General features: G+C 40.2%; 1 protein-coding gene across 1 annotated transcript; it reads right to left on the bottom strand.

Moving 5' to 3' along the window:
- Nucleotides 1-73,899: 73,899 nt before the first annotated feature.
- cbln4 (cerebellin 4 precursor) lies at nucleotides 73,900-266,586 on the bottom strand. The gene is made up of 3 exons (XM_073059972.1): nucleotides 265,732-266,586; nucleotides 264,262-264,378; nucleotides 73,900-75,131 (listed from the first exon to the last, which is right to left on the bottom strand). Exons 1-3 carry the CDS (start codon nucleotides 266,002-266,004, stop codon nucleotides 74,934-74,936), a joined length of 588 nt encoding a protein of 195 aa, XP_072916073.1. The 5' UTR covers nucleotides 266,005-266,586; the 3' UTR covers nucleotides 73,900-74,933.
- Between the last annotated feature and the right edge of the window lie 21,772 nt (nucleotides 266,587-288,358).

Below are 288,358 nucleotides of genomic sequence, written 5' to 3'. Positions count from 1 at the left end.
TTCTACTTCAATTGACTTTTTAAAAGATTAACATAATTTTTGAACAGGTATTCTAAGATGCTTAATTTACTTCAATTCATCTCTGTTAAACTCCTATTAATACTAAAACAATGAATACACATAAATAAACAATAGAACATCCCTTTTCCTTAAAGGAGTCAATAATTATTTACTAATTTATTAATTAATGATCATCTCTGCTCAAAGTTACCATGGCATGCAAGAGAATTTATTTTTTTTGCAAGATTATTCTAATTTGGGCACACAATCTCAAGATGGTTTGCCATCCTGCCTCAGGAGGGAGTGACCATGAGGAGAAATAATTCTGTATACAGATTGGGGTTGAACAGCACAGGGACAAAGCCATTGACTTCAATTTCAGTAAGGTCAATTCTAATAAGTTAACTGAAGGTGGAGATGTCTAAGGTAGAATGGGAAGGTAAGCTGAGAGACCGGCCAATAGATGAATAATGACAGATATTCCAACCCAAGTCAAAGTAAATTTATTATCAAAGTACATATACAGTATGTCACCACATGCAGTACTATCTTGAGCTTCTATCACAAGGGGACATGGAGACTGGACCCAAATGCAGGACGCAGGCACTGAAGTACTAGGGGCAGGACAGGAACAACTAAAGGATAGAACAAGATGGGGAGACCATGGCATGCAAAGGTAATCCTGGGGTTCAGAGTCCATGGCAAAGGCAGGACCCTGGCTAGGCTAAAGGATGGGTCAATGGGACCCAGAATGCTGGGACGATAGCCCCCTGGGCAGGCCACATTACTTCTAGGCAGGGCCCAGCCTCCCAGGCAGGAGCACAGGGGCCTGGGCAAGACACAAAGCACCCAGGCAGGTTGTAGGGCACAACTGATCAGAAGAGAGGGGTAGGAAAATGTCAGAGACCCCCCACCAGGCAATAGCAGTCCAGCCTGCTTACCCAACAGAGGCAAGGGATCAGAAGGGAGCTCAGTCCAGGGTGAATACAAGAGCAGACTTACAGAACTAGATAATTAACAGTGGGTACTCCGAGCCAGGGTCAAAACTTAGATGGCCAGGCAAACAGCACAAACAAGGCAAACCAGACAGTACAAGTCGTCGTCAACAACAACACCACCACCACTCTGTCCCAGAGCCCCTTATATACAACTGCCAGCCAATCAGTCTCAGGTGCACCTCCTTAAGCCAAGATGATCCTATTTGGGCTTAAGGGTGAAAGGAGAGACAGCTACAAGACCCTGAGTCTGGAGTCTGCGGACCGGATCAAGACCCGGAATGCGGGCTCCAGACCGGACCATAACAGCTTCATCTTACACAAATTTACAGGAAAATGAAGGTATACAAAAGAATTTATTTTAAAAAGTGTACAGAAGTGTAGACTGACAAACACCCTATCTGCGAATGAAGACAAGGTGAATGACATTATCCATGCTGGCTCAAGACCCTGATGGTTGTAGGGTAATAACTGTTCCTGAACCTGGTGGTGTGGGGCCTAAGGCTCCAGTAGCACCTGCCTGATGGTAATAATGAGAAGAGAGCATGGCCTGATTGATGGGGATCTTTGATGATGGATGCTGATTTCTTGTGCCAGCACTCCTTGTAAATGTGCTCAGTAGTGGGGAGGGCTTTGCCTTGATGGACTGGGCTGTATCCATCACTTTCTGTTTCTTGGCACTGGTGCTTCGATACCAGGTTGGAATATAACCAGTTAGGATACACTCGGCTGTGCATCTATAGAAATTTGTCAAAGTTTTAGATGATATACCAAATCTACGCAAACTTCTAAGAAAGTAGAGGTGATGTTTGCTCTCTTGTGATGTGCTGGTCCCAGGATAAATTCTCTGATATGATAATACCAAAGAATATAAATTTACTGACTCACTCTCTCCACATCCAGTCCCCAAATGAGGACTGACTCATGGCCCTCCAGCTTCTTCCTCCTGTAGTCAATAATCAGCTCTTTGGTTTGGCTGATGTTGAGTGAAAGGTTGTTGTTGTGACACATTTCAACCAGATTTTCAATCTCCCTTCTATACGCTGAGTTGTCACCAGACCAGCGTGTCATCTAGTTCACGGTATTCAGTAGAGATTGGGAAGATGGTGCTGGGGGATTCGAGAGAAAAAAGAGCAGAGGTCAAAGAGAAATAGGAAACTGAAAGGGTACAAATCTTAATTAGAAAGGTTTTTAGAAAGGGCAATGAGTCAGCACATAGAGATTGGGTAAGTGTGGTGAACTAGATATACCTGTCTGACTGCTCCTGTGGCTCCTCCCACAGACCCTGCTGACTCCTCCCACAGACCCCTGCTGACTGCTCCTGTGGCTCCTCCCACAGACCCCTGCTGACTCCTCCCACAGACCCCTGCTGACTGCTCCTGTGGCCCCTCCCACAGACCCCCTGCTGACTGCTCCTGTGGCTCCTCCCACAGACCCCTGCTGACTGCTCCTGTGGCTCCTCCCACAGACCCCTGCTGACTCCTCCCACAGACCCCTGCTGACTGCTCCTGTGGCTCCTCCCACAGACCCTGCTGACTGCTCCTGTGGCTCCTCCCACAGACCCCTGTATAAAGGCGACTGTGGTCTGCTGCTCTCCCTCATTTTCCCAGGATGTAGTGTTGTTTGTTCTTCCAGTCAATAAAAGCCGATATCTCACTTCCTCAATAAGTCTCAGCGTGAGTTATTGATGGTGCATCAGTAAGGGAAGAAAGATGAGAGTGAGAGATGTGATGGATGACGAGGTTGAGATGGGGAAAGATGAATGAAAAGCTAAGGAGTTGAGATGGTGTGAGAGATGGATTGGAGAAAATGGGATAGGGGTACTGAGGCAGGGAAATGGTGGCTGAGGAAGGGGAGAATATTGCAGAGAGAGGATTAGGGTAGCAGTTAGAGAGTGAATCAAGGAAAAGATTGGAGGTTCAAGAGGTGATAACTGGTGTTCAATAGCTACTTCCTATCAAAACAATTCACACATGGTTATTTTTCACTCATCACAATTTTAGTGAAGGAATGTCATCCTCTGTCCCAAGAGACTGCCGAAGAACTATTATGCATATCATGTGTAGATAAGTTCTTGAAATGTAACCACATTCACACGTTAAGCTTTTGAAATTTGCAAGTTTATACTTAATCTGTTTTGACTTTTCAGTGTACATCAGCCTCCAGCATATTATATTTTTTATCCCTTTTAAAGGGGAAGTAATACTTTTGTCCCTTTTAAAGGGGAAGTAATAAGGTGTCTGTCAGTTAGTGCCTGGTTTGTGGGTTATTACCATCCAATGAGAATCGCTTTTTAAAACTTGTCACATTGGAGCATGACTACACTTCAGTTGAAGACTGACTGCCATGAATATCCGTGTTTACTTGGTTGTTCTGGTCATAATGAGTTCATGTAAACTCCAGCTAAATACAGCAAAATTCCACAACACACGACACACATGGACAGGAGGCATCAATTAAGCATAACCTTTGTGCCAGCTGATCTTCCTGTTATGCAAGGTAAAAGCACTCACAAGACATTTCTTAAGGTAGCAGCAAGTCATTAGCTTTCAGCTAGATCTTCCCTTATTTAACACACATGCACACTGTTCAGCAACAACTCAAAATCGTTCTGTGCAACAGAAATTAACAAAACATCCCAAATTAACAACAGAAAAGCAACATTGCAAGAACTTCCCATCATATTAGGTTATTAATATTTTGTGTTGGAGTGGATCATAAGTAGAAAGAGGATGGCAGGTGAGGAGGGGTACAACGAGACAAGTGTAGGACAATTTTGAACATGAGAATTAAAACCGATGTAAGTGGTTAGAAAGGTACTACTAAAGGTTGGAGTTATTAGCAGTGAAAACAGAAGGAAACATGCATTTGGTCACAGTTGAAAAAGTGAGGATGTTAAACTTGATACTTGGAATAACAACAAAAAACTTATTAAATAGCTGTCAATCAAAAATGACTGCAGATGCTGGAAATCTAAAAGAAAACAGAAAAATGCTAAATATACTCTCAACAAGTTAGATGACTTCTTTATAAGAGTTAATGTTTAGGTTGAAGAAGCTTCACAAGAATTGAGAAGGAAACAGTTGAGCTTGTTAAGTTGTAGGGAGGGTGGAGAACGGAGGATGTCTTTGATAGTGTCTTAGCCACATTATCAACTTCTGTGGCAACTTTCAGGGGTCTATGGATGTGGATGCCAAAATATCTCTATTCTTCCACATTGCTAAGAATTTTAGAAGGTAACTAATTCCTCCTCCTTCCTCAAATGATCACTGATTTGCACTGAACCTCATGAACATCAGATATTCTTGTAAATGAGGTTCAATTAAACAAAGTGAATTTTATAATGTTTTCCATAATAATAAGAGTAAACAGATGCTAACTAGCCAGTAAACAGCAAATGACTAGTGTGTTGTATTAAATGTTGTAATATATTGGATGAATGTCTGAACAGTTTAAAATGACGGTTTAACATTGTGAGCTTGCAGCATACAGTGTGTCTGTACAAGTTAAACTCTGTAGGGTTGTGAATGTTTAATGTTTGCTGATAGCAGCTGGATTCTTTCTTTCTCTCAAGCACCAGTAACATGCAGACGTCTGTTAATGACTGATTGTCTGCTGGTCACTTTGAGGGCTAGATTGATGTATTATTTCTTAGTGTCTGTCAGATTAGCTTGATGAATTCTCCTTTGGACTCAGGCATATCACTTAAATGTAATATTAATGTTCTTTTGTAACTAAAGTCCAAAACATTGGTGATCTGATGGAACCATTAAAGTGTCTAATTGATTTATGAGGCTAAACTGAATGCTTTGTTAATGGACATATGAGTTGTTTGAATGAAAGAAACCAACCTGAGTTAATAGCATGAGAACAAAAGATCAAAGAGTTTGTCTGTCACTGTGTGTCTCTCTACGGTTGTGGAACTCATATTTATTGGGGTACCTTTATCTTAATTCTTTGAACTTCGCCTAGACCAGGAGTTCCCAACCTTTTTTTATGCTATGGACACCTACATTAGCCAAGGGGTCCATGGACCCCAAGTTGGTAAACCCTGGCCTAGACCAAAGAATCGCTATTGGTGCCTAGGACTGATTGTGATTTCACAAGTGAGTTGGAATTCAGAGTTCCCCCAACAACTGCAGCAATCAAGTGGTGACTGAGAATCGTAAAACTGAAATTTTTGTGGAAATCTTTGTGAATTACAACATAGTATTGTGTGAGGTTTAATTGTGATAATAAATTAGGCTTATGTTACCATATCTTCTGGACCTTCAGATAGTTTGGGTCTGATCAACCCAGCTCATTACAACTCAACCAACAAATTCATTCTGAGTGATACACTCTACTATATTCCAATTGAAGTCAATAAAAAATTCCATGAAACAATGTGTATAAAAACAATCAAAATATACCTAACAGTTTACTCTTTGTGGATTTAAATTGGAGGAGTTGTTATTTTGGTGTCAGAAATCTGTTATGTACATAAAGGTATTTCTAACATTAAAATAGCCAAATACAACTGTGCCTTACTTATTGGGCTGAGACCAATATGGCAGGAGGATGATTGATACATACAGAAATCAAGTTACCTGTAGTTGTAGAATTCAATATCAAGTCCAGAAACCTGTAAGATTCAAGAAGGATAATGAGGTACTGTTCCTCAACCGTGTATTAGACCTCTTTGTAATGGTGCAGAAAATAGATGAGTTCTAGTTGGGATTGGGAGTTGAAGGGTGCTGGGCAATTAGAAACTTCACAAGCAGATGCAAAATCAGGTTCTCTTGCAGTTTGGTTTAGGGAGGCAGAAACAGAATACTTCATGGCTCACTATAAGTTCAAAAGCTGAGAAGTTATGGGAAAGCCAGCATTCTGCATTACCTAAACTAAGTTTAAAAAGTCCAATAATAGTTCATTTGGATTTATAGACCAAATAACATTGTAACATTGGTCCTACTGCCAGCCGTGTGAAATTATAAGAACAAAGATCTGATTTATAAAGAGTCCTAATTAAAAGGGAGAAGAAAAAGAATTCTAAGCAGTTCATTTCAATTTATTATCACCAAGGACACATTTAGTTATCTACATCAACAGTTAAATAACTGTTGATGTAAATGCTGTGTACAGCCTTGGGTTATCTTTTTAAATTAAATTGCTATTTTAATAAGTGTCTTTTAACAAGTTAGTGTTACACTATAAATGTTAGTCTTGTCATCAGAGCAGAAGTCATTGGAATCATAAGCTGACAAATAAATTCCATGTTTTGCAACTCAGCTAGCATTCTCTCAATAATGAAGTAAGGTAATTAACTGGTGAAAGTAGCAGCCCTATCATAGTGGTCTGATGTCTTTGTCTTTCCCATTGTAGTCACCCTTTAGTGTGGTGCTTCTGAAGGTGCCTTGATATTGTTATTCCCCTCTTCCCCACTTATACCCTTTTTAAACTTGCTTCTGAAAAACTTAATGCATATCTACAAGTCCAACTACAGCATAACCTTCTGATCCTGAAAAATTTGTTTACAGCTTCAGCACCTGGTTAAACTTAACTTACTTTCACAATCCAGAATTTTTATTGCTCAGTGCAGCTTTTAAAAGACACTCATCAAACACAACTGAGATTTTGGTTCCCTGCTTTCAAATTTTAATTCAAGCTTGCTTTTAGTGAAAGAAATTCAAGAGTTACTGGATCTGTTGACAGCGAGTTGATATGGCTTCCAGTGGGTTCACACAACAGGGCCTTTTAAATAACCATAGTACTGGAGCAAATACAAAACTTTTCCATTTCATTGTTAATGTTCGGAGGCACTTCCTTCTACTTATCAAATGACATCACCCTGCTCCTTTCCTTGACCTACTCAGGATGGTTTGCCAACTGGTCTTCCACACTAGTCATCCCCATGAACATGCTAACTATATTCCTCCATATTCCCCTCATCTTCTCCCAAAATGAACTCCAATCTCTAATTGTCCATTTCCTCACTGAAGCTTCTCTTCCTTGATCAGACTAACACATTCCCCAGACCTTGTGTACATTCCCCACCCCAGTCTCCATTTCCCTCCATTCTGATGTTCAACAAACTTCTTCCATCCTCTTCAATGGCACAGGCTCACAGCAATGTGCCTTCATGAGAAGTTAGGCATGAACTTTTTGTTTTACTACATACCATACCTTTGGCCTCATATGAGATGGAACTTTGTCGCTGAGGGCTTCTGTAGGGTCTGAAAGGAGCCCTGGAGCTGGATATATAGATTTGCACCAAGTTTTGTAAAGTGAAGTTGAAAAAGATTTTAGGTGGGGAAGAAAAACCACATGATGAAGGCACACAAACAATTGGCCATTGGCCTCTGCTCTGCAACAATTTTCTTGCATTGTTTCAGACTTCCTGCAATTTCTGAAGGTTCAAAAGCTTCAAAGGATCATTTATTATCAAAGCATTTATCCATATACAACTCTGAAATCTGTCTTCTCCTGATAGGCACAAAACAAAAAAAAAGAACATAAACGCCATTCAGAGAGAAACATCAAATCCAATCCCCCCCCCCCCCTGCATAAATAAGAATGGCATCCTGGACATCAACCCTCAAAACCTCCCTTACCCCACACAAAAATGAAGCAGTAACAGCGACCCCCAAAAACCAACCCCACCCCACACAAAAAAACAAACAGAATGCAACCAAACATCAACTCCCAAAGCTCTCCCTCTGGAACAACAGAATGGAAGTGAAATGAGTGATAAAAATCACAGAATATTAAAACCATGTTTGAACATGTCTGCAGTCGATAATTGCAATTATCCAATACATAAGCGCAGAACCACGATACCATGCTACGATATCAGTGACATTCATCGAAAGAGAGGGGCAACACGTGGCAGAGAGGTTTTCCCCCTGCAACAGTGAGCCACACAGTGACAGACCACCCCCAGATTCCTTTTCCACAGGGGAGGCAATCAGTGCTGGGCTCTCACTCACCTTCTGGATTTGCATCAACGTCTCAATCTTCCTCAATGCTTCAATTGGCAATTAATGGACACTTTAACTGGTGAAATAGATTCTGTACCCCAATTCAAAGTTTCCTTGCATTGAGGCCATCTGAGTATTCTTTTGCTTTCCGGAATCTTCTCGGAGACAGCAATTGCAGTCTCGAGCAGTCCCAGAAACACACTTAAGGTGTAAAACATCCATTAAAGAAGTAAGAAAGACATTTTCATGAGCAATGTGGAAGATGTTGATAGAGGGAGCATTGTACGCTGGCACCATCTTGACCGGAAGATCTTTAAATTATCTTCAGAGATCTTCTAGCCCCTATCGTTCAACCATGATTTTCTACTGTGGAAAAAATATTGCTTGGACATCAGTAGAAAGGAAAAACTGTTATTTCCAAGAGTATTTTTGTTTCTTATCCTTGATACAATATCAACTTGTATTTCTATGTAGATTTTGGTAATGCTGAGAAAGGAGAAAGTAAATAAAATCAAAAAGAGTGCAACAACTATTTAACGCAGCAGGGGATTTCAGTTCAGATAATAAAATGCCTGTAATACACTGTAGACACAGATTTTCTTACAAGTATCAATTCTCAAAGGAGTAGTATCCTTAGCTGACAGAGACCTACCTAGTGCCTTCAAGACAAAACACACAATATATTACTGAGACCACCTAGTGTTAATCAGGCAGTCAAAAATACTCTGGAACAACAGACAACTTTTGAAGTCTTATTTTAGTAGTTTCCTGTGAGCATTCACACATGAGATATTCTGGGGTTATCTGGTTGAGATTCATTCATGAAAAGCTGTGAGCTGGTTTAGTTGGCAGCTTTCCCAACTATTGTGCTGAACAGGGCAAGAATCATAAATCAAATTGATGAATATCTTAGGCTGGTGTCAGAACAAATAATTTAGACCTTAGCATCAGCGGGGAAAATGAACACAACTGTGTTCTTTTCCATGGAACTGCTGGTTGACAGCTTCAAGATCCTTGGTATTAATATCAACAACAACTCAATTGGTCCCTCCAGGCTGATGCAAAACACATCAGCATATGTACTTTCTGATGTATCTGAGAAGATAAGAACATTAGGTGATAAGATATAGGAGCAGAATTAGGCCATTTGACACATCAAGTCTGCTCTGCCATTTCAACATGGCTGATCCATTCCCCCCCCCCCCCCCCAGCCCCAATCTCCTCCCTCCCTTCTCCTTGATTCCCTTCATGCCCTAACTGATCAGGAATATATCAACATCTGTGTTAAATATATCCAAAGAATTGGTCTCCTCAGCCACCTGTGACAACAAATTCCATAGATATACCACATCCTGGCTAAAGAAATTCCTTCTCACCTCTGTTCTAAATGGACATCCCTGTATTCTGAGGTTGTGTCTTCTGGTCTTAGACTCCCCGACCATAGGAAACATACTCTCCACATCCACTCTATATCCACTCTATCGAGGCCTTTCAATATTCAATAGGTTTCAATGAGATCCCCCTCATTCCTCTGAATTCCAGTGAGTACAGGTCCAGAGCTATCAAATGCTCTTCATGTGACAAGCCATTCAATCCTGGAATCATTTTTGTCTATATTACTTGAAAGATGTTAATACATCCTTTCTTAGATGTGGGGACCAAAACTGCTCACAATACTCCAAGTGAAACCTCACCAATGCCTTATAATGCCTCATAATTGTATCCTTGCTTTTACAGAGAAGACCTGGCTTGTCCACAATGATTCTCTAAGTTATTCTACCCTAGTTATTACAGATATGCTATGGGAAGTGTCCTGAAAGGTTGGATTTCTGCTTGGTATGGTAGCCACTCTGTTCTGGACTGACAGAACTTGCAGAAGTGTGGTAAACACTGCTTAATCCATCACAGATTTGTCACTTTCTTCCATCCCATCCATCCTCAAGGTGTGTTGCTTCAGAAAGAAAAGCAGTATTGTTAAGCATGCCTGGTACTCTGGCGACTGTCTTTTCTCTTTTCTACCTTCTGGGAGAAGATACAGGATCTGAAATTCTAGATGAATTGTCATGAGAACAGCTTCTTCCCTCACTTCTTTTAGACTTCTGAACCAATCATCTTTTTCAAAACCCTATCTCAGTGGTACTGCAACATTTCCAGATACTTAATTCCGTTATTTTCACTTGAGCATTTGTTTCTCTATTTCTTCTGGTTTCATCATAGTCTTTGCACAGTTCTGTAGTTTTGTGTTTGTTGCTGTATTGATTATCTGGCACAATGGTCTGCCGATGGCCCTATCATGCCTTTCTGAGGAATCCTTTTTTTTAATCTTACAGAGACTGCACTGTACTGAATGGGGACTAGATTATAATGAAAAAAGAAAAAAAAAGTAATTTTATCTTTAAATGATTTACTCCAGATGAATGCTTTTATTTATTTATGTTTTAATGTGCTTTCAGTATTTGCTTTCATTTGAAAGAATGTTTTACTTTTTTAATTTAATTGTTGGCTGCAATTTTAACAGCTTTTATGTGTCTGTGAATGAAAAAGACATTTAAAAATCATTAAAGTCCTTGAAAGCAATGAAAGAATACAAGCTCTGTCTCCAACTTTTCCTTGAGTGAAAGCCTGTCAGGTACCTATTAGCGGTGGGCACATGTGGTACATCATGTGACTCCTACTCACCATGGAAACCCAGGATGTGAAGGGGCAGTCACACCAGCCCTCTGTATCCAGACAGGTGAGTGTGAACTAGCATGGTCTATGGGCTGAACTTTCAATCAACAGTTCAAGTCTGAGAAAATCCAGACCAACAATTAATTTGAGAATCTTTTGGGGGAAAAAGTGACATGGAAACAAAGCATGGAAAACAAAGGAATATTTTATTTTATTCATTTTCTCACAGAGACAGTGCTTAAGGGAAAAGGGCTCACAACTTTTGAAAAACAATATAGAACAAAGATAATTCGAGATTTATGAAAACTTTCCACCTTTCATTTGGAATCAAAGAGAAATCAATGGCACAAACACATAATAATGCCAATCAGTCAACAAAATTTGTATAACAAAGCTGCGATGATACAGAAAAAATTCTTCTGTGAAATTTGAAATTAATACAATGACATAAATCCACAGCAGACTCAGGAGTTAATGGGAATTCCAGAATTTGCACTGAACATAATGTTGTATTGAACTATGAATAACTCTTTCCATTGGAAACATTAGTAATTCTCTAAAGCCTTCTTTTAGACAAAAGTGCTCCAGATTCAAAGAAGCTCTGTCTCAATAAAGACGCATCACCTGCTAATTCCTCAAATAGATATTTATTATTGAATGCGTGTGTCTGGGACTTGTTGCTTGCAGCCAACCTGTGCAAGAAAACAACAAAGAATCATTATAACAAAATTAATGCATTTTAATTAGAAGCACTCTAACTATCTTTTCATTTAACCATTCATCAGGATTCACAACAAAGCCAGCAATTATTGCCTGCCCCTTATTGTCCTTTGGAAGATGGTGTCCTGCTTTCTGCAGCAATGGGCTAAAGGTATTATGATATACACCCAATTGCACCAGCTTCCAGGGTTTAGATACTCCAACTTTCTGAAATATGGATAGCTGGCATGGCTCCTTTAAAGACTCAAGCCTGACCCATTGATTTGAGGCCATGTTTTGGTGCCAGGATTTTAATATTTAGAGAGCACCTGAACTGAGGTCCAGTGCTCAATCGTCAGCTCAACTTCGGATTCTCCACTAGCGACTAGTTCAGAACCCTGTCCTCATTTCAGTCTTGTATTGTGTCTTGATTCTAGTCTTGGATATGTCAGTATTTGGGCCCTAACCATCCTTGCCTAGTTGTCTTGTCACAGTATGACCAAGCTTAACATGGACCTGCAGTGTATCGGAGCCTCTCATCAGCTATGGGCGTCCACTGTGAGAAAATTTCAAGACAGAGCCAAGAGATACATGACCTCCAGGTTGCTATACACCAACTGTCATTAGGAGGAAACCAGAAATGCTTGGGCAAGGCTGTCGGTCACTCTGCGGAGTCAGTCCATCTTCTGAATCTGGAAAGATTCAGCAATTGTTGGGTTCTTGCTGTGGCTTCCTCACTTAGTACTTGCTCGTGTTTGAATTTCCAACTGTCCCAGGCCCCTACAGAGGGCGGAAAGGTGGCCTTCATGATCTCTTTCCTGAATAGGACACTTTGATGTGGGCCACCGCACATTGAGAACGGCAGTCGGATGTCTACTCTGATTCAGAAGAATTCAAGGACACCGTGAAGAAGGTGTACCATCATCTCGCCGGAGCTAGCAGAGTCTCAGACCACCAGATGAGAATGTGTCAGGGTAATTGGTCAGCAGCCGACTCTGCTATTGAGTTTCGGACTTCAGTCGAGGAGTGGGGCTGCAGCGAGGAGACCTTGACCACTCTGTGCCACCAATGACTCCAAGGAAAATTAAAGGATGCCCTTGCCTTGGGAGAGCTGGTAGAGGACCTAGAGGCGGATCAGTCTATCCGCCTTGATAATTGCCTGGTAGAGGAAAAGTGTGAGTATCTCAGGAGGTTGGAGAGGGCTAGCACAAGCCCGGCCTCAACTCATCGCAGTTCCACTTCCTGACCTTGGATACTGTCCTGCACAAGATCCTGTCAAGTCAATGCAGATCGGCCACACAAGATCTTCCGTCGGTGAGATATCCCAACGTCAGTATCGAGGTCGCTGCTTTGACTGCAGTAAAACAGGCCACCTATGGGTCAAATATCTGAAGCTGTAGCCACTGCGAGAACTGTAAAGACCATCCAGTGTTGGGAGGACTATGACGGTAGCAGCCAGCCCTACTGCCAACCCTACTGTTCCTTGTGTCAATCTGAAGGTGGAGATCTCCCGGGGAAAGGGCTGGTGAACGGGAATGCCTTTGTGGACTGTGGGATCGCTGGTAGTTTCCAGGACTAGGGACTGCCTGTAGGCTGAACATACCCCTGCAGTAATTGAGTAAGCCCATGCCCACTACTGCCCTGGACAGTTGTCCCTTTGGATCTTGACAGATCATGCAGCAGGCATTGATTTTGAGAATAAGGATAGAGAAACATGCGGAAGACATTTGTTTCCATATCTATGATACTCCTCGCATACCCCTAATCCTCAGGCGCCCTTGGCTGTCCCAGCATAACCCTTCTGTGATCTGGAAGGAAGGGAGAATCACTGTATGGTCAAGTCATTGCAAGAGGGAATGTATTCTGTTTGGTGTTCTGACCCCCAGATTCTCCCGGGACCAGCAGCCAATGAGGTGGTAGACTTTTGCTTGAGGTATCCTGAAGCTTATGGGATATCCATTCCTGTCTCTAAGGGCAGATGAGTCCCGACTCTGTACTGGAACTGGAGAGAGAGGGACTCAAGAAGTTGTCCAAGAATTCTGGAGCCCTAGCAGGTAAGCCTAAGGGAGCTAGTCGTCAGGCACCATCTAAAGAAAAGGCTCCAAATCACAAATCCTCAGAACCTAGTCCCAGGAGGACAAAAACTATTTGTAGCACCTCATTGCTGTTGTCTGAGGATACAGATGAGGATTTGGACTCTATTTCAACAGAAGATCCTAGTGAACCTACGGAAGATACTACAGAAATCTGCTGAAGCACCCTTGTTACCTAAGGAGCTTCAGGAGTCATCCTTGGAGGGAAGTTCAAGATCAGTTGAAACACCCAAGCCCTTCAAAATATCTTCCATCTTCAGCAAGGGAAAGGCCTCAACTCTTCCACTGCATCTATCTGTTGACTACAACAGATGTGCTGCCTCGTACGGTTCCTCCACTGGATCAATTCTACGTGCTCTCAAGCCCAGAGAGTGCTATGGAGGAGTACATAAAGGAGGCTCTTGCCATGGAATTCATTCAGCCTTGCACTTCGACAGCTGGTGCATGCTTCTTCTTCATACAGGAAATGGACTGGAGCCTGCAACAATACATTGATTATAGAGGGCTGAATTGCATGACAGCCAAGAATTGTTGCCCCTTTCTACTCATGAACACTACCTTCGAGATACGCATGGGTCACAGGTATTCTCAAAGCTAAACTTGTGGAGTGCATACAGTCTGGTCCACTTAGAGGAGGGTGATGAGTGGAAGATGGGATTCAAAACACCAACAGGGCACTATGAGTACCTGGGCATGCCTGACAGCCTTGTTAACATGCCAGCAGTTTTCTTGGTTTTTATAAGCAACATACTCCCGGATGCTCTCCATTAGTACACCTTCACCTACTTGGATGACATCCTATTTTTCTCGAAGTCCATGGAGGAGCACATTGCTCACATCAAAGATAGCTTGAAGAGGCTTCTAGATCATGTCAACTGGAGAAATCTGAATTTCATGTAACCACTGTTTCATTTCTGAGTTTCATCATCTCTCATGGCAGTCTCAAAATGGACCCTATTAAGACATAACCTGTCAGAGACATCCAATTTGAAGCAAGTCGAATGATTCCTGGGATTTGACAACTTTTACAGAAATTTGATTAGGAACCTCAGTTCAGTGGCGGCCCTGCTGACAGCACTAACGATGAGATTCACAGGCCCTTTTGTCTGGACTTCCGAAGTGGAGCCACTTTTGCAGAACTCGGACAGCAGTTCACAACAGCTCCCATTTTGATTTCACTTAACCCAGATCTTCCCTTCATTGTGGAAGTGGATACCTCAAATTTCAGAGTGGGTGTAATGTTGTCTCATTGGACAACTTTGGATGATAAGCTGCACCCATGTGCGTATTTATCCAGGTGGCTATCACTGGCAGAGGTGAACTATGACATCAGAAATAGAGAGCTCTTGTGGTGAAGTTAGCATTGGAGAAATGGCTTCACTGGTTTGAGGAGGCCAAACACTTTATGATTGCGTGGATAGATCACAAAAACCTGGCTTATATTCAGGATGCCAAAGGATTAAATTCCAGGCAGGCCAAGTTGTCTCTTTTCTTTTACCAGTTCACCTTTATTCTGACCTATCAACCAGGATCAAAGAAAGAATCGAAAGCAGATGTTTTGTCTCCTCAGTTTGATGAACCCAAATGAGAAGAGCAGCCTACCACCATTTTGCTGCAAGCTACAATGCCCACACATTGGGAAATCAATGCACTTGTGCACAAGTGGATATTCCTAAGTATGGTCCTCCGAGTCATCTGTTCGTCCCAGGTTCTGACAGGTATAAGGTACTTCAATGAGGACACACACCTAGAATGACTACTCACCCTGGGGTTGTCAGCACCATCAAGTTCATTAAAAAAAGATAATGGAATAGCTAAGGAGGTCTGACAATACATGCAGGCATGTGAGGTGTGCACCCAGAGAAAGGAGTCCCGCACCCAACCTCAAGGGCTCCTCCACCTATTCTGGGAAGACCATGGGTGCACATCTCCATTGACTTTGTCACTGGTCTTCTGCATTCCAAGGGGAAGACCATCATCATGGTCATTGCAGATTGTTTTTTTGAAAGCCTGCAAATTCATTACATCGGACAAACTGCTGTCAGTAGCAGAGGCAGTTGAGATTGTCCCACATACAGTTTTCAGAATCCAGTAATTTCCTGTGGACTTTGTGTCAGATAGGTGTCCACAATGTGCATCAAGTTTCTGGAGGGCATTCTGAATGCTGATTGAGGATACAGTGAGTTGTTTCTCAGGGTTTCATCCACAGTCCATGGCCAGACAGACTGGGTGAACCAGGATACGGAATGAACCCTGAAATGTCGGGTCTCGGAAAAACCAGACGAGTGGTATGACCATTTAATATGTTTTCCAGCAGTTTGATATCCTTTCTCGTCTTCCTTTTATACTTTATGTATCTGAGGAAACTTTTGGTATTCTCCTTAATATTACTGGCTAGCTTCCTTTCATATTCCATCTTTACCTCTTAATGACTTTTATAGTTGTCTTCTCTTGGCTTTTAAAAGTTTCCAATTCCTCTAACTTCCACTAATTTTTGCTCTATTATATGCCTCTCTTTGGCTTTTACATTGGCTTTGATTTATTTTGTTAGCCACAGTTGTGCCATCTTTCCTTTAGAATACTTCTTCCTCTTTGAGATGTACATATCCTATGCCTTGTAAATTGCTTCCAGAAATTCCAACCATTGCTGGTCTGCCTTCATCCCTGCCAGTGTTCTTTTCCAATCAATTCTGGACAACTCCTCTCTCATGCCTCTGTAATTTCAATTACTCCACTGTTATACTGATACATCTGTCTTTAGCCTCTCCTTCTCTAAGTTCAGGGTGAATTTGATCATATTATTATCACTTTCCCCTCTTTTACCTTTTAAGGGTTCTTTTTTACCTTATGCTCTCTAATCAATTCTGGTTCATTGCACAACATCCAATCCAGAATAGCTGATCCTCTGGTGGGCTCAACCATGAGCTGCTCTAAAAAGCCATCTCATAGTCAGTCTAGAAGTTCCACCTCCAGGAATCCAGCACCTACCTGATTTTCCCAACTACCTGCATATTGAAGTCTACTGGCTATTGTAACATTGCACTTTTGACCTGCCTTTTCTATCTCCCTTTGTAATTTTTAGGCCACCTCCTTACTACTGTTTGCGTGTCTGTATCCAACTCTCATCAGGGTTCTTTTTTACCCTTGCAGTTCCTTAGCTCTATTCACAATGATTCAACATTTTCCAACCCCATGTCACCTCTTTCTAATGATTTGATTTCAGGTTTTTACCAACAAAGCAAAGCCACCCCCTCTGCCTTCCTGCCTGTCCCTTTGGTACAATGTGTATCCTTGGACATTAAGCTCCCAGCTATAAGTTTCTTTCAGCCATGATTCGGTGATGCCTACAACATCATAGCTGCCGATCTGCAAATGTGCTGGAAGTTCATCCACTTTATTCTGGATACTGAGCGCTTTCAAATACAACGCCTCCATTCCTGTATTTACTCTTTTTGATTTTGTCCACTTTTAACATTGCAACTCATCCAGTCGACTGCAATTTTGCCCTAACAACAGCCTATCCTCACTTGCCTCTGTTTGCTTTTGTGATAGTAGATTTTTCAGTAATTCTGGTAAAACACAATTGCAAGTGTTTTCTATTCACATGTTAGTCCACTATCACAAAAAGTGTCATTGGATTCTCACACACCCTTTAACTTCACCTATCCAACACCGTTAAGGAATTACTAAAGATGGTGCTACTGAACATGCGCAACAGCTTCTGGTAGCCATAAAGCTAAGAAATCTGACAAAAACATCACTAAAAATACCTTTTCTAAGGAAATGGTTTAAATTATGGACACAAACAGTGAAGGGACAAACAATGGCAAGGTGAGTTCAAGGGATGATCTGAGATGCTGTGTTGCAGAATTCCAGCAGAGGTTGTTCCCATTCTTGTTCAACTGGCTTGTGTGTGGGGCTGTTAATCTCTGGACACTGAAAGGAGAAGTCAGGGCAGAAGAGATTCGGTGCCCGTACAGCCGGCTCAGGTGCGAGGTTGGATCGGTCTGGTTGCCAATGTGATTTGAAGAGCTTGTGAGTGGCTTTGGTCTGGGCAGCGAAATCTGGGCCCAGAGCTTTTTACAACAGTGCAGCCTGGGTCCTAGTGAGGTAAAAGCGCTGTTTAGATCATTTAAACACCAGCCCAAATCGGAGCTGAGAGCAAATTTCACTCACTCTTTGAAATGGTTACTCCGCTCTCCAGGACGCAGAGCCTTTCGCTATTCTGTTGTTTGGTTAATTTAAACGCTGGTCCAGAAAGACCGAAAAGACAGGGAGTCAGTCAGGATGACAGCCGATTTCGCTCGTTCACTGCGATGCCCACCTTCATGTTGCTGAGGCTATGAAGACTATCCCAGCTGCTGTGCTCCTTGCTGACTAATACAATGAACTGAGAAGCGAGGCTTTGAACCTACTCCAGGCTGCTCCAGGGTCAGATTTGAGGACTCCATTTCGGTTTGGAATGCTGTAGTTCGCTTCAATCGTCTGCATGATTTTTTTTCCTCTTGTGCATCAATTGTTGGTCTTTTATTTTTCCAGAACATTTAGTATGAAAGGACTTGATGCAAGTTGTCCTAAAGCATTATTTATCAGTAATTTTTTAGATAATAGCTATAATCTCCTCTACTCACCACTCACATTTACTCCTGTGTTTCAGTTTTATAAAGAGAGAAGATAACATGACACGGGAATGAAGTGAATCCTAGATAAATCCGCATGGGTATATGTTAATAGCTGTGAACAAGCACTTAACAAGTAAAAGTTAAGACCGAGATGTGTATTAATATCCATTAGAAATAATTTGAGCTGAAAAATCAATTTTAGGCACATTTATAGCAACTAATGCTCCTTTTATGTTAATGCAAAGAGCTATTACTCATTAACATAGCAATAACAGAGGTCATTTTAATTTGGAGTACATGGATTTAGATGCAAATAGGTTGTTAAAAACAGTGAAGGTCAGGTCTGCAATTGTTTCAAGCAGCCATTTGAACCAAGGGTTTGTTAGCTGCCTGTGCATTATCTCTTTGGAGCAATGATTTGGTTATTAGGATATGGATTAGGATTTTCTTTAGATTGGTAGGGAAATGACTTTCACTGTTGATTATACAGTTGTCCAGAGATTCTTTTTTGCAGGCTGTTCAGTGAAAGCTTCTACCAAATCTAATCGAATGCAAGACCCTCTACAAGTTGTCTTTGAATTTATTAAAGTCAATAGAGCCTTAGTTGTTGGGTATGTGTCACATCATTCTGTTCTCTCATCTATCCCCAGCATTCCCTATTGAGTTAAGAGACGCTATGCTTTACAAAGACCTTTCTGGAAAACACTCACTACGAAGCCCTCACACATTTCACTTGAGTACACACTATCTCATCTGTAGTAAGCAGAGATATCTCTAATGGTCTCACTTCAAAGACCTTGCTTCACTACAACAGCCTTAGGCATTCTTTGCCTTACTATGACTTCCACAAAATGCACGGTTGGTGATAGTAGGTAATTTTAACTTTCCACATATTGATTGGGACTCCCATACTGTAAATGGACTGGATAGGATAGTTTGTCAAATGTGTTCAGGAAAGTTTCTGTAATCAATACATAGAGAGAGTGCAATACTAGATCTCTTATTAGGGAATGAGATAGGGCAGGTGACAGAAGTTTGCGAAGGTGACCACTTTGCATCTAGTGCTCAAAATGCCATTAGTTTCAAGATAGTAATGAAAAAGGATAGGCCTGGCCCTCAGGTTAAGATTCTAAATAGGAGAAGATAGATAGATATTTTATTGATCCCAAAGGAAATTACAGTGTCACAATAGCATTAAAATTGCACAGATATACAAATATTAGAAAAGAAATAAGAAAGAATAAAAATAAGTTATCTTAAAAATAAGATGTACATGATTTACAAGTCAAAGAATTTTGATGATATCAGAAAGAATCTGGCAAGTGTGGATTATGGCAAGTTGTTTTCTGACAAAGGTATATCTCCAAAAGTGAAATTTTGAGAGTAAGGAGTTTATATGTTCTTGTCAGAATAAATGAAAAGGATAACAAATTCATGGAACTTTGGTTTTCAAGAAATATTGAGGCCTGGTTAAGAAGAAGTAGGTGCCTAGCATTTATATGCAGTAAAGAAAAATGTTAGAGATCACTTAAGAAGGAAACCAGAAGGGATAAAGGAAGGCATGAGGTCGCTCGAGCAGACAAGGTCAATCATCATTAGGGATGTGAGAAGTACCAGAGAATTGGAGGGTTGCAAATGTTGTTCCCTTGTTCAAGAAAGGGAGTAGAGATAACCCAAGAAATTATAGACCAGTTAGTCTGACTTCAGTGGTGGGCAAGTTGTTGGAGAAGATCCTGAGAGTCAGGATTTATGAGCAATTGGAGAGACATAATCTGATTAGGGATAGTCAGCATGACTTTGTCAAGGGCAGGTAGTTCCTTATGAGCCTGATAGAATTCTTTGAGGATGTAACAAAAAACATTGATGAAGGTAGAACAGTGGATGTAGTGTATTTGGATTTCAGTAAGGCATTTGATAAGGTTCCCCATACAAGGCTCCTTCAGAAAGAAGATCTTGCTTTGAAGATCCAGAAATGGTTTGCCCACAGAAGGCAGAAGGTGGTTGCATATGGTTTGTATTCTGTAGTAGATGGGTGGGTTAGTAAGTCTGCTGATGACAAAAAGGTTGGGGGGTGTTGTGGATAGTCTGGAGGGTTCTCAGAGATTACAGCGGGACATCGATAGGATGCAGAACCAGGCTGAGAAGTGGCAGATGGATTTCAACCCAGGTAAGTGTGAAGTGGTTCATTTTGGTAGGTCCAATTTGAAGACAGAATATAATATAAATGGTAAGACTTTTGGTAGAGTGGAGGATGTGAGAGATCTTGGGGTCTATGTCGATAGGACATTCAAAGCTGCTGTGCAGGTTGACAGTGTTGTTAAGAAGGCGTATGGTGTGTTGGAATTCATCAACCATGGGACTGAGTTCAAGATCTGTGAGATAATGTTATGGCTATATAAGACCTTGGTCAGACCCCACTTGGACTACTGTGTTCAGTTTTGGTCACCTCACTACAGGAAGGATGTGGATACTGTAGAGAAAGTGCAGAGGAGATTTACAAGGATGTTACCTGGATTGGAGTGTGTACCCTATGAGAATAGGTTGAGTGTACTTGGCCTTTTCTCCTTGGAGCGACAGAGGATGAGAGATGACCTGATGGAGGTGCATAAGTTGATGAGGGTCATTGATCCTGTGGATGGCTAGAGGCTTTCTCCCAGGATGGAAATGGCTAACACAAGGGGCCATAGTTTTAAGGTGCTTGGAAATAGGTACTGAGGGAGTGTCAGAAGTAAGTCTTTCACAGAGAGAGTGGTGGATGCGTGGAACGCACTGCCGGTGGCAGTGGTGTAAGTGGATACAATAGGGTCTTTTAAGAGCCTCTTAGATAGGTATATGGTGCTTAGGAAAATAGAGGGCTCTGCAGTAGGATAATTCTAGGTAGTCTCCAGAGTAGATTACATGGTCAGCACAACATTATAGGCTGAAGGGCCTGTAATGTGCTGTAAATTTCTATGTTCTATGTAAAACTAAAAATCATTCATAATAATTATAGTAGTATATTTTTGCCATTTAAGAAAAATGAAGTAGTTAGGGCAGTACTGGGTGCTTGATGATTGGAATGGACACAATAGGCTGAAGGGCCTTTCCCCATCCTGTATCTCTATGATTCTGATTCTTTGACTAATAATGCTTCTAATAACTCATCTACTTCTGAATATAGTTGGTTTAAATTTTCAGCTGGTTGGGTAGTGAGCTAGCCACTCTAATGAGTTGATTTGAATGCAATTCATAATCAATTGACAACTATTATTACAGCAAATATAGAACCAAATCCCATTCTAAAAACCTTAGATTTCTATTTTTAGCTGTGTGTTGATGTCATGTTTTACATTGATCTCACTTCACTGTTTACAGTTACAGTTAATCCAAACAATGTTAATCACTTATTTGGAGGAAAATGTATGATTAACTTTCACAACAAGAGCTGGAGATGCCCTCTGTTTGCTCCACCAGAATGGTAATGACTCACTCTTCTCTGTACAATAGCCAAGACTGAACCTGCAGGTAAAACAGGGCATGGAGTGATCAGGGAGACAAAGAAAATAAGGAAAGGAATGTGACAGGCATAATCCAGTGCTAGCTGTTTACATTATTGTTTCAATTTCAGAGTACTTTGACATTCCTTCATCATTCCTCTTCAATTTATGCATCAAATACAAGGCAACTTGTGATCTAGATTTGCCATGAAAGTATTCCCAAATTATAAAAAAATTATGATCTGAGATTTAAAGCTTGGAAATTTAACATAATTTTCCAACACATTCAAGGTAATTTCATTTGTTTCACCCACTGTTTACTTCCCCCTAAACTCACAGTTTCAGCAGAGTTAAAAGTAGGGAACTGAGTTACGTCTAGTTAGGGCTCTCGATTAAGCTGTTCAGCCCTTCAATGAGATTATAGTTGAATTGCAACCTAAACGCATATATTTTCCTTTGCCCTATTCCTTTGATTTAAAGCAATTATTCATCTCAGATTTAAAATTAATAATCTGTTCCCATTTGCAGATGAGTTCCAAATTTCTAGCTAAAAGGCAATGCTCAAACTTTTAAATTGTCTCATTATAACTTGTTTCTCGCCTTCTTCCTGTAAAAATTTAAAAATTATTCAAATCAATCATTTGAATTTCTAATATATATAACACTGGATTTGGTAATGTCTCACCAAAGCTCCAGTTGGCATTATAGTAAAATTATATGATGTCCTCTCAAAGGTCATTATCTATCTTAAAATGCGGTAACAAAAAATGTTCACAGTATTCCTGGTGTGGGTTAATTTGAACTTGTGTAGGTGGTGTGTGGTTTGATCATTGATGGTGTTATCAGAGGTTCAGGCATCAAGAGTATAGGTGTGGTGAACTACATATACCTGTCTGGACACGCCCCCTGCTGACTGCTCCTGTGGCTCCTCCCACAGACCCCTGTATAAAGGCGATTGAGGCCTGAGCCCGGCCTTCAGTCTCCAGGATGTAGTATGGTGGTCAACTACTGCTTGTTCTTTCTTCCAGTCAATAAAAGCCGATATCTCGACTTCATGTCTCAGAGAGAGTTATTGATGGTGCATCAATAGGATCAGTGATGACCAGGGAATCAGGTGTTTTAAATACTGGGGTTCACGGATGACAGAGGAAGCTTAGGGTGGAAGCAGTAGATTTGTAATATTTGAGTGGGAGGGAATTCCCAAAAGTAAGTTAATTTGGTGCACTGCTAGTAAAAGATAGTTGTTCCAGCATGATTAATTGCTCCAGCAATAATCCAAGGATAGCTTTTGGGAATAATATCACCTGATTCAGATATGTCGCAGGTTTTTCACTCAAGGTGGGAAGCACACAATTGGACTGCAGTAACACAGAAGAGAACTCAAAAATGGTTACCACAGAAGTTTCACCACCGGAATATGTATTTTAAATTACATATCTATTACATTTTAGACCCTTTTTTAAAGTACAGAGAATCTCAGCCACAGTCTAAGCCTCTGCATATTTCTTGAAGTGTCTTCTTTGTTCACAGTGTGCTTTTGTGGTCCGGATAGCACTTAGGAACAAGGAACATTAACAACATGAAACAACAGTTACCAAGGTAAAAATCACCCCAGATTTCTCATATGACATTTATGCTAGGCCAGTTACAAACATCTCAGGCTTCAATCTTAACAGGGCTGTTATGAACTATAATCCTATGCTTTTGCATTCTTTGGGATAACAATATGGTTTATTGCTTTTCACTTTGGTATAACTTGTACTTTGTGTACAAGGAGGGTATACTATCTAGTATGAAGACAGCAACGTAGATCTCCTTTCATTGTTAAATTCAATTTAAAATAGATGTGCGCTTTTCCATTTCTTCTTTCTTCTCCATTTGGCAACAGACTAGCAAGTCAAAAACACTGCTTGCAGAGTAGTTTTAATACAGGATTCCAATCTGATAAAGCTTCTTGCCACAGAAGCAGCTAACAGTCTGCTTCTCAGCTGTCCTGGCTTCCCGTTTTTCAGGCATATGATCAAGAAGTTTAATCCTGTTCAGTTTATTCACCCAGAATGCTTCATGGCAATTATGCAGGTATTCACATTCCGTCACTCGCCCCCACACCTTACTGTCTTTATGATTCTCTTCCCTCTCAAGTGGGTAATCCTTTTTCATTCTTTTACTTCATCAACATCTCTGCGATATTGCACAATGCAGGATAACCACCGCCCATCACTGAAGATTTTTTTGAATGAACACATACCTCTCACATATGTTGCCTTTGCTTCCGGCTCCTGTCAAACATCCTGTCGTTTATTTTTTATCCTCCCTTGTCTATTTATTGTTTTTACCAACAGCTTAAGGACTGCTGTAGCTTTTCAGTTTCCTCAGCAAGACCAGTGTCTGGCTAATCATGTGACTCTTTTGCTCAAGTATCTCCCCTTCTGAATAAGTCTCAGGATGCAGTTACAATGACTCAAACCTTGGGAATTCTTGCAACCATCTTTAGGTACTTCAGTTAGCATTAGCTAACACTTCTGGCATAATCTATTGAAGCAAGTTTATGAATAGAATACATGAGAAACTGCACTGAAGATGATGTTAGATTCAAGATTGTTTAATGCCATTTCCAGAACACAGGTGTAAAGGAGAATGAAATAATAGTTGCTTCGGATCGAATGCAGTACAAAGAAGAACAAAGTTACAAAGATAGCAAATCCATATACAGGATCACATTCTGTGAATGATGTGCTCTTTAAATAATATCATCAGTGATGAAGGTGAAGTGTGATGCTGATGGTGTTGGCAGTGCACTGAAACATATTGCCGAATAGGTCAGGAAAATTACAGGAAGAAATTTTACAGGCTTGTTTTTGGACCAGGGAGGAGTACTTCAAGATTCAAGATTCAAGATTCATTTATTGTCAAAGAACATACAAATAATATCACATCCACTCTTACCATTAGTACATTCCTGATCAATCACTCATTCCATAAGTATCTTTCTCCTTGCGTCACCTTCGGTTCTTTTCCCATCCTCTGGTTCTTCAGTCAGTGGAAAGTTTCTGTCTTGATGTTTATTTTGAGGTTTCAATATGTTGAATACTCAATATTTCAAATCTACCATATCCCTTCTCAGTTTTCTCTGTTCGAATAAAATCAACCCCATCTTCATCAATCTGACCACATAGCTAAATGTGTAGATCATTTCTGAATATTTTTACACCGCATGAGTCACCATCACACATCTGATGTGATTTCCTAGTCAATCTGATTTTTCCCCTTAAAATATGTTCCCCCAATGTCCCTCCTGACCCTTAGATCCCAAGATGGACCTAAGTCTTTGAGGCCCATTCTATTGCCCTGAATTTATTAGCGGCCTCTGAAGACCAAACAAGGCTCCAAACCAAATCCAGCCTTCTCAGAAGGCCCCTAATGGAGACAGTTCAAAGTTCAAAGTAAATTTATTATCAAACTACATATATTACCATTTTTTTTTGTGTGCATTCACAGTAAATACAAAAACTCAATGAAACACCACACATGACAAGGCAGAACAGCCAATGTGCAAAGGACAATGAACTGTGCAAATACAAAAATAAATAAAACAAACAGAATAATAATAAATAAATAAGAAATAAATATTGAGAACATGAAATGAAGAGACTTTGAAAGTGAGTCCATAGGTTGTGGAAACAGTTCAATCTTGGGTTTGTTGTATATTTAATATTTCAGTTATATTTGAGTAATATTCTAAATACATTGTTTGATTAAGTATTCTTTATTGTTTACATAATGCATTGCATGTTATCTGTAAAAGTACATGTAACCCTCTCAACGTTGCTCGTATACAAAATTGGCTTGTTAGATAACTGCTAACAGTCACATGACTCAGTGGTGAGAAGGCCACCTTTCATAAACCAAATGCTTCTTCAGAAACATAAAGTGTAAAATAAAGACAACTGTCGATATCGGACTGCTGGAAAACAATATTGGAGAGGTAGTAATGGGGGACAACAAAATGGCAGTTGAACTGAATAAGTATTTAGCATCAGTCTTCACTGTGAAAGACACTTGCAATATGGTGGAAGTTTCAGGTGTCAGGGGGCATGAAGTGTGTGAAGTTACCACATCTAGAGAGAAGGTTCTTGGGAAACATGAAGATCTGAAAGTAGAGAAATCACCTGGACCAGGTGGTGTACACCCTAGAGTTCTGAAAGTGGTGGCTGAAGAGATCATGGAGACATTGGTAATGATTTTTCAAGAATCACTAGATCCTGGATTGGTTCTAGAAGACTGGAAAATTGCATCTGTCGTTCGACGCTTCAAGAAGGGAGAGAGGCAAAAGAAAGGAAACTATAGGCCAGTTAGCCTGACCTCAGTGGTAGGGAAGATGCTGGAGTTGAATATTAAGGATGAGGTCTCAGGGTACTTGGAGGCACATGATAAAATAGGCATAGTCAGCATGGTTTCCTCAAGGGAAAATCTCATCTGAGAAATCTGTCAAAATACTTTGAAGAAATAACAAGCATGATAAACAAACAAGAATCAGTTGATGTTGTGTACTTGGACTTTCAGAAGGCCTTTGACAAGGTGCCACACATGAGGTTGCTTAACAAGCTACAAGCCTGAGGTATTACAGGAAAGATTCTTGCATGGATGAAGCAGTGGCTGATTGGCAGAAGATAAAGAATGGGAATAAAGGGAGCTTATTCTGGCTGGCTGCCAGTGACTAGTGGTGTTCCACAGGACTATGTGTTGGGACCAATTTTTTAATGATATTTTTCAGTGATGAAATTGATAGCTTTGTTGAAAGGTTTGCAGACGATATGAAGATAGATGGAGGGGCAGGTGGCTTTTGAGGAAGTAGAGAGGTAACAGAAAGGCTAAGTCAGAATAGGAGACTGGCCAAAGAAATGTATGGTCATGCACTTTGGTAGAAGAAGTGAAATGGTTGACTATTTTCTAAATAGAGAGGAAGTACAAAAAAAAACTGAGACATAAAGAGACTTGGGATTCCTTGTGCAGGATTCCCCAAAGGTTAATATGAAAGTTGGGTCTGTGGTGAGGAAGGCAAATGCAATGTTAGCATTATTTTCAAGGGAACCAAATTATAAAGGCAAGGATGTAATGTTGAAACTTAATAAGTATGAGGCCTCGTATGAAGTATTGTGAGCTGTTTTGAGCGCATTATCTTAGGATGTGCTGAAACTGGAGAGAGTTCAAAGGAGGTTCACAAAAATGATTCCAGAATTGAAGGGCGTGTCATATGAAGAGTGTTTGATGGCTCTGGGGCTGTATTCACTAGAATTCAGAAGAATGAGGGGTGACCTTATTGAAATCTATCAAATGGTGAAAAGCCTTGATACACTGGATGTGGAGAGAATCTTTCCTGTTGTGAGAGAATCTTAGACAAGAAGACAGAGGCTCAGAATAGAGGGTGTCTATTTAGAATGGAGATGGGGAGGAATTTCTTTCCCAGAGAGTGGTGAATCTGTGGAATTCTTTGCCACAGGCAGTTGTGGAGGCCATCTTTATGTATATTTAAGGCAGAGGTTAGTAGATTCTTGATTGGTCAGGGCATGAAGGGATACGGAAAGAAGGCAGGAGACTGGAGCTGAGAGGAAAATTGGATCAGCCATGATGAAATGGTGGAGCAGACTCAATGGGCCAAATGGCCTAAGTCTGTTACTATACCTAATGGGCTTATGGTCTAAAAATGATATGGCTTTCAACCAAACAAAAAAATTGAGATGTTCCAATTAAGGAACAGTGATTGTAGTGAATGCTGTAAATACTGTCCCATACACAATTAATGGTTGTTAAGAAATGACAAATTGTACACCAACATAAAATTATCAAACAGTTAACAGGAAAAGAAAAATATGCATATACATATAAGGGCCCATTATGTTAAACCAGTACAAATGTGCACATAAATGTTGCAGTTCATATCAGAACTAGTTGAGATGCTTCGCTTTGATTACTCATGTGCTGAACCCACATTCAGCATGAAGGACATCAGCCACAGTTCAAACTTTTCTTGAAGACCATTTTGAACAAACTGGCAAACTCAGAGGTATTGTCACTTCCTCCTTTAAACCATTGGCTTACTCAAAGCACTTCATACAACAGGGTCTCACCTTCAGGCAACATTCTGCGGGCATCTTCCCTTGACCCCTGCTCCTGACAAAAACAAAATACCAAACCAGACTCCTGACCTTCAGAAATCAGATCCAGCCCAGATCTTTTGAATCTTCCATTGCATCCCACTGTGCAGAAAGTTACAACATGTACCAAGACAATCCTGACTGGCTGACACAATATTCCTATATTGAACAACATGGTTCCTTATTTTTAGCCAAAGCCAAAACACTCTTACTAACAGGACACACTGCTTTTACAGAAAATTGTTATAGTAAAAATACCTCACAGCATAGCAGTAGAAATCTTAAACAGGGCATTACATTCTTCCCCCACCAAAAATAGTCATGTCCTCATGACTTTGGAACTTAATACACCACCATTAATAACTCAGTATTCAAATGAATTTCATGATATCAGGATGCCCAATCCATTTGTAAATTGAATTACATATCTTACTATTGGGATGGACGTGACATTTTGTTTCCCCAGTGCATCACATGCCAGCCTATCTGGGGGTTTCCTGAATCTCTGTGACCCCTTTATCTCATCTTCAGCTGCTTCATCTTCAACCACTCCTTGTCTACCTAGGGATGCCTCCCCCAGGGATCACTCGTGCCTTATGGTGGCTCAGTTCCCCCTGCCCCCTAACTGAATTTAGCTTCCTTCAGTTTAAGCAGGTGCTCCTGAACACTTTCAAACTCTGCCGGTGCTAACTGTCAAGACCTCTTCTGCAAAGGGTGTCCTCTGTCACTCTAGCTCCTTCTGCAGGATGTAAGATGACAGGTTTACACTGGGTGTACCACACAGCTCCTCGTTTTTTGCTCATCATTCTGCTTAGGAAGAACTTGCACATTCTCAAAAGCAGCTCTGAACACTGGGTGAATGGACAAGATTTTCTAAACGTTCTCTCCATTCCTCTCTTTGCATGCTCCCATGAGCCTTCTCTAATAAAAGACCCTCTGCAGCAGCACTCTTCTACATAGAAAGTCCTACAGGTGGGTTGGGTTTCCCAACAGACCTGTCAAGTTCAGCTGAAACATTAGCAGACATCCATTGAGTCAGTTCAGCTTGAATGGTTTTCACATCATTCCTCCAAAGCTCTATCTCTGTGGCATCAGGGGTCACTTTAGATGCAGAAGCTACCACTTTTGGAAATTTCTCGACTTTTGGAAATGTTTCACTTCTCAGTCAAGTTTTTCTCTTCTCTAACTTCTCTGAGTAACTCGGTAAAAGATGGAGGAGCGTGCGTCTTGTGGGTCATTCAAATACATCGCGCAATCATGTCATGTGACACACCCAGCACACCCTTCACAAATTGCACCACCCTCAAGCAATTTCTCTCAAACAGTTGAATGCCCACTTTGTGGCACAAACAATGCAGCAGTTCCTCCAACCTGAATGGGTAGACAGACGACTTCTTTACCTAATCTTTATCATAAAATTGGCTGAACTTTTAGTCATGGCAAAATCACCTTCCAGAGCTTGTATGCAATTAGCTGAAATAGCTAATGAGTTTGCTGACATTAGGAATGTCACTGTATCAGCCACTGGACCCTTTAAACTCTCTACCAGTCTCTGTTTTTTCATATTATCTGAGCACTGCCATTCATCCAGTAACTGAGATGTCTGCTCTGCCTAAGACTCATATTCTTCTTCCCCATCGAGTGTGGGCTTGACTCCAAAGAACATTCTTGGCCTACAATAACTTTGGCTCTCCAAGGGTACACTTTGATATTTTGATATTTATTAACCAGTGTTGCGATAGCTGAAATCAGCTCAGAATTTAAATCAACAGATGAAGGACTTATTAGGCATTTCACATCAGACAACTCCTTTCCCTCACTTGGCAGAAATGAGAACAACTTGTCTTTAATGTCCTCACCCTGAGCTACATTCCCTACTTCTCTAAAGATATGAACTGACCAGAGCCCCGCCTCTCCAGGTGCCTCTAACCTATTGGGAAGCACAAATTCAGTCATGTCACTGGTAGTCTGGACTAACACAAGATCAATACCAACAGATTGATCAAAACGTCGTTCAATCAGTGTAACTTTCTCAAAAACATTTACAGTACTCAGCACTCTAAGTAGCAGTTCATCGGGAATTCAGATATACACCCCATTCAGAACACAAGCATTACGTGTGGATACCCTCTTCGAATTGCACCAGACCTTATTCCCCGCAGTATCCATAATAATGTGCCTTAATTACAATGCATCTTACTTTCCACAAACACTAGTTTAAAACGCAAATACACCGTTTACTCAATTCTTATTCAGCATTCATGCAGCATCTAAACCCTGGACAAGCTCCCACAAATGTAACTCTCTCACCAGGTTTCATATACAAACTTACCTTTCATAAACAATACAGGTGCCCCCCATTTTTTGAACATTCGCTTTATGACACCTCGCTGTTACTAAAGACCTACATTAGTTACCTGTTTTCACTAACAGAAAGTGTGTTCACTGTTGCTACAAAAGGCAACGTGCGCCCTGAGCATCCAAGCTCCTCCCCCGGAACTGCATTCTAGTCGTCTTTGCTTAAACACGTGCCTGTGAGCATCTGTGCTTTATGTCGATTTATTTTGTGACATTCATTAGCAAGATGAGTTCTAAGGTATTGGAAAAGCCTAAAAGAGCTCATAAGGGTGTTACACTTGGCGTAAAACTAGATATAATTAAGCGTTTCAATCGTGGTGAACGAAGTAAGGACATTGTCCAAGCGTTGAACTTGCCTGCGTTCACCATTTGCACTATTTATACGCAGAGAGAAAGAATCTTGAAAGCTTCCAATGTTACTGTTGGTTCTGCTTGAGGTAAAGTGGTCTCTCTTAGTTGGCATCCAATAATGGACAATAATGGATAAAATGGAAAGTCTATTGCTTGAGTGACTTGATGGGTGTACAAAGCGTGGTGTACCGTTAAGTTTTCTTATACTTAAGGAGAAATTAGTCAGTCTTTTTAATAAGTTGAAACGGAAAGCACTGGACGATGGTGATGGAAGTGGTGGGAAAGTGGAATCTAAAGGTAGTAATGGGTGGTTTGATCGGTTTCTGAGGCGAGGGCAGCTTCATAGCTTAAAGTTTACTGGAGAGAGTGCTTCGGCTGATACTGAAGCTGCCGAAAAGTTCCCAGCAGAACTGAAGAAAGTAATTACAGAAGATGGTTATTCATATAAGCAAGTGTTTAACTGTGATGCAACTGCAATTCATTGGAAAAAATTGCCGAGCACCCCAACCTCCGACGACTCAGCTTAACACACCATCATCAGTGTGCTCACTGTCTTCCCGATTCCGGTAAGTGAAACTACACTGTACATACATTATTTATACTTTATAGAGGCTGTGTATTTTTATGCATTATTTGCTATGATTTGGCAGCTTCATAGCTTAAAGGTTACTAGAGAGAGTGCTTCTGCTGAGACTGCATCCAGTGAGACTGCTTCTGCCACGTAGTGAGATTATATGGTATGTAGTGAGATTTTTGCTATGCTAGACAGTGCTGCAATGATTACAGAGAAGTATTCTACTTTATATAGGTAGTGTATTTATTATATCATTCCTGCTTTTACTATATGTTACTGTTATTTTAGGTTTCATGTGTTATTTGGCATGATTTTGAAGGTTTTTTTGGGGGTCTGGGAACGCTCACAAATTTTTCCCTTATTAATAAATGGTAATTGCTTATTCACCTTACAACATTCCAGCTTACGAACCATTTCATAGGAACACTCTACCTTCGGCTAGCGGGGGAAACCTATATACGACTATAGTCGCTATGATTTAAGGTTCACCAAACAGGAAAGCTGGAAAGTTCCAATTAAAGAACATTGATTGCAGTGAATGCTGTGCCCATACACAACTAATGGTCACCAAGAAATGACAGATTGTACAGCAGCATAAAATTATAAAGGAAGTATATTTACCAATTTTCAACTTTATCAAGTACTTAAAAAGAAAAGAAAAATAAATACATAAAAGGGCCCATTACAGTTAAACCAAACCAAATATGCACAGAAATGTTAGAGCTTGTCTCTGAAGTAGTCAGGATACTTTGCTTTGATTACTCACGTGCTGAAACGATGTTCTGTGTGAAGGACACCATTGGCACTTCTTCCTTTAACCATTCACCTGCACAAAGCACTTTCTATAACAGGGTCTATCATTCAGGCAGCATTCTGCAGGTCCCCCACTCCTGCCAACAAGACCCCAAACCAGACTACCAGATTTCAGAAACCTGATCCGGCCCAGCCCTCTTGAATCTTCCATCGCATCCCATTGGGAAGCAAATTACAACATGCACCAAGGCAAATACAACATGACTGGCTGACACAACATTCCTAAGTTGGACAATATGGCTCCCTGTCTTTAGCCAAAGCCAAAACACTCTTTCTAGCAGGTCACACTGTTTTTACAGAAAAATGCTAAAATAAAAAAAAACTTATAACATAGCAGTAGAAATCTTAATCAGGGCATTTCAAACATAAATGGCATGTGTCATCATGCACTTCATAATATGTGCTTGCCTTGCTTAAAGTAAACACAAATTTAGACTCATATTTCAGACCCCTTTGAATTCCTTTCAATAAATTTTAGGTTTTGGTGTTACAAAACATAACAGTGGCAGCAAGGTATTTTTAAAAAGAACCTGAGACAACTGCCTACATGTTGAAGCACAGCAAGATACACAGTGAGAAATGGTTGAGTTAAAAACCACAGCACACCTTTTTTTCTTTGAAGCAGTATGCTTTCTTTGCCAAAGGAAAGACAATCAAGTTTTTAAAGAGGCAAAAAATGGATTTCATAAACAGTGAGTACCAGGTGAAAATAATCACAAAAAAAGCAGAAATAGTTGGCAACTTCAGAAAGAGAAATGCAATCCATCACATAACAATAACTGGATTTTGTATGCTGAACAGATTGAGCAGTATTTTAAAGCAAATGGAATAGCTGATGAGAAGCAAGTGCAATTTTGCTGAGTGATTGGGTTTAAAGGCATGTAGTTTGCTTCAAAGTTTAAGTACTTCAGCCAAATTAGCTGAAATAAGCAGGAACATCTAGAACCAAAACCATTGTTGATTGCAGAATGCTCCAGGTTTCATAAGGAGAATGAAAAGGAAGGGGAGTCCTTTTCAACATGTATAGCTGAATTGAAGTAGTTGTCTGAGCATTGTCAGTTCAGTAATGGGTTTAATGGTGCACTGAGAGACCATTTAGTTTGTGGAATTTTACAAAAAAAGCATTCAAAAGCAGCTCCCAAGTGAAATACAGCTTACAGTTAAAAGAACAGTTGAAACAACTGTATGAGAAGAACAGACAGATAAGCAATTGAGTTACATTCAGGATTGAAAATAAGTGTGAACAAAGTTGCAATGTCTAAACAGAAACCAGACAAATAGAAACCAGACAAGTTGTGTTACTGTTGTGGCAGGAGCTCACATACACAAGACTAATGCAGATTTAAAGGCAAAACAGAAAATGCAACAAATAAGGACACATACAAAGAAAATGACAGGAATACAAAAATAAATGGACAGCACAGAGAAGAGGGAGAAGCTAAAAAGTCAATTTGCATTTTCGAAAAGAGCAGTAATCTGCTTGCTGTTGATGAAAGATCTGATAATAATGAGAGTGGTGCAAGATTGGGTTACCTTGAGAATTACAACACAAAATCTGACATGAGATAAGAAATATGGCTTACACCAGAAGTGAACCGCAAATTAATTAGAATGGAATTGGACACTGGCTCGGCTGTTTCAGTCATTCCACAAAATGATTTTGAATGGCATTTCAAATGTACTAAACTGAAGACTGTACATTTCCAACTAAGAACTTACACTAGAGAAAATATAATTCCTGTGGGAAGGACATTCAAACAGTCAACAATCCACATTGGGCTTGCATTTGGTCAAAACAGGAGGGAGAGTACTGTGAGAGCGCGATTGCCTGAGACAATTACTACGTCATTGGAGATCCATCCACCACTTGCATGCCACATCACCTGTCATACCATCAACTGAAAATGAATTAAGAAAGCTACTGGATAATGCAGAAGTAATGTTCAAGGATGGCATTGGAAAACTCAAGCATATCAAGAGCAAAATAGTGTTAAATGAAAATGCCACACCCAAGTTTTGCAAAAGCCATCCAGTTCCTTATACCACCTGTGATAAACTAGTCAGTGAGCTAGAGTGCATGGTGGCTGTAGGAATTCTTTGCAACATTGAGTGTCACCCATAGCCAAAGCCAGTTGTCCCAGTAGCCAGGAAGAATGGGTCTGTCAGGATCTGTAGTAACTTTATGGTCATTATCAACCCAGTACTGAAAGTAGAGTAATACCCTCTGCCCAGGAAAGAGGATATTTTTCCAAACCTTTCTAGGGAGAAACACTTCAGCAAATTAGACTTACGGTAGCTGAGGCCTACCTACAGTTGGAGATGGAAGAAGTGTCCAAAGTGTTTCTCAAAAGAAATATTCTCAAAAGCCTTTATTACTATAATAGGCTTATTTCTGGATACAATCTGCCCCTGTATTCTGGCAGAAAGTGATGGACTAAGTGGTGCAAGGCTGCCCAGGTACTCACTGTTACCTGGATGACAAGGAACATTTCCAAAATTTTAAGACAGTGTTAAAAAAATTAGAAAATTATAAGCTCAGAGCACACAGCAACAGCATGCATTTTTTGGACCAAGTATCACTTACTGTAGTCATGCAATTGAGATCCAAGGATTACTCCAGTGCTAAGAAAATTAAAGCAGTAGTCGATGCCCCAAAGTCAAAGTGTTTCAATTGTGGTCTGTTGCAGGATTTATCAAATACTATAACTGGTTCCCATCAAACCTGGCCACCGTGCTCCACTGCTTGAACACATTACTGCAGACTGGGAAGAAATAATAATGAACAGAGCAGTGTTAAGAAAATGATGACATCAGCTAACGAGAAAACTGATTATGGACTTCTGGAAAGGTAAGACGAGGGAGCAATACCACATACCAATCATCATAGAGGGATCAGAAGTGGAGAGAGTGAGCAGTTTCAGGTTCCTGGGTGTCAAGATCTCTGAGGATCTAACCTGGTCCCAACATATCGATGCAGTTATAAAGAAGGCAAGATAGCAGCTATACTTCATTAGGAGTTTGAAGAGATTTGGTATGTCAACAAATACACTCAAAAACTTCTATAGCTGTACCATGGAGGGCATTCTGACAGGCTGCATCACTGTCTGGTATGGAGGGACTACTACACAGGACCAAAAGAAGCTGCAGAGAGTTGTAAATTTAGTCAGTTCCATCTTGGGTACTAGTCTACGAAGTACCCAGGACATCTTCAAGGAGCGGTGTCTCAGAAAGGCAGCGTCCATTATTACTGTTGCTTTTTTCTCACTGTTACCATCGGGTAGGAGGTACAGAAGCCTGAAGGCACACAGTCAAGCAATTCAGGAACAGCTTCTTCCCCTCTGCCATCTGATTCCTAAATGGACATTGAACCTTTGGACACTAGATCACTTTTTAATATATAGTATTTCTGTTTTTTATGCAATTTTTAATCTATTCAATATACATATACTATAATTGATTTATTTACTTATTTACTATTATTGTTTTATTATTTTTTTCTCTCTGCTAGATTATGTATTGCATTGAACTGCTGCTGCTAAGTTAACAAATTTCATGCCACATGCCGGTGATAATAAACCTGATTCTGATGATGTCAGACATTGCACTCACACATTATGATCTACATAGTCTAGTGAAACTTGCCTGTGATGCTTCACCTTCTGGTATGGCTGCAGTCATGTCATATGTTATGTGTTATAGAAGTGAACACTTTTACATCATGTTCCCTTGCCGCTGCAGAGAAAAATTATGTGCAAATTGACAGAGAGCCCTAAGTCTGGTTTTGGGTGTAAAACATTTTAACTAGTACTCGTACAGGAGAGAATTTATTATCACTAATCATCACCATTTAGTGTTCATTTTCAATCCACAGAAGGCTGTTCCACTAACAGCAGCACAAATGCAGAGACGTGCTCTGTTTTTTGGAGGACACAATGACAAGGTTGAATTCAAGAGGACAACTAATTATTGAAATGTTGGTGGATTGTCCTGTTTACCCTTGGAAAACGATATACCTGAAAATTATTACAAAAGAGGACTCTCCTCCTTAATGCAAATCGAAAGTCTATTACGGCTGAGATAATCCAAAAGAAAGCTGAAAAGACTCTACACTGTTTCAGGTCTGCTGCCCTACATACTAGAAGTGTAACAGACATTTGATGATAATGATGTCTCAGGTCTACATGGCTACCAAAATGCTGGAAGGAATGTGCAGCAGAAATTGCAGTTCACCTGCTTTTACTAACTCTGGGATGAACTTGCTCTTGACAAAGATTACTTTGTGTGCGGACTGAAAGCTGTTGTATCATCCAAGCTGAGAGCTAAAGTATTGGAGGAGCAACAAGCTGGTCACCTAAGCATGGTCAAAATGAAAATGTTGGCTCAAATTTTTCAATTAGTTTTATGTTTTGGAGTTACAAAACATAACAATGCTCAAAGGTGGGGATGGTTTTATCCCTGAAGGACTGAGCTGTATCCACTGCTTTTTATAGGCTTTTCCTTTCAGGAGCATTGGTGTTTTGAGCATCTTTCCATGCACTGTTTGGGATGCCAACATGTGCAGAAGATGCCAAGAGCAGCAAGTCTTCATCCCTGTGAACGACCTGCATTGCCCTGGCAGAAGATTCATGTCAATTTTGCTAGAACATACATGAACACAAATTTCTTGGTAGTACTGGATGCAGCTTCAAAGAGGCAAGAAAAATTCCCAAAAGCCTTCACTACAACCTTGCACATTGTTGATGTGTTGAGAATCCTCTTGTCAAGGTCTGGTGTTCCAGAACACTTAGTCAGTGACAATGGACCATAATTTGTTGCAGAGCAATTTCAGTCATTCCTGAAAATGAATGGAATAAGCCATTGATAACAGGATTTGATAAGCGATCTTGCAGTAAAGGAGCCATTAGGAGGTAGTGATCATAATATGATAAGTTTTTATCTGCAATTTGAGAAGGATAAGGGCAGCTCGGAGGTGTCAGTGTTGCAGTTGAACAGGGGAAACTATGGAGACATGAGGGAGAAGCTGGCCGAAGTTGACTGGACGGATAGCCTAGCAGAAAAGACAGTGGAACAGCAATGGTAGGTATTCTTGGAAATAATGCACAAGGTGCAAAATCAGTTCATCCCCCAGAGAAGGAAGGATTCAAAGGGGGGAAAGGGGCCACAGTGGTTGACAAAGGAAGTCAGAGATTGCATAGCATTAAAAAAAAGGAAGTATGACAGAGCTAAGGTGAATGGGAGGACAGATGATTGGGAAGTTTTTAAGGAACAACAGAACTTAACTAAAAAGACAATACGGGAAGAAAAAATGAGGTACGAACGCAAGCTAGCCAGGAATATAAAGGAAGATAGCAAAAGCTTTTTTAGGTATGTGAAGAGAAAGAAAATAGTTAAGAACAATGTTGGGCCCTTGAAGAATGAATTGGGTGAAATTGTTATGGGAAACAGAGAAATGGCAGAAGAATTTAATGAGTACTTTAGATCTGTTTTCACTAAGGAAGACACAAGCAATCTCCCAGATGTATGAATGGGCCAAGGACATAGGGTAACAGAGGAAATGAAACAGATTGACATTAGGAAGGAAACGGTGATGAGAAGACTGATGGGACTAAAGGCTGACAAATCCCCAGGTCCAGATGGTCTGCATCCTAGGGTACTAAAGGAGGTGGCCCTGGAAATTACGGATGCATTGGTAATCATTTTCCAATGTTCCTTAGATTCAGGATCAGTTCCTGAGGATTGGAGAATGGCTAATGTCATCCCACCTTTTAAGAAAGGAGGAAGGGAGAAAACAGAGAACTATCGAGCTGTCAGCCTGACATCGGTGGTGGGGAAGATGCTAGAGTCCATTATTAAGGATGAAATAGTGGCATATCTAGATAGCAGTGATATGCTTGGGCCGAGCCAGCATGGATTTACCAAGGGTAAATCATGCTTGACTGATCTATTGGAGTTTTTCAAGGATGTAACCAGGAAGTTAGACAAGGGAGATCCAGTGGATGTAGAGTACCTCGATTTTCAGAAGGCATTTGATAAGGTCCCACATAGGAGATTGGTGGGTAAAATCAAAGCTCATGGCATTGGGGGGAAGACATTGACATGGATAGAAAACTGGTTGGCAGATAGAAAGCAAAGGGTAGCGGTGAATGGGTGTTTCTCGGAATGACAGGTGGTGACTAGTGGGGTGCCACAGGGCTTGGTATTGGGACCACAGCTGTTTACAATTTACATCAACAATTTGGATGAAGGCATTGAAAAAACATCAGCAAATTTGCTGATGATACTAAGCTGGGTGGCAGTGTGACATGTGATGAGGATGTTAGGAGAATTTAGGGTGACTTGGGTAGGCTGGGTGAGTGGGCAGATACTTGGCAGATGACGTTTAATGTGAATAAGTGTGAGGTTATCCACTTTGGGAGTAAGAACAGGAAGGCAGATTATTATCTGAACGGTGTAGAGTTAGGTAAGGGAGAAATACAAAGAGATCTCGGAGTCCTTGTTCATCAGTCACTGAAGGTGAATGAGCAAGTGCAGCAGGCAGTGAAGAAGGCTAATGGAATGTTGGCCTTTATTACAAAGGGAATTGAGTACAAGAGCAAGGAAATCCTCTTGCATTTGTACAGAGCCCTGGTGAGACCACACCTGGAGTATTGTGTACAGTTTTGGTCTCCAGGGTTAAGGAAGGACATCCTGATTGTAGAGGAAGTGCAGCGTAGATTCACGAGGTTAATTCCTGTGATGTCTGGACTGTCTTACGCAGAGAGGTTAGAGAGACTGGGCTTGTACACACTGGAATTAAGGAGATTGAGAGGGGATCTGATTGAAACATATAAGATTATTAAGGGATTGGACAAGATAAAGGCAGGAAATATGTTCCAGATGCTGGGAGAGTCCAGTACCAGAGGACATGGTTTGAGAATAAGGGGTAGGTCATTTAGGACAGAATTAAGGAAAAACTTCTTCTCCCAGAGAGTTGTGGGGGTCTGGAATGCACTGCCTCGGAAGATAGTGGAGGCCAATTCTCTGGATGCTTTCAAGAAGGAGCTAGATAGGTATCTTATGGATAGGGGAATCAAGGGATATGGGGACAAGGCAGGAACCGGGTATTGATAGTAGTTGATCAGCCATGATCTCAAAATGGTGGTGCAGGCTCGAAGGGCCGAATGGTCTACTTCTGCACCTATTGTCTATTGTCTATTGTCTATTTTACATATGCACTGTACCGCCTAGTTACAAATAGCTTAGATGAAAGTTTTGTCCCTAGACCAAAGAAGCCACCATGAGTAATGTCAGCAGAACTCATTATACTAACACTGAAGCAGAACCTCACCAATTTCCTCCTTGCACATCGCTGTGCAGCACACTCCACAAGCAACATCTCACCTAATAAGCTGTTCCTGGACTGTACTTTGGTTCATGCCTGGATCTCCTCAAGCCCAGTCTGCGGAGTATGCAGGACAAACAGCTGAGACAAACTGAAGACTCCTCAAGCAAGGAGGTTTGAAGTTTCACTCCTGAATATGCCTTCTGTTGAGTGTCTACAGAAGTGATCAAAACTGGATACTTAGAACGATTAAGGACAGAACTAGACCACTCTGCTACATAGCAGAAATTGCATCTGATATCATGTGGAGATGACATGTCGATCAATTGAGGAAAGCAGAGCCAGGTGATAGAGAAGAAAGGTGGCTACCACTTCCTACAGTCCCAATGTCAACTCCTGCAACCACCACAAAGGAGGTCCCAAACCTGAGATTGTTTCACAGCCACAAGTCTCACTTGCCAAGCAGAGGGGTCCTTCTTGACAGGAAAGGTTTTGTCCCACAAGACTAAGAAAGAATCTACAGCAATTAAATCTTTAGGCCTGACCAAGACAATTTAAAATTTACCATGCTGTGGGTGTCTGTATAGTTGTGGTATTATATAGTATGCCGAGTATACTGTATAGTTGAGATGCACTCTACTTTGAGTTGGAATTTATCTCTGAGTAGGGAGGAGTGTAATGTATTTAATATTTGAGTAATATTGCAAATATATTGGTTGCTTAAGCATTCTTTCTTGATTAATAGAATTGAATTGACTTTATTACTTACATCCTTCACATACATGAAGAGTAAAAATCTCTGTCTCCATCTAAATGTTCAATGTCAATTTATAGTAACTTCTAATAAATAGTATGTACAACAGGACAGTCAACATAACATAGAAACACAATTGTATCAGTGTGAATTAATCAGTCTGATGGCCTGGTGAAAGAAGCTGTTTCAAAGCCTATTGGTCCTGGCTGTTATGCTGCAGTACTGTTTCCCGGATGGTACATAATGCATTGCTGGTTATCTGAAAAAATACATAAAAGGCATACATCATCATGCAACCACGTGGTTCCTGTGTGTCACACTTATAGTAAATACAAAGTTATATTCTCATTTCAGAATTCTTTGCTTTCTTTGCAGTTAATTTTATGTTTGGGGTTACAGAATGTAACAATGTTCAATGCTGGGGAGGATAATATCCCTGAAGGACTGAGCTGTAACCATTAGTTTTTGTAGGCTTTTCTGTTCAGGGGCATTGTTGTTTACATAATTGATTAGACAATAGACAATAGGTGCATGAGTAGGCCATTCAGCCCTTCGAGCCAGCACTTCCATTCAATGTGATCATGGCTGATCATCCACAATCAGTACCCCGATGCCTTCTCCCCATATCCCTTGACTCCGCTATCTTTATGAGCTCTATCTAACTCTTTCTTGAAAGCATCCAGAGAATTGGCCTCCACTGCCTTCTGAGGCAGAGCATTCCATAGATCCACAACTCTCTGGGTGAAAAAGTTTTTCCTGAGCTCCGTTCTAAATAGCCTACCCCTTATTCTTAAACTGTGGCCTCTGGTTCTGGACTCCCCCAACATCGGGATCATGTTTCCTGCCTCTAGCATGTCCAATCTCTTAATAATCTTATATGTTTCAATCAGATCCGCTCTCATCCTTCTAAATTCCAGTGAATACAAGCCCAGTCACTCCAATCTTTCAATATATGACAGTCCTGCCATCCCAGGAATTAACCTCATGAACCTATGCTGCACTCCCTCAATAGCAAGAATGTCCTTCCTCAAATTTGGAGACCAAAACTGAACACAATACTCTAGGTGTGGTCTCACCAGGGCCCTGTACAACAGCAGAAGGACCTCTTTGCTCCTATACTCAACTCCCCTTGTTATGAAGGCCAACATACCATTAGCTTTCTTCACTGCCTGCTGTGCCTGCATGCTTACTTTCAGTGATTGATGTACAAGAACACCTAGATCTCATTGTACTTCCCCTTTTCCTGACTTGACACCATTCAGATAGTAATCTGCCTTCTTGTTCTTGCCACCAAAGTGGATAACCTAACATTTATCCACATTAAACTGCATCTGCCATACATCTGCCCACTCACCCAACCTGTCCAATTCACCCTACGTTCTCCTAACATCCTCCTCATATTTCACACTGCTACCTAGCTTTGTGTTATCTGCAAATTTGCTAATGTTGCTTTTAATCCCTTCATCTAAGTCATTAATGTATATTGTAAATAGCTGTGATCCCAGCACCAAGCCTTGCAGTACCCCACTAGTCACTGCCTGCCATTCTGAAAAGGACCCGTTAATCCCTACTCTTTGTTTCCTGTCTGCCAACCAATCTTCTATCCATGTTAGTATCCTACCCCCAATACCATGTGCTCTAATTTTGCTCACTAATCTCCTATGTGGGACCTTATCAAAGGCTTTCTGAAAGTCCAGGTACACTACATCCACTGGCTCTCCCTTGTCCATTTTCATAGTTATATCCTCAATAAAATACCAGAAAATTAGTCAAGCATGATTGCCCCTTCGTAAATCCACGCTGACTTGGACCGATCCTGTTACTGCTATCCAAATGTGCCGCTATTTCATCTTTTATAATTGACTCCAGCATCTTCCCCACCACTGTGTCCACTTATCTGCACAACCAAATCCATCCACGTACTTATTTGGTCCCAGTCTTCAGTCTTTAGTCCAGAATCATGAAAATCATTGCCTCCATGTCCACCAGACACTCGTCTTCTTGGGTAATCCTATCCTTGTCTTATGGCTGCCAACCTTGTGCATTCTGCAAACCCTGGACCTAAGCTTTCTTTTGAATTCTTAAAATTAAATCAGAGGCCTTAGAACTCAGATCCTACTGAATTCTGCAGTATGGACTTGTGTCCAAACTGCTCATTAGCACTCAGCTGTTGCACTCATCCAGTACACTCATTCATGATCATTAAAATTTCTAGACCACTAATAGTTAATGGTAACATGGAACTGATAAGATCCGGGCCCTGTTAAATATTTTAAATAAGAAGCTGCTATTGAAGGTACAATATAATTAAAATATTTTCTAGAAATTGGATGTATTGAGATTGTAGACCTTACAGTTAATTTTGTGACCTAGAATTCTGATGTAATTAAGATGAATAAATTCAGCTAAAATATATTTGCATTCAGAATTTAAAATACTTTTTTTCTCCTATTCTAGGCCCTGTGACTGGGAGACAGAATAAAATGAATATAATAATGACATCAAACACATTCATAATATGTTGGAATTATTCTATTTGGACACACGTTCATATGTAATATCCAGCAGTTGACTGTGTTAAAAATGGAAGTCAGGCAGGTTAATAGAAAATTTACATTGATTTTCTATCAAACCCTTACATTGGTAAGAAAGATGAAAAAGCTTACATCTGGGATCCACTCCTATTTCTGTTCAACAATTAAATCAATTCTCCTAATCTACAAATGTCATGGGGTTGAGATTCTCCCTTGATTGTATGCTTTAACTCTAAAAAATGCACGCTGTACTCTGTTTCATTTTTGCTTTAATGGGATTTGGAGGGTGAATTTTCTATCATCATATCAAAAGCTATTTGTCTCAATTATCTCAACAATTGTTCTTCATTTGGCTACTGTGAAGTGAATATTTGGATACGACTGAGGAAAGAAGTTACCTTGCTCACCTACTCCAGGATAAGGTGGAATGGGAGCTTAATTAATCTGGAAGAGTATAGCAAGTGAAAGCGAGAGCTAATGGTAAAAAGCTTTCCACTTTCAATGTTTCTATGCCCATGTTGGTGCACATGACAAAAAGACAGGGAAGCAAGCTGACCAAAGATAACTTGGAAACATAAAAGACTGCAGCTGCTAAAAGTTGGAGCAAAAATCAAACTGCTAACAGAACTCAATGGGTCAAGCAGATTCTGTGGGGTGAAAGGACCTGCCAATGTTTCAGGTCAAGACGCTACATCAGGACTATGTGGAGAAGGAAGGCAGTCAATGTAAAAGAAGAGGGGGAGCATTGGGTCAGAGAAGGTGGAATAAGAAGGGATAAGGATAGATGGCCAGGTGGATCCATAGAGGAGAGGGGGAGGAATGGAGTGGGAGACAAGGCATGTGGCTGATCAGTGGAAACCATCAATAATAAAAAGGGATAGATGTGCAAGATGGCAGGATGGGAGGGTAAAGATGGAGACAGAGGTTGGAGGGCAAGAAGGGGAACAAGTGCTAGAATCAGATAAGAGAGGTGGCAACACAAACTATATAAGGGAGAGGTAAAGGGCAGATGGAACCACTTAATGGAGGGGATACAGTGAGTGAGCAGTGTGTTTAATAAGTGGATGGACCCAGGAGGACAAAAGAGGCCTGGAAAGGAAATATATAATAGTACTGAAGGTGAATCAGATGGAGAGAGAGGAGAAGAAAAGTGGAGAGGGCTACCTGAAAATAGAAAATAGAATGTTCCTACCGTTGGGTTCTAGACCACCCAGGTAGAATGTCATAGTTTGTTCTTCTAGTTTGTATTTGGCTCACCTTGGAGTGAAGAAGGACAAAGAAAAACAGTTTAGTGTGGGAATGGGGAAAGAGTTGAAATGGGCTGCAACCAGGAATTCAGGATCCTCAGTATGTTCTGTACAGCACAGGTGTTCTGCAAACCAATCAATCCATTTGTACTTGGTCTCACCAAGGTAAAGGAGGCCACATTGTGAGTGCCAATTTGGAAAGACAATGCTGGAGGAGATGCATGTAACTATTTGCCTAACTCAAAAATCTCTTCAGGTCTCTGGATGGTGATAAAGAAAAAGATGCAGGAACACATTTTGGAATTTCTAAAATCAAAGCGGCAAGTTCCAGAGTGGGGTGAGGAGCAAAGGTATGAGCAGATCAAGGAGTCAGGGAGAAAGTGATGCCTGAAGGAGATAGAAATGGGTGGGGAACCTTGTCAAAGCTTAATTAACGTCGACAAAGAAATTATCCATTGACCATCCTTCATCTAACCTCTTCATTACCTCTTCAAAACAACTCCAAAAAATTCATCAGATATGACCTCGCACACACAAAGGCACACTGACCATTCCTGATGAGACCTCAACTGTCCAAGTGATGGTAGATCTTATCCCTCAGAATTGCCTCCAGTAATTTCCCTACAAATGAATTCAGGCTCACCAGTTTGTATTTCTCCAGCGAGTCCTTACTTCTAGAACAATGAAACAACATTAGTCATCTGAAACTTCGCCATAGCTAGCGACGAAGCAAATTTCTCTGTAAGGGCTTCCCCAGTTTCTTCTCTAGCCTCCCACATGGTCTGGGGATGAACTTATGTGGGGCTAGAGAAGAAATTGTGGAAACCCTTATAGAGAAAATTGCTTCATCATCTGGTGATGAACTAGGAGACCCCAGGGGTATATTCCAAGATCTCACTACTTGTTATCCTCATTTCTTTGGCATCTATAATATTTTCGATAATAAACACCAAAGAGAATTAGACAGTCAAAAATCTCAGCCCTTTCCTATGGTTCCTTTCAGTCTTCCTGGTCTTTAAGAGGATTTAGTTCTCCCTTGTCACCCTCTTACTGGTAATAAAACTGAAAAATCTCCTGGAATTATCTTTAACTTTGCCTGCCAAATCCATCCCATTCCTTCTATTTCTCCTCCTCGCTTTCTTACGCCCGCTCTTAATTTTTTTATATATTTGTTGAGTGATTCATTTGTACCTAGCAGCCTTAAAATTAAAAAAAATGCAGATGTTGTAAATCTAAAATAAATGAAAGAAAATCTTTAAGCACTGAACAGGTCAAGCCATATGTGGGAGAAGAGAATCAGAGTTAATATTTCATGTCTAAGACTCTTTGTCAGACCTGGGAAGAAGACAAACGAAATGTATTGAGTTCCCAAGAGAATGAGGGAGAGTGATATCTCTGATAGGGTAAAAATGATTTAAGCAAGATCATATGATCAATAAGTGAATGGGAGCAGTTAATCAATAAGAATATAGATGAAATAAATGTAGAAGATGTGAAATAGAGAGCAGCAAGACAAGCCTGGTAAGTCAAACTGGGCTCCACTCCCAGCGAAGAAAAAAGAAAAAAAAGTGGATGTAAAAATCAAACCAATTCAATACCAAAAATGGTCAACTGACACACACAGCAAAATCAAATTAGGTAATGTAGAATTCATTCTTCTTTAATTTCAGAAGGACAACGTTTCATTCACCCAGTAATGTTCACTGACTTAAGCTTATGCCTGACTATGTAACTTTACATCAACTTTAAAATTCTTAGTATAGTTTTTAAATCCTTCTTTGATTTCACTCCTCCATTCTCCCATTCCCTTCAGCCCAAAGCCTTACTGCTATCTGCTCTCCAGGTCTGCCCTCTTAAACTTCTCCAATGCTAATCACATTATCATTGCTGGATGTGAGTTCCACCAGCTACCGTAAGTCCCAGGATCTGAGGCTTCCCCTTTAAGGTTTTTGTACCCACTTATTTCTCTTTCCTTTAAAATGTTTTTGAACTTGTTGTGCACGTTATCTCTGTATGTAGCTCAGTAACAGCAGGCAAGGATATTTCTCCTCTGAAGAAGCCTAGGATATACAGAAAATATATTTTATAATAGAAATTGTTACTGTTAAGCAGTGGAGTTACTGCAAATTGTTTGATTTCTTGGGTTCATATTCAAGCCAGATCATTGGGATATAACACTAGGTACTTGATCTGCCCTCTCTCATGCTTGAGCTATAACAACTCCCGCAGGAAAGTTGATTCTTTTGGACTATTGAATGCTTTCAGTTTCTTTGATATCAAAATATATTTCATATTGTATCCCATGGACTGAAAAATTTTTGTATTTCTTCTGTTTATATTTTTCACTTGTTGGTTCCGCCCCATATCAGCAGAAGATTTTTACAGAAGAAAAGTTAATGTTGGCACTGAGTAAGATTTTATTAAGTTAGTTAAAGTATAGGCTCATCGGGCCAGTGCTTATGCCGGTTTCCGTGGCATGAAGCAACTGAGAGTACGATACGAGACCACCCCCCCACCTCCCCCCCCCCGGCGATGGACAAAAGTCAGGTCAAGTCATTTTTATTGTCATTTCAACTATAACTGCTGGTACAGTGTATAGTAAAAATGAGACAACGTTTTTCAGGACCATGGTGTTACATGACACAGTACAAAAACTAGACTGAACTACATAAAAAAAACAACACGGAGAAAGCTACACTAGACTACAGACCTACACAGGACTGCGTAAAGTGCACAAAAACAGTGCAGGCATTACAATAAATAATAAACAGGACAATAGAGCAAGGTATCAGTCCAGGCTCTGGGTATTGAGGAGGCTGATAGCTTGGGGGAAGAAACTGTTACATAGTCTGGTCGTGAGAGCCCAAATGCTTCGGAGCCTTTTCCCAGACGGCAGGAAGGAGAAGAAATTGTATGAGGGGTGCATGGGGTCCTTCATAATGCTGTTTCCTTTGTGGATGCAGCATGTAGTGTAAATGTCCGTGATGGCGGGAAGAGGGACCCCGATGATCTTCTCAGCTGACCTCACTATCTGCTGCAGGGTCTTGCAATCCCAGATGGCGCAATTTCCGAACCAGGCAGAGATGCAGCTGCTCAAGATGCTCTGAATACAACCCCTGTAGAATGTGATGAGGATGGGGGATGGGAGATGGACTTTCCTCAGCCTTCAAGAAAGTAGAGACGCTGCTGGACTTTCTTTGCTATGGAGCTGGTGTTGAGGGACCAGATGAGATTCTCCACCAGGTGAACTCCAAGAAATTTGGTACTCTTAACGATCTCTACAAAGGAGCCGTCGATGTTCAGCGGTGCCCTCCTGAAGTCAACAACCATCTCTTTTGTTTTGTTCACATTAAGAGACAGGTTGTTGGCTCTGCACCATTCCGTTAGCCGCTGCACCTCCTCTCTGTAAGCTGATGCATCATTCTTGCTGATGAGACACACCATGGTCGTGTCATCGGCAAATTTGATGATGTGGTTTGAGCTGTGTGTTGCAGCACAGTCGTGGGTCAGCAGAGTGAACAGAAGTGGGCTGAGCACACAGCCCTGGGGAGCCCCCGTGCTCAGTGTGATGGTGTTGGAGATGCTGCTCCCGATCCGGACTGACTGAGGTCACCCAGTCAGGAAGTCTAGGATCCAGTTGCACAGGGAGGTGTTCAGGCCCAGTAGGCCTAGCTTTCCAACCAGTTTCTGAGGGATGATTGTGTTGAATGCTGAACTGAAGTCTATGAACAGCATCGGAACGTCTGTGTCTTTTTTTGTCCAGGTGGGTTAGGGCCAAGTGGAGGGTGGTGGCAATGGCGTCATCTGTTGAGCGGTTGGGACGGTACACAAACTGCAGGGGGTCCAGTGAGGGGGGCAGCAGGGTCTTGATATGCCTCATGACGAGCCTCTCGAAACACTTCACGATGACGGATGTAAGTGCAATGGAACGGTAATCATTTAGGCAGGACACTGATGACTTCTTCGGCACCGGCAAGGGGAGTCTATCATGAGGTTAACCCCAGCATTTGCCGGTACCCATTTTCAGCTGGGTAGACTGGAGCAATGTGTGCTTAAGTGCCCTGCTCAAGAACACAACATGCTGCCTCGGCTTGGGCTCGAACTCATGACCTTCAGATCGCTAGTCCAACACCTTAACCACTTGGCCAAGCGCCAAAAGTAAGATTTTGCTCACCATGAAAATTATGTAAATTATGCCAGGGAATGCATTGTATCAGTAGTCTAAGAAGTTTCCTTTTCCCAGTGTTAACTTCCTTCACCCTCAAGAAGAGTAAAATTTAGTATTTAAAGTTAGTAAGTTGATGTGCAACCATGACCAAGATAACATCATATTGGAGCACAAGAGTGGCATGGTAGTATAGTCATTAGCACATCGCTTTACCATACCAGTGACTCCGGGTTCAATTCCGACTGCTGCCTGTAGGAAGTTTGTATGTTCTCCCTGTGACCTCATGGGTTTCCTCCGACAATCCAAAGACCTACCATTTGGTAGATTAATTGGTCACTGTAAATTGTTCTGTGATTAGTTTAGAGCTAAATCGGGGTTTGCTGAGCAGCACAACTTGAATGGCTGGAGGGGTCGATGCTGCACTGTATCTCAATAAATAAATAAATAAAAATTAGCTTTGAAAATGCTGAATACTGATACACACCAAATGTTGGATAATGCCAGAATCAAAGATGCTGCAGTTTATCAAGCCAGGGTTTTGTTTAACTAGAGCCAATTAGGCATTATGGTACTGTTAGCACTTCATTTACATAAGATAGTCCAATTTCCACTATGTTTATTCATATAAATGATAAGAAGGACAGAAAGTAAGAACGAGACAAGACTCTAATCCGATGATTTTCCCCCTAACAAGGGCTAATGTAAAATATATTAATCTTTCTTGTGTCTTTCTTCAAGCATAGGTTCTTTTGTATTCCCAATCAGAATTGTTCTGTCTCCTTTGGAAATGAGTCAAGTATGGAATAGATCATTTCTTTAAGATTTATTTATACATTGAGATACAGTGTTGAATAGGCACTTTCAGCCCTGCAAGCCACATCGCACATTTAACCCTAGCCTCATCACAAGACAATTCCTACCCTCCTATTAACCTACCAACTTGTAGGTCTTTGGACTGTAGGAGGAAACTCATGTGGTGATGGGGAGAATTTGCAACACCTTACAGACAACATCGGGAATTGAGCCTGGGTCGCTGGCATGGTAAAGCGTTGTGCTAACCATTGTGTTACCAGTTAGTTCCAAATATACATGAAGAGTGAGAATAGGACTCCTTGATTTGGCTCATTCTTACCTTTTAAGTTTTCTGACAAGTTTCCTGATCAGCGTTTCACACTATAGACTTAAATGACTGTCTGATAATCCAGAGTAACTTTTATTTCTCTTCAAAGAAGTATTTAACTGTAGTAGTCTTCATATCCACCACATCAATCAAGATTTTAAAGGTAGTGTAGCCTTTAAATTGCTCCATATGAAAACATGCACAGGTTGAAATCTCAGTATTTGTTACTTCTTGGTAGATTGCATTCATTATGCAGAGGGATGTCTGTGTCAGAAAACTGAGTGTTTCTTTTATTATGATCACATGATTTCAACATGAAATGTTTCAAGCCCAGGCAGAACACAGCTAGGTAGCAGTTAACATTGTGTCCTAAATGACTTAATCTCCTAAAGTATGCAGAGGAACAACCTACCTGACTATTGTGACGTTTCCCACATCAGCCTCTTCTTGCAGTGACCAATTCAACCTTAAATTCTGACAGCTTCTGGGTAGTATTATTTTTTCATTTGTAGCCTTGTACTTAATAAGAATTGAGTTGACGGTTTCCTAACCTTATAAACTCTTTTTTCTGTTGGAAGCTATTCACAAGCGGACAGTACAGATCTAGATAGCATTGGAATACTCAACGAGGGATCCTAATCCATAGGGGAAATCCATCCAGAATTAATAATAACATTTATCTGTATATCCTTAAAAGTGAAGAATTCAGTGAAATCCCATGAAGTTAGTAATAAAACTGAAATTCCATCTTTATATTTTTCCAATGTATTCTTTAAAAAGCTCATAGTTTGATTAGAATAACATTATACTCTTACAAAGAGTTCTGAGTTTTTTTCCATAATTTAAGTCACAACATGAACTCTCCAAGTGGCCAGATGGATGATGCAGGTCTCTAATATTTTAGTGATTTACACTATAAAGCCTAACACAAACAACAGACCCCCAATTCCAATTACTATAATTAAAAACAAATGTCATCGCTACTATGCAGTATTCTCCCCAAGGGTTCAGTGTCAATTCATCGGGAAGAATTACATTAGTCTGTCTGCAATAAGCCAAATAATGTTCTGGGTTCAGTGCATGAAGAAAGGAGAGATGAGCAAATTATAATAAAGAAAAGAGAGATATTTGTTGATCAAATATGCATGGTAAAACTGTCATCAGTGAATCAGTATTTGCAAATTGCAACCACAATGTTTTTAATTCTTTTAGATGAATTGCAATTAATTTGAGCCAATTAATTTACCACTCAATAAAGCAAAACATTAATTCTGAAGTTTAGAAAACAAAATAAAACAATGCTGGAAATTTAAGACCTGATGAACAGACATCCATCTGAGCCATTAGCTAAGTTTCTCTTTCTACAGATGCTGCCTAAATTGATGAGTATTTCCGGAAGTTTCTGATTTTATAACACAAGAATTTCTTATCTTAACATTGTTGTTGTTCCTAATTTTGGACCTGTTATAAAAGGAAAAATAAAATTGTATTGTAGAGTAATAGAGCACTACAGCACAGAAGCAGGTCCATCTAGTATGAGCCGAACTATTATTCTGCCTAGTGCCATCAATGTGCATCTGAACTGCACCATATCCTTCCCATCCATGTACCCATCAAAGCTTCTCTTAACTATCAAAATCAACTGTGTTCATCACTTCTGCTGGCAGCTTATACTTCATTCCCACCACTCTGAGTGAGGAAGTATCTCCTCAGATTCTCCTTAAATGTTTCAATATTTAACTAACATGTAGGATATATAAAAATATTTTTGAATGTTTGAAGGTATAGTAAATTTTATTCAGACAGATACAGAAAAATTCCACAGACAACAAATGAATGAAAGGACAGGGACTTTGGTTATATTTGCAAATTTGCAATAGTAAAGCTGAATATTTGAAAAAAAAACCTTTTTTCTTCAACCGGTAGCACATATTCTATATCCATCTGACTAGGAAGATACATCTAAATTTGAAATCTCATTTGAAAGGCAGGACTTCGGAAATCCTCTAGGATATCAATGAATTACGGTGAAGGTTACGGTTATGGTTCCTGCAATGTACCTGTGTCTTAGGGGCGCTGTACAGATCCGCGTTGCACCAGTTGCTTCTATCTCTCACAGTTGTTGGTGAGTGCCTGGGTTGCAACAAAGCTCTCTCCAGTCCACTGTGCAATGATGTCTGCCCCTGCACCATTCCCTGAAGAATGGTTTAGAGAGTCCACTTGATATTGTTATGTGGCCAAACCAACTCAGTTTCCTCTTCTTTACCGAGGACATTAGATCTTCATAGTGTCTCATCTGCAGGGTGATGGTTCTTCGTACATCATCATTTGATGCATGGTCTGTATAGGAGATGCTGAGAAACCTTCTGAAGCATCTCATTTCTACTGCCTGGATCTTCTTTTGCAGTTCTGCTGTCAAAGTCCATGATTTGTATGTATACAAGAAGACTCAGTGAATTAGACAGCTTAAATTATCTGCTCAAATAATCTTGAATTATTTGAATCTTGTATCAATGCTTGATGACATGCAAGCAGGGAAACAACCTAGTCCTGGCTGATTTGCAAGTAAGACATTATGAACCTGACAAATTCATTCTGCTTATCCAACATCTTGAATGAAAGTTTCCATTCTATTTATGGGGGGGACTGCAATATAATATTTAGCAAAGTAATAAATTCAATTTGTTTTTCAAATCAAAGTTCTTATAACAATACATTCAAGTTATTATATCAATATCTTTATCCAATGAGATTCCCAACTCTAAGAAATTAAGAAATCCATCTACATTTAAGTCGTATGGATTTATTTTCATTGTTATGTGAGCTAGAAAACATTTGCATGTACAATGTTAGAAACGTAAGATGCACTGTAATAAAATCAACATTGTAGTTGACACATGTTTTATGGTGGTTAAATGATAATTGCACGCTTTCACTATGATGTTTATTGTGATGTTTTATTGTCATAAGAAATAAACAGAGATACAGAATCTCACCACCAGCATTTGAAGTTCAGTACAGTAATATGGGCAAAACCATCACATTAATATATTAATAATTTGATATCATCTTTGATTGGTTGGTCTCAATCTACCAGACGTGTGTCCTTAACATTAGTTCACCATGTTTATGTTGCAAATATAGTTTTTACTTTTCAAGTTGCAATTGCAGCAAATGATCTATTATTAACACTCATCATGTGACATTGCAAAACATCCTTTAAAGGTATCCTTTAAAGGTATTAAAAGGCATCAAAAGTACCGTGCCAATGATCATACATAACTGCATTCTTCCATACAAAAAATCTGAAACCAGAGATCTGATTGCCAATTATAAATCTTGTATACTTATAGACAAACTTTATAACTTTTATTTATTTCAAAGAAAATGCACCTGACCAAAAGATGCTTTTCCAATTTATAATGTTTCATTTTCATTGAATTTGCACTGCATTTGATTTATGATTATGTGAAAATAATAGTCACAAGGGCAGCCATTAATGGAATTCGTATTTACATAGAAAGATGATCCATTGCTGTTCTGTCTTTCTTGTCTTTCTTAAATTCCTGTAAAGTAAGATCTAAAAGAACTCCAAAGATAAAATTGTTTTATAACTTAAGAACCATCATGACTAGTTTTCTTTTTGAATTTGTGTAGGTAAAATCTGGTAGCGTCATCTGAAAAGAACTATTGCAATCAAATAGCACATAAAATGTCTTTCAGAAATTTTAGTATAAATTACAGCTCCAACATTATTGGTATTTTTTTACATTATTTCAGTCAAATACAATATCACATTCTACTTAGTATTTGGATGCTCCTGAATTTGTATTAAGTATGATCAAATTGCAGAGAAACTGGACAATTGGAGGTATGAAGGGAACTGGTCAAGAGCAAACAAGAACAGAAGCATGCTGCATGTTGAAGCAAGCCAACTATTTCCCTTTTTCTTCCCCTGAATGCATATGTATTACATCAGATATTTTTGTAGGAAACTGTGTTGCATTAATAACAACAGTTCAGGGTTCTGAGGGATTTTTTTTTTAACATTAGGAAGTTAATAAGTCTGTGTGAAAGTTGGCAGTTAATTATACTGGAGATACCTCTAATTCTATGCATTATTACACTTGACTGAAAGCTCAGAACCATTAGATAGTGTTTTAAAAGTCATCCATTAAAAGTAAAATCATTCTAAATACATTAACAAATAGATTAGGGTAATATTTACAAAAATTGACATTGCAAGTCATGCTGAAATAGATCCAGAACAGTCACAGAAACATAACTGCTGCTCATCTCAAATATTGTTCCTATTGACTCATCTGCTGGATGTTTATCCCCTACCCTGGCTAAATGTTCAGTGAAAGATTTTCTTAAATGTACGTCAGAACCAGATGTCAACCTGCTATCATCATTTTTATATGATTTGTGATCCACTGGGGAGAAGATTGACAGATGGTGCAAACAGGTCTATTAGCACTCAGCAGTTTAACAACATGACATTTGGTTAAATATGTTTGTGCCCACAGGTGGCATTTTGTTCAGAAATTGTGTTTAACATACTATTACATTTGGTGGCAAGTTAGGCCAGATATTTTTTTAGGTGAGGACATGAGGGTAAATACAGCTAAGTTCCTATTGATGATGTACAATGTAGGCAGATCACAATGTTAATCAGAATGCAATGCTGATCAGACACCAACAATGCCATTTGAAATTCAATCCTTCAACCGTTAAATAACTATGACTGAATATACACTTAGCAACAAAAAGGCCATGTTCTCTATGCTTTGACGATTCTATTGAACTACATTGGATTTCAGAATGACTTTACAAGATCTTTTTTAACTTTCTGAGTTTAAATTCACGAAGACCTACAGAAAGTGGTGCAACAGATTCTACCTAGTTGTTCTTTTCTGGCTTTCCTAATTGAGATCAAATTATTTTATTATCATATACACCATGGTGCAATAAAATTGCTTACAATTGAGTAAAATGAAGAAAATGAGTGTGATACATTTAGAGAACATAAATCTAACAATAAAAGCTCATAGATATGAAAATAGTAAAAGGTTAGTGAAAATAAATGTATATCCTTATGGTCAGAAACAAATGCGGAAGAAAGAAATGGCACAGTTGTTAAATAAGTATTTTGATTTTGTCTTCATAGTGGAAAATACAAACAGCTTCCTAGGTACATTGGTGAGTATATGATCTAATTATAGGGTGAAATAAAGTTGCATCAATACTGATATGAAAGAAGATCAAAAATCTATTGGTCAATAAATTAATCAGGGGCATTTTTTTCAATTAGGTCTATATTCTCAAGAGTTTATAAGGATATGAATGGATATCATGGGTGCAGAAACTATGTTCCAGAATCAAGTGTACACTGTAAGTATATTAGGTAAGTCATGTACCACTTTGAAAGAGGAGCAGTGTCATGTGTGGCTAAATTTCTCTACACAGTCTTTATTATGGCCAAGTCATTAATTAATATTAAGAAGGAGTTCCATAACAGCTCTTAGCAGCATAGGGTACAGAATTTGGATTATCAGCCTTGATTCCATTGAATAGTGAGGCAGACTTTCAGGGTGAACGACCTACTACTCTTACTTTCAACATATCTATGTGGTCATCAGAACTCTACATAGGAGCTAAGCAGTGTTGTATGTTTTTTTACCATAACCTCCCTGATCTTACATTCACAATCTCAGCTAATGAAAGAAATCACCCCATTTGCTTTTAGAACAATATTATTCAATTAAACAAGACAGCTAAATAAGCTTGTTTAAATAAAAGCCTGTGGAATAATTTAAGAAGCTGTGAGTGCACACTCCCTTTGTTCAGCCATACCGCTAAGCATCTGCCATGTATTATGTTTTCCCTTCTTTATTGCACCTCCCTCAACATTAAGGTTTTGCTGCATATGTGGGTGGTATCTACAGAACAAACGTTATGCCACCACATGGAAAGTGTTGGAGGAGGTAACTCTGTGGTGCAGCAGCACTTTGTGTTCTGAACTACTTGAGCAACACTGCAGAATAGATATCAAGGCTTGGAATGCTGTGCTGAGTGCTTCTCAGCTCTGCTTTAGAAGATCACAGTCACTGCCACCACTATATTGCAAACAAATGTGTATTAGCATGAGGAGGAAGAGGAAGGACAGATCTAATTTACCTTTTTAGGCTCTCTGTGAATAATTCATCCTACTGAGGATGCTAGTAAATGAAACCTTGATTTCCCACTGATCAGTAACAGCACCTCCCCTCCCTAACTGATCTTCACAGTGTTCATGTGTCTGCAATTAAAACTAAAATCCAATACAAAATAATTATTATAATTAAAAACATCCTGTGCCACATAGAACTAATCACTTTCTGACATTCTCTTGAGGCCTCCCTTTTTGTGTAACTGTGATTATTCTTGTGTTTCTCTCCAAAATACCCTGTTATGTTGGAATGATGCTGACTTGCAGTGGACGAGGCTCGGAGGGCAAAACTCGAGATGCTCTGAGCCTAACAAACTTGCATCTGGACCACACCTTCTTATCATGGGCACCAACACAGTGACATAAGAGAGGGGAGAAAAGTCTTTAAACAGAAGGAAACAGCTGAGGATATGAGAAAGAAGTCAGATTGTGGGTGATGAGGAGAATTAAGTTGATGATACCATCATCTTCTGTCTTGTTAGTTTGACTCTTGGCCCGAGCCTAGAGCATGTGATAAGATATACTTGAGTAATTTCATTATTTCGTTTGAATAAGCTGCAGTGATGCACGCCTTGAGATGTGGAAAAACGACTTGCAGAAGTGCTAAATATTTTAGCGCATATTAAGGCACACATATAAGACATGAGCCTTGAATGATATAGATATTATTAGGTGAAATTGGTTATAACTGAAGTTAATGATATGTGGCTTTTGAAGATGCAGTGTCTCATCATAACCTCACCTATCAGGTACTTTAACTTCTTCTGACATGGTATCCATGTCCAATGAGCAATGACTTTCAAAGATTATCCTGTACAGGAGGGGCCTCCTGGGCATTGTCTTGGGCATCTTCTCCTTCATCAAAGTCTCCATTGCAAAGTCAGAAATTATTTGGTGAATTGCTTTCTTCCCCGTGTTGCATCATTCATGCAATTTCTCCACATCAGATTGGGTTTTATCATCGGTCAGACTGAACAGCTTCTCCTAAAACCTTCAAGGTGCAGCCTACTTTTAAGAAATGGCAGACCCACAGGATAGTGGCATCAATAGTGTAGATAATTCTGGCTCCAGGGCACAATCATTAAGTTAGCAAAAAGCAAGAAGATGACATACTGCCTGAAATGTTTTTGCACGCTTGTAATTATGACAGATAAGTAAGATAAAACTATTATTCTCTGAAAGTATAGGTAAAATATTTTCAATACTGGCAAGTTAACTGTCAAGGAACACTTCAAAATTTCAAACTGAATATTAAAGATTGATGATTCACTTTATTTGTCATATGTACATCAAAAAATACAGAGAATTGTATTGTTTGTGTCAAATTAAATCAGCGAGGATTGGGCTGGGCAGCCTCCCAAGTGTCGCTATGCTTCCGGTGTCAAAATAGCATGGCTGCAACTCACTAACCCTTTGTCTTTGTACGTCTTTGTAATGCAGAGGGAAACTCGTGAGATCACTGGGAGAACTTCCAAACTCCTTACAGGCAGTAGCGGGAATTGAATCCCCATCGGTAATCTTTGGCACTGTAGTCGTTTTCCAGGAACAGCTAAACTACCATGCAGCCCAAACTAGCCATGGGGGCGGATAGAAAAGCAGCTTAAAGAAGTAAGTTCTGTTAATACTTCATATTTATTAAAAATGAATTGTAAAACATTTAAAAAATCCTTACTACATTTACACTTAAGTCAGAAATATGGGTGGGCAGGCATTATAACTAAAAGTATGATAAATCAAACTAATACATCAAATTTCAATTTCATAAGAACTCCCACTTTCTGCACCAACATGATATTTCATCACATCTCATTAAGAGACGATCTTTTCTCCCTAAGGTTCTCATTATGTTCTCATAATACTAAGGAATTTTTCTTCAACTTTCATCTAATGGTACAAGCCCATATAAGTATTTTTTTTATGCTGACTTTGAAACTGAGATCCAAATGACAATCCGGAAACAACTTTGACAGGCACCAGAAACTATAGTAGCTCCTTATTGGCTGAGTACAGGGCAGCTGAGATGTTGGTGGTATGCACTTTTCACTTGTCCAGTATCAGAATCAGGATGCCAAAACTTTCCCAGGTCTAAATTTCCAACCTCTTCAAGTAACACATAGGTACAAAATAGGCACCCTACTCTATTTTAAAACCTTTATGAGGATAATATAGAAAAAAACCCAATAAATTTGGAACCTAGAATAAATCACAGTCTCTATCCCTGGTTTACTTTCAAGGTGAAATTGTTAATATTTTTCTTTCTGCCTTCTCTCGTTAAATCTAGCACCATATTTCTTCTCCTCTGAAAAGAAACTGAACTCGACCCCTCTAACCTTATAAATAACTACTCAATCTGTATTTCCTCTCCAAAGTTCTTGAATATAGAGTCATAATATTAGCCGTAGAGCGCTACAAAACAGAAACAGGCCCATCCAGACTGTGCCAAACAATTATGCTGCTTAGTCCCATCAGCCTGCTCCTGGACCATAGCCCTCTATACACCTCCAATCCATGTACTTATGCAAATTTATCTTTAATTATAAAGTCGAACCCAAATACACTATTTCTGCTGGCAGCTCATCAACACTCTCACCACCCTCTGAGTGAAGTTCCCCCTAAATATGTCATGTTTCATCATTAACCCATGACCTCTAGTTCAAATCTCACCCAACCTCAGTGAAAAAGGCCTACTTGTATTTACCCTATTTATACCCCTCATAATTTTGTATACCTCTAACAAATCTCCCCCATCCCCATTATCCTATGCTCAGGGAATAAATTCTCAATCTATTCATACTTCCTCTATTCAACCTTGTAAGCTTTATTTGTACTCTTTCAGTCTTGATATCTTTCCTGTAGCTAGGTGACCAAAACTGCTCACAATACTCCAACTTAGGCCTTATCAACATCTTAAATAATGTCAACGTAATACTCCTGTACTCAACATTATGATTTATGGAGGTCAATGTGTCAAAATTTCTCTTTGTGAGAAATTCTCTTCTCCTCTCTGCTGTGAAACTGCTTTCAAGGAACTATGGATCTGTATTCTCAGATCCCTTTTTCTACTTCACTATTCGGTACCCTACCATTCTCTGTGAAATTTCCACCCTGGTATGTCCTCCCAAAGAGTAACATCTCTTGATGAGTATTTAATACTTCAGTAATATTTGAGTTATATTGTAAATCTATTGTTTCATTAAGCATTCTTGTTTATTTAAATAATGTTTTATGGTATAGTATAAAAGCATTTAATTGGCATATGTCATCAAGCGACCAAATGTTCTGTATGCAATTTGTTTAAAGTAATATTCTTTCTTGCAATTAGATTTATGTTTTGAAGTAACAGTGGTGATGAAATGTTTTTAAAATGAACCTGAGACAACTACTCATTGAAGTGCAGTAAGACATTCAAGTTAAAAGCGAAGTGCAGCAAGAAAAAGTCGAGTTCAAAGAAAGCATAGCTCATTTTTATTCCTCTGAGTAGCAAGTATTCTTTGTAACAGGATAGATGATTGAGAAAGAAAAAAAAATGCAGTAAACAAAAAAATTCACAGGCTCATAAACAGTGAGTACTGGGTGATAATAATTATAAAAAGATCAAAATTGGCATTTCAAAAAGACTGACACATTTGATTACACAATGGATAACTGGCCTGTGTACACTGAGCTAATTAAGCAACGTTTTGAAGCAAATGATATAGCCAATGAGAAGCAAGTACAAATTTTGCTGAATTCATTGAAATTAAAGGCATGCAGTTTTCTTCAAAGCTTAAATGCTCCAACCAAACCAGTTGAAATGAGCTTTGCAGATATGGTGAAAGTAATGCAGGAACCAAAACCATTGTTGCTTGCAGAATGCTTGAAATTTCAGAAGTGGAATAAAAAAGAAAGGGAGTCCATTTGACTGAAATGAAGAGATTGTCTAAGCATTATCAGTTCAATGGTGAACTTAATGACGCACTGAGAAATCATTTAGTTATTGGAATCTTACAAGAAAGCATTCTAAAATGTCTCCTGACTGATGTACAACACATATTTAAAAGTGCAGTTGAAATCCCTGTATCAATAGAAACAGCAGAGAGAGATGCAATTGAGTTACAGTCAGGAATGAAAGTGAGCGTGAACAAAATTGCAGTGTCTAAACAGAAACAAGCATGGTGAACAGACTGTTTTACTGTTGTGCCAGGGGCTCACATTCACCAGATCAATGCAAGTTTAAAGGAAAAATTGCAGAAAATGCAACAAGTTAGGACACTTCCAAAGAGCTGTCGGGCAGACAAAGATAAATGGACTGCACAGGAAAGAGAAGATCAGAAGTCAAATTGCAGTTTCAAAAAGGGCACTAATCTGCACGATGTTGATAAAAATCTGGAAATGATGAGAGTGACACATGACTGGGTAACTTTCAGATTTGCAATGTAAAAAGTAACAATAGGCAAGCAATGTGGCTTACACCAGAAGTAAATGCCAAATTAATTAAAATGGAACTGGACACTGATTTAGCTGTTTCAGCCATCCCACAAAATTGCTTTGAATGGCATTTCAAAGATACTGAACTGAAGCCTGCTGGTATCCATCTACGTAGTTATAGTGAAGAAAACATCATTCCTGGGGGAATGATATTTATAATGGTGAAATACAACAATCAACAAGCCACACGCACAACACGCTGGAGGAACTCAGCAAGTTGGGCAGCATCTGTTGGAATGAGCAGTCAACATTTCGGGCCATGACCCTTTGTCAGGTCTCGGCCCAAAATGTTGACTGTTCATTTCCACGGATGCTGCCCGACCTGCTGAGTTCCTCCAGCTTGTTGTGTGTGTTACTTTGATCCCAGCATCTGCAGAGTATTTTGTGTAATCAACAAGCCACTTTGGGTTGATGTGGTAAAACAGGAGGGCCAACATTGTGAGGTCATGCATAGCTGAGACAACTACAACTTGATTGGAGAACTCTTGCAAGAGAATCAACTGACAGCAAATTAGGAAACGTACTGGATAATGCCACTGCAGTGTTCAAGGTTGGCATTGGAAAAAGCACATCAAGGATAAAATAGTGTTAAATGAAAATAACACATCCAAGTTCTACAAAGCCCGTCTGGTTCCTTATACCATCTGTGATTAGGTAACCAGTGAGCTAGATCACAGGGAGACTAAAGGAATTCTTTACAAGGTTGACTGTGCAATGCCAGTGGTCCCAGTTGCCTAGAAGAATGGGTTTGTCAGGATCTGTGGTGATGTTAATATCAGCATGAACCCAGTACTGAAAGTAGATCAATACCCTCTGCCTAGGATAGAGGATATCTATGCCAAGCTGCTTAGAGCAAAACATTTTAGCAAAGTAGGCTTAGCTGAGCATTATTAGCAGATGGAGATGGAAGAAGAATCAAATGTGTTTCTCACCATAAACATTCACAAAAGGTTTTATCACTATAATAGGCTTATTTGTGGAGTACCATCTGCACCTACACTCTGGAAGAAAGCTATAAGCTAGGTGCTGCAAAGATGTCCAGGCACTCAGTCTTACACAGATGACATTGTTGTTACCAGTGAGGTTGACAAGGAACATCTCCAAAAAGTGCAATGTTATGATAATCATAGGAAATTTCAATATGCAGCTAGATTGGGAAAGAGAGATTCCCAAGAGAGAGAATTTCTAGAATGCATACAAGATGGCTTTTTAGAGCACCTTGTGGTTAAGTCCACTAGGGGATCAGCTATTCTGAATTGTATGTAGTATAATAAAAGGGATTTGATTAGGAAGCTAAACATAAAGGTACTTGGAGAAGCAGTAATCATAATAAGGTAGAATTTACTCAGCAATTTGAGAAGGAGAAACTAAAGGCAAGTGTATCACTATTACAATGGAGTAAAGGGAATTACAGAGGCTTGAGAGAAGAGTTGGGAAAAGTTGATTAGACTAAGAAACTAGCAATGAAGATGGCAGAGCAACAATGGCTGGAGTTTCTGGGAGCCATTTGGAAGGTTCAGGATAGATACATCCCAAAGAAGAAGTATTCTGAAGGCAGGATAACACAACCTTGGCTCACAAGGGAAGTCAAAGCCAACATAAAAGCAGCAGAGGTGGCATATAACAAAGTAAAAAATAGTTGGAAGTTAGAAGATTGAGAAGCATTTAAAAACCAACAGAAGGTAACTAAAAAAGTCATAAGGAGGGAGAAGTTGAAATATGAAGAAAAGATCGCCAATAATATCAAAGAGAATACAAAAAGTTTTTTGAGATATATAGAGAGCAAAAGAGAGGCAGAAGTAGACATCGTGCCACCGAAAAATGTCGCTGGAGAGATAGTAATGGGGAACAAGGAAATGACGGATGAACTGAATAAGAATTTTTCCTCAGTCCTCTCTGTGGAAGACACTAGCAGTATGCTGGAAGTCCGAGAGCATCAAGGGGCAAAATTGAGTGCAGTTGCTATTGTTAGAGAGAAGGTGCTCGGGCAGCTGAAAGGTGTGAATGTAGATAAGTCACCTGGGCTAGATGCATGACACACCAGGTTTCTGAAAGAGATAGCTGAAGAGATTGTGGAGGCATTAGTACTTATCTGCCATGGTTCTAGAGAACTGAAAAATTGCAAGTGTCACTCCATGTTTCAAGCAAAGAGGGAAGCAGAAGCAAGGAAATTATAGGCAGTTACTCTTACCTCAGTGATTGGGAGACTGTTGGACTTGATTCGTAAGGATGAGTTTTTGAGGTACTTATCATGGTAAAATTAGCCAAAGTCAGCAAGGTTTTCTCAAGGGAAAATCTTGCCTGAGAAATCTTTTGGAATTCTTTGAAGTAATAACCAGCAGGATGGACAAAAAAGAATCAGTGAATGTTATTTACTTGGATTTTGATAAGGCTATTGACAAGGTGCCACACATTAGGTTACTTAACAAGATAAGAGCCCAAGATATTACAGGAAAATTAGTAGCATGGATAGAAGGTTGATAAACTGAAAGGAGGCAAAGATTTGGAATAAAGGGTGCCTTTTCTGGTTGTCTGCTGATTGACCAGTGGTGTTCTGAAAGGTTCAGTTTTAGGACTACTTCTTTTCATGTTCTATGTCAGTGATTTGGATGACGGAATTGCTGACCTTGTCACGGAGTTTGCAGTTGATATGAAGATAGGTGGAGGGACAGGCAGTGTTGAAGAAGCAAGAAATCTGTAGAAGGACATAGACAGATTGGGAGAATGGGCAAAAAAGTCGAAGATGGAATATAGTGTAGGGAAGAGATTGGTCATGCATTTTGACAGTTCCAATAAAGGTGTAGGCTATTTTCTAAATGGAGAGAAATTTCAGAAATCAGAGGTGCAAATGCTCAGGATTCCTCATATAAAATTTTCTTAAAGTTAAATTGCATTTGAGTTAGTGGTAAGAAAAACAAATGCATATTTAGCATTCACTTTGAAAAGTCTACAATATAGAAGTAAAGATGTAATGCTGAGGCTTTATAAGGCATTGGTCAGAATGTGCTCGGAGAATTGTGAGCAGTTTTGGAGCCCCTATCTAAGAAATTCTGTGCTGGCATTGGAGAAGATCCAGAGGAGGTTTACAAGAATGATTCTGGGAATGAAAGGGTTAATATATGAACAGTATTTGATGGCTCTGGTCCTGTACTTGCTGCAGTTTAGAAGAATGAGTGGGGATCTCATTGAAATCCATCAAATACAGAAAGGCGTAGATAAGAGCCAATGTGAAGAGGATATTTTCTGTCATGGGTGATTCGAGGACCAGAAGAAGCAGCCTCAAAATAGAGGGGCTTGCGCTTAGAACAGAGTTGAAATGGAATTCCTTTCACCAGAAGGTGATGAATCTGTGGAATTATCTCGATTAGCTGTGAAGGCCATATCATTGAGTATATTTAGAGTAGAGCTTGATAGGTTCTTGATTAGTCAGGACATCAAAGATTATGGAGAGAAGGTAAGAAAATCTTTGTGAAAAGGGAAAATAAGTCAGCCATGATGAAATGGCAGAGTAGATCCAATGGCCCAAATGGCCTAATTCTGTTCTCCCTATGTCTCATAGTCTTAAGGTCTTAGAATACCTTCAAAAATGTACCCACTGCTAGCATCAGGCTGTAAGGCTTATAATTTCCTTACTTATTCTTACAGCCTTTCTTAAATAACAGAGCAACTTTCTCTCTCATCCAACCTTCTGGCAGCTTACCTGTGGCTAAAGATGTTTTAAATATCCCTGCTAGAGCACCTGCAATTTCCACACTCGCCTCCCACTAGTTCAGAGGGGACACCTAGTAAGGCCCTAGGGAATTATCCACTCGAATTTTCCTCAAGGCATCAAGTACCTTCTCCTCTGAAATCTATATACGGTCCATGACCTCCTTGCTGTTTTGCCTTAGCTCTGTATGTTCTGCATCTGTCCCCCAAGTAAATATAAATGCAAGAAACCATTGAATATCCCCAACATTTCTTTAGGTTCCATGCATAGATGACCATGCTGGTCTTCAAGAGGGCCACTTGCAGTCCTTTGGCTCTTAATATTTAAGATGGCATTGTGCTTGGATGTAGTGGTGCCTCCGGGTCCAACTAAAGGTGCCATTTTTCATCCTTTATGACTTGTTATGATTGCAAGATACTGCTGGATATTAAGAACATCAAGTACTGCAGCCTACCCCATCATTGAGCTGCTTGATAGCGGTGAAGCTGGAATTATTGTGTATTATTGTCATATTGTGGCCTGGGCTTGTTGCGCGCAGTTGTTGTGCTGAAGTTGTGCACCGTCCAACAGATGGTATGGGTAATTGCCTTGGATGTTTTTCTTACAATTGTAAGACCCTGTTGGAAATTGGGAATGTAGAATTCTACAAGTCTGGTTCACTGGTTCATTGGAAAGACTGATGGTAGGGGAGTTGCATCGCGTTGGTTGTGTGATGGACTAGGCCCTCACACTGTGTGGATGCTTGCTGCAGCCACCCGGGGAGAAAATACTGGAGTTGGTGTGGGAGAGAGCAGAGACCTCTGTAGGCATGCTGGAATGTGTCCTTGGTTGGGGGCTGCTCTCCAGTGTTCGCTTGGTGGAAGAACAAAATAGACCAGGACAACATCCCATTCACCATCAATCTACAGGCCATGCCACTTAGGGACGTGGGCTATATTATTTTCTTTTGTGATTATGTTTTTCTGCTATCGTAACTATAGGTGCTGTGTGCTGTGAACTGTGGGCTGCTGCTAATTTGTTTTTCACTTCAGTCCCAGAGGAATGCTGTTTCAGTTGCTCATATTCATCTATGGTTGAATGATAATTAAACTTGAACTCAGCCTTATCCTTCACCTTGCCTGATAGAGCAACCTTTTCATCCTCCTAATTTCTCTTTTGTGCTCTCTTGTATTTCTTCTACTCCTCAAGTACCTAATTACTTCCTTGCTGCCTAATCCTACTATGCACCGCCTTCTTCTTCTTCACCAGGGCCTCAATATCTCTTGAAAACCAAGTTAGCCTTGCCTTTTCTTCACAGGAACATCGGAATGAATCATTTGATCTCAACTTTGAGCATCTTTTATTCAAATATTATGCTTGAATTTTGCATTCAGTGTTCTTCCTTTGCAGTTGTGCTGAAATATCACTGAACAAAAGGGAATTTTGACACTTTACCTAAATTTGACTAAAACTTTCAAACGGTCTGCAATATTCTGTTAAAAATGACCATACCATTATTCAAATGGGGCGATGTGTGCCTACTTCCATTTTTATTTTCAGATCACCACTGGTGATGAATTTTCTTCCTCCATCTTTACCTTTGGTACTCCCTCAGAAATCCATGCTTTGTCTTTTCCTATTTTTCAACCACACACTGCCCTTAAAAACAATTATCCAAAAATAGCAAGTTTCCAACAGAACACTGACACCACCTAATTCTATCTCACTAGATACTCTCTCAAGCCCTCACCCTCATTATCCAACATCCAGCACTGGATGCAGAAAAATATCTCTCCGAGAAATATACTGCCCATTATTTTTGGTCCCTTCCTGAGCCACAGCTTCATCTCTCTCCCTACTGCTTTTTGGAAACAGATCCAAAGATGAGCATTGGACTATATAACCTCGCCACAATAAAATCTCCTGTTACCACCTTCATAGCATCTCCCTTCACCCCATTCAGTTTATGCAACTTCTTCTGGAATGTTGAACTGTGACTTTGCTACCTGCATAATTAATAATCCTATACATCTCAAGACAGTGACTCGTTGTTCCACACTTTTGTAAACTTGCATTCCAACTAGTGCCATATAAACTCTTAACCAGCATTGCATACAGTACATTCAACCCCGAACTCACTGCCGTGGTTAAGCAGAATTTCTATTTTAAAATGCTCACACCTATATTCCAATATTCTTAGCTGTGACACTATCCTGTCTTCGATGACAAGCCAAACCTCCTCAAAAATTCATTCAAGTTTGGAAGACATGACTTGCCTCACACAAAGCCATACAGACTACCTTAATCAGGCCAAATCTTTACAAATGTGGTGAAATCCTATCCCTGGGAATCATCTGCAATAGCTTCCCAATCACTAATTGAGGTTTACTGGCCTATAATTTCATGGATTATTATATCTCCCTTAGTGAACAAAGGAACAACATTTACTTCTCTGTGGTATTCTGCATCCTCACCTGCTGTGAGTGAAGTTAGAAAGATCTTTGTCAAGGATTCAGCAATCTCCTCTTTTCTTTCAGTAACTTGGGATATATTTCTTCAGATGATGAGGACATATCCTCTGCAATGCTCTTCAAACTGACCTACCAAATTGGTATGCCCCACAACTTTCACTATCTTCCACATCCTTCTCTTTGGTGAATCCCATCAAAGTAGACATTTTATAAAATGACTTGGGATTTGCTTAAATGCAAGGGAATTTCATTGTCCTTTTGGCCCTTCTAATTCCCTACTTGATTTGTTTCCTGATTTTGCATATCATTAATGGTGCTGTCTGTTTTTCACTTTGTAAACCTTATATATGCTTCCTTGTTTCCCTTTTGACTAAATTCACATCCTCTCTTGCCATCCAAGGTTCCTTTACCTTGTCCTTCCTTCTATTGGCAACATGCTGGCCCTGAAGTCTGATCATCTAGTCTTTAAACAACTCCCACATGTCAGATGGGGACCTGCCTAGTTTATAAAAACTTCCAGAGGCCTATGTCTTTTCTTTGCTGTGTACTCACTGTAAATAGATGTAGGGGATAAGGTACAGGAGTGTTAAGTCACACACCACTAGTTGTTACCCTGTTTCCATTACCTGGAAATTCATTTTCAAGGGCTCTACAACTCATATTATTTACTTATTATTAATAATATTAGTTCTCTACAACTCATATTATTTACTTATTATTAATAATATTAGTTCTGCTATTTGCACAGTTTATCTTTTCTTGCACATTGGATGACAGTCTCTGTGTAGATTTTCATTGATCCTATTGCATTTCTTTGTTCTTGTCTTAAGGGGTGCATTGAGATTGGACCCAAGTGCAGGGCACAGACACTGAAGTACTAGTAACCAGATGGGACAAAACTGAAAGACAGGACAGGTCACAGACAGGGCTGGGGAAGCAGGACCAGGATGAGGGATTGGGAACAAGGAGCCTGGGGTGGACTCCAAGCTCAAGACCAGACACGAACCCAGAGCCTGGGCCTTGACTCAGGCTCAGACCCCCAAACCAGGTGAAGATGTGACAAGGCCTGGGTTCTAGGAGTTGGAGACTTGGGTTCCTGGAGTTCTTGGAGACCTTGGGGCTCTTGGAGTTCTCAGAAGCTAGCCTCCTGGGTGGGACACAGGACTCCTGGGCAGGATGCAGGACACAACCCAACAGAGGCAAGGGACAGAACCAACCACAGGGTAACAGCAATCCAGCCTGGCTTACCTGACAGAGGCAAGGGACAGGAAGGGAGCTCAGTCTGGAGTGGCTCCAAGACTCAAGGCAGCCAGTAACCTCAGCAGGCTATGGAACCACCAAATCCATAACTCACAGAATGAACTAGCCCTCCACCAGTGAGTTACTCCAAACAAGGACTAGCAAAAACCTTAACAAAACAACCCCCCAATTGCACACAATCCCAGAGCCACTTATATTCCTAGCCAACAAGATGAGCATCAGGTGCAAATGCTTGAGTGCAACCAAAAACAAGGGACAGTCGGAAGACCCGGAGTCCAGAGTCCGCGGACCGGAACATGAACCAGAATACGGACTTTGGACCGGACCATGACAGTTCTACTGTGATTGCCTGCAAGAAAATGAATTTCAGGGTATTATATGGTGGCATATATATACTTTGATAATAAATTCCTTTGAAGTTTGAAATAAACAATCAGTAATAGATGTTCTGAAACCTACTCTCTCAACATTGTTGGATTGTACCCAAATCACATGATACAATCCTTAAGGTGATAATCATTAATATTACCAATGATATGCACTGTACATGCTGCATTTTTTGTAATAATGAGAAACAAAATCTATCCTTTGGCAGATAATTATATGAATACAATACAGAATATACTCAGCTATATTGTTCTCGCTTTACAGCTGAATAATGCATCCTCTAGTAGCTCTATATCTGCTTTCATCCACAAAATTTCCCCAGTAGTCTTCCTAAAATGATTCTGCTGATTGAGAATATTCTCCTCCATTCATCCGCCATAGCCTCATATGATCAGGAGTGTGATGTTGGTTGCAACACTAATGTCTGATGCTGGTTTCATTCTCATTATATCTCCATCCCTAAATCATGGCAGACCTTCAGTTCCTCTGAACTGAAAAATGAATGTACCATTTTCAGATGCTTCTAGTATCCTATCATAATATATCTTTATTACTCCCATCTGCTGGACTACATTACTTCCAGATAGGGGTGTGACACCTCTCCAATCTTATGATGAAAATAATCTCATATCTATCATAAAATTTTTGGATTTATACGTTTGGAGAGCATTTCTACAGGTTTCACTATAGTCTTGTCAGTATAGACAACAGGTCTCACTGCTTTTAATCTTGAGGTTGATGGCCAATTTTTTAAGGACATTGTACATTGCTCCTGAGATAGATGAAATATCACAGATTGCTCTTCCATCAAGCACCTTGGTGTAAATGCATCCAGCAGGTCTTCCATCCTGGCATGAGGTCATTGTGTTCAAGTGAAAATCTGAATCTAATTTCCTCACAGCTTATTTCATCCACACCTTGGACATTTGATCATCTCTTCATGGTGCCATATTTATAGAACTGAGTTTCCAATCTACATAATGCACATTTTTCTCTAAACATGGGGCATTTCTTTTACAATTGCTATGTTTTTGTCCATGATACTTATAAGAGCTGTCTGACCTCAGCTGTAATTTTCCCTATTTACCTTTTGTCTTGTACTTTACTACTTCCTCTTCTTTTTTCTGGTCACCCAACAATTCTCCAAGTTTTAAATCATTCCACACGTCTCTATTTTATGTCATCTCTGTCTCACGTAGTCGCAGCTCTCTCAGGCTGGATTTCCAAATTCCAGAAATAATCCAATATCACACGATTGCCCTTCAAATCAGTGATTCCAGAAAAGCCTTGATGCTTCTAATGTAGAGTGCTAATTTGAAACACTAACTCTGTGTCTTTTTTTTCTCTCAGAGCGTGGTGGATGCCTGGATGCCCGCTATAGTGGAAAAGGCAAACATAGTAGAGATTTTTAAGATACATTTAGATAGGCACATGGATGTAAAGAAGATGGAGGCATATGGACATTATTTAGGTAGGAGGGATAAGAGTTTGAGTGTTTTTAAATGCTTTTTAGTTGGATTGGCATAACATTGTGGGCTACATGGCCTGTTCTAGTGCTGTACTATTCTATTTTATATTTTACATTCTTTCTATGTTGTATGACTTATGGACTATCTCCTTCTGATTATATCATCCCTGTTAAGAATGTATAAAAGGATTTCTCCCTGTTTCTCTGTTCCTGATTATGTAGGAAAACAAGTAATGTCAAATGTTCCATTTCTAGTCAGCCTGCAATGTACTTATATTAAATGATGTTCCATAGTTTGACAAGGTACTACCCTCACCTCTTCTAATCTATGAGGTATAATTGTTTTTTTCTGTTTCAATTGTTCTGCTTATCTTTGATGACCAACTTAAGATATATATATATTTATATAAAAATTATATGTTTTACATTTTCCTCGTTCTTTAATTGAAATACTTGCCTGGAAATCCAATGGCTAAGGAACCTTCCTTAATGTGGCATTTCACTTGAATTAGACAGCTTGTACATATATGAGTCACCTTAATGTTCAGGCAGGAAATCTAAACTTCATGGATTCATTATACATTTCTGACACTCTATCACCATCACTTTGTAGGATTTAGGAGGATAAGTTAAACTAACTGACTTACTGCACAGAAGAGGGACAAATATCCTCTTCCGGTTCATGTGTCTGCCTAGCGGAGACAAGTATCAATGTTCTATAGAGAGAGAAATGTTTTGGAAGCTATTTCCTGAATGCTATTATAATATTTATAGTGAGCATCTGCTCACTAGCTACAATCCTTAAATGACTAATTATTCAATATTCCATTCCATAAAATACATTCATGCCATGTGCTTTAATTCTCTTGAGCATTTTTGCTTTACTAATCCCATCTCATAATTTAAAACCAAACTGGTTCTTTTTGTCAACACTCCTGTAAAGCAAACTGGAACATTTTGCTGTGCTAAAATCACTAGAATGTCTTTTCATAATCTACCATTTGGGCCATTTTTCACTTTAAACATTTTATTATCAAACATTAAATTCTTTTTTTTCTGATTTGATGATGTTTTTGTCTATTCTTTTACAATATGAGCCATGTTCATTGAAATATTTATTTGCTTTCCTACCCCATTCTGAAGACTTTCTATAACTGAAGATTTAGGACAGTAAAGGTGAGTCAAATGATCTACTGCTCTCTCACTCCTCTTTTTAAGAAGGGAGGGAGACAAAAGACAAGAAATTATAAACCTAGGTAGCATGACTTCAGCAATCGAGAAGATGTTGGAGACCATTTTTAAGGATGAGCTTTCAGAGTATTTGGAGGCACATGTTAAGGTGGACCAAAGTAATCACAATTTTCTTTTAAGGGGAAATCTTGTCCGACAAATCTGGCAAATACTTAAATAATGGAATTAATGGCTTTGTGGCCAAGTTTGCAGATGATATGAAGATAGGTGGAGGGGCATGTGGTGATGAGGAAGCAGGGAGTCTGCAGAAGGACTTAGACAGATTCAGAGAATGGGCAAAGATGTGGCAGTTGGAATATAATGTAGGGAAGTGTATGATTATGCACTTTGATAGAAGGAATAAAGACATCAACCATTTCCTGAATGGGGAGAAAATACAGAAATCTAGAGATGCAAAGAGAGTTTTTAATTTATTTATTGTATTTATTTAGAGATACAGCACAGAACAGGCCCTTCTGGCCCCATGAGCTGCACCGCCCAGCAATTCAATATTTAACGCTAGCCAAATCACAAAACAATTTACAATGACCAATTAACCTACTAACTGGCTTGACTTTGGACAGTGGGAGGAAACCAGAAAACCCAGAGGAAACCAACATGCACATGGGAAGAACGTACAAACTTTCTTGCAGAGGACAGAAGAATTGAACTCTGAACTCTGACGCACCGAGCTGTAACCGGTGAATTATTGTGGCAGGATCCCCTAAAGTTTAACAGAAGGCCCAGCAGCGGTTGTATTTCCTGCGGCTCTTGAGGAAATACGGTCTGCCTCAGGAATTGCTGCTGCAGTTCTACACTGCAATCATTGAGTCTGTCCTGTGCACCTCCATCATTGTGTGGTTTGGAGCCGCCACCGAGCAGGATAGAACCAGACTACAGCGCACAGTGAGGACTGCCGAGCGCATTATTGGAGCCTCCCTGCCCTCTATTGTGGACCTGTACTCTTCCAGGTTGAAGAAGAGGGCGGGGAACATCATAAAGGACTCCTCCCATCCTGCGCACTGATTGTTTGATCTGCTTCCGTCTGGTAGTCGCTTCAGATCCCTCCAGACTAAGACTAATAGGCACTGGAGAAGTTTTTTCCCTACTGCAGTCACTTTGCTGAACAGTTAACTGCCAGTTAACTGTCGGCTAACTATTACTTGGATTGCACTACCTGTATGTATAATCTATATTTTCATTTATATTTATCATTATTATTGTTATGAGCAGAGAGACAACATCTGCCGGAAGTAAATTCCTTGTATGTGCATAGGTACTTGGCGATTAAAGTCTGATTCTGATTCTGATTCTGATTCTGATGTAGGTGGAGTCGGTGGTAAGGAAGGCAAATGCAATATAGCATCCATTTCAAGAGGACAAGAATATAAAAGCAAAGATGTAATGCTGAGGCTTTATAATGCATTGGCCAGACTACACTTAAAGTGTTGTGAACAGTTTTGGGTCCATCACCTAAGATGTGTTAGCATTAGAGAGGGTCCAGAGGAAGTACACAAGCATGATCCAGAGAATAGAAGGGTAATGTATGAAGAGCCTTTAATGGCTCTGGGCCTGTACTTGCTGGAGTTTGGAAGAATGGCGGGGGTGGGGGTGGAATCTCACTGAAACCTCTGGGATATTAAAAAGCCCAGTTAGAATGGACACGGAGAGTACATTTCCTATAGTAGGTGAGTGTAAGTCCAGAGGACACAGCCTCAGAGTAGAAGGACATCCCTCTGGAACAGAAGTAAGGAAGAATTTCTTTAGCCGGGGGTGGTGAATCTGTGAAATTCATTGTTACAGGTGGCTGTGGAAGCCAAGACACTGGGAGAACTTAAAGTGGAGGTTGATAGGTTCTTAATTAGTAAGGGTGCCAAAGGTTACAGGGAGAAAGCAGGAGAAAGGGATTGAGAGGAATAATATATTAGTCGTGATGAAATGGCAGATCAGACTTAATGGGCCAAATAGCTTAATTCTTCTGCATGCCTTATAGTCTCCTGCTTATGGAAATAGCACTGATTAGAGCCCCCCATTTCCCCTTGAGTCAGGAAGCAACTATTCAACATGTCTAAAAGTGGGAATTCATTATGAACTGTTGCAAACAAAAGTAAATTTCAAACAGTATGATTGAATAATATGATAAGTCTTTGATGCACTTCACAAATTGTACATTCATGTTGAAAGTATCCACAACTGATTAGTTTTAATAAGTGTTCCATAGAACTGACATTGAGCTTAGAAAAACCTTGTTGACAGGTAAATCACCCAACTATCATCCATTCTACTCTAGACATTATCTGTTGGCACAAATGGAATGGGAAACATGTCTGATATTTCTGTGACCTTGTCCAACTAGAGTCAACATATTTATGTTCTTATGGTTAAGGATTAATTTTGACATGTTTTGATTTATTAATATGTGCTCATGCAACTAGAATGAGAAAAAGTTTAACGAGATTGAAATATTCTCTGGAGACTTCATTAGAATTTTTTTTTTGTATTGTTCCTACTTCCATATTGTGCAGAAAGTATTATCCATCTTATCCAAACTCATTATTTAAACTGCAATTGAAACTTCTAGTGGAGTTCAAAAGAGAAAGAGATAATTTATTTTTCAAATTATGAATACCAAACTCAATTAATATTTTAGATCTGCTTTCAAGTATTACCTGCACACTGATACAATTGCATTGTTCATTTGTTTCCTATATAAGTATATGAAAACCAACAGGAAAAGAATGTTCAATAGTTATCCATAAGCTCTTTTTGTACATCTTGCACACCAACGAAACAAAGGTGTGTTATTTTTGGCCTATGCCTCTTTCTTAACAGGTGATTAACAGATTTCTTTCTCCTTCAACCATCTGGAACAATAACATTGAAAAACAAGATTACAAATGCTAAACACTACAGATGCAGGAAATCTGAAAAACACTTTATATGCAATTATAATTTTGTTTTTGCTATTTCCAATTAGGAAAAAAAATGTCTAGTAGGAATGCTATTTCTTGGTGATTGTTGCTAACTGAAAAAGTGTTTGCATTTTGCTACCATTGGTTTATTCCAGATTAACAAATGGATTCTGCCTCTATTCTAGTAAAATCAACATTATACTCAAAAAAGGGAATCTTAGTATAAACATTAAGATGAATAAGCTCTTCTTAGGGTTCCAGCTGGGTATAGGTATTGATTATCCCTGATGAAGGTGGCAGAGTTGGTCATCAAAACATCAGTTAATCGATACCTGTACCCAGATGGAAGCCTGAGAAAAGTTTATTCGTCATCTACGTCGGGAAGGCACTAGATCCTTTTTCAAATATGAAGCTATTGCTACAAAAGGACCAACCACAAATTTAGTATGCCAATACTATGTTTAGAAATAATATATTTATGTTATGGGTATTATTGAATAAATCATTTGTTCAATTATATTTTTCTTGCATCATTGCTATTCTTAGTTCAATCTTTAGGAACGATGACATTATGAAGTTGGACTATTCTTGCTCTGAGTTACTAATGAACTCCTTCCCATTAGTTTTGTCAGGCAAAACTATATAAAATATGTTGAACTCATCTATTTTGTTTCCTGTTCATTCAGTTGGGAAATGAACTAGATTGAAAATTATGCCAGCAAGACACTCCACTAAATTATCTGAATTCAGCTTGGTTTCAGATTTACTAAATCCTTACTATTATAATAATCTGTGTGAAAATTCAAAGCCTATGCTGTGATTCTATGGGTAACAAAATAAGTTTATAACATTTACATAAATTTGATCACAGAAAATAAAATGTTTGAGAATCTAAACATGGAGCAATGTAGCTTTATTAATAAGTGAGTCAAGCCTCTCATTTCTCAACAGCAAGTGAGTCATGAACTGAAAAGAAAGTGCAACAATAAACAGATTTGGGATATTATTGACCTTTTCCCACATGTTAACTCAGTGTATAGTCATTTCAAGCTTACATGCATGTGTCAGAAACAATGCTACCATATGTGGCTATTTTCACCACTCTCAAACTGTATCAGCAGGAAATCCTCTCTGATATTAAATATCTGAAGGCAGCATAACATCTGTACCATCAAGCAAATAATGTTGTTCCACAGTATTCTGCTCATATTCTTGAATGTAATTGATAAAGTTCATTTGGTCTAAAATCATTTAATTTCAAAATAAGAGAATCCTTGGGTAAAGTGCATTGAAAACCTAAAGCAACAATCCAGTTTTCAATATTAAGAATACATTATGCCAAAGTAGAAGTGTACATCTATTTCCATGTATTTTAAGGCAATGTAAGCATACACAGCATGGTAATGAACATATTGCATCCCAAATCCACAATACATTTAAGGTAAATTAGTATATTGTTCTCCTCATTCTGATATATTAAATAACAGAACAGAAATTTAAGCCATTTTAAATGCATTTAACCTTATTAGCAAGGCTGTTAAAGGCAAAATAATATTTGTGAAGGTACACAGACGTATTCAGTCCAGACAATTTGTCACTAATGTTGCAGGCAAACTGTTTCACTTTACATCCACTGCAGCAAGGGTATTTACCATTTGTTTACCCTACTTTAAGTCCTATCCAGTTTGCAGGGAAGAGGTAAGGGGCTGAAAACTTCCCTTTTCTTCCAAAGGTCTTTAAAGCGGTTTGGAAAAGAAAACGGACAATTCAGATCCACCAGACTGTTAGCTTCATATGACCAGGTATAGTCCAGATTAAGACTTGGAACAATGATCCACAATTTTTAAATAATCCTCAAAAACAACATGTAGGACAATCAGTTCATATCAAGAAAATTACGTATGTGGATTCAGGGGTATTCAGTTGGTCTTTACAGAGGGAAAACCAAGAAGCCAGAAAACGTTGAATATTGCCATCCTCCAACCAGGTTACCTTTCTCCAGTTTCAGATATACTTTATCTTCTTTGTCTAAATACAACAGGACTCCATTAGTAGCAGCTTCACGAGTCACATCTTTATCCCCAGCAAAGGCTGAAATTACTGGTTTACCATTTAGCATAAGATTGACCTGTGATTAGAAAGAGAAAAAGAACAGTTGTTTTACTACATACTGATAACCCAGAAATCATTGCAAGCAACAAAATATATACTCAGTCGCCACTTTATTAGGTACACCTGCCAGTTGATGCAAATATCTAATCAGCTAATCATGAGGCAGCAAATCAATGTATAAAAGAATGCAGACATGGTCAAGAGGTTCAGTTGTTGTACAGACCAAATATCAAAATGGGGAAGGAATGTGACCTAAGTGACTTTGACTCTGATTGTTAATGGCAGACAGGGTGGTGTGAGTGTCTCAGAAACTGCTGATCTCCTGGGATTTTCACACACAGCAGCCTCTAAAGTTTACAGTGAAAACAAAAAAAATCCAGTGAGCAGCAATACTGTGGGAGCAAACGCCTTGTCAATTAGAGAAAACAGATGAGAATGTCCAGACAGATTCAAGCTGACAAGAAGGCAGCAGTAAAAAATAAACACAGATTACAACAAGGGTATACAGAAGAGCATCTCTGAATGCACAACCTTGAATGGGATGGGCTACAACAGCAGAAAACCGCAAACATACACTCAGGGGTTTACTTTATTAGGTACAGGAGGTACCTACTGAAGTGGACACAGAACATCGTGGATTATTATGAATCTGCAAACAGTTGAACTTTTTATCAGAGCCAGATCTAAGTGCCGCCCTAAATCCCGAAATATATTTTTCTATTGACATGACCTATTCTAAATATGCTTGATGCTTAAAGTTCCTTAACCAACTAACATTCTAAATATGCTTGAGGGTCAGCTACACAATGGATCCTAGTAACATTGCTGCTCAAGCTGAAACTAGTGACATCATAAAGCTGGTTTGTTGTTAACTGATGTTTTGAAAGATCTTTATGCTTTTGTCTTTTCACTTGCTATGATACTGCTTACAGGATACAAAAGCCTGGGAACACTATCTGCAGGCTCAAAGGCAACTTCAGTCTTGCTATTATAAGTCAATTGAATGGACTTCTTATGCAACAAGGATGAGCTCTTAAACTCTCAATATACCTGGTCATGGCTCTTGCATTTTGTCTGTGCTGCCTTTTCTCTGTAACTGTAACACTATAGTCTGCATTCTTATTTATTTACATAAGTACTGTTTGGATACATTTATGTATGGAATGATCTGTTTGGAGGGCATGCAAACAGAAGTTATTTTGTTGTATCTTGATACACTTGACAATAGTAAATCAATAATCAATTACCAATTATCAGTCCTAAAACGCGAACTCCTTAAAATCGTACATTTCAGTATTGTAGATATCTTTATGGTGCTATATTTTTAAAACATGACAAAATGCTATCATATTTATCATATGGTATCATTTTATCATATGCTATCGTGGAATTGAATTTAGGAGCCGAGAGGTAATGTTGTGGCTACATAGGACCTTGGTCAGACCCCACCTGGAGTACTGTGCTCAGTGCTGGTCGCCTCACTACAAGAAGAATCTGGAAACCATAGAAAGGGTGCAGAGGAGATTTACAAGGATGTTGCCTGGATTGGGGAAGCATGCCTTATGAAAACAGGTTAAGTGAACTCAGCCTTTTCTCCTTGGAGCGACGGAGGTTGAGAGGTGACCTGATAGAAGTGTATAAGACGATGAGAGGCATTGATTGTGTGGATAGTTGGAGGCTTTTTCCCAGGGCTTAAATGGGTGCCACAAGAGAACATAGGTTTCAGGTGCTGGGGAGTAGGTACAGAGGAGATGTCAGGAGTAAGTTTTTTACGCAGAGAGTGGTGAGTGTGTGGAATGGGCTGCCAGCAACCGTGGTGGAGGCGGATACGTAGTGTCTTTTAAGAGACTTTTGGATAGGTACAAGGAGCTTAGAAAAATAGAGGGCTATGGGTAAGCCTAGTAATTTCTAAGTTAGAGACATGTTTGGCACAACTTTGTGGGCCGAAGGACCTGTACTGTGCTGTAGGTTTTCTATGTTTCTATATTCATGGAATTCTTACCTGATTAGACACTCATTACATTATAAACTTTTTCAATTATTTTATGTCTTTCACAGGTTGTGTTGGCTCAGGCAGTAGGATGCCTCAATGAACTGCATTAACAAAATCTATCCTAATGTAAAATCACAAAGGGTGATGAATACAGTACTGAAGGTGTTACATTTAAACTCAAGCAGTGTGTGGAATAAGATAGATAATCCTGTAGTACAGTTATATACTGGTTGGAATGACATTGTGAGTCATAGCTGATGAGATCATACTTGATAACTTAACATCCAAGAATACACATTGTATGGAAAGGACAGGCAGTTAGAGAGAGGATGTGGGGTGGGTCTGTTGGTAACAAAATGAAATCAGATCCTTAGAAAGAAGTGAGATAGGATCAGGAGAAGTAGAATCCTTGTAAGCAGAGTTAAGAAACTGCAAGGATACAAAGACCCTGATGGGAATTATATATACAGGCCTGCGAACACCAACCAGGATACGGGTTACTAATTACAATGGGAGATAGAAAACCCATGTCAAAAGCGCAATGTTACGATAGTCCTGGAGGATTTCAATATGTGGGTAGATTGAGAAAATCAGGCTCATACTGGATCACGAGAGAGAACTTGTAGAATGCCTGCAAACATGAGGAAATTTGCAGATGCTGGAAATTCAAGCAACACACACAAAATGCTGGTGGAACTCAGCAGGCCAGGCAGCATCTATAGGAAGAAGAACTGTCGACATTCCGGGCTGAGACCCTTCGTCAGGACTAACTGAAAGAAAAGATAGTAAGAGATTTGAAAGTAAGGGGGGGGGGGGGAATCCAAAATGATAGGAGAAGACTGGAGGGGGTGGGGTAAAGCTAAGAGCTGGAAAGGTGATTGGCAAAAGGGATACAGAGCTGGAGAAGGGAAAGAATCATGGGACAGGAGGCCTAGGGAGAAAGAAAGGGGGAGGGGAGCACCAGAGGGAGATGGAGAACAGGCAAAGAGTGATGGGCAGAGACAGAGGAAAAAAATAGGGTGGGGGAAATAAATAAATCAGGGATGGGGAAAGAAGGGGAGGAGGGGCATTAACTGAAGTTAGTGAAATCAATGTTCATGCCATCAGGTTGGAGGCTACCCAGACAGAATATAAGGTGTTGTTCCTGCAACCTGAGTGTGGCTTCATCTTGACAGTAGAGGAGGCCATGGATAGACATATCAGAATGCGAATGGGACGTGGAATTAAAATGTGTGGCTACTGGGAGATCTTGCTTTCTCTGGCGGACAGAGCATAAGTGTTCGGCGAAACGGTCTCCCAGTCTGTGTCAGGTCTCACCAATATATAAAAGGTCGCACCGGGAGCACCGGACGCAAGATGGCTTTTTAGAGCAGCTTGTGGTTGAGCCCACTGGGAGGAAGGCTATTCTGGATTGGGTGTTGTGTAATGAATCAGATCTGATTCAGGAGCTTAAGGTAAAGAAATCCTAAGGAAGCAGTGATAATATGGTAGAATTCACCCTGCAATTTGAGAAGGAGAAGCTAAAGTCAGATGTATGAATATTATAGTGGAATAAAAGGAATTATAGAGGCATGAGAAAGGAACTGGACAAAGCTGATTGGAAGGGGACACTAGCAGGGATGGTGGCAGAATTGCAATGGCTGGAGTTTCTGGGAGCAATTCAGAAGGTGCAAGTAAATACATCCCTAAGAAAAAAAAATTCTTAAGGTCGAATGACACAACTATGGCTGACAAGAGAAGTCAAAAACAACAGTAAGGCAAAAAAAAGAGGGCATACAATAGAGAAAAAGTAAGTGGGAAGTTCGAGGACTGGGAGGCTTTTAAAAAGTAAGAGAAGGCAACTAAAAAGCCAGGAGGGAAAAGATGAAATATGAAGGTAAACTAGCCAATAATATCAAACAGAATACCAAAAGTATTTTTTTTTTCAGATAGAGGAAGAGTACAAGAGAAGCGATAATAGATATGGGGCAGCTGGAAACTGACACTAGAAATGTAGTAATGTGGAACAAGGATATGTTAGATAAACTAAATAAGCATTTAGCAGTTGTCTTTATCGTGGAAGATACTAGCTGTGTGCCAGAAGTTTGAGAGATTCAGGGGGCAGAGGTGACTGTAATTTCTATTACTAGAGAGATGGAGCTTGGGAATTTGAAAAGTCTGAAGGTGGATAGGTCACATGGTTCTGAAACAGGTGGCTGGGGAGGTTGTGGAAGTATTGGGAATGCTCTTTCAAGGCTCACTAGATTCTGGCATGGTTCCAGAGAACTGGAAAATTGCAAATGCCTTTCAATTCTTCAAGAAGGGAGGGAGGCAAAAGAAAGAAAATTATAGGTCAGTTAGGCTGACCTCAGTGTTTGGGAAGATGTAGGCATTGATTATTAAGGATGAAGTCTCAGGTTACTTGGAGGGACATGATAAAATAGGTCAAAGTCAGCATGGTTCCCTTAAAGGAAAATCTTGTTTGACAAATCTGTTGGAATTCTTTAAGGACATAATAGACAGAATAGAAAAAGGAAACTCAATGAATGTGGTTGCTTGGATTTTCAGAAGACCTTGGACAATGTTCTGCAGCTGAGGCCACTTAACAAGATAAGAGCCCATGGTATTACAGGAAAGATATTGGCATCAATAGAAGATTGGCTGACTGGCAGGAGGCCAAGAATTGGAATAAAAGGGGGCCTATTTTGATGGTCTGCTGGTAACAAGTCGTTTTCCACAGTGGTCAGAGTTGGGACTGCTTCTTTATACATTAGATGTTAATGAGGTGGATGATGAAACTTATGGCTTTGCTGCAAAGTTTACAGAAGGTACAAAGATAGGTGGAGGGGGAGGTAGTTTTGAGGAAATAGAAAGGCTACAGGAGGTCTCAGATTAGGAGAATGGGAAAAGAAGTGATAGATACTGTGTTAGGAATTGCATGGTCATGCACTTTGGTAGAAAAAAATAAAAAGTGTTGACTATTTTCTAAATGGGGAGAAAATACAAAACTCTGAGGTGCAAAGGTACTTGGGAATCCCTAACGATTATTTTGTAGGTAGAGTCTGTGGTGAGGAAGACAAATGAGATACTAGCATTCATTTCAAGAAGACAAGAATATTAAAGCAAGGATGTAATGTTGAGACTTTATAAAGCACTGGTGAGGCCCCACTTGGAGTGTTCTGAGCAGTTTTGGGTCCCTTATCTAAGAAAGGATGTGCTGAAGCTGGAGTGGGTTCAAGAGAGGTTCACAAATGATTCCAGTACTGAACAACTTGTCATATGGAGAGTGTTTGATGGCTCTGGGCCTGTATTCACTAGAATTCAGAAGACTGAGGGATGACCTAATTGAAACCTATCAAATGGTGAAAAGACAACACACACAAAATGCTGGTAGAACACAGCAGGCTAGGCAGCATCTATAGGGAGAAGCGCTGTTGATGTTTCGGGCTGAGACCCTTCGTGTCCTGACGAAGGGTCTAGGCCTGAAACATCGACAGCGCTTCTCCCTATAGATGCTGCCTAGCCTGCTGTGTTCTACCAGCATTTTGTGTGTGTTGTTTGAATTTCCAGCATCTGCAGATTTCCTCGTGTTTGCTCTTTAAATGATGAAAAGCCTTGTTAGTGTGCATGTGGAAAGGTTGTTTCCTTTGGTGGGAGAGTCTAAGACCAAAAGACACAGCCTCAGAATAGAGGGGTGTCCTTTCAGAATGGAGACAAGGAGAAATGCCTTTAGTCTGAGAGTGGTGAATCTGTGGAATACATTGCACAGGCGGCTGTGAAGGCCAATTTTTGGACATACCTAAGGCTAAGGCTGATAGATTCTTGATTAGTTAGAGCATGAAGGGATACAAAGAGAAAGCAGGAGTTTGGAGCTGAGAGGAAAAATGAATCAGCTGTGATGAAACAGCGGAGCAGACTCACCAGGCCAAATAGCCTAATTCTGCTCCTATATCTTATGGTCTTAGTTAGGGTATAATTGTGAAATGTTTACTTCAATAGCTTACTGCATTTTTGGAAATAATATTAGCTCAAAATTCATCACTGGTCAATAGCTGTAAACAAACTACATGATAGCAACAGCCCATAGTACTCTACCTCAGAAATTCAATCCTCTGAAGTCAATGGAAGGATTTTCAGATGCAGAGTGCCATGCGCTGACACTATTAACTGTGTTAGCAGTGGTGATAAATTTCTTGGTAAAGATAGCCCATAAAACTTGACAAATTATGGTGCAGAGACACACATTCGGCAACTCTATATGCTTTGTTTAGTAGAACTGGTTAATTAAGGGGGGTAATTAAAAGCAACTATCATTACGTTGAATCCGGAACAAGGGTCTTGGCCTGAAACATCAACTGTTTGTTCATTTCTATGGATGCTGCCTGATCAGCTGAGTTCCTCCAGCATTCTGTGTGCATTGTTTGGATTTCTAGTAACTGCAGAATTTCATGTGTTCATTACATTTACCTTCTTCCCATAATGTAGTGACCTGAACTGCACACAGCACTCTAGCTCTGTCCTAACCAATGTGTATTCAAGCTGTACCATAATATACCTGCTTTTATATTCTATGCCACACAAAAAAATCCAGATGCCTTCTTCACAAAATGTTTGAGGAACTAAGCAGACAAGCAGACCTCGCAGGATCTATGGAAAAAAAGTACAGTCAACATCTCAGGCCAAAACCCTTTGCCAGTTCTGCCAAAGGATTTCAGCCCGAAACGTCGACAGAACTTTTTTCCAGAGATGCTGCCTGACCTGCTGAGTTCCTCCCACATTTTGTGTGTGTTGCTCGGATTTCCAGCATCTGCAGATTTTTTCTTGTTTGTCATATGGCTTCTTCACCTATTTTTAAACTGTGGTGCCATGTTCATGGACTTCTTGTACATCAATGTTATTCTTCCCTCAGTACTCCCTTATGTGCTGCCATTCATTGTGTATGCCTACCCTTATTTATCCTCCCAAAGTATATCACCTCATACATATTGTACCACATACACTGTTGAATTCTGCCTATCGTTGCTATGGGTCCTGTGTAACAGCTTCTTAAATACTTCAAGGAAGCATTTATTAAAGGAAAACATGAGTGACACATTGTAGGAGAACAATTTGGCATGATGCATATAGAAAATTGTACTTACTATATTTACTATGAATGAAGTATATTTTTGGAAAAGAAATGTGGTGTCATATTTTCCATTTAGTATTGTTTTAACCACACTGCTAGCAGAGTAAATAAGGGCCCTAATTTATTGATAGGTGGGATTGTGGGTCAGCCCTTTCTGGCCATAGTGAAGAAAGAAGAGGAACACCAACAACACCAGGTAGGATATCTTGGAGGCCCAGGGAGACTAACAGACCATTCTGTTCAATATTTCCTTGCATGGCAACTCGCTTCATCTGAGAGATCAAGCTAGCGCAACATCATTGTATTTTTCTAAAATAATAATAACCTCCTTTTAATGAAGAGACCATTAACAATACAACTGTTACCTTGCAAGAACGATATGTTATATACTTTATCTGAAAATTATACTTTCCAATTCAAAATTGACCTAATGTATATTCATTTGCATGCTTCTTGTGTCCTTCTCACATGTCATCATCTATCTTTGTATTGTCCACAAATTTGGTTATAATACAGCCCTGTCTTCCAAGTTATTAATGTTTGTTATAAATAACTAAGGTCTCAGAAATAGTCCCAGAGCAGCCTGTTGGTTATAGCTTGCCAAGGTGAAAATGGCCTGTTTTTCTTTTGTTCATTTTTTGTTTGTTGGCTCATGTTTTAGGTTAATGGAACTTCCTGAAGAAAATAGCTACTTACACCAGCCAGATTCCACTCAATAAGTTTCAGTTGTTACAAAAACCAACATTAGTTGAGGGAGTTGAAGAGAATATATATAAATGTATCACTTCAATTGCATTTTCTTTGCAAAGTACTGTCGCTGAACGGAAGGTGATTTTTGTGGGTTGTACTGAATCTTCTAGCAGTATTGTTATTCAGCCTTTCAATATCCGAGAAGCATTTAGTCATTTATACCTCAATCTGTGTTGCGTTTCAAACTTTAGTTTTCAATTAGTGTTAATGTTCACGATCATCTTCAGTTTCAACATTTACTTGGGTGACTGCTTTGTATTTTAGCAGATAGGGACTTGCACCTATTCCTTCTGCATCAAGACTTCCTCTGCTGCATCACTGAAGCAAGGAACCTTGCAAAAATATGCAACACAGAAGGTTCCAAAAAGTCACAAATTTCCATATTGAAAGGGACATAAGCAAGGAGTGATTGATAAGTTCATGGCCTAAGGTAGAAGGAGACAATTTTAGATAACCTAGCACATTTATTTTTCAACATAGTCCCCTCCTACATTTACACACTTAGTCCAGCGGTTGTGGAGTATACGGATCCCTTCTTTATAGAAGTCGTCGTCTTGGACCCCAGAAGTGGTCCACAGCAGGGGTGATTGATAAGTTCGTTGCCTAAGGTAGAAGGAGATGAGTTGTACAGCTCTCGTTACATGCACGTGCAGTTCAACTCTTTGAGTGATTATCCAGAAAGTTTGAAGTTAATAACTTTTGTGGTATTTTTGTTTCAGATCATTGAAAATTGCAAGTAAGCACTGTCTGAGAAAATAGACAACATCGGCCTTCGTGCAGTCATCCACTACCTCGGTCTCAAGGATTTATCACCCAAGGAGGTCCACAAGGACATTATGGCAACACCAGGGGAGGGTGGAAAATAAATGTGCTGGTTTTCTAAAATTGCCTCCTTCTACCTTAGCCACGAACTTATCAGTCACCCCTCATACTTCACATGGAGATATACAACACTATTTTAAGTAGCTATTGACTGCTCATAAATCTTTCTCTCCAAACTGGGAACTTGGAGATGTGATTCAGTTAGAAGTTGATGATCTAAAATGTGTTTGCCTCTCACAATTATTATTTGATGTGGGTCTCTTGTACTTCCGTCATGCAAAAAGAAATCCCAAAATAAAAAAAATACACAAAAATTGCTACATGTGCGATTATTTTGAAGAACACAGAGTATATGTCATAAAACTTTTAAAAATACTCACTATGGTATCAGGCAGGCTATCTATATCTGCTCTCATGCCCTGTCAGCTCCAGCTGATAACCACAGTCAGCTAACCATTTCTCCATGCACTTGCAGCACAAGATAAAAGGCACCAGCCAGAAACTCATTCCTGGTCTCCAGTATAAAACACATTATACAATACTTTCAATTTTGCCTTCAAAGTTCAGCTCCTTTGATGCTGCCATACTGTGTATTTAAGGCTACTGACTGAGAATTAATTATAAGGTTGTGACCTAGAAATCTAATCACTTACAGCAATTTTTTCTGCACTACAGCATTAATTTGCAGCATAAAATCGATTGAAAAGTGTGATCAGGAACTGATAGTGCTTAATGCAAATTTTCAATTATGCAACTCCATACATGCAGAAGTTTCACGAACAAAGCAGAGCATAGAAACGTGACATCAATAATCACACAATACCCATTGCCGCCATCCTTGGAATGCACACACTGAATGCATATACTAGGAAAGGAAGTATGAATAGTGGGGATGGGGTTTGGTGGCGGGACTTTTGCTACAGATACAAGCATCTGCAATTAGTGCAGGTTTATTGAGGGGGTTGCAGGTCAGATGGACATGAGTTTATTATGTTGAATGCAGCTGGTATAAGCTGGTTAAATTCTTGCAGCAACGTTGGTGAAATCTGACTGAACAGCGACCACACTGTCAGAGTGTCAGCAGTGATAGGTGGGAGCATGTTTTCTGTCATCCCTCAGTAAGCACATCAGCTCTATGAGTAACATACTGAACCATCAATTTCTGAAAACCCTCAAAGCACCAGACAAGGATACAGCATTCTGAGGTAGGATGGCAACCTGTAGAATTTGGAAGGAAGGAGTGAGAGTTTTTACTACACTCCTCGTACATTAGATAGTTTCTGCACGTTTAGTAGAGCGGCACTGACCTCTGCCATTGGATGCTGCACACACTGGCTGGGGCCATGAATGCTGATGTTGTACTAGTCACCATTTCCTTGCTGAAAAGCATGGGCTCCGGGCTCCATACAAAGAACTGCATGACTAAAACTGGACAAACAAGTAAACTGGATATATTGGGGTGTATGCACTATCAGTCTTCATCTGTTGGTTATCAGATTTTAGTCTTCATGTGAGCTCTCCATTACAGAAAATTTATATAAACTAACCATCCAGAGAGTTGGCTCTTGACCAATATGAACCCCTAGCCTGGGTGAAACCTGCCCATGGGTGATAAATCACCATGTGCAGATCAAACTTCTAATTCCACTAAAGGTCAGAAATTGAGCAGGTGGATGAATAGACACACCAGGTTCTATGATCTTACGGATCTTGTCAAAATATACAAAATTCTTAAAGCAGTTGTTTTTGCTGGCTTACGTGGCTAACAAGAAGGGTCATAATCTCAAAATATGGGTTTGATCATTGAGAACCAAGATGAAAAGGAATTCCTTCCCCCAGAGAGGAGTGAATCTTTGGCATTTTCAACCGTAGAAGCCTGTGCAAACACAATCACCGAGTAGATTCAAGGCAGAGAGCAATAGATTTTTTTTTTAGGTATGAACAAAATCAAAGCATATGGGGGTTAATTCAGGAACTTTGTACTGAGATAAAAGATCAGCCATGAAATTGAAAGCAAAATAGGTAAGAAATGCTGAACAGCCTATACCTCCTCCTACCAATGCTTCTAATGTTTTGCTGATGTCTATTTTCTCCTCAACTTCCAAGATTTCCAGATTGTTTAACAATACACAAGTGTAAAGGAAAATGAAATAATTATAATTTCAGATCTGATACAGCACAAAAAATATGTAATAAGATAAAGGACACAATAATTAAAAAAACAATAAATATAAATACATAAGATAGCTAATATACATAGACTGTTTATATGTCCCTAGCATCCTCAAAAAGCATCAATAAGTTTACTGATGACTGAACTATTGTTGACAGAATTTCAGATGGGGATAAAGAAGAGTACAGGAGCCAGATAGATTGGCTGGTTGAGTGGTGTCCCAACAACAACCTTGCACTCAATGTCAGTAAGACCAAGGAATTGATTGTGGATTTCAGGAATGGGAAGTCAAGGGAATACACAGCAGTCCTCACTGAGGGATCAGCAGTGGAAATGGTGAGCAGTTTCAAGTTACTGGGTGTCAACATCACTGAAGATCTATCCTGGGCCCAACAAATTGATGCAATTGCAAAGAAGGCATGACAGCAATTAGATTTCATTTAGTGTTTGAGGAGACTTGACATGTCATCAAAGACTCCCACAAATTTCTACAGCTGTATCGTGGAGAGCATTCTAACTGGTTGCATCACTGTGAGGTATGGGGGGGGGGGGGGTCTGCAAAATCAGAAAAAGCTGCTGAAAGTCACAAACTCAGTCAGCTACATCATGGGCACCTGCCTCCCCAGCATTGTAGACATCATCAAAAAGTGATGTCTCAAAAATGTGGCATCCATCTTTAAGGACCCCCATCACCTGCCCTCTTCTCATTGCTACCATCAAGGGTGAGATACAGGAGCCTGAAGACACACATTCAAAGTTTCAGAAGCAGCTTCTCTCCATCTGCCATCAGATTTCAGAATGGACAATGAACCCATGAACACTGCCTCACTTTTTTTTTTGCTCTTTTTCGCATTAGTTATTTAATTTAAATGTTTATATATACTTCTTATTGTAATTTATATGTTTTTTGTTATAATTATGTATTGCAATGTACTGCTGCTGCAAAACAACACATTTCCCAACATATGCCAGTGTTAGTAAACTTGATTCTGATTCTGAGGTAATATTAGGCACAGGCGTGGCAGTACATAAGGAGACTGACAGGAAATAATAAAGTAGTGATAGCGGGGTCTGGGATGGGTTGGGTTAGCAAGTGGAGGTGCTCATCAACCTAACTGCTTGAAGAAAGTACATGATTTGAGTATAGCAGTCCTAGTAGCTTTCTCTCCAATGGGAGTGGGACAAACAGTCCATGAGCAGGGTGGGTGGGATCCTGCATGATATTACTGGCCCTTTTCTTTGTGTATATATGTCCTTCATCGTGGGTAGCTGGTACCAGTGATATGTTGGGCAGTTTTGAGTACCCCCTGTAGAATCTTTATGTCCACTGCAGTGCAGTTTCTATACATTGCAGTGATGCAAATGTTAGGATGCTCTCTACTGCGTACCTATAAAATGACTTGAGTGTAGATGTGCATAGTCCAGGTCTCTACATCCGCCACAAAACTAGAGGCATTGGTGAGTTTTGCTGATTGTGTAGGATGTGTTCTGGGATTATGAGAGATGCAAGATTTCACTACAAGGAGTTTGAAACTGTTAGCGGTTTCCACTGCTGTGTCGCCAATGTAAAGAGTGGTGTGAGTAGTGTGCATTTTTATAGAAAAGTGCATGAAAATGGTGAAGGGATGTTTCAGGTGAGGTGGATATTTGTAAAAGACATGCTTGATAAAGCAGAAATGACTATTGGATCAGGAAGCAATGCAGTCTGAGAAGGGGACTGTGGTGTGAGCAACCAGGATCCTCAACAAATTCTGAGCCTCTGCTGTCCACTTACCCCATGGCAGTCAAGTCCAATCATCACCAGTACCCTCCTACCAGATGATTAATCCAATCAAGCATACCATCTGTTTGCTGCTGCCATTTTATATTATTTTCATAATTTCTTACAGCACAAAACACACCCAACAGCCTGTTATGATCCCAGCCCCCTCCTTTGTGAGAATCGTCAGAGCCCTAGTGAAGGGGGGGGTCAATGACCCAAGAGAAGAGAGAGATACGTGCGGTGTCCCTCGCTTCACGGCGAGGCAAAGCTGGCGACTGTGGTCATTGTCTCGTGGAGACACCTTTGTGAATTGGGAACTGTACTACGTGTATACCCTCAGGGCAACATGGGTGGAGAGATGGAGAGAGATTGCATCATCCCAACCTGATTGACATCTGAGACCCCGTGAGTTCAGATAAAAGAGGGGTTGTAAAGACGGCCCCCCAGACGCACCAGAAGACACGCTAGAAATCCTGCGACAGCGTTTAATAGCGACAGCCGGTGGTGGGGTTCGTGTGCGTCTTTTCCTTGCCTGGGATTGGCGACCTCACCACGAAAGAACGGCTTAGCTACAGGGGAGGCCACAAGTGAGCGTCCATTCCCCAACGAGACTCCGATGAATCGAACTCCTAAAGGTTGGAAAAACCCGCCGGGTAACTGTTTCATTTAATCTCTATCTCTCTCTCTCTAAAAAAGTGCACCAACGCGACACCACAAAAGACGGCAGCTGGTGGAACTGCAGTGACCGCAAGAGACTTTCAGATATACAGCGGACAATATATACATACCCCTAGACAACGATAGAGTTTATTTCTTATTGATTATTACTATACCTGCGCTTTAGATTGAGTATTGACGACTTATGTTATCTGAATGTTTGTATTAACCTTACTTTTGTGCCCCTTTATAAATAAAAACGTTTGAAAATGGTACCATCAGACTTCAGCGGACCTCTCTATCTTTGCTGGTAAGTGATCCAGTTACGGGATACGTAACAACGTGGGGGCTCATCTAGGATTTGAAACCTAATTGGGAGGGCAGTGAATTGGGTTTGTAAGTCAAAAAAAAAACATAAAATAAATTGGATCTGGGACGCGGGTAGCCAGACGGGAAACCAGCAAAGATGGACGTGGATGAACTTATGAAAAACCCGACTGTAGAGGCACTAGAGGCGGCCACCAAATCAGACTTGTTAAATTTGGTGAAGGGATTGGACCTCGCAGAAGTGAGGTCATCCATGAAAAAGCGGGAGGTGCGAGGGGCCATAACTCGGTATTACATTGGGAAGAAAGTGTTCGAAGCTGAGGTTTTGGAAAATATCCCTGAAAAAGTACCAGCGAGTGGAATGGATCAGCTAGAGTTGGAGAAAGTAAGGTTGGAACATGAATTTAAAATGAAGCAGCTGGAAGCGGCTGAGAGAGAGAAAGAAAGGGAGCAGGCGTTCCACATAAAGGAGTTAGAGGTGGAAAAAGAGCGGGACCAAGCTGAAAAGCAAAGACAGCATGAAATTCAGCTAAAAGAGCTAGAAGTAGCCGAGAATGAGAGGGAACGAGCCAAGAACGAGAGAGAATGAGCCGAAAAGCAAAGAGATTATGAGGAGAGATGAGAACAGAGGGAACATGACTTGGAGATGGAGAAGTTAAAGAAAGAGCGAAGAGATCTAGGGTTAGATCGAGAGGAGAGGTTTAATGTTAGTCGGGAGTTGAGGGTAGTACCTCCATTCAAAGAGTCGGATGTTGATAGTTATTTCTTGCTTTTTGAAAAGGTGGCAGTAAATCAAAAGTGGCCCAAAGAGCAGTGGGTGGCGTTGTTACAAAGTGTGTTAAAGGGGAAGGCACAACGAGCATATGCGGCCTTGGCCGTCAAGGAAGGGGAAGCGGAGAATTATGCCAAAGTAAAAGAGGCTATTCTCCGGAGTTACGAGCTAGTACCTGAAGCGTATAGACAAAGGTTCAGAAATTTACGGAAAGGGTGGAATCAAACGTATACCGAGCTAGCCTATGAAAAGGGTGTGCTCTTGGACCGTTAGTGCACCGCGGAACAGGTGGACGGGGATTATGGGCATATCAGGGAGTTATTTCTGATTGAGGAATTAAAAGGGTGTGTTCCGGAGGAGATCCGGATGTATTTGAATGAGAAGGCGAATAAGTCCATCTCAGAAATTGCTAGGTTCGCAGATGAATATGCCCTAACCCACAGGATAAAGATTTCCTCGCCAAAAGGTTACCCGAGAGACCGGCGGAATGGTAGGGAAAGGCCGCCAGCTGAGGCAGAGGTCCCGCCGGGAGCTAATGGTAAGGTTGAGGGGGAAAGGCCAGGCGGCCTGAGATTTCCGGGCTTGACCTGTTTTAATTGTGGGAAGGGAGGACATATTGCCTCTAGGTGCTTTGGTCCGAGAAAGGAGCCAGAAAAAGGGAGAGCAGCGGTCCCTATCAGGTGTGCCATGGTAATCAGTAAATCAACGAGAGAGCCCCGGGTAGACAGAGTACGAGAAGGGTCAGAGACTTGGCTGTCACCCTGAACCGTGTCCGTGAAGGGGGGAACCCACCCATTCCCGTCCGAATCTGGTGAGACACCGGGGCGGAGCTGTCGTTGATCCGCCGTGAGATACTAGATTTCGGTCGGAGAAGGGGAATGGTCGCCGTGAAGGGGATAGGTACAAGAATAGAAATGGTGCCCCTACATCAGGTAATTATGGATTGTGAGCTGGTATCTGGACCAGTCGAAATAGGGGTGCCCTCAGAATTCCCGAGAACTGACGCGGACGTCCTCCTCGGAAATGATTTAGCCGGGGGGCAGGTTTGGACACGGCTCAAACAGTCTGTGAGGATTGCAGCCCCGCCCCTCGCATCTCCAGTCTGTACCACAGGCGCGAGCATTTGCAGCCTGTCGAGAAAGGCAGCTGAGAAAGCGAGCAGTTTAAATCTGGCCAGTATTGATTTGGCCGAGATGGTCCTACCGACCCTGTACCACGAGGGTTCTGAGGGTGGTAAACCGAAGAGTAGTAAAGTGAAAGGGGTTAAGGGAGAGGAGCGAGATCTTCCCTTAGCGAAGAGAAAGGTCCTAGAGGTAGGAAATAAAGAGGGAAAACGGAAACAGCTGTTAAAAGGTCCAGAGTTGGACATGGATGATCTGTCAGGGGTGGCAGCCCTGTTTGAAGAAGTTGAGAGTTATCCAGGTGTCCCCGAGAATGAGATGAAGGCAGTCCTAGATGAAAAGGATGCCATTACCTTGGAGAGGTCTGCTGGGTTGGCAGATGTGGTTGTTTCAGCCCGCGGGGTTGAGTTTACTCCGGAAGGGAGTTGCCCAGAGAGGAACTGGGAGGATCAAGGGAAGTTAGAATTTGAAAAGGGTACGGATATTGAAAGCCTGGAAGAGGCAGATGTCCCGTTTGAGTGTGTCCAAGATGTGGATGCACGTGGTACTGAACCTAGTAATGGAGCTCAGAAAAAGTCTGAGGTATTTGATTCAGTTGAAAAGGAATGCAGTCCCTGTAGGTCAGATGGACTGGGTTCAGTGAAAACAGGGTTAACCCTGGTAATTGGGGGAAGGGAGGGTTCCCAGGTGTTGGTCCACGAAGGGGTGGTGAACCTTAAAGTGGAACTCGACCATGGGGGGATAAACATTATTATTGAAGGGAACGGGAAGTTTGTAGTTCCCAAATCGAATGAAGAAAATTTAAAGTTTAGATTGGTGTCAGAAGAAGCAACCAAGCTACAGAAACGAGGGCTTGGTAACGCGGTGCCTGCGCATCGATTACAGGTGGATTTGGAATGTAAAGGTGCCCCACACGCTGTTGTTATTCAAGAGAGCGCTGTGAAAAGGCCGAAATTTAAATGCAGCCTGAGGGAAAGGTTCGAACTGAAACCCATCAGCCTGCATGGTCTTGACGAAAGGGTTAGCTACCTGTGTAACATTAAAGATTTGGGTGGAAATTCCCACGATGATTTAAGTTTGGGACACGGTGTTGAGAGAATAACCCTTATGGAATGGAAAGGCGGGAGAGTACCTCGCCAAATTACCCAGGTCCCCCACGTAGGAACTCACCGGAAAAGAGGTGACGGCTAAAAGAAAAACCGGCTGTACGGGATTTTGACAAAGCATGTGAATAACAAAGACAACACCCTTGGAACCCTGCCTGTTGAAATCTGATGCTACCAGCCTTTAGCCAGGGACAAGATGTTACCATATTAAAGAAAGTGACACTGTAATCGTTAACTGTTTAGACGCTGAAAAATGTATGACGGTACAGCTCTGTAGTTAAAAGAAAAGCTTTTGTACTATGTTAAATCCTAAAACTCTGTAAGACTCTGTACCACTCCATTTTAACCGCTGGTAAAAACGTTTTTAAGAGGGGAGGTGTTATGATCCCAGACCCCTCCTTTGTGAGAATCGCCAGAGCCCTAGTGAAGGGGGGGTCAATGACCCAAGAGAAGAGAAAGATACGTGCGTTCTCCCTCGTTTCACGGCGAGGCAAAGCTGGTGACTGTGGTCATTGTCTCGTGGAGACACCTTTGTGAATTGGGAACTGTACTACGTGTATACCCTCAGGGCAAAGTGGGTGGAGAGACGGAGAGAGATTGCATCATCCCAACCTGATTGACATCTGAGACCCCGTGAGTTCAGATAAAAGAGGGGTTGTAAAGATGGCCCCCCAGACGCACCAGAAGACACGCTAGAAATCCTGTGACAGCGTTTAATAGCGACAGCCGGTGGGGGGGGTTCGTGTGCGTCTTTTCCTTGCCTGGGATTGGCGACCTCACCACGAAAGAACGGCTTAGCTACAGGGGAGGCCACAAGTGAGCGTCCATTCCCCAACGAGACTCCGACGAATCGAACTCCTAAAGGTTGGAAAAACCCGCCGGGTAAATGTTTCATTTAATCTCTATCTCTCTCGGTCTAAAAAAGTGCACCAACACAACACCACAAAAGACGGCAGCTGGTGGAACTGCAGTGACCGCAAGAGACTTTCAGATATACAGCGGACAATATATACATACCCCTAGACAACGATAGAGTTTATTTCTTATTGGTTATTACTATACCTGCGCTTTAGATTGAGTATTGACGACTTATGTTATCTGAATGTTTGTATTAACCTTACTTTTGTGTCCCTTTATAAATAAAAACGTTTGAAAATGGTACCATCAGACTTCAGTGGATCTCTCTATCTTTGCTGGTAAGTGATCCAGTTACGGGATACGTAACAAGCCCAATGCTACTTGCAAAAGAGAGAGTAGAATTTAATGTATCTTATAATCTAAATGCATCGTATACCTACTAGATCACATCACAGAAAGAATATGTGAAAAGATAGTGTGAGAGCACAGTAAGAGTGGAAAACGTGCAGGCATGGCATTGCATTTGTTGCCTGATGGCTTTTATTGCTACTCCCACTGACTTTGAACACCTGTACAAGTTCAGTCAACTTTCTCCATCTCTGGGCACTCATCATCAGAGAATGATTCCATCAATTTATCTCTATGTCTAGTACCTCATTCTGGGACCATTTCATCCATTAGTAACTTCCTGTGTGCATATATCCTTCCAGATAACTAACTCTTCAGTGGGATCTCCAGGCCAATATCAGTGAAGCGGATGTCATTAACCCGCACATTGTTGTCAGTGCACCCCCCATAGAACACAATATTGATGGCTGAATCCAGTGGTTAGCTCCTCTTCAAGTGACACAGACATAACACAAAGTTATGGCAAGGGTTGGTTAAAGTTGTGCATGGGGTTGGAGAACATATGCTAAAAGAGAAATGATGAAGTCAGGCACTTTCTCTGCTCTCAAGATACCAATGTAGTATATTTGATAGTTCAGTAAATTTGAATAATGTAAGTACATTGTTTGATTAAGCATTTTTTATTTGTTTACATAATTCTTTCTGGATTATATGTGAAGAGCGTGTAAATACCAAATGGCATCATGCTACCACATCATATTTGAGTGCCTCACTAAAAGAAAAACTAAGTACACAAGTACCCTAGGCTCCCTTGTTTGTCTTTTGCTTAGATTCTGGAGTTACAAAACATTACAGTGGCAAAAGGGAGGTTTTAAAATTAACTGAAAATGACTAATTATTGTACCTGTTGAAGCGCAGCATGTTTTGCTTCGGAAGTGGGAGACAGACATTCAAGTTACAAAAAAATGTGCAACATCTGTTTCATTGGAAAGGGATGGTCGAGTTTAAAAAAAGGCAGAAAAGAGACAAAATTTACAGGTTCATAAACAGTGAGTACTGGTGATAATAATGGTAAATTTAGTAAAATTCAAAAATGGCTGGCTATATTGGAAAGATAAATACATTTGACTGCACAACAGATAACTGGATGATGAATACCGAATGAATTTGAGCAGTATTTTGAACCAAATGAAATATCTAATGAAAAGTAAGTGGCAGCATTATTGATTGCAATAGGCAGAAAAACATATAGATTGCTTAGAAGTTTGACTACTCCAACCAAACCAGCTGAAATGAGCTTTGCTAATATCATGAACATAATGCAGGACAATTTGGAACCAAGATCATTGTTGAATGGAGAATGTTTTAGATTTCATAAGCAGAATCAAAAGGAATGGGAGACCATTTCAGCTTACATGGTTGAATTGAAGAAGTTATCCGAGCATTGCCAATTCAGTGGTGGGTTAATTATGCACTGAGAGATCACTTAGTTAGTGCAAACCTGCCTGGCCAAACAAATTGTGTTATCATTGTGGCAGGGGTTCACATACACCAGTCCAATGCATGTTTAAAGGACAGAGACAAAGAATGTAATAAAATAAAAGGACTGCACAGGGAAGAGAAAGAGATAAAAAGTCAAGTGGCAGTTTCAAGAAGAGTACCAATCTGCATGTTGTTGATGAAAATTCTGATAATGATGAGAGTGACAGAGATCTAGTTAGTCTTGAGACTTACCATGTGAAAACTAACAAGAGACAAGCAATATGGCTTACACCAGAAGTGAATAGCATACGAAACAAAATAGAATTGGACACTGGGTCAGCTATTTCAGTCATTCCACAAAGTGAGTTGAGTAGCATTTCAAAAATACAGAACTGAAGCCTGCAGATATCCAATTAAAAACCTATACTGGAGAAAACATAACTCCTGTGGAAATGACATTTGTAACAGTGAAATACAGCAACCAACAAGCAACATTGGGCTCGTATGTGGTAAAACCAGGAGAGCCAGCATTGTGAGGCCATGAATGGCTGAGACAACTTCAACTTGTCTGGAGATCCATCCACAATTTGCACGCCACATCCGCTGCAATGGAGTCAACTGAGAGGGAATTAAGAAAGGTAGTGGATGATGCCAGAGCAGTATTCAAGGATGCATTTGGAAAACTCAAACATATCAAGGGTAAAATAGTATTAAGTGAAAATACCACACACAAGTTTTACAAAGGTTCTCCAGATTCTTATGCCATCTATGATAAAGAGTTACTGAACTAGATTGTATGGAGGTTGAAGGAATTCTTTCCAAGGTTGAGAGGAGCCCATGGGCATCACCAGTTGACCCTGTAGCCAAGAAAAATTAGTCTTTCAGGTCTGTAGTGATTTTAAGGTCACCATTAACCCAGTTCTAAAAGTAGATCAATATCCTTTCTGCAGGATAGAGGATATCTATTTAAACCTTTGTAGAGGGAAACAATTCAACAAAGTGGAATTAGCTGAGGTCTACCTACAGCTGGAGATGGAAGAAGAGTCCAAAGTGTTCCTCAACATAAACACTCTCAATGGATTTTATCACGAGATAATAGGCTTATTTTTGAGGTGGCATCTGCACCAGCACTCTGGCAGAAAGCTATTGACCAGGTGCTGAAAGGCTACCCTAAAACAAAGTATAACTTGGATGACATCATTTTTACAGGCAAGGATGACAAGGAAGACCTTCAGAATCTCAAGATACTGTTAAAAAGGGCAGAAGATTATGGGCTCAGAGCACAACAGAACCAGTGTGAATTTTTGATGCACAAGATTTATACAAGTGTGTTGAGAAAATTCATGCAATGGTGGATGCCCCAAGACTAAGGGATGTGTCACTTTTTTGGTCCTCTTGAGGATTTGTCTATAATTATAATAAACTCTTACCTAACCTGGCTACTATGCTCCACCACTTGAACTTTTTACTATAAATCAGGAAGAGATGGCTTTCCAAAAGGAAAGGGAAATTGTGATGTCAGATACTGAACTCAAACATTATGATCCACATTGTCCAGTGAAGCTTGCCTGTGATGCCTTGCCTTATCGTATAGGTGCAGCAATATCAGATGTTATGAGTGATGGAAGTGTATGCCCTATAGCCTTTGCATCCTGTTCCCTTCCCTTGTCTCTGCAGAGACAAATTATGTACAGATTGACAGAGGTATTGAGTCTGGTTGGAGTTTAAAATGACCTACCAAGTCTCTTCAAACTCGTAAAAATTTCAACCAGTACTTGTATGGGAGGGAGTTTACCTGCATTACTTACCATTAACCACTGGTCTCCATTTTCAATCTACAGAAAGGTGTTCCACTCACACTGCAGCACAAATGCAAAGATGGGCTCTGTTTCTTGGAGGTCACAATTAGAAGATTGAATTCAAGAGGACAACCAATGATGGAAATACTGATGGATTGTCCTGTTTATTTACATAATTTAGAGAAGTGGACACTCCTCATGATGTGTCCTCCTTAATGTATGTCAAAAGTCTCCCTATTACAGCAGAGATGATCCAAAGGGAAACCAGAAAAGACCTGATACTACCCCAAGTCTACATGGCACCCCAAGATGGCTGGAATGTGCAACAGAAATTCCAGTTCCTCCATATTTACCAGTGCTGGGATGAACTTGTCCTTGACAGGGTCTGCCTTATGTGGGGATTGAGCATTGTTCCATCCAAACTGAGTATTGGATGAGCTACATGCTAGTCATTTAGGCATTGTCAAAATGAAAGCATTGGCTCAAAGATTTGTCAGATGGCCTGGGATAGATCAGTAAATTGAGCAGCATTATCTCACAGACTGGTGTTCCAAAGCACTTAATCAGTGACAAATGACCACAGTCTGTTGTAGAAAAATTTCAGTCATTCCCAAAAATGAACGGAATAAGATATATTACATCTGCATGATTTCACCCAGCTAAATGGCTCAGTGGAAAGTTTTGTTCAGAGTCTAAAGAACGCACTGTGAGCAACGTCAGAAGAACACACTGCGCTGACACTGAACCAGAAACTCGCTAATTTCCTCTTTACTTATTGCAAAGAAACGCCATCCACAATCAACAACTTACAAGTAATGCTGTTCCAGGTTCATTCACTACGCCCTCGCTTGGATCTCCTGAAGCCCAGTCTCAGAAGGAATCTGCAGCTGAGACAAATTGAGGGCTCCTCAAACAAGGAGGTTTGACAAGCTGTCCTGGCAAGGGACTACAGTGATGATCCAAGTGGGTACTTAGAAAGATTAAGACCACTCTCTTATAGAGAAGACAGATCGATTAGTTGAGGAGAGCAGAGTCAATTGTCAGAGAAGAAAAGTGTCCAGAGCTTTTAGAACCACTTCCTGCAGTCCCAGAGTCAAATCCTACAACCTATGAAGGCTGATCACAGAACCTGAGACTACAACTCTGCATGATGTTTGATTAAGCATTCTTTGTTTGTTTACATAATTCATTTTTGGATTATAAGACCATAAGTCATAGGAGCATAGGAGACCATCTGGCCCATCAAGTCTTAGAATTAGGCCATTCAAGCATAGCTGATCTTTTTTTCCTATCTCCTCCTCAACCCCAGTTCCTGGCCTTCTCCCCATAACCTTTGATGCCATGTCCAATCAGGAACCTATGAATCTTGGCCTTAAATATACCCAAAGACCTAGCCTCCACAGGTGCATGTGGCAAAAAATTTCACAAATTCACCACCCTCTGACTAAACAAATTGCTCTGCATCTCTGTTTTGAATGGATGCCGCTCTGTCCTGAGGCTGGGCCCTCTTGTCCTAGACTCTCCCACCGTGGGAAATATCCTTTCCACATCTACTCTGTCAAGGCCTTCCAACATTCAAAAGGTTTCGATGAGATCCCCCCCCCCCCCCCCCCCATCCTTCTGAATTCCAAGTGAGTACAGACACAGAGCCATCAAACATTCTTTGTATGATAACTTTTTCATTCCTGGAATCATTCTTGTGACCCTCCTCTGGACCAATGCCAACACTTCTTTTCTTAGATGAGTAGCCCAAAACTGTTCACAATACTCAGGGTGAGTCTTCACTAGTGCCTTATAAAATCTCAACATCACATCCCTGGTATTCAAGACCTCTTGAAATGAATGCTAGCATTGCATTTGCCTTCCTCACCACCGACTCAACCTGCAAGTTAACCTTTAGGGTGTTCTGCACAAGGACTATGCATTTTCCAACATTGCAATTCATTTGCCACTTTCTTGTCCATTCTCCTAATTGTCCATGCTCCTCAGACAGGATGAAGAGGTCAATACTCCCCAATGCCATTAGGCTTTACAATTCAACCGCCAGGACTTAAGAACTTTTTAAAAGCTATTATTAATGCTTTTTGAGATAGTGATTTAGATGCATATCATATTTTTTACTGAGTTAAATATTGTATGTAATTAGTTTTGCTACAACAAGTGTATGGGACATTGGAAAAAAAGTTGAATTTCCCCATGGGGATGAATAAAGTATCTATCTATCTATCTATCTAATTTGCCTAAGGTCTTCTGCAGCCTACCTATTTCCTCAGCACTACCTGCCTCTCCAACAACCTTCATATCATCTACAAACATACAAATGTGGCAACAAAGCCATCTATTCCATCATCTAAATCATTGATATACAGCATAAAAGAAGTGGTTCCAATACTGACCTTTGCAGAAAACCACTAATCACTAGAAGTCAACCAGAAAAGGATTATTTTTTTCCACTCGCTGCCTCCTACCAATCAGCCAATGCTCTAACCATGTTAGTAACTTTCCTGTAATACCATGGGCTCTTTACTTGGTAAGCAGCCTCTTGTGTGGCACCTTGTCAAAGGCTTTCTGAAAGTCCAAATATACAAAATCCATTATGTAACACCTAATCCAGTATAGCTGATCCCCTAGTAGACTCAACGACAAACTGCTCCAAAAAGCTAACTCTTAGGCATTCAACAAACTCACTCTGTTGAGATTCATTACCAACCTGATTTTCCCACTCGACCTGCATGTTAAAATCTCCCATGACTACCATAACATTGCCCTTTTGACTCACCTTTTCTATTTCCTGTTGCAGCCTGTAGTCCACCTCCCAGCCTGTATATAACTGCCATCAATGTCCTTTACCCTTGCAGTTTCTTAACTCGACCCACAAGGTTTCAACATCTTCCGATCCTATGTCACATCTTTCTACTGATTTGATGCCATTCTTTACTAGTAGAGCCACACCACCATCACTTTATATGTCAGAAGTGCCTGAATTGCATACTGTGGTACATCATCATATCATATGTGACCACCTCAATAAAAGACAAACTAAGAATACAAGTATCACCTGGGCTCCCATGTTTTTCTTTTGATTAATTTCTGGAATTACAAAACATAACAACCCACACATAAAAATCATGCTTGAATGCAAATAGGGCAAAATTATTGCAGATTTCTTACACAATACCATTTTTGTGCATGTTTTAGTGTTATCACTAAATCTACATCACATAAGAATCATTTCTGAGTCATAACCTTATATTAAAAACATTAGTTTATTTTACCTTGTCATTATATTTGTATCTAAATAAATGATTCATGATAAATAGAATATTAAGCAAAGCAACATTATCTGTACCCCTGGATTTATTCCTTACATGAGCATCCCAGGATTCAATCCTCCCCATCCTAATCATTCATGCTTGTGGGGAAAAAAATCCAAGTTGTATTTTACATCATTAACAATTCTTATTTTAAAGCTTGACCTTTGCAGCTCATAATTTAAGGGTGTACAGAGATCAAAAAGAATAGCTCCCATTGTCACAAAGGACTGCTCGCCTTAAAATTTATTTTCAGTCAACAGTGCCAAATATTCTATGGAGTGGCATGAATTAATTGTAATCTGTCTGTAAAATTAATATAATGACACTAATTTGCAGCATTTAGTTTTTCTAACAATGCATGCATTTCCAGACAAACAATGTCTTCATCTCATTTCAGTTTTTAACAAACTATTATAAGCTCAAAACATATTTGTTTTTTCAGCTCTCTCAGGATGGGGTGAGAATGCAAATACTTAATGTTTGTGGTACTTTGTGCCAAACAAGATCAAAACTTCTCAGTAGTATTAAAAATATAACTACCGTATAACCATTAATATAACCAAATAATAAATCCCTCTTTAATTAGAGTTTCTACTGTCTACACAAAAGATAAAATAAATACAATATTTTGCACACCTCTTCAGTGATGTATGACTTCCAATGTCCTGATCATTGGGCTACTCTTGGATTTCTCTGTTTATACATATTTATAGGAAATTGACATTTATATTTTGCTCTTAGTCATTCGACTACAAAAAATGTTTGTTTTAGTCATATTTCTTTCTTATACTCAAGTATTTATAGTTTCTCCTATTCATTACATGGTGTCATATTTAATAGTAACGGTCTCTGTGAAAGGTACCCACTTGTTACCACTTGCTTTAATCCAATCACTCTTATATATTCTAAAAATATATTCAGAGAGATGCCAGATGAGCAATCATTCAGCTAGAAAACAACATCAAATTCACAGATATATTAATTTAAAATAATTAACTAATATTTATGATGAAATAAATCAATGAAGTATGTTTATAATGCTGGACTGCAAATCCATCTTTACTGAAGTCTGCACTTTATAATAACATGTAGCACACTTACAGAATGTAGCTCCCTTTATTCATAACAAGAGAGCTGTATCTATTTCAGATAATCTGAACAAGCATACAGGCTGAGAGGCTTCCAAATGAAATGCTTGTGAGTTAATATTGATTACTAGTCCGACTAATACACTTCTTGTTGCTTTCAGTCTTGGAGAGAAATAAATCATTCCCAGTTCCTTCTTGTATTTTATGCATTTGCACTTCACCTACTTCTTGAAAATATATGTGAATTAATTGTGCTTTTAAAGCTGAAATACAGATTTCCTTCAATTCATTTCCTTTAGCGAAAATATATAAAATTTGTAATGAATTTATGTAAACACCTGTTTTAGTCCACCAATTTTAATTTTGTCAATGAATCTGAATGTAGTTAACAGAGACCTTCATTCTAAAATGTATCCCTGTAATGCCGGAAACAAAATAGAAAACGGTGTTTTGTTTTTAAAGATGGCAGAGTAGAAACATAGAAAATAGGTGCAGGAGTAGGCCATATCGAGTAGGCCTTTCGAGCCTGCACCGCCATTCAGTATGATCATGCCTGATCATCCAACTCAGAACCCTGTACCTGCTTTCTCTCCTGTTCCTGTACCTGCTCCCTTTAGCCACAAGGGCCATATCTAACTTCCTTTTAAATATAGCCAATGAACCGGCCTTAACTGTTTCCTGTGGCAGAGAATTCCACAGATTCACCACTCTCTGTGTGAAGAAGTTTTTCCTCATCTCGGTCCTAAAAGGCTTCCCCTTTATCCTTAAACTGTGACCCCTCGTTCTGGACTTCCCCAACATCAGAAACAATCTTCCTGCATCTAGCCTGTCCAATCCCTTTAGAATTTTATACGTTTCAATAAGATCTCCCCTCAATCTTCTAAATTCCAGTGGGTATAAGCCTAGTCGATCCAGTCTTTCTTCATATGAAAGTCCTGCCATCCCAGGAATGAATCTGGTGAACCTTCTCTGTACTCCCTCTATGGCAAGAATGTCTTTCCTCAGATTAGGGGACCAAAACTACACACAATATTCTAGGTGTGGTCTCACCAAAGCCTTGTACAACTGCAGTAGAACCTCCCTGCTCCTGTACTCAAATCCTTTTGCTATGAATGCCAACATACCATTTGCCTTTTTCACCTCCTGCTGTACCTGCATGCCCACCTTCAATGACTGGTGTACAATGACACCCAGGTCTCGTTGCGTCTCCCCTTTTCCTAATCGGCCACCGTTCAGATAATAATCTGTTTTCCTGTTCTTGCAACCAAAGTGGATAACCTCACATTTATCCACATTAAATTGCATCTGCCATGAATTTGTCCACTCACCTAACCTATCCAAGTCACCCTGCATCCTCTTAGCATCCTCCTCACAGCTAACACCGTCACCCAGCTTCGTGTCATCCGCAAACTCGGAGATGCCGCATTTAATTCCCTTGTCTAAATCATTAATATATATTGTAAACAACTGGGGTCCAAGCACTGAGCCTTGCGGTACCCCACTAATCACTGCCTGCCATTCTGAAAAGGTCCCGTTTACTCCCACTCTTTGCTTCCTGTCTGCCAACCAATTCTCTATCCACATCAATACCATACCCCCAATACCATGTGCTTTAAGTTTGCACACTAATCTCCTGTGTGGGACCTTGTCAAAAGCCTTTTGAAAATCTAAATATACCACATCCACTGGCTCTCCCCTATCCACTCTACTAGTTACATCTTCAAAAAATTCTATAAGATTCGTCAGACATGATTTTCCTTTCACAAATCTATGCTGACTTTGTCCGATGATTTCACCTCTTTCCAAATGTGCTGTTATCACATCTTTGATAACCGACTCTAGCATTTTCCCCACCACTGGTGTCAGACTAACTGGTCTATAATTCCCTGGTTTCTCTCTCCCTCCTTTTTAAAAAAGTGAACAGTTGTTAATGTTCAAAGGAACTTCGGTGCCATACAAAAATCACTGAAAATGAAGATGTAGTCGGAGCAAACCATTAGAAAGACAAGCAGCATGTTGGCTTTTACTGAAAGAGGATTTGAGTTCAAGAGTTATGACATCCCACTGGAATGTTATCAGACTTTGTGGAATATATATCTAAAATACGGTATAGAGGTCTGGTCTTTCAACTGATAAAAGAATTTACTTCAAAGAGAAGTACATTGAAGATTCAGCAAATTGATTCTTGAGGTATTGACTTTGTCGTATGAGGAAAATCCATGCAGAATGTGCCAGGGAACTTCAGAGTTTAGAAGAATAAAAGGATGAAAGGTGATCTCATTGAAACATACAAAAATCTTAAGGGGCTTAGAGGTCAGGTAGCATCTATGGAAGGAAATGAACAGTTAATGCTTCAGGCTGAGATCATCCTTAGGTCTCAATCTGAAAAGTCATCTGTTCACTGCCCTCCATAGATGCTGCCTAACCTGTTGAATTCCTACAGCATTTTGCATGTGTTGTTCAAGACAATAGACAATAGACAATAGGTGCAGAAGTAGATGATTCGGTCCTTCGAGCCTGCACTGCCATTTTGAGATCATGGCTGATCAATTTCTATCAATACCCAGTTCCTGCCTTGTCCCCATATCCCTTGATTCCCCTATCCATAAGATACCCATCTAGCTCCTTCTTGAAAGCATCCAGAGAATTGGCCTCCACTACCTTCCGAGGCAGTGCATTCCAGACCCCCACAACTCTCTGGGAGAAGAAGTTTTTCCTTAACTCTGTCCTAAATGACCTACCCCTTATTCTCAAACCATGCCCTCTGGTACTGGACTCACCCAGCATCTGGAACATATTTCCTACCTCTATCTTGTCCAATCCCTTAATAATCTTAAATGTTTCAATCAGATCCCCTCTCAATCTCCTTAATTCCAGCGTGTACAAGCCCAGTCTCTCTAACCTCTCTGCGTAAGACAGTCCAGACATCCCAGGAATTAACCTCGTGAATCTATGCTGCACTTCCTTTACAGCCAGGATGTCCTTCCTTAACCCTGGAGACCAAAGCTGTACACAATACTCCAGGTGTGGTCTCACCAGGGCTCTGTACAAATGCAAGAGGATTTCCTTGCTCTTGTACTCAATTCCCTTTGCAATAAAGGCCAACATTCCATTAGCCTTCTTCACTGCCTGCTGCACTTGCTCATTCACCTTCAGTGACTGATGAACAAGGACTCCGAGATCTCTTTGTGTTACTCCCTTACCCAAATCTATAACGTTCAGATAATAATCTGCCTTCCTGTTCTTACTCCCAAAGTGGATAACCTCACACTTATTCACATTAAACGCCATCTGCCAAGTATCTGCCCACTCACCCAGCCTATCCAAGTCACCCTGAATTCTCCTAACATCCTCATCACATGTCACACTGCCACCCAGCATAACATCATCAGCAAATTTGCTGATGTTATTTTCTATGCCTTCATCCAAATCATTAACGTAAATGGTAAACAGCTGTGGTCCCAATACCGAGCCATGTGGCACCCCACTAGTCACCACCTGCCATTCCGAGAAACACCCATTCACCGCTACCCTTTGCTTTCTATCTGCCAACCAGTTTTCTATCCATGTCAATGCCTTCCCCCCAATGCCCTGAGCTTTGATTTTACCCACCAATCTTCTATGTGGGACCTTATCAAATGCCTTCTGAAAATCGAGGTACACTACATCCACTGGATCTCCCCCGTCTAACTTCCTGGTTACATCCTCGAAAAACTCCAACAGATTAGTCAAGCATGATTTACCCTTGGTAAAGCCATGCTGGCTCGGCCCAAGCATATCACTGCTATCTAGATATGCCACTATTTCATCCTTAATAATGGACTCTAGCATCTTTCCCACCACCGATGTCAGGCTGACAGGTCAATAGTTCTCTGTTTTCTCCCTCCCTGCTTTCTTAAAAAGTGGGATGACATTAGCCATTCTCCAATCCTCAGGAACTGATCCTGAATCTAAGGAACATTGGAAAATGATTACCAATGCATCCGCAATTTCCAGGGCCACCTCCTTTAGTACCCTAGGGTGCAGACCATCTGGACCTGGGGATTTGTCAGCCTTCAGTCCCATCAGTCTTCTCATCACCGTTTCCTTCCGAATGTCAATCTGTTTCATTTCCTCTGTTACCCTATGTCCTTGGCCCATCCATATATCTGGGAGATTGCTTGTGTCTTCCTTAGTGAAAACAGATCTAAAGTACTCATTAAATTCTTCTGCCATTTCTCTGTTTCCCTTAACAATTTCACCCAATTCATTCTTCAAGGGCCCAACATTGTTCTTAACTATCTTCTTTCTCTTCACATACCTAAAAAAGCTTTTGCTATCTTCCTTTATATTCCTGGCTAGCTTGCGTTCGTACCTCATTTTTTCTCCCCGTATTGTCTTTTTAGTTAAGTTCTGTTGTTCCTTAAAAAATTCCCAATCATCTGTCCTCCCACTCACCTTAGCTCTGTCATATTTCCTTTTTTTCAATGCTATGCAGTTTCTGACTTCCTTTGTCAACCACTGAGGCCCCTTTCCCCCCTTTGAATCCTTCCTTCTCTGGGGGATGAACTGATTTTGCACCTTGTGCATTATTCCCAAGAATACCTGCCATTGCTGTTCCACTGTCTTTTCTGCTAGGCTATCCATCCAGTCAACTTTGGCCAGCTCCTCCCTCATGGCTCCATAGTTTCCCCTGTTCATCTGCAACACTGACACCTCTGAGCTGCCCTTATCCTTCTCAAATTGCAGATAAAAGCTTATCATATTGTGATCACTACCTCCTAATGGTGCCTTTACTGCAAGATCGCTTATCAAATCCTGTTCATTACATAACACTAAATCCAGAATAGTCTTATCCCTGGTCAGCTCTCGTACAAGTTGTTCCAAGAATGCATCCCGTAGGCACTCTACAAACTCCCTATCCTGTGGTCCAGCACCAACCTGATTCTCCCAGTTCACCTGCATGTTGAAATCCCCCATAACTACTGCGACATTACCTTTGCCACATGCCAATGTTAACTCCCTATTCAACTTGCACCCAATATCCATGCTACTGTTTGGTGGCCTGTAGACAACACCCATTTGGGTCCTTTTGCCCTTACTGTTCCTCAGTTCTATCCACACAGACTCTACTTCTCCTGACCCTATGTCCCCCCCTTGCAAAGGACTGAATCTCATTCCTCACCAACAGGGCCACCCCACCCCCTCTGCCCACAGTTCTGTCCCTACGATAGCACGTATACCCTTGTACATTCATTTCCCAGGTCTGATCTCCCTGCAGCCATGTCTCCATTATCCCAACAACATCATAGTTACCCATTCGCACCTGGGCTTCAAGCTCATCCGCCTTATTCCTGACACTTCGTGCATTCAGATATAGAATTTTTAGCCCATTTCTCCTCTCTCTGTTTGAATCGCTGCCTATTGTGCTTAACCCAGCTCCCCGAACTCCCATCGGGCTATACGCCCCTAGAATTTTGTTGTCCTTCCTACATTTACTTATTCTTTCAACACATTTAACTCCATGTTCCGTCAGACCATCCCTCTGTACACGAGTCCTCCTTATCACTTGTTCCGCCCCACCTTCCTCTACTACACACTTAATATTCCGGAACCGTGTAGTCCCCACCTGTCCTTTATTCTTCCTCTCGCTATCCTCTCTCACATTCTGGATCCCCGCCCCCTGCAAATTTAGTTTAAACCTCCCCAAGAAGCTCTAGCAAACTTCCCTGCAAGAATGTTAGTACCGCTCCAGTTCAGGTGTAAACTGTCCCTTTGGAACAGATCCCACCTTCCCTGGAACAAGGCCCAATTATCTACAAACCTGAAGCCCTCCCTCCTGCACCATCCTCTCAGCCATGTATTAATCTGTATAATCTTTCTGTTCCTTGCCTCACTCGCACGTGGCACAGGTAGCAATCCTGAGATTGTTACCCTGGAGGTCCGGCTCTTCAGCTTCGCACCTAACTCCCTGAACTCCCTACACAGGACCCCCTCACTCATCCTACCCACGTCATTGGTCCCTACATGGACCACAACATCTGGATTCTTGCCCTCTCTCTCGAGAATAACCTGCACCTGATCTGAGATGTCTCGGACCCCGGCACCAGGGAAGCAACATACCATCCGAGACTCCCGATCTTCCCCACAAAATCTCCTATCCGCCCCCCTGACTATAGAATCCCCTATCACTACCGCTCTCTTCTCTTCCCTCCTCCCCTTCCTAGTCAAGGGTCCAACCTCAGTGCCAGAGACAGGACCACTGCAGCTTGTTCCTGGTAGGTCATCCCCACCAACAGTATCCAAAACGGTATACTTATTTTTGATGGGAACGGCCACAGGGGTGCTCTTCTCTGTCTGCTCCCCCTGCCTCTCTTGACTGTCACTCATTTGCCTACCTCCTGTCTTTTCGGTGTGACTGCCTCCCGATAACTCTTATCTATCTCTGCCTCTGCCTCCCGAATGATCCGTAGTTCATCCAGCTCCTGCTCCAATTCCCTAACTCGGTCTGATAGGAGCTGCAGCTGGATGCACCTATTGCAGGTGTAGTCATCAGGGACAACTGTGTTGACCCTGACCTCCCACATACTGCATACGGAGCACACCACTGCTCTAACCGTCTCCCCCATTGCCTGATCCCAGATTAGTCAGAATAAATGAAAAGCAGGCTTCTTGCCGAAGTCCTCTTGCGCCGAAGCCCGCTGAGCCAAAGCCCAGCACTCTGCTCCTGCGCACTCCGCTGCCCGCTCCTGAAAGTGGGTCGCTTTCTAAAGCCCGCGCTCGCCACTGACATCACCCGCGTTTGCGCAGCTTTATCTTCCTCCTCAGGTATTCTCCAGGTAAGTCGGAGGGTCTCGGCCTACCTACAACGGCTGATCCTCCGATCTCCAGTTGTATGTCGATCATGAGCACTCCTTACTCCCGCTCCGCTGCCCGCACCGACACTGCCCGCTCCTGAAAGTGGGTCGCTTTTTAAAGCCCGCGCTCGCCACTGACGTCACCCGCGTTTGCGCAGCTTTACCTTCCTCCTCCGGTATTCTCCAGGTAAGTCCGAGGGTCTCGGCCTACCTACAACGGCTGATCCTCCGATCTCCAGTCGTATGTCGATCACGAGCACTCCTTACTCCCGCTCCGCTGCCCGCACCGACACTCCCAGCATCTGCAGAAACTCTTGAGTCTCTTAGAGTTTGACAGGCTGGATGGAAGGATGGTGGTTCTACTTGCAGAGATATCCAGAATGAGGGGTCATGTTCTAAAAAGGGTCCATCCATTAAGGATTGAGATGGCAGAAAATTTCTCAAGAAATTCTCTACCCATCTGGGTTTTGGAAGCTCAATCTCTGAGCATATTCAAGACGGATCGATTGTTGAATAGTCAGAGAATCAAGAACTGAGAAACTATTGCAGGAAGATGGTACTAAAGTAATACATTAGCTCTGATCTTACTGAATTTTGGAATAGACATGACATGCTAAATGATCCACTATGGCTTCTAGTTTCTATGTTCTCATATCCTTATCAAATAAAGTAAGGATTGTTCAGATGAAAATACGCTGAGGCCCTTCTAAGCACAAAGAGTAAATGTCGAACCATTGTATGGTATGGAAAGGTAAAACACCATTCAATCCTAACAGCAATCTTTCTAAATTGGTGCACACAGATTGAACATAGTTATAATTGTGGGATGAAATGAGATGACATAAATATATAAGATGACGAATGGATCACATTGAGCCATGACCAGTTCTACAGGCAATGATGGCAATGTAAGGAGTAAAATTTTGAAAACACTCAACAAGTTAGGCAGCACATGTAGACAATGAATTAGAGTTAAGATCTTGTTCAATTGTTTCTCCCTGTCTCCAAAAGCTCCAATTAGCATTTAGGTTTTTTTACGTCTATACAGGCTCTTCACCCCTACGTTTTTACTTTCAGTTGCTTCTCTATATTCTCCTTGAGTAAGGATTCCACAACTTTAGTTCTGGGAGATCAAAGGCAAACCATCTACATCACACACCATATCTTGATGACCTCAATATCCGGAAATCTATTGATGTCTCTTTTGTATGAACTCATTGACAGAGCCTTCAGGAGAAACATCTCTTGATGCTATTTATAAATGACCCAGTAATTATTCATTTATACTTTTTGAGAAATAATGATTTATTATGATCATTGGTTCAAGATTCCTTAGCCAGCATTCACATCATTCCTGCAAGAAGTCTGTAATTTGCAACAAAATTTCTCATTTTTGAAACTCCAGAGAATATTGTCCTGATCTGCCCAATCTCACCTCATATGACAAGCCTGCCATTAATGGAAGTAGTCCAATGAGTGTTCACTACATTACCTTTATTACAACTGTATTCTTTACTCAGACAAGCAGACTAAATCTGTATGTCCAAGGTCCGAGATATTTACAGCAAGTATTCAAATCCTCTTGCACAGAAGGCCAGAATACCATTTTCCTTCCGAATCAATTGTCTTACCTGCATGCTGGCTTTCAGTGAATTCTGTACACATGTACCTACATCCCTTTGAATGAACAGCATTCCCTACTCTTAGGGATAGGACTTATGAGCCATTAGAAAAACATTACTGCATTCATGACAATCAGGATCACTTTGTGAAGGGGAGGTTCTGTCTTACTAAGTCAATTGAGATTTTCGAAGAGACAAAAAAGGTGATTGATCAAGCTGATTGTCATTCATCTGTATACATGTACAATGTACAACCAAACAACACAACATTCCTGAGACCAAGGTGCAAACCTCAGTACATTTATCACTTACAATGCATGAAATAATGTGAACACAATGATATTAACAGATAATAACAAAATATTCTGTGGATATAGAAGTTGACAATACAATACAACAGAATAGTGCCATCATAAATAATGTGTACTGGGTGGTAGCAAAGTGGTAGCCTGGTGGGTGAAGCTGTTACCCAGCCTAACAGTCCTTGTCCTTATATAGCAGCATCTTCTAGAAGCATAGAAACATAGAAAACATGCAGTACAATTAAGGCACTTTGGCCCACAAAGCTGTGCCGAACATGTCTCTACCTTAGAACTACCTAGGCTTTATCCATAGCCCTCTATTTTTCTGAGCTCCATGTAGCCATCCAGGAGTCTCTTAAAAGATACTATCATTTCTGCCTCCACCACCACCGCCAGCAGCCCATTCCACGCACTCACCACTCTCTACGTAAAAAACTTACCCCTGACATCTCCTCTGTACCTACTTCCAATCACCCTAAAACTATGCCTTCTCGTGCTAGCCATTTCAGCCCTGGGGAAAAGCCTCTGACTATCCAAACGATCAATGCCTCTCATTATCTTGAACACCTATATCAGGTCACCTCTCATCCTCCTGCACTCCAACGAGAAAAGGCGAAGTTCACTCAACCTATTCTCATAAGGCATGCTCTCCAATTCAGGTAACATCCTTGTAAATCTCCTCTGCATGCTTTTGATGGTTTCCACATCCTTCCTGTAGAGAGGCAACCAGAATTGAGCACAGTACACCAAGTAGGGTCTGACCAGGGTCCTATATAGCTGCAACATTACCTCTCGGCTCTTAAACTCAATCCCATGATTGATGAAGGCCAATGCACCATATGCCTTTTTAACCACAGAGTCAACCTGTATAACAGCTTTGAGTGTCCTATGGACTCGGACCCCAAGATCCCTCTGATCCTCCACACTGTCAAGAGTCTTACCATTGATACTATATTCTGCCATCATATTTGACCTACCAAAATGCACCACCTCACATTGATCTGGGTTGAACTCCATCTGTCACTTCTCAGCCCAGTTTTGCTTCCTATTAATGTCCCGGTGTAACCTCTGACAGCCCTCTACACTATCCACAATACCCACAACCTTTGTGTCATCAGCAAATTTACTAACTCATCCTTCCACTTCCTCATCCAGGTCATTTATAAAAATCACAAAGAGTAAGGGTCCCAGAACAGATCCCTGAGATATACCATTGGTGACCGACCTCCATGCAGAATATGACCCGTCTACAACCACTCTTTGACTTCTGCGGGCAAGCCAGTTCTGGATCCACAAAGCAATGTCCCTTTGGATCCCATGCCTCCTTATTTTCTCAAAAAGCCTTGCAAATGCCTTTCTAATGCCTTTCTAAAATCCATATACACTACATTTAAGGCTCTACCTTCATCAATATGCTTAGTCACATCCTCAAAAAATTCAATATGGCTTGTAAGGCACAACCTGCCTTTGACAACACCTTCTTCCTGGTGCCAGGTGGTCAAAAAGATTGTAGGATGTATGGGAGGGGTTTTTGATAACGCTGAGGACTCTGTGAATGTAGTGCTTCTGGTATATGCCCTGAATGGAGGGAGAGAGACTGTGGAGATTCTCTCAGCAGTCATCACAATGAGTTACAGGGTCTTGTGGTCAGGCCTTGCAGTTCCTAAACAGATGTTGATACAGCCGGTCAGGCCACTCTTGATGGTGCTCCCATAGAATGTGGGGCAGGGAGGCTTGATCGCCTCAATCTCCTCAGGAACTGGAGGCACTGTGCACTTTCGTGACTGAAGAGGTGATGTTGAGGAACCAGTTGACATCATCTGCTATGTGCACTCCAAGAAACTTAGTGCTTCTGACTCTCCAGAGAGGAGCCATTGATATGCAGTAGGGAGTGGTCAGTCTACACCTACGTGAAATATCATCCCTTTCGTCTTGTCCATTCTGAGACACAAGTGGTTTGCACCAGTGCACAAGCTGCGCTACTTCCTCTCTGTATGCTAACTTGTCATTGTTCCTTGATGAGGCCAACCATTGTTTTGGCATTAGCAAATTTTATGATGTGTTTACAGCTGGATCTAGCAAAACAGTTGTGCATCAGCAGTATGATCTGTGGGCTAAGCGCACAGCCCTGTGGGGCACCGGTGCTCAGTGTGATAGAGCTAGAAGTATCGTTGTCAACATGGGCTGCTTAAGGTCTCTCCAAGATCCATTTACAGATAGAGACATTGAGATCCAACAAGGACAGTTTATCTACAAGTTTCTAAAGACTAATCAGGCTGCATAAAAGATGGACGCCATGGAGAGATAGTCTATGGAGTCTCTGTGGGTGGGGGTAAGGAACAGGAATAACTTTACTGGGATTTTTTTTATAGGCAGCCCAATAGTAACAGGGATATCGAGGAGCAGATAGGGAAACAGATCCTGGAAAGGTGTAATAATAACAGAGTTGTCGTGATGGGAGATTTCAATTTCCCAAATATCGATTGGTATCTCCCTAGAGCAAGGGGTTTAGTTGGGGTGGAGTTTGTTAGGTGTGTTCAGGAAGGCTTCTTGACATAGTATGTAGATAAGCCTACAAGAGGAGATGCTGTACTTGATTAGGTATTGGGAAATGAACCTGGTCAGGTATCAGATCTCTCAGTGGGAGAGCATTTTGAAGATAGTGATCATAATTCTATCTCCTTTCCAACAGTATTGGAGAGAGATAGGAGCAGACAAGTTTGAAAAGCATTTAATTGGAGTAAGGCGAATTATGAGGCTATCAGGCAGAAAATTGGAGGCTTAAATTGGAAACAGATGTTCTCAAGGAAAAGTATGGAAGAAATGTGGCAAATATTCAAGGGATACCTGTGTAGAGTTCTGTATAGGTACATTCCAATGAGACAGGCAAGTTATGGTAGAGTACTGGAACCATGGTGTACAAAGGCTGTAATAAATCCAGTCAAGAAAAAAAGAAAAGCTTTCAAAAGGTTCAGAGAGCCAGATAATGTTAGAGATCTAGAAGATTATAAGGCTAACAGGAAGGAGCTTAAGAAGGAAATTAGGAAAGCCAGAAGGGACCATGAGAAGGCATTGGTAGGTAGAATTAAGGAAAACCCCAAGGCATTCTACAAGTATGTGAAGAGCAAGAGGATAAGATGTGCAAGAATAGGACCTATCAAGTGTGACAGTGGGAAAGTGTGTGTGGAACCAAAGGAAATAGCAGAGGTATTTAATGAATACTTTATTTCAGTTTTAACTATGGAAAAGGATCTTAGTGACTGTAGTGATGACTTGCAGCAGACTGAAAAGCTTGAGCATGTAGATATTAATAAAGAGGGTGTGCTAGAGCTTTTGGAAAGCATCAAATTGGATAAATCACCGGGACTGGATGGGATGTACCCCAGGCTACTGTGGGCGACGAGGGAGGAAATTGCTGAGCATCTGGTGATGATCTTCATATCATCAATGGTGACAAGAGAGGTTCTGAAGGATTGGAGGGTTGTGGATGTTGTTCCTTTATTCAAGAAAGGGAGTAGAGATAGCCCAGGAAATATAGACCAATGAGTCTTACTTCAGTGGTTGGTAAGTTGATGGAGAAGATCCTGAGAGGCAGGATTTATGAACATTTGGAGAGATATAAAATGATTAGGAGTAGACAGCATGGCTTTGTCAAAGGCAGGTCATGCCTTATGAGCCTGAGTGAATTTTTTAAGGATGTGACTAAGCACATTGATGAAGGAAAAGCAGTAGATGTAACGTATATGGATTTCAGTAAGGCATTTGATAAGGTACTCTACGCAAGGCTGTTTGAGAAAGGAAGGAGTCATGGGATCCAAGGGGATATTGCTTTGTGGATACAGAACTGGCTTGCCCACAGACGGCAAAGAGTGGTTGTAGACGGGTCATATTCTGCATGGAGGTCAGTCACCAGTGGAGTGTCTCAGGGATCGGTTCTGGGAACATACTCTTCGTGATTTTTATAAATGACCTGGATGAGGAAGTGGAGGGATGGATTAGTAAGTTTACTGATGACACAAAGGTTGGAGGTGTTGTGGATAGTGTGGAGGGCTGTCAGAGGTTACAGCGAGACATTGATAGGATGCAAAACTGGGCTGAGAAGTGGCAGATGGAGTTCAACCCAGATAAGTGTGAAGTGGTTCATTTTGGTAGGTCAAATATGATGGCAGAATATAGTATTAATGGTAAGACTCTTGGCAGTGTGGCAGATCAGCGGGATCTTGCAGTCCGAGTCCATGGGACGCTCAAAGCAGCAGCGCAGGTTGACTCTGTGGTTAAGAAGGCGTATGGTGTATTGGTCTTTAACAATCATTGATTTGAATTTAGGAGCTGAGAGGTAATGTTGCAGCTATATCAGACCCTGCTCAGACCCCACTTGGAGTACTGTGCTCAGTTCTGGTCGCCTCACTACAGGAAGGATGCGGAAGCCATAGAAAGGGTGCAGAGTAGATTTACAAGGATGTTGCCTGGATTGGGGAGCATGCCTTATGAGAATAGGTTGAGTGAACTCATCCTTTTCTCCTTGGAGCGAAGGAGGATGAGAGGTGACCTGATAGAGGTGTACAAAATGATGAGGGGCATTGATCATGTGGATAGTCATAGGCTTTTTCCCAGGGCTGAAATGGTTGCCACAAGAGGAGACAGGTTTAAGGTGCTGGGGAATAGGTATAGAGCAAATATGAGGGGTAAGTTTTTTACTCAGAGGATGGTGACTGTGTGGAATGGGCTGCCGGCAATGGTAGTGGAGGCAGATACAATAGGGTCTTTTAAAAGGCTTTTAGATAGGTACATGGAGCTTAGTAAAATAGAGGGCTATAGGTAAGCCTAATAACTTCTGAGGTAGGTACATGTTTGGCACAACTTTGTGGGCCGATGGGCCTGTATTGTGCTGTAGGTTTTTTATGTTTCTATGCTAATCACATTGAATGTCAAAAGGAAATTGATGAATAGCATTCTGATATAAGAGACACCATTCTCCAGCTGGGACTGAGTAGATGGCAGAGGTCACTGCATCATCAGTGGGTGATAATATCTACATGGATTCCAATGCGGTGCTTGACAAAGTCCTATTGAAGTTGATGACCAGAAAATTAAGAAGCACAGGATATATATATACGCAGAGTGGCATGCAAAAGTTTGGGCACGCCTGGTCAAAATTTCTGTTACTGTGTACAGCTAAGCAAGTAAAAGATAACCTGACAAAAGGCATAAAGTTAAAGATGACACATTACTTTAATATTTTAAGTAAGATTACTTTTTTATTTCCATCTTTTGCAGTTTCAAAATAACAAAAAAGGAAAAGGGCCTGAAGCAGAAGTTTGGGCACCCTGCATGGTCAGTACTTAACAACACCCCCTTTGGCAAGTATCTCAGCTTGTAAACTCTTTCTCTAGCCAGCTAAGAGTCTTTCAATTCTTGTTTGGGGGATTTTCGCCCATTCTTCCTTGCAAAAGGCTTCCAGTTCTGTGAGATTCTTGGGCCATCTTGCATGCACTGCTCTTTTGAGGTCTATCCACAGATTTTCGATTATGTTTAGGTCGGGGGACTGTGAGGGCCATGGCAAAACCTTGCACCTCTTGAGGTAGCCCATTGTGGATTTTGAGGTGTGTTTAGGATCATTATCCTTTTGTAGAAGCCATCCTCTTTTCATCTTCAGCTTTTTTTTAACAGATGGTGTGATGTTTGCTTCCAGAATTTTCTGGTATTTAATTGAATTCATTCTTACCTCTACCAGTGAAATGTTCCCGTGCCACTGGCTGCAACACAAGCCCAAAGCATGATTGATCCACCCCTGTGTTTAACAGTTGGAGAGGGGTTCTTTTCATGAAATTCTGCACCCTTTTTTCTCCAAACATACCTTTGCTCATTGCGGCCAGAAAGTTCTATCTTAACTTCATCAGTCCGCAGGACTTGTATCCAAAATATGTCAGTCTCATTTAAATGTTCCTTTGCAAACTTCTGACACTGAATTTTGTGGCAGGAAAGGTTTTCTTCTGATGACTCTTCCACGAAGGTAATACTTGTGCAGGTGTCGCTGCACGGTAGAACAGTCCACCACCACTCCAGAGGCTGCTAAATCTTCCTGAAGGTCTTTGGCAGTCAAATGGGGTTTTGATTTGCCTTTCTAGCAATCCTACAAGCGGTTCTGTCGGAAAGTTTTCTTCATCTTCCTGACCTCAACTTGACCTCCACCATTTTTGTTAACTGCCATTTCTTAATTACATTATGAACTGAGGAAACGGTACCTGAAAACGCTTTGCTATCATCTTATAGCCTTGTCCTGCTTTGTGGGCATCAATTATTTTAATTTTCAGAGTGCTAGGCAGCTGCTTAGCATGGCTGCTGATTGTTGGGACAAGGTTTGAGGAGTCAGGGTGTTTATAAAACTTTGAAATTTGTATCAACTGGCCTTTCCTAAAGATATATTTTATATATATATATACACACACACACATATTGGCAGAGAAATGGCAGATGGAGAATGTCCCAGGCAAATGTGCAGTGTTTCACCTTGGGAGATCACATATCAAGAGACAATACACTGTTAATGTCAAGACTCTTTACAGTGTTGATAAGCAGAGGGATTTTGGAGTTCAAGTGCATAGTTCCCTGAAAGGAGCTACACAGGTTAATTACATAACTCAAAAATATCTAAATCCGCAGCAGTTCATCTACAGAATCAATAGATTTGCAAATGATGTAGTTTACATCAGTCAGAACTTTATGCTATAGAATCTTGTCATATGTACAATGTCCCTGAGCTTCTGCAAGGGAATCTCTCCAAACTTACATACCAGGTTCTATCAGCAGGTGGGTCTCAAACTTGTGCTCTGACAGGAGGCAGCATGTGAGACTAGGTAAGCATATCTCCACATCCTGCTCATTCATCAGTGATGCACCACCTGGTGTTCTATCTCTTCTCCTATTTTCTCTAGGCACCAACGACTGAATCCCCAGTGATCCATCAGTTAAACTGATAAAGTTTGTGGACATCTGTCATAGGACTAATCACCAGAGGTGATGAATGCAAGAAGCACCAGGAAGTAAGCAAGCTAGCGTGCTGGTGCAGCCACATAAACTTGCAGCTCAATGCTCTCAAAACCAAGGAGTTGCATACAACTTCAGGAGAAATGTGTCTCTTCTCTACGCATTCATCTAACAATTCTAGTTAGCACCATTTCAACATCAATGTTTCTGGGCATCATTATTTTGCAGGATCTCATTTGGAAAACCATATTCCCTCCATTAACAAAATGGCTCAGCAGAAGATATTCTTCTTGGGGCACTTGGTAAAATTCCATCTTCCCCAGAACATACTGGTACATTCTACATTGCCATCATAGAAAGCATCCTCATATCAGACATTGCTGTCTGATTTGGTACAACATCTTCTCACAATATACAAAAACTACAGCAAACCGGCTGGTTAGCCTAAAAGATGATTGGCTGCAGTCTACTAGCATTGCAGGACATGCTCCCTTCTGGAAAGCCCTACAGTGCTATTAAAACAAAAACTTCATGCCATCATAAAAGTTTACCGGCCGGTGGTGTAGTGTCATCCACACTACACATTTGAGGCAAATAGTCACAGATTCGAATCCGAATTGCTCCTTGCCCACTTTCCATCTGAGCTGGGTTGCTGCTAGATGTGCCACAAAGCATGGAGAGGAAAAACAATCATTTCTTCCCCCATGCAGTTAATCTGATCAATCGTTCTAAGAAGCACCCCCCTTCATTATTTCAGTTCCTCCAATCTGAACACCAGGACATTTTTGTAAATTCCTCCACAGGTGCACCAAAAGGGTATGTGCCTTCGTCCCCTGCTCTACTCACTTTACCCTTATGACTAGGTGGCTCAGCACAGCTGCAGTGTTGATTTCAAATTTGCTGATGACACCACTATCATAGGCAGAGTCAAAGGTGGTAATGAATCAGTACATAGGATGGAGATTGAAACTCTGGCTGAGTGGTGTCATAGCAACAACCTCTTTCTCAAACACGAGAACAAACACAAAATGCTGGAGGAACTCAGCAGGCCAGGCAGCATCTGTGAAAAAAAGTACCGTTGACTTTGGTTTCAGTCCAGAATGTCAACTGTACTTTTTTTCATTGAGTTCCTCCAGCATTTTGTGTTTGTTGACCTCTCACTCAATATCAGCAAGACCAAGGCGCTGACAAGCATGGTCCATGAGGCAGTCCTCATCAGAGAAGGTGGAGAGGGTTAGCAACTTTAAATTCCTTGGTATTATTACTTCCAAGGACCTGTCCGGGGTCCATCACGTACATACAATTACACAGAAAGCAAGGGAGAACCTTTGCTTCCTTAGGAGTTTACAGAGATTCAGCATGAAAACTAAAACTTCAACAAACTGCTGTCGATGTGCAGTGAAGAATGCAATTGATTGGCTCCATCTCAGTCTGATATGGAAACAATGTCCTGAAATGAAAAATCCTATAAAAAGTAGTGCAGAAGAGGTTTACAAGGATGTTACCTAAATAAAGGGTGTGTGCTATAAGGAGAGAGTGGACAAAATTGCATTGTTTTCTGTGGAGCAGTGAAGGCTGAGGAGAGAACTGATAGATATTTATAAGATTATGAGAGGCATTTCCCAGGATTTAAAAGTTTAATACCAGAGGGCGCGTATTGAAGGTGAGAAGGGGTAAGTTGTGGGACCATGTTTCTTACACAGAGTGGTGGGTACTTGGAATGTGTTGCCTAAGGTTGTGGTGGAGGAAAATACAAAAGGGTGTTCAAGAGGCTATTAGATAGGCATGTGCATAATGTCCAAATGAGAGGATTTGTAGATTATGTAGACAGAATGGATTAGTTTAATTGGGCCTTGGATTTTGAATTTATTAAGTTTGGCATAGTATTGTGGGCCAAAGGGCCTGCTTCTGTGCTGTATTAGGTTCTATGTTCTAAAACTGAATCTCCCATATTTCTGTCCATTCACTCAGTTTGTCTCTATTTCTTTATAGCTTATTTATATCATCCTTCCCATCCATAATTCTACCTAGTTTTATCTCATCAGCCAACTTGGAAATTTCATCCATATAGCCAAGCTGTGGACATAGATTATGAATTATTAGAAACTAAGGTCTGATCCCCTTGTCATAGCCAAAAAAAAACCTGAGGATGACTTATTTATTCCTATTCTCTGCTTCCTGTCAGTTAACCTATTCTCCAGCTGTATCATAAAGTTGCCTCTGACCTAGTGTACACTAACATTCTAAACCAAACTTCTACATGGGACCTTATCAAGCCCTCTGAAACTCCAAGTGCACCACAGTTGTTCCCTGTAGTTCCAGTTATATCATTAAAGAAAACCAACTTGTTGATGAGACAAATGTGATTTTGCTTCTACATTCAATCCACTCAATCTTAGTATTCCCGGAAATTCCAGCATTTGACATAAGATTATCAAGTTTGTAGTTCTGTTTTCCCTCTTCCTCCTTATTCAAGTAGTGAGGTCGCTTTTACTACCCACAAACCCGCAAGATTAATTCAAAAGTCAACCTTGGATGATGATAACTACAAAACCCACTGTGCCTATATGACCTACTTATAAGCTCTTGAATTATACATCATCAAGTCCTTGGGATCCTTAATATTTGCTTTGTCTCACTAACTTCTGTAGTACCTTTTTAAAGTAATACTTAGCTTTAGCACTTCCTCTTTGTATGTAACACTCTTGCTCCTCCAACATTTTCTTCTTCCATAAAGATAGATCAAAAATATTTGTTTAATTCTTTTGCCTGTTCCTTATTTCCCTACATAAGGGATCCTAAGAGATCTTTTCCTTTTTGCAGACCTGAATAAGTTTTTTACTGAACACTTTTTATGTTCTTTGCTAGTTTAAGTTCCTTTTCTTTCTTTTTATCAATTTCTTGTTTCTCCTTTGCTAAATTTAAAAATGATCTCAAGCCTCAAGAAGACACTATTTCCAACATTTATCAGCCTCTTTTTAATGTTTGACAGTCTTTGATTCTTTCTGAAGCTACAATTACTTTATTGCATGTTACAAATGCCCCTAATTTCCTGATTTATCTTTTGCCCATTATCACAAAAACTATTTAATGGCCAGAATTAACTGCTAGTACTTTGTGGTCTGTGATTAGTAAAGTAATATTTTCGTAGTCTCTTTCCTAGATTCTTTCAAAATCCATGCATGCAATCTATCTCTCTCTCTCTCTATCTATCTATCTATCTATCTATCTATCTCTCCGGTCCTGTTCACCCTGTACACATCAGACTTCCAATATAACTCGGAGTCCTGCCATGTGCAGAAGTTCGCTGATGACACGGCCATAGTGGGGTGTGTCAGGAATGGACAGGAGGAAGAGTATAGGAAACTGATACAGGACTTTGTGATATGGTGCAACTCAAACTACCTGCGTCTCAATATCACCAAGACCAAGGAGATGGTGGTGGACTTTAGGATATCTAGGCCTCATATGGAGCCAGTGATCATTAATGGAGAATGTGTGGAGCAGGTTAAGACCTACAAGTATCTGGGAGTACAGTTAGACGAGAAGCTAGACTGGACTGCCAACACAGATGCCTTGTGCAGGAAGGCACAGAGTCGACTGTACTTCCTTAGAAGGTTGGCGTCATTCAATGTTTGTAGTGAGATGCTGAAGATGTTCTATAGGTCAGTTGTGGAGAGTGCCCTCTTCTTTGTGGTGGCGTGTTGGGGAGGCAGCATTAAGAAGAGGGACACCTCACGTCTTAATAAGCTGGTAAGGAAGGCGGGCTCTGTCGTGGGCAAAGTACTGGAGAGTATAACATCGGTAGCAGAGCGAAGGGCGCTGAGTAGGCTACGGTCAATTATGGAAAACCCTGAACATCCTCTACATAGCACCATCCAGAGACAGAGAAGCAGTTTCAGCGACAGGTTGCTATCGATGCAATGCTCCTCAGACAGGATGAAGAGATCAATACTCCCCAATGCCATTCGGCTTTACAGTTCAACTGCCAGGAGTAAGATATGTTAAAGTGCCGGGGTTAGGACTCAATGTATTTAAGTAAACTACTTAAGAACTTTTTAAAAGCTATTATTAATGCTTTTTGAGAGGGTGATTTTAGATGCATATCATATTTTTACTGAGTTAAGTATTGTATGTAATTAGTTTTGCTACAATAAGTGTATGGGACATTGGAAAAAATGTTGAATTTCCCCATGGGGATGAATAAAGTATCTATCTATCTATCCATCTATCTATTTACCTGATCCAGGAATTTTATCCTCCTTTTGGTTGAAAGTTGATTACATATTTGCATGTTTTATTTTTAATGCAATATATAATTTATTAAAGCTTTTATATTATCATCTATTGATATAATGTCAGCCACGTGGGAAGAGCTGAGTAATCAGATATAACCAATTCAAACAGAGGCTCTAGGCTTTTAGACAATAGGCTGTTGACCTACATCTACTGTAACCAACACAAATAATGTTGCTGAGAATAATTTGTTTATATTTACTTCAAATTTATCATTGAAAGTTTGAAATGCTTAGAAAAACTACCATTGATGATGCAAGTAATTCGAAAAGGAATTTCAATCCTAATTATTAAGAAAATGGATACCAATAATAGATCAGTAAGGCTAGATGCCAAACATTATTGAAATATGCAAACCAGGTCTAAGATATTAACTTATTATAATCAGTATTAATTATAAAGGGATCTGAACTAATAAAATTAGCAAATAAAAATAGCTTTATGGACAACATTTATGGATAACTCTGTGTTACTTTCTGGAGAAAAGATCTGCCACTCCCTATAAGTGCTCGTTCTTCAGCTTGGTACTTTATAGCTTCAGTAACGAAAATTAATTTCCATCTCAGTGTTTATGGTTATTATTCTCCTGAAATATCCTGATTTTTAAATTTACTGCAATTCAAACAATGGAATCTGTCTCCATGCCAATAATTTGCAAAGTGTAATGTATGTGTGTAGCCACTGATATATCATTGCAAGGTTTAATTTATTTTTCTACTTCAGTTATCACATGAATTCTGTATTATTTTAGTTTTCTGCACCAGTGCTGTAAAATTTGAAAATGAAATGCGATTTTTCCCTTTAAAATTAAGGCTTACCTCAACACTACTAAAGGCATCTACTATTTTTGTCTCGTTATTGAATTTATGTCTTAAAGAGTTCCTATAACACACAGCAGCTTATTTTAGTGATGGTCACCTTGAAAAATATAGAATTAAGAGAGTCCTCAGTGGCATTTTCTACTGAATCACACAGTGGCATTTTCGATTCCCTTTAACTTTTACTCAAAGGCTGCATGTAGCAGGTAAACTCATAAAATACACTTAATATGATAAGATGAAAGGTTGCAGGTAATGAGTTAAGAGGATTATGTACAGAATGGGGAAAATGCCTGTTTACAATGGCTCAGCTATTCTCTTTGTTAAGTTCTTTCCTTCAGAAGTGGCTAAAGGTACTTGATTCAAATAGTAGCCTAAAGTAAATTGCTAAGCCATTGGGATTCTTCTACATTTTGTGGCATGCTCCATCACAAGAGATAACTTGCCAAGGATGAACATGGCACTCCTGCCTTTTACACAATGGCTGCTAACCCATAGTTATCTTTTAGAATCCTGGGTTGCAAGCCAATTACAGGAGTTACTGTGCCAGTACAATACCAAAAACCCACTGCTGTTTACAAAATACAAATCAACATCTGTCAGTGTGCCTAACCATTTGTATTTTGATACCTCAGAAGTATCAAGAGGGGGCATTGTCTCAGGACAGGATGTAGAAAGCCGTTTCCACCTTTTCTTCACAAGGCTGTAGCTCAATATTAGGATTTTAAATATTTTATCTGGACAGTTAACATCAGTATACATTTTACTCACAGCTTAATCTAAAAGTTATCTATTGCAAACTGAACAAATTAACAGTGAAGAGCAGGAAATGTATACTCAGTACAAACACCAAAATATTGCATCTTGGGACTCTAGACTGGATGAACAGATTTTTCTGACCATTGGATATTTCTTCTCTCAGTACACAACCACATTTTATTTCAGTTTTTGTTCCACAGTCACATAATAGATATTTTTATAAACCTAATAATATAAAAGAGCAGAGTATATACCCACCCTGGATCTGGTTGCAAACCTACTCACTGTCTGAACCCCTGTCCTGACCACACTCCAGAAATGTAGCTCATCTTCTTGGCTAATGAGTGACGGAGGTGCTAGACTATCAGGGTTTCTGAATAATACGATGCCAGATCCTCAGAAATCTACTACATTCTATAATTCCATGGACTAAACATGGCTCCAGTGTGATCAAGTGCCAGTTAAACTTCAAGTTGAACCCAGTTTATTGTCATCTGCACAAGAATAATTACAATCAAAAACCCTGATTACAACAGGCACATAGGGTCAGACAACACATGGGAAAAAGTGTTACTGTCAACTCATACTTTTGTCTTTTAAATTACTTAGAGAACAAAAACTTATTGTTCTTCTTCACCCCTCACCCCTCAAGCAGTAAAGGTGATCAACACCTCCACCCATTAACCTATCCCATCAAACCCCCACAACCAGATCATTTCCTGTCAGCTTATGTACATTTACTCCTGCACCTGGCGTCCCTTTATGTACATACAATCAATATGTGTATATGGGCTATCTTATGTATTTATATTTATTGTGTTTTTTATTATTGTCTTCTTCATCTTATTGTGCTTTTTTGTGCTGCATTGGATCGGGAGCGGCAATTATTTCATTCTCCTTTACACTTGCGTACTGTAAATGACATTAAACTTTCTTGAGTCTTGAAACTTGAATCATTGCTGAGAATCCTAATTGCTCCTTATGTTTGAGAAAAGGACTGGAATATTATAACAATACCTAACCTCATTCAATGGTACATTGCAATCTCAATCTTAACACAAGAAGTACACTGTGAAAAAAAGAAAAGCTCTGAACTTGGCAGATGACATGAGGAGATGTGATTTATTTCCCTTGGGGAGAGATCATGTTCCTTCATAACAGTTGTTCTGCATTAAATTTTTTAAAGCCAGCCCTAATCCATGTTGAGTTACAAGACACAAATTAAGCTTGGTGATGACATTTTACAAAAATACACAGAGGTTTTGTTGTAAGACACACTGTCCATCAACTTGATGTGTTAGACAGCAAAGATCTTTACATGGAAAATCAGGATAATGAAAAGAAAAATACAATACAAACCACATACTGAATGAGTTTCTGTTAAAAGCCAGCCTCCTCTGGTATTACCCAGAGAGTCCAAGAATACAATCTGAATCCATTAAGAGCAATGAGGAACTTTCCTGCTTCTATTCAACCTGAAGTTTTCCTTTCATTAATTAAGTCTTATACTCATCTCCAATACACAGATTGGTTAAAATATTCCACCTGTAACCATTATTTCTGTACAACTCTGTGTTGCTCCTCAAACCATCTTCCTATCTTTCTAGTTTCCATTTCTTTTCTTTCATTCTATATTTGCTTTTTTCCCATTGTGACCTCTATAAAATTCCCCCATTTTCTTTTATCCCTTTCTATTATATATCCTTCTACCTTCCTCTTTTTGATGGAGTTTTGTAGAAAAGAATAAATTAAATTTTATTTAATGTTTACAAATCAATAAAACAACTGTAAAGCTGTTGGAGTCTTTGCTTATGGCAATCCTTTTGTCTCACATACAAGTGCATGACTTTTAATTTGGTTCCACTTATCTTTCTCTGTTTCACTTGACTTTTCCCTGCTCATTCAGTCGAGGATATCCTGAGCTTCCTGCTGCCCAACAGTTTAGATCCCTCTCCCTCTCCCTCTCCCATTCAGACCAATGTAGCTATCCACCTCAAGTAACACCCATCCATCCCTTCCCCTGCATTGTGCTATTGAAGCCCAATGGAAGACTGAGTATCAGCATCTCATCTTTGTCTGGGTACATCACAATCTTTGAGTTCAACAATTTCAGGCAACATGTTTTCTCTATTTGGGTCAGATTTGACAGTTTTAATAAAAGATAGTCCACTTGTGATGTAAACTTCATTTACTCTCTCCATTAACACTCCCAGAGAAGCTGGGCATTTTCTACAGCTTCTGACCTGCAAGGCATATTATCACAAGTTCCTTTATTAACTCTCTCACTACTCCTTTCTAACTACTCATCATCCAATTGCTTTATCAACAGCTTATTACCACAGAAATCCTGGCCTTGCCCTTTCAGAGATCACCCCTTTGTCCTAACCCTCCCTTCCCCACTTGTCAGCCCTAAAATTTCTGGAACTTAACATTAACCTGCTTTCATTCTATTCCACTTCTGATGAAGGATGTTTCTTAATCCACTTACATTGCCTGATCTGCTGAGTGTTTCCAGCATTTTGAATTTATTCCACTAAGCTTCCATCATTCTCTGATGCTCAGTTGAAATTACTTACTGAAATATAGAGGTACTTGCCATATATTTTAGATAAAACATAGAACACTACTGCACAGTATAGGCCATTTGTCCCACAATGTTGTGCTGACCTTTTAACCAAACCTTTCCTCCATCTTTCCATCTGTTGAAATATTAAGACAATATATTTTTATTTAAAACTTGATCCACTATTTTGGAACAGACCACATCAAACAATTATAAAAAGATCTCCTGCCTCAAAGCCATTGCTGACTCCTAAGTCTTCAGTATCCTCTGTTAATTTCTGACATATTGATTGCTTATTTTTTCTGTCCCTTCTTCAATTTGTGTCACTTTCTAATAAACTTTTCCTGTCTGAATCCCTTCACCTTTTGATGCTTTTTGTTGATCCGTTGTTAAGTAAACACTCTAAATTGGGAAATTATAGTTCAGTGAACCTGATGTGAGTGATGGGTAAATTATTGGTAGGTATTCGAAAGGAACACATATATATACATACTTGGATAGACAGTTCCTAATGAGGGATAATCAACATGGCTTTCTGCATGGTACATTGTGCCTAACCATTTTTAGGGAGTTTTTGAAGGAAGTTACCAAGAAATTTAATGTAGAAATGGTAGTGGATGTGGTCTATATGGACATTAGCAAGGCCTTTGACAAGTCCAGCATGAGGTTGGTCAAGAAGGTTCACTCATGTGGTATTCAAAAAGAAGTTGTAGATTGGATCCAACATTGGCTTTGTAGGAGAAACCAGTGAATTGCCACTCTGATTAAAGGCCCGTGTCTAGTGATGCCCACAAGCATCAGTGGTGAGCTCATTGTAGTTGCGATCAATATCAGTGATCTGGATGACGATGTGGTAAACAGAATCAGCATATTTGCAATGACGCTGAGACTGGGTGTGCAGTGAACAGAAAGGAAGTCTGTCAAAACTTGCACTGGGATCGGTGGCTTCTGGAAAAATGGCAGAAGGAATTTAAATTAGAAAAGTATGGAATGTTCTACATTTGGAGGACAAAACAGAGTGGGACTTACACAATGAATGGTAGGGGGCTGACGAGTGCAATAGAACGCAGGAATCTGAGAATACAGATTCACAATTCCTTGAAAGTGGTGTCACAGTTAAATAAGGTTTTAAAGAAAGCTTTTGGCACCTAGGCTTTCATAAATTAAAGAACTGAGAAAAGGAATTTGATGTTATGTTGAATTTGCATAAGACATTGGTGAGGCTCCTGTTTGGAGTATTGTGGGCAAATTTGGTCACTTTCCTACAGGGAAGTGATCAATGAGAATGAAAAAGCACAGACAACTGTACAAGGACGTTGCCAGGGCTGAGGTCCTGAGTTATAAGGAAAGGCTGAATAGATTGTGACTTTATTCCATGGAGCACAGAAGAATGAGGGGAGCTTTGATAGAGGTATACAAAATTGTGTATCACAATGTGATTGAGTTCAGCTTAGGGTAATGAGACTATAAATGTGATTCAAATATATTGTAATTGATGTATGATATATGTTTTCCTGTACTCTATATTCTTTTTTGTAATAAATCAATAAAAATATTGAAAAAGTAGAGTTCAACTTGAATTTTGATAGGGAGAAAATAAAGTCTGACATAACAGTATTTGAGTAAGGGAAATTATGGTGGTATAAAAGAGGACTTGGCCAAAGTAAATTGGAAGCTGCTGGCAGGGATGACAACAGAGCAGCAATGGTGTGAGTTTCTGTGAAAAATGAGGAAGGTGCAGGATAGATGTATTCCAAAAATGAAGAAATACTCAAATGGCAAAATAGTACAACCATAGCTGACGAGGGAAGTCAAAGCTAATATAAAAGGCATACACCAAAGCAAAAATTAGCAGGAAGATGGAGGATAGGGAAGGATTTAAAAACCTATAAAGAGCTACTAAAAACTAAAATAATCATTTGGAAGAAAAAGACGAAACATAAAAACAAGCTAGCAAGCAATGTCAAAGTGGGTAGTAAAAGCTTTTACAAGTATGTAAAAAATAAAAGAGAGATGAGAGTGGATATAGGACTACTAGAAAATGAGGCTGGATAAATAATAACTGGGGACAAGGAGATGGCAGATGAACTAAACAAATATTTTGCATTAATCTTCACTGTGGTAGACACTAGCAATCTACCTGATGTTGTAATATGTGAAGGAAGAGAAGTGAGTGCCATTACTAACACAAGGGAGAAGGTGCTCAAAAAGCTGAAAGACCTAATGGTACATAAGTCATCTGGTCCAGGTGAACTGCACCCTAGTGTTTTGAAAGAGGTATCGGTAGAGATTATGGAGGCATTAGTAATGACCTTTCAAAAACCATTGAACTCTGACATGGTGCCAGAGGACTGGAAAATTGCAAATGCATTTCACTCTTTAAGAAAGGAGGAAGGCAGCAGAAAGGAAATTATAGACCAGTTAGCCTGTCCTCAGTGGTTGGGAAGATGTTGGAGTCAATTGTTAAGGATTAGGTTATTGAGTACTTGGTGACATAGGACAAGGTAAGAGATAGTCAGCATGTTTTCCTTAATGGACAATCTTGCTTGATGAATCTGTTGGAACTCATTGAGGATTTTTTTTTTGTAATTTATTTTTTTATTGAAGTTCATCAAACAAACATTTCCATAAGATGTATTTCAGACATTGTACATATATATCATATAATCATATATATCACAAATCTCCACAAAGTATTTATCTGAGGTATACACTTATAGAAAAGAGTGGAAAGAAAAAACAAGCAGAAAGAAAGAACTATGTACAAGTAGGGAGTGATCTTTTTTTTTTACAACAGATTCATTGATTTGTAAGAATAAAATCAGGCCCATGAGGCATTATGTAGTTAAACCATTTTTCCCAGTATGAATCAAATTGTTCCAGCTTATGATTAACAGATGCTGTTATCGTCTCCATTTTGTAAATGTCTATTGTAATTTCCATCCATGTATTTGAAGTTGGGCTCTCCTGTGATAACCATTTCCTAGTAAGAGTCTTTTTACCAGCCACCAACAGTATATTCATTAAATGTTTATCTCTTTTCAACCATTCTTGAGGTATATATCCAAAATATATGGTCTTACTCTCCAAGGGTATTTCACATTTAAAGATGACTTGTAGGGCATTGTGTATCCCCGTCCAATAGTTTTTGATAACAGGGCAGTCCCAAGAAATATGATAATGATTCGCATTTTGACTTCCACAATTTCTCCAGCAAATGGGGAGGTTACTATCATAGGCAACACGAGTGAATCTGCAGATGCTGGAAATAAATAAAAACACACAATGCTGGCAGAACTCAGCAGGCCAGACAGCATCTATGGGAGGAGGTAGTGACGACGTTTCGGGCCAAAACCCTTCATCAGGAGTGAAGTAACATGGGATGGTCAAGGGGGGATAAGAAGTGGGGGGAGGGATAAAGTAGAGAGCTAGGAAGTGATAGGTTGGAGGGAAATGGGCTGGGGGAAGGTGGAGAATTATGGGAAATAAAAGAGAAAGAAAGGTAGGGCTGGGGGGAGATTATAGTGAGGGGGGAAAAAAGAGAGAGAAAGAGAGCCAGACTGAAATAATAGATAGGGATGAGGGTAAGGGGGGTGGGGGCAGGGGTATCAACGGAGGTCTGTGAGTTGGATGTTCATGCTGGCAGGTAGGAGGCTACCCAAGCGGGAGATAAGGTATTGCTCCATCGACCTGCGCGCGGCCTCATCTTGACGGTAGAGGAGGCCATGGACAGACATGTCGGAGTGGGAGTGGTCTGTGGAATTGAAGTGTGTGGCCACAGGGAGATCCCGCCACTGCTGGAGGACCGAGCGCCGGTGTTCGGCAAAACGGTCTCCCAGTCTGCGGCGGGTCTCCCCAATGTATAAGTGGCCACATCGGGAGCACTGGATACAGTATATCACCCCAGTTGACTCGCAGGTGAAGTGGTGCCTCACCTGAAAGGACTGTCTGGGGCCTGGGATGGTGGTGAGGGAAGAAGTGTGGGGGCCGGTGTAGTACTTCTTCCGTTTGCAGGGATGAGTGCCCGGAGGGAGGTCGGTGGAGAGGGATGGGGGGATGAATGGACAGGGGAGTCGCGTAGGGAGCGATCCCTGCGGAAATCGAGAGTGGGGGGGAGGGGAGGATGTGGCTGGTGGTGGGATCACGTAGGAGGTGGTGGAAGTTACGGAGGATTATACGTTGGATCTGTAGGCTGATAGGGTGATAGGTGAGGACCAGGGGGACTCTATAATGGGATTTCTGAGAGGGTGTAATAAAATATCTTATCAAGTTTTTCCATCCAAACTCCCTCCATTTCTGTGAATTGCTACACTTCCATTGATATCTCCATATTGTTGTCCATTCTTCCTCAGATATAATTATCCCTCCTTCCTTCTCCCATTTTGTTTTAATGTATGAAGTCGAATGTGTTTTAAGATTTGACAACCCCTTATACATGCTTGAAATGATTCTACTACCATTATCTGAATTATATGCTTTTCTAAAGAGCTCTATCAAGCATGTATTTGCCTTGGTTACATTTTTAAGCGACTTATTAACATATTGTCGCATCTGTAAATACTGATAAAAATCTTGTTTTTCTAATGTGTTTCTCTTTAAGCATTTCAAAACTGAACAGTGTTCCTTCTTTCATTATGTTGCAAAGAACTGTAAGTAGGATAGATAGAGGATGAAAGGATGATGCATATTTGGACTTTCAGAAGGCCTTTGACAAGGTATCACAAATAAGGCTGCTTACCAAGTAAAGAGCCCATGGTATTACAGGAAAGTTACTAACATGGTTAGAGCATTGGCTGATTGTTAGGAGGTAACCAGTAGTGTTACACAGGGATCAGTGTTGGGACCGCTTCTTTTTATGCTGTATATCAATTATTTAGATGATGGAATAGATAGCTTTGTAACTGAGTTTATAGATGATATGAAGGTTGTTGGAGGGGCAGGTAGTGTTGAGGAAACAGGTAGTTCACACACTTCTGACCTCTGACACTCTGGAACTTTCACCATACTGCTAGTGTCTTCCATAGTGAAGACTAATGCAAGATACTTATTCAGTTTGTCCGCTATATCCTTGTCCTTGTCCTTAATACCTCTCCAGCATCATTTTCCTGCAGGCTGATACCTATTCTCACTTTATGTATCTGGAAAAACTTTTGGTATCCTCTTTAATATTATTGGCTATATTACTTTCTTATTCTATCTATTCCTTCTTAATGGCTTTTTATAGTTTTCTTTGGTTGCTTTTTAAAAGCTTCCCAATTCTCAAACTTTCCACTAATTTTGGCTTCATTATATGCCCTCTCTTTGGCTTTTATGTTGGCTTCGTCTTTTCTTGTTAGCCACGGTTTTGTCATCTAGCCTTTAGAATACTTCTTCTTCTTTGGAATGTATATATCCTGTACCTTTTGAATTGCTTCCAGAAATTCCAGCCATTCCTGCTCTGCCCCCTTCCCTGCCAGTGTTCTTTTCCAATCAATTTTTGACCAATTCCTTTTTCATGCCAATTTGTAATTGTGCTACAACTTATTCCATATACTGCACACATTCAAATATAACACCTTTAGTCATATATCCACTTTTTTCGATTTTTTCCATCTTTTACATTGCAACTCATCCTGTTGACTACAATTTTACTGTAACATTAGCTTCTCATTGCTACAAGTCTCACTATATAGTGCCATTGTTTGCAAACTACTTCGTCTTCGGCATTATCACTCCGGTTCCCATCCCCCTGCTAAATTAGTTTAAAAACTTTCAAACAACTGTAGCAAACTTGCCCACAAGGATATTGGTCTCCCTCAAGTTCATGTTGTATAAGTCATACCTTCCCCAGAAGAGATCCCAATGATCCATAAATCTAAACTCTTGCTCCCTGCACCAGTTCCTCAACTATGCAGTCATCTGCCAAATCTTCTAACTCTTACCCTCACTGGTGCATGGTGCTAGCAGCAATTCAGAGATTACTACCATGGAGTTCCTGGTTACTTAGCTTTCTACCTAGCTCCCTAAAATCTCTCTTCAGGACCTCCTCAGCTTGTCTAACTATGCAATATGCACCAAGACTTCTGGCTACTCACTGTCCTATTTGATGCAAAAGTTTTGATGCAACTGTGATTGGCACTGGCATAACCATACCATCAATGTGTTGTAAAAGTTCATTAATGATAAATATTGGTTAGGATACCAAAGGATGACAATTATTGGAAGGAGCAAACAAGGTCTAGTTTTAAACAATCAAATGCCTGACTGAGCTGCTGTCAATAATGTGTTCCCTCCTTAACGCTCTAATACATCTGTCTAGGTTTTGGTGCTCATCTTGAGTGGGATATGAACCCACAACTCCTGATTTAAAAGTTGCCTACTCTCTCATAGCTGGCTGTACAACCACTGTGGTGATGACTATCCTAACTCAATATCTCCTCCATTATTAAGAGGCATATCGCGCACATTAAATCTGTTGGTTTCTGCGGTCAAGACAGCCACAAAAGGAAAAGCAGCAACACTAAGATAGTATAATTGCTGGAAGTCATGCTGGAAGCTTTTTAAAGACCAGGTGGAGTCATCTACAATACAAATTATCCTTAATCTCATGCACTATATACATATCATTATAACAGATACCTGATGGACTCTAGTTTGCAAACTCTGTTTTATTGGCTTAAATTGCCACCAAGTTGCACATGTCATCTATTGTAGATTAGACTTCCTGTGTATGAGTGACCATTGCAATTATTTGCTGTATATTCCCACTTTTTCTTCATCTCCTTTCATCTATACAGTTACGCTTGCACAGAGGTCAGTTATTTATAGAGTCATGGACGTGTAGAGGATGGATCAGGCCCTTTAACCCACTGCACTAATCATACTATTTCATTCTCCCCACATTCCCATGACCTTTCCCCTAGTTTTAGCACTCACCTCCAGACTGCACACAATTTATAGCAAAGTAACCTACCAACCTGCTTGTCTTTGGGATGTGGAGGAAACCATATCGACATAGTGAGAACATCCAAACTTCAGACAGATAGCACTGGAGGCAAGGACTAAAGCTACATCGCTTTGGGAAACTGTGTTATTGCACTGACCAGAAGCAGACCATCAACCCAAGTACATGCTGAATTAAGGAGTTCTTCATGGCTTCAAACAGGCGGCACTCTCAAGCTGCTGTCTGAGATCAGTCAGTACACCTTCTTTTCTTAATGCAGGAGTAACATGCTGTGGGGTTTCACTGCTGTGTAACATGTTGTAAGGTTTCACTGATAATGTAATGGTTTCTCTGTAGCAGCAATGTTTGGGTTATGACTAGAGATAATGGGGTTTGGAATGCTGTTGTTCTTTCTTGAGAGTCTGGAAGAGATATTTTTGCGGTATTCTGCCGGGGAGAGATGAGGAGAGAAGACATGAATGGAGAGAGTGGATAGACCGCTGGACGGGGTGGATTTGGAACGAGGGTCTGAAGGGCAGTAATGATCGGAGGAGGTCGATGGTGGATGATCGACTTATCAGTCAGCTCCAACATTGCTCAATAGACTGTTTAATAAGATTGGACCCGTTTTTTCCTTTTTTTCATTTCTTTACTAACCATATAGTCAAAGTAAGAATTATAAGCATAATCGTTTAATCGCATATTGTGTACTGTTTGTTATTTCGGAGTACTGATTTGTAATGGACACATCGCACAGCATCCACCCAAATGAGATTTCTTTAGCTGGGCCAGGTGCTATCAGCCCTATACTAAGCCGTTAGCTGAAGCGAGAGTTACACAGGTAAACTTACTTAGACTTTAAAGCATGGATCACATAATCAAAAGTTAATTAACAAGCTTTGCAAAAGGACAACTTACTTGCTTAAAATACATGTGCCATTTAAGATGTGGAACATGAATTATATGATGTATATTATGACATTTCTATAAGTGAATGATTTTTAGATGCACTTATGGAATATAATTTGCAACATATATTAGAAGAAATAAAAAAGTGACTAATAATTCACAGGCTTTGATTCAGTATCAATAAATGTATGCAGATTGAAATGGTTATGACTTATCTGTTTTAATTTATAATAGTATGAATTTGAATTGACAGATGTTTCTGACACATCATTCTGCAATGTAAATGAAAATGCTTTCTTTTATTAATGAATGTTCCCTGCCAGTACATTTCCTTGACTATTTGTCATAGAGTTTATAAATTGTTAACATTTATGACTTCCAAGCTGTTTCTTCACTACATTGAGTTTTCTCCTCAATGATGCTCCTAGTTTTAATTTCCCGCTGAGCTTTTATGTCCCTATTGTTTACAAAAAGTGAAAGATAGCGAGGGGCAGAAAGATAGGCACCAAGAGTGGAGTGGCTGCAGTTTTTTCAGCTCTTCCTGAATGCCCATTCCTTTGTATACATAGGATACCAGAAGTGTACATTTCCACTTCTCAAACCCATCATACTCAATGTTATGGCCATACTGTACAATGTTATGGCAGAATTAGCAAGAGAAATTTAGCCCATTACTCCTTCTTTTCTCTTTTGATGATATCAGGATGAATTGAGTTGGGGTTAAGTATCCATCATCAAAAAAACTCACATGGTCAAAATAAATAGGAAGGAAACCGGTGGAACAAATTGCCCACAAGCTCCCTTTCCTTCCCTTTCCGTGTGATTCACATTCCACATACACTCAGTGGCCACTTTATTAGGTACCTCCTGTAGCTATAAAAGTGGCCACTGAGTGCATGTTCCTGGAGTTCCGCTGCTGCAGCCCATCCACATCCAGGTTTAACATGCTGTGCACTTGGATGTGTTCTTCTGCACACTACACTTGTAACATGTGGTTATTTGTGTTGCTATCACCTTCCTGTCAGCTTAAACCAGGATAGACATTCTCCTCTGATTTCTCTCATTAACAATGTGTTTTCGCCCACAGACCTGCTGCTCACTTTGATTTTCACAACATTTACTGTAAACTCTACAGAATGCTGTGCATGAAAGTTCAGAAAATCAGCCGTTTCGGAGATACTCAAATGCTGGATTTAGCACCAACAATCATTCTACAGTCAAAGTCACTGAAATCACATTTCTTCCCCATTCTGATGTTTGGTCTGAACAGCAACTGAACCTCTTGTCCATGTCTGCATGCTTTTATGCATTGAGTTGCTGCTACGTGATTGGCTGATTAGATATTTTTATTAACAAGCAAGTGTACAGGTGCATCTAATAAAGTGGCCACTGAGTGTACATAATCAAGGACCTTCAGGACCAATTCATAACATGAATAAACAGAAAATCACTGGTGCGGTGTAAGCTTATTCTAATTACATTATCATTATATATAGAGGATGGGAAAAGGAGAGAGAGATGGGAGGAGAGGGCAGGGTCAAGAAAAAGAATGAGACAGAGAAAATTAAGGACCAAGAACACTATCAGTGCCATTAACCAGTTCACAAGCAATTATCTCAAATAAAAATCAATTGCATCCTAAGCCTATCGCTCTATGCATTGCTCTACAAGCCCTGGATTAAGTATACATTTCACCCTCCGTGCACTGACAGGATGCATAAAGACAAGTAGGTATGTTCAGACTAAAGGGATTTACAAAAGATCCCTGCAAATTAAGGAGAATATTTGGAAATTGTGATCGATAGAGTGATTGGGTCAGGGTTCAGTGAATGGGTGGGGGTAGAGGGGAGTCAAGTTCTAGTACAAGTTCCATTGGTCAAGAGGGATGATGATTGTTGGTTTGTCCGATTTTTGGCAGATTAGTTGGTAGATGGGATGATTAGGTTGGAGGTTTAGTGAAAAGTGTTTGGTTCAGATGAGTGCAATCACTCTGGGGCAGCAGTGAGAGCAGAGAGTTTGAAGAAAAGCCAATTAACTGAATTACTTAAAGGAATATTTGTTGGATCCAGGAACCACCTGGGATCTTCTAGTGAAATCCAATTTAAGATGCAGATTACTTTGTTAATGTAGAATTTGCCCAGTTTTAAATCACTTTCTATTTATTATGTATATTAGATCATATAAAAACAAGAAATAGCATGATCTTACAAGGCTGTAGTATGCTAACTAGAGTGAACCCTGTCCATATGATGCTATGGTATGTGAAAATTAAGCTAACTGTAAAATCAGAAATTACAATGTATGCAACAGATGTCACTATACATTACAGATTAATAACTGATCTCCTGCATTGGGATAACATTGTGAAGTGTAACTCACAGCTCATTACTTAATTTTGCTTCATAATATAAACCATATTGCATGTTTGCCTCCTGAAAAGTCCTTTTACAAGTGGTTAGCAAACTGTCATGATCTGAATTCTAGCTTTGGAAGTTGTGTAATTATTAATAGAAATTTAACTGCCAGCAATAATTTGGAAACTTGAACTACAGTTGATTGCTGAAGGGGACTGATTCTTTCCTAACCCTTTGATAAGATAGCATTAATCTTAATAATGAATAAACTGTGTCAACTTGCTGATTTAATGTTAACTAAGTAAAGGACTTGCATTTGAGTGTGCTTCATTTAGAATGTTTACAAGTTGGATGACAGATGGCTGTCAGAATCTAATTTGCTTTTTATTCGGGGCTTTATCATTATTATTAAGATTGACTGCCTTCCTCTTCAACAGTGGCAGGCTCAAAATTGAAGGAGAGAAATATCATCGTCAGGATTTCCAATCATTGTCATTTAAATGATTTCAGTAAACATGATCTCATTTGGAATTGTCTCTAAGTTTTGCATGAGTTTTGTATCCTACTTCTTACAGTTGCAATGCTAATTAATCACTCAGCACTGAAGGTTAGACATAGGAAAATAGGAACTAATCGATGTAAAATGGCCAAGGCCCATCCAGTTCACATTTTAATAGCAGTCATCTTATGTGATGATAATGGAGTGTTGGCTGGACACGGCAATCAATCTCCATCAATTAGTCCATAAACAATGATGCAAGGAAAGCCCAGTAGGAAGGCTCATGTCCAGTCATTAGTCTCCTTTAACTTGTTGCACTTCTCGTATGGCACATCCTAAAATTACTTTGAATCTTTCACTGTCGACAGTTTTCTATGGAAATATTACTTTATGAAATGCATCTAAATTATATTTAAACAAATCAATACAAATGTTTTCGCCATTTCTCCAGGGACCGGGCTCCATTGATTGACCACATTCACCAATGGATTTGAGTTTAATCCTCTTCAGGAACTTGCTATGACTTTTTCTTCCATATTCCGATCCAGGTGAAAATGCTTAAGTATAGCCAATATCATTCATTCCCTTTAGAATCCTAAGCAGATCATTCATATCACATGCAACGTACCAGTAAGATTGTGTGCAGTCTTAAGGTTAAGCTTCTTTAAAGGGTAGAGTGCACTGATAAAATTTGATATGAATTTCAATTACATTGACTTTATTTTCATTCCCTACGCAACTGAGTAGAAGTGCAAAGCACAGTCTGAGTTCACAAAGTTAAACTGATTCACTGGCCTCCAAGTACAAGACATACATGTATACTTTGACATCTACATCCACACAATGTTTAATGTTTCTGCTCCAACTTTAGAGCTCACATGAACACCAAAGACCACTCATGGGCTTTGTCTTGTAGGATGATGATCCGTCTGCTTGAAGTTGAGTTTGGGGACATCCTTCTCTCTGTCCATTGAAACAAGCCACCAATTTTCTCTAACCAAATGAACCACATTTTCCTTCCAAGTAAAGCCTTTTTCATTTGGCATGCAGAGTGGAGGTGCACTTTCTGCTTCAATATTACAGCTTTTCTAACTCCGCCATCACGATGGCCAATCACCCATTAGCGATACTGGTCGTTCTCTCCTGTCAATGTCTCACCATACCCAGTCTGATCCTCTGATACAATTCCAATATATGAAGTGCCAGTTTCTTCAAAGTGATCATATGTCACACAGGTTAAATTTGAATCATAAATCCAAAGAATCATCCAGCACAGAAACAGACCACATCACCAACTTGTCCATGTGTACAGCGATTTTATCTACACTAATTCCATTTTCCTGCTTTAGGCCATATTCCTTTATGCCCCTTCTTTCTAAATACCTGTCCAAAGCCTTTTCAATGTTGTAATTTTATCTGTGTCTGCCATATCTTTTTGCAGCTCATTCCAGATAGCCATCTAACATCTCCTTATAACTACAGCTCTCCACTTCAGGAAATTTCCTCCAGAATCAATTCTGCATTTTGTCTCTTGTGAAGAAAATGAATAGATAATCTGACTCATGCAAAAAAAGGGTATGAAGATTTGGACATTGCTATAATTTCCATTATCATGGAAAGAATTAAACTAGAGAAAGCATATTTCTATTGTCCTCTTCTGAGTCAATGGGGTTATATTCTGCTCTCAGGTACCACTGGTCACGAGATTTTAGTGACAATAGTTGGATGTGGCAGATAGTATTTGAGAGATTCCAGCTGGAAAATACTCTATTAAAAAACCTGAATATGTCCTTCTGGGAGACGATTCCACATTCCTAACACACTTCCTCTCCCGGTTTTTCAACAGCTTGTTTGTTCTATGTGACCTCTTTCCTTTCTCTAGTTAGGGGAATCCTATTGGTGGGCCTTGTCAACTTTGAACCATATCAACATTACATGTTAATTATATTGACAATAAGCACAGAAAGTTTACTTAGCCCACCATATCCATGAAAGCCAACAAGTACCTACCTATACTAATTGCATATACTAGTGTTCATGTCAGAGCACTGGAGCAGGGACCCAACTGCAGACCAAGTACTGTGCACACTGATATTTATTGAGTAACAATTCCAGAGGGACAACAAAGTCAGCATCAAAGTTCAGGCAGAGATCAGAAATCCAGAGAAATCCAAAAATCAGAATCAGGAAACAGGCAGAGTCAAGAACCAGAACAATCAAGATAAACAGGCAAAATCAGGGTCAACAAACAGGCAGGGTTGATACTCCAAAGGACAGAGTTCAGATACAAATGCTGGAACAGCTCAACGAAAGTCATCAGCACAATCTGGCAAAACAGGTGAAAACACAGGACTAAAATACACAGAGCAATAAACTGAGAGGCAGATGATAGGTGGAGCACAATGAGACACAGGTGGCAGCAATACAGGTAATAAGGGAAACAGGTGAGGGGTGAAGTTTTCAGTAATACAGGGGCCGGAGTAGAGCAGGAACAGGGACAGGAGCACATGGAGCATGAACACAAACAAGGGCACATGGCAATACAAAAACACAGAATGATGACTGGGGGATACACACGAAAAGACAGAGTTCAGCTGGAGGTACTTTTTAAACCGTAGCAAGAGGCTGAGAGTAAAGGACTAAAGACATCTCTCAGAGAAGCCATTTTTTTTTACTGATCAGGGAAAAGAGGCTAGACTGCGCAGACGCGTGACATAGCTCGCCACAGGTTTACAAAAAAGACTGCCATATACAGCGGCCATCATCATAGTGGCCATCGTCGGAGTGGTCTGAGTCAGAGTGGGACGGCTTTGGCTCAACAGGGTTTGGCATGAACAAGCTGAGGCGAGGGTAGGTTCCATTAAGTTTTCTTCTGTTCTTTTAGAGTAGAGAGAATGCCAGGCAGGATGTTGGAATGCTCCTCTTGCAGGATGTGGGAAGTCAGGGAGACCTTCGTTGTCCCCGACAACGACACCTGCAAGAAGGCAATCCAGCTGCAGCTCCTAACAAACCACGTTAGGGAACGGAGCAGGAGCTGGATGACCTCCGGATCATTCGGGAGAATGAGAAGTTTATAGGTAGTAGTTTCAGGGAGGTAGTTACACCAAAGGAGCAGCACACAGGGTTAACGTCGGGTGAAGGAAGGGGAAAGGGCAGGCAGAGCAGGGCTCCCCTGTGGCCATTCCCCTCAACAACAAGTATACCGATTTGGATACTGTTGGGGGGAATGACTTACCTGGGACAAGCTGTGGCAGCTGGATTTCTGGCACTGAGTCTGGTTCTGCAGTGCAGAAGGGAGGGGAGAAAAAGAGGAGAGCGGTAGTGATAGGGGACTCAATAGTTAGAGGTACAGACAGGAGGTTCTGTGGTTGTGACAGAGACTCCTGGATGGTTTGTTGCCTCCCAGGAGCCAGGGTCAGGGATGTCTCTGATCGCGTGCACAGCATTCTGAAATGGGAGAGTGAGCAGCCAGATGTTATGGTACATAACAGTACCAATGACGTAGGAAGAAAGGTTGAGGAGGTCCTGAAGAGTGAGTATAGAGGGCTTGGAAGGAAGTTAAAAAACAGGACCTCGAGGGTGGTAATCTCAGGATTGTTACCTGTGCCACATGCCGGTGAGGGTAAGAATAGGATGTTTTGGAAGATGAACATGTGGCTGAGGAACTGGTGTAGGAAGCAGGGTTTCAGATTTCTGGATCATTGGGACCTTTTCTGGGGCAGGTGGGATCTGTACAGGAGAGACGGTTTACACCTGAAATACAGGGGGACCAATATCCTTGCAGGGAGGTTTGTTAGTGCTATTGGGGGGGTTAAACTAGATTTGCAGGGGTATGGGAACCAGAGTGCCAGAGTAGATAGTGGAGCGGGGGTGAAAATAAATGATGTTAAAGGTTCATGCAAAGTCATAAATAGAAGGGTTGTGTGTGGTGATAATAATCTTCTGAGGTGTGTCTATTTCAATGTGAGGAGTATTGTGGGGAAGGCTGATGAGCTGAGGGCATGGATTGACACATGGAATTATGACATTGAAACTTGGCTACAGGAGGGGCAGGACTGGCAGCTTAATGTTCCAGGGTTCCAAAGTGTCAGACGTGATAGAGGCAGAGGGATTAAGGGTGGTGGGGGGGGGGGTGGCATTGCTAGTCAGGGAAAATGTTACAGCAGTGCTCAGGCAGAACATATTAGAGGGCTTGTCTACCGAAGTCTGGAGCGTAGCAGAATGAAGGGAGATTTGATAGAGGTATATAAAATTATGATGGGTATAGATAGAATGAATGCAAGCAGGCTTTTTTCCATTGAGGTTAGGGGGAAAAAACACCAAGAGGACATGCGTTAAGGGTGAAGGGGGAAAAGTTTAAAGGGAACATTAGGGAGGGCTTCTTCACACAGAGAGTGGTGGGAGTATGGAATGAGCTGCCAGATGAAGTGGTAAATGCAGGCTGACTTTTAACATTTAAGAAAAGCTTGGACAGGTACATGGATGACAGGTGTATGAAGGGATATGGTCCAGGTACAGGTCAGTGGGACTAGGCAGAAAAATGGTTCAGCACAGCCAAGAAGGGCCAAAAGGCCTGTTTCTGTGCTGTAATGCTCTATGGTTCTATGTTCTGTGGTTCTATGATAGTTTCTACCTTGATAACTCAAGTCTTAGGAGATTAATATGAAGTGGTTGAGAGTATCTTCTTATCTGTAGAATGAGACGTGATCTCATTTTAGGGAATATGGGAAAATAAGAATGTAAAAAATCTCAGTGAAAATTCTAAAAGGGATTACCAAGAAATGCAGAAAATATAGTATTAACTCTAAAGAACTGTTTCATGAGTTTAGAGTCATTGTGTTTCTTCAAGATTGATGTAGGTATTGTTTTTTACATTAAAAGAAAAGTTATTGGATGTGGGATTAGAGGCATGGGATTAGCCATGATCTTACAGAGAAAAAATCATGGAGAAGTAGGACATGGAAACAGTCTACCAAGTCTGCACTGACCATCAAACTCCCACTTTAACACTAATATGATTCTAACTCATTTTACATTCTACATTCTATATTCTTATCAACCAGTTCCTGGATTCTATCACTCATCTACAGTACATGCTATTTTTTAATGGACAGTTAACCAACCAACACACCTGTTTTTGGAATGTGGGAGGAAAGTAGAGTTTTCAGGGGTAACTAGTGGGGTTGCAGGGAGAATATGAAAATTCTACAGAGGTAGGATCAAAAGCAGAAAAACCTTGAGGTGGCAAAAGCTCTGCTCTTGGTTCCATTCCATATTTCAAATGTCATTAGAAACAGGGATGGTGCCTGAGGATTGGCGTATTGCTCATGTTGTTCCATTGTTTAAAAAGGGTTCTAAGAGTAAACCTAGCAATTAGCGGCCTGTAAGTTTGATGTCAGTGGTGGGTAAATTAATGGAAAGTATTCTTAGGGATGGTATATATAATTATCTGGATAGACAGGGTCTGATTAGGAACAGTCAACATGGATTTGTGCGTGGAAGGTCATGCTTGACAAATCTTATTGAATTTTTTGAAGAGGTTACTAGGACAGTTGATGAGGGTAAAACAGTGGATGTTGTCTATATGGATTTCAGTAAGGCCTTTGACAAGGTTCCGCACGGAATCTTAGTTAGGAAGGTTCAATCCTTAGGTGTTAATATTGAAGTAGTAAAATGGATTCAGTAGTGACTGGATGGGAGATGCCAGAGAGTAGTGGTGGATAACTGTTTGTCAGTTTGGAGGCCAGTGACTAGTGATGTGCCTCAGGGATCTGTTCTGGGTCCGATGTTGTTTGTCATATACAGTAATGATCTGGATGATGGGGTGGTAAATTGGATTAGTAGGTATGCAGATGATACTAAAATAGGTGGCACTGTGGATAATGAAGTAGGTTTTCAAAGCTTGCAGAGAGATTTAGGCCAGTTAGAAGAGTGGGCTGAAAGATGGCAGATGGAGTTTAATGCTGATAAGTGTGAGGTGCTACATTTTGGTAAGAATAATCAAAATAAGACATACATTGTAAAAGGTAGGGCATTGAAGAATGAAGTAGAACAGAGGGATCTAGGAATAATGGTGCATAGTTCCCTGAAGGTGGAATCTCATGTGGATAGGGTGGTGAAGAAAGCTTTTGGTATGCTGGCTTTTATAAATCAGAGCATTGAGTATAGGAGTTGGGATGTAATGTTAAAATTGTACAAGGCATTGGTAAGGCCAAATTTGGAGTATTGTTTTTTTTAAATATTTTTATTCTTTTTTTCCCTACAAACAAACAACAAAAAAAATACAGCACATCCACAAAAATCAAGATCATAACAAAATCAAATTAAATATTGAGCAGCAAAAAGTAGAATAATATACTTCTCCTTTTGTATGTTTACAAAAGTAAACATACACAGCAGAGGTGCACCGCACCAAAAAAACCTCAGTCCTCGCCCTGTAAGAAAGTCCAATACAGGGCCCCATTTCCTTTCAAAGATGTCCCCTCTGTCCTCATTACATAGTCTCAGTCTCTCCAAATGTAAAGTGTTTGCCAGTTGTCTCAGCCACAGATCATATGTAGGCACAGAGTCCATTTTCCACATTTGCAGGATTAACTTCTTAGCAATCACTATTCCAAACAATACAGCCATTTTTTCATACTTATTGGCTGAAGATAGGGAGCTTGTTGCTCCAACGATGGCTATGAGCAGGTTTGGTTCCCACCGCTTCCCATAAGCCTCAGAGAAACAGAGAAAAATACTTTTCCAGTATGCATAAAGCTTACAACATGACCAGAATGAATGTGACAAGTTACTGTTCACAGATTTACATCTATTACAAACTGGTGAAACATAAGGAAAGAAGCTGTGCAGCTTTCTTTGGAATAATGGAGTCTATGTATTGTTTTAAACTGTATAAGTGTCGCAAGGTGGGGGCAAGGGTGCTGGGAGAGGACCCACAAGCAGGACACAAACACGTCTCTTTAAGGTTCAATAAAAATAGCGTTTATTACTCGCTACACAGAGAACCGAGAAATCAAGGAGGACAAAGAGGAACACGAACCTCGGACTTGGAGACTAGGGACTTGGATCGACGCAGACCTTGGACTTGGAAACTGGGAACTTGGATCGCCGCAGCCATGACCTACACACTGGGAACATGGCCCGCTACGGACCTTGGACTTGGACATTGGGAACTTGGATCATCGCAGCCAGAACGTGGACACCATATATCGCCGCAGCCAGAACGTGGACACCATGGTTCGCCGCAGCCAGAACGTGGACACCAAGGATTGCCGCAGCCAGAACGTGGACACCATGGATCGCCGCAGCCAGAATGTGGACACGAAGGATCGCCGCAGCCAGGACGTGGACACCATGGATCGCCGCAGCCAGGACGTGGACACCATGGATCGCTGCAGCCAGGACGTGGACACCATGGATCACCGCAGCCAGGACGTGGACACCATGGATCGCCGCAGCCAGGACGTGGACACCATGGATCACCGCAGCCAGGATGTGGACACCATGGATCGCCACAGCCAGGATGTGGACACCATGGATCGCCGCAGCCAGGATGTGGACACCATGGATCGCTGCAGCCAGGACGTGGACACCATGGATCACCGCAGCCAGAACGTGGACACCATGGATCACCACAGCCAGAACGTGGACACCAAGGATTGCTGCAGCCAGAACGTGGACACGAAGGATTGCCGCAGCCAGGATGTGGACACCAAGGATCGCCACAGCCAGAACGTGGACACCATGGATCACCACAGCCAGAACATGGACACCATGGATTGCCACAGCCAGAACGTGGACACCATGGATCACCGCAGCCAGGATGTGGACACCATGGATCACCGCAGCCAGGATGTGGACACCATGGATCACCACAGCCAGGACGTGGACACCATGGATCACCGCAGCCAGGATGTGGACACCATGGATCACCACAGCCAGAACGTGGACACCATGGATCGCCACAGCCAGAACGTGGACACCATGGATCACCACAGCCAGGATGTGGACACCATGGATCGCCACAGCCAGGATGTGGACACCATGGATCACCGCAGCCAGGATGTGGACACCAAACAAAGGACAGGAACGTCGAGCCAGGACTCCGCCTTCAACTCAGGCACCAAGCTGGGACTCTTCTTCGAGGGATAGGCACAGACACTGGGCATGAACGTCGAGCCAGGACTCCGCCTTCAACTCACCCCTGGCAGTTTGACCTTGCCCGGACCCACTCTGGCGAAGGAAGGCGAATTGCCGGCACTCCGATGCGGGCTAGATACTCTGGCTTGTGGTAGTGACGGCAACTTGTTAATGCTTCCTAACACTCTCGCCCCGAACGGCAAAAGCCAGGGGCTTATAAGCTGTCGGTTCAGGTCGAGAGTAGATTACCTTAATGGCCAAGCTCAAGGGACACATGAAACAGAATTAGAAGGGCACAAGGAGTCAATGGTCCGGATCATAATGCAACCTAACTAAATTTAAAGGGGAACCGATCCAGACCATGACAATAAGTCTGTGTCTGATGTTGACTGAACTATCACGTATACTCTTTAAACACTCGTCCCAGACCTCCTCTGTCAGTTCTATACCCAATTCATTCACCCATGCCTGTTTAAGACCTGCAGTATTCACCCGAGCTCCATTAGGTAGGATCTGATAAAAATTGGATACGGCACTACGAGTAACCGGATCAAATTCATTTATTGCCTCCAGGGACTCATGTTTGTCTAAAACTTCAAAATTAGTTATATATTTCCTAACATAATCTCGAATTTGTAAATATCTAAAAAAACTAAATGCAGGGATATTGTAAACTGCTTGTAACTGCGCAAATAAGGCAAAGTTTCCATTAATATATAGGTCACCTACACTACAGATGCCACTCTGTTTCCAGGACGAGAAAACAGTATCATTCAGGCCAGGCAAAAAGGAATGATTATCACAAATCAGAGTGTCAATATAAGTTTTTGGGGCCTTAATGTGTAAAATTCGGAGTATTGTGTACAGTTCTGGTCACCGAATTATAGGAAAGATGTCAACAAAATAGAGAGAGTACAGAGGAGATTTACTAGAATGTTACCTGGGTTTCAGCACCTAAGTTACAACGAAAGGTTGAACAAGTTAGGTCTTCATTCTTTGGAGCGCAGAAGGTTGAGGGGGGACTTGATAGAGGTATTTAAAATTTTGAGGGGGATAGATAGAGTTGACGTTGATAGGCTTTTTCCATTGAGAGTAGTGGAGATTCAAACGAGAGGACATGAGTTGAGAGTTAGGGGGCAAAAATTTAGGGGTAACACGAGAGGGAATTTCTTTACTCAGAGAGTGGTAGCTGTGTGGAACGAGTTTCCAATAGAAGTGGAAGAGGCAGATTCAATATTGTCATTTAAAGTAAAATTGGATAAGTATATGGACAGGAAAGGAATAGAGGGTTATGGGCTGAGTGCAGGTCAGTGGGACTAGGTGAGAGTAAGTGTTTGGCATGGACTAGAAGGGCCGAGATAGCCTGTTTCCATGCTGTAATTGTTATATGGCTATTTTGTCAGAAGCTAATGAATATTTCCAAGTTTTTTTTGTATTTCATTTTCTTTTTTTAAAGTAGCCATTAACTCTATATTATGCAACAAAATGAAAATACAGGATTGGACACAATTACAAATTTTGTGTTTAACATTTTGGGAGATAGTGAGGAGCTTTCAATTCCTGTAAGAAAAACGTTTGGAGTGTAACAGTTGTCTGGTTCTCCAGATAGCACATTAGTTATCATCTCCATCCCAGAGGCAATTTAATTTAGCTTATTTTTAAAGGCACTCGCATCTGTCCTAACATCTGAATGAATGTACAGTATTTGCAAGAGTTACATTAGATGTAGTTGTTTTTAAATCATGTCCCATGGGTCATAGGGCCTCTTACTTTTCTGTATTGATCTATGTTCTATGTTTTACTTTTGTGGTGCATATGTCACACATTTGCATCTGGTGTTTTTTTCTCTATCAAAAAGCTCTTAAGTGCACTAATCTATGCAAATGTGAACCAAAGTACTGCAACAAGATGAGGAAAAGCAAAAAACTGTAAACACAAGAAATTATGAAGATGCTGGAAATCCAGAGGAACATATAGATATTGCTGGAGGAACTGAGCAAGTTGGGCAACATATATGGAGAGGAATAAATAGTCGATGTTTTGGGATGAGATCCATTACTAGGACTCCTTTATAAGCTGCTGGTAAATGACTTCATAGTAACATAGTTGTTCAAATCTCACTTCTCTTCAACCAAGGATAGAGCCTTCTTAAATAAGTTAATTGAAAAATATGTCCACATGCCCATTACCAGGCAAACTTAAATTGCTCTAAGAGTTTCTCTTTTGACACCTCCCTTTTCTTTAGTGCTGTCATTGGATGACAGAGAAGAATTATCTGTATGCTTCTTCAGAATTAGTATCACTCTCATATGATATGAAATTTGATGTTTTGTGGCATCAGTGCAGTGCAAAGACAATATCATTACTATAGCTGCAAAATAAATAAATAGTGCATAAAAAAGGGAAAATTAGGTATGGTTCATGGACTGCTCAGAAATCTGATGATGAAGGGGAGAAGCTGTTTTCGAATAATTGAGGGTGAGTCTTCAGTCTCCTGTACCTCCCTCCTCATGGCAATAACAAGAAGAGAGCATGTTCTGAATGGTGAGGATCCTTAATGATGGATGCCACCTTCTTAAGGCATCCGCTCTTGAAGATGTCCTCGAAAGAGAGGGTTGTGCCAGTGATGGAGCTGGCTTCTTCAGCCTCTTGCAGTCTTGTGCATTGGATTCTCCATACCTGACTATAATGTAAGAGATCAGGACAGTCACTATAGAAATTTGCAAGTGTTTTAGGTGACATACCAAATCTCCTCAAACTCCTGACAAAGTAGAGCCTTCTTCATCATTCGGAGTTTTGCAGGAATGATATTGCATGATGTCAAGATCATTACTCTTAAAGCTAGTTGCAAGAAGCCTGTAAGCAAAACCAATTCTGCATGAATTAACCCTAGAAAATTTATTTCATTTAGCTCATTGGAATGGGAAGTTTTTCACGCAATGCTTTGACAGCATTGCAGAGTTCTCTGAACTATACTTCATTATCTGAAGCAAACTGTTTAGATGTTTCCTATAGACCTTCATGTAAATTTTGTTAGTACTTTTGTGATCATAAAATCTTCAAAGCAATATATTAGCAATAATAAAAACAATATAATTTAATCCAAGAATCTCAGATGGAAGCACAGTTAGAAGTCCCAAAATGTGTTGGCATTTATTTCATCATAACCAGCTGCTCAGTAAGGAACCTCACTGTATCCAGTGTCAGAATGGACCCATTTCTCAAATTGACTCTAGGCTATCTCATTCTGGATTCTTTGCATTAACCTTAATAAATAAGTTGTGTCTGGCGAATAAGGTGATTGTAGGTGAGAAGGGTTTGGGAAAAGTTGTAGAGAGCAGCAGCTTGGAAAGATGTATTATTTATAAATCCTAACCAGTGAAATAATTTTTTATCATTTTCTTATCATAAACTCATTTACTGCATGCTGACTTGTAAATTTTCCCAATTTCCTTTCATCATAACAATTGAATCAGCACTTACTAAGCTGTGTGTGTGTTTTTTTTTATTATTGCTGTCTGTGCAATCAGGTTAAAAAAAAACACAACTGTTGACAAACTCAGAAGTGCTGAATGTGCAGTGTAGTATAAGTGATTAGGTTTATTATATCTCCCACTCTGACTTCCACTCCCATCCAATGGAGAAACATTTAGATGGTGAAGTGTAAGAATGACAGTGAAGCTGATCTTCTCAACCCCATGGTGCTGCAAAAGCCTGGTAAGTTAGGTTCTTCAGACCATTATATCATGTGGAGAACTGGGTGCGATTTAGTTCCCCTCATTTAAGAATGGAAATACTGGCACTGCAGGCAGTTCAAAAGATTCTTGAGGAGTATTTTTGGATAAGAGGGTTGTCCTAAACCACTTGGATCTATATTCATCGGATTGGGGAGAATGAACAGTGACATTATTGAAAGCTATAAGATGCCTAGCATTGCAGGAAAGCTATCTAGATGTTTCCATTGGCAGGAGAATTGCAAATGAGGAAACATGGTAACGGGATTAAGGGCTGATTATTTAAAACTGAGGTGTCTAGGAATTTCTCATGAAGGGTAGAGTGGAGAGATTGAGCAGTTTAACGTTCCTGGGTGCTGGGTGTCAAGATCTCTGAAGATCTAACATGGTCCCAACATACCGAAGCAGTTACAAAGAAGGCAAGACAGTGACTACACTTCATTAGCAGTTTGAAGAGATTTGGAATGTCAACAAATACACTCAAAAACTTCTGTTGATGTTCTGTGGAGAGCATTCTGACAGGCTGCATCAATGTCTGCTATGGGGGTGGGGGCTACTTCACAGGACCAAAAAAAAGTTGCAGAGTTGTAAATTTTGTTGGCTCCATCTTGGGTACTAGCCCAAAAAGTACCCAGGACATCTTCAAGATGAAGTGTCTCAGAAAGGTAGTGTCCATTATTAAGGACCTCCAGCACCCAGGGCATGCTCTTTTCTCACTGTTACCATCAGGTAGGAGATGCAGAATCCTGAAGGCACACACTCAGCGATTCAGGAACAGCCTCTTCCCCTCTGCCATCTGATTCCTAAATGGACATTGAACCCGTGAACATTACCTCACTTTTTTAATATATATTATTCTGGTTTTTTGCATGATTTTTCATCTATTCAATATACGTATACTGTAATTGATTTATTTATTATTACTATTATTATTTTATTTTTTTCTTCTATATTATGTATTGCATCGAACTGCAGCTGCTAAGTTAACAAATTTCAAGACACATGCTGGTGGTAATAAATCTGATTCTAATTCTGGATCTCTTGAATTCTCAAACCCCAGAGAGTATTTGAAGAGAAACCACATATATTTTTGTAAGATCTGGGAATTGATCCCTGGGGCGTATTAATTATGGCAAGGAAGGTTTGAAGGGCTAATTGGCCTACGCCTGCCTCTATGTTCCTGTCACTGAACTCAGCTCTTCTTTAAGAATCAACTCATTTGCCTGTTGTTGATAATTATGTAACAGCATCAATGGTCACAGGGAGAAGGGGGAAAAGTATCAGCTGCTATTGAATGGCAGAGAAAACTTGTTGGGCCAAATGGCCTAATTCTGCTTCTATGTCTTATGATCTTATGGTCTAAGTAATGTTTATTTTTCACCATGATGCCATAGAATTGTGAGTGTTGCATTAGCTGTAGAATGATTCATAAAAGAAATCTGGGATATAAAATATAATGACGAAGGATTGGGTCCTCAATGTGTATATAAAAGGGAGTGGAGATATTTTAACAAAAAACATCACACATTTAATATTTTGAAAGGAGATCAATAATCATATTTTGAATCCCTAAAGTATAAATTGACTGTGTAATGACAATATAATTTATATTTTATTACTGGAAAATTTTGATAGAAATAATTTATGACTATGCAGATTAAAAACAGAAAACACTGGAAACACTCAGGAGGTCAGATAGCAGTAACTGAGAAAGAAATGGCTAGTGTTTCAGATTCAGAAGCTCTGCTAGAATCTGAAGATAAAAGCAAATTAGTTTTCGGTAGTAGGGATGGTGGGAGAGGAATGGATAGAACAAAAGGATTATTGCAAATGGGGTGAATCCAATTGGCAGAATTTGTAATGTAAAAAGATATTCCCTTTGTTCTAGTTATCCCTTTCCCATTTTTGCTTTTCCTCAGTACTAATTTCTTCTTTCTGAGTTATGATGAAGAGATCCAGACCAGAACCATTAACTGATTTTCTTTCCTCAGATGCTACCTGATGTGTGCCCAGCATTTTCTGTTTTTATTTCAGATTTTCATAGTCTTCAAGTTTTTTTTAATTAATGTGATATAAATATAGGATGCATGCTTTGGTATTACATCCATCTTGTTCACTATCTGTTAGGTTTTCTCATACGATTCAAACTCATTATTATATTAGTTTATTTTTGTGGAAGCAAAACTAAAAGGAAATGGAATGCTTAGCGGTTTAGTGGTTCAGGTTTCACAGTAATCAATAATATTAAACTGCAAATATAATTAACTACTTGCATTTGGAACATAAATAAAATAATTTATTTGCTCATTCTTACCACTGGGATGAATGGGATATCAATTCACAGTTTCCTTGGAATCAATTCCAATGCATGCCTGTTTAATTCTAACACGTATTCCAATTGACAGGTAGTTATACTTTGCCAAGATGAAAATAAACTTAATGTTCTTCATTTGTTGCTAACGTTGCTGTTCAATTGACTGCCCTTAATTGCTTGTTATTCACTGTGACAAGCAGGTAAATATGCAGTATTTCTCCACTTCAATTGTTCTTTTTCTGAATTCATATCCTGTTGCTACACTATTATAAAAAAAAGTGCTGGAAAGCTGCAAATTAGAAAGAGAGAAGCAGGAGAACATGCTCATTGTTCTTATAAAGGGGTATGTTAGGTCACAGATAGCAACATTATAAAATGCAACATTTGCAATATACTATAAACATAGAATGAAACAAGTCTATTCAGAATATCTTTTGTAATATCTGCCAAGTGAGCGAACATCACCCTTAATCACAATTCCTGACTCACTTTGCTCATCTTCATCAACCAAACAAGGTATCAGGATTCAGATCACACCATCAAGTTATGCCTTCATCTTCACAAATGTTTTACATATTGCCTCAGGAGACTGTATGCACGACAAGACTAATGAAGACGGAACAACTTGTGAACATCCATAGAAGAACAAACAAAAGTACATTTTGTTGAGTTTTTGAACATTATCTTCTTACAGAACTTGCCTTCTAAATAAGTTGATGCTGTTGTTCCAATCATTGATGCCTGTACATAAACAGCCTGCTGGTCTCATCAAGTTCCTGTCAAAGAATTGCAGATGGCAGTTGTGAGCACAGAGGTAGCTCATGTATGGCAGAAATTAGGGCTGGGGTAGGAAGACCAGATAGGAGGCATGCTGACTGACAGCCTAGGATGAATCTGGGGCATTGATGATAAGAATGGGGGCAGGGGAATGGGAGTCATTTCTTGTTTTATTACAGAACCAAGAGAAGCAAGATACTCGACCTGCTTTCAACTTTGGAAAATATAGTTTTGAAACCCCAGTATATTGTCTACTGATTGTAGTAATTTACTGAATAAACATGGTTAAAATCTATAGTGAACTATTAACTTTGATGAAGCAAACAGCTTCTGCAGCATTCGGGGCAAATGAACTGAATTTGCAATTTGGGCTTAACCTGAGTGTGAAGCACATAAGTACATAGTCAGTATGGCCATGTACAGGTATATATGTACAGGGAAATAGCCTTCACAATTATTGTTTCTGATCCTCTAAACAGACCAAAAACAATCATAGAAACACATGGTCCCTTTGTGACTATTGACCACCATTCTACACAGTCATCAACCACTCTCCAAACTTTCTTTGAGATTACAACCTCACCTGTGATCACCTGCCCCTCCTTAGCAAGGTGTATCCACTTCCCTTAAGGGCACTGCCCTTCCCTTACCACACCTCGACCTGGAAGCAATATTCCCAAACACCATCTGACACGTGCTGATGTGGGAATGTTGAATGTGATGTAAGACACCTACAATAATCAGCAGTCATCAGACAGCAAAGTGCTGCATCTGCACACATGCACGATAGTTCAGTAGTTAGCAAGCTGTCACAGAGACCATCTGGCTCCTTCTGACAGCAGTTCAGTAATGCAAGCCTGACGTTTCTATACTTATGCACCAGATACCCAATAACCATGCTAAAATAGCTATGGGAAATCTATTCAAGAGTAATTAATTTTTAACAGTGAAATACGTCTTAATTACATCACTCCAACTTATATGCCGCCATAAACTAATTTTTACAAGTGCAAAATAAGCAGTCAAGCTTGGCATTCTGAATAGTTTCTAGCTGAGAAATCTGTAAAAAATTGCATGCTTTGGCATTAAAGCTTCAATTCATTCTCAGCCACAGCTTTACCCCTGGAAGCCACCTCACCAAGTTATAAGCTCAGAAATAGGCACAGTAAATAAGGGGGAGAAACTTATGATAAAATTAACAAAATTAAATAGAGGAAATAGAATCAAGAATTCAAAAAGAAACAGATGATGCAAATAACGTTATGAAGTATTTATTTGATTTTTACAGTATCTTACATCTTCAACTGACAAGTCTATGCGTTCCACATTTTCCTAATCTGTAATGAAGTCGATTGGGGAATGTACAGAATTATTCACAGCAGACACAATGAGCTCAAATAACCAGTCTTTTTTTCAAGTGCTCTTCTCACATCTATCTTCTAAGAAAATTTATTGCCACCCGGAGAGCAGTAATTTAGAAGGAATAACTCTTAAATGTGTGACAGCTGTAAAATAACCATCATTGTTCACAGCGAATGTTCAAATGACCCCACCAACAATAATTAAAACATGCAGGATTAATATTTTGAAGTTATGAAGGTTATTATTTGTAGCAGAGAAGAGAGTGCAATGTAATTAAGATGTATACCATTAAAATGTAACTACAGTTGAATGGAGTACCCATACCCTTCCCTGGCATGTTCAGATAAGTACAGAAACTTCATAGCCTTTACATATGCATTGCTTGTGAACCACTGTAACAGCAAAATCTACTAAGAATCAGGACAGTCTGGAAAAGAACTTGCAAATTTCAGAGTTAATCCGTATGTGTGCAGATGCTGAAACTTGTTGTCTGATGACTGCTGATATTGCAGGTATATTGCATCACACCCTGCAGTCCTGCATGTACAAGCACAACACAAAAGCCCAGAATACATTCATCAATTCCCAGTGTTTTCTGTGCTGTGAACAAACATTGGACACCTGATGCAGTTCTGCCAAGTAGCAAAATCTGCCCGAAAATTTGCATTAGATTCATCCTGGAGCATAGATTGTGTCTCCATTTAGGGACCAAGATATGTCTTTGACAGTTTAGAGGTTTAGTTAATTTAAAAATCAGAATATTGACTTTCTCTTTTTATGGCTGCTACCTAAATTGCTGAGATTTTCCGACGTCTTACTTTTAGTTGAGTTAATTGTCATTTTTAACTTTCAGTATTTTGCATTTAATACTACTGACTAAATAATATTTACTAAATTTTGACTTTTTTAGTGTCAAATATCAAAGACATCCTGAAACATTCAGAATTTTTGAGAAGTTTAGCAGCTGGCTAAACTGGGCATGGCTTAACAAGTCAACAGATCTTTTTCAGTTATTTGAGCCTTGTAACTCAGTTACCTTATAAAACTTGTTCATGCAGATCTCACCATCAAAGAATGTGCCAGTAAATTGATACTAAAGGTATTTGGGAAAGTTAGTTGTAAACTAAGCATGACAATTTGTGATAAGTGAGGACAGCTCACCAATGGTTTTAGCTGATGTCTTGTGCCATTAAGTTTTTAATAACAGTGGGCATGCATCATTCTATGACAGAACTTTTAATACCACAGCAAATGAAGTTCTGTAACAGCTTATCTAATGCTTTGAGGGATAGAAAAATCTAAGTTTTCAAATTTACTTTGCAAAATCATCTTTGCATACCTTTGTAGCTTATTCCAAGAAAAAAACATTCAGTTCATTCTAAACATTTTCCAATGTTAGACATATATATTAAACATTATTTTGTTAATACATAGTACCTATTTACAGTAAATTGTGGTAACATTTTTATCACAAGCAGAAAAATCATATTTTCATGGTTTATTAAAATATTATTTATGGATTATAATTCAGACTGGCATCTAATTTATTCTTTTAACCTAGTTATTGTTGTAAGTTAGGTTAAAAACACAACAAAATATAAAATCATAACTGGTTTATTTTATATTTACCTAGTTGCTACTGTCACTTTTCCTTGGAAATGTATAAATGAGTTTTCCAATGAAGTGTGATATGTATGCTTGAGGGATTTAGTCTGATTACTGTCAAAATATATATTCCAGGCCTTTCCAATCTTCAGCAAAATTAGTTGTAAACCTCTTCAAGTTAAAAAACAGTATAACTGTAAAACATAAAAATTTAATTAGAATGTCAAATAATTAAACTTTGATGATGTACAAGGGAATTTACCCAGAGGTATTTAATATAAATCCAGAACTTAATGGATGCTAAGGTAAATGGTATATTATAGGAACAATTTTAAAAGATTCAGAAATAGATCTGTCTTTGCTGTGGTAAAATTAAAAATAATGTCCAAAGCTATATTCCTGCTGGTCTGATATCGTCAATGGGAAAACATCTCAAACAGTGAAAGAAGAAATAGTAAAATTGACAGCAGTAAATTCAATATGAGTTATGAAAGATAGATTCTATCTGATAACTAAGAATTCTTTGATGATGTAAGAGTTGCCAAATGCAATGCTGCATATTGTTTTCAGAAAGAATTTTCATCACATCCATCATGGCAGCCAAACATTCAAGCTACAGGATCAAAACTAACGTATGTATTTGACAATTATTTTCCTCAGTGATGGGAGCTTAATTATAATTTTAAATGCTAATACTGTGAAAATGAATATGATGGATCATCACACCCTTATTACATGTTAAGTGTATCACATAATGAAAACACCTTTCCAATTGATTGAACAATATTGGATAATTCCCCCAGTTCCTCCCCTGTCAATCATATCTGGATACATCACTGCTGTAAGGTGTCAAGTCACTGGGATTGATTTTATCTGCATTATTTTTATTATGCAACTCTTTATAACTTTGCAGGAAAACTAAACTTCTTTCATCAGGAAATGTTCCTACACATCTGATTTCCTTTACATTCACTCCTCGTCATTTATAAATATTCTTTTAAATTGACTCTGGCGTGTAAGTGTTTGGTGCTATAGAGTGGATAGTCAATAGTAGTAGATAGTACATTTTCTCCCCACTTTCAACTTATTTGATTACTGACATATGAGGTATTACAGGTAATCTGAGCAGAATTGCTGAAATTGTAAATTACATTGAGTAATATGGAAAATACTGGCATATGATATGAGTTGATTCCTGCTATCTCTATCACCAAATCTAGAAACTGAGTAGTCAAGATGATCTTTATGATTTTAGCAATGTGACAGCTTTTTATAGTTTTACTTCTGATCAGTTTATAAAGTGATGATCAAGTATTTAGATTCCTGTAAAAATGATTAATTGATGAGCCTTGATAAAAGTCCCAAGTCAGAAATAGCTGCCATATCCCAGAAAACAAAGGGTGCATTTATAATTTAAAGAACCAAAATTACAAATAGCTACAACAAGAGGAGAGTAGAGGAGGCAGCGAAAGAAGGAAAAAATTAAAAACAAGAAAAAATACCTTATAGGTTCCTAAAGCAGGGATTTGGTGGTGGTGCTGCTGTGCTGAAATTACTGGATTGATAATACAGAGACATGAACAACAATCTAGGGATTTAACTTCAAATCCCTGTGGCTGCTGAGCAATTCAGATTATATACTGAAATTTCAAAGGAAAACTAGTCATTAATAATCATGACTGCATGACTACTGGGTTGTTCTGGAAACATGCCTGATTCACTATTGTCTTTTATAGAAGGATTAAGCTGTTCTTATATGGTCTGGTCTATATGTGACTCTAGACCCACTGGCGTGCTTGCCTTTTAAATGCACTCTGAAATGGCATAGCAAGCCACCTAATGTGAAAGTAATAAATGCTAGCCTTGCCAATTACACTTAGATCTCAAAAAATGAATAGGCAAAAAATATGCTTGCAGTCTCCAGATAATCAGAGCTGAAACAATAGTAACAAGTAGCCATCAAAAGACGTACCAGTTAGTAGGTTAATTGGTTACATGAGTGTAATTAGGTGGCACAAACTCTTTGGGTGGGAAGAGCCTGTTAATAAGCTGTATCTTTAAGTGTAAAAAAGTATATAACCAGATATAAACATACAACTTCTATGAAGCTAACAAGGATGCCAAGAGACAATACCATTCCAAAACTGAGTCCCAGACTAATTGTCTGTCAGTTGTGTCAAGACTTTTTTGCAATCATGGGCCATAAGATAAAGTCAGGCAGCATCATTGACAATAGCACATCCCTTCCTAATGAACTTAATGCATCTGCAGCATGTTTTGAACAGAAGGAGAATGGAATGTCACCATGCAAGCCAACAGCTTCCAATGCACCCGAACCCACAGTTAGCCTTCCAGAGTGTGAACCTGCTGAAAGCATCTGGCCTGGAGAATGTTCCTGGCTGTGTCCTTAGACACTGCACAGATCAGCTTGCATGGTATTTGCAGATATTTTTAACCTCTTCCTGCTTCAATCTGAGACCACATTCATCTCGATACCAGAGTAAAACAAGGTAATGTGTGTTGATGTCTACAATCCAATGTCTGACGTCCATCATCATGAACTGCATTGAGAGGCCATTCATGGAACAGATTAACTCCAGCTTTCCAGCCAACCTTGACCCATTACAATTTGTGTACAACTGAATCTGGCCATCTCCATGGCCCTGCAATCATCCCTGGAATATCTGAACAGCAAAGACAGCTACATTAAACTATTGTTTATTGACTGCAACTTTGACTTCAATTCATTCATCCCAAGCAAACTCATCTGCAAACTCCTGGACCTGGGACACAACACATCCCTTTGGAACTGTATTCTTGATTCACAATCAATAAGGATAGGCAACAACACCTCCACAACTATTCTCAACACTGGTACCCCACAAGGCTGTGTTGTCAACCCCCTACTCTTCTCCTTCCACACTCATGATTACTCCAACTCAACCTACAAGTCTTCAGATTATTCCTCCAGTGGTGGACCCATATCCCTAATAACGATGTGACAATGTACAGGAAGGAATTAGAAAGACCAGTGATATAGTGTCATCACAATAACCTTTTCCTCAATGTTCAAGTTCAAGTTGCTTTTATTGTCATTTCGACCATAAACTGCTGGTACAGTACACAGTAAAAATGAAACAATGTTCCTCCAGGACCCTGGTGCTACATGAAACAACAAAAAACTGCACTACACTATGTGAGACAGCACAAGGCTACACTAGACTACATAAAACAACATAAAAACTGCACTAGACTACAGACCTTCAAAGGACTACATAAAGTGGACAAAACAGTGCAGGGCAGTACAATAATTAATAAACAAGACAATAGGCATAGTAGAGAACAAATTACAATGTCAGTCTAGACTCTGAGCATTGAGGAGTCTGATGGCTTGGAGGAAGGAACTGTTGCATTGTCTGGTTGTGAGAGTCCGAATGCTTCGGTACCTTTTACCAGATGGCAGGAGGGAGAAGAGTTTGTGTGAGGGGTGCGTGGGGTCCTTCACAATATTGTTAGCTTTGCAGGTGCAGCATGTGGTGAAAATGTCTGTAATAGTGGGAAGAGAGACCCCAATGATCTTCTCAGCTGACCTCACTATCCGCTGCAGTATCTTGCGATCTGAGACGGTGCAATTCCAAAACCAGGCAGTGATGCAGCTGTTCAGGATGCTCTCGATATTTCCTCTGTAGAATGTGATGAGGATGGGGGGTGGGAGATGGACTTTTCTCAGCCTTCACAGAAAGTAGAGACGCTGCTGGGCTTTTTTACTATGGAGTTGGTGTTGAGGGACCAGGTGAGATTCTCCGCCAGGTGAACACCAAGAAATTTGGTGCTCTTAATGATCTCAATGGAGGAGCCGTCAATATTCAGCAGAGAGTGGTCGCTCCGTGCTCTCCTGAAGTCAACAACCATTCCTTTTGTTTACTTTACATTCAGAGTCAGGTTGTTGGTTCTGCACCAGTCTGTTAGCCACTGTCAGCAAAACAAAGAGCTGGTCTTTGCCTTCAAGAGGGAGGCAGTGCACATGTTCCTGTATACATCAACAATGCTGAGGTGGGAGGGGTTGAGAGCTTCAAGTTCCTAGCAGTAAACATCACCAATAGCCAGCCCTGGTTGAACCATGTAGGCACCATGGCCAAAAAAGGCTCACTAATGCCCAAAAAAGGCTCACTAATGCCCCTGTTTCCTCAGGAGACTAAAGAAGATTGGCATGTTTCCTTTGACCCTCACCAACTTTTATTGATGCACCATAGAAAGCATCCTATTAGGCTGCCTCACTGCTTCGTAAGGCAACGCTCTGCATGTGACCTCAATACCTCAATAACCTGCAGACAGTTCTGGACACAACACAGCACATCACAGAAACCAGCACCCCTTCATGGAGTCTGTCTGCATCCTGCTCCTTTAGTAAAGCAGCCAACGTAGTCATGGTGCTCACGCACCCTGGACGTTATCTCATCAACTGACCAATACATATAATGTTACACTGCATGAGACAATAAGAAAATGAAACCAATACACTAATAAAGCAGTATGTATGAAATAATTACTAAATTTTTAATTATAATTATGTTCATTATGTTCATGAAAAACCAAAAAGTTCATGAAACAACAAAAGAAACTTCTAAGTTTTGCATGAATCGGAAGGTGCATAAATTATTCAGTTTATTCTGGAGAGGAAAATTTATTTTTTTATTTAGAATCATAAAGTGAAAAATGGAGGCATTCTTTGTTACTAACAAGAAGTAAATATGATAACATTGCAACTTGAACATTGTTAGCTGTATAAATCTCAGCAATCACTGGGAAAATATTCTTGTGTGTTGCATGTAGGAGAATAACAAATCCATCATTCAAAAAATATTTGCAATTATTCTCCTTCTAAAGAATGTGTTTTTTTGCTGTAGTTTTGCACCTGCCACAGAAATATCACGTCAGCTGAAATAATTAAAAATAAAACAAAGTGATTTAAGTTCTTGATTCAAAAAGAATAGAGAACGCAGGCATGAAGGAAATAGTGGGAAGCTGAAGATTGCAAATCAGTCTCACTACACGTGATGAGCAAAACTTTCATTTCCATTTCATATTCTTAGGTGAAATTATTTTTGCATGGTATGTTCAAAACTTTATGGTCCTTTAGTATTTCCTCACTATACCTTGCTTTAATCATTGTATCATTCTATAACCTCTTAGTAAACCCTTGCCTATTTAGAGTCTTGATCCTCCAAAGCATTTGAAGTGTTATCACTGCTTGATTCTTCTGTAAATCTAATTGAAGAGGTTCTGAATCTCATCTCCCTGGGGGCTATGTTCAAAGTTTACATTATTGTTTACAGATTCCTCAGTGGCATTAGTCTATTCTATTTCTAGAAACTCTTAAAGCCCTACATTGTAGTCTTTTCCCTGTAGTCTAGTCCCTATGAATTCCTTATCTCTACCTCATGGTTCATGCAGAGTGGCAACCATTCATGGCCCTTTGCTCACAAATACTCTGACTTGTCTCATCCTTTCCTATTGTCAAAAGCATTCAGAAATTCCTAACTCTTTCATTTGCTCTTCAATATTTCCATCACTCTTGAATCCCAAGACTACTGTTGTTGTTATCAAAAGAGAAAAATAACCATTCATTAGTATTTTTCACAAATGTTTGTGAAGAACCTTACAACTCCAGATCTCATTTTCCCAACAAGCTTCCCTGCGTTTGCTTAGAAGTTGATCCCCAGCCATTAACATTGAGCACACCACAGATAAGCAAAAGCAAGTTGCATTCTGCTTCTGAAGCCTGGTTATTTTGAAGTCAATTGGAGTACAAATATCACCATTGCTATAATGCCAGCTATGTGCTGTCACTCAGGGATGACTTCTGGCATAGAAATTCAATCCCAAATGAAAGCATGCTGAAATGCCACTATGTTGGGTGCCTACAGATGTTTGCTCCAGCACTGTATTTATAAGATTTTTCTATGCATAATTTATGCAAAACTTTGGGCACATAAGTAGTGTCAATTATGGTGTTTTCTGCATTTTCAAACATTAATCCTTGAGCCCAGGTAATCCAGAAATGGTCCCAATAACTTTCAGAATTGAAGCAGAGTTGCAGTAGCTCACTTATACTCTATCTCCCTTCAAAACCAGCATTTATTTCCCATCTCTAATAGCAAACTGAACTACTATAGCTGTAATATAAAGGTAATTAAAGAACCATGGGATTTTACAACAATCTAGTAATTTATTATTGATTACTATGTATGATTATGTAATCATTTGAGATTTAAATGCTCAGTTATCATGCTTCAATTCAGAATTACTTCTTGGAATTCTGGATTTCTGATCTAGCATATTGACCATGGCATAAAAAACTGGCAACGTCCTGTATTTCCCATCGTCTGTCATCTCTTAGCATGACAAAACTCCTACTCCTGCTGTTTCAAATCCAGCTGTGAGCTTGCTGATGCCTGTCAGCTGATCTGCCAAGGCTGCTGAATGGATGGTGCAGTACAAAGTACCTCTGCACAAGGATGATAAGGTCACCCTTCAATGGAATAAAGATCCCTTCATTAGACACTGGATACAGTGCACAAGCATATATGAGACAGGTATTAAGGGTATTGCGTAGTTTTGTTCTTGGTAAGAAGCAGTAAAATGCTGATTTGCTTGCTTCTATTCTAGGAGGTAAAGATGATCAGAATCAGACAGATTGCCACATGGGATTTTGGTCAAAATGAGAAAACGAGAATTTGACTTTCTTTTCATTGCTTATAATGTTAACAAAGAGACAAAGGGAGTTAGTATTTGAAATGCTTCTATAATTGTCTTTGAGGGTCATGAAGGTTACCCTGCTAATCTTTGCCAGTGTTTATGTGACACAAACTCCAAAAAAGAAAATTGGCAAGAATTCAGGACAAAGAAATATTTCAAGTGTGTATATTATTTGATTGATCTAACTTCCAGGTGTGCTGAGTCATGGTTTTATTATACATTTTATATATATACATACATACATATATATATATATATATACACACACATATATATAAAAGCTGTATATGCATATACATATATGTATATATATATAAAACTTGGGCATGCCAATTTCAGGCTAATAAGTTTGCCACAATTAAATCATGAATATATGGTCCCGCATGGGAGGTTGGTCAAGAAGGTTCAGTTTCTCAGTATTGAAGATGAGCTAGTAAATTGGAGAAGCCAGAGAGTGGTAGTAGATGGTTGCCTCTCTGACTGGAGTCCTGTGACTAGTGGTGTGCCACAGTGGGTGGTGCCTTATCTGTTGTTGTTTGTCAGCTGTGTCAACAATCGGTATGATAATGTGGTTAAATGGATCAGCAAATTTACAGATAACACCAAAAGTGGGGGTGTAATGGACAACAACAATGACTATCATGGCTTGCAACAGGATCTAGACTAGCTGGAGAAATGGGCTGAGAAATGGCAGATGCAATTTAATACAGAAAAGTGTGAGGTTTTGCACTTCAGTTGGACCAGCCTGAGTAGGTCTTACGCAGTGAGTGGTAGGGCACTGAGCAAAACAGTAAAACAAAGGGATCTGGGAATACAGGTCCATAATTCATCGGAAGTGACATCACACGTTGATGGAGCATTAAGAAAGCTTTAAGTATACTGGCTTTCATAAATCAAAGTATTGAGTACAGGAGATGGGATGTTATGTTGAAGTTGTATAAGACATTGCTGAGTCCTAATTTGGAGCATTGTGTGCAGATTTGGTCACCTATCTACAGGAAAGATTTAATAAGATTGAAAGAATGCAGAGAAAATTTACAAGGATGTTGTTGAGTCTGGAGGACCTGAGTTACAGGGACAGATTGGATAGGTTAGGAATTTATGCTTCGGAGAAGACTGAAAGGAAATTTGATAGAAGTATAGAAAAATATCAGATGTATTGACAGGGTAAATACAAGGCTTTTTCCACTGAGGTTGGGTGGGACTACAACTAGAAGTCATAGGATAAAGGTGAAAATGAAAAGTTTAAGGGGAACATGACGGGAAACTTCTTCATTGAGAGAGAAGTGCAGTGTGGAACATGCTGCCAGCCCAAGTAGTGCATGCAAGGTCACTTTCAACATTGAAGAGAAGTTTGGATAGGTACAGGCATGGTATGGAGGGCTATAGACCTGATGCAGGTCAATGGGAGTAGGGAGTTTAAATGGCTTGGCACAGATTAGATAGGCTGAAGAGTCTGTTTCTGTGCTGTACTTTTCTATGACTCTATAACCTAAGAATGTACACACAGCTTTGCAAAAGATATTTTGGTTGAATAGTAAAGCACAGGAGCAAGCCCTTCAGCTCACAATGTCTATGCTGACCATGATGTTAAATTAAACTAAACCTACCTCCTTCAACTCGCCCCATATCTCTCCATTCCCTGAAGTTTCATTGCCTGCCCGAATGCCTCTTGAATACTTTTAGACTGTATATCCTACTTTATTTAGTCAAAAGTAGCCCAAGACACAGATTTCAAACAATCCAGCTTATTTTGTTATTCACAGCCATAAATCAAGTAATGTTGATAATTATTTATATTGTGTACATGCCTGCTCTCTATAATTGGAATTAAAATTGGTTTATTATTATCACACAAAGCAAGATACAGTGAAAGCCTTGTCTTGAATACTAGTCATACAGATAGAATCATTATACAGTGCATTGAGGTTAATCAAGGTAAAACAATAACAATGCAGAATTCTGTAAGTATCGTACAAGTGAATAATAACATGAAAGATCATAGCAAGGTAGATATGATGTCAAGATTCCATCTTATCATAGTAGAGAACCACTTAGTAGTCTTATATCAGTGGGATATCAGCAGAACTGAAATGGCTGTGCTAGATGGACTACCCCCCAGGGATCTGACAGAGGTGGCTGGGGAGATTGTGCAGGTAATAATCTTTCAGGAATCAATAGATTATGGCATGGTTTCAGAGGACTGAAACATTGCAAATATCACTCTTCTCATCAAGAATGGAGAGAATCAGAAGAAAGGAAATTATGCACCAGTTAGTCTGATCTCAATGGCTGGAAAGATTTTGGAGTTGATTGTTAAGGATGAGGTCTCAGGGTATGTGGATGCATATGATAAAATAGGCCAAAGACAGCATGATTTCCTTAAGGGTAAATCTTGCCTGACAAGTCTGTTGGAATTATTTAAGAATAGACAAAGGAGAATTAGTAGATGTTGTGTACTTGGATTTTCAGGAGACCTTTGTCAAAGTAATGCATATGAGGTTGCTTAACACAATAAGAGCCATATATTCCTGTAATAATATTAGAACAGAGTTAAGAAGGAATCTCTTTAGCCAGAGGATGGTGAATTGTTGAATTCATTGCACAGAGTCTGCAGAAGCCAGCTCATTGGGTGTAGTTATGGTGGAGCAGGCAGAAGAATAGGGTTGAGATGGAAAGTGGACTAGCCATAATGAAATGATGGAAATGAAATGACTCAGGGGGCCAAATGACCTAATTCTGTTCCAATATTTTATGCTTTTTATGGTCTTATGGTTAGAAACTGTACTCAGTTTAGTGGAGTGCATTTTCAGGCTTTTGTAAATTCTTTCCAGTGGAGAAGGGGAGAAGAGAGAATGACCAGGGTGGGTGGAGTCTTTGATAATGCTGGCTAATTTACTGAGGTATTGTGAGGCTTACACAGAGACCATAGAGCAGAGGCTTATTTCTATGATGTGCTGATTTGTGCTCACAACTCTCTGCAATTTCTTGCGGTCATGAGCAGAGCAATTGCCATACCAACCCATTATCATCTAAACAGGATGCTTTTAATGGTGCATTGATAAAAATTAGTAAGGGTCAAAAGGGACATGATAAATCTTTTAGCCTCATGAGGAAGCAGAGGCATTGGTGAGCTTTTCTGTCTGTGGCATATACGTGGTTGGATCAGGACAGAACACGCCTGGGAATGCAAAGCTCTCAACACTCCCAACATCAAAACTGTTGATGCAGATAGGATCCTGGGCACCACTCCTTTAATGGAGACTATGACCTGTTTTGCTGACATTGAAGGAAAGGTTGTTCTCATAATTCATGTTACTAAGCTCTCTATCTCCTTTCTGTATTCCACTTATTGTTATTTGAGCTGCAACCTGCTACAGTGATGCTATTTGCAAACTTGTAGATGGAGCTCGTGCAGAATTTGGCCATGCAGTCATGAACGTACAGGGTCTAGAGTAGGAAACTGATGATTCAACCCTACGAATAAACGTGGTGGAGGTATTGCTATCTTTCCATTAAGGATTGTGATCTTGTTGGTCAGGAAGTCAAGGTTTCAGCTGCAGAGGGAAATCATTTCAATAAATAGCTCACAGATTATTCAAAACGACATGAAGCAAGCTAGAGCAAATAGCTACATAAATAGCTAGCACTTAGAATTAATACTTACTCTACGTGCTCATTCTATTTGGCCAAATTGTCTTTATTTTTGTAAGCAAATCTGCGGCTTCTTGGAATCAAAATGACCTTCTCAACTTCCCACCAATGATTGGATCAGGGTCAAATCAACAATTGCTTATCTTCTTATTAGCCGCTATTGGTCTAGAACTTGATATTAAGTACCAGCAGTTTTATGCCAAACCGCAGATATTTTCCATCATTAGTGATGACAAGTTGGAACTTGCAAGACCTGAGTTTGGAGGCCATTCACAGATAACCTTTGATACTGGACAATTGTGTTGCCACCTCCCAATATTCATGCTATGAAAATGGCTCATTCAACCAGAGACAGGTCAAATCTGCCATTGGAAAGTTGAGCTTAATTCATGTGAACCCATTTCACACCATATGACAGTAAATTTCATGACATATGACAACAAATTTCACGATATATACCAATGATGTTAAACCCAATTCTAATTCTGAATCCCAAGGAATGACTAGTTTTAGTTAATTCTGGTTGCCTGAATATTTTTACGCACACCTAATCAAATTATTTGTTTTAATTACTAATAAGAACTTCTAAATTGCTGCATTGATTTTTAATCAGGAATAGTCAAAAGCATTTTGAAATCTCCTACACCTTGGAAAAGAATATGCAATCAGGTAATTGTTCTGCCTTTTAATAGCTTTTAGAAGTTTCTGAACTTTTAAATGGTCAACACTTTTCCACCGTTCTGTGGATGTCTTAACCCATTCATATAATGGAATGACATCACCCAGGGCTCCATCACTCTTCTGAGCTTCATCCTCAGGATGCAGAGATGAATACCAGAACAAGCATTATCTGATCCACAGAAATATAGAGTTTATCCATCTGTTATCTGTGGGAACAGGTTTTGGTACATTTCATTTTATCTAAATTTTACCATCCAAGTTATTCCTGAAAGCAAAATGTTGAGTACATGCTTTCTTTATTTTTGATATTTTACACTAAAGATTAAGTCTGCATAGCTTTTGCTAATTCATTTCCTTCAGGTCACATGCATGACGAGACAGCTTCTCAGTTTACAGAATGGATTGAACTGCTGATACGGAAAAGGCAAAAGGTGTCGGTGTATGTTTCATGATAAACTCTCGGTTATGCTCCAATATAGCAGTTTAGTCAAACTTGTGTTACCCGACCTTGAACATCTAATGACCAAATGCCATCTGTGCTATTTACCTAGGGTGTTCTCCTCCATAATCCTGACTGCAGCTTACATACCACCAGCGGGTCAACTATAATCAAGCACATCAAATACTGCATGATGCCATCTCTAAATACGAAACGGTTCATCTCAATGTATTTCAAATCATAGTCAGGACCTAAACTATGCTTGTTTGAAGAAAACACTGCCCAATTAGTATTAGCATTTAACCAATAGCACCAAAGGTCTAAACCTCTATTGTTAGACTAAAATAAAGAATGCCTACTTTTCAATGCCAAGGCCACATTTTGGTAAATTGGATCATTTGACTGTCCTCCTCCCTGCATACAGGCAGAGGCTAAAGAGCAAAGTTCCAGAGATTAGGATAACAAAGAGGTGGTCAGAAGAGGCAGAGAAGCAACTGTGGAATTGCTTTGAGTCTGTGGACTGTGCCATTTTTGAAAACTCATTTGTGGATCTGAGTGAATGCACCATGGTTGTAACTGACTTTATTAAAACAGTTGTAGACAAGTGAGTCCCCACAAAATCATTCAGATTCTTCCCCAACCAGATGCCCTGAATGAACAAAGAGGTGCATAATCTACTGAGAGTCAGATCAGAAACATTGAGGAAGCAGGACTCGGACAGATTGGGATAATAGGGGAAAAAAGTGGCAGAGGGAATACAGTTTTGTGAAATATATGATAATGCCTTTTGGAAAAAGGAACAATAGTGTGGACTATTATTCAAATGGAGAGAAGGTTCAAACATCAGAGGTACAGAAGAAATTAGGAGTCCTCATGCAAGACTCCTAGAAGGTTAATTTGCAGGTTGAGTCTGTGGTAAAGAAGATCTTGGCATTTATTTCAAGGGGAATAGAATATAAAATCTAGGAGGTAATGCTGAGCCTTTAAGGGTCACTAGTCAGGCTGTACTTGGAGTATTTATATCTATAAATATCTCTATATTTATACAGATAAATTATTAGAGATAATAATTTATCTCTAATTTATTAGAGATAAATTCATATCTCTAATATGAACTTAGAGATCTAATTTGCAGCAGGTTAGTAAATGCCTATTAAAGAAAATTTGAGTTTGGGCATAAAACCTCACTATTATCCTTATTTTTTTTTCAGGATACTCCTCACCTCCATAATTTCTATTCAGAGACCTCAGTTTTCACTATGTTTACCGCTGCCTGGAGATGACTATTTATTGCTTGATTGTCTTTTTCAGTAAAGCAGCAGGAAAAATCATCAATGTATTGGCCTTGCCTAGATCTTCCCATTCCTTCAACCTTATGGGCTGAGGTAATTAGCTTTTATGCAGCAGTGTGTGATTGATTGTACATTTAAAACACATTCTAACATTAAAAAAACACTTTGGCTTTAAAAGTTAAATGTGTATTGCTATGTATTTCAAAGGTGAATATTTTCCATAAGATTGAAGGGAATTACAATAATTTCTGGGTCAAATTCAGTCAGGTACATCCGGGCATGACATGCCAATATGCCAGTGACTTGCTTCTGTCACTTCATCTCCAACATTTCTTTAGAGTATCAGAGAAGTTGCAGATCTAGATGCAAGATCTCAGCCCAAAATGTCAACTATCCCTTTGCCCTGACAGATACAGTTTGACCTGCTGAGTTTCTCCAACTCATTTTACTTCAGAAGTTTATGTGTTGATTCAGTGATATGCAAATGCTTAGGCAGAATAGTAATTGCACTGCTGTGCAGTATGATCTATAGAGATCCTACCTGAGAAAATCTTAGCCACAGCTAATACTCCATCCACTAATTTCTTGACAGACTGCCAGCCATCTCCCTATATTTTGATGACTTATTCTCACCCACATTCTCATCCAGCTGCAAGGCCCCGATTCACAGCGTGTAGACATTATGCCCAATCATAGCCTAGGCCACAATTCTCTAATTGCAAGGACATTGTGTATATCCTCAATTACATTATTAAGATCCCATTTACTGCTACATAGTCTCTGTGACCCCAGCACAGAACTCCAATTACTATTCACAGTGGAACCTAAGGCACTGTTTATCTCCCAGAGACTGAACAGTGGCTTAGTCACCCACTAGATCCCACTCTGACAGATGTTGCTGTTGCAAAGGAAAAGAGTATGAAATGAAATGGACGAGAAAAAATACAATCACTTTTCAATATTATATGTAAATAAAATTGGCAGTTTAGGTAACGTTTATCTTCTCAAATAATTGTTGTTTCACGGCCCCAGGTTCTTTTCATGAACTGGTTTCTAGTTTGTTGTTACAACATTGTGCTTGAAGACAATTATTATAATTCTAACCAAATTACCAAATCCTGGATACAGCCTGTATCTTGCTCCTAGTTATACACACAAAATGCCAGAGGAACTCAGTAAGCCAGGCAGCATCTATGAAAAAGAGTAAACAGCCAAGACCCTTCTTCATCAGAATACCACTGAAAAATTCAGAACCAAAGCTCAAAACTATTGAGCGTGATGAAGGGTCTCAGTCCAAAATGTCAACTTTTTTTTTTCCCATAGATGCTGCCTAGCCTGCTGAATTCATCCAGCATTTTTGTGTGAAGCTTTGGATTTCCAGCACCTGCAGATTTTCTCATATTTGTCCTGCTCCTAGTTGCAGGCTTTCTCTGCATGATCCACAATGGTACAGAAGATGAAGGGAAGTGTGTAAGGGCTGTCAAGTCACCCACAATACTTTTGAGCTTTGGTTCTGAAATTTTCAGTGATGTGACAATGACCAAACTGATCATTGGTACAATTAGAGATCAAGCTGCCATAGCGGAGCTCTATTGCTTCAATAGAGCATTTCTCAACACTGATTAGGAATTATAATGATAATGACCAGAATTAATAATAATTGTGTTCAAACACAATGTTGTAACACTGAACTAAAAATCAGTTCATAAAATTCCAAACCTGGGGCTGCTGTGAAACAACAATTACTTGAGAAGATAAATTTGTCACCCAAACTGTAATGTTTCTTTATATACACTGTTAAAAAGTAATTCTCCATTGTTATTTCATCTATTTCATTTGTAATACTCTTTAACTGTTTAATAACCTCATCTTAGTCGTTATCTTTGACAGTCAGGCATGAACTCTTGCTTGGTTTTTCTATGGTTGAAGGTACTGTTGAATTAATACAGATAATAAAAGGTGAGTTCTAATTGAAAGTTAAATTTTAAATTTGTCTCCTGCTGTAAAATTACAGGAGAAAGGAATTATAATAATTAATATTCATATATTTAATCATCCAAACAAAACTATTTTGTGATTATCTTTAATCATCTAGCTCACTCATGCTGTAAGTAATATTATCTCTACTGCACTAAAATCAGTGAGCACAACACTGCCAGGTAAGAATCATTGCATTTGTGTTATTGGACCTGAGAATCTTGTTGTGCATATCATGTAAAAATATCCAGTATAAAACTCAACAGTCCAAAATCTTGGGCAAAAAAAGTCAATTGGGAATGTGCATGCACAGGCATATAAGAAAGTATCAGCTGGAGATATATGATCTCAAAAGTGGTCATTTTGATGTGAGGCAACAGTGGCCGGAGAGATTCAGATGTGTCATTTAAACTCTTCTGGATTTTATTTCTGTTCACTTAGACGGATGCAGCAGCATCTTCGTGGCCAACCAAAAGTGTTTTTACCTCCATTAAAAGTTTTTATTTTACAATCACAAGGCAATGCTGGGCATTATCAATTTCAAGTACTGCAGGTCACAGTCACTCACTGGCAAAGGAACTGGAGGTGCTGGACGGTACAGACCATGTTGTTGTCTGTCACAGAAAGGCATCGGAGTCAACATGCAAAGGTGGTGTGCAGCTTTACTGCAAATGATTGTCCTGGGGTTTTTTCTTACAATCACAAGACCCTGATACTGGTAACGTCAAATACTACAAATCTGGTTCACTGGTTTATTGGCAAGATTGATGGTGGGAGAGCTGCATGACCTCAGTTAAAATGAGGACTAGGCCTTAAGCCTCAGGATTGCCTGTTGTAATAGTCCAGGAAGGGAAACATTAGAGGTTGTTTAGTGTGGAATTCATGCTCAATTGGGGATTGGACCCTTGTGTTGGTGCTGCTCTCCAGTGTTCGCTCGCTGGGAGACAAGCTGGATTGTGTGAGTACATCTGTAACATTCATCTGTGTACTGCTGAGAACTGCTTGTTCTTGACAACAATACTCATGCACTATTAATTTACAGGACATGTAAATTAGGAACCTGGGTTATATAGAACATAGAAATCTATAGCACATTACAGGCCCTTCGGCCCACAATGTTGTGTCAACCATGTAACTTACTCCAGAAACTGCCTGGAATTTCCCTACCACATAGCCCACTATTTTTCTAAGCACCATGTACCTACCTAAGAGTCTCTTAAAAGACCCTATATATATGACTGTATATTTGCTGCTATATTGTATGTGCTATATTTGCCTTGTGCTGTGTATAACTGGTGGTGTTGTGCTCTGTAACTTCACAGACTATTTTCTGTATTAGACACATTCTCCAGCAGATATGCAATTGTAGTCACTATGATTTGCTCCTTTTGCTTTCAAGATATACGACTTGGTTTGAAGAATCAGGACGCCATTGTTGGTTGCTTTTTATTAGAAATGAAGCTTACGCTGCTATCTCATTTCCAACTCTACAGACTTAATAAAAGAAGCATGAAGTGTGAATGATGTCAGATTTCTCTGTGTGGTTTTGATATTTTTACTGCAGTTTTGAAACTGAGGAGACAAACAGTATTGAACAATCAGTACTCCGTGTAATGTAACCTAAACGGTATAAAAATCAAAAAGGGGATATATAGGTTAGAGTGCAAGGTGATTGCTCTGCAATAACTAATCTGCTGACACCATTACTTTCCTGAGCCACATTTGTTCAGTGAAATGAGGTAGGAGGTTATCACTTCTCACAAGGTAGCAATATTACAAAGCAGGTTCCTTGAATCTTTTGATGGCATCATCAGAATTTCAGCCTTTTATGCACATTGTGGACTAAACTGAACAGTGCTGAAAAGGATCTAATGGGATTGCAATGCACAACTAACCTGCAGGATGCACACAATATTTGTATTGCTTTTTCATTAAGACCTTCTTTATTGCCTTGATTCATGTTATTCCCATGGAATACAATTTTATGAGGGATTAGCACCAGGTTAAAATTGGTGGTGATGTATAAAGCTATGATTACAACTCAAAGGTCTTCTAGGTTGAAACCACTGATGGAAATCACTGTTGATGCCTTAGCATTTGCAAGATTTGCAGGAAGGATGGCAGAACATGGGCGAGAATAGGCACCACAACTTTCAAATGCATTACTACAAATCTTGGTAGATGAGCTGGGACAGTCGGAAACGTTTCCTCCATCTTCGATCCTAACGTGGCAATAGTTATTATGAAAGCCAGGACAGTGGTGTCAACTACACCTGCAGTAATAAGAAATGTTCAATGACCTAATATCTGTTGTCCAGGTAAGTGAAAAGCAATTTCAAATGGCAACTTACATAGCCTTTAAATAGAACATAGCACAGGATCACCCCCTTTCAACCTGCTCATCACCTTCATCAACAATCACTCATAGTTGATTATGATTCTTCTCCTGGTGGTTGATCTGGTCACTTGTGGGTCTTGCGATGACCGAAGAGGCCGACCTGTGATCCACAAGTTCTATTGCAGTTTTGGCAGGTGTAGGTTATTGAAGTGGTGGATGCAGCTGGTCGGGCCATTCCCAGTCTGTCCTTAGTCCCAGCAGTATGATGGAGGTATTCTTCAAGCTGTGCAGTCCCCTCATAGAGTCCTGCTCCAGCTTTTCATGTCCTGTGCTAATTACTCCCATCCATTCAGGTTGATGTGGCACTTCATCAGGTGGTTTTTGATATTGTCTTGGAAGGAATTTTCTGCCCTCCAGGAGTGCACTTTGCATCCTTCAGTTGGCTGAACAGGATTTGTTTAGGGAGGCAGGAGTCAGGCATATGGATGATGTGGCCAACCCATAAAAAATGGTGTTGAGTCATGATTGTGGCTATAGAGTTAATGTTAGCTTCCTCCAATATGCTGGAATTAGTACACCTGTTCTTCCAGCTAACTCTCAGAATCTTTTGGAGGCATCTTTGATTGTAAGCTTCTAGGGATTTTATGTGCCTGCTGTATGTTGTCCATGACTTTGCTCCATATAGCAAGGAGGGGAGGACTCTGGCTTTATAGACCAGAAGTTTAGGGTTGGTCTTGATCTCCTAATCTTCAGAAACCTTCTGTCTCAATCTGGCAAAAGCTCCACGTACAGCCTATTCTGCGATTTATTTCAAGGTCAATGTTGGCTCTGGAAGGAAAAAGGCTGTCAAGATATGGGAAATGATCACAGTTCTCCAAAACGATGTTGTCAGCAAGTCTGAGGAGCTTATATGCTCTGGCAAAGCCATCCATTATGCACTGCAATTCCTCCTCGAAGTGAGCTACAATGGCATTGCTGTCCGCATATTGGAGCTCCATGTTGGAAGTAGTTGACACCTTGCTCTTTACCTTGAACCTATTAAGGATGAAGAGCCCTCCATCTGTCCTACCTGCCCAACTGCGATATGGTGCACAACTAATGGCACTTAATCCTTCCTAAATACCTCCATAGTGTTTGCCTCTACCACCACCCTGGCATGTATTCCAGGCACCACCACTCCTACCCCACAGAACGTTACTCCTCTCACCTTAAACACATGCCCTCTAGTGTCTGACATTTTGACCCTCGGAGAAAGGAATTGGCAGTCTACTCTAACTATACACTAACTATGTCTCTCATAATATTATAAATTACTAGCTACTACCTTGCTGTAGAGTAAAGAATCCAAAGGTTTCTAACCTCTACTCATAGCATATTTTGTCTAATCCAGTAGGTCTCCTTGTAAAGGATGACAGGTGTATGGGTTTGAGGTCGATCTGGGATCAGCCATGATGGAATGGTTGAACAGAGTCAATGGGCCAAATGGCTTAATTCTGCTTTTATGTCTTATGGTCTTATGGTAAAACTCATGAGCTTATTCTCCATAGTTCCATACACAAAATATAATGGGATTTAGCCTACCTACTGTAGAGTTTTATAAAAATGCAACATAATTGCCTGATAATTGAACTCAGTGCCTTGAATAATAAAGGTAAGCTTACCTATATGTCTTCTTTAACACTCTCTCGATCCACAGCAGTTCAAATACAAGAATTAAAATCAGGGCATCCAATCCAAAAGTCACCAACTCATGTTGTAACTCTTTATACACAGAGAGCACTGAAGCAGGATGTGATCTTCTGCAAACAAGTTGGATGAAACAAGCCTGTATGTGTCAATACACAAATATTTGATAAGTGGGTTGTCCTGTCAACTCAGACGCAGCAGCCATTTCAAGATTCAAGATTAATTTATTATCAAAGAATGTATAAACTATACAACCTTGAGATTTGCTTGTTCAAAGGTAGCCACAAAGCAAGAAACCTGAAAGAATCCAATTAAGGAAAAGTAATAAACTTCGAACAGCACACGATGTGCAAGAGAAAGGGAAAAATATCATGGAAGCAATTGAAGTGAATAACAACGTTCTGAACCAAACTGAGTCCTCAGATTTGAACCCTGGAGCAGCCTGGAGTAGGCCCAAAGCCTTGCTTTATCAGTTGATCATATCAGCAGGCACGGAGTACAGCAACCGGGGCAATCTTCATGGCCTCAGTGCCATAAAGATGACTATCATGGAGAATGAGCAGAACCGGCTCGCATCCTGACCGATACCCTGTCTTTACTGTCTATCTGTGCCAGCATTTAACTTCACCCAACAACGGAACAGCGAAAGGCTCCACACCCTGGAGAGAGGAGTAAACATTGTGGAAAGCGAACGACATTTCAAAACCTGTGAACATAGTTGATGCAACCTCAGGTATTCAGAGCCTCAACTTCCGTTGCGGGACAAGCAGAATATGTGACTGCTGCAGTGAAAACTCGAAAACTTACCTAGGAAACTCAGATTGCTCTCAGGCAAGTTCGGCCTTCAAACAATTGAGCTGGGGCTGCTAGGATCATGAAGTTTGATACGATTGGTGAAAGGGTGCTAGTACAACCTTTCAGTAATATATCCACCCACAGCAACTGAGGGAAACAATGCAAAAAAAACAGATGCTGGAAATCGACGGTGAAAACAGAAAATTAGATCAGCTCTTAATCCTCTGACTTCTAGGAAGTGTAGGCCACTTTTCCCTAACCCAATTAATATTGCAGATATATATAAGCATATTAGCTACCATATTGGCAATGCTAACATTCAATTAGCAGATGTTACAGACGTAAACTTTGCATCTTCCTTCCTTCAGTGGTGTGGGGGTAGAGGAGCACGAAGACCCACACTCAATGATTCAGACGTAACATTTCTCCCTCTGTTGTCAGATTTCTGAACAATCCTTGGGCCCATTAGCTCTACTTGTTATTCCATTTTTGCACTTTTTTTGTAATTTATAGTAATTTTATGCCTTTGCATTGTATTGATGCCACAAAACAACAAATACCATGTCATATATGTCAGTGATAATAAATCTAATTTAATTCTGGTGCATCATCTATAAAAACTATAATTTATTTTCATTATATTTCTGAATGGTGACTATGGTACAAGCCACAATATTATTGGAAATTATTCTGCCATGCATACATTTAATTATTAGTTGTTTAGTTATTATTCATCATATTATTTTGTCTTATCTATGTGCAATTTATTTTTCTGATTTTTGTTACTGTTTATTCTACTTTATGGGTGTAGCTATTTCGATTGATAGTCAGGATGTGAGCACTACTGCAAAGATACCTCAGGTACCCTCGAGAAGACGCTTGCCTTCATAAAGTACCGCAGTCGCTGGTATGAAGATATTACCACTCCTCCCGCACCTGTGCCCACATCCAATCCATCATTTTGACCTTAGTGTCTAAGAAGGTCTAACCAGAAATAATAAAGAATGTCCAAATTAGGATGGTGTTTGATTTAAAGGGGGGAAACAAGCAGGTGAATAAAATATGAAATTAATGAAGGATTAGTATAAATGAGGGGACTCAAGTGGGCTTTTTCATTGGTCTATGATTCTCAATGAGCTAGATGACTTGGTTCTTCAAGCATTCTTCATCACTTAATAAAATCATGGCTGATCTGTTAAGTGTTCCCCAGTACACTCCACCAGCCTTTGAAAAAGTCCCAAAAATTCATAACCCTCAGAGAGAAAACCTTTTGCCTTAATTTTGTCTTAAGTAGGCAGCTCCTTAATTTTAAGTAGTGACCCCAAAATTGTTGATTCCTCTGCAACAGGAACCATTGTCTCCTCATGCAACCTCAAATCTCTGCAGATCTTAAGAGGTCATACAGGTTATTTCTTTTAAAGTATGCTACCCAGAAGGAGTCTTCTAAACTTCAGTTGTAGTCTGTCCAATCATTCATAGGAAATACAACCACTATAACAAACCTTCTCTGAACTTCTTAGTACGCATCCTTAAATAACTACAAACGTAGATTATTATGGTGCACAGTACACCAAATGTGGTGTTCATGAATATCCTATATAAATGGAGCATAACCTCCTTAATTGTATATTCATTTTCCCCAAGCAATAAATAACAGCATTCTGTTAGCTTTCCCAATTACTTGCCCCTTACAAGTCATGTACAACAACACCCAGATCCCTCTTCATCTCACAGGTCTTCAATCTATCACCCTTCAGATAATATGCCTTTATCACTTTGTTTTCAATTGAATAGTGTTCAAATATCTCTATCAAGAACCTAATTTATTAACAAGTTGTCAGAGGCCTTCAGGGTATTTTCAGAATTGGGCCTCAGCAGCCTGAAGAGTACTTGCTCCATGGACAAAGTGAAGAAGGTCAGATGGCTACATTCTTCATATTGCTTAAAGAGATCCAATATGGTCCAGCTCAGACATAGTATCAAAATGGAAAAAGCGTTTATGTTCTTTCAGCACCCTCAATGTAGCATTCTGTTTGAACTTTGACGCAGAATATTGTGGAAGAATGCTCTATATCAGTAGTACCCTGTAAATAATTTCCCATAGCATGAGTGCTCTGAAGGTAGTGTTCTGGAATTAGTACTCTGCTGTCAATACCCTAGCATTTTATCATGGATGCTACTGATATTTTTAACCTATGGTATTAGGTCTGAGGGATGGCACTCTATGTTATCAGGTGTTTAATGGCATTTTTGGATCTGATGTTATTGGTCATGTAGCTTTCTGGGTGGACTAAGATTTCTACAAGGCCTTACAGGTAGTTTGTAAATTCCTCTAAAGCTAGGCCAGTTCTGAGCAAATTCCACCAGAGGTGTCAACCTGCTAAGATATTTGAACAGGTAATTGCATTTAAAGTGATTTCCAACTATACTTAAAATACTGTTTTTCCACAAAGTATGTTTTGGGCCTAAAGTTACTAGAGGAGGTTATGTGCAACTGTACGTTTTTGCCGGTGCTTAAACATATTGCCATAATAAGTACTTTAAAATGCACTCTGCTTACAGCCAATCCCAAAAGCAAGATGTGGTTTAACTGGTGTTGATCGAGGCATAATGCTGAACAAGTGACCAAGAGAACTATGAGACCTTCAGCAGGAAACAAGTAACTCATTTCTTACTTCAGTATAAAAGTGGCTAACCAGAACCCATCTGGCAAAGTTGCTAAGATACAGAGACCCTTTTCATAGTAGTTGACCTCAAGCTTCCAATCTTTCTGTAAGTTTATATAATTCTTACACTACAATTACTTCAGAGGATTCCCTGTTACTGGTTTATAATGGAAGCGACTTTCATAAAGGTACCTTTAGCAGAAAAGAATGAAAATGTATCCAATTTATCTGGCTTCAGAGTTTGTATACACACACAAAAAAGTGGAATGCAGACTACACTCAGCACCTTTAATGAAATGGCTTGCAAGTTATTCATATGACAAATAGATAAAGCATGTACTGCATCCAAATGCCATTTATCAGTAGGAGAACTGTAAGCACTTTGGTTTTTAAAAATCTGATGCTAAAGCGTGCCACAGCCATTTGAGGATCAAACAATAGTTAATGGATCATATCCATTGAAAATCATGAGAGACAGTGGAGTTTAACTGTTGGGTACCACTGCTGATTAGAATCCCACATCTGATTGAATGCTATTATCAATTCAGATCAGTGATTTGCTGGTCAGTATGAAGGTTCAGTTAAATGAATGCTAAGTATCTATTTATCATAATAGGTTGAATTTAGGTCAGACTTAATCTCTTAAGAATGACATATCATTTTGATTACAAAGCATTCATGTAAATTTTATTAAAGAGTGATCTCCAAGCATTGAAGTTGTAAGTACAATTTACGCAAATATCTTAGTGAGATACACAGATTTTAATATCCCCATTCTTTGAAGATATTGCTATCACTGACAATGCTAGGAATCTAGGATTGGTATCCAAAATGTTTTTTCATGGTAGTTCTGTTCTATAGCCCCTAACATCAGGCCGGAGTTATCACAGTATTAAGACAAGAACTTCTTTTTAGGATGGGAGAGAGCTTCTACCCCCATGCCATGAGACGACTGAACTTCTTACCACCACCCAGGTCTCATCACGTATAATCAAAATGTTGAGGGAACTCAGCAGGCCAGGCAGCATCAATGGAATAGAGTACAGTCAACATTTCAGGCCAAGATCTTTCAGCAGGACTGAAAGGTCTCAGCTCAAAAAGTCAACTGTACTTTTTTCCATAGATGCTGCCTGGTCTACTGAGTTCCTTTAGCATTTTGTGTGTGTTGCTTGGATTTTCAGCAACTGCAGATTTTCACTTGATCATCACGTATACTGTTTACTTTTGACTTGCATCTTATTGTTTGTGGTAATATTAGCTTTGTGTTGTGTATGAGTTACATGTACTGTGCTGTGCACTATACTTTCTCTGAGATACAGTGCAATATACTAGGTCTGGAAGAACGTCGTTTTGTGTGGCAGCATACTGTGCATGTATGAATGACAATAAACAAGAACTTGAACTTAAACTTGAAGGAATTATGGAAGAAATGGCCACAATGAAGATTAAACTAATATCGGGTGAAAACAGAAGAATATGAGACTTATTAGAATTTTAAAATCCATTACAATCTACCAATATAAAGTTTACTTCCAATTGCAAAACTAGACCTCTTATCATTCCTACTTTTAAACAATAGAGTTCTATTGCAATTGTTACAGAGTAGGTTATGTATTTTTCTTTTTCTTTGCACATAAATCCTCTCTCAGTCTTTAAGTGAGGTTTAAGCGAAAAGCATATGCATTGTTGGAATCAAATCTCTAATTTGACATTTGCCATTAAATACACCTGATGCACCATCAATAACTCACTCTGAGACGTAAGAAGCGAGATATCGGCTTTTATTGACTGGAAGAATGAACAACACTACATCCTGGAGAATGAGGCCGGGCTCAGGCCTCAATCGACTCTATACAGGGGTCTGTGGGAGGAGCCACAGGAGCAGTCAGCAGGGGTATGTGGGAGGAGCCACAGGAGCAGTCAGCAGGGGTCTGTGGGAGGAGCCACAGGAGCAGTCAGCAGGGGTCTGTGGGAGGAGCCACAGGAGCAGTCCAGACAGGTATATGTAGTTCACCACATTCACCCCCCCTTTGTTTTAAAAAGAGTCCCCAGGTGGCGAAGTTTCTTACAAGCATATTTACAAGTTAAGTCTATCAGGTGGTCGAATCTGTCGCTGCGATCTACGTAGCTCCGGCTGCGATTGCACAGGTGCCAGAGGTGGTGATTGCACAAGTGCCGGAGGTGGTGATTGCACAGGAGACGGAGGTTGTGCTGGTTCTGGCCTAACTGGAGGTGTCAGGAATCCCTCACGTGTGTGCGAGGCGCCCGGAATATACGCGTACGAGATGCCTGGTACATGAGCGTCGTGAGGAGTCTGTGTGGGGCACAGTGTGCGTGGTGTCACCTCGGGTACAGGGTTCATAGTTACCGTGGAGTGTACGGGGTAGTGGTCTGCTGCTCCTGCGGGCGCCAGGTCGCGGACAGAGACCGTGTCCTCCCGCCCATCAGGCAAGACCACGTAGGCATACTGGGGGTTAGCATGCAAAAGGTGAACCCTCTCGACCAGCGGGGAGTATTTATTACTCCTCACATGTTTTCGTAGCAGCACTGGCCCCGGGGACGTCAGCCAAACTGGCAGGGTGGTCCCAGTGACAGACTTCCTGGGAAAAGAAAATAGGCGTTTGTGAGGGGTGGCATTGGTGGACGTACATAACAGGGAGCAGATAGAGTGGAGTGCCTCAGGGAGGACCTCCTGCCATCGAGAGACCGGCAACCCTTTTGACTTAAGGGCTAAAAGTGTGGCCTTCCACACTGTGGCATTCTCCCTCTCCACCTGTCCATTCCCCCGGGGATTGTAACTTGTGGTTCGACTAGTAGCAATGCCCCTAGCTAGCAGGTACTGGCGTAGCTCATCACTCATAAAGGAGGACCCTCTATCACTGTGGATATAGCAGGGCTATCTGAACAGAGTGAAGAGCTGGCACAGGGCTTTTATGATGGACGTGGCAGTGGTGTTGGGGCGGGGAATGGCAAAGGGGAATCGCGAGTACTCGTCAATAATATTGAGAAAACAGACATTGCGGTCGGTGGAGGGAAGGGGGCCCTTAAAGTCAACACTCAGTCGCTCAAAAGGGCGGGTGGCCTTGACAAGTTGCGCTGTGTCAGGACGGTAGAAGTGCGGTTTGCACTCAGCGCAGATTTGGCAGTCCCTGGTCATCGTCCTGATGTCCTCCAGGGAGTACGGCAGGTTCCGGGCTTTAACAAAATGGTAAAATCGGGTGACCCCCGGATGGCAAAGATGTGCATGAAGGGCATACAGCTGGTCGAGCTGTGCGCTAGCACATGTTCCCCGGGATAGGGCATCAGGGGGCTCATTGAGTCTGCCAGGCCGGTACAGGATATCATAATTGTAGGTGGAGAGTTCTATTCTCCACCGCAAAATTTTATCATTTTTGATTTTGCCCCGCTGTTGGTTGCTGAACATGAACGCAACTGAGCGCTGGTCGGACAGCAAGGTGAACCTTTTGCCGGCGAGATAGTGCCTCCAGTGCCTAATAGCTTCCACTATGGCCTGGGCTTCTTTCTCCACCGTGGAGTGCCGAAGTTCAGAGCCTTGAAGGGTACGAGAAAAGAATGCTACTGGCCTGCCTTCCTGATTGAGGGTAGCAGCCAGCGCGACGTCAGAGGCGTCACTCTCTACTTGGAAGGGAATGGTCTTGTCCACCGCATGCATCGTTACTTTGGCAATGTCCCCTTTAATGCAGCTGAAGGCTGCGCAGGCCTCAGCAGAGAGGGGAAATGTGGTAGACTTGACCGGGGGCGGGCCTTGTCTGCGTAATGGGGGACCCATTGGGCGTAATAGGAAAAAAAACCCAGGCACCGTCTGAGGGCTTTGAGAGTCGTGGGAAGAGGGAGTTCTAACAGGGGGCGCATACAGTCAGGGTCAGGGCCAATGACCCCGTTTTCCACGAGATACCCAAGGATAGCGAGTTGTGTGGTTCTGAACACACACTTGTCCCTGTTATAAGTGAGGTTCAAAGCTTCGGCCACTTGGAAAAATCATTGGAGGTTGGCGTCGTGATCCGACCAGTCGCTACCACAGATGGTGATGTTATCTAGATAGGGAAATGTGGCCTTCAGGTTGTACTGGTCCACCATCCGGTCCATTTCCCTCTGGCAGACTGAGACACCATTGGTGACACCAAATGGGACGCACAGGAAGTGATAGAGCCTGCCGCCTGCCTCGAAGGCGGTGTAGGGGCGGTCCTCTGGGCGGATGGGGAGCTGGTGATAAGTGGATTTCAGATCTATTGTCGAGTACACCTTGTACTGAGCTATCTGGTTGACCATATCCGCGATGCGGGGTAGGGGGTACGTGTCAAGCTGCGTGAACCTATTGATGGTCTGACTATAGTCCACAACCATCCTATTTTTGTGCCCAGTCTGAACAACAACCACCTGGGACTGCCAAGGGCTTGTGCTTGGCTCGATGATCCCCTCCCCGAGCAGCCGCTGCACCTCTGACTGAATGAAGGCCCTGTCCCCTGCGCTGTACCTCCTGCTTTTAGTCGCCACCAGTTTACAGTCGGGGGTCAGGTTGGCGAACAGCGATGGGGGAGGGATCTTGAGGGTGGAGAGGCTGCAAGTAGTGTCAGTAGCACAGCTATCGGCATGGTGCTGGGCGGGACGTGTGGTTCGGTGTGTATGTGTGTGCAGTAACGGGGTATATGGCGAAGTCCCACCAAACTGAGGATTCCTGACAGTGAGCGGTGGGAGGGGCCTGTCATATGCCATAGTCACACTTTTGAGGTGGCTCTGGAAGTCCAGCCCCAATAGCACAGGTGCGCACAGTCGAGGCATGACCAGTAGCGCAAAGTTCCGATATTCTGTGCCCTGCACCATCAATGTCGCTACACAACCCCCCCCCCCCCCCGGATGTCTGTGGAATGCGACCCAGAAGCCAAGGTGATCCTGTGACTTACTGGCCGTGTCATGAGTCCACAGCGTTGCACTGTGTCCGGGTCAATAAAACTCTCAGTGCTGCCCGTGTCAAACAGGCAGCTAGTCCTGTGTCCCTCCACCAGGATGTCCATCATTGACCTTGCAAACTGGTGCAGAGCGCTTTGGTCGAGGGTTACGGTGCCCAGAGTTGAAATGCCGTCTTGGTGCCTGGTAAACACTGGCGAGTCGGGGGCGGGGCATGGAGATGCCGGCAAAGATGGCCGCCCACATCTGGGCATGCAAGATGGCGGCCCCCACGTCTCACACGGGTAGGTAGGTAGGGGCATAGTGACACCGGCAAAGATGGCCGCCCACATCCGGGCATGGAAGATGGTGGCCCCCACGTCTAAAACGCAGCGCTGCTCGACCCCGCGCGTGGTTTAGACTTATAGGCTCTGGTGAAATGGCCCGGTTTTCCGCAGCTGGAGCAGGTCACTTCTCGAGCTGGGCAACGGTTTCGAGGATGTTTCTCAAGTCCACAGAAATAACACAGCTTTCGCTTGGTCGAGTTCGGGGAGTGCGTGGTACCGCGACTGGCAGCGGCGTTGGCGAATTCGCTCACGGGAACCGGTGGCGGCGGAGTCGGAGGTGTCCACGGAACCGGTGGGGAATCGCGCGGCTGGACAGCGTCAGCGTTGTGCAGAGCAGCCTCCAGCGTGTCAGCCGTCTCGATCACTGAGCGTAAGGTAAGATCAGCATTTTCCAGCAGCCGCTGGCGCACATACACTGACCTAATTCCGGTCACAAAGGCGTCTCGTACCAAGAGTTCTGCATGCTATTCCACCGTGAGCGTTTTGCAGTCACAAGTCCACACGAGTGCCTATAGAGCTCGGAGAAATTCGGCGGATGACTCCGCAGGGCGCTGTCTGCACGTGGCCAAGCGATGTCTGACATAGACGGCGTTCACCGGCCGCAGGTACTGTCTTTTGAGGGCATCAAGCGCCCCTTCGTAGGTCAAGAGGTCCCTGATGAATGAATAAACTTTTAGGTCGACTCTCGAGAGGAGAATTCTGCGCCTAACAGCGGGGTCAGTTACACGAACCTCCTCCAAGTATGATTGGAAGCATGCAAGCCAGAGTTCAAAGGCAAGAGCTGCTTCAGAGTCTTGGGGGTCCAAATCCAATTTTTCCGGACGTAAAACGGTTTCCATGTTTTAACTTCCAGTCAATAAAACTGATGCACCATCAATAACTCACTCTGAGACGTAAGAAGCGAGATATTGGCTTTTATTGACTGGAAGAATGAACAACACTACATCCTGGAGAATGAGGCCAGGCTCAGGCCTCAATCGCCTCTATACAGGGATCCGTGGGAGGAGCCACAGGAGCAGTCCAGACAGGTATATGTAGTTCACCACAACACCGACAACTCATGACAGTCAGTTGCCAAACCACAGTGTTGTAGCAGTCCAGCTATACGTATTCTACATGCAAAACGTTTAGAGGCTACAACAAAACTCCTGTATTATGAAATTAAAGGACATGGTTCATATGCTTCAAAAATGTGTTGTGTCTACCTGCTGTTCAAAATGATTCAAAAGCCATTCCAAAACCACTTTTTGTGAGCTTACTCAGCGATCAAAAGAGTTAAGCTGTATAAATCCTCTAAATGCAGACCACTCACATTGCCAGTCATTTGATTGCAGCACTCAGGACTTGTGTAATATAATAGAATGTCACCACTCGCTGCATTTATTGGAACTATGTGGGTTGAGCACAAAAATCAATCATGCCTTTCTGTGTTTGCTTTCTGTGCAGAGGCAGCAGTTCAGAGAAATAAATTACTTTGCAATTAAACACAACAATAGCCATTAGCCCCCTGTAACCTCAGGAACTGAAACTAAATCTTTAATTTGAGTCAAATCTCCAGAAGTCTTCAGAAGCATTACAGAGTATTCACGGCTCTGCATGTACTCACCAGATCGCACACTATATAGTCCCACAATTTGCAATGAGATATATGACCTGCTTGTGTATCGTGTCTTTTAAAGGATAGACTTGGCCAAGTTATTGAAATACTTGTTCAATTTGAAAACCTGTGTGGCACAGTGCTGCTGCCTCAGAGCGTCTGTGTTTGGGGTTTCACTCTATTTTCCAGTGTTGTCTGTGTGGAATTTGCACATCCACCTTAAGACTGAGTAGGTTTCCCCCAAGGGTTCTGATTCTACCTTGCATCCCAAAGATATGCAGATTGATCTGCGAGCATGTGAGTAGATCTGGCAGATTGATGTGAGTAGTAGAATCTGGGAGGAGCTAATCAGAATGTTGAGACAACAGGTTACAGGAAAAATTAATGGGGAAAATGGGCTACTCTATGAGCTAGTACAAACCCCATGGGCTGAATGGCCATGTCTGTCAGAGGAAATGCGTACAGAACAATACATTAAAAACACCTGCACATGTTCCTAGAAAAGCATCAGCTTAGCCACACCTGGTAAAGTCTGTGCTCTAAGGAGCTTAGAGCCAATTAAATATTTTTAGTCACCAATGAACTGTAAAATGTATAATGGTGTCTGGAGAAAATTGGACCATGGAATTATAGCATATTTGCAGAAGCAGGTATTATTTCAGTCTTGATCCTTCATTCTCATAAATATTGAATTGTTGTCACTAAACCAAGTTACAGAACAACCAGAGCTTAAATAACATTTACTAACAGAGACTTTGATTCCTTAAGGTGGGTGGTAGGGGGGATAAGCTCCCACTACCTATTAAATGCTCCCAATGGTGTGTGCCTCAAATAGCCTCTGACAAACCAAGTCGAGCTCCTGCCCTTCATGTGTGGTTTGGCTACTAAGTTTGGCTGAACCATTTCTACTAATAGGAGAACGGGCAAAGGTGGGTTACTGGCACCTTAAAACTAGTCGCTTTGGGCTGTGGTTGGCAGCTCATCTAGGAGAAGGAAAACTCTGATCTCAAACCTCTGCTGTCTTGTGGCTATACCCACTCATGGGGAAGCCTTTGGAGGGCTTTGGGGCTAGAGACCCTAAGGCAGTCCTGCGTTGAGTTCAACGCCGACTGGAAACTCCTGCAATGCTGCTGGTACCAAACTGTATCAGTTTCTGCCAATCCTTCCAATTCATCAGATGCATGGAGACGGGGAGCTTTCTACGTGGACAACAGCTTGCTCTCTATATCGTACTGCCCAGGCTTGCATGTCTAAACAGCTAGGTCGCAACATCTATGGCCAACTCTGACTGACAGAGGCCTCGCTCAAGTGAGATTTACAGACCGGAATGTGCCATAAGCTTAATGCAGATGGCATCGCAGGGCTGTGTTACATACAATGTCCAGAAATTACATGTAAACACAAAGCATATAATTTTAAATACAGCCAAGAATTTCAACATAGTAATAATATTATTTTTACATACAAACCATACATTAAAGTGATTTAACCATGGTTAGATTATGCTAACAATCATTTCCAAGTGAAATCTCCCATCAGGAATTTGGCCAATTAGTTCACTGAGCAATCCACCCTAGCACGCCTGACATTTTTCCAGTCTCAGTCACGTACATGATGATAAGTGACGCATCACACGATTCCTCCCTTCCTGACTTAAATTAAAGCTCTCAAGAACCATCCATGACCTTTGTTGAACACTCACAGTACAAGTAGGAGTACATGGGGCATGAATTTGTTACACTTGTATCTGTTCAAACGGATCCTCCACTGACATCACGAGACCTAACAAGTCAGCTTTGGAAATACAGCAGGCTGCTCAACACCTTCCAAAGATCACAGACTGTGTTATATTGAGCACACATTCAGCATGTCAAATCAAGATGAAATCCAAGTTCTTAGGCAACAGCCTGTACATTTTCCACATTGCAAACCTAAGCAAGATAATATGTCAAATTAACATATATATAAATGAGTCAGGGACCCAAAACTACCATACGGCTGTAATTTTATCAAAAGTTTCTGGTTTCTACTTAAACATTATCCAATCCGCCCTTCTAGTGAGAGTGCAATAGTGATTTATCGATGGATAACAATGAGTTGGATGTCATGTTATTTTGACATGCTGAACATGTGCTCGATATACTACACTCTGAAGTTTGGAAAATGTTTGGATATCAGTGCTGCAGCCAGTAGAGCCAGTGCCTCGGAGCACCAGAAATCTGGGTTCCATCCTGACCTTGGGAACTACCTTTGCTGATGTTGCATATTGTCCCAATGACAAGATGAGTTTTCTCTGGGTTCTCCAGCTTATTCCCATGATCCAAAGGCATATAATTGGGTAGGTGGATTGGCCACTGTAAATTGCCCTTTGTTTATTGGCAATTGATCAAATTTGAGGGGAGTTGCCAAGAATGTGGTGACAATTCAAAAAAAAAAACAGGATTGATGTGGAATTAGAGTAAAAGAGTGCACAATAGTCAGGCTAGACTTATCGGGCTGAAGAAGGCATCTCCATGCTGGATCTCTCTATGAGCCCTGTGGAATGACCTGCCAGGGGTGGTGGTAGAGGCAGATACATTAGGGCCATTTAAGAAACTCTTAGATAGGCACATAGATGATAGAAAGATGGAGGGCTATATAGGCGAGAAGGGTTAGATTGATCTTCGAGTCGGTTAAAAGGTCAGTGCAACATAGTAGGCCGAAGGGCCTGTACTGTGTGGTAATTTTCTATGTCCTGTTTTATGAGTCTCTGTAGAGAACAGATTTTAGCAAATAACACACACAAAATGCTTGAGGAACTCAGCAAGCAGCATCTATGGAAAAGAGTAAACAGTCAACAGTTCGGGCTGAAACCTTTCATCAGGTTGAGATGTCAGAGCAAGAAGGTGAGGGCAGGGGAGGAAGAAATACAAGTGGTAGGTGATAGGCGCATCTCAGAGAGGGGGAGGGGTGAAGTAGACAGTTGGAAGGTTGATTGTTGAAAAATATAAAGGGCTGGAGGAGCAACACCTTATATTCTACCTGGGTAGCCTTGAAGTTGATGGCATGAACAGTGATTGCTGAACTTCAAGTGATTACCCCCGTTTCACAATTCTCCTTCACAATTCTCATTCCCATTTCCCTCTCTCACCTCATCTCCTTACTGGCATTCACCTCCTTCTGACACTCCTCTTCCTTCCCTTTCTTTCATAGTCTTCTACCCTCTCCTACCAGATTCACTCTTCTTCAGTCACTTTCACCTATGTTTCCCAGCTCTTTACTTCATTCCTCCCCCTCTCCTGGTTTCACCTATCACCTACCACCTTGTACTTCATTCTCACCTTCTTGTGCTAAATTCTCATCTTTTCTTCCAGTCCTGATGAAGGGTCTCAGCCCAAAACAATGACTGTTTACTCTTTTCGGCTGCCTGACCTGCTGAGTTCTTCCAGAATTTTATGTGCATTGCTTGGATTTCCGGCATCTGAAGATTTTCTCATCTTTGATTTTAACAAATGTCTATCCAAATTATAATGATGCAGCTCAGATTAGATCACATTTCAAGAGACATATTTTCATATGGGGAGAGAGCATAATGTTTACTGTAAAATTTATTGTTTCATAAGTGATCCTCTTTACTTGTCTCCCATGAACCATTTTCAAAAATATTAAAATACTGTAAAATTTTGAAAATATTTCAGATGTGGAGAGAGAAACAATTAATATCTCTGGTTTCACATACAACAGTGGAGGAACTCAGCAGGTCAAGCAGCATCTATGATGGGAAATAGTCCGTTGACATTTTGGGTTAATTCCCTTCAGCTGGACAAGATGAGGTCCAGATGATATCCGGTCCAGATGAACAGTCTCAACCCCAAAACTCATCTGTCCTTTTCCCATCCATAGACACTCCCTGACCCACTGAGTTCCTCCACTTCATGCGCTGCTCCAGATTCCAGCATCTGCAGTCTCTTGTGTCACTAAAAATTTAGATAGATGACTTTCATGAGAAAAGTCAGAAAATGAAAAATTAAAACTGCAGAGAAAGGAGAGGCAGAATTGCAGTTCTGTGCCTGCACATCTCCAGCATTTTCTCATGGGTTTGAAACCTGTTGTACCCTGAATTTTGCTCACCCAACATTCTTAGCCTCACTGATGTATAGTGATTCCATTCTTTGATAACTCTTGTTGAAAATCCAGTGCCTAGAAATGCATTTTCCAGTAGTGGCTGAATTTCTGCTTCACCTCCAAAATTCAATGGTATTAAAATTATTGGAAGTGAGTTTCACAAGTGGAAAGTTGTGCAATCCCACTGTTATATAACATATTTTCTTGTACTGACTGAGAATGAATTTTTAGCCACTTATTTTGAAACAGATCTATGAGTTTAACTTCATAATGTGTGCCCACAATGTCCACCCCCTATTAAACCAATCTTACCTATTGAGTAATATTCTGCACAGACTAGGAGCTAAAGAATTAAACTATTGTGCCTACTCATTTTGCAGAATAATTGTATTCCCTGTCACTTAAATGCAGAACTCATGACTCTTCTCTCCATTGGTTCCTCTTGATCCCTCAGCTGGAAGTTATATTCATTGGAACTATCACCTCAAATCCTTATGCTGACAGAAGTCTGCAGAAAATCCATCTACGTGACCTCATTTCAGTTCAGTTTCTCTAATCTCTCTTTCCTGCCTAGGAAGCATTTTGGAATGTCCCTACACTAAAGAAATGATTAAATGCAGGATGCTATTGCTTGTGGGCGCCAGCTTATATTACAACTAATGGATGTTAAGCACCTTAAGATTATTGTCACTGCCTACTGATATATTAAAGGTACATATGACAGATTGACTTTAGGAAATCGTGTAATGTAAGTAAGAGAAATCTCATAACAATCTGGGAAACCATTTTGCTCACGGGGTCCGTACTGGCTGATTGGGGAGTGATTCCATTATTGACATTCACCTATTATATTTCCTTGTACCCTCATTCTCTCTCATTGATGCTCATTAATTTTGTTCTCATATTCTTTGCCATTAACCTTCACAAAGGGGTAATTTAATTTAAATTATCAGAGTATCTTGGATGTGGGATGAAACCAGAGGATGCAGGGGAATCCCACACTGCCACAGAATGAATGGTAACCTTTATACTGACAACTATCAGGGTCAAGGGTACTGGGTCTGCTGACTTGTGAGGCAGCAGCACTAACTTCTGCACCACCATGCAGCCTGCAAAAATGAAATAATGCACCTGGATATGCCTGCGAAATACTCATAAAGTCTGAACTCTTTTTTGAGGTTCTTGGACATTCATTTACTTAATAGTTAAGCAGATAACATAAGCAGGTGGAAGAACAAAAGTACTAAATGGCAGTCAGATTTGCCAGATCCTTTTTATTGGTCAGTTATTGAAATTATGAAACATTGAGAAATGTGTCAGACCAGAACAAAACCATATAAAGCATTAATCATTCTGCTTATATTGACCAGTCAAGTTTAATTTACTATTTCTTTCCGCACGGTCTCTCCTTTGGAAGGTTTCATACCACCAGCATAGAATTTAGTGTGTTAGGCAAGTCATACTGTATTATGATAGTGTTTTCTATCTTTATTTGCTCTTAGCATGCACTGAGCAATCTGAGCTGCCTTGGTAAGGTGGTATTGGGGTTACTTATTGACTTCTACTACGTGTGGGCTAATGAGATTTCAACAATGGAACTGTTAAAATTCCTCAAAATTATCCCACTGGGGTAGCCTCCCTTCCAACTCTTTACACTAAAATCTGTCCTACAAAGTCATTAGCACTACAGATGTCATACCATGCTTTTGATCAGCAGCGAAGGATCGGCACTTATTGCTGATCTCATAAATTGCAGGCCACAAAGATTAAGCAGGCCCTCTTACACTGATTGCTCTCTTTTCATATGACATTCATTTTCGAAAATCTGTAGGAGATTAACGGCATACAGACACAGCAAAACCATCAAACATTCTGACAAGTCCTGACAGGCAGCATAACAGGAAATAAGAAGGGACCACGTATTTATAGACACATTACAGATTAAAGGTTAACACACTGGATTCAGGTAGAAGTGGAAACAGCACAAGTTATTTTTAAAAGTAAGTTGTTTTTAACTATCAGTAAGACAAATGAGATGGTAATGAACTTTAGGAAGACCAAGCCTGCACTGCTCCCTGTTACTATTGATGGTGAGGATATGGATGTGATGAGGACCTACAAGTACCTGGGGGTGCACCTGGATGACAGACTTGTGTGGGGCATCAGCACAGAAGCTTTGTACAAGAAGGGCCAAAGTAACCTCTACTTCCTGAGAAGACTGAGGTTCTTTGGAGTATGGAGGCCTCTCCTTCACATGGTCTACCAGTCTGTTGTCAGTAGTACAGCCTTCTATGCAAGGGTGTGCTGGGGCAATGGCATCATCACAGGTGATGCCAACAACCTCAATAAGCTGACTAGAAAGGCTGGCTCTGTTAAAGAAGTCAGACTGGACACACTGAAGGCTGTGGTAGAAAAAAGGACCTTTTGGAAAATCCTGGCAATTCCAGACAATGTTTCTCACTCTCTGCATGTCACAGTGACTGAAGGGGGTGGTGGGGGGGGGGGTATTTTTAGTAATAGACTAATACAACGGCGCTGCTCTAAAGAGTGCTATGAAAGGTTATTTTCATCCTCGACCATTGGGTACTATGAGTCAACCTATAGCCAGGGGAGTGACGACCCATCCTGTTAGACTGCTTGAGATAACTTTGGTTTATTGTTTCTAACTTCTTTTCTAATATTTGTATATTTGTATATCTGTGCACTTGTAATGCTGCTGTGACACTGTAATTTCCTTTGCAATCAACAAAGTCGCTATCTATCTATCTATTTTAATGTCAAGGAAATACATGAGGAATTGCATGCTAATTTGGTGCAATTATATTTCTAGTCTCTATGATGTTTCAAGCCTTTAAGTATCTCTTTATGCCACTGAAAATACAGTTAACAAATTTATCAATGTTTGTATTTCAGTAGCATTTACAGACAATCAATCATAAACATTCAAAGTTCCCATCAAACCACCAATTCAGAATTCATTACAATGATAAAGAAAACAACATATCTGGTGAAAGATAGACCCAACAATGACAATGATGTCTGGATTTTTTGTGTTCAGTTATGGACACCAGAAAATGCTTTCTGTTGTTCATATCTTGGATCTCTCTAGTATTGAAAGCTTTGCTGCCATTACAACCACAAATTCTGCATCAACAGATGGGCTGTTTGCAGGTTTCGTTGCACCCAAGTTTCTCATTTAGTCTGTTTTACACAGTCAAGTGCAAGACAGTAAGTGTTCTTTCTACACCAATATTTTCACATATAAAACACTGCTCCAAGGGGTCACTTATTATAATTTGAAATCACCTACGCTTTTAATATACTTTAATAAAGAATGACGAAGTTAAGTCACTCACAGTAAATTTAGCAGATGCCTGAAGCTCTTGTGAAGTGGATGTGACATGGTGGTGAAATATATTCCAGCCAACAATAAATTGAGTATCACACTGCTGCCTTTGACCCTGCCTCACGAAGAGCACCACTGCTGAGCTTAACCACTTTGCTGAAGGGTCATGTAAAACCATTTAAAAGTACGAGAAGCTATGCTTTGCTTTGGCAGTGAAAAGAGAAGCTTTAGCTTCTCAGTCAGTCGTATCTGCACTAATTAGATATATGTTTCCAAAGATGCGTGGGAGAAAATCAATTACGTGTAATATTACATTTATTAATCCTACCAGGAGATTCTCATTCTTATCACTCTAACTTCATTTTTGATATGGTTTAATTCCAATCCTGTCTTTGCCAGTTGTTCTGATCATTGGTAACACTCAGCAGGATAATTATGCCTTGCTTTGTATTAACATCATAACTTCAGTAAGCCTCTGAAATTTGACTGAATCCTGATTCAGGCATTTGGTATTCTAAATATGAAAAATGAATTCTTCATCAACTGCAGATCCATATGAAAAATTCAGATTTTTAACATAAGTCAATGATTTAAGAATATATTCCAATAATTCAATAGAAATTATGTTTGATTAATTTGTCGTTGGTGGTGCTTGAGGAGCTGGTGTGGCAAAGTGTAGCTACAGTTAACAGAGCTGGCACAGGGCTCCAGTGAACCAGCGGTTGGTGTGAAATCTATGTATTCCCAGAGTGCTTTAGCTTTCTCCCACATCAAAACATCCATTAGAATTAAGACATAGGAGCAGAATTAAGCCCCCCGGCCCATCGAAACAGCGCTGCTATTCCATCATATCTGATTTATTATCCCTATCAACAGCATTCTCATGCCTTCTCCCAGTAACCTTTCACACCCTGACTTATCAAAAGTCTTTAAAAATCCACCTTAAAACAACCCAGTGACCTGTCCTCCACAGTCACCTGCGGCAACAAATTCCACAGATTCACTACCATCTGGCTAAAGAAATTCCTCCTCAGCTCCACACGAAAAGGACACACCTCTATTCTGAGGTTATGTCCTAGACTCAGCCACTATAGGAAACACTCTCTCCAAATCCACTCTGTCAAATCCACTCTATCAAGGACTTTCAACATTCAATACGTTTCAATGAGATCCTCCCTCGTTCTTCTAAATTCCAGTGAGTACAAGCGCAGAGCCACCAAACACTCCTCATATGATAAGCTTTTCATTCCCAGAATCATTTATGTGAACCTCCTTTGAATCCTTTCCAATGTCAGCACATCGTTTCTTATATGGGCCCAAAACCGCTCATAACAGTCCAAGTGATGTCTCACCAGTGCCCGATAAAGACTCAGAATTACATCCTTAGTTTTGTATTTTTGTCTTCATGAAATGAATGCTAACATTGCTTTTGCCTTTCTCACCTTTGAGTCAACCTGCAAGTTAACCTTTAGGGACTCCTGCACAAGGATTCCCAAGCAACTTGGATATTTGAATTTTCTCGGATATTTGAATTTTCTCATCATTTAGAAAAAAGTCTGCGCTTTTGTTCCTTCTACCAAAATGCATGACCATATACTTCCTGAAACTATATTCCAATTGCCTATTCTTTGCTCATTCTTCTAATCCGTCTAATCTGTATTTTGGAGGGGGATGGAGAGCAGCCAAATGTCTTGGTACATATTGGTACCAATGATATAGGAAGGAAAAGCTAAGAGGTCCTGAAGTGAGACTTTAGAGAGCTAGGCAGAAAGCTGAGAAGCAGGACCTTCAGGGTAGTAATTTCTGGATTGCTGTCTGTGTCATGTGCCATTGAGGGTAGAAACAGGATGATTTGGTAGATAAATGTGTGGCTGAGAAGCTGATGCAGGGGGCAGGGCTTCATGTTCTTGGACCATTGGGATCTCTTCTGGGGGAAGCATGACCTGCACAGAAGGGATAATTTGTACCTGAAATCTAGGGGGACCAATATTCTCATGGGCAGGTTTGTTAAAGCTATAAGGGTTTAATCTAACTTGGCAGAGGGTTGGCAACCAGAGTGTAGGGACTCAGGAGTGGACGGATGGTAAACAAAATTGCAGCCAGAGTGAATATCAATGCAGTAGGGACGCAGAATCAAAAAGTGCGGTTAATGCAATACTCAACATGTTATATCTCAAAGCACAGAGTATAAGAAATAAGGTGGATGATTTGCTGCACTTTTACAGATTGTTGGGTAGGATGTTGTGGCCATCACCGAACCATGGCAGAAAGAAGGATGTAGCTTGGAGCTGAATGTCCAAGAATACATGTTGTATCAGCGGGATAGGAAGGTTGACAAAGGGGTGGCGCATCTCTGCTGGTAAATAATAGCATCAAATCATTAGAAAGATATGACATAGGATCAGAAGACTAGTGGAGGGGCAGGTAGTGTTGAGGGAACAGGGTAGGTTGCAGAAGGACTTAGACAGATTAGGAGGACAGGCAGGAGAGTGGCAAATGAAATACAATGTTGGAGAATGCATGGTCATGTACTTTGGTGGAAGACATACATGTACAGACTGTTTTCTTAACAAAGAGAAAATCCAAAAATCTGAGATGCAAAGGGACTTTGGAGTCCTTGCGCAAAATACCCTAAAGGTTAACTTGTAGGTTGAGTTGGTGATGCGGAAGGCAAATGCAATGTTGCCATTCATTTCAAGAAGTCTAGAATATAAGAGCAGGGATGTGGTGTTGAGGCTTTTTAAGGCATTGGTGAGGCCTCACCTTTTGTATACTGAACAGTTTTGGGCTCGACATCTAAGAAAACATATGCTGGAGAGAGTTCAGAGGACGTTGTTACGCCTGTGCCCCCTCCTTTTTGAGAATCGCAAGATCGCTATTAAGTCAGGTCAGGAGACCCAGGAAATGAGACAGAGACATTTGAAATGTCCTGGCCCTCAGCGATACAAAGCAACGGGAAGCGGCCATTGTCTCTTGGAGACGGAATTGTGTATTGAGTACTGTGCTTCGTGGAAGCCCTCAGGCAACATGGGCTGGTTGGGAGATGGCATCATTCCACCCTGATTGACATCTGAGACCTCGTGAATGGGGATAAAAGAGGGTCTGGGGAACGGCCCCTTCAGACGCACCAGAAGAAATGCTAGAAATCCTGTAACAGCGTAATAGCGAAAGCCAGTGGAAAGCCACGTGCGTCCTTTTCCATTTGCCTCGGAATTGGTGGGCCTGGCCACAGAAGAACGGCTGTAGCTAACAACAAAGGAGAAATCAGCCCCAACGACTCTCGAAGGACTGACATCATAAAAAGAATGGGCAAGTTTTAATCTCTCTCTCTCCAACCAAAAGCTGCAGCTTGAACGAACTTGAGTGACTTTTATATTTCCATCGGACAATACATTATCCCCTAGACAACGATAGAGCTGTTTCTTATTGATTATTGTTATACCCGCGCTTTTAGATTTAGTATTGATGACGTATATTATCTGTATGTTTGCATCGATGTTATTTTTGTGTATTTTTATCAATAAATACTGTTAAAAATAGTACCATCAGACTTCAACGGACCTCTTTATCTTTGCTGGTAAGTGACCCAGTTACGGGGTACGTAACAATTGGGGTTCTCATCTCGGGATTTGACACCAAATTGAGAGGCCAGTGAATCGGGCTTGTAAGTCCAAACTTGGATCTGGTTACGCGGGTAGCCAGATGGGAAACCAGCAAAGATGGACATGGATGAATTTATAGAAAACCCGACTCTGGAGGCGCTAGAGGCGGCCACCAAATCAGACTTGATAAATATGGCGAAGGGGTTAAACCTCGCAGAGGTGAGGTTGTCAATGAAAAAGCGGGAGGTGCAAAGGGCCATAACTCAGTATTATATTGAGAAGAATGTGTTTGCAGCTGAGGTATTGGAAAATATCCCTGAAAAGGTACCAGCTAGTGGGACGGCTCAGTTAGATTTGGAGAAATTAAGGTTGGAACATGAAATTAAATTAAAGCAGATGGAAGCAGCTGAGAAGGAGAAAGACAGAGCTGAGAAGGAAAAGGAAAGAGCGGACAAACAAAGGGAGCAGGCGCTCCAGCTAAAGGAGTTAGAGGTGAAACGGGAGCATGAGCTCCAGCTAAAGGGGTTAGAGGTGAAAAAAGAGCAGGACCGAGCTGAGAAGCAAAGAGAGCATGAAATTCAGTTAAAACAGCTGGAAGCAGCTGAAAAAGAAAAGGAAAGAGCCGAGAAGGAGAGGGAGGCAGAGAAACAGAGGAAACATGACTTGGAGATGGAGAAGTTAAGGCAAGAACGAAGAGATCAAGGGTTAGACCGAGAGGAACGGTTTAATGTTAGTCGGGAGTTGAGGTTAGTTCCTCCGTTCGAGGAGACGGATGTTGATAGTTATTTCTTGCTTTTTGAAAAGGTGGCAGTGAATCAGAAGTGGCCCAAAGAGCAGTGGGTGGCGTTGTTACAAAGTGTGTTAAAAGGGAAGGCACAACGAGCATATGCGGCATTGTCAATGGAGGAGGGAGAAGCGGAGAATTATGCCAAAGTAAAGGAGGCCATTCTCCGGATTTATGAATTGGTACCTGAGGCGTATAGACAAAAGTTCAGAAATTTAAAGAAAGGGTGGAATCAGACGTATACCGAGTTTGCCTATGAGAAGGGTGTGCTCTTGGATCGTTGGTGTACAGCAGAAATAGTGGACGAGGATTTTTGGCATCTCAGGGAGTTAATTCTGATTGAGGAATTTAAAAGTGGTGTTTCGGAGGATATCCGGACATATTTGAATGAGAAGCCAAATATGTCCATCTCTGAATTTGCTAGGTTCGCAGATGAATATGCCCTAACCCACAAGACAAAGTTTTGCTCGAATAAAAGTTCCCAGAGAGACCGTGGGAATGATAGATAAAGCCCGCCGGCTGAGGCAGAGGTCCCGCTGAGAGCTAGTGGTAAGGTTGGGGAGAAGAGGCAAGATGACCAGAGGTTTCCGGGCTTGACCTGTTTTAATTGTGGAAAGGGGGGACATATTGCATCTAGATGCTTTGCTCCGAGGAAGGAGACAGGAAAAGGGAAAACAGCGGTCCCTATCAGATGTGCCATGGTAATCAGTAAATCGACAAGAGATCCCCGGGTAGACAGAGTACGAGAAGGGTCTGAGACTTGTATGTCAAACGGAACTGTGTCTGTGAGAGAGGGAGATCCACTGGTTCCCGTGCGGATCTGGAGAGACACGGGCGCTGAACTGTCATTGATTAGCAGTAAGGTACTAGATTTTGATCGCAAGACGGGAGTGGTAGCTGTGAAAGGAATAGGAAAAGGGATGGAAATGGTGCCCTTGCATAGGATCATTATGAATTGTGAGCTAGTCTCTGGACCATCTGAAATGGGGGTGCGATCAGAATTCCCGAGAACTGACGCGGACGTCCTTCTGGGTAATGATTTAGCCGGTGGTAAGGTTTGGTCAGCAATGATGCTGATGCGACCGCCTGTGAGTGTTGAGGCCCCGCCCCTAGATTCAAAGATCTATCCCGCATGCATGATCACTCGCAGCATGTCGAGAAAGGCAGCTGAGAACGAGAGCAGTTTAAATCTGGCCGGTATCGAGTTGGCCGAGACGTTTTACCGACCCTGTACCCCGAGGGTTTAGAGGGTGGTGAAACTAAGAGTAGTAAAGTGAAAGAGAGTAAGGGAGAGGAGGTAGACCTTCCCTTAGCGAGGAGAAAAGTTCTAGAGGCATGAAATAAAGATGAGAAACAGATAAAGCTGTTAAAAGGTTCAGGGTTGGACATGGATGATCTGTCTGGTTTGGCAGAACTGTTTGAAGAAGTGGAAAATTCTAAAGGTGTCCCCGATAATGAAATGAGGGCAGTCCTAGATGAAAAGGGTGCCCTTACCTTGAAGAAGTCTGCTGGGTTGGCAGATGGGGTTGTTTCAGCCCATGGGGGTGAGTGAGTTTAGTCTGGAAGGGAGTTGCCCAGAGAGTAGCTGGGAGAATCAGGGGAATTTAGAATTTGGACCGGGTACGGGTATTGAAAGCCTGGAAGAGGCAAATGTCCCGTTTGAGTGTGTCCAAGATGTGGATGCACGTGGTACTGAACCTAGTAATGGAGCTCAGAAAAAGTCTGAGGTATTTGATTCAGTTGAAAAGCAATGCAGTCCTTGTGGGTCAGATGGGCTTGGTTCAGTGGAAAAAGGGTTAACCTTGGTAATAGTGGGAAGTGAGAGTTCCCAGGTGTTTGTGCTCGAAGGTGTGTTAAAAGTTAGTGAGGAGATCAAAGGTGGTGGGGTGAATATTATTATAAAAGGAAAAGGGGACTGTGTAGTTCCCAAATTGAATGGAAAAAAATTTAAAGGCTGGACTGATATCAGAAGCAGCAACCAGGCTACAGAGACAATGGCTCGGTACCACAAAACCTGTGAATCAATTACAGGTTGAGTTGGAAGGTAAAGGGGCCCCACACGCTATTGTTATTCCAGAGTGTGGTGTAAAAAGGCAGAATTTGAAATGCTGTTTGAGCAAAGAGTTTAAACTGAAAACTAATGGCCTGAAGGGCCCTGAAGAGAAAACTAGCAACTTGCGTAAAATTAAAGAATTGGGTGGAAATTCGGGAAATGGTCTAAGTCTGGAACACATTGTTGATAAAATAACTCCTATGAAAGGAGCAGACGAAAGCCTATCTCGCCAGGGTGCACAAGCTCCCCACGTGGGAATTAACCGGAAAAGAGGCGAGGGTTAATGGGGACGCCATTTTTAAATAGCAGAAGCCGGTTTTAAGGGAGTTCGACAAAGCATGTGAATAATAAATGACAACCCCCATGGAAGCCTGCCTGTTAAGTTTGAAAGTAACATAAAGATTAGTATTTGCATGAACTTTGTAGTATACCCGTAAGCTAAGATCACAACTCTTTAGTTTTTGTTTGCTAAAGAAAATAAGAAATAAAAATAGGTGGTTATAAAATTGGAGTCTGATGCTACAAGACTTTAGTAAGATACAACATATTAAAGGAAGTGACAATGTAATTGGTAACTGTTTAGATGCTGAATTGAATGTATAACTGTATTACTCTGTAGAGAAAAAAAACTTGTATTGTGTTAGATTCTAAAATCCTGTAAGACTCTGTATTACTTCGTTTTTTTCTGATGGTAAAAAACACGTTGAAGAAAGGGGGTGTTACGCCTGTGCCCCCTCCTTTTTGAGAATCGCAAGATCGCTATTAAGTCAGGTCAGGAGACCCAGGAAATGAGAGAGAGACGTTTGAAATGTCCTGGCCCTCAGCGATACAAAGCAACGGGAAGCGGCCATTGTCTCTTGGAGATGGAATTGAGTATTGAGTACTGTCTTTCGCGGAAGCCCTCAGGCAACGTGGGCTGGTTGGGGGATGGCATCATTCCACCCTGATTGACATCTGAGACCCCATGAGTGGGGATAAAAGAGGGTCTGGGGAACGGCCCTTTCAGACGCACCAGAAGAAACGCTAGAAATCCTGTAACAGCGTAATAGTGAAAGCTGGTGGAAAACCACGTGCGTCCTTTTCCATTTGCCTCGGAATTGGTGGGCCTTGCCACAGAAGAACGGCTTTAGCTAACAACAAAGGAGAAATCAGCCCCAACGACTCTCGAAGGATTGACATCATAAAAGGAATGGGCAAGTTTTAATCTCTCTCTCTCCAACCAAAAGCTGCAGCTTGAATGAACTTGAGTGACTTTTATATTTCCATCGGACAATACATTATCCCCTAGACAACGATAGAGCTGTTTCTTATTGATTATTGTTATACCCGCGCTTTTAGATTTAGTATTGATGACGTATATTATCTGTATGTTTGCATCGATGTTATTTTTGTGTATTTTTATCAATAAATACTGTTAAAAATAGTACCATCAGACTTCAACGGACCTCTCTATCTTTGCTGGTAAGTGACCCAGTTACGGGGTACGTAACAACGTCCACAAGGATGATTCTGGGAATGAAAGGTTATCATACGAGAGACATTGGATGGCTCTGGGTCTGTTCTTGCTGGAATTTAGAAGGATGACAGGGGATCTCATTGAAACCTTTCAAAGTTGAAAGGCCTAGACAGAGTAGGTATGGAAAGGATGTTTCCCATGGTGGGGGAATCTAGGACAAGAGGGCACAGCCTCAGGATAGAGGGGTGTCCTTTTAAAACAGAGACACAGAGAAATTTCTTTTGCCAGGGGCTGGTGAATTTGTGGGATTTGTCAAAGGTTAAGGGGAGAAGGTCAAGGAGTAGGGCTGAAAAGGGGAAATAAAAGGATCAGCCATGATTAAATGGTGGAGCAGAACTGATGGGCCAATTGGCCTAATTCTGCTCCTATGTCTTACAGTCTTATGGTCTTAAATCCTTCTGCAATCTCCCTGCTTTCTCAAAACTTCCTGCCCATCCACCTATCTTTGTATTGTCTGCAAAACTGGCCACAATGCCATCAATTCCATCATCAAAATCATTGATATATGATGTAAAAAGAAGTGGTCCCAACACCACCCCTGCTGAACAAAATTGTCATTGATCGCCAACCAGAAAGGGGCTGTTTTTATCCCCACTCCTTGCATCATGCCAATCAGCCAATGTTCTATCCATGCCAGTATCTTTCCTGTAATACCACGTGCCCATATCTTGTTAAGCAGCCTCATGTGTAGTACCTTGACAAAGGCCTTCTTCAGATCTGAGTATGCAACATCCACCAATTCTCCTTTGTTAGGTAAGAGTTCCTCTTAAGGAAACCATGCTGAAGTTGGCGTAATTTATCATGTGCCTCCAATTATCCCAAAGCCTCATGCTTAATAATGGACTCAGACCTCTTCCCAACAACAGAAGTCAGACTAACTGGCCTATAATTTCCATTCTTTTGCTTTCCTCCCCTTTTAAAGAGTGGAATGACATTTGCAACTTTCCAGTTCTCCTGAAAAATTCCGGAAGCTATTCACTGATGAAGAATCACTGCTAGTGTCTCCACAATTTCTTCTGCAACCTTTTTCAGAATCATGAGGCTTAATCCATCTTGTCTAGCTGACGTATGTACCTTCATACCTTTCAGTTTCACAAGCACCTTCTCCATGGTAATAGTAATTGCACTTATTTCTGCTCCCAAACACTGTTGGATTTCTGGCATGCTGCTGATGCATTCCATAGTGAAGTTTTGTACAACAACATACTTCTTAAGTTCATCCACCTTTTCTTTGTCAGACATTATGACTTCTCCAGTGTTATTTCCCAGCAGTTCAATATCCACTCTCACCTTTTTTACTTTTTATATATCTGAAATCTTTTGGCATCCTTTTTTATAATATTGATTAGGTTATCTTCATATTTCATCTTTTTTCTCCTTATTGCTTTTTAGTTGCATTCTGTTGTTTTTTAAAGCTTCCCGATCCTCTAACTTTGCACAATTTTTGCTACATTATATGCCCTCCCTTCTGCTTTTATGCTGTCTTTGTCTTCCCTTATCAACCACAGATGCCTCATTCTCCTTTTAGAAAACTACTTCTTCTTCGGAAAATATCTATCTTGTTGCTTCTGATTGGCTCCCAGAAACTTCAGCAATTGCTGTTCTGCCATTGTCCTCACTAGTGACCGTCTCCCATCAACTTTAGTCAGCTCCTCTTCTGTGACTCTGTAGTTTTCTTTATCCACTGTAATACTGATACATCTGATTTTAGTTTCTCCCTCTCAAACAAGGATGAATTCTATCATATTATGATCACTGCTTCCTAAGGGGTCCTTTCCTTAAACTCCCTAATCAAGTCTGGTTCATTACACAACACCCCATCTAGAATTACCATTTTCCTACAGGGCTCAATGACAAATGGCTCTAAAAAGCCACTTTTTAGGTATTCTACAAATTCCTTCTCTTGGTATCCAGCACTAACCAATAACCATTATAACATCATCCTTTTTACATGCCTTTTCTATCTCCCATTGTAACTTGTTCCCCACATCTTGTCTACTGTTCTGAGGCCTGTATATAACTCCGATCAATGTCTTTTTACCCTTGCAGTTTCTTAGCTATACCCACAAGTATTCTACATCTTCCAGTCCAATGTCACATCTTTCAAAGGATTTGATTTCACTTTTTACCAACAGATCCACCACACACCCTCTACCTACCTGCCTGTCCTTTTGATATAATGTGTATCCTTATATTTTAAGCTCCCAACTATGATCTTCTTTCAGCAATGACTCAGTAAAGCCCACATTATACCTGCCAATCTCTAACTGCACTATCAGATTATCTACTTTATTCCATATACTGTGTGCTTTCATATATAACATCTGAATTCATTGTGGTAAGTTAATTGGTTTCTACAAATTACACCTTGTGTAGTAGGTGGCAGAGAATCAAAGCATTTGAAATAGAATATGTTACAAAAAACTAAGTGGGGAATGCTGTAAAAGCCAGCATTAACTTTACTGTTTGAATGACCCACTATAAGAAAAACTGAGAAAAATAAAAATAAAATATAGATAAAGTATATATTAAGTTTATTTTCCAGAAGGAATTTGATAGCAATTATCAACCTGGTCCTAATATATCAGAATAAATTAGAAGAATGAAACAAGAAAGTGAATGTCTATGTTGTCTCAGATCCCACTGTTTTCAGACAGAGCTTTGTGGATTATCTTGCAGGTGTTGTCCTACAGGAGCCGCAGATTGACCACAGTCCATTGTAACTAGAATCCAAGGACAGATTCTTGCATTCCCTTCCAAGAAGAGCAAGGATAGCTTTGATGTGAATATGAAATTCACCACAAAATTAAGGGGTTAGCAGATTGGAAGCTCCATCATTCCTCAGAGAATAAAGATACAACTCTAAAGTTGCCTGAAGATGGAAGTAAAACCAACAAGTGACCTAAAGAAAAAAATAATGGATGGAAAGAGCACATAATATTTAGCAGCTCACTGACAGACATGATATGCATGTATTCTTTAGCTACAGTATGTTAAACTCATCAGTTGCTCTAATTCTCAAGACACCTACCTACTTTAGGTGAAGAACAGAGGTGAACTGATCAAGAACAGGGAGGAAGTCAATGCCCACTCAAAGGAATGTTTTGAAGGCTAACCTTTAATGGCTCCAGGAGCTGTGATGTGTTCTTTGTGTGAAATGTGGGAATTATGGGAGATAACCCATAATAACCCATAATAACCTCCCAGATAACCATATCAGCATCAGGTGCACCAAGCTGTGTTAACAGAGGATGTGTTAAAGAACTGGTGTGGCAGCTTAGTGATCTTCAGCTCATATGGTAAACAGGTAGGAGCCACAGAGAGGCAGTCACTCCTAAGTTGCAGGAGGCAGGTAAATGGGTGACTGTCAGGAGAGAGAAAGGATATGGACAGCCAGTGCAGAGTACTCCTGTGGCTGTTCCCCTTAATAATAAGTATATCACCTTAGACACTGTTAAGGGGCCAACCTACTGAGGGAAGCCATAGCTACCAGGTCTCTGGCACTTACTCTGGGACTGTGGCTCAGAAGGGAAGGGAGGGGTGGGAAGAAGAGCAGTACAGGAGTGATAGGGGATTCCATAGTTAGAGGAGTAGACGCAAGATTCTGAGAATGCGATAGGGACACTTGGATCGTCAGTTGCCTTCCAAATGCTAGGGTCAGGGATGTCTTGGATTGGGCTCATGAACTTCTAAAGTGAGAAGTCAGTATTGGTACATATTGGCACCAATGACATAGATAGGAAAAGGGAGGAGGCCCTGAAAAGAGAATTTAGGGAGCTCGGTAGAAAACTAAAAAGCAGCACCTCCAGGGTAGTACCTCTGGATTTCTGCTTGTGCCACGTGCCAGAGAAGGTAGGAACAGAATCATTTGGCCAATGAACAGTTGGCTGATAAACTAGTGCAGGGAGCAGGGTTTCAAATTTCTGGATCATTAGGAACTAAAAGGGATGGTTTACACCTGAAACTAACGTGGACCAATAACCTTTGCTAGAACTGTTGGGAAGGTTTAAACTAATTTGGCATTGGGGACAGAAACTGAAGTGCAAACGTCAAGCAAGTCAGGCTGATGACAGGGCAAAATTGCAGTCATTAGGATGAATTCCTGTGTAACAGGGGGACAGAAATCAGAAAGGGTGAGAAATACAGGACTGAAGGCACACTGCACACAGAACATTTTTTTTCTATTGATAAGCAGCACAGAGCACGTCCTTTCAGTTTTGGGGCTGTGCAGCCGAACAATCCCTCAATTTAATCTTAGCCTTACAGTGATCAATTAACCTATCAACCTGTACATCTTTGGACTGTGGGAGGAAACCAGAACACCCGGGAAATCCACGGGGTCATGTGGAGAACACGCACACTGCTTTCAAGCAGTGGCGGAAATTGAACACAGGTCACTGGTACTGTAAAGTGTTGTGCTAACCACTACACCACATGTGGGCTACAAATCACAAACATGATAGAAAATGCATGTCAAAAGGTCAGTGTTACGGTAGTCATGGCAGATAGATAGGGAAAGTCAGGTTGGTTCTGATACTGGATCCCAAGAGGGAGAATTTCTTGAACGCAGATGAGATGGCTTTTCAGAGCAGCTTGTGTTGGAGCCCACTAGGGGATGAGCTGTTTTGTATTGGTTGAGGTATAATGAACCTCATTTGATTAGGGAGTTTAAGGTAAAGGAACCATTAGGATCAGTGATCAGAGAATTCACCCTGAAATTTGAGAGGGAGAAGCAAAAGTCAAATGTGTTAGCAGTACAGTAGAGCAAAAGGAATTACAGAGGCATGAGAGAGGAGTTGGCCAAAGTTTATTGGAAGAGGATACTAGCAGGGATAACAGCAGAGCAGCAATGTTTCAGGAAGCAATTTGGAAGGTGCAGGAAAGATAGATCCTAAGGAAGAAAAAGGATTCTAAGGCAAGATGATACTACAGTGCTCACAAGCGAAGACAAAGCCAACATAAAAGCTGAGAGAGGGAATTTAATATAGTAAAAATTAGTGGAAAGTTAGAGGATTGGGAAACATTTAAAAACACACAGAGGGCAACTAAAAAGCTCATAAGGAAGGAAAAGATGAAATATAAAGGTTAGCTAGCCAATAATATCAAAGTAGATACCAAAAGTTTTTTTTCTCAGAAATATAAAGAGTAAAAGAGGCAACAGTAGATACTTAAAAGGTAGGAGTGGGTGAAACAGAAATGGCAAAGGAACTGAAATAGTATTTTGTGTCAGTCTTCACTACAGAAGACATTAGCTATATGCCAAAAGTTCACAAGTATCAGAGAGTAGATGTGAGTATAATTGCCATTACTGTACTAGGGAGAAGGTGCTTGGGAAGCTGAAAGGTGTGAAGGCAAGTAAGTCACCTGGATCAGATGGACTACATTAGAAATAAGGAGCTGAAGAGATTGTGAAGATTGTGAAGTAATGATCTTCAAAGAATCACTGGATTATGGCATAGTTCCAGAGGACAGAAAGTTAGCAAATGTTACTCCATGCTTCAAGAAGGGAGGAATGCAGAAGAAAGGAAATTATATTTTGGATGATAGAAATGATGGTTTTGTGACCACGTTTATGGATGATAGGAAGATAGGTGGAGAAGCAGGTAGTGTTGAGGATTTAGGCAGATCAGAAGAATGAGCAAAGTATTGTCAGATGGAATACGGTGTCAGGATGTATGTGGTCATGCACTTAGATAGAAGGAACAAAAGTATATATTATTTTCTAAAGAGGTAAAAGATTCTAAAATCCGAGGTACAAAGAGACATGGGAGTCCTCGTGCAGGATTCTCTATAGGTTAACTTGCAGGTTGACTTGGTGGTGAGGGAGGCAAATGCAATGTTAGCATTTATTTCAAGAGGACAAGAAAATAAAAACAAGGTTGTAATGCTAAAGCTTTATACGCCTCTGGTGTGATCTCACTTGGAGCAGTGTGAGCAGTTTTGGGCCCTTTAAGAAAATAAGTTATTGGAGTGGATTCAAAGGAGGTTCACAAAAATAATTCTGGCAATAAAAGGCTTATCATATAAGGTGTGTTTGATGGATAGCTCTGGGCCGGTTCTTGCTCGAATTTAGAAGGTTGAGCGGGGATCTCATTGAAACCTACCAATGTTGAAAGGCCCCGACGCATAGATATGGAGAGGATGTTTCCTATAGTGGGAAAGTCTAGGACCAGAGGGCACAACCTCAGAATAGGGGGACATTCATTTAGAATGGAGATGAGGAGGAATTCCTTTAGCCAGAGTGAGGTGAATCTGTAGAATTCTTTGCCACCGGTAGCTGTGGAGACCAGGTCATTGGATTGTCTTAAGGTGGAGGTTGATAGATTCCTGATGAGTCAGGGTGTGCAAGGTTAAGGGAGAAGGGAAGAGAGTGGGGTTCAGTGGGAAATGGATCAGCCATGACCAAATGGTGGATCAGACTTGATAGGCCAATTGGCCTAATTCTGCTCCTATGTCTTATGGTCTAATGGTCTTTTAATTTATATAAACTTGCAATGAAACTACATCTCCTTATTTAGGGAAGGATGTCATTGCATTGGAAACAGTTCAAAGAAGGTTTACCAAATGGAAAACTCAAATGGTCAGGCTACCCTGGGAAATTAGTAACCAATAAAACTTAGAAGTGTGAGAGGAGTCTTTGAAATATATAAAGTCTTCAAGAGTCATTACAGAGCAACCATAGACAAGCTATTTCCTCTTGTAGGAGAATCTGAAACAAGGGTTGCCTACATAACAATTAACTTGGAGAATCCATAAAACTTAAAGTCCAGAGGATACAAAGCCCTTCACTGCTTTTGAAGCTGGGTAGATCATTGATAGCCAAGGGATGTGAAGTTCACACCACTCTGAAATAGAGAATGGAGGTTACAGTGACATTTGCCATGATCTTATTGTATGATGGGAATGAGTGACCTTCTCTTACTCCCATCTGCATAGATAAATCTCATATTTTTATTGACTTAAATAAATGAAAAATATTATAAAGAATTAAAAGCACACTCAATCCTCTAATGAACGTAAAGTCAATTACTTCAAGTGCTTGCTTGCATCTATCTCCTTCCATAGATATGGCAGACCAGTCCAAACAAATGGAGCCAAAATCCATATGCTAGCCAGCCAAGTGTTAGCCTGCTGGAGGGAGCAGATGGGAGGTGTACCTGCCCTATCTTCAGCATGTCTTCTGGTCTGCCACTGTCTTCAGGTAATTCCAGACTTCCGTGTCTGACACAGCACTTTAGATGACTTAACGTCATCTAAAGAGATGCATCCAGAACACAAGGTACACTGCAGATGCTGTGGTTAAATCAACTCGTACAAACATGCTGGAGGAACTCAGCAGGTCGGGCAGCATCCGTGGAAACAAACATTCAACGTTTCGGGCCAAGACCCTTTGTCAGGACTGAAGAAGGAGGGGGCAGGGGCCCTATAAAGAAGGTGGGGGAAGGTGGAAGGTGCCAGGTGAAAAACCATTCAGAGGAAAGATCAAGGGGTAGAGGAGGGGAAGCAGGGAGGGGATAGGCAGAAAAGGTGACGAAGGAATATAAGGGGAACGCACTATGGGTAGTAGAAGAAGACAGAATCATGAGAGAGGTGATAGGCAGCTGGAAAAGGAGGCAGAGTGAAAGTGGGATAGGGGAAAGGAGAGGGAGGGAATTACCGGAAGTTGGAGAATTCGATGTTCATACCAAGGGGGTGGAGACTACCCGGACAGTATATGAGGTGTTGCTCCTCCAACGTGAGTTTGGCCTCATCATGGCAGTGGAGGAGGCCATGTATGGACATATCCGAATGGGAATGTGTAGCAGAATTGAAGTGGGTGGCAACCGGGAGATCCTGTCTCTTGTGGCGGATGGAGCGGAGATGCTTGACGAAGTCCACACGTCCCTCCCCACAGATCTCCCACCTGATACTTATCCCTGCAAGAGTAAGTGCTACATCTGTCCCTACACCTCCTCTCTTACCACCATTCAGGGCCCCAAACAGTCCTTCCAGCTAAGACAACACTTCACTTGTGAGTCTGTTGGGGTCATCTATTGCATCCGGTGCTCCCGGTGTGGCCTCCTCTACATCGGCGAGACCCGATGCAGTTTGGGGGAACACTTCGTCGAGCACCTCCGCTCCGTCCGCTCTGCCTCCTCTTCTAGCTGCCTATCACCTCTCTCATGATTCTGTCTTCTACTACCCATAGTGCTTTCCCCTTACATTCCTTCTTCACCTTTCCCGCCTGTCCCCTCCCTGCTTCCCCTCCCCCACCACTAGATCTTACCTCTGATTGGTTTTTCACCTGGCACCTACCAGCCTTCTTCTTCCCACCCTCCCCCCACCTTCTTTATAGGGTCGCTGCCCCCTCCTTCTTCAGTCCTGATGAAAGGTCTTGGTCCGAAACATTGAGTGTTCATTTCCACGGATGCTGCCCGACCTGGTGAGTTCCTCCAGCGTGTTTGAGCATCCAGAAGTTCTCCTCAGAGTTGTCAGCTGTCTGTCATTTTGATTTGGCCCCAGATTTTGGAGTATTTCTCCAGAAATACTATACATTTATATATTAACAATATATTACAACACCAGATAGAATGACAGAACATGTCAGCGCTAATGTTGCATTGAAGCATCTAACCACTATCAATGCATTCCAATACTAGCCTCAAAGAACCAATGTATTCCAGAGCATAAGGAGTGAAGTAACATGGGCAGAACATAGATAAATCACAACTTGATCTCCAATCAATGAATATACAGTGAATTCTGGTTAACTGGGCCATTAGTTTATTGGGGCAGCTGATTATTGGGGCGAGCTCTTTAAGAACAAAAACTAAATTGTGAAAATAGCTGGACACAATGTCACTTAATTTGAGGAAGAGACTGTTGCTGAACAGTTTCTAACTAGTGCCAGTCATATGTACTTGCGTGGCCATTAGACACTACACTGTGTTGAGAGCAATCAATTTTTAAATAGCATCTGTTGTGTGTGTTTGTGTTCAAACGGCAGTGATTTTTGTCATTTACAGCTGGTGAGAAATAAACAGTAAGACAATTTGGAGCCACTTTTCTCACCACGGCTTCAAGCATTCTGGCTTGAAGACACCAGAAACGGCTGGGAGTGAAAACAAAATGATTTCATTATTTCAAATAGTTAGGAATTATGAAAAATTCTAAGGTATTGACAATCACCTGTAATGTTACAATGAAAATAAAGATTTGGAGGATGCAATCATCTAAAGCATTGCCTGAAGGGAGTCCATTATCTGCACAAGGTATCTCTGCTGATTTTTTTCATTTACAGTCAATCAAGAGAACAGAGCAGCATGCACTGGATGAATTCCTCCATCGATGACTATTAGGAAATAATACACAGTTTTATAGCACTGTAGAGGGATTTATAGTGTTCTAATTTCTTCTGTGCTTCTGTAATTTGTGGCTGAAGAGATTGTGGAGGCATTAACAAATATCTTTCAAGAATCAATGGATTCTGGCATGGTTACAGAGGACTGGAAAACTGGAAATGTCACTCCACTCTTTAAGAAGGGAGAGAGGCAGAAGAAAGGCCAGTCAGTTAGCCTGTTAGATGTTGGAGTTAATTGTTAAGGATGTGGTTTCAGGGTACTTGGAGAAACATGATAAAATAGGCCAAAGTCAGCATGGCTTCCTAAAGGATAAAATATTGCCTGACAAATCAGTTGAAGAAATATCAAGCTGGATAAACAAAGGAGAATCAGTAGATGCTGTGAACTTGTATTTTCAGAAGGCCTTTGACAAGTTTGCACACATGAGGTTGCTTAACAAGTTAAGAGCCCCTGGTATTACAGGAAAGATTCTACATGGATACAGCTTTGGCTATTGGTTGGAGGCAACAAGTGGGAATAAAAGGAGCCTTTTCTGGTTGGCTGCCATTGACTAGTGGTGTTCCATGGGGTTCCATCTTGAGACCATTTCTTTTCATGTTATATGTCAATGATTTGGATGATGAAATTGATGGCAATGTGGTCAAGTTTACAAACGATACGAAGATAGGTAGAGTGCAGCTAGTGTTGAGGAAGCGGAGAGGCTACAGAAGAACGTAGACAGATTAGGAGAATGGGCAAAGAGGTGGCAGATGGAATACAGTGGTAGGAGGTATACTGTCATGCACTTTGATAGAAGAAATAAAAGCATAGTCTATTTTCTAACTGGAAAGAAAATTCAAAAATTTGAGATGCAATGTGACTATGGAGTCCTCGTACAAGTTTCCCTAAAGGTTAATTTGCAGGTTGAGTCAGCAGTGATGAAATCAAATGCAATGTTAGCATTCATTTTGCTAGGACTAGAATATAAAAGCAAGGATGTAATGTTGAGGCTTTATAAGGCACTGGAGAGGCATCACTTGAAGTATTGTGAATAGTTTTGGGCCCCTTATCTAAGAAAGGATGTGCTGACATTGGAGATTCACAAAATGATTCTGAGATTGAAAGGCATATCATATGAGCAGTGTCTGATGGCTCTGGGCCTGTATTCATGGGAATTCTGAAGAATAAGGGGGAGATCTCACTGAAAACCATCAAATGTTGAAAGATCTCAGTAGAGTAGATGTGGAGAAGATGTTTCCTATAGTGGCAGAGTCTAAATCAAGTGGACACAGCCTCAGAATAGAAAGAAATTTCTTTAGCCAGAGAGTGGTGAATCTGTGGAATACTATGTCACAGATGGCTGTGGAAGCCAATTCATTGGGTATACTTAAGGCAGCTGCTGATAAATTCTTGATTAGTCAGTGTATGAGGGGATACAGGGAGAAGGCAGGACATTGGTACCAATAGGGAAATGGATCAGCCATGATGAAATGGCAAAGCAGACTCAATGGACTAATTGGCCTAATTGTGCTCCAATATCTTATGTTCTTTGGTCTTATAAATTGTTACTCAGTTAAATGGTAGTTTGTCTTTTTCATACCTTTTAACTATTTCCATGAATCTTTGGCTAATTTGAAAGCCACTTAATTGGACCAAAATGTATTTGTCCATATGTATCCCAATTAACCAGAATCCACTGTATATCAGTGGCATCCTCTGAGCAATAATATTCTGTGGCACTCTCCCAAAACCACTAATATATTATATTGTTGACAGAGATTTAGTAGTATTGCCAGACTATCATTTTATTTCAGTACTATTGCTGCAGCAGCAATATAATTTCATAGGCAATCCAAAGCTCAGTTGCATTATGATACTAAATTAGAAATATATTACAGAATAGTATCAAAACTGAAGATATAATCTGATCTCTAGAGTCCCAATAATTAATTATATTGCCTCAAGAAATATGGTACATCCTATGCTCCGACACTAGCTGAAAACAAGTACAATAATTATTATTAACTTATTTTAAGTTGGGTGGCACGTTTGAGATCTGTTTCTAACAAAGGATGTGTAAGGTGCTCCTTCCCTCTGCTAACTTGCAGATCACCCTTGGGTAAGGTGTAGCTCCCCCTCCACCCCCAATCAGGGTCACAGGAAGCCACTGGAGCAGGTAGTGGATGGTCATATGAGCAACTGGTGCAAATCACAAGTCCTGGTTATGTGACCACTGATGCCAGGCAGTCAGTCTCTGAAGAGTATTAATAAAGGCTGGTGTCACCCATTTTGTAAAGGCACTGCCCAAAAGAAGGCAATGACAAACCACTTCTGTAGAAAAATTTGCCAAGAATGATCATGGTCAAATGATAACCCATGTCTTAGACCACTGCACTTTCTGATAATAACGATGATGGTAATTTAAGTATACCTGCAGCTTCATGGTAAGTTACAAAAATATTACATCAATACTTGCTATGTTAAATGAGATGGGATTTATTTATCTATTTAATTGTTGCTCTTAATACAAACTAGTTCCTTAATTAATGCAAGGAAAAGCTAAACCTGTATGTCATGGCCCTGCTAAAAAATAAGACAAAACCTATTATGCCCACGATAAAGATGGGAAAAAATCGACATATACTAGGCCATAAGGTCACTTAACTGGAACTGCCAAATGCATCTTTTACTATTAAAGGTGAGTGTACTAAGTAGTATCAGCTCATAGATCTAAAATTCTGTGGTTAGTGCTAATGGCTAAGTATAAAAAAGCTTCAGACAAAATTCAGTGAAGCTTATTTGAACTTGTCCTGGAAAACTCCACCAATGTTTTGAGAGCTGTCAATGTCTTCAAGTATTTTATTTTAAGAGTCACAGATGGTCAGAGTTATTTAATATAATTCAAATAGATTTAAACAATTAAAATGTATTAAAAATAATGCACTTAAACTATCTTAAGCCATGAGAAGTTGGCTACAAATATACAGATAAAGTAAAACAGTTACCAGCACTTGCCTCTTTAATGAGGATGAGCCACCCACTCAAAATATTAGTGCTCCATCCCTGGATTCAGAAGCAATCCAGTGCCATTACAAGATGTCAGATTACCTATATTTGACTTTTGCATGCATAGCTGCTGAAGTCAAAGACAGTGAAGAAGCTACTTTGATTAGACCTCTAAAGAATTAGAGATAGGTATAATTCAGACCTGTAGTTCTTTGGTGTTTTCTGGTCGACTGTCTTTTTCTTTAATGTAAACACAGATGCAAAGTTATTGTTCAAGATGTCCACTATTTATTTTAATTTACAAAATTACTGTTAATCAGTTCTCAGGAGTTTGTTACCCCATTGCCTTTTATAGGTTCAAATAAACAACAGTTTTGATATTTTCTCAGATTATTTAAGTACCATGTTTTTACTTTCACTGATATTAATTTCCAATTTTTCTGCTGTTCTTTTTTACTGTCCTGGTGACCAGGAGACTATGTTGTCATTTTCTTAGTTTGATGTAATCCCATGTTTCATGTCCTCTTTGGCTTTTTTCAGCAAGTGGAGCTCTTATGCTCGCGGATATAAACTGATCTGTTTATAATTAATCTCTTTTTTGAAGGCCTCCCACTGATCTTCTGCTATTCTTCCATTATCAGTTTTGCACAGTTTGATGTGCACAGTTCCATCTCATCGCGTTAAAGTTAGTCTTACCTAAATCCAGAATTTTTGCAACTGTTTCATATTTCTCCCTTTCAAATGCTTCATTGAACTCCATCATCTTGTGATGCCTATCAGATTAATGCTTGTACATTGTATAATAAAGATTAAAGTCAATTCCTCTGCTAAAAATAAGAATTAAAAACAGTTCCAGTTATAATCCTCAAGACATTTTGTTTCTGCAAACTGGGGTAATTGTATTAACCCATAACATTCTCAATGGAATTCTTTACAACCTTCTTTCTTCATATGAGGTTTGTTTAATTGCATAACCACCTCTGAGGTTGGTAGATTTAAGTCCCACTTCAAAGTGACACTCTGTGCAATGCTGACAGAGCGCTGGACTGTCTGAGGTATCATCGTCTAGGTGAAACATCCAAGTGTAAACTCATCCACTCTCACATAGTACCTTATCAAAGCAGAGATGGGATCTTCACAAGGAAGTGTCTACCAAATTCCAAAACTTTACAAAAACACGAAGGTAGATTGATTGGCCATTTTCACATTGCTACTTATAGGACCTTATCTTGCATAATTGGTTTCAATGTTTCCAAATTCTATGAGAGACAAAACAATTAGTGAGTATTTAATTATCTCTAGAGTATCTTAAGTTTGTGAATGGTACAATAACAATACAAGTTGTTTGTATTTTCTTTTTCATAGTTATTTCTCCGGTGGTTTGATCAGGGCATGATTGCGCAAGCGCATCATGGACACTAGCCGCCCAGCATTGAGGATATCTTCAAAAGATGATGCCTCAAAAAGGCAGTATCTGTCATTTAGGATCCCCATCACCAGGACACACTGTCTTTTTATTACTTCCATCAGAGAGGAGGTACAGAAGATTGAAAACATATACTCAACATTTTAGAAACAGCTTCCGCCCCACCACCATCAAACTCTTGAATGGACAATGAACCAACCCATGAAAACTACCTCTCTATTTTCATCTCTTTTTACAGTACTGTATTTCTTATTGTAATTGATAATATTTTTTAATTGCAATGTACTGCTGCCACAAAACAACAAATTTCACAACATATGCCAGTGACGTTAAATCTAATTCTGATTCTGCATTGGAGAGAAATATCTTATAAGGTTAAATTGAATGAGCTAAGGCTTTTCTCTTTGGATGAGAGTTGACTTGATAGACATGTACTAGATTATAAGAGTCATAGATTGAGTAGAGAGCCACAGACTTTTAACCAGGGTTGAAATAACTAAAACCAGGGGGCATTAAGTTAAGGTGATTAGAGGAAAGTATAAGGGGGAGGTCAGAGATAGATTTTCATGCCTGGGTGTGGAAGAAGAAGCAGATACATTAGAGATACTTAAGAGACTCTTGGGCAGGCACATAAATGTAGAAAAATGGAGGGCTATTTGAGAGGAAAGGTTTAGATTGATCTTAGAGTAGGTTTAAATGTCCACACAACATTGTGGGCTGAAGGGCCTGGACTGAGTCATACTGTTCTGTGTTCTATGCTCTATGTTAAAAGCTGAAGCTATTGATCTAATCAAGGTCAGTAGTTTGTGGGAGCAATGGTTACTTCCTCCAAACCCACATGATCACCATCTAGTGTTCCAGCGCCCTATTTTTGGCCTCCAGTTTTTGTTCTTGTTACACCCATGTATAAAATGTTTTGAAGACATGTATCCATCTTTATTGCAAATGGAGAAAATACTGGTCTCTCAATTTCTACATGGAAAGTAAGACAACACTACAGATGCTAGAATTCCTTAAAAAAAAACAGAAGATGATGGAAATACTCAGCAGTTCAGGTCAAGTTTCTTTTCCCTCTTTCTCAGTTATGATGAAGCACCTTTGATCTGAAATGTTGACCTTGTTTCTTTTCCCACACATCCGGCTTGAACTGCTGACTATTTCCAACATTTTCCAATTTCTGAACTTCTCTTTTTTCTACATTTTTATCACATTTCACTCCATTTCTCTTTGAAACATTAAGAGCTAGATGAGCTGGAACTCCTTGACAAAACTAAATTCTCTTTACCCCTGCAATCTCCCACACAGCACTGTCCTCAATTATATCAGCAGTATCAGGCTAAGCCCAGGGGCCATGTTACTGCACAAGACTCTTTATATTTCACTCCTGTAAAATTCTCTGCAACATTCTTCATCCATTTTTATCTCGGTATCTTTATTATCTCATGTTTTGCAACAGTATTGTTGCCAGATTCCTTCTTCCACTTTCATAGAGTCATTGAATAATAGAATCAAAGAAACATATACAATAGTTATTCAGCACTGAAACAGGCCTTTTACCCCTCCATTTTCATACTGATTACTAAGTAATTACCTAACACTATACCCTGCCTTCTGCATTCTCATTTCCTTTTTTTTACTGCCTTGATATAATTATGTACAGAATGATTTGTTTGCATGGCATGCAAAACAAAAGCTTTTCGCCATATATGGTACCTGTAACAATAATGAACCACTTTCAATTCCAATTCCATTTCCAATACTAATCCTGTTTACCAGCACGTGGTTCATATCTTTCTATACATTGGCAATTCAAGTGCTTGACTAAAACCTTAAAAGTTGTGATAGCACGGGAATTTACTGCCAACTTAGACAATGCAGTTCAGATTCTAAACATCCTGTATTGGAAAAGGTTCTTCCTCAGACTACCTCTAATCCTCCTTCCCCTTACCTATCTGCTCTGGTCTTTCTCCATTTTTTTTAATTCAGTGACATCACATGCTCCTAATACAATGACAACCCCCTCCCTCATGTTATGGCCATTCGAGAAACAGAAATTAGCTTTTATAAAATTCATAAATCATTATCCAAGTATTTGAGTTATGAAATAGAATACAGTTTCACATAATTTATATTAAAATATTAGCAAATAAGCAATTTTTATTAGCATTTTTGAAGTACATGCAGATGATGTGACTTTACATTACATAAAACCGTGATTCAGATTTTTTCTAAGTTATCAAATTTCAGGTCACATGTTAGCGATAATAAACATGATTCTGATTCTGTTTCTGAATGCAACCCAACTATAATGTGGTAATTACCTGCAGTGTGGTGACTGAACTGTACACCACACACACAACATGTTCCAACTGCCTCAAAATTTTCACCTGCAGTACTGTACCTTCGCCACTTTCCTTCAGCTAAGAAAAATATTGGCTTTCGGCTCTGCACGTGACTGCTGGTTCCCGCATTGTCAGCAGTTACCTCAGATCATAGTTCATTGTCTAGAACCACTGGACATGTACAGCCCTCCTACACATGCTGAGCTGTCCAATCACACGCAGTTGTATCCAACACACGAACACAGGAAATTTGGAGCAGATGTAAGTTATCGGGCCCCTCAAGCCTGTCCATCAATTACTATGATCATGATTGATCAAAGTTGGCATCAAGTCTTCTGATGTGCTATACCTCCATACACCTCTGTTCCACAAACTATCAAATATTTATCCACATCCACTTCAAACAGTTCTAATAATCCAGCTTCTACAACCCTCTAGAGCAGAGGACACTGGGAGAAGAAAGTGGGTGAATGTGGTCACCCTTTTTCATCTATACTCCAAGGAATTCAGGTCTAAATTATTAGAATACTAGAATATTAGAAGTACTCTGTACTTCACCCACTTGCAATCTCCCTAGATTTAGATAATAACCTGTTCTTTGATTTCCTAAATGCATGGTCTTACATGTCCCCACATTAACCACTATCCAGTCAATTGATCTATCTTCCATTGCAGAATCACTATATCTGTATTTGTGTCCTTGCACCTATTTTCAAATCATTGGCAAATTTGAAACCATACATACGACAATTTCCTCCAGATCCTGAGTATAAATAGAGCACAATTGTAGGCCAAGAACAGATCCCAGCAGCGACTTACCTCTTTCCAGTTGGAAAAAGATCCATGCATTCTGACTTTCCATTTTGGAAGAGGCAGCCAGTTTTCACTCCATTCTAAAACACTTCCTCTGATACCACAGACTCATCAACATCTCCCCCTATTAACTGTATTTCCTGCCAGTCACCTTAAGGACATACAATATAAGCTATCTTATATATGTATATTTGTTGTATTTTTATTGTTATCATGTTCTTTATTTTTTGTTATTTTTGTGCTGCATCGGATCTGAAGTCACAATTATTTTGTTTTCCTTTACACTCGTGTACAATAAATGACATTAAGCAATCGTGAATCTTAAATTATGCACCGGTCTCCTTATATGGTACCTTGTCAAGTGCTTTCTGGAAAAGTTTATATACCACCTCTACAGGTTCCCTTTCATTAGCTCTCTCTGCTGTATCTTCAAAGAATTCAAACAAATTTGTCAAACATGATTTACCTTTCATAAAATTATCTTGTCGAAGTTTAATTATATTCTACTTTCCTAAATGATTAGCTGTTTCCTCTTTGATGATTGATTCTAGTAACTTGTCAATATTAGCCATTAAAGTAACAGGCCTGGAATTTGCTGCCTTCTGCTTTTCTCCTTTTTGAAAAAGGGAGTCACATTGGCAGTTTCCAAGGATTTGAAACCATGCCAGAATTTAACAAGCTACAAAGGTTTTCAACCTGTTGCTCCACCATTTCTGTAGTCACTTTGAAGAGACCTACCACATTTTATTTCAAGTTAGCTGGTCAGATTTTTTGTGATATTTACAATGTCTTCCACAGTGTAAATGGATACAAAAATTATTCCAGCATATATTCCATTTATTTGTTTGCTGTTATAAATTCACTTGCGTCATTCTCTAAAGATCCCATCCTCTTTCTATATGTACTGTATGACCACAGAAATTACTACTGTTTGTTTGTATATTACATGCAAGATTCCTCTGAAACTTCATTTTCTCTCTTATCAACTTTTTGGCCTTCTACGGTTCGATCCTAAAAACATAGAAAAGTACAGCACAGGAACAGGCTATTTGGTCCACAATATTGTGTCAAACCAGCTAAAAAGTAAATCAAAAACACCCAGGCACAAATCCCTCCTACCTGCACCAAGTTCATACCTCTCAATCTTCCTTACATCCATGTACCTATCGAAATGTCTCTTAAAAGTCTCCGATGTACTTGCCTCTACCGCCATACCAGACAGCGCTTTTAGGCATCCAAGGCGCTCACCTCCCCTTTGAACCTTCTTGCTCTCACCTTCAATACATGGCCGCTGGTATTACACATTTAAAGATCTCCCCTCAGTCTCTGGCACTCGGGAGAAAACAACCCAAGTTTATCCAGCCTCTCGTGATAGCACATGCCCTCAAAACCAGGCAGCATCCTGGTAAACCTCTTCTGCACCCTCTTCAAAGCCTCAGAATCCTTCCTATAGTGGGGAGACTAGAACTGTATGCAAAATTCCAGATGTGGCCTAAACAGAGTTTTACAAAGTTGCAACATAGTTCCCTGACTTTTGAACTCAATGACTCGACTAATAAAAGCGACTCCATAAGCTTTCTTTACCACTCTATTGACGTGTGTAGCCACTTTCAAGGAGTGATGAATTTGGATCCCAAGATCTCTCTGCTCAGCAACACGGTTAAGGATCTTGCCCTTAACAGGGTACTGTGTCCTTGCATTTGCCCAACCATGGTGCAACACCTTACAGGGACCTGGTTTAAACTCCATCTGCCATTTCTCTGCTCATATTTGCAACTGATCTTTATTGTGCTGTATTCTTTGCTAGCCTTCTGCATTATCTACAACTCCACCAATTTTGGTATCACCTGTACACTTACTAACTAACCCATTGCATTATCATCCAGGACAAGCAGCAGAGGTCCCAGTACAGATCCCTGTGGAAAACCAGTAATTACACACCCCTAGCTCCAATAAATCCCTTCAACCACTACCCTCTGTCTTCCATGCGTCAGTCAATTCTGAATCCAAACAGCCAATCCACCGCGGCTCCCATGTATCCTAATCTTCGGGATTAGCCTCCCATGAGGCAGCACGGCACGGCAGCAGCGGCCTTTCAGACCTGGTGTTACTTTAATTTACTTTTCTAATTTAAGTTTGATACACAATGTTTGATTAGGGCACATGTATAACAGAGCGACTATCTACCATCGCCAGATACTACTACAATACAGAGATCGTCCAAAAACAAACCTTCATGAAGATCTGCTGGTCAAATTATGTGACCTCGGCTTGCTGAGGGGAACGGGCCTATAATCCTCGGACTCACCTGATGTTGGTGGCCGGAGATGGAGACGTCGTAAGGGATGTGCAAGGAAGTGGAAGAGAGGCAAGCAGGCAGGGGTCCATGCCAGGCAAAAAGCAAACCCTAGCCAGCCGGCTCTCCCGTCCATTCTGCTCTCCAATGTCTGCTCCCTGGACAATAATTTGGACTACATCCGACTCCAACGAAATACTCGGCGGGAGTACAGAGTCTGCTGTGTGTATGTTTTTACAGAGATGTGGCTCACTGGTGGAATTTCAGACACCGCCATTCAGCTGGACGGGCTCGCCTTGTTTCGAGCAGACAGGGATGCAGCTCTTTCCGGTAAGACTCGCAGTGGTGGCTTGTGTGTTTACATCAACACAGAATGGTGCAAGAACTCTGTGCTGGATTCCAAACACTGCTCGTCGCTAGTGGAGTTTGTGGCAGTTCAATGCAGACCATTTTAGTTACCACGGGAATTCACCACTGTCCTTACAGTCGGTGTCTACATTTCCCCCCAGCGCTAATGCTAAGGAGGCGCTCTGTGAACTGACGGCGCTATTAGCGAACTGCAGAACGTACACCCTGATGGTCTGTTTTTTGTCACCGGAGATCTTAACCATGCGAACCTTAAGTCAGTGCTCCCCAAATTCCATCAGTATGTGGACTTTGCAACAAAGGGGGGAGAACGCATTGGACCTGGTTTACACAAACATCCCCGATGAGAACTGGGCGGAGCCCCGCCCCCACCTCGGATACTCAGACCACATCTCTGTTATGTTAATCCCACCATAAAGACCACTCGTCAGGCGCTCTAGACCAGTTCAGAAGCAGGTGAAAACCTGGCCAGCAGGAGCCATCTCTGCTCTTCAAGACTGCTTTGGGCACACTGACTGGCACATGTTCAGGGAGGCTGCAAACGATGGTGACTCTACCAACTTAGAGGAGTTCACAGCATCAGTGACCAGCTACATCAGCAAGTGCATTGATGATGTTACTCTGTCCAAGACCATCACTACACGCGCTAACCAGAAGCCATGGATGACCGCGGAGGCACGTGCGCTGCTGAGGACCCATGATGCCCCCTTCAGAGAAGGCGACAAGGCAGCCCTATCAACAGCAAGGGAAAAACTGTCCCGGGCCATCAGAGAGACAAAGCATGCACACACGCAGCGAATCCACAGCCATTTACAGGACAGCAGCGACACGCGGCACATATGGAAGGGCATCCAGGACAACATCACCTGACTGTGCGAATGATGCCTCCCTCCCAGATGCGCTGAATAACTTCTACGCCTGTTTTGAGGTGGAAAATGACATGGAAGTCCACCCCTCCTACAAATGATAAGGTGCTGTGTCTCACCGTGGCTGATGTGAGAAGAACCCTGTGCAGGGTCAACCCATGGAAGGCTGCTGGACCAGACAACACCCTGGTAGAGTGCTCAAAGGATGTGCAGACCAGCTAGCAGATGTTCTCACTGACATCTTCAACATCTCCCTGAGCAGCGTCACCATTCCAACGTGCTTCAAGGCCGCCACCATCGTCCCCGTGCTGAAAAAGTCTTCAGTGTTCTGCCTAAATGACTACCATCCTGTTGCACTCACATCCATCATCATGAAGTGTTTCGAGAGGCTCGTCATGAGGCATATCAAGAACTTGCTGCCCCCCTCACTGGACACCCTGCAGTTTGCGTACCGTCCCAATCGCTCAACGGACAATGCCGTTGCCATCACCCTCCATCTGGCCCTAACCCACCTGGACAAAAAAGACACGTACGTTCGAATGCTGTTCATAGACTTCAGTCCAGCATTCAACACAATTATCCCTCAGAAACTGATTGGAAAGCTGAGCCTACTGGGCCTGAACACTTCCCTCTGCAACTGGATCCTAGACTTCCTGACTCGGTCAGTCCAGATCGGGAGCAGCATCTCCAACACCATCACACTGAGCACAGAGCCCCCCAGGGCTGTGTGCTCAGTCCACTGCTGTTCATTCTGCTGACTCACGACTGTGCTGCAACACACAGCTCGAACCGCATCATCAAGTTTGCCGATGACACGACCGTGGTGGGTCTCATCAGCAAGAACGATGAGTCAGCTTACAGAGAGGAGGTGCAGCGGCTAACAGACTGGTGCAGAGCCAACAACCTTTCTCTGAATGTGAACAAAACAAAAGAGATGGTTGTTGACTTCAGGAGGGCACGACCCTGCAGTGCATAATGAGGTCAGCTGAGAAGATTATCAGGGTCTCTCTTCCCGCCATTATGGACATTTAAACTACATGCTGCATCCGCAAAGCAAACAGCATTATGAAGGACCCCACACACCCCTCATACAAACTCTTCTCCCTCCTGCCATCTGGGAAAAGGCTCCGAAGCATTCAGGCTCTCACGACCAGACTATGTAACAGTTTCTTCCCCCAAGCCATCAGACTCCTCAATACCCAGAGCCTGGACTGACACCTTACTGCCCTATTGTCTTGTTTATTATTTATTGTAATGCCTGCACTGTTTTGTGCACTTTATGCAGTCCTGGGTAGGTCGGTAGTCTAGTGTAGTTTTTTTTTTCTCTGTTTTTTTTACGTAGTTCAGTCTAGTTTTTGTACTGTGCCATGTAACACCATGATCCTGAAAAAACGTTGTCTCATTTTTATTATGTACTGTACCAGCAGTAATGGTCAAAATGACAATAGAAGTCACTTGAATTCTACAGCCAGGACTTAATAACTTTTTTAAAAGCTATTATTAATGCTTTTTGAGATAGTGATTTAGATGCATATCATATTTTTTACTGAGTTAAGTATTGTATGTAATTAGTTTTGCTACAACAAGTGTATGGGACATTGGAAAAAAAGTTGAATTTCCCCATGGGGATGAATAAAGTATCTATCTATCTATCTATCTATCTATCTTGACTTGACTTTGTCAAATGCCTTACTAAGATCCATGAGACATTATCCCTACCCTTATCAATCTCTCTTGTCACGTTATCAAGTAACACAATCAAGTTGATTAGACACGACCTGCCCTACACAAAGCCATGCTTGCTCTCCCTAATTAGGTCATGGATTTCCAAATGCTCAAACTGTACATCCGATTCCTTTAGAATTTTCGCCAGCAATTTCCCTATGACTGACGTGAGACTCACCGGTCTAAGCTTCCCAGGATTTTCCCCTGTCACCTTCTTAAATAGAGCTATAACATTATACATTCACCAGTCCTCCGGGACCTCGCCTGTGGCTAGAAAGGACGTGAAGGTATTGGTCAAGGTTCCAGCAATCTAGTCTCCTGTCTTATTCAATAACCTGGGGTAAATCCCACCAGGTCCTGGGGACATATCCACCTTAATACTGATTAGGAGGCCCAACATTTCCTCTAACATATTTATCCACCCAACACTATCCACCGGGTCCTCCATATCCTTTTCCAAGGTAAATATTGAAGTAAAGTACTCATTAAGTACATCACTCACATTTTCCACATCCAAGCAGATGTTCCCCCCTTTATCTGCGAGTGTTCCCACCCTCTCCCTAGTCATCCTCATGACCTTGATGGATGTATAGAATGCCTTGGGTTTCACCTTTATCCTACTTGCCAGGGACTGGTTTGTGATCACTGGTTGCCTTAGGAACCAGTAATCACAATATGATTGAATTCAATTTGAAATTTGACAGGGAGTAAGTAAATTCTGTTATAGCAGTATTTCAGTGGGATAAGGGAAATTGCACTGGTATGAGAAAGGAGTTAGCCAAAGTAAATTGGAAGGAGTTGTTGGCAGGAATGTCAGCAGAGCAGCAATAGCGTGCGTTTCTGGAAAAAATGAGGAAGGTGCAGGACCTGTGTTTTCCAAAAGAGAAGAAATATTCAAATGGCAAAATCATTCAACCATGGCTGACAAGGGAATTCAAAGATAATATAAAAACATAAGAGAGGGCATACAACAAAACAAAAATTAGTGGGAAGATGGAGGATTGGGAAGTTTTTAAAAACCTGCCCAGAGCAAGTAAAAGAGTTATTAGAAGGGAAAAGATGATATATGAAAGCAAGCTAGCAAATAATATCAAAGTGGATAGTAAAAGCTTTTTCAAGTCTGTAAAAAAAAAAGAGATGAGACTGGATATTCATATACTCATGAGTGGATGCTCAGAGATAGAAATGCTACATTCCCATAACTCTGGAACAAAAACGATGCACAGTAAGATTAAAGAACTAACGGGGAAATTTCCTTTCTCAACAAGTGGATGCATCAAGGCAAAAAACGACAATCTTAATTATGAGCAAAGAGGAAATCCTAAATAGATGGACAGAATATATAAAAGAAATTTTTGAAGACCAAAGGGGAGAGAAATCGAACATAAAGAAGAATCTTGAAGGACCTAACATTCTAAAATCAGAAATTCAAACAGCCATAAATAAAACAAAACTTAACAGCAACTGGTCCAGACAACATCACTGTTGAAATGATACTGGCCTTTGAAGATTTTGGAAGAGGGAAAATAACAGAAATAGCAAATGAATTCTATGATCATGGGGAGATACCTGATGATTTAAGTAAATCAGTGTTCATCACACTTCCAAAGAAAGAGGGAGCAACAGAATGTGAGTTACATCGTACAATAAGCCTGATGAGCCACGTGGCAAAAATTATTCTCAGAGTAATCATGATGAGAGCAAGATGCTGTATAAAGCCAGAAATCAGTAAAGAACAATGCGGCTTTGTGGAAAACACTGGAACCAGAAATGCAATTTTCATGCTACAGATGATCTGTGAAGGAGCCATCCAGGTACAAAAAGACATCTACCTATGCAAAAGCTTTTGACATTGTCAGACACCAAGATCTTCTGGAAATGCTTCAAGATATTGACATAGATGAGAAAGATATACATTTCTTAAGAAACTTCTCTTAAGAAACTTAAGAAACTCACTCACTTCTCCTATTCTAATGGATGCTGTCTGATCCCAGTATAAGTGAGTGAGTATGTGAATATCATGAGAGGAGTCAAGCAAGGTTGTGTCTTTTCACCCGACTTATTCAACCTGTATAGTGAAAATATCTTGAGAAGTATCAAAGACATCAAAGGACTCACAATTGGAGGCCATAATATAAATAACATCAGATATGCTGATGACATCGTACTAACAGCTGACTCAGAAACAAAACTTCAAAAACTACTCACTATAGTGCCAGCAGAAAGTAATCGCAGAGGCCTCTCCACCAACACCAAGAAGACAGAAAGCATGGTCATCTCCAGAAAGACAAACATGCCACAATGTGTGATCAAGATCAGAAATACAAACATCAAAGAAGTCGACAAATTCAGATATCTTGGCAGCCTAGTAACAAGTGATGGCAGATGCGACACAGATATCAAATACAGAATAGCAATGGCAAAAGAAGCTTTCCAGAAAATGAAGACCATATTAACAGACAGAAAGATGAGCATGTACACTAAAAACAGAATACTGCAGTGCTACATTTATTCTATCCTGACTTATGGAAGCGAATGCTGGACCATTTCTCCAGCAACGGAAAAGAGACTAGAAGCAGCTGAATTATGGTTCTACAGGAGAACGGTAAAAATATCATGGACCACACACACATCAAATGAAGAAGTTCTCAGAAGAGCCCAAGCAGTTAGATCACTCATACCAACAATAAGAGAAAGACAACTCAGAGTCCTAGGACACATCATGCAGAAAGATGAACTAGAAAAACTCATACGCTCTGGAAAGATCGAGGGGAGCAAGCCTAGAGGAAGACCTCGGCTTATGTATATCAGAAGCCTAGCCAGGTGGCTATACATCAAGGAAATGGAAGTCGTCCAAAGAACGAGGGATAGATCTATATGGAAAACCATGGTCATCAACATCCGCATCGGATATGGTACCTAGACAGACAGACAGAGAGTGGATATTGGACAACTAGAAAATGAAGCAAGAGAAGTAATAACAAGGGACAAGGAGATGACAGATGAACTAAATGAGTATTTTGCATCAGTCTTCACTGTGGAAGACACTAGCAGTGTGTCAAGTGTTGATGGGTGTGAGGGAAGAGAAGTGAGTGCAGTTACTGTTACAAGAGAGAAGGTGCCCAAAAAGCTGAAAGACCTAAAAGTACACAAGTCACCCAGACCAGATGAACTGCACGCTAGGGTTCTGAAAGAGCTAGAATTAGAGATTGTGGCGGCATTAGAAATGATCTTTCAAAAATTATTGGACCCTGGCATGGTGCCAGAGGACTGGAAAATTCCAAATGTCACTCCACTTTTTAAGAAAGGAGGAAGGCAGCAGAAAGGAAATTATAAACCAGTTAGCCTGACCTCAGTGGTTGGGAAGATGTTAGTATCAATTCTTAAGGACAAGGTGATGGAATACTTGGTGACACAGGTCAAGATAGGACAAAATCAACATGGTTTCCTTAAGAGAAAATCCTGCCTGACAAACCTGTTGACATTCTTTGAGGAGATTACAAATATAATAGAAAACAGAGATGCAGTGGATGTTGTATATTTGGACTTTCAGAAGGCTTTTGACAAAGTGCCACACATGAGGCTGCTTATCAAGTTAAGAGCCCGTGGTATTACAGGAAAGTAACTAACATGGTTAGAGCATTGGCTGATTGGAAGAAGGCAGCAAGCAGAAATCAAAGAATCCTTGTCTAGTTGGCTGCCAGTGACTAGTGGTGTTCCATTGGGGTCGGTGTTGGGACCATTTCTATTTATGCTGTATATAGATGATTTAGATAATGAAATAGATGGCTTTGTTGCAAAGTTTCCAGATGATATGAAGATTAGTGGTGGGGCAGGTAGTGTTGAAGAAACAGGTAGAATGCAGAAGGACTTAAATAGATTAGGAAAATGGGCAGGAAAGAGGCAAATGAAAATGCATGGTCATGCACTTTGGTCATAGAAATATATGTGCAGACTATTTTCTAAATGGGGAGAAAATTCAAAAATCTGAGATGCAAAGGGACTTGGAACTCCATGTGTAGAACACCTTAAAGGTTAATTTACAGGTTGAGTCGGTAGTGAGGAAGGCAAATGCAATGTTAACACTCATTTCAAGAGGACTAAAATACAAGAGCAGGGATGTGATGTTGAGGCTTTATAAGGCACTGGTGAGGCCTCACCTTGAGCATTGTGTTCAATTTTGGGCTCCTCATCTTAGAAGAGATGTGCTGGCATTGGAGAGGGTCCAGATGAGGTTCACAAGATGATTCCAGGAATGAAAGAGTTATCATACAAGGAACTTTTGATGCCTCTGGGCCTGTGCTCACTGGAATTTAGAAGGATGAGGGGGGATCTCATTGAAACTTTTTGAATATTGAAAGGACTAGACAGAGTAGATGTGGAAAGGATGTTTCCCATTATGGGGGACTCTAGGACAAGAGGGCACAGCCTCAGGATGGAGGGGTGTCCATTCAAAACAGAGATGTGGAGAAATTTGTTTAGTCAGAGGGTAGTGAATTTGTGGAATCTGTTGCCACGTGCTGCTGAGGAGGCCAGGTCTTTGGGTGCATTTAAGGCCAAGAATGATAGGTTCTTGATTGAACATGGCATCAAAGATTATGGGGAGAAGGCTGGGAAATGGAATTGATGAGGAGAAAAAAGGGATCAGTCATGATTAAATGGAGGAGCAAACTCAATAGGGCAAAAGGCCTAATTCTGCTCCTATGTCTTATGGTCTTATTATCTTATGGACTTTTTATGGTCCCCTTGGCTTTCCCAATTCCCTTCTTTAGTTCTTTTCCGGCTTCTTTCTCTTTCTCATGTGTTTCGCTTGATCCTGACTTCCAAATCTTTAAATACTTTTCCTTTTACTTCTTGAATAAATTCATCACCTCTTTAGACATCCAGGGTTCTCTAATCTTTTCACCCCCCTCCTTCTTCTAACAGGCACATACCTTTCCTGTACCCTGTGCAATTGATCTTTAAACTCCTTCCAATGACTGATGTGGACCTGCCAGAGAAAAGGAGTTCCCAATTAACTCTTCTTAGTTCCTGCCTAATGCCCTTGTGATTTGCACTACTCCAATTTAAAATTCTTCCACAAAGACATACCCTTATCAATAGCTACCCTGAAAATTGTGGTCACACTTCCCTAAGTCACCTAGCCAGGCTCAATACCCAACATTAAGTCCAGTGTGGCCCCTCCTCCCATTGGACCATCCACATATTGATTTGAGAAACCCTCCTGGATACACTTAATAAGTTCTGCCCCTCCTAAACCTCTTACACTAAGAAAGTCCCAGTTTATATTGGGGAAGTTGAAACCCCCAAGATAACAATACGATTATTTTTATACATTTCCTTAGTCAGATTACATATCTGTTCTTCAATGTCACAGTGACTATTAGCGGGTCTGTAGTACAATCCCATCAGTGTGATTGCACTCTTCCGATTACTGAGTTCCACCCAAATGGACTCCATGTCTGATCCCTCTATTATGTCTCCCTTGAATCTACTCCTTGTATACTGTCTCAGAATTCTGGTCTGCCACCTGCTCTTGCCACCTTAATTTTCAATGTAATATTATATTTTACCTCCTTTAAGCATGGATTATGCCTCTTTCTCATAGAATCTTTCATTTTAATTGGGTTACATACTTGGTCTGCATTATTGACCAGCTGTTTCAATATCTGCCACTTTTCCTCTACTGACATATCTCGTAGCTTGTCCACTTTAGCGAATTCCACCCTCATATCATTATAAATATCTTTATTTACAATGAAAATACAAGTTATGTTCTTTACAAACTTTTCCTTATTATGTAAGACTAAAATAACTTGTTCCTAGGTATGCTCAGTAACATATTGCACTTAAAAGTAATTCTTGGCACATTCTGCAAGTTCTTTTACAATAGCATTGCCATATCCAATTACCATTATCTTTCATTATTCCCCATACTGGGTCTGCTCTTTTGTACGAGGGGTGATTGATAAGTTTGTGGCCTAAGGTAGAAGGAGTCAATTTTAGAAAACCTAGCACATTTATTTTTCAACATAGTCCCCTCCTACATTTACACACTTAGTCCAGTGGTCGTGGAGCATACGGATCTTGGACCTCCAGAAAGTGTCCACAGCAGGGATGATTGATAAGTTTGTGGCCTAAGGTTGAGGGAGATGTTATTAACTTCAAACTTTCTGCATAATCATTCAAAGAGTTGACCTGCATGGTCATGTAATGAGAGCTGCATAACTCATCTCCTTCTACCTTAGGCCACGAACTTATCAATCACCGCTACTGTGGACACTTTCTGGAGGTCCAAGATCCGTATGCTCCACGACCACTGGACTAAGTGTTTAAATGTAGGAGGGGACTATGTTGGAAAATAAATGTGCTAGGTTTTCTAAAATTGACTCCTTCTACCTTAGGCCACGAACTTATCAATCACCCCCATAACACTCGAGTCAAGTTCTCCCAAGAAATTACTCCCACAACAGATACCTACACTGTGGAGCATTGAAGTGCAATGTGCTACCAAAAACTATACTTTAATGTTAATTAGACAAATTGGGTTGAGTTCTCTTCTAGTAAAAATAAAATTCAAAGCTACTGTGACTTAAACCTGAAACTAAGTTGAAGTTATTCAAACATGATAGATTTATTTGTATATAGTTATGTTTCAATTAATCATTTATGAAAGATTTAATGATGATGCTGATCAGCAGGTACCAGATGAACAAGCTCAATATTCCAGTACATGGACATAAGGCCATAAGTTATAGCAACAGAATTAGTCAGTTTGGTGCACAGAATCTGTTTGGTCCATTTCATCATGTCTGATCCAATTCCCTCCCAGCCTCAATCTCCTGTCTTCTCCCCATAATCCTTCATGCCCTGACTAATCAAGAACCACCATTGATGTGTGGGTGTAGAACTCACTGCTTTTACAGGTCAATTCTGAAAGCATTGTGGGAGGCAAGCTAATTGAGCCCTTTGTTCATAATTATAACATGACACTCAGAACTAGACTGATTAAGTTTAATAATTTTTTCGTGAAATCTCTCAGAACTTTTGAGGAAGAACAAATAATTAAAGCAGATGTATATGAGAAATTCTCCCAATGGGAGGTTTACATACATCGTGACAAGAAGTTGTCTTTTGTTTGGAACAAAATTTATATTGTCATTGAGTAACTGCTGAAATTAACTGATTACCTGGTTTGGTTTGATTTATTATTTCAGACATGAAAAATGGCCATTTCTGTCAAAACAATAATTTGAAAAACTACCCTTTGATTTTTCAGTTTTATTGCCAACATTTCCTTCTGGAGTTGAAGACTTTGATCATTGATCATACTCAATGCAGAGTGAATTATTATCTTGAAATATGCATTAGTTAAAAGTACATCTAAAAGCAGCAATAGTAACAGCAGAAAAATTAAATAAGCACATTCCATATAACTTTGGAAGGAGCATGATCCTAAAGAGATCACGAGTTACTCATTAAATTCGACCAAAGCTGATTAATGATTCCTGACCACTATATTCTTTTTTAAACATTTTAATTTACTGTTTAACAAGCCTCTTCTCTCTTCCTCAGTGGTATCTTTGGTCATTAGTTGCTGGACATATGAATAGAACTATTCTTATTAAAAACCTAGAGAGAGTTGGAACTTTCCCACCATTGCATTTGGACAATTTCCAGAGACCATGTATCACCTGATCTTTACTCATCATTTGCCTCTCTGACTTCCCTTGCTGAGATGTCTGCTATTGTCAGAAATCCAAATGACCCGATTCCCTACCCTATACCTTCATTGTGCTCAAGACACAGGCCCATTGTGTTTAGATGTTGGTTATAATGATGCTTAATATACCATAAAACCTTGAGACCATAAGATATACATGAAGAATTAAGCCATTTGGCCAATTGAGTCTGCTTCACTATTATCTCATGGCTGATTTATTAGCAATCTAATCCTCATGCTCCTGTCTTCTCCCTGTAACCTTTGGCACCCATACTAATCAAGAACCTATCAATCTCCACTTTAAAAATACCTCCACAGCTGTCTGTGGCAATGAATTCCATAAATTCACCAATCTCTGCCTAAATAAATTCTTCCTTATCTATGTTCTAACTTTCTGAAGTACTAATGTATACTTCAGTTTCTATATTAAACAGATTAAGATTCCCTTTTGTTCAAAACCATTGCATCTTACATCATTTAGTCTGACTTTGTATCAAGCCAATCACAGACTTGGTCATTTTTCTCCCCTTCCTTTCCACTGAACAAGTACTTCTGAAGCTTCGTCCAGCTCTGATGTGAGACCAGCAACTTGAAACATTAACCTTGTCATTATTTCCCCAGTTTCAGACATTTGGGCATTCAGCAGTTAGGAAAGCTGACTTCGGGTATGGAGTATGCAGATGCATAGGTTTCTGAAGCAATTCACATTGCTGAGATGTGATAGGAGAGCAATGATGATGAATTACATGGTTAAGCTACATAGAGATACTAATTGTGCCCTGTCCTCTCTGATGTTTGATTAACCTGTTTTCTCTGAATCCTCCCTCATCCAATTTTTTCTCAAGGAAGAAGAGAACACCCTGAAGGAAACATCATTCCCTCCAGTAGATACCTGAATAGGAAAGCAAATAAGCCCAGTATTAGGGTTACTGCAGAATCTATCGACATACCAGAACATGAGCTAGGCTCATGAACACTGGCTAGGGTTAAGTGAACACAATTTTTACCAGCACCTCTGTTGGTTCATTCATATTGGGAATGGGAAAGCAGATGTCAAAAACTATTTTACAACTACATTGTGAAAAACAGGTAAGCTACAAATATGTCCCTGGGATACAATGGGCACCTGCATTGGGACAGGGCTATTATCTACAATTGCTTAAATACAAGCAAAAGAATACATAAGGTCTTATATTCTATCCAAACTGCCCCTTAGCTCCTTCAACTTAAATATATTGAACAGCGGGATTGAAGAATGTTTCATTTTTTTAAAAAACTGGCAAACTTAACTATTTAAAGCTGCAAGCTATTTTTAAACATAAAAAATAGGTATGTTTATTACAATGTAACAGAAGACACTCTGCTTGAAATGACCAAAGGATATAATGTTATCGGAGCTCCTCAAACACTTGGACCAGAATTCATATGTTTTTGTAGAACCAGAAAGCAAAAGTTCTACCCAAGAGTATTATCTCAAACTTGATGAAGGAAAGGCAGTGGAAATGGTCTATATGAACGTTAGCATGGCAGGTCCCGCACGACAGGCTTGTCAAGAAGGTTTAATTACTCAGCATTCAGGATGAAGTAGTAAATTGGATTCAACATTTGCTTAGCAGGAGGAGTCATAGAGTAATAGCATATGGCTGCCTCTCTGACAGGAAGTGGTGTGCCATTAGGATCAATGCTGGGTCTGCTGTTGTTTATTATCAATATTAATGATTTGGATGATAATGTGGTAAACTGGAACAGCAAATCAGCAGATAACACCAAGATTGGGGGCATAGTGGACAGTGAGGAAAGCAATAAAAGCTTGCAGCAGGATCTGGACAAACTGGAAATGGACTATAGCAAGACAGATGCAATTTAATGCAATTGAACGTGAGGTGTTGCACTTCGGGAGTACGAACCATGGTAGGACTTACACTGAATGGTAGGGCACTGAGGAGTGTGGTTGAACAGAGCCATTTCAGAATACAGACCCATAATTCCTTGAAAGTGGTGTCACAGGTAAAGAAAGCTTTTGGTACACCGGCCTTCATGAATCACAATATTGAATACAGAAATTTGGGATATTATTTTTAAGTTTTGTAAGATGATTTTAAGGCCATATTTGGATTATTCTGCTCACTTACCTACAGGAATATATCAATAAGATTAAAAGAGTGCAAAGAAAATTCACACGGGTTTTGTCAGGAATTGAGGACTTCAGTTATAGAGAATGGTTGAATAGGTTAGGACCTTATTCCCTGGAACATAGGAAAAGGCAAGATTTGAGAGAAATATACAAAATTATGATGCATATAGATAGGGTACATGTAAGCAGGCAGCGAGAAAGGCCATCAAATGTTTTAACAGAATCTGGACCAGCTAGAAAAGCTATGTGGTTGCACTATGGGAGGGCAAACAAGGATAGAACTTACATGGTGAGCAGTCTGGCACTGAGTACTGATCCATAATTCCTTGAAAGTGGCATCTTAGAGAGATAGGATCATAAAGAGAGCTTTTAGCGCATAGTCCTTCATATTGAGGACTATATATTGAGTTCAGGAGGTGGAATGTTATATTGAAGTTCTTGATTAGGTCTAAATGTATTGAGTGTAGTTCTGGGCATCTATCTACAGCAGAGATATCAATAAGATTGAAAGAATGCAGAGCAAATTTACAAAAATATTGCTGGGACTTGAGGACCTGAGTTATAGGGAAAGGTTGAATAGTTTAGGACTTAATTCCCTGGAACCCAGGAGGATGAGAGGAGATTTGATAGAGATATACAAAATTGTGATGGGTATAGATAGGGTAAACCGAAACAGGTCTTTTCCACTGAGGTTGGGTGAGGCCAGAACTAAAGGGCAGAGGTTAAGGATAAAAGGTGAAATGTTTAAGGGGAATCCTTGGGGAAACTTCTTCACCTAGAGGGTGTTGCGAGTGAAGAAGATGTGCCTGGGGAAGAGGTGGATGTGGGTTCCATTTCAACGTTAAAGAGAAATTTGAATTAGTACATGGATAGGAGGCATAAGGAGGTCTATGTTCCAGGTGCAGGTCTGTGGGATTAGGCAGAATAAGTTTGGCATGGTCTAGTTAGTTGAAAGGCTTGTTTCTATACTGTAGTGTTCTATGACTCTATGACTCTAACTAGAATATTAAAATATAAACAAAAGGGCTTCTTATCTATCATTGGTAGACTGGGCTAGCTTGCAGCATTTCTCAATGACAGAGAGATCTCAAATGTGATTCAGCCTTTCAAATGAGTAGCTTCAAGCTCAAACTCATGAGAATAAACTTTGTTCTTAATTCTCTCAATTCATTACAATCTCCAGAAAATTGAGAATGGTGAATCATACATCTTGGCCTTTGACTTGCAAGAGGTTATTGAAGTAATAGCCAAGGTTCTAGACAGTGCACTTAAACCCCACCACAGGAGGTATGCAATATTGTTCAGATAATAAAATAAAAATGTTGATTACAAAATAAAAAGTGCTATTCTGCAATAGATTCCTGGAAGCATTGGGTTGTCATTAATAAGAGCATTTGGTTCAGTAATTCTGCCTTTGAAAGTTGATCTTTTTTTCAGGATTTGCACATTAGTCTCATAACTAGCATTTATTGCCTATCCCTGACTGCAATAAGCACTGGCCATGAAAGCAACCCTGCATCTATTAAAGCCCTTATGAATCCTGCATATTTTAATGAGATCATCTCCCAATCATCTAAACTCTAGTGGCCATTTCCCAATCTTCATAATCTTTCTAGTACATCAATCCCTCAGCCTAAGCATCAATCTAATGTGTTTTTGTTTCAGTCTCTGTATTACATCCCTTAGCAGATCCATACATAATATTTCTGATGCATTTTCAACAGAGTTTTATCTAATTCCAGTATGACATTTTCACTCTGATGTCTGGGTCCTCATAAAATAAAGGCCAATACTCTTTGATTTCCTAGTTGCTTATTACAACTTTCAGTGATTATTCTCTAAAGGACAACCAAGTTCCGTTCATTACCAACAGCTAGTATCATTTAAAAAATTCTCGTCTTTTCTGAACTTCCTGCCAAAGTGGATAACATCACACTTTCCATCTAATATTCCATCTGCATTATCTTTAGTCTGTTCACCTAGACTCTTCCTGTCCCCTGAAGCTTTACTGCATTCTCATAGATCATATCAGCACTCAAATTCTATCATCAGATTATCTATATCCACCGCACTTGGATTGCTCAATCAAATCATTTATTTAAATTGTTGACAGCTGGCATTTTGGTTCTGATTCCTGCAACATCACTCAAGTTATAGCCTTCCAACCACATAACAATCCCTTCCTTTCTACTTAATATAATCCTGAACTTCAAAGTTCAAAGTAAATTTGTCATCAAAGTACACATATGACACCATATACAACCCTGCGATCCATTTTCTTGTGTGCACTCACAATGATGCAAAGAAACACAATAGAATCAATGAAAGACTGCACAATGATGGCAAACAACAAGTGTGCAAAATAATAATTAAACAAACAAGCAAACAAAGAAATAAATGAATAAATAAGCAATAAATATCAAGAACATGAGATGAAGAGTCCTTGAAATTGAGTTGAAAGGTTATGTTCAGTTCAATGTTGGGGTGAGTGAAGTTAAGTGAAGTTATCCCTTCTGATTCAAGAGGCTAATGGTTGAGGGACAGTACATGTTCCTAAACCTGGAGGTGTGTCCCCTGAGACTCCTGTACCTCCTTCCTGATGGCAGCAGTGAGAAGTAAAATGGTGGTATTCCTTGATGATGGATGCTGCTTTCCTATAACAACAATCCATGCAAATTTGCTTGATGGTAGGGAGAGCTTTACCCCTGCTGGACTGGGCCATATTCATTACCTTTGTAGGATTTTTCATTCAAGGGCATTGGCGTTTCCATAGCAGGCCGTGATGCAACTAGTCAGTATACTCTCCTCCACATATCCATAGAAGGTTGTCAAAGGTTTAGATAACATGCTGATTCTATGCAAATTTCTAAGAAAGTAGAAGTGCTGCTATGCTTCGTAATGCTGCAGCCAGGACAGATCCTCTGAAATTCTGTCCATTAACTTATCTTCAAGCTATATTCATATACATCACACTCAATTACGTGCTCTTATTTGTTTAATAACATTTTCTATGAAACCTTATCAAAAGTTAATACCTAAGTCCAAATACACCAATCAATAAATTTGATTGCTGAAAGCAGATTTCAAGATGTTTAGACTAGTGGTACAACATGTTTGGGTGGGATGACTGCTAAAAGTTATTTGGGTAACAACATGGTCAGGAGGGGCTTAGACCATAAGACATAGGAGCAGAATTAGGCCAATCAGCCAATCCAGTCTGCTCCGCCTTTCCATCACGGCTGATCCTGGATCCCACTCAACCCCATACACCTGCCCTCTCACCATATCCTTCAATTGCCTGACCAATCAGGAAACTATCATCCTCCCTTTTAAACATACCCACGGACTTGGCCTCCACCACAGTTTGTGGCAGAGCATTCCACAGATTCACTACTCTCTGGCTAAAAAAAAATTCCTCCTTACCTCTGTTCTAAAAGGACACCCCTCAATTTTGAGGTTATGCCCTCTAGTTCTGGATACCCCACCATAAGAAACAGCTTCTCTACATCTACCCTATCTAGTCCTTTCAACATTCGGTAGGTTTCAATGAGATCCCCCTGCATTCTTCTAAATTCCAGTGAGTACAGGCCCAAAGCTGCCAAACATTCCTCATATGTTAACCCTTCGTTCCCAGAATCATCCTCACGAACCTCCTCTGGACTCTCTCCAATGACAACATAACCTTTCTGAGTTATGGGGCCGAAAACTGTTGACAATAATCCAAGTGCAACTTGACTAGTGTCTTATAAAGCCTTAGCATTATCTCTTTACTTTTGTACCTTATCAAATGCCTTCTGAAAATCCAAGTAAGTGACATCCACTGCCTCTCTTTTGTCCACCCTACTTGTTACTTCCTCGAAGAACTCTAACAGATTTGTCAGGCAAGATTTCCCTTAACGGACACCATGCTGACTTTGACTTATTTTATCATTAGTCTCCAAGTACCCCGCAATGTCATCCTTCATAACAGACTCCAAATTTTTCACAACCACTAAGATTTGGCTAACTGGCCTATAATTTCCTTTCTTTTGCCTTCCTCCGTTCATAAGGAGTGGAGTTAAATTTGCAATCTTCTAGTCCTGGGGGCCAAGTATTTTTGAAAGATCATGACTAATGCACCTGCTATCTCTTCAGCAACCTCTCTCATGACTTTGAATGTAGTCCATCTGGTCCAGGTGATTTATCCACCGTAAGACCTTTGAGTTTGCCTAGCACCTTTTCCTTTGTAATAGCAATGCCACTCACTCCTGCTCCCTGACACTCATGGAGTGCTGGCACACTGCTAGTGTCTTCCACAGTGAGGACAGACGCAAAGTACCACTAAGTTAATCTACCATTTCTTTGCCCCCCCCCATTCCTTTCTCTCCAGCATCAATTTCCAGTGGTTCAACATCAACTCTCACTTCCCTTTTACTCTTTACATGACTGAAAAAAAACTTTTAGTATCCTGCTTTATAATATTGGCTAGTTTGCCCTCATATTTCATCTTTTTCCTTCTTACAGTATTCTTAGTTGCCTTTTGTCAGATTTTACAGTCATCCCAATCATCCAATTTCCCACATACCTTTGCACAAGCTGATCTTAAAAGTCATCTCATAGGCATTCAACAAATTCCTTCTCTTGTAATCTGACACCAATCTGATTTTCCCAAACCCTTTGCACATTGAAGTCCCCCATTTCAATTGTGTCATTACACTTATTACATGCCTTTTCCAGCTCCCTTTGCAATCTCAACCCCACATTTTGGCTACTATTTGGAGGCCTATATATGATATCCATAATGCACCCACAACAATTCAACATTCTCTGACCCTGCATCACCTCTTTCTAAAGATGTAATTACATCACTTACCAACAGAGTCACACCACTGCCTATACCTTCCTGCCTGTCCTTTCAAAACAATATGTATCCTTTAATGTTAAGCTCCCAACTATGGCCTTCCTTCAGCTTTGACTCAGTGATGCCTACAACATCATATCGCCCAATCTCTAATTGCTCCTAAGTCCATCTGCCTTTTTCCAAATGCTACACACATTTAAATACAGCACCTTGAATCCTGCATTCTTCACCCTTTTGAATTTTGCCTCAATAGAACAATTTAAGTCTTTGCCCTGTCTGCATTTGTATCCTATCATTGGATTGTCCTTCCTTACATTCATGTTTCAGCCCCTTGTAAATCTGCTGGTTTATCCTCAGTTTTATCATACTGGTTCCCATCTCCCTGCCATGGAATTTTATGGTCCAAATGTGGACAAATGGGACTAGCTTGGTGAACATTATGGGTGTCATGGATGAGTTGGGCCAGAAGGCCTGTTTCCATGCTGTATTAATCAAAGATAATCTATACAATTTGAACTACCATATCCACGAAACATGCTCTACTTCAATGACCCATTACTACATACTGATTTTTTAAATCACAAATTTGAAGGGGAAATATTAAAATTTATTAGCTCCAAGCCAATAATGTTTACTTCTTTCAGAGCCATTGAACTATAACTTGTGGTTTTATGTCTTATGGCCATATATGTACGCACTTCATCTGCCCCAAAATTTTAATGACAGTTTGGATCCATATCATTTTGTTTCTGATTTATATACATTCATGGTCACTTAAATTAAAACATACTTTCATTTTAAAAACATTATAGATGTTCTATTCCTATCCCAGCCAAACCAGCATTCAGTGTTAATTTGTTTTGTGTTTTTTTCTTCTGTGGTCAGACAGCCAAGTAACCAAGAAAACAAAATATTCATAATGCCAATATTAAAGTAGCTCCTATCATACTTCCAAACTCCTTCTCTCCCTGTGGGTATTCCAAAAAGAAGCTTCACCACCATGCCTCAGAACGAGCCACAAATAGACTCTTTCTAGCTACCTAGAACTTGGTATAACTTGCTGGATTTTGGAGCGTGAGAAAGAAAGGAGCATTTGTCAAACATATTTTAATCCTTTCAAGTATAACTTGTCCACTTGCTTAGGTTGTAGCCAGTGGCACTCATCCTGGTGAAAGTGCTTGAGATCATCCCCAACATCCTCCAGGAACAGCAACAGTCTGTGTGCTGATTCACTGAACTATATTCCACCTTTTGCTGACACAATACACTGGACCTCTGCTGGACAGCAGATGATATTTACTGCTATTATCCATGGCTGCAGATTACAATTACTTTGAAATGAATAACTTATACAAGACATTGAAAAATGCAAATCTGAATAGTATGGAAGCATTCCCAATCAGCAGGGATCATGTGGGTTTTGGCAGATTTTAGTTAATTACTAGCTTAGTTAAAGTTTCTTTTTATAAAGATTATCAAATGTCATAGAAGGAAAATAGTATATTAAATAGTTAATATTTGATGTTCAAAGCTCATTTCACAAATTGATGAGCTGTCCAGTAGAATCTCTCTTTTAACCAGTATTGCCATTTCACAAATCCAGAATGATCTTGTAGGTGACAACAGTGGCTTTGGTAGCAGACCAATGTTTTAAATATTTCCATATTGCAATGAATCTTTATAGGTTTGTATTTCATGACATACAACATACCGAGCAGAAACACGGGAAAAATTCAAACTGATGCTAACCTGATTTTATTTGCACCAGAACTATTGTTTCCCTCAATGCTAAAACACTTTCCAAGAAAGCAGAATCCATCATAATGGACGCCTAACATCTGGGCCATGCTCTCTTCTCCCTGCTGCTAACAGAAAGGAGGTACAAGAGCCTTAGGTCCCACACCACCAGGTTCAGGAACAGTTACTAACCTTCAACCATCAGGCTCCTGAACCAACTTTAACTCACTTTGATAATAAATTTACTTTGAACTTTGAACAAAGTTCATACTTCAGCAAGACTATTCAACAATCTTGACTGGATCATGTTTTTCCTTCATCTGCATTGGGTATCTGCAATGTTTCCACTTCGTTTTACATATCTCTCCTTACTTCTTCCAACAAAGTTAGTTAAAATCAGGAGATGTATAAGACATGTTGCTAATACTCCTACATCCTTTCACACTAGTGCATATCAAAATCTAAGCATGTGTTCATAACATTGGTCAGATAACTTCTGGAATATCATCTAAGCCTAGACTAGTTCACCCCTGATAGTTACATACACATGCATATAATGATGAAATCTGGGGATTGCAGACACTCTTGACACCGTTTGCAAGCAGTTGTTGACTGTCTACTACCATTATTGCCATTGCTTGAGTCAGTCTGTCCAGTACACACATCCCTTCATCATACAATTTAGTAATGGATGCACAGTGCACTCAGCCGATGAGATACTAGACAAGACAGAGTTCTCTAGTCATAAATTACTTACTGAATTTTATGAAACATTGTATAAATCTGAGTGCAACTCATTGTAGGAAATGCTTAGGAGTTTTCCTTAAAGATTAACGCCAGTGACATTTTTCTCTGAATTACCAGGGAAAAAGCATGGTATTTAATAAAAGCTGATCAGCAAGTTTTCTCTCAATAAAACATCTAGCTTGGGGTCTTTATAGAGCTTAGAAATAATGGCCAATTGGTTCTCTCTGACTAACTGGTTGACATACATGAAAATTAACTGATACATAAAATTGTAAGTATTGCATTAATCAAGTTATTTTCTTATGAGGAAGAAGACTATTTTGTTCCTTACAAAAATGAAATATTTGTTCATACACACATTTGTGGATATATTTTCATAAGATATTGTGAGTGGGAAGAGATGTAAAATATCCAGTCAAGAGGTAGAAAAAAGTTGACTTAAGGGTTAGAAAGCAATGATCAGATAGGGCTCTAGAGTGTTTTAAACCAGCCAGAAAGGAGCTTAACAATTGATTTAAGAATGTAGAAGTGGGCACGAGAAGGCATTAGTGAGCAGAATTAAGGAAAGTCCCAAGGCATTGCATACGCATATAAAAACAGGAGGATAACTGGAGTGAGGGTAGGACCAATCAGGAATAGAAGAGGAAAATGTACCAAGAATTGGAGAAGATATGGGAGATCCTAAATGAATATTCTGCTTCAGCATTCAACAATGAGTGGGACCTTGATGTTTGTGAGGAGAGCTTCAGACAGGCTGGTGTGCTTGAACTTTTCAGGTTAAGAAAGAAGATGTGCAGGAACTTTGAAAAACATTAGGATACCTAAGTCCCTGGAGCCTGATGGGATAAACCCAAGGCTACTACAGGATGTGAATGAATAGATTGTTGTGCCTTTTGTAATGATATTTGTGTTCTGACTGGCCACGGGATTAGTACCAGAAGATTGGAGGCTGGCAAATGTTGTTCAAGAAAGGGAGTAGTGATAACCTTGGGAATTATAGACCAGTAAGGCTTATGTCAGTGATGGGAGAAGGTTGGTAGAGATAGGATTTATGAGCATTTCGAGAAGCATGCAGTAGTCTGATTAGGAATGATCTGCATAGCTTTGTGAGGAACATGTCATGCCTCACAAACCTGACTGAATTCCTTGCAGATGTGACAAAACACATTAATGAAAGTAGAGCAGAGGATGTGGATTTGAGTAAGATATTTGACAAGGTTCCCAATAGGCTTATTGAGAAAGTCAGGAGGCATATGGGATCCAGGGAGACTTGACTATGTGGATTCAGCATTGTCTTGTAGATGAAGCATATTTGGGCTGGTATTTATAACCACTGGTGTTCTGCAGAGATCTATTCTGGGATCCCTGCTCTTGTAACTTCTATAAATGACTTGGATGAGGAAATAGAAGGGTGAGTTAGCAAGTTTGCAGTTGACATAAGATTTGGTGTTTTTGTAGTTGGTGTAAAAGGTTGTCATAGGTTACAACAGGATATTGACAGGATGCAAAACTGAGCTGAGAAGTGGCAGATGGAGTTCAATAAGCGTAAAATGTTTCACTTTGGAAGGTTGAATTTGAAGGGAGAATACAGAGTTAATGGTAGGATTCTTGGCAGTGTGGAGGAAAAGAGGATTCTTGGGATCCACATCCCTAGATCCCTCAAAGATACCATGCAAATTGATATGCTAGTTAAGACAGTGTATGATGTATTGACCTTCATTAGTTGGGAGATTGAGTTCAAAAGATAGATAGATAGATAGATAGATAGATAGATAGATAGATAGATAGATAGATACTTTATTCATCCCCATGGGGAAATTCAACATTTTTCCAATGTCCCATACACTTATTGTAGAAAAACTAATTACATACAATACTTAACTCAGTATAAATATGCATCTATAATCACCCTCTCAAAAAGCATTAATAAATAGCTTTTAAAAAGTTCTTAAATAGTTTACTAAGAAATACATTGAATGGTAACTTAAGCTCAGTCCTGACCCCGGCACTTTAACATATCCTACCCCTGGCGTTTGAATTGTAAAGCCGAATGGCATTGGGGAGTAATGATCTCTTCATCCTGTCTGAGGAGCATTGCATCGATAGCAACCTGCCGCTGGTAAGCCACAAGGTAATAGCGCAGCTCAATAAAACTTTGGTTAGACCGCACTTCGAATATTGTTTTCAGTCTGGTCATCTCATTATAGAAAGAATGTTGAAGCTTTAGAGGGGATGCAGAGTCGATTTATCAGGATGCTACCTGGATTAGAGAGCATTTCTTATGAAGATAGATTAAGCAAGCTAGGGCTTTTCTCTTTAGTGTTACGTACCCGTGACATGACAGTGGTACCCTTGTCCCGTGACTGGGGTTGAAGCTATACTGAACTTGAGGTAATGATCTTGTGATGGTGGAGTGACGTCATTTTCCCGCCAGTAGAGGTCATGTGACAGGTTTTTTTTACAGGGTATAAAAGGAGGACCCCTCCCTGTGAGGAGGGGCAGTTCGTGGCTGGATTTGCCATGTTGACTTCATGCCACTGCGTGATTTAATGTTATGACGCAGTTTAGTTGAAAGATGAAGTTTTATCTAATGCCTAAAGTTAAAAGGTCATTGCCAGCAGTTTCTTTATAATACTGCTAGTTGAGATTCAGTGGAGAGTGAAGATCAGAGTTCGGGAGTTAAAGATCGAGGAGAATTGATTTCGACGGTGAAACAGGTTTGACCTTGTTTGATCCTTATTCGGAAGGAATTCATTGACTGTTCTCGTGTTAATCCCTGCAAAATAGCAGAAATGATTGGGAATAGTTCTGTAAAGGAAAGGTCAGTGCCTTTAAGCCGTTTCGTTTCGTAAATTCTTCGTGGGAAAAAGTTCGATTTGGGAACCGAAGCAACACGACGTGAAAGAGAATTTAAATCGTCTTAAAAAGTCTCTCCCTTAAATGGACTGTGAGCATTTTGAACTTTTGGCAATACTACTTTGAAGAACTGTTTTTGCAACATCGCTTTAAGAACTGTTTAAGCTTCATTGCTTTAAGAACTGTTTAAGCTGCCGCACAGCAGCTGATTTCTGGTTACGTTAGTGTTTTGTTTACTTTTGGGGGGTTTGTTTTCAGTGTTTAATAAATGTGTTATTTGCTATAAAAACCCCTGCCTAACTTATATATTTGTTGTTGCCTGAATCCGTAACATAAATATGGGGGCTGCGTCCGGATTGTATCGTTTGAGTTTAAATGCTTGTTAACTTTTGAATCGGTGTTTTGGAAACGGGGAATGCTCGATTCTTTTGATTGGCTTGTGAGTGGTATTCGGCAACAATGAATATTGATGAGTTTCTGGTTTCGCCTGGCACGGAGTTGTTAGTGAAGGAGGAAAAAACTGAGGTGTCTGAGATAGCTAGTAGATTGCAACTTAAAGGTATTTTGAGTACTACATCAAAGGCTGTAATACAGAGAAAAATCGCGTCGCACTATGTGGATTCGGGTGTTTTTGATGAATTGATTTTAGAGTCATTTCCAACAAGTAATCTGGAGATGCAGTTGCAAATCGAACAAATGAAGTTGGAGCGTTGTAGGTTAGAAGCTGATCAGAAAAAAAGGGAATTTGATTATGCAATGGCGGAATTAAGGTCTGGGAATCAGTCTTCTGGTTCTAGAAAGCTGTTTGTTGCTAGTCAAGAAATTAAATTGGTCCCTCCATTTAGTGAAACAGAAGTGGAAAGATATTTCCAACATTTTGAAACTATTGCTCGGATGTCAGAGTGGCCGAAAGATAAATGGTCAGTGTTGTTACAGAGTGTAATTAAAGGTAAAGCACAACAAGTTTACACAGCTTTAACTGCTGCGCAAGCACTTGATTATGATATTGTGAAAATGCATATTTTAAAGTCATACGAATTGGTCCCAGAAGCATATAGAGAAAGATTCAGAAGTTTGAAGAAGTCTGTGGAAAAAACTTATGTGGAATTTGCCTATGATAAAGCTATGTGTTTTGAGAGATGGGTTTCTTCTAAAAATGTAAATGAGGACTATGGTACATTGAAAGAGCTGATTTTAATGGAGGAATTTAAAAGAAGCATTCCTGTTGAAGTAAGGACCTACTTAAATGAGAGGAATACTGATAAATTGCAGGACTGTGCTAGATTAGCTGATGAGTATGTTTTAATTCATAAGAATAAATTTTCTCAGGGCAGAATTTTTAAGAGGAAAAATAACACGGAGACTCAAGGTAAATCAGAAATTAAATCAGAAGTTAATGAGAAAGGTAAGGAGGAAGGAAAACCTGTGAAGGAAAGACAGTTTGGTCTTATTTGTAACTATTGTAGGAAACCTGGCCATGTAATAGCTAACTGTTTCAGATTGAAAAAGAAAGAGAAGGAAGCAGTTCCAGATGCTTGTGTGCAACATACTGAAGCACCTGTAAAATTACAGGGTTTGATAAACACAAATGAGGTTTTGTTAGAGTCTGACCAAGTTAAAAAGGGATATGATCATTTTATAACTGAAGGGTTTGTATCCTTGACAGAAGGATCTACTCTGGTGCCAATAAAAATCCTTAGGGATACTGGAGCTTCTGAATCACTGATGTTAGACAGTGTATTGAAGTTTAATGAAGAGTCTGATACTGGTGAGGTAAATTACATAAGAGGTGTTGGGAGTGATTTTATGCCTGTACATTTACATAAAGTAAATTTAAAGTCAGGGTTAGTTACAGGATTTGTTAAAGTAGGATTACAACATAGCTTACCTGTGAAGGGTATTTCTTTATTGTTAAGTAATGACTTGGCAGGTGGACAAGTTTTTCCTGAAGTGCATTTGACAATGGAGTCAGAGGAACCAGAGATGAATTCTAACACAGATTCATCCTGTGTTGTGACTAGAGCTATGGCTAAAAAGATTGATGCGCAGAATGAGGTTGTTACTCATGACTGTTCAACTCAGGATTTGAGTTTTGAGGATGTGTCAGAGACTTTCTTACCTTTGTTGTTTGAACAAGATTCTTGGAGTAAGTCTGACTATGAAGATTTATCTCTGTCTCGGAAGGAGATGATAGCAGAGCAGAATAGAGACCCTGAGATTATAAAATTAAGAGAACAAGCTTTACTAGATAGTGAAATTGAGAAGGTGCCAGTAGGATATTACTTGGAAAAAGGAGTGTTGATGAGGAAGTGGAGATCACCTACAATTCCTGCAAGTGAGAAATGGAATGTTGTTTACCAGGTAGTTGTCCCTAAAGTTTATCGAAATGAGATTTTGACTTTAGCTCATAGTGTGCCTTTAGGTGGACATCCAGGGGTAAGGAAAACTGTGGACAAGAGTTTAAAACATTTTTACTGGCCTGGTCTAAGAAAAGATGTGGCGATGTTTTGTAAAACATGCCATACTTATCAAATTGTGGGTAAACCAAATCAAGTTACACCAGTGGCTCCTTTACAACCTATTCCAGCATTTGGTGAACCGTTTTCTAAAGTTATTGTAGATTGTGTTGGTCGATTACTAAAGGCAAAAAGTGGTTATCAGTACTTGTTGACTATCATGTGTACTTCGTCTAGGTTTCCAGAGGCAGTACCACTTAGGAATATAAAAGCTAAAACTGTGACAAAGGCCCTTATAAAATTCTTTACTTATTTTGGATTAGCTAAGGAAATACAAACTGATCAAGGCAGTAATTTTATGTCTGGATTGTTTCAACAAATAGTTTATAAATTGGGAGCTAAGCAAATCACTTCATCTGCATACCATCCAGAATCGCAAGGTGCCTTGGAGAGGTTTCATTCTACCCTCAAGAATATGATTAGGACATATTGTGTGGAAAATGAAAGTGACTGGGATGAGGGTATAAACTTACTTTTATTTGCAGTAAGGGAATCGGTACAGGATTCTTTAGGTTTTTCTTTAGTCCATTTGAACTTGTATTTGGGCATAGAGTTAGAGGACCTTTAGCTTTATTAAAAGAACAGTGGATTAGTAAGGAAATACACACTAATTTGTTGGACTATGTTTTGAAATTTAAGGACAGGTTACATAAAGCTTGTAGCTTAGCCAAGGAAAATTTAAAGTTGGCTCAGGAGAAAATGAAAACTTGGTATGATAAAGAAGCTAGGATGAGGATGTTTAAGCCTGGAGATAAGGTGTTGGTTCTTTTCCCAGTGCAGACAAATCCTTTACAAGCTAGATTTCATGGTCCTTATGAAATTGTGTCTAAAATCAATGATGTGGATTACGTGATAAAAACTCCAGATCATAGAAGGTCAACACAACTTTGCCATATAAATATGATTAAACCATATTTTGAGAAACAATCTGATACTGTGACTGTGGTGGTTAGTGAGAATGAGTTTGATGTAACTAGGAATATGATAGATGATTCATCTGAATTTCATTCTAAATCCAACATTGTTTCTGTTAGGTTACCAAATTCAACCATTCTGGAAAATATTGATGAGAAATTAGCACATTTACAGCTAGAGAAGAAACAGCAGATGAAGGAATTAATTTTTAAATATAAGGATTTGTTTCCAGATGTTCCGAGAAGGACTACTATAGCTTCACATGATGTAGATGTTGGAGATGCCAAACCTATCAAACAACACCCATATAGGATGAACATAGAAAAATGTGAACTTGCTGAGAGAGAAATTAAATATATGTTAGAAAATAATATTATTAGGCATTCTAACTCGAATTGGAGTTCACCCTGTGTTATGGTGCCAAAACCAGATGGTAGTATTAGGTTTTGGACGGACTATAGGATGGTGAATGCTGTAACGAAAACAGATGCATATCCAATTCCTAGGGTAGATGATTGTGTAGATAAAGTTGGAAAAGCAAAGTTCCTTACAAAGATTGATTTATTGAAAGGGTATTGGTGTGTTCCATTAACAGACAGAGGTAGAGAGATTTCTGCATTTGTAACTCCATCTGGGTTATACGAATATAATGTTCTTCCATTTGGGATGAAGAATGCCCCAGGTACTTTCCAGAGGATGATTAACTCTGTGATTAAGGGATTGAAAGATACTAATGCTTATATTGATGATTTAGTGACAGGAAATGATACTTGGGAAGCACACATTATTGCGGTGGAGAAATTGTTTGAAAGGCTTTCAAAAGCTAACTTAACTATTAATTTAGCTAAGAGTGAGTTTGGACATGCCACTGTGACTAACCTTGGTTATGTTGTGGGTCAAGGTAAGGTAGCTCCTGTTCAGGCAAAAGTTCGGGCAATTTTAGAGATTCCCACTCCAACTGGGAAAAAAAACTCTCAGAAGGTTTTTGGGAATGGTAGGATATTATCGAAAATTTTGTAAAAATTTTGCTAATGTTGCCCTTCCGTTAACTAACCTTTTGCAGAAGAATGTGAAGTTTGTGTGGACCGTGCCTTGTCAAGAAGCATTTGAAAAATTGAAAACAATGATATGTCAACAACCTGTGCTTAAAGCACCTGACTTTGAAAAACCTTTTTCATTAGCTGTAGATGCTAGTGATGAGGCTGCAGGAGCAGTATTAATGCAAAGGAATGAGGGTGATGAGGTTGATCATCCAGTAGCTTACTTTTCTAAGAAATTTAATAAGCATCAAAGAAACTATTCGACAATAGAGAAGGAATTGTTATCTCTTGTTTCAGCTTTGGAATATTTTGAGGTATATGTCGGTACAACTCAAAAACCACTTATTGTTTACACTGATCATAATCCGTTAGTTTTTCTGAGTAAGATGAAAAACAAAAACAGAAGATTGTTAAATTGGAGTTTGATGTTGCAAGAGTACAATATTGTGATAACTCATATTAAAGGTAAAGATAATGTGGTTGCTGATTGTCTATCTCGATGTTGAATGTACAATATAATTTTTTTTGGAGTGGTTTTTTCCCAATTGTAACACTCCTACTGTATTGTGAGTTGTAAGATGTTATATGATGATACTGTATTGTATATTGTGTATGTTATAAAATTTTATTGTGTATGTTATAAAATTTATACATTTGTTTTTCTTGTAAATAATTTTTTAAATCTTTGTTCTTGTCAGACCAAAACTGTTTTTTTGGAGGGAGGTGTTACGTACCCGTGACATGACAGTGCTACCCTTGTCCCGTGACTGGGGTTGAAGGTATACTGGACTTGAGGTAATGGTCTTGGGATGGTGGAGTGACGTCATTTTCCTGCCAGTAGAGGTCATGTGACAGGTTTTTTTTACAGGGTATAAAAGGATGACCCCTCCCTGAGAGGAGGGACAGTTCGTGGCTGGATTTGCCATGTTGACTTCATGCCACTGCGTGATTTAATGTTATGACGCAGTTTAGTTGAAAGATGAAGTTTTATCTAATGCCTAAAGTTAAAAGGTCATTGCCAGCAGTTTCTTTACAATACTGCTAGTTGAGAATCAGTGGAGAGTGAAGATCGGAATTCGGGAGTTAAAGATCGAGGAGAATCGATTTCGACGGTGAAACAGGTTCGACCTTGTTTGATCCTTATTCGGAAGGAATTCGTTGACTGTTCTCGTGTTAATCCCTACAAAATAGCAGAAAGGATTGGGAATAGTTCTGTAAAGGAAAGGTCAGTGCCTTTAAGCCATTTCGTTTCGTAAATTCTTCGTGGGGAAAAGTTTGATTTGGGAACCGAAACAACACGACGTGAAAGAGAATTTAAATCGTCTTAAAAAGTCTCTCCCTTAAATGGACTGTGAGCATTTTGAACTTTTGGCAATACTACTTTGAAGAACTGTTTTTGCAACATCGCTTTAAGAACTGTTTAAGCTTCATTGCTTTAAGAACTGTTTAAGCTGCCGCACAGCAGCTGATTTCTGGTTACGTTAGTGTTTTGTTTACTTTTGGTGGGTTTGTTTTCAGTGTTTAATAAACGTGTTATTTGTTATAAAAACCCCTGCCTAACTCATATATTTGTTGTTGCCTGAATCCGTAACATTAGAATGAAGGAGGATGACAGGTGACTTGATAGATTTGTACAAGAAAATAAGAGGTAAAGACCAATACTTGACCAGAGGCTTTTTCCCAGCATGATAATTTCTAATATGGGGGAGCATAATTTTAAGATGATTAGAGGAAGTATGGGAGGATGTGAAAGGTAAGGTCTTGTTCTACAAGGATTGGTGGGTGCATGGAATGCATTGCCAGGTAAGTGCTAGAGGCGGTTACATTAGGGACATTAAGAGACATATGGGTGATAGAAAAATAGAGAGCTATGTGACAGGGAAGGATTAGATTGATCTTAAACTAAGTTAAAATGTTAGCACAACAGTGTCGGCTGAAGGACCTGTACTGTGCTGTAATATTCTAATTTCTACCTGGTATTAAAAGACATTAAAGTTAATCTTCAGGCTAGATCTACCACAAGACTTTTAGAACCATAATACCTCTCAAAATGTAAAATATTTATCTTGCCTAGGTACAAAACACACAGGTCAAACAATGACACAGTAGTTTGAATCCCACACCAACAAAGGAGATATGCAGTATATTTGTTGTCAAATATAGCATTAGTCTTTTCAAACCAAAAATATAGATTCAAACCTAAAACCAGTGATGGTTTTAGGTTTGAATCAAAACTTGTGAGAATAATATAAATTAATACCATTTTCCACAGGGGAATAATTTGTCAATAATTAAAAATTTTGAGAATAATGTAAATTAATACAATTTTTCACAGGGGAGATCACCTACAATAATTAAATGTCACTTTCACAAGGTTCTGGTTCATTGTTTTCAGATGAAATGAACTGCTTGGTCCTTGGAAAACCTTTGATAGTATTGCAATGCAATTATTTATTTAAATACATTACAAACGTTTGTAAAATACTTTGAAGAAATTCTGTAAAATCCCACAGGAAAACATTTGAAATGAAACAGAATGTGTTGGAAACACTCAACAGGTCAGGCAGTATCAGTTAAGAGAGGAAAAGATAAATTTTAATCACTTTTCCAAAAATATTAACCACTGATTTTCAACAAAGAACAACCAGATTGAGAGAGTATAGGTGGAGAATGGTAGAATCAAGCTTCAGAAACACTCAAATGTACTTTGTACATACGGACAAGCTAGAATGTTATGATCAACTCTTCTAAACCACTCAGTTTAAGAGCACAACGTATTGATAAGATTAGCAATGTTTGTCCTGCTGGAGTACCCTAGCTGTTTGGAATCTGATTTAACTGGAAGCAAACAGGGAGTTTCATGCACCAATTTGGCTCTCATCTCATGAGTTCCAGCATTTACATTCAATTTCAGATTTCCAGCACCTTCAGTATTTTGGTTTTGGAGCATATTTTAAAGCTAATTCCAAAATAAACCAAGCACAGTGTTTACTTTAATCTTACAGATAATGGATACCAATGTATATTATTCCATATCATAGAAATGGGGATAAAAATGCATGAGAACATTTTCTAGCTCCTTCTAAACAATAGTATCACAGAAACCCATTTGTTGATCTTTGTCAATCCATATCAGATCATATTGTTAGAGCTGATGTCTATGCTATTTTCATCATCCAGTGGAGGTGTAAGCCAGTGAGAGGTTGCAAGAATTTTAATTCCCACTTGCTGAAATAGGTTCTTCCCCGGTTACAACAGGGTTTCATTCTTGAGAACAGTTCATAACCTAAACAGTTAACAATTTTGAAGTACTGGACAGAAGTATATCTAAATTAAATCATTGGCCAACCTAGCACAACATATTATTAAATAATGTCATCTAACTCAAACATTTAGATGTTGCCACAAACCAAGTTTCCTCAAACCAGAAGAGAGCTGCGCTGTACAGCATGCAGAAATCCACACCACCAGTCATTCAAATACTCAGTTATATGTATGGACTGTACAGAAGTTGGTCAATCATAACCTGGGGAGGAGTTTCAGAGTGGGGACTGTCCCTAGGGAGAAGAAAATCAGAAAGTACAGGTAAGCACTAATAGCCAATTCTGGATGAATCAGTGAAACTATACCACAAGCAATCTAATTTAATTGCCATCGATAAAGATGCACTGAAAAACAACGGATTTACATTATACTGAGTTTGGATGCTTAAGGAGCAATTTAGAGGAAGATTATTTAAAAACACCTCAGAAATATTTTAAAGGTCATATTACCATTCTGGAAAATCCAACGGAGATTGAATTCATAGCATAACAAAAGTGAAATACTGTTACGATAATATTGCCTTCAAAATGTCTCTTTTAGGAAACAACTATTGTCCATACATAAAACATCAAAAGAACACTCCAGAATATGGATACTTTTCCTTTGCATGCATAGTTCTGATCTGTTTTTGTGTCATTTGAAGGGTGTAGCAAAGTGTTTATACTCTGGTTAAGGCATTAAAAACAGAACAATTTCTTTCTCTCAATGCCAACATGAAGAATAAAGTTACATTATAAAATACACTTCATTGAGATTGGATATAATGGAAGAAATGTTTTGGTTTGTAATGTTTTGAGAATTCTTCTCGCACTGTGATAAGTTTGGCTGCTAAAACATTACTTTATAGGATGGTTACATTAAAAAATGTTAGGGAATTAAATTATAGTGAAAAATGATTTCAAATTCATTTGGAATTGAATTTTGCTTCATATTTATTGTAATTTCACAGAACTATTTAATCTTATATCATTATAGCTAAAATTCATTAAAATATTTTTGTTGTATGATTTTACAACTTGTAAGTTTGGATCTTGGTACACAACCAAAATTAGGACCATTCAACAGTGTTCATAAATTCAGAAGCTTGACTGCTTTAATGCCAACTCTATTTTCAAATAATGTAAATCTCTGGCAAATTAAAGTTACAGTTTTCCTTATGATAATTGGGTTAATTGCAGAAAATTTAAAGATAGGTGGCGTTGTGGATAATGAAGTAGGTTTTCAAAGCTTGCAGAGAGATTTAGGTCAGTTAGAAGAGTGGGCTGAAAGATGGCAGATGGATTTTAATGCTGATAAGTGTGAGGTGCTATATTTTGGCAGGAATAATCAAAATAGGACATACATGGTAGAATGGTAGGGCATTGAAGAATGCAGTAAAACAGAGTGATCTAGGAACAATGGTGCATAGTTCCCTGAAGGTGGAATCTCATGTGGATAGGGTGGTGAAAAAAGCTTTTGGTATGCTGGCCTTTATAAATCAGAGCATTGAGTATAGGAGTTGGGATGTAATGTTAAAATTGTACAAGGCATTGGTAAGGCCAAATTTGGAGTATTGTGTACAGTTCTGGTCACTGAATTATAGGAAAGATGTCAACAAAATAGAAAGACTACAGAGGAGATTTACTAGAATGTTACCTGGGTTTCAGCACCTAAGTTACAGGGAAAGGTTGAACAAGTTAGGTCATTATTCTTTGGAGCGCAGAAGGTTGAGGGGGGTACTTGATAGAGGTATTTAAAATTATGAGGGGGATAGATAGAGTTGATGTTGATAGGTTTTTTTTTCTTTGAAAGTAGGGGAGATTCAAACAAGAGGACATGAGATGAGAGTTAGGGGGCAAAAGTTTAAGGGTAACACGAGGGGGAATTTCTTTACTCAGAGAGTGGTAGCTGTGTGGAATGTGCTTCCAGTAGAAGTGGTAGAGGCAGGTGCAGTATTGTCATTTAAAGTAAAATCGGATAAGTATATGGACAGGAAAGGAATTGAGGGTTATGGGCTGAGTGCAGGTCGGTGGGACTAGGTGAGAGTAAGTGTTCGGCATGGACTAGAAGGGCCAAGATGGCCTGTTTCCGCACTGTAATTGTTATATGGTTATATGGTTAATAATACCAAAAGCACAACAAAGTCAAGTATCCAACATGCCTGGGAAGTACACACAGTTTCCTCCAACAACCAGCTTGATGAGGAGCAATGTAGATGGGGAGCATTAAATGAGCAATGTCGATGTGATCCTTTAATCTTTCAAGTGCTAATCTAAATAGATATAAGGAAATGACTTGACTGTCAGAAATAATGCTTCAGATCTGGTTTTAGTAATTTGAAACTTCTTAAAAATGTTCGGTTTAGCTATTAAACTTGAATCACATCTGTAATGGTATATTAATGTGTTAGGCTAATGTTTTATACCAGCACATCATCAACAGCTACAAACAAGTCTTCCACCAGGTAAGTCCTTCAGTTCATGTGTTGTACTATTGTTGACCATACAAAGGAAAATAGCTGACCCCAGGGAGAATCTCACATAGGCAGTCAACAAAGAGAAGGGGTATGTGGCAGAAAAATTGACATGTTTGATTACACAACAGATAACTGAATTTTGTATACAGAGCAAATAATGCAGTATTTTAAAACAAATGGAATAGCCGATGATAAGCAATGGCTAATTTTGCGGAGTGAAATTGGATTTAAAGGCATACAGTTTGCTTCGAAGTTTCACTTCTCCAACCAAACCAGCTGAAATAAGCATTGCTGATATTTTGAAAGTACTGCAGGAACATTTAGAACTGAAACCATTGTTGATTGCAGAACACTTTAGGTTTCATAAGTGGAATCAAAAGTAAAGGGTGTCCATTTCAATGTACATGGCTAAAATGAAGCGTTTAGCCAAGCATTACTAGTTCAGTAGTGGGTTTAATGGTGCACTGAGCAATGGCTTAGTTTGTGAAATCTTACAAGAAAGAATTCAAAAATGGCTCCTAACTGAAACATAACTTACATTTAAAAGAGCAGCTGAACTTTATGTATCAATGGAAACAACAGACAGACACACAACTGAATTGCAGGTAGGAATGAAAGTGAACACGAACGTAATTGAAACATCTAAACAGAAACCGGCATGATTAAACACTGATGTTACTGTTGTGGCAGGGGCTCACCTTCACCTGACAATGCAGATTTAAAGGTGAAACATGCAGAGATACAAAGTAGAACACATATTTCAGTTCTGCATGAACAAGAGCAGTTCAGGCAGAAAAAAATAAATGGACTACACAGAAAAGAGAAAAAGCTAAAAAGTCAAATTGTAGTTTCAAGAAGAACACTAATCTGCAGACTATTGATGAGAAATCTGATAATGATGAGAACTACTATGTAGCCTTGAGATTTATCATGTGAAAATTAACATGTGACAATCAATATGGCTTACACCATAAGTGAATTATAAATTATTTAAAATGGAATTGGACATTGGGTCAACTGTTTCAGTCATTCCACAAAATGAACTTGAATGGCATTTCAAAAATACTTAACTGAAACCTACAGGTATCCATCTCACAACTTATACTGGAAAAAAGATAATTCATGTGGGAATGACATTCATTAGAGTGAAATAAAACAACCAACAGGCCACATTAGGCTTGTATGTGGTAAAAACAAGAGGGCCATCAGTGTGGGGTCTTGATTGGTTGAAACAAATACAACTTGTTTGGAGATCTATCCACCGTTTTCATGTCACATCTCCTGCAGTAGATTAAACTGAAAATATATTAAGAATGGATTAAGGATGATGTCAGAGCAATGCTTAAGGATGGCATTTGAAAAGCCCAAACATATGAAAGGTAAAATAGTGTTCAATGAAAATGCCACACCCAAGTTTTGCAAAGCATATCTAGTTTCTTATACTACCTGTGATAAAGTAGCCAGTGAGCTCATTCACATGAGGCTGAAGAAATTCTCTCCAAAGTTGCGTGGAGCCCAAACGCAATGCCAGTTGTTATGGTAGTCAAGAAAAATTCATCTATCAGGATCTGTGGTGATTTTAAGGTTGCCATCAACCCAGCACTGAAAGTAGATCAATATCCTCTGCTCAGAATAATGGATATCATTGCAAACCTTTCTGGAGAAAACACTTCAGCAAAGTGGACTTAACTGAGGCCTACCACAGATGGAGATGGAATAAGAGTCCAAAGTGTTTCTGTCCATAAACACTCACAAAAGGCTTTATTGCTATAATAGGCTTATTTTGGAGAAGCATATCCACCTACACTCGGACAGAAAGCAATGGACAAGGTGCTGCAAGGCTGCCTAGGCCCTCGTTGTTACTGGTAAGAATGACTAGAAATATCTCCAAAATATCTTGATAGTTTTACAAAGATTGGAAGATTATGGACTCAGAACACAATGCAATAAGTGTGAATTCTTCAAACCAAGCATTACTTACTGCAGTCACACCATTGGTGGACAAAGATTACACAGGTGCACAGAGAAAATTCAAGCAGTGGTGGCTGCCACAAGACCACAAGACATGTCATCATTGCAGCCCTTTATTAGGATTTGTCAATTACTATAACAGCCTGCTGCCGAACCTGGCTACTGTGCTCCACCCCTTGAACTCATTCCTACAGACTGGGAAGAAATAGCAATGGACAAAGCAGTGTGATGTGGTTTTCAAAATTGTAAAGGAAATGGTGATGTCAGACACTGTACTCACACATTATGATCCACATCATCCAGTGAAGCTTGCCATGCATTGTTCAGTGTGACAACACACCCAAAAGGAAGTCCAGAGCTCGCAGAACCACTTCCTGCAGACCCAGAGCCAACTCCTGCAACCACCATGGATGAGGACCCAGAACCTGAGATTGTTTCACAGCCACAAGTCTCACCTGCCAAGCAAAGTGACCCCCCCCCCCACCCCCAGTCAGGAAATAAGTTATCCCACAAGAGTAAGAAATATATATATAACATTAAGTCACAGTGGATTTAATTTGGCTTTTTTGACACTGCTCAACAGAAAAAAGATTCTTTTGTGTCAAAGTGAAAAAAAAATCTCTACAAAGTGATCTATATTAATTAGAAGTATAATATCCAAAATAATTGATTGCATAAGTATTCACCCCCTTCAAGTCAGTGTTTAGTAGATGGCACTTTGGCAGCAATTACAGCCTTGAGTCTTTGTATAGTTCTCTAGCAGATTTTTACATCTGGACACTGTAATTTTTTCCCTCATTGTTCTTTACAAAACTGTTCAATCTCTGTAAGATTGCATGGGGATCATGAGGGAACAGCCTTATTCAAGTCCAGCCACAAATTCTCAATTGGATTGAGGTATGGACCACTCCAGGACATTAATATTGTTGTTTTTAAGCCATTCTTGTGTAGCTTTGGCTTTATGCTTGGGATCATTGTCTTGCTGGAAAGCAAATCTTATCCCAAGTCGCAGTTCTCTTGCAGACTGCATCGAGTTTTCCTCCAGAATTTCCCTGTATTTTGCTGCATTCATTTTCCCCTATATCCTTCAGGGTCTGCTGCAGTGAATTATCCCCACGGCATGGTTCAGCCACCACCATGCTTCACGGTAGGGATGGCGTGTTTTTGATTATGTCCAGAGTTTGGCTTATGCAAAACAGAGCATGTAGTCCAATGGCCAGAAAGCTAAATTTTGGTTTCATCAGACAATAGAAGCTTCTTCCAGCTGATTTCAGAGTCTCCCAAATGCCTTCTGCCAAACTCTAGCCAAGACTTCATGTGAGTTTTTTTCAACAGTTGTTTTCTCTTTGCCACTCTCCCATAAAGCTGGAACCTGGACAACAGTTATTGTATGCACAGTCTCTCCCATCTCAGCCACTGAAACTTGGTAACCCCTCCAGAGTTGTCATTGGTCCCTTGATGGCTTTCCTCGCTAGTCCCCTTTTTGCACTGTCACTTAGTTTTTGAGGATGGCCTGCTCTAGGCAGATTTACAGCTGTGCCATATTCTCTCCATTTCTTGAAGTCTGACTTAATTGTACTCCAAGGGATATTTAGTGACTTGGAAATTTTCTTGTATCCATCTCCTGACTTGTGCTTTTCAATATCCTTTTCACAGAGATGCTTGGGGTGTTCTTTTATTTTCATGGTGTAGTTTTTGCCAGGACACTGACTCACCAGCAGTTAGACCTTCCAGATACAGGTGCATTTTTACTACAATCAGTTGAAACACCTTGACTACACACAGGTCTCCAAAATCAGGTCTCCATTTAACTAATTATGTGACTTTTAAAACCAATTGGCTGTACCAGTGATGTTGTGGTGTGTCATATTAAAGGGGGGGATACTTATGTAATCAATTATCTTGCATTTTATATTTGTAATTAATTTTGTAGAAATCTGTTTTCAGTTTGACACAAAAGAGTCTTTTTCTTTTGACCAGTGTCAAAAAAGCCAAATTAAATCCACTATGACTCAATGTTGTAAAACAATAAAACATGAAAACTTCCGGGGGGTGGGTGGTAAGTACTTTTTTATAGGTACTGTAAGCAGGGATGATTGTTTTGTATTTAATATTTAATGTAATATTTCAGTGATATCATAAATATATTGTTTAAGTAATTATTCTTTATATCTTTAAATAATTCATTAAATGAATTGCATACATCATTACACTACCACATCATATGCATGTACCTCACTTATAGAAAAAATACGAAACTAAGATATATTATTCCCAGCTCTGTGTTTCCTTCAATTTGTTCAATATATTGGAGTTACAAAACATAACATACCCTGACAGTAGATCCCTGTACCTAATGCCTGCCGAGAAAGTCTGTGTCCACATTTCCTGTAAGTTTATGTGTGACCCTGATTTAAATCAGAAAGGGTGAATCTGCTGGACAAAAGCATCCAGTACCTATTTGGTGGTGTCATGCCTGAGGTTTTGAGCAGTTATATCTGATCTGCTCAGGTGTGCTGGTTAGAAATAACTCTGTCCTTACAAACTTGTCAGATGGCTTGTCTAAGCTGTCAAGCATTTTGAAGGCTTTTGAATTCTCAGATATTCTGAAGCATTCAAAAACTTTCCAAAAATCAAATAAAAACATTTCAAAATTTGCTAAACTTTAAAAATTAAAAAGCTAAATATCTCAAAATACTAAAAAAAATTATTTTCAAAAATTGAAAGCTTTAAAGGAATTGCAAATATTAATAACATGTTCTCACTTTTCAATCAAATAATTGTGTGTTTCTACATCCTGCACCAGGTCTAACCTGTCACAGGTTCTGCAGGCTGATACCCAATGTAAAGCTTAGTGGTACGACATATTCCCTGCAGAGTTTGGTCAGAATGTTCAGGACTTGGCGTTTGTGCAGGAGTTCCCAATGCTGAAATTTGCAGGGGGGGAACTGCTGGCAATTTGCCACACAACAGGGGCATTACCTGGAATGACAATTTGGCTCATTATGACTATTGCCAGAAGTGCAACTCAGCAAGAAGACTAATTCTATGAAGGCAATATGTCCAAAAGCAAAACAAAAATCTTGAAAATTGGAATGTTTGCAAAACCCAACCTGAAACTGATGAACATGTTTCAATGAAGTTGATTGCTGTGCTTGAAACAAATATTATACTCTGCTTTAACATTGTTGCTACTTACCTAACAATATTATGCAATGAATATTTAAAGGATATACTGTAACTGCACTTTTCATATTGCGCTTTACATGGTATGAAACTAGTGATACAAAAACTGTCAGATTAAACTGGAGTCCTTGCTATTAAACTTAGTTTCCTAAATATTACTGTCTGAAATCAAAATGAAAAATCACTCATTGCAAAGAGCTGCAATATACACAGTCCTTACCCAGATGCAGCCATGAATGTGCTCTAATTGAATCTTATATTGTACTTTCTAGAATTTCAGGTATTGTTACCGACCACTATTATTAGCCAGATTGATAAGCCAATAGTGGATGAAGTTCTCAGAGGCAGGATACCATGTGATAAAATCTCCAAGGATAGATTTCAACAAAAGGCAGCTACCTAATTCCACATGCTTCTTGTAAAATTGTGTATCAGTTAATACAAGACAGTATAACACCTTTGAGAATAATTTACCTGCGATCAATTTACTTCTTGAAGACCATCAACCTGGAACTTCAATCACTGTAAAGTCAAAACAGCATGGGACTTACACTATAAATAGTAGTGCACTTGGGAGTGCAGTGGAACAGGGGGGCTAGCAGTACGAGTACATAGTTCATTGACAGTGCCATCATAGGTAGACAGGGTGGTAAGAAAAACACTGAACACACCAGCCTTCATCATTTCGAGCACTGAGTATAGGAGTTGGGCATTTATGTTGCAGTTTTATAAATAATTTCGGAGAATTGTGTATAATTTTGGTCACCCTTTCATAGGAAGGCAGTAGTTAAACTGGAAAGAATGCAGAAAAGATTTACAAGGATGCTGCCAGGACCAAAGGGCACGAGTTTCTGAATACGGAGAGTTTGGTCACACTGGGACTTTATTCCTTGGAGCCTAGTAAAATGAAAGGAGAAATCATGTTGGTTGAAGTGTTTTCCCCAGGGCAGGGGAGTGCAAAATGTAGTGTGAGAGCTGTAGAGCTAATAGGACATGATGTTTCAATCCCTATGGTAAAGTCGGCACTCTCGATGTTGGCAGTAGGCTTGGAGTGGTGACGAGGAGGGAAGCTACATCATCGGGGTCATCAGGTGGGCACCCTCCTTCTTTGACATTTCGTTGATAAGCCTACGATGTCTCCAGAGGGCTCAACGATGCTACCTGGCATCCCAGATACAACCCCTCAATTCCGTACCCTCCTGTTATCATCTTGCAGCCCGGTTGTTGTCTTTCCTTTTAATCCAAATCCAATTGCTGCTTTCCTCTGCTGCATTTGACAAGGACTTGATTGCTTGTTGGAGGGAGACACCCCTCACCCCCATCTTCTTCAATAGACTGGTCATAGATGTAGCAACGAATCCCCTGCATCCCACTTCTACAGGGGAAATCTTGGTCTTCCAGCCATTCTGAGCAGCTTCAGATGCCAGTTCAGAGTACTTGGTCTTTTCCCTCTCATAAGCTTCTTCAACACCATCTTCCCATGGTACTGTCAATTCCACAACATATCCCAGCTTGGCTGTTGTGGAGCACAGGACTATGTCTGGCCGGAGTATTGTAGCCGCAATGTCTGGGGGAAACACAAGCTTTTCCTCCAAGTCCAGGTCCATTTTCCAATCCCGAGCAACCTGCAGAATGCTTATATCAGAAGGTGAAAGAGAAAAGATTTAAAAGGGGCTTGAGTGGTACCTTTTTCATGTAGATTGTGGGGAGTGTATGGAATGAGCTGTCAGAGGAACTGGCATAGTATCATTTGAGAAGCATATGGAGGGGCAGATCTTTGAGGGATGGGATATGGGCCAAACGCAGGAAACTGGGACTAAAATGTGTGGTCAGCATGAACAAATCTGTACCTGTACCATATTGCTGTGTGCCTCTATGTTGCAACACTATAATAGCTCTTGGTCTTGACTTTAATTCAGCTGACTCCACAAAAAGGTGATGAGGTCTCTGGCTGCTACAACCAATTGATTTTTGTCTCTCAAATCAATTTTATGCAACTATTTGTGGCTTACCTTTTCTGAGAACGTGCTTCCAGTCTTTTCTACCACTTTTAATTCTGACTTTTGTCTAACAAACCTCTGGTGCCTGGTGATAGTTAATTTATTCAAAACCATAATTTTAACCACCATTGATTTTGTTAGGATATATTTTTCAAACTTTGCAAGCCTGTATTTTCTTAATATCTTCAACTTCAGTTTCATTAACTTTATATCTAATTTGCAGCAACTTAATTTAAGATTTCCATTAATCAATATTTATTGATTTCATAATGAATTGACATAAAAAGGAAATATCTAACATTTATATAGGATTGTGCAAAAAATAACATCTCAAAATGCTTCATGATCCATGACCTGACTTTAAAATATACTCACTGTCAGAAATTGGGGATTACAGCTGCCATTATGGACACAGAAGGAATAATCTTTACCTGGCTCATCATGTAAGCCAACTACAAAAAAAACATCAATTCTGATTTTTCTTTTCAAAGGATCCCAGCACAGCTACAGATTTCATAATTGTGTTCCTAAACCTAGTCCACCACGGAACACCACACACCACTCTAGACCAGAAACTACTTTGGATAAACACTGTTGAGCACAGCTAGAAGTCCATACTACAGGAAACCAGTTTAGAAATGAGAAGAGAATAATATGAATCTGACCAGCAGTAAGATAGTCATATAAATATATTGGGCTACACTACCATGGCAATAACAACATTATTTGGAATGAAAGAGGCATGTTGAAATAACACTGGGTGAAATACTGGAAGCTAATATGCTCAAGAAAATGGTTGTGATGACAGAGGGAAAAATGGTTTGACACAAAACTGAAAGGAAAAGATAAAGAAGAGCAAAATGGGCAATAAAGTGCATAATAAATAATGCTGTCACTCAAGCAGGATGGATGAGAGCTCCAGTGAATAATAATGGAAGGACTGAGTTACTGGAATGCAATATGAGAGAGGAGAGGATTGAAAAAATAGACAGTTATTCTGAAATTTCCTAAGATAGACAGTCTTCACTGGGTCTGGCTCAGATTATTCTTTGGAAGTTTATTTTAAATTAATGTTAACACTTGTCCATAAGGAATGGATATCTCAAAAATACTATGCTTTAAAAAATGAATGGGCATAAGAAAAGATTGAGACACATATAGCAAGAGGTAGAAAATGATATTGTCTCAGAGACGGTAATATTGATAATGATATAATAAAATTTAAATGTTTCTCACTGAAACTTTTGAATAATGTTCTACCATTAAAACTGGAAATACTTGAATATGTCAGCTAACATTTGGAATGACAAGAGAAGTCCTGTGCAGTAATTTTAAACCAATTCTCCCAGTGGTCAACATGGAGTTTGATTGGCCATCCATTTTACACCACTTTAGCTCACTGAAGCAGAAGAGATAAACTGGGAAATAAGTAATCTGAATGGCCTATCAAATTTTGCCAATCCCTTCAATGGTTTTATAAAATTATGCCTTCACTTTCATCATAGCACACCAATGCAATCACTTCCCTTATGCTTTGTTCATGGCTGAAGGTGCATTGTGAAGAAAATATCAATTCTGGCAGTGAAAAGGAATTAGTTTAACATTGGCCACTGCTAGGGGTAAGGGATCCTGAGAGTAGTTCCAAGTGGGCAAATTTAGCAAGAAGATTGTTAATCCCGGAGTAATTAAAATTACTATTCTTAAGGCAACAGCAATGGTTGATATGATCAAATTCATCCCTATCTCCTCAATTCCCACCCCAATATTTCATTCTGCTGATCAGTCACTTGTGAATCTCAACCTTCTACTGCAATGATTGTCACAAATTCTACCATCCATACTCCTGTATGACCTCCATCACCCTGCACATGCCCACATCTCATAACTACCAGCAAGGAGGAGAATGAAGTATGTCTGTCTGCCTGTACAGGAGCCTGAAGACACATATTCAGGGTTTCAGGAACAACTTCTTCTCTGCCATCAGGTTTCTGAATGGAAAATAAAACCATGTGCAGCAAGTTTTACAAGATATGCCAGTGATAAATAAACCTGATTCTGATCGAGTCATACAGGCCCTTCAGCCCAACTGGTCTATGCTATCCAACATGCCCATCCAGGATAATCCGATACACGATAACCTTCAAAACCGTTCCAATCCAATTGCCAAGCCAAATGTCTTTTAGAAGTTGTTACTTTACAAGCCTCAACTATGTCTTCTGACAGCTCATTCCATAGAGGTACCATACTTTGTGTAAAATGATTGCCCTCAAGTTCCTCTCAACACTTATCCCTCTCTTGTTGTACATATGCCTTCTAGACCTTGATGACCCAGCTGTGGGTAAAAGACTGAGTGCATTCACCCTCTCTGTAAGCTCACATCATTTTACACATCTCTATGAGATCACCCCTCAGTTTTCTATGCTTTAAGGAGTGAAGTTCTAACCTATCCAATCTCTCCTTATAACTCAGTCCCTTAAATCCTGCCAGAATTCTTAATCTTTTCTGCACTCTTTAAAGACATATTTCCTATAGCATAACAACCAAAACTGAACGTAATACTCCAAGTGCAAACTCACTAGTGTGCTGTACAATCACACCATCACCTCCCAACTTTTATGCTCAGTGTCCTGACTTAAAAAGCCAGTGTCCTGGCTTTTGGCCAGCGTACCAAAAGCCTTCTTCACCTGTCTACTAGTGGCTCCACTTTCAGTGAACCGTGAGCTTGTACTCCAAGACCTCTCTATTCTACAATACTACCCAGGTCCCTGCTGCTCAAGGTGAAAATCCTATCTAGATTAGACTTTCCAATATGCAACACTTCACATTCATCCAAATTAAACTCCATTTGTCATTCCTAGTCCATTTATTCATTGTCTACTATACCATCTACTTTAATATCATCTGTAAGCTTACTCCATGATACAAATGACAAATGACAATGGACCCAATATAGACGACTGAGGTATACCACCAGTAATGAGACCCCAGTTCAAGGAGCAAATATGACTCTCTGCTTTCTACCACCAGGCCAATTGTGTATTCAACTAGCCAGCTCTCTCTGGATTCCATGCAACCTCACCTACCAGAGCACCATACAAAGTGAACCCATATCAAAGGCTTTACTGATGTTCATATAAACCGTGTTTACCACCTGGCCCTCATCGTGTTTAAGACATGCTCGAAGCCATGCTGACTATATCTAATCAGCTCCTGCCTTTCCAGGTGTATTTATATCGTATCCCTCTGAATCCTCTCCAGTAACTTCCCAACCACAGACGATGCACTTACTGACATACAGATCCCCTGGTTTTCATTGCTGACTTTCTTAAATAAAGCCACAACATTCGCAACTATCCAGCATCTCAGCGTCTCATCTGAGGCTAACGATGATCCAAATATCTCAGCCAGAATTCCAGCAATTTCTTCCCTAGCCTTCCAAATCATTTTTGGATACCATGGTCAGACCTGGAGAATTGTCTAACTTTATATCTCTGAAGACACCCAGAACCTTCTCGGCTGTAATGTCAGCTACCACCAACACCTCCCCATTTGATTTTCCTAGTTTTGAAGTCTTCATATCTTTCTCCACAGTAAAAACAGAGGAAAGGTATTCATTAAGGACCTACCCCATCCCTTGCCACTCCATTTGGGTCTTTGAAGGGTCCTATTCTCTCTGTAGTTACTTTCTGTATTCTCCTTATAAAATCTCTTTAGATTTTTCCTTGTATTCTCTGTAAAAGTTATCTCACGCTCCCTCTTCTTCCCTCTTGACTTATTTCATGTGTACGAACCTGCATTCCCTATACTCCTCCAGGCATCCATGACCCACGCATCCTTCTTTTTTTTCTGCCTAGGACTTCAATATCCCTTGCTATCAGGTTCCACTACTCCTACCAGCTTTGTGCTTCACTCCAACAGGAACATGCAGACCTTGAGCTCTCACAATTTCACTTTTAAAAGCCTCCCAATTGCCTGTGGTCACTTTGCCTGTATAAAAAAACATGCTGCAATCAACATTTGCATGGAGTCAAAGTTCACTTTGCCCAAAATTAGAATTTGAACCTGTGGAACAGTTCTGTCCCTATTCATAACTATCTTGAAACTAATAGAATATGGTTACTGTCCCAAATGCTTGCCTAATGTCATGTCAATCACATTGCCTCCTCTATCCTCTAAGAGTAGGTTGCACTTTAACCTTCTAGGGTCCTACTTCGAGAACAATAGTTTTCTTAAAACTCTGCACAATTTTGCTGCATATTAGTTCTAATTTCTGTTGACAATTTGGGAACCTATAATACAATTCCAACAATATGCAAAAGGCCCAAGACTAAAGAAGCTTCAAATAGATTTTTCTGTCTATTAAGGGAATAAGAGTAACTCGAGAGAGAATAGGGCCTCTCAAAGAGCAAAGGGGGCACTTTTTGAGGAACAATTGGCTCATTATAAGTAAAGCGCAAGGGTAAATTTGAGGAGGGATGGTTGGATTAACACAACATCATTTCTATTTTGGGATTTCACTTTGATTCCAATACAGAACAATGAACCTCTCATTAATATAAGTATAGAAATTCTAAATGAAGCGAGCACAAGCAGGTTATCAGCTAAAACATGAATAATTTGCAATTTTTTTTTGCAAACTTTTCATATTGATAGACTCGGGAAAATATGCTGGTGTAGACCTGGATTCTGTTAAAATAGTTTTATCTGCTAGCAAGATAAGAGTGTTAAAGGAAAGATGCTAGAATGGATAGAAAATTGGCTGACTGGCAAAAGGAAAAGGGTAGGAATAAAGGGGTCTATTATAGTTGGCTGACAGTGACTACTGGTGTTCCACAGGGGTTGCTTTTGGGACTGCTTCTTTTCACATAATATATCATCAATTTGGATTTATGGAATGATAGTTTTGTGGGCAAGTTTGTAGATGATACAAAGATAGCTGGAAGGTCAGATAGTACTGAGGAAGCAAGGGAGTCTGCAGAAGGACTTAGACAGGTTGGGAGAATGGGTAAAGAAATGGCAGATGGAATGTAGTGTAAGGAAGCATATAGTCATGCACTTTGGCAGAAGGAATAAAAGTGTAGAATATTTTGTAAGTGGGCAGAAAATTCAGAACTCAGGGGCGGAAAGGGACTTGGGAGTCCTTGTGCAAGATTCCCTAAAGGTTACATTGTAGTTTAAGTCAGCGGTAAGGAAGGCAAATGCAATGTTAACATTCATTTCAAGATGATTAGAACATAAGAGCAAGGATATGATGCTAGGACTTTATATGGCATTGGTCAGGCCACACAGAGTATTGTGAGCAGTTTTGGGCCCCTTATCAAAGAATAAAATATGCTGGCATTGGAGGCTCATGAGATAATTCCAAGAATGCAAGTGTTAACGTTTAAGGAGCATTTGATGGCTCTGGCCCTGTACTCACTTGAGTTTAGAAAGATTAGCTGTGATCTCATTAAAACCTATCACATATTGAAAGGCTTAAATAGAGTGTGTGTGAAGGGGATGTTTCCTATAGTGGGTGGACCAGTGGGCACAGTCTCAGAATGGAGGGACATCCATTTAGAACAGAGATGAGGAGGAATTTCTTCAGTCAGAGTGTGGTGAATCTGTAGAATCCATTGCCATGGATGGCTGTGGAGGCATAGTCATTGAGTGTATTTAAAGCAGAGGTGAATAGGTTCTTAATTAGTCAGCACATAAAGGTTATAGGGAGAAAGTAGGAGAATATTGTTAAGAGGTATAAAAAATCGGCCATGATAAAATGTCAGAGCAGACCTGATGGGCTGAAAGGCCTAATCCTGCTCCTATGTCATATGGTCATGTGATCTTCAGAGGGAAAGCCTCCATTGATGCTGACAATGGAAAACATGAATTCTGATGTTCATCAACCTTCATAAGCAGCACGATTTACCAAAGATACTAATTGCATATAAACATGAATGATTTAATGCTTCATTACACAAGTATCAACAGGAGGCATCATAAATATGAAGGAAGTTGGATGTTTTAGATGACCATCTAACAATGGTGGAATTCAAACATCAATATCTACTGTCTAAAGCTAAAATAAGTGCTAACCAATGAGCTAAATGATACTGAAGGAGATGGCTAGTGCTATAGGGTACAAACTATGAGAAAATATAAGAAGAAATGAACACAGCTGAAAGATTCCTTATAAATTGTCTATAGCCATAGAGATCTGGATCTGCTTTCTGCTATTTTGATCCTAATCAAATTCTCTGCACACTGGTCAATGAATCCTCAATTTATTTTTCCTGCAAATAGTTCCAATTTATCAACTGCAAATTCCAGTGGCAGCTAATTTTAAGAGAAAATAAAACGTACCTATTGTGGGGTTGACCCCAATTTCCTATCAGTAATATGAGCATATTTCATACAGGAAATAACAGAATATAACAAAAGTTCACAGTTTAGAAGATATTTTAAATATTCGATAAAAATAATGCAACATTGATGTATCTTTCAGTGATCCAGCGACATCTATGGTAGATTTATGACAGCAAACGCATTTAAAATTCATGATTTCATCAAGGTATTATATACGATTTTAGCATCCATCTGGAAAATATATATGGCAGTTCCATTGGGGTTAAAGTTTTTGTTCTGTATCTGAATAAGCAGGAAATAATTCAGAACAATAAGGGTTAACTGATCGCATTGCCGCGTTTCAAATGTCAGCAGCTATAAATACAGACATACAGACCTGGATCGTCTGACTCTGGTATACTTTGATAACGTGAAAGTTGAAACTGTAAATGCCTTTTCTTGGAGCTACAAAGACTGACTCCAGGGTAAAACAATTACCCACGTTCACCAAAATCTGCAAGAGAGTCAGAAGGAAATCAGTCAGTCTGATTTGGAAACTGGGATTGACGGTTGTGAGTGGGGGTGGGGGGGGGAGCTTTGACTTTCAAAGCTACTGCAAAATTTAAAATAAGTAACATTATCGTAGTAACCTAAGAACCACTAAACGTGGAAAAAAAAATCATAAATTCTTCACCGTATATTTTGACACCTGGTAGAGATAAGTCCATCACATCACTGGCCGATTCTTAATGCTGAATGTAAATCTAAAGTTTAGTAAACTGCTATAATTTTCAACTCGTTGGAATAGTATCCTTTAACTATTTTGGAATGCAACTGGCTGATATTTCTAATTGCAGTGGATTCTTCCTTCATCAAGCAAGAGCATGCAAATTTCACTGAGGGCTTCTTTCTAGCTATGATAAATGCCTTGGATCCAGAAGTCACTCCACTTGTAATAATTAAAACCTTGTGTTTTCATCTATATCACTGGAACAAATTGCTGCAGTAATTAGGCCAGACTGACTTTAAAGAGTGCATGAAGTTATTAACGCAGAGCGAGCTTTCAATGCCCCCGACGCGGCGTGCTTTCTTTTAGCAATGCACACCCACCCAATCCCACCCGGGAGGCATCATTCCATAATCTGAAACCAGAATCAGAAGTCACTGTTTTCCAGTAACTGTATTTATCTACTAAAACGCAAACGGGCGGTTTCAAAATCGAATCTTGGTGAGATTGCGAGAGTGGGTTCGATGCTGGGATTTATTACGTATTGGAACCAATGAATATTAAAGTGCCGATAATGTGTTATTTCAGTGAATTGTTTTATATTTAGTTTTTGCTGTTAGTATCGAATGCCAGCGGCTCTACAACTTCCACTATTTACTTGGTAATGATTTTTGAATCACTTACGCTGAATACATTCTTGTGAAAAGTCATTTTATAAATGCAGCCCTTACAGAGGAAGTTACTGTTTCACCCTAATTTCTATCGTCACGTTTCAGTGGGTTTAACGTCAGTTATAATATACTAACCAACACAGTCGCTCCCACACTCCCTTCCCATTTACACTTGTTGCGCTTTTTATCCGCTTGAGCCCTATTTTAAACAACCCCGTCCGTTTAAAACGGGATCCTTTTCCAGACAAGAGTGGACAACCGGACCTCTGGAGAGAATCGCATCTGAATGCTTAACCCTTTACGCAATACCATTACATCCCCATGCTTTCATAAGGGAACTCTTAAATCACCCTGTTTTAACAATATAGCATCTCTCCCTCGTTAGTAATCCGTGTTTAAAAACGTTGGCTCCGGAGAGAATCCCCATGTTGTGTGTGTGTGTGGTTGCTCTTCAAATCTCTCCGGTTACCTGGTCAAAGTAAATGATCCGAGTTTTGTTGCTCATCTCAGATGGTTCGTGGTTGGTGCTCCTGACGGCGGAAAATGCCACTTTGGAGTTCGCAGCGCGGACAGAAATCCCAAGCGGGGAGGAGGACGATGTCTTGGAGTCACCGGTCGGGTTGGAGTCGCAAACCACCAGGCACTTGCCTTCTAGGACTATGGGCTCCGTGTCGTTCTGAGCGAACGCCGGCACGGCACTGAGTGCCAGAGCCCCCATTGCAATCAGCACCATGGACAGCATTGTCTCCAACACGGCCACGCCGAGAAACCAACAAGCCCAACAAAAGCTCGGGATCAAACCCTCTCGCCCTGCCGCACTCCCGCAACACACTTCGTTTCCTCCTCCTCGGGTTCCTGCTGTACGAGCGAAAAGCAGCTCCACTTAATCTGTTCTACATCTGGATATCCCAGTACGAATTAGCAGAACCTCCTGCAGAAAATATTGCATTGCACCTTAAAGTCCACCGGTCCCTGTAGATCGCTCTTCTCCAAGTAAAATAAAACACCTTCTTGATCTAGGAGTCCCGATGTGAATTATTGATGGGAAAAACGATAGTCAAACAAAACATGATTTGACGTTGTCGGATCAGTTCGTATTTCCCCTGCCCTACTTCGGACGGGACACAAAGCGAGACTCCCGAGGTTAGCGCTGGATCTGGCTCCTGTCTACGGAGCTCGCTGTCTGATTCAAGTGGATGCAGTGTAATCGGCAGTCCCTCCAGTTTTATGTCACAGACCTTCACTTCCAAACCCGTGAAGAGTGGCGCTAATGAATACTCTTAACAAATTCTGCCTGAACTGTAATGATTCTATTCAGTAAAATATCAATAAAAAGACATGAAAAACTCAAGCAGCTATTAAGGATGTAATGAATGAGTGAAGGTTATCTTAATGTTACTGATAATTGCGTAGTACTTTATTCGCAAAGGTATGTTGAACACTTGCTTATTGAAGTTGCTTCGTTCTTCCTACACTTTTCGTTCTATATAAAATGAGCACGAACGAGCCTGGTTGTGCTATAAAATATCCGAAACGTTGCTAAAGTCGAGCATTTTCAAACAACAAAATTAACAATGGAAAATAATTTTAAGCTTTCAAACTTCATAATTAAAAGCGTTGAGCTATAACTCCTTTATATGGCTTAGTGTTGTATATATAGGAAATGCTAAACAATCTAAATATTTTTTTGTCTTGACGAATATTAAGTCCATTTTCACTTGAAGTATAAACCCTGCGGAAGTTCAATGATACTTTTCAGTGCAGTGGCTGGCTGATTCAATGCTCAATGGCGCCGCCTAGTGGTAACTGTTGTTATTGCCTCATACTCGTCTAAACGTCCAAATCCTCTCGTCTATCAAGAATACCAACATCAATATCAACATTCGAGAATTATAGTAGGACGAAATTGTACAGGCGGAGGTAAAATTAAGTCATAGATGTTATTATGATCAAATCCCAAGTCAAAGAATAATATTATGTTATAGAACAGGAGATATTGCAAATATTCAGCAAGTCCAATCATTCTTGAGAAGAAAAATATAGAGTTTGCATTTCAATGGTCATTCATCACACTAGGAAATATTCTTTTTTATATTTTACTTATTCCTTATTCTGATGATGGGTCATTGATCAGAACTGTTCTTTCAGATTTTCTATCAAAAATGTTCTCTGACCAGCTATTGCCAGCATGTTTTATTTTATTGTAGATTTCCAGCATATATATCTTTTATTTTATTTTCAGATATGCAATTGACATGTTACATAATTAACATAGACTACAGAACAAAGAACACTTCAACACATTACAGGCCCCTCAAACCACTATGTTGTGCCGAATTTTTAACGTACTCTGAGATCAAACTAACACTTCCCTCCCACATCATCCATATGCCTATCCAAGATTTTCTTAAATGCCCCTAATGTATCTGCCTCTACCACAACCCATCGCAGGGTCCCCATGTACTTACCACTCTCAGTGTAAAGAACTTACTGCTGCCATCCCCACTAAATTCACTCAATCAGTTTAAAATTATGCCCCCAGTAATAGCTATTTCTGCCCTGGAAAAAAGTCTGTCTATCCCCTCGATGTATGCCTCTTATAATCTTGTATCCTTCTCTGAAGTCACTTCTCATCCTCCTTTGCTCCAAATAGAAAAGCCCTAGCAGGCTTAACGTATCCTCATAAGATATGCTCTTTATTCCAGACAGCATCCCAGTAAACTACCTCTGCACCCTCTCTAATGCTTCCACACTTTTCCAATAATGAGGCAACCAGAGCTGAATGCAAGATTTCAAGTGCGGTCTAACCAACGTTTAAAGTAACATTACTTTGTGGCTCTTGAATTCAATCCCCAACTAACAAAGGCTAACACACCATATATCTTCTGAATTACCCTATCAATGCATGGCAACTTGGAGGGATCTATGCACAAGGGCCCAAAGATCTATCTACTCCTCCACGTTGTCAAGAATCATATCATTAATTCCGGAATCTGACTTCAGATTTAACCTTCTGAAGTGAATCACTCCACACTTCTCTGGTTTCAATCTACTCTGGCAATTCACAGACAAACTTCTCATCCTGTCAATATCCTATTGTATCCTCAGATAACCTTCTGCACTGTCCACAGCTCCACCAGCCTTTGGATCATCTGCAAACTTCCTAATCTACCATACCACTTCCTCACTCAAGTCATTTATAAAAATCATAAAAAAGTAAGGGTCCCAGAACAGATCCCTGTGGAATACCACTGGTTAGCAAACTCCAGGCAGAATATGGTCCATCTATAAACATCCTCTGCTTTCCAGAAACCACACAGCCATGACCCTTTGTTTCCATGCCTCCCTACTTTCTGAAGGAGCCTTCCAGGGATAAGCTTGTCAAATGCTTTAATAAAATCCATATACACCACATGTATTATTCTAGCTTCACCAATATGCTTTGTCACATCCTGAAAGAATTTGATCAGGCTCATGAGGCATGACTTGTCCCTCAGAAATCCATGCTGACAAACTACATTCAGTGAAATCAAACTATGCTTCTCCAAATGTTTCTAAGTTGTGTCTCTAAGAATCTTCTCCTATAATTTGCCCATCACTGAAAAAAGACTCATTGATCTATAATTGCCAGAGTAATCCTTACTCCCTTTGTTGAACAAAGGACAAACATTTGGCACCACTCCTGTGGCCAGTGAGGATGTAAAGATCACCAAAGGTGTTGCAATATCTTCCTTCACTTCCTGTAGTAACTTCGGGTATATCCCATCCAGCCCTGAGGACTTACCTATTCTAATGTTTTTCAAAAGTCCAGCATTTCCTCTTTCTTAGAGCTTCTAGCATATCAGCCTGTTTTCTTCAAAATGTTGCAATATTTGACTTATTTGATCACTTGGTCAAACCTCACTTTTAAAGTTAGTAGTACTTAGGCATGTTTTCCTGAGTTCCTTCCCCAATAGTAAGAAATTCATTAGGAACATGGGAACATATGTACAAAGCAGGCCATTCAGAGAAATCACATCTTATCTGTCTCTCAGTTCTAGTCACCATTTTCTTTAATGCAAGCAATCTTTTGTACCACTTGGCATAAACCTTTGAGTTTCAGTTTTCAACATTTAAAATTACGGATATCCATAACTTACTGATAAAAGTTGAATATCCATAACTTTACAATGATATATACATTGTGTACAGTATGTGAAAAAAAAACCTAATCTGTTTGTTAATTTGCCTTGTTTTAAGTTCAGACTTTGCCCCACAGTTCTGGGTTCTCACAATAGAAAGATTTTGCTTTGTATTTGCCAAATTTATTTCTATGCTAAACCACGAAACTGGATCACCTCACCATTTTCAAAATGATAAGGCAATCATATCTAGACTATGTAAACTATCTCTATCATTGGTAGATATGCACAATATCACTTCTAGGAACAAATTATCTGTCCTACATCAAAATCAGAATTAGAATCAGGATTATTATCACTTTTTATATTATGTGAAATTTGTTGTTTTGTGACAGCAGACTTAAATTTAATATAAATTACAAAATAAATAGTGCAAAAGGAATAATGAGGTAGTGTTTACAGATTCATGGAGTGCCTAGAAATCTGATGGTGGGGAACGTTGGATCACCAATTCTTTCACTTACAGACCCCAGCAGCTACTCTCTAATCTCCATCTCTACAGGTCCACCAAAAAGCCGTGTGCTTAGCCCTGTACTTCATTTGCTTTACCCTTATGACTGTATGGCTAAGCACAACTCCAATACCACATTTAAGTTTGTTGATAACACCACTGTCTAGGCTGAATCAAAGATGGTGATGAGTCAACATATAGGAGGGAGACTGAAAATGTGGCTGAGTGGTACCATAACAACAATCTCCCACTCAATGTTATCAAGATCAAGGAGCTGACTATTGACTTCAGGAGAAAGAAATCGGAGGCCTGTGAGCCAGTCTGCGTCAGAGCATCAGGGGTGGAGAAAGTCAGCAACTTCAAATTCCTCGGTGTAATCATGTTAGAGGACCTGTCCTGGGCCCAACACATAAGTGCAATTATGAATGAAGCACAGCTTCCTTAGAAGTATACAAAGGTTCAGCATGACATTCAAAACTTTGACAAACTCCTGTAGATGTGTCATGGAGAGTTTATTGTCTGGCTGCATCACTGCCTGGTATGGCAAAATGTTTTAAATGGAAAATTCCACCAGAAGTAATGGATACGACCCAGTCCATATTAGGTAAAGCCCTCCCTGCCATTGAACACATCTACACAGAACATTGTTGAAGGAAAGCAGCATATGTCATCAGGAACACCCAGGTCATGCTCTTTCCTCAGTGCTGCCATCAGGAAGAAGGTACAGGAGACTCAGGACTCACTCCAGCAGGTTCAGGAACAGCTATTACTGCTCAACCATCAGGCCCTTGAACCAAAGGGTTCACTCAACTTCACCTACCCCATCATATCACCGAACTGTTCCTGAAACATATGGATTTACTTGCATGAACTTTTCATTTCACATTCTCAATATTTATTATTTATCTATATACCTATCTATCCATAATATTTATTTATTTATGTTTGAATCTGTCCCTCTTTATTTATCTATTATTATTTTTCTTTCTTTTATTTTCAGTTTGTTTTCTTTTGCACACAATTTGTCGATCCTGTTGGTATGGTCTTTCATTGATTCTATTATGGTTATTAGATTTATTTAGTATGCCCGCAAGAAACTGAAGGTCAGAATTGTACAGGGTGACATACATGTATTTTGATAATAAATTTACTTTGAATTTTTTTGAATTTTGAAGGAACTGTTTCTGAATCATTAGGTGTGGGTTTTTAGGTTCCTGTATCTCCTTCCTCTTGGTACTAACAGGAAGGTGGCACGTGATAGTCCTTAGGCACCATCTCTTGAAGATGTCTTCAATGGTGCAATGGGTTGTGCCCAAGATGGACTTGATTGAATATATAACCCTTTGCCACTTCTTATAACCCTGTGCATTGGAACCTCCATATCAGGTGATGATGCAACTAGTCAGAAGGTCTCTACCATACATCTATAGAAATTGGGAAGTGTCTTTGATGACGTACCAAATCTCTTCAAACTCCAAATGAAGCAGAACCGCTGGTGTGCCTTCTTCATGATTGCATCAATGTGTTGAGCCCAGGATAGATCCTTCAACATGTTGATATCCAGGAAATTAAAACTGAGCACGAAATGGAACAGGTGTTCCATTTTCATATTCCATCTTCTTTATACTTTGTCCTTTAAAGTTTGACATTTGACTGTCCACAGTTTTAAGCAAGTCACATTATGAACAAGACACATAAAATGCCGGATGAACTTAGTAAGTCAGGCAGATTATAGAAATTAATAGTCAACATTTTGAGGAGAGAGCCCTCATCAGGAATGAAAAGGAAGAGTGAAGATGTGAGAATAAGAATTTTTTTTTTGGGGGGGGGGGGGGGTAAGGAGGCCAAACTAGAAGTAGATAGCTGAAGACAGGTGAATGGGGGAAGGGATATTAAGTAAGAAGCTGGGAGGAGATAGGTGGAAAAGTTAAAAGTCTGGAGAAGAAGAAATCTGATAAGAGAGGAGTGGAATATAGGAAAAAGAGAAGGAGGACTGGCTACAGGGGAGGTGATAAGCAGGTGAGGAGAAGAGCTAAGAGGCACCAGAATGGGGAATAGAAGAAGACGGAAGGGAGAGTGGGAAAGAATTATCAGAAATTGGAGAGAAATTCAGATTCAGATCATCAGTATGGAGGCTGCCTAGACAGAATATAAGGTGTTGCTTCTCCAACCTGAGAGTGGCCTCATCATAGGAGAAGAGTAATCAATATAGCACAGAAAGAGTTTGGGAGCATTACCAGGAAAGGCTTGGAATATGTACTGTTCTACCCAGCCAATGAAAAGGCAGGCATAGCTGGAGCCCATGTGGGTGTCCATGGCTACACCTCGAGACTGGAGAAAGTAGGAGGAGATGGAAGAGAAATTGTTGATGGTGAGGACAAGTTCTGTCAGATGGAAGTGGGTGGTGGTGGAGGGAAACTGATTGAGTCTGTTGTCAAGAAAGAAATGGAAAGCTCTAAATCCTTTTTGATGGCGCTCTTAATGGTTAAGGCCTTCTTCCCATCCTGTTTCCTGTAAACATGCCATTCCCAGGATGAGGCTTTCCTTCCAGGACATCAGAGATGTACTCCTTCTTCATTGAATAGGCTTTCTCTCCCTCCACCATTGATGGTGCCCTCACCCACATTTCCTCAATTTCCCAGACACTTGCGTTCAACCCATAATTCTGCCGCCTTAACAGAGATGGAGTTCCTCTTGTCATCATCTACCACCCATGAGCGTCTACATCCATCACATCATTTTCTTCAATTTCCTCCATCATCAATGGGACCCTACCGCCAAACACATCTTTACCACATACCCCCACTCTCTGCATTCCATAGGGATTTCTCCCTCCATGATTCCCTTCTCCATCTGTCCCTCCCCAGTAATCTCCTTCCTGGTTCTTATCCCTGTAAGCGACAGAGGTGCTAGACCTGATTATTCACTTCCTCCTTTCCCTCCATTCAGGGTCCCAAACAGTCCTTCCAGGTGAGGCAACACTTCACCTGTGAATCTGTTGGAGGTTGCCTACCACATCTGGTGCCTTCTCTACACATCAGCCTTCTCGCTGACATAGGTTAGGGGACCACTTTGTTGAGCACCTCAGCTCTACCAGTGAAAGGCAGAATTCCACTCCCCATTTCTATTCCAACATGTCAGTCCATAACCTCCTCTTCTGCCACAAAGAGGCCACTGTCAGATTTGAGGAACAGTGCCTCATATAGCCTCTTGATAGCTTCCAACCTAATGGTATGAACATCGATTTCTCCAACTTCCTTCCCCTCCCCCTTTGCTTTTCTACAATTCTCCACTCTGCCCTCTTACCTCTTCTCTTCAACTGCCTATCACACTCCCTGGTGCTTCTCCTCCTTCCCTTTCTCCAATGGTCCATTATCCTCTCCAGTCCTTTACCTTTTTACCTTTCCCTCCAAGCTTCATACTTCACACCCCTCCCCACACAACTGACTCACCTTTCACCTTCTTCTCCTTCTTCTCCTCCCCCCACCTTCTTATTTTTTGCATCTTCCCCGCTCCATTCCAGTCCCGAAGAAGGGTGTTGGTATGATACATTGACTGTTTATGCACTTCCATAGATGTTGCCTGACCTACTGAGTTTCTCCAGAAATTTTGTGTGAGTTTCCCTGGAATTCCAACATCTACAGAATTTCTTGAGTTTAAAACATTATTATTTGTCCTTCAGAATTCAAGTAGATAACTTCATACTTTTCCACATAGTACTCAATTTCTTAAAATTTTGTGTATCCACTTGGCCTTTGGTTTATTGCAACTTTTCTCACACTCTCAGGTATGTAACTTACTAATCCAAAGATCGAACTTAATGTCAGAGAAATGTATACAATATACATTCTGACAAAGGGTCTCGGCCCAAAACATCGACTATACTTCTTCCTATAGATGCTGCCCGGTCTGCTGCGTTCCACCAGCATTTAGATAGATAGATAGATAGATAGATACTTTATTCATCCCCATGGGGAAATTCAACATTTTTTCCAATGTCCCATACACTTGTTGTAGCAAAAACAAGTGTATGCTACAACAAGTGTATGGGACATTGGAAAAAACATTATTATTTGTGTGTACAAACAAGCTGGAGGAACTCAGCAGGTCGGGTAGAATCCGTGGAGACGAGCAGTCAATGCTTCGGGCCAAGACCCTTCATCAGGACTGAAGAAGGAGGGGGCAGGGACCCCATAAAGAAGGTGGGGGGAGGGTGGGAATGAGAAGGCTGGTAGGTGCCAGGCGAAAAACCAATCAGAGGAAAGATCAAGGGGTGGGGGAGGGAAAGCAGGGAGGGGATAGGCAGGAAAGGAGAAGAAGGAATGTAAGAGGAAAGCACTATGGGTAGTAGAAGAAGGCAGAATCATGAGAGAGGTGATAGGCAGCTGGAAGAGGAGGCAGGGTGAAACTGGGATGGGGGAAGGCAGGGGGAGAGAATTACCGGAAGTTGGAGAATCAATGTTCATACCAAGGGGCTGGAGACTACCCAGACAGTATATGAGGTGTTGCTCCTCCAACCTGAGTTTGGCCTCATCATGGCAGTGGAGGAGGCCATGTATGGACATATCCAAATGGGAATGTGTAGCAGAGTTGAAGTTGGTGGCAACCGGAAGATACTGTCTGTTGTGGCGGACGGAGCGGAGGTGCTCGACGAAGCGGTCCCCCAATCTGCGTCGGGTCTCGCTGATATAGAGGATGCCACACCAGGAGCACTGGATGCAATAGATGACCCCAACAGACTCACAAGTGAAGTGTTGCCTCACCTGGAAGGACTGTTTGGGGCCCGGAATGGTGGTAAGGGGGGAGGTGTGGGGACAGGTGTAGCACTTACGCTTGCAGGAATAAGTACCAGGTGGGAGATCTGTGGGGAAGGATGTGTGGATCAGGCAGGGCCAGTGTGGACAAGGGGAACACAGTCCCTGTTGTGGTGACAGGAGGATGGGGAAAAAAGTTTCAGTGCAGGGTGTAGCTACGGGCACTCGCATGGGCCCCAGCTATGCCTGCCTCTTCGTGGGTTATGTGGAGCAGTCTATACTCCAAATCTATACTGGTACTGCTCCCCAACTTTTCCTTCGCTGCTTCCTACACCCTTGCTGAGCTTGTCAATTTTATCGACTTTGCCTCTAACTTTCACTCAGCCCTCAAATTCACTTGGCCCATCTCAGACATTTCTCTCCCCTTTCTTGATCTCTCGGTCTCCATCTCTGGAGACAGACTGTCCACTGACATCTTCTATAAACCCACGGACTCTCATAACTACCTCGGCTATACCTCTTCCCACCCTGCCAAATGTAAAAATGCTATTCCCTATTCCCAGTTCCTCCGTCTCTGCCACATCTGCTCCCAGGATGAGGCTTTCCATTCCAGGACAACTCAAATGTCCTCTTTCTTTAAGAATCTTTAAGAATCCTTCTGCCATCATCAATGATGCCCTCACCCACATCTGCTCCATTTCCTGCACTTCAACCTTCGCCCCATCCTCCCGTCACCACAACAGGGACCGTGTTCCCCTTGTCCTCACCTACCACCCCAACAGCCTCCAGATCCATCATACTATCCTCTGCAACTTCCGCCACCTTCAGCAGGACCCCACCACCAAGCACACCTTTCCCTCTCTACCCCTCTCTGCTTTTCGCAGGGATCGTTCCCTCCGCAACTGCCTGGTCCACACGTCCCTCCCCACAAATCTCCTACCTGGTACTTAACCCTGCAAGTGTAAGTGCTACACCTCCCCTCTTACCACCATTCAGGGCCCCAAACCATCCTTCCAGGTGAGGCAACATTTCACTTGTGAGTCTGTTGGGGTCATCTGTTGCATCCGGTGCTCCCAGTGCGGCCTCCTCTACATCGGCGAGACCCGACACAGATTGGGGGACCGCTTCGTCGAGCACCTCTGCTCTGTCCGCCACAACAGACAGGATCTCTGGGTTGCCACCCACTTCAACTCTGCTTCAAATTCCCATTCGGATATGTCCATACATGGCCTCCTCTACTGCCATGATGAGGCCAAACTCAGGTTGGAGGAGCAACACCTCATATACCATCTGGGGAGTCTCCAGCCCCTTGGTATAAACATCGAATTCTCCAACTTCCAGTTAATTCCCTCCCCCTCCCTTTCCCCATCCCACTTTCACTCTGCCTCCTCTTCCAGCTGCCTATCACCTCTCTCATGATTCTGCCTTCTTCTACTACCCATAGTGCTTTCCCCTTACATTCCTTCTTCACCTCTCCTGCCTATCCCCTCCCTGCTTCCCCTCTCCCACCACTTGATCTTTCCTCTGATTGGCTTTTTGCCTGGCACCTGCCAGCTTTCTCCTTCCCACCCTCCCCCACCTTCTTTATAGCGCCCCTGTCCCCTCCTTCATCAGTCCTGCCAAAGGGTCTCAGCTTGAAACGTTGACTGCTCGTTTCCATGGATGCTGCCCGACATGCTGAGTTCCTCTAGCTTGTTTGTACGTGTTGATTTGACTACACAGCATCTGCAGTGTACCTTGTGTTTAGCATTTTGTGTGCGTTGCTTGAATTTCCAGCATCTGCAGATTTCCTTGTGTTTACATCTTGAAATGCATTTTCTTTGCAAACAGCCATGAAAACAGTGAAGTGTCCCAAAGAATGAACGACAGTTCAATGTGAAAACATCAAAGAAGCTCCCCAGTTCCCCCCTCCCGCACGTAAGCAGTGGCGAGCAACAATCCCCCTTCCCCCACCAACAAAAAGTGATGCGCATCGGTACCATCACCGAGCCCAAGCATGTGCTAAGCAATAGCAAAGACACAGACCAAAGTTACCCCAAACACTTCGCACTTGATCCAAAATTTGACAAACCACAGATTCTCTTGCTCCCTGGCAAGGGAGAGGGAGGTATCCCCCATTTTCACAGCAAGTGGGAGACATAACAACAAGCCACTGGTTTACACTGTTAAAAGTCCATTTTGTTGAGTTTCTTTTAGCTCTGTGTCCGAAGATCGTAAAGACCTCGGGTAGACGGTTTTCAGTTCATCTATCCTACCCATTAGTCGTTATCAATACAATGAGGCCTAGCTCAAGGACTGCTCAAGAAGATTAGGAATATAATAAAAATATCAGGCAGCCTGGACTCTTCAGCCAGCATTGACAAAATCTCTGGTGTATATATTTTTTCTGTTCTGACATCATTTGCACTCAGGCCCCAGTTCCAGGGGAAGCCAGTGTAAAACAGCAGAGATATCTTTAAATTGGTTGAGTAACAAAATATATTGTAAAATTCTCACAGATAGAATGCCAATTAAAGCTTTAAATACCTTACAGAAATTACAAAATAAAGATAATAGCACATAGATGAGACTCAGGAGCATTGAAATTTCATAAACCACTTTAAATGCATATATTGATTTTAAGCCATAATACTTCAATATCAGGATCATCCATATCCCTCCATTCCCTTTACATTTATTGTGCCTGTCTAAAATCCTCTTAAGCTCCACCAAACTGCCTGCTTCTTCTACTATCCCTCATAATCTATTCCAGGCACCTACCACTCCACATAAGAAGCTTCATGGTGCTTTAAGTTTCCCCACTCTAAACCTAGAAGGATACCCTCTGGTATTTAACATTTCAATCCTGGGGTAAAGATTCTGGCTGCCTACGCTGCACATTATTTTAAAAACCTTCATCAGATCTCCACTCAGTCTCCAACACTCTAGAATAACCCAAATTTGTCCAATTTTTCCTTAAAGTTCATATCTTCTAATCCAAGTAGTAACTTGGTGAATTTTTTCTACATCCTTCCTATAGAAGGACAACCAGAACAACACACAATACTTCAAGTGTGGTCTGACTAGTTGCAGCATGACTTTCTTACTCTTAGACTCAACATCCTTACCAATGAAGGCAAACATTCCACACACCTTCTTTACTACCTTATCCACTTCTGAATCACTTTCAGGAAACTAAGGACCTGGATTCCGAGCTCCCTCTGTGACTCAGTGCCATTGGGGGCTTACTATTAACTGTACACTTTCTTCTACCAGTTGACCTTTCAAGGTGCAACTGGATTAAATTATCCACATTATCCTGGATTAAACTTGGTCTGCCTCGTTCCTGCCCATATCTGTAACTGGTCTACATTCTTCTGACCTTTACAGTTTTCACAACTCTGCTAATCCTGGTGTCATCTGCAAACTTGGAAATCCACCTACCAAGATTTTCATCCAAACATTAATATTTATCGCAAACAACAAGAACTGATACTTGCAATCATCATTGGTTACAGACAGAAGAACAGCCTTCCATCTCTACTCTGTATGGCAAGCCTCTTCCGAACTCAAACTTGCAATTCATCCTGGATCCAATTGATCATTGAGTCCTGCATCAATCAACTATGATGAACCTTGTCCAAAGCCTTGTTAAAGTGCTTGTTGATAATGTCCACAACTTCACACACTACAAGCATCTTTTTCACCTCAATAAAGCTGATCAAGTTTGTAAGACATGATCTGCCCTGTACAAAGCCATGCTGACTGTCATTCAGCAGGCCAATTATTTCCAAATGTTCGTAAATCCTATCCCTCAGTATCCTCTCTCACTTCTCCACTACTGATGTGAGGTTCACTTGGCTACAGTTACCTGGATTATCCCTATTTCCTTTCTAGACCAAAGCAGAACATTTTCTCATCTCCAGTCCTCCAGAACCTCACCTGTTGCTAACGAAGGCATTAAGTTAACTTACAAAGCTGTAGCAGTCTCCTCTCTTGCTTCATTCAACATGCCATCAGGCCCTGAGGACATATCCACTGACTTGCTTTTTGGAAGACCCCGGCATTACCTTCTCCCTAATCTCAAAATGTCCCAGCACATTAGTATTCTCCACTCTGCCTTTTCTATCCTCCATTTCCTTCTCCTTGGTATATACTGACTCAAAGGACTCATTCTATACCTCAGGCAGTTGATCTGGCTCCAAGCACAGATTCCTTCCTTTATCTGTGAGTGGATCTATCCTCTTCTTAATATCCTCTTTTTCTTAATATAAAATGCCTTCGGATTCTCCTTGGTCCTACGCATTAAAAAATTTCATGGCATCTTTTGGCCTTCCTAATCATCTGTTTGAGTATATTGCTGCTATCTTTATATTCTATGGGGGTTCAGTCTGATCTTAGCTTCCCAAACCTTACATGTAGCTCTTTTTTTCTTCCTGACTCAAATTAGGAATTCTTGGGTTATCCAAGGCTCCCTTACTTTTCCATTCTAGTTGTTACTTCTTACCAGAATATGCCAATAGTAAATTCTGATCAGCTGGTCTTTACGCAACTTTGCAGGTCAGATGTTGATTTGTCCACAGCAGCTGGTCCCAGTCAATGCTTCCTAGCTCCTGTCTTATCCTGTCGTAAATTTGCCTTCTCCAATTTCATACCTTCCAACAAGATCCAAACGTATTCTTGTTCATAATTACCTTAAAACAAAGCTTTGGTCAGTTATCCCAAAATGTTCACCCACTGTTCGGTCTGGTACCTAGCCTGGTTCATTTTCCCAAACAGGTGCGGTATGTTTTCTACTCTAGTTAGCGTCTCCACGTACTGTTTCAAGAATCTCTGTTGGGTAAACTGAAGAAAGCCTGCCACATCTAAGCTCCTTGTATTAAGTAAGTTTAGCCGAGGGAATTAAAATCCTCATTCTTATAAGGCTGGGGAAGAGAGTGTGCTTAGTTGTACTTAGATTGTCACAAAACTCACTTACATCTCATATAACATAAACTACTGTGAAATTCTTAGGATATCTTACACAGTGAATAGTCGGTACATTTGTAAATTGGCATGAGCAAAACTAAAAATGTAAAAATAATGGAGTCTTTGATGGGACAAAGAACCACCAAGAGAAAGCTAGGAAGGCAATCTAAGATGTCAGGAGATAAAGGCATAATCAGGATTTTTAGGACAAATGGATTAAAGATATGGAAAACATCAGGGAAGATATAAATACTACTTTGCTGTAATTTGACTTTTTTGTGATTATTTTTTTATTGAAGCTCATCATCAAACAAACATTTCCATAAGATGTATTTCAGATATTGTACATATATATCATATTATCATATATGTCACAAATCTCCACATAGTATTTATCTGAGGTATGCACTTATAGAAAAGAGTGGAAAGAAAAAACAAGCAAAAGGAAAAAACTATGTGCAAGTAGAGAGTGATCTTTTTTTTACAACAGATTCATTAATTTGTGAGAATAAAATCAGGCCTATAAGGCATTATGTAGTTAAACCATTTTCCCAGTATGAATCAAATTGTTCCAGCTTATGATTAACAGATGCTGTTATCTTCTCCATTTTGTAAATGTCCTTTGTAATTTCCATCCATGCATTTAAAGTTGGGCTCTCCTGTGATAACCATTTCCTAGTAAGATTCTTTTTACCAGCCACCAACAGTATATTCATTAAATATTTATCTCTTTTCAACCATTCTTGAGGTATATATCCAAAATATATGATCTTACTCTCCAAGGGTATTTCACATTTAAAGATGACTTGTAGGGCATTGTGTATCCCCATCCAATAGTTTTTGATAACAGGGCAGTCCCAAAAAATATAATAATGATTTGCATTTTGATTTCCACAATTTCTCCAGCAAACAGGGAGGTTACTATCATAATGGAATTTCTGAGAGGGTGCAATAAAATATCTTATCAAGTTTTTCCATCCAAACTCCCTCCATTTCTGTGAATTGGTACACTTCCATTGATACCTCCATATTATTGTCCATTCTTCCTCAGATATAATTATCCCTCCTTCCTTCTCTCATTTTATTTTAATGTATGAAGTCGAATGTGTTTTAAGATTTGACAACCCCTTATACATGCTTGAAATGATTCTACTATCGTTATCTGAATTATATGCTTTTCTACATAGCTGTATCAAGCATGTATCTGTCTTGGTTACATTTTTAAGCATCTTATTAACATATTGTCGCATCTGTAAATACCAATAAAAATCTTGTTTTACTAATGTTACGAAAACCCCGTAACCAGGTAACTTACCAGCAAAGATAGATGGATCAGCTGAGTCGGATGCTACTATTTTCAAACGTTTTATTCAACAAGGGCACAAACGTATGGTTAATACAAAACATTCAAATCGTCAAAACTCAATCTAAAACACCGGTGTAACCATAATCAATCAGAAATAAGCTCTACAGTTGTCTAGGGGGTAATACTGAGTCCAATGGAAGTCTTAAGAGTCACTCAGAAGTTTGCAGGCTTTTTCCTTTATAATTTAGAAAAGATGCACACTTGCCCGTCGTCTTGGCAGAGCAAATCCTTGGAATCAGGGGAGCAGACTTCCCCGTTGTTATTTTAAAAGCAGTCTTTCGTTGGTTTTAGCCACAGATTCAAAGTCGGAATCTAGCGTACGTGGCTTCCTTCAAAATGGCGTCCCGCTCCCACGGGAATCGATCTCGTGTCTGCTGGGTGCATCTGCTGGGTGCATCTGAGGGTCCTCCCCTCAGACCCGCCTTTATACTTCTTCACGGGATCGCAGGTATCAATCAAGTTGCAGGTAATGCGATCTTTCTCTCAACCAGCCCACTTTGCCCGAGGGCTTTTCACGTGGTCTCCATGAGACAATAGTCAAAGTCACCGGTATTCTGCTTCTTGGGAGAACGTGGTCTTCCGCTCGTCTTTCTCTTTTGGGTCAGCTGACCCCCCCTTACTAGAGTTCTTGCGATTTTCACAAAGGAGGGGGCCAATGGCATAACACTAATAAGTGTTTCTCTTTAAGCATTTCAAAACTGAACAGTGTTCCTTCTTTTATTATGTTGCAAAGAACTGTTATTCCTTTAGCTGTCCAGTCCTTAAATCTAGCATCCAATTTATTTGGTGTAAAATCCAAGTCATATGCACACCATTTAAGAATTGCAACATCTCCCTCTAGATTATATTCTTTTATAGTAGTTTTCCATATTTTAAGAGTCAATTTCACCCATGGGTTATCAATAGTATTTATGTACCTTTGCAGGTTGCTATCAGCCAAAATTGCTTGTATGGAGATGGGAAGTACCCTCTCCTTAATGTTTTTCCATTGAGCGTCATATGATGGGTTGCACCAACATATCACAGCTCTCAACTGTGCTGCAAAATAATAATCTCTAAGAGAAGGTAGGCCCCATCCCTCCTTTTCTTTTGCTAATTGCAAAGTTTTGAGATGAACTCTAGGCCTTTTACCCTGCCAAAAATGCCTTGATAACATCTTGTTCCATTCATTGAATTGATTTTGATTAATCTCTATTGGTAGAGTCCAAAAGAGATATAACAGTCTGGGCAGTATATTCATTTTAATAGACCCAATTCTTGAACTGAGACTGAAAAAAGGAATCAGGTTCCATCTTGCCATATCTTACTTAATTTTTTAAAATAAAGGCTGATAATTACATTCTGATAATTTTGCCAAATCTTTTGACATAATGATGCCCAAATATTTGAAAGACTCTGTTTGCCATGCCCAGGGATATCTACTTTCAATTTTTCTTGGTGGGCTATAGTAATATGAAAGTAATTGGGCTTTATCTATGTTGATCTTGTATCCTGATAATTAACCATATTGTTCAAAGGATTGCATCACTTTAGGTAAAGAGTATGTTGGTTGCCCTAGATAGATCAAAATCATCCGCGTAACAAGCCAATTTATGCTCTGTCCCTTTAATAGTAATTCCTCTGATATCTTCATTTTGTCTGATGTATTGAGCTAATGGTTCCAGATATAATGCGAAGAGTAGTGGTGACCATGCACAACCCTGTCTCGTGCCCCTTTCTAGGGTAAGACAATTTAATAAATATCCATTGATTGTAATCCTAGCAGTAGGGTTGTCATATAGTGTCTGTATAGTTTTAATAATTGTGTCTTGGAAACCAAATCTATGTAAAACTCTGTAAAGAAAATTCCAATTAACCAAATCAAATGCCTTTTCAGTGTCCATGCTTATCACTATTGCTTTGATTTTATTTTTTTGTATATGATCCATAATGTGAAGTGTCCTTCGTATATTGTCTGATGTTTGGCGTTGTCGTATAAAACTTGTCTGATCGTTACGTATCAGTATGGGTAGAAACTCCTCTAATCGTTTGGCCATGATGGAGGTAAATAATCTATAATCTACATTAAGAACGGATATTGGTCTAAATGACCCACATTCCATTTTATCCTTGCCTTCTTTCGGTATAGCTGAGATTATTGCTTCCTTCCAACTGGGTGGCTTTTTTTGCCTTTTTTAGAGCCCAGTTCAGTGTGGGGAGTAAAATAGGAATTAACTCATTTTTAAATTCTTTGTATCACTCTGCTGTATACCCATCTTATCCTGGTGACTTGCTTAATTTAAGCCTACTATTTGCAGCTTTTAATTCAACTTCAGTAATGTCAGCAGTCATCGTTCTATTTTGTTCTTCGCTTAAAGTGGGTCACTCTAGAGAATTTAAAAAGGTGTCAATTTGGGTTATACTTACCCCTGGAACTTTGGAATATAGAGTTTTGTAAATCACTTCAAAAGCTTCTTGAATTTCACTTAACTTATTTTTTATCATTCTTGTTCTTGGGTCCCTAATTCTATGAATTGCATTTTCTGCTATCTTTTTTTTCAGTTTCCACGCCAGTATTTTCATAGACTTTGATCCACTTTCATAATATTTCTGTTTCAGAAACATTAAATTTTTCCTGATTTCTTGTGTAGCCGAACTATTCATTTCATTCCTAATTTATTTAATTTCCCCTAATGTAGCCTGTGCCAAATTCAATTTGTGTTTTTCTCTAGTTCCTTCAGCCTATTTGGAATTCCTCTAATGTTTTATTCCTTTTTTTTCTTATATGAAGATATCGCTATAATTTTCCCTCTTAAGACCGCCTTCAGAGTATCCCATAAAATGGGAGGTGAAACCTCTCCATTATTAAATTCTAAGTAGAGACCAATTTCATTTTTAATTTGTTCCTTAAAGTACGGATCATTGAGAAGACTTGAATTTAGTTTCCAAATAGTATTCTTTGGTTGTAAGTCAAAATCAACAGGTAAATATATAGGTGCATGGTCACTTACATCTATTGTCCCAATTCCACAGGTGTTTATTTTGTCTTTGTCTTTTTCAAATGTTATAAAATAGTCTATTCTTGTATATACAGAATGGGGAGCAAAATAATGAGTGTAATCCCTTCTGTCGGGGAAAGGGTCTCTACATATATCAATTAAACCAACGTCCTCAAAAAGTGTCTTAACTTTCTTATATAAGGATTTTGTTTCATAGATTTTTCTATTGGAAAAGTCTAAGTTTGGTTTTATTTGTAAATTTAAGTCTCCCCCCACATATCAGGAGACCTTTTGTTTCCGCTACCATAATATCAGTAATTTTCCGAAAGAAACCAATATCACTTCCTGGGGGTGCGTATATTTTCAATAGAGTAACTGAATTTCTGTCTATATTCCCCCTTACCAGAATATATCTGCCCTCTTTATCTCCCATTTCGAATACTTTTTCAAAATTTAGCTTACTTCAGATAAGAATAGCAACTCCTCTCCTATGTCCTGATTTACAGGAGAAAAGCAAATTAGTGAAGACCATTCCCTTTAGTATTTTATGCTCATTATCACTTAAATGAGTTTCCTGTAAATATACTACATGGGCTTGTTCTTTTTCATTTTGGATAAAATTCTATTACATTTGATTGGATTTAATAGCCCATTGACATTAAAAGAAATGAGTTTTACTTTGTCCTTAGCCATCTGTATTTATCTGTCAATGTATCAATGAAATTAGCAGAATAAAACTTAATCGATCTACTCCCTGAACAAATAAGAACCAAGAGACGCAAATAATAACAAAAATGGCAATGATTGTGTGATTGCAAGGCTGAGGTCTCTGGTAGATGACCCTGTGTTGAACTAGAGGAAATGTCTAGCTGTGGGGGATAACCCCTCCTACTTTTGAGTTGAGGGCCCCCATTGCAGTATTCATAAAAGTCAGTGAACAAATCTATTACACAGAAAAGATTTCCCTGTGTACTCCTCCTATCTTTCTTTCTTTCTTTATATGCACACACATATATGCACACACACCCACACACGCATATATATACATATATATTACATACATACACATATATGCACACATGTATATATTCTCATTTTGGTGGGGAAAAAGGAGTAAGTGAGCGAATAAAGAATAACAACTAAGTAATATAAAATCCACATTATAATAAGTATTTCTCGAGATAGGTATATCACCACCTACTTTTGCTTCCATTTAGCTTCTCAACATTTTTAAAGTTAGCCGAACCTTAAGGCTCTTCTGGAGGGGGGTGAGGGCTGTCTTTGGAAAACTCCCGGTCTCTTCCTGATATACTTCTCTCAGCCTCCTCCCGACTCCTGCCTTCTCGATTCTCGCACTATTTCCCAAGCGGAGCGGGATAATTCCTCTGCCAGGCTTTCCCCTCAGTTTGATCACGCTGACGGGCAACCCTCTGGCCTTCATGTCTGTAGTCAGCTCTTCCGCTGTCTGGTACAACCGTGTCCCATAAAACACTTGTAGTTTAATAGGGTATGGAGTTTGAAATCTAATCTTTCCTTGCTTAAATATTTGCATTACTTCAGAGTATTCTTTATGTTTCTGCAGGACCGTGGGCGGCTAATCTTGGTTGAAATATATTAATTTATCGTCTAAAAACACCCTCTTCTTACCCCAGGCCCTTCGTAGAATCTCTGCCTTGGTACTGTATCGAAGGAATTTAATTATTATTAAACGTGGCTTATCTGCTCTATCTCGGGTAGGCTTTGGAACGATCACACGATGTGCTCTCTTGATTTCCAGCTCCATAGTCGAGGGAAGCTCCAGTGCATCCCATAGCAACTTTCCGACAAACTCTCTCATAGACAAGCCCTCCGCCCCTTCGGGAACATTGTATATTCTGATATTTTTCCATCGTGATGTTCCCTCCAGGTGAAGAAGTTTACCTTAAGCTGCCATTCTCGACGATGATGTCACCGGAACCCCCCGTAATTGACTTTTTAATTCTAAGTAGAAAGGCTTCTGGGCAAGCCAGTAGTATAGTGGCATCAGCACTGGACTTCGAGATGGATGGTCCTAAGTTCAAATCTGGCCAGGTCCCAACATGGGCAGCAGAAATATCTGCACAGAAGAGCTGGCAATCTACTCCTGTATCTTGCCATGAAAACCCTATGGACAACTACATTATTGGCAGCAACTCAGTACCAACTCGACAACAATAATAGAGAGGATTCAAAGATGAGATGTGTGACAGGTAATCAATATCAAGGTGTGTGTTGTTTGGAGATCTGTCAAAGAGATACGAGCTCCATTATTATAATAAACTTTTCATGAGCAAACAATGTGGGATGTGCACGCATGATAGGATGATCTGATCAGAAATCTGTTTCTCTATCCTTTATCAGCTAGGTAATTTTCTTGAAATGGCATGGACATGTAAATAAACTCAGAAAATTTGATACACTTTAACATTAAAAAAGATGTAACTTCAGGAGAGCTACAATTTTAGTTTACTTATGTAGGCAAAGCCAATATTGCAGCAGAGTTGGAAAAAAGCACAGTTAATGCGAGATTAAATACTTTCACACTTCCATTATCTGTTAAAAACACAAAACTCTTCTTTAAATAGCATATTCTTTCTTTATTATTTATTCATTCAGTGATATGGATCTTACTGGATAGGCCAGTATTTGATATCTACCTATGATTGCTACTAGAGTGATGGCTGTAGAGCATTTGTAAGAATCAGTTACATTGATGAAGTAATGTTTTGGCCATCCTGTGTAATAAGAGTAGTTTTGGTGGTAAATATCCTGGAGGTTTCAAAAAGAATAGAGTAGGAACAACATTTCACATAATTGTGTAGCTGTTTGCAGGGATCTCATGGGTATGTGTGTTAGCTGGAAGTATCCATATATTTTATTTATATTTCTGGCTATTTATTGCTAGAATACTTACGAGATAGATTTTTAGAGCAGCTTGAGGTCAAGCCCACTAGAGAAAAGGAAATTCTGGATTCAATGTTGTGTTAGTAAACAGATTTGATTAGGGAGCTTAAAGTAAAGGAATCCTTAAGGGACATAGATTATAATGTTAGATTTCACCCTGAAGTTGAGAGCAAGAAGTTATAATCAGATGTAACAGAATTACAGTTGAATAAAGGTAAGTACATAGGCATGAGAGAGTAGCTGGCCAAAGTTGGTTGGAAGGGGGCACGAGCAGGGGTGACGGCAGAGCAGCAATGACTGGAGATTCTGGGAGAAATTCAGAAGGCACAGGATCAGTTTATCCAAAGAAGAAATATCCAAAAGAGAAAACGAGGCAACTGTGGGTGACAACAAAAGTCAAAGAAAGCAGGAAAGCAAAAGACAGTGTATAATATATAGCAAAAATTTGTGGGATGAAAGTGGATTGGAAAACTTTTGAAAACTAACAGAAGGCAACTAAAAAACAATAAGGAAAGAAAAGATGAAATATGAAGGTAAGATAGCTTATAAAAGAGATTACCAAACTTTATTCAGAAATATAAAAAGTAAAAGAGAGTAAGAGTGGACATCATAAGACCATAGACATAGGAGCAAAATTAGGCCATTCAGCCCATTGAGTCTTCACAGCCATTACATCATGGCTAATTTATTATCCAGCTCAACACTATTCACCTATCTTCCCCTTGTAACCTTTGCCACACTAACTGATCAAGAACCTATCAACTTATGCTTTAAATATACATAATGTCTTGGACTCCATAGTAGTCTGTTGCAATGAATTCCACAGATTCACCACACTGTGGCTAAAGGAATTCCTCCCTATACCTGTTCTAAAGGGACTCCTTTGTATTCTGAGGCTGTGCCCTCTGGTCCTAAACTCAACAAATAGACGAAACATGCTCTCTGCACCCACTCTGTCTCAGCTGTTCATTTGATAATTTCATTGAGATCCCCCTTCATTCTTCTAAGCTCCAGTGAGCACAGGCCCAGAGCTTCATACAGTAACACTTTCATTCTGGACCATCTCCAATGCCAGGACATTCTTTCTTAGATAAGGGGCTCAAAATTGCTCGCACTATTCCAAGTGTGATACAACAGTGCCTTATAAAGCCTCAGCCTTACATCCTTGCTCTTATGATCTAGTTCTCTCGAAAAGAATGCTAACATGCATATGCCATCCATACCACCAATTCAACCTGCAAGTTAACCTTTAGGAAGCCTGCACAAAGACTACCCCTGAACCCCTATTTTTTTTAATTTTCTCCGATTTAGAAAATAAACTACACTTTTATTCCTTCTACTAACATGCATGATCATATACTTCCCTACATTGTCTTCCACCTGCCACTTCCCTGCACATCCTTCTAATGTGTTTAAATCTTTCAACAGATTCTCTGCTTCTTCAACGCTACATGCCCCTCTATGTATCTATGTATCATCTGGAATCTTGGCCATAAG

Source organism: Hemitrygon akajei, chromosome 11 (assembly GCF_048418815.1).
Source record: "Hemitrygon akajei chromosome 11, sHemAka1.3, whole genome shotgun sequence".
Classification (NCBI taxonomy): domain Eukaryota; kingdom Metazoa; phylum Chordata; class Chondrichthyes; order Myliobatiformes; family Dasyatidae; genus Hemitrygon; species Hemitrygon akajei.
Note: the sequence above shows the minus strand (reverse complement) of the source record. Positions and strands in the feature narration are given on the sequence as shown.

Coding starts and splice junctions, on each gene's coding strand:
- cbln4 (XM_073059972.1), bottom strand. CDS start 266,004: ATGCTGTCCATGGTGCTGATTGCAATGGGGGCTCTGGCACTCAGTGCC. Junction 264,379..265,731: donor GGATCATTTACTTTGACCAG/GTAACCGGAGAG, acceptor ACTCTCTTGCAG/ATTTTGGTGAACGTGGGTAA. Junction 75,132..264,261: donor ACCAGAGTCAGACGATCCAG/GTCTGTATGTCT, acceptor TTCTAATCACAG/GTCAATCTTATGCTAAATGG.